Raw genomic sequence first — 288358 nt, forward strand, 5'->3', positions numbered from 1 at the left:
GTCAAATACATTTTAGACCATCCTGACAATAAAGCTGCATAAAAAGAAGAAGTTGTTCGCGTGTGCTTCAGCAGTAGCGGGCTCTTCCCACAATATATACATAATATTACAAATGTTAAACTATGAGCTCTATTTGTGTAAAATAATGTTCATTTATTTGTTGCTAGGATGTGTCAGGGATGGTACCATGGCGAGTTACAACGATGGGGAGGGGCACAGAAAATGTGGCCTGAGGGGAAATTGTGAAATAACCTGTTGGTTAGGTGCAATAATGTACACTGAGAATATTTTTAAATCCAGCCCCAGCTAACCTCCACAGGTGTGTAACCAATGTCCACATAGTACAGAACAGAAAAATATGTGGGCACTTACTTAGGCCGAGATTCAGTGCTAAATGTGAGGACATATACTGGGTCTCTGTGGGTGCAGTCCTTCCCTCCTAGATCATGTCATACCTATGAAAGACACTTGCTGGTAGGTTACAAGTCAGTTGACCCCCAGTGGTGCTATAGGTGTCAGCATCCTGTTTGACCCCACCCCATAGGCACTGTCTCCACCACCCTGCTTCTAATCTTGTGTGGGCTGGGGGGCAACATCTTATATTCTTGGTAGTGTGGGGCTGAGCTGTGACATCACAGCAGAGCGTCACACTCCCAGACCAGAACCAACATGGAGGGGCAGCACACGGAAGCGTCACAGGAAAGATGCTGATGGCAGCTGCTCTTCCATGTCAGCTGCTAGAGCTCTCAGTGTGGGGGTGTCGCTGTGAAAATAAAGACACTGAATGAGTGACATTATGACATTAGTTCTGTGTTTAGGCATCCCCTAAACCCTAGGTGTGCCTAATAGTCTAGTAGGCCATGGGTGTTGTGTATATATATACGAATGGCAACTGGAAGATGCTACTACACTGCCCTTGTGTGGTTTAATACATATAACCACCAGATGGCATGCCCCATCTTTCTGTTTTATATCTACTAATCATAAGATTTTGTGTGTGTGTGTGTGTGTGTGTGTATTTTTCAGTTTCTTATAATAATACTTATATACATATATATTATGATCATGACAGTGTTTCCAAAACTGCAGGTCACTGAAAATATCTTATTGATAGCAAATATGATTTTATGAAAAGAATGATCTAGTCGTAAAAGTCGATTTATGTCCCAGAAATTATTTACATTTACCTGTCAGTACTGTCTACTGTGAAATGTGGACCACTCCCATTTTTTTACTTTATTTTTAGTTGTTTTATGTGCATATATTAATGCGTTTTTAATGTAAAACATGTCTATATGGATCAAAAGGTATCCCATTGAAAGTAACGCTTTGGTCCCTTTACCTCCATCTTTGAGATGATGTTATAATACGGGCTCTAGAGAGCCTCAAAATATACACAGTCTTCACCCCTTGATAGAATATCTAATCCTGCAAAATAAAATCACATCATTGGGCCTGAGTGCTTAATGAGAGCAACGCAAAAAAAAGGAGTACGTTTGCTTCTGGACAAACCATGTAACAATGCAAGGGGTGCAAATTAGTTTATTATATTGCACATAAGGAAAATACTGGCTGCCTTTTCATGTGACACACAAATATTTGATAGCTTTATTTTTACACTGAAATTTAAAGTTGATCTAGGACATGCTTTACCCCGAATATAAAACTGTCCTCACATTTTAAATTTACCTCTTCCCCCAATGCAACATGGTTTTGCCAAGGTGCAATTTTACTACTTTTTTATGCTTTGCTCTCCTTAATGACTGCCCATTGTGTCTACCCCATATTCTGTATTGGAGTGCCATGATCTATCCATGTCCATGTTCATAATAACAAGCTAATCCCTGCACATGTCCGCTAAAAATGTGCAACAGCACCAAAATTGAGGCTGCAGCAAGTGTTTGTACAATAGAACATCAAAGCCAAAGCTGAGTATGCAAATTCGAAAGTCAAAATGTCTACACCAAAATGTCAGCATTCGTAATGTTGACACAGCACAGTTAAAAGGTCAACAGTCATCATGTCTACATGTTCGTTAGGTCAACACAGTTTAAACTGTCGACATGTAAAATGTGGACAGGTTGTAAAGTTTACAGTCAAAATGTCGACATAAAGCTCTAAAACAGCAGTACAGGGGAAAATAAATGAAATGTAAAAAAAATAAAACGGAATCCCCCCCCCAAACAGTTTATCAAATTTATAGTGCTGCCAGCCTAGGCTGGTACTAGCAAAATCAGGGGGACAAAAAGTGTGGGGTTCCCCCGATTTTACTATTACCAGCACTAGGTGGGGTCCCCTTGCCATAAGGCCAAACCAGCCACAAGCTGGTCAGCAGGGGGCTGGATTCCCTAAGGAGAATGGGTCTGCAAAAAAAAAAAAAATGCAGACCATCCCTTAGGGTTACTCAGCCCTGTGCTGATATTCTTGGGTGGTGAGTGTGGGGTAATAATAATGTTTTAATCAGAAAAAAAGCATTTTGTCCCTGGTACACTACAAGTCCCAGCATGCCTAGGCTGCCAATAAGTGTCTGGGAATGCTGCTGCTTGTATTACTACAAGCACCACCATACCCATGTTTGCCAATGCACTTGGGGAACCACTTGCGACCTGTAGTGTACCAAGGAAAAATGTTAATAAAACACAAACACCAGTGTAAAAAAAAAATTTATTGAAATAAAAACACCCCATACACAACCCTCATTCACCCTCTTTATTGCTGCATCCAGGGTCTTCATCTGTAAAAAATCCAAAGATCTTTGGTAAAATAAAAAACACTGATAGACTACGCAAGACTAGTTCCTAAGAGCTCCGCCGCAAATTGAGGTCTTATGGCGGTACTCATATCTATAACATCGGGATTGAACTCAGGGCTTGATTTCAGGCCACGGTAAAACCCCATGTTATAAATCAGTACTGCTGTAATTCACCGGACTTTACCAAGTAACCCTTCTAAGAGGTTATGAGCTTAGTTGAGAATCGCTCCCAGGATAACCAGACTAGACAGCAGTTGACAGTGAGCATATGAGAAGACAATAGGACAAGACACAGAATAAGGAAGTGACAGACTAGCTGCACAGGTTCCAAGTCAGGGTAATGATTATACAGGTATGTTCAGAAACAAGTGATCAAAACAGCAGGCACAAGGATATTCAGAAACAAGTTAGTTCAGTAATAGGTAATCGGATAGGCATTTAGACAGCAATACAGAATAGCAAAAGAAGATATTGCTCAAACACAGTAATGTGCACTCATCATACTTTTAAATCCATCGCATATTGACAGCAAGTGCAAAGCCAAAATGCAGCTGCATGTTCAGGTTACAAAACAGTATACAGAGGAATGTGGGCACATGCCTAGGCAGAGAGCTGGTGCCAAGTTTGGGGACACCAGTCCAGGTAATGCCTCTGCAAGTTCCAGGCATCATCTACCAGGCGAGTATAAACGCAGCTTTTTTATTTGAAGGGTAACATGAACAAAAAAAGCCCTGAACTGGGTCTTCCATGGGGAAATATCAAGTCCAAAATCTTTGCTTGAGACTTCAGTTAACAATCAACCTGTGGGATTTTGGGAAGGATTACTGGAGGAAAAGCAATTTGTTACTACTGGTTTGAGAAGAGAGACATGGAAGACATTATGAATGCACAAACAAGATGGTAATTTTAACTTAAAAGGGATAGGATTAAAATGGTCTACAACAGTGATAGGGAATGACACGTGACCTCCATGTACTGTGCAGAGCAGGTCACATGACACAGAGGTCATCACCCCCAGTTCTGATTAGATCAGGAGCAGCCGGCCGGAGGGGCCACAGGCCGCCTGTTGCCCACTGGTGCTCTACAATCATATAAGGTCCAAAGAACTGAGAAATAAGTTTAATAGGAGAAAGTTCTGCTTGGGGAACCAAATCTGTCAGTCGTGTTGATTTGCAGGATCTAATTGACCCTCTCTGTCTGTCCATTAGACTGGGGATGGTATTCAAAAGAGAAGTTCAGTTTACTATCTAAGGTGTTTACTGTTCTTGTGGCCTCACTGGCAAATAGTAGGTGATCATTACTTGGTGAGATGGTTTCTTTTGTGATGCAGAGCCTTAAGTGGGCACAAACAGAATGTACTAACCAACAAACGTATTCGTTTATCAACAGGTTCTCTTTAGGTTTTAGACAAATTATTTGAATATTCTCATTGTACGTATTTCTTTCATCTGCATATTGTCACAGCGGTTACCTGTGTCATCGCCGCTTCTCCGTTCCGTACTGCCGCACTTCCGGGTAGCTCCCGGCGGCAGGTCAGCTGATCTGGGCGGGGAATTCAAACTCCTACTTCAGGCCTGCTCTGACACCTACAGTGTGTCAGAGCAACGTGTTACCTGTATCTGGCTGCACTTCCTGTGCTTTGGTTTCCCTGGTATTCTCCCTTGTGACTTCTGATCTACGTGTACCGAACCAGCTATCCTTCAGACCATTCTACTGCCTAATCCCTGGTACTGCATAACGGACAGATCTTTGTGTACCGAACCGGCTATCCTCCAGACTACTCTTCTGCCTTATCCCTGGTACTGCAAAATGGACAGATCTCTGTGTACCAAACCGGCTATCCTCCAGACTACTCTTCTGCCTTATCCCTGGTACTGCATAACGGACAGATCTCTGTGTACCGAACCGGCAATCCTCCAGACTATTCTTCTGCCTTATCCCTGGTACTGCATAAACGGACGGATCTCTGTGTACCTAACTGGCTATTCTGGACTACGCTTCTGCTCCTGGGGCTGTACCGCGGATTGACTCCTGCATTCCACCAGTCTCAACTCCAGACTACTACCTTCTGAATATACGGTTAGTAATTTCAGTTATCTATCCTTCTGTGGATCTGACCGTGCCTCTACATGTCCATCTCATAGAATTCTTTCCTTACGTCAGTAGGCTAACCTGGGGGCCGCGACCTGCGGTTCTCCGGCAGCAAAACCCACCCTGCCTTGCGGCGGTTCTTGGAGAAGAGTGGGAGGGCCATTAGATTCCGCGCCCTAGGAAGGCCGGCGTAAATACTGACTAAGGTAACCTTGAAACCTAACACATATATTGTATTGCTGAGACAAAAGCTTACAAAATAGTTAAACAATTTCTCAACATGATAATCTCTCAGTAGGGAGCAACTGCAAATAGTCCTCCTGTCATGCGCCAGATGCTCCAGCTTACTTACCGAGGTCTGGTGTGCAGGGCTGGTCTCCTCCGGAAGGCTCCTCCACTCTGAAAGCTTACGGGTTACAGGACTGTGCATGACAAACTTACTCAAATGCCTTTTCTCTGCTATGTTGTCCCTGGCTATAGTCTTCAAATGGACCCAGAAAAAGTTTGTGTTGTCTTGCAATGGCCATAACCCGTGGGCAAACTCCACTATAGCCGCTCTCACCATTTCTCCCACTTGTATAGGGGTGGATTTAAAAATTGGGACACAGCTGCATCAGAAGCTTTCCTTTTCTTCAAAGTGGCTTTCTATTCAGTTCCTGTGCTCAAACAACTGGACATTTCTTTGTCTTTCTTCTTGGAAGTTGATGCCTCTTCAGTTGGTGTAGCAGCTGTTCTTTCCTAAGATCTTAGGGGGAGATGTTACATTCTTGCGTTTTTTCCTCCCAAAAATTCCTCCCAGCCGAGAGAATTTATACAATTGGTGACAAGGAACTTCTGGCCACTAAACTCACCCTTGCTGAATGGAGGTATCTTCATGAGGGTTCTCGCTTTCCTGTAATAATCTTTACTGATATGAAAATCTGCTATATCTACAATCTGCTCAATGTTTTAACCCTTACCATGCCTGTAGATCCATGTTTTTCTCTCTGTTCGATCTTCATATTACCTTTAGAGCAGTGGACAGGAACAATACTGCAGATGCTCTCTCTTGTGCATTTGAAGATGATCAAAACCTAGAGCACCTGGAAAACCGGCCTATACTGGATCCCAAATTTCTCCTCTCTGCCTCAGTGAATCTCCCTGTGAGTCCTCCTCTCGGCAAAACCTTTGTTCCTCCCAAATTTCAAAAGAAACTTCTACAATGAACGCAATGGGAGTTGGACTACTTCTCTCCCCACAGTGCACATTCACAGTTCTACCAGGTGTCCCATCACTCACATTCACATCTTTTGAAGTACATGCTGTTAGGATTTATAACCCATTCTCTATGCGTGTTGCTGTCATCTATCGCCCCCTGGTCCACACCAACAATTTCTTGAACACTTCTCTGCATGGCTCCCTCACTTCTTATCTACTGATATCCCCACCATCATCATGGGTGATTTCAACATCCCTATTTCTAATCCTTGTTCCAATGCTGCTTCCAAACTACTCTCTCTAACCTCCACACTTGACCTCTCCCAGTGGATTGAATCCGCTACTCATCAGGATGGCCACTGTCTTGATCTTGTTTTCTCTAGACTATGCTCAGTTTCTGATTTCCTTAACACTCCTTTCCCCCTCTTGGATCATCACCTTATTAGATACTCGCTCACCCCCAGTTCTTTACCCTCCCTAGTGTCAAACTCTTCCAAGCCTCCTCGTACCCGCAGGAATATCAACGCTATTGATTTTCAACAGTTTTCCACCTCTCTCCAACACCTTCTTTCCCCAATTTCTACATTCTCCTCCCCTGATCGGGCAGTACCCCATTTTCATAAAACCCTAGCAACTGCCCTGGATCAAGTGGCTCCAGCGACACTACATACTTCGCGTAGAATTCGTTGCCAACCGTGGCACACTACAGTAACACGAACTCTACAAAAACTTTCGTAAAGCAGAACGTCACTGGCGTAAATCTTGTGCCTCTAATGATTTCATCACATATACTGATATCTACCACTCCTACAGAAATGCTCTGGACACTGCTAAACAAGCATACTACCAATCTCTCATCTATGCTCAGGCTTCTAACCCCAAACGCCTCTTTAACACATTTAACGCTCTTCTGAATCCTCCTGCCCCAAATCCTCCAACTAACATCAGTGCACAGGATCTTGCTTCCTATTTCAAGGACAAAATTGATAAGATCAGGCTTGAAATGGTATCATCTCCCTCGACTAGCAATCTGCTCAATTACTTTGTAGCACCCTCTGACACTCTCTCTTCATTTGATCCCACAAATGAAGAGGAAGTTTCTACTCTCTTCTCATCTTCCTACTCTACCTCCTGTCCTCTTGATCCCATTCCCTCACAAATTGGTATGTCCCTGTCTCCTGTGCTCATTCCCCCTCTAACTAAAATCTGTAATCTATCTCTTTCTACTGGTATTTTTCCACCACTATTCAAGCATGCAGTGATTACTCCCATTTTAAAAAAACAGAATTCTGACCCTAACTCTCTCATAAATTACCGCCCCATCTCCCAGCTCCCATGCCCCTCCAAGCTTCTCGAGAGAATTGCCTACACCCGCCTCACACACTTTCTTACAGCAAACAACCTATTGAATCCTCTTCAGTCAGGCTTTCGCTCTCAACACTCCACAGAGACTGCGCTGACCAAAGTTGTCAATGATTTGATCACAGCAAAAATAATAACCAATACTCTCTTCTAATTCTCCTGGATCTCTCTGCTGCATTTGACACTGTTGACCACTCTCTCCTCATACAAACGCTACAATCCCTAGGTCTTGAAGGCACTGTCCTATCCTGGTTCTCATCCTACCTATCTAATCGCTCTTTCAGTGTTAATTTCTCTGGATCCACCTCTGCTCCGCTTCCTTTATCAGTTGGAGTTCCACAAGGCTCAGTCCTAGGTCCTCTGCTATTCTCTATCTACACCACTTCTCTTGGAAAACTAATAAGCTCCTTTGGATTTCAGTATCATCTCTATGCGGATGATACACAAATTTATCTATCCTCTACTGATCTTTCACCATCTGTGTTGTCTCGCGTTACTGACTGTCTTTCTGCCATTTCATCTTGGATGTCTTCTCGCCAACTCAAACTCAATCTTTCAAAAACTGAATTAATAATATTCCCACCCAAAAACAGAAGCTTGCTGCCTGACATTTCTATTTCTGTTGATAACATGACCATAAATCCCACCCTGCAAGCTCATTGCCTAGGTGTAATCCTTGATTCACAACTGTCGTTTATTCCCCACATCAACTCTATATCTAAATCATGTTACATACACCTAAAGAACATTTCCAGAATACGCACATATCTGACACAAGACACCGCAAAAACATTAATTCATGCACTCATCATCTCCCGCATCGACTATTGCAATTCCCTCCTTACTGGTCTTCCCAAAGTCAGACTTGAACCCCTACAATCTATTTTGCACGCAGCGGCTAGATTGATTTTCCTTACAAACCGTTATTCCTCTGCTGAGCCACTCTGTCAGTCTCTACATTGGCTGCCTGTATTTCAACGTATCCAATATAAAATTCTTCTACTAACATACAAGGCCATCAACAAAATTGCACCGACATACATTTCCTCACTTGTCTCGAAATATCTCCCTACTCGACACCTCCGTTCTGCACAAGATCTACGTCTCTCCTCCACTCTCATCACATCCTCCCATTCTCGGTTACAGGATTTTTTCCGGGCTGCACCCACTTTGTGGAATTTCCTCCCACGCACAGTAAGACTTTCCTCTAGTCTTCAAACCTTCAAGCGTTCACTGAAAACCCACCTCTTCAGACAAGGTTATGATATTCCTCAACCATCATCTTAATTTCCCTAGATTACCCTATTACCATCCTCTACACTGCTAACGCAAGACAACAACCTTCTGACCAACATTGCAACACACATAGCCCACTCAGTACTTTTACCTTTGCAGTCTGGCTGGTCCATTGTGCAATATGATGTAGCACATGCCCTTGTGTTTCTAACTCCCATTGTCCTATAGATTGTAAGCTTTCGAGCAGGGTTCTTTTACCTCTCTGTCTGTATGTATTACCCAGTTTTGTCTTATTAATGTTTGTTCCCAATTGTAAAGTGCTACGGAATTTGCTGGCGCTATATAAATAAATAGACACCATTATCATTCAAGCAACAAAGAGGTAAGAGCGCCTTTCTTCATGTCCATGCTCTCTAGTCTTCAAACCTTCAAGCGTTTTCTGAAAACCCACCACCTCAGACAAGCTTATAATAGTCCTCTATCACCCTCTTAATCTCCCTAGGTTACCCTATCACTACCCTCTACACAGCTAACACAAGAAAACAACCCTCTGATCAACCTAGTTGTATGACTGAGCATACAGCCCACTAAATACTTTGAAACCTTTGCATTCTGGCTGGACAAATATTCAATAGCACGTGCCCTTGTGTATCAAACCATTGTCCTATAGGTTGTAAGCTTGCAAGCAGGGGTCCTCTTACCTCTCTGTCTGTATGTATTATCCAGTTTTGTCTTATTAATGTTTGTTCCCAATTGTAAAGTGCTACGGAATTTGCTGGCGCTATATAAATAAATGTTGATGATGATGATGATGATTCTTCTCGCTTTTCTGGACATGCTGGTTTTCAAAAGACTCTGGAGCGCATATCAAGAAATTATTGGTGGCCAACCCTTCATCTGGATGTAAGGGAATTTGTTTCTGCCTGTTCAACCTGTGCTCAAACCAAGATCCCACATCAAGCATACTTCGGTCCTCTTCTTCCTGTTCCTATTCCTGTAAGACCATGGACTCACATTGCCATGGACTTCATCACTCATTTGCCACCTAGTAAAAAATGTAACACAATCTGGGTAGTTGTGGATCGTTTCTCTAAAATCGCCCATTTCATCTCACTAAGTGGCTTACCTTCTGCCTCGACCCTTGCTAAAATCTTTGCCAATTTTTTTTTATCTAAATGGATGCCCCCAATAGATCGTTTCGGGCTGGGAAGTTCAATTTATTTCTAAATTATGGAGATCATTTTATAAATGTCTTAATATTCATATTAGATTTTCCTCTGTCTACCATCCCCGATTTAATGGACAAACTGAGAGATTACATCAAGACTGGGAGACTTTCATTAGAATCTACATTTCTTCTAATCAAGATAATTGGACAACCTACTCCCATGGTTAGAATTTGAACATAACAACCATTTTTATGAGTCCTCTTTTTCTACTCCTTTCGTCACTGTGTATGGATTTTTATTCATTAGTTCCAAAATTGTCTTCCTTACCTCTTACGGAAGTACCTGCAGTCAATTCTTAGGCTGGGTACAATCTACAGGGTTTTCAGCTGATTACTGGGCCAATCACCCGATAAACGACTGTTCGGACCAATATTGCATTAGTGTGTACACTGCAATGATGAGCGATTGTAGTTCCAAAGCTCATTGTATCGTTTCATTTGATTTTTAAATGAACTAAAAACCTCGTTCAACAATGGAATTATATTGTTCCAATTCTGCAGTGTGTGTACACTCACGATCAGTATCTCCATAGAGTTCACAAATTCATGATCTTTTCAACCGACGGTTATGACAGATGAAGAGCACAGATCTGAAGGTAAATCTTGTAAACTGTGTATAGTGTGTACACATAAATCGACATGCTGATCGGGACTTTTTTTTTTATCAATCGTTGGTAAAGTCGTTATAGATAACACATCGGGAGAAAAATTCTGTTGTGTGTACCCTGCCTTAGTTTCAGAAGTTGTCTACTGTGTGGTCCAATGTAATTAAAAGCCTCAAGAAATCCTCCAAACGCTATAAAAAAATTGACAAGAAACTATGTGCTATTCCAGCGCTGAAAAAGGGAGACAAATCCTGGCTTTCAACTAGAAGCAAACGTTTAAAAGTTCCATTTATGAAATTTGTGCCCAAGTATTTTGGACCCTTCAAAATTCTTTAAGTGATCAATCCAGTGGCATTCAATTAAATTCAATTACCACCTTCCCTTTGTATTATTTCAATTCGCATTTCCAATACCTTCCAAATCTCTTTATTGAAATCATCATTATAATATATGTCTTCTCCACCATCTGTTATCAACACCCAGCACAGGGAGGAATTTCAAGTCTTGAAGACATCCTCGATTCCAGACGTTCCCAAAGAAAGATTCAGTACTTGATGGATTGGGAGGGTTTTGGCCCTGATGCTTTGACCTTGGGTTGACTCCTCTGATATTCATACTCCTACTCTTCTGAAAAAATACCATGTTAAATTTCCCTACAAAAACCTTTGTAAAGTGTTCTCTGCCCACCCTTAAGCGGAGAGGTACTACCACCTGCCGGACCCTCTGGCTTATGTACAGGGGTCGTCTTGTGCACAGGTCTGGCCTCCTTCACCTGTTGGCTCCTCTCCGATTTTTTGGAATGGTGGCCGCCATCTTGGATTCCGGGAGCTTGCATTATAATTTTTCCTGTTCAATCATTGGCTGATTACTTTTCACTCCACCTCATCCTTTTGACTATTTACGGCACCTGTTCTGGCAATATGCTGCCAGATCTTCATGTCCAGTTAGCCTGCTAGCTACTGAACTGTAATCCTGTGTATTCCTTGTGAATTCGGGTTTCCTGTATATGTTCCTATTCAGCAGATCCTGGTATCCAGCGCAATATGCTTCTCAGCTAATCATATTATATTGTATCCATTCCTATTTAGCAGATTGTGGTATCCAGCGCTATATGCTTCCTAGTAACTTACAGGATCCCAAACAATATGTGTTTACAGGAGGAGATCATGTCAAACAAATCTTATTGGCTTTTTTGACTGGGTGACTAAAGTAATAGATCAAGGAGGGGGGGGGCATAAATGTAGCTTATCTAGAATTTAGTAAGCCTTTTGACACTGTCCCACATCACAGACTGTTAAATAAACTCAAAAACTTTGGATGGGATTCTAAGATGGTTGAATGGATAAGATATTGGTTGAAGGATAGAATACAGAGAGTTATAATAAATCATCATCATCAACATTTATTTATATAGTGCCTGCAAATTCCGTAGTAAATGGAGGGAAAGTTTACCAGTGGAGTACCCCAAGGATCTGTACTTGGACCAGTGCTTTTTAATATCTTAAGTGGTGACATTGCAAATGTTATGGAAGGGAAAGTATGACTTTTTGCAGATGACACAAAAATATGCAACAGGATAGACACAGCAGGAGGGGTAAAACAAATGATTAATGATTTAGGTAGACTAGAGGAATGACCAAGAGAGTGACAACTACAGTTTAATGCCAAAAAATGCAAAATCATGCACTTGGGTCTCAAAAACCCAAAGGCTAAATATAATATTAATGGCACTATAATGGAGACTTCTTAGGAGCAAAGAGATCTAGGAGTCACTATTTCAGGTGACATAAAGGCAAGTAAGTAATTTAACATAGCAATGAGCAAGGCAAGTCGGATGCTTAGTTGCATAGGGAGAGGAATCAGTAGCAGAAAGAGAGAAGTAATAATGCCACTGTATAGGTCATTGGTACGGCCTCATCTAGAATACTGTGTTCAGTTCTGCAGACCATATTTCCAGAAGGATATAAATACATTAGAGATTGTACAAAGAAGGACAACTAAAATGGTGCATGGCCTACAGCACAAAACTTACCCGGAAAGACTAAAAGATCTTAATATGTAAAGTTTGGAGCAAAGAAGGGAACAGGGGTACAGAAAATTTTCAAATACCGCATTTTCTCATGTATAAGGCGCTCCCATGTATAAAACGCACCTTAATTTTGGCCCCGAAATTCGAAAAAATATATATTACGGAAGCTGTCAAAAGTGTGCAGAGATTGCAGGGGCTTACTGCTGGCAGCTGCACACTATGTGCAAGTCCGTTCGGCAGAGACAGGCAGAGAGTGTGTGCTGGCTGGCTGCTCTGTATCAGAGCAGCCGGCCAGCACACTCTCCCTGCCTGTCTCTGCCAAATGGACCTGCACATAGTGTGCAGCCACCGGCAGTAAGCCCCTGCAATCGCCCCCCCCCCCTCCCCCCGCTGCCACTGTACCACTGCCCCCTCCCCCTGGATCCCCCCGCTGCCACTGTACCTCTGCCCCCTCTACCTGGATCCCCCCTCCCCCTGCTGCGATTGTAGGGGCTTGTTGCCGGCGGCTGCACAGTCTGTGCAGGTTGGTTCCATAGAGAGAGGCAGGGAGAGTGTGCTGCCCGGCTGCTCTGATTGTGTTTTAAACAGAAACAGAAACTGGAGGGAAGTAGGTTCAGAGGAAATTTGAGGAAAAATTACTTCACTGAAAGGGTAGTGGATAAGTGGAATAGCCTCCCATCAGAGCTGGTGAAGGCTAATACAGTAGAGCAAATTAAACAGGCTTAGGATAGACATAAGGATATCCTTACAAAGATTAAAGAAGCAAATGGCGTTTGAGGTTACCATATTTAAAAAATTGGACAGACTAGATGGGCCAAACAGTTCTTATCTGCCATCAAATTCTATGCTTCTATATTTCAGCTAATCCTGGTCTCCTGTATCTGTTACACGTTAAGTTATCCTTGTATCCTGGCCTTCCTATTCTGGTCTCCCTTGTTGGTTAACAACATTTTTTCCTGTCAATCTCCCCTGGGAACCCATCTGAAGAACTGCGACATGCATGGTTTAAGCAGCATAGACCAAACCTCCTTGCAGGGGTCCCTGGTGAAAATCTTCGCCATGTTAGACTCTGCACCTCCATGGTGGGTTTAGCAAACCCAGGCAGATTGTAAGAATCCTACGGCTCCAGTGTGTTTTGCGATACCTCCAAGCACTTAAGGCTATGATTAGGCTTAGTTGTTAGTGTTAGATTTGCTTTAGGCCTAGATGTTGGAGTTAGATTGTTGGAGGGGGGTTTAACAAACCTGTGGGAGTTGGAAAGTAGGGTTGGGCTGCAATTAGAAGGATGGAATTACAGGGTTACGGTTAAGGTTGGAATTAAATCATAAGAGACTGTAGTGCTATACGTGCCATCCCCCCCAACCCCACACATTTATTAGCCACTTGTCTTTAAGCAGACAATTCTTTAGCTACATAGGTCCTGTCACACAGAAACATGTAAATACACTATCCTCCACTCATATAACCTTGCAGCTTACTTATACTTTTATCATCTTGGCTTTTATTACCATTGATTTTTTTTTCTTTTCTAATCAAAGAAAAACAAGTCTGATATATGTGTTTAACTGACTTAAACGCTGCCTCTCCTAAGCAGAAGCCTACTGTACTTATTACTATCTAGCACGGGTTAAGCTGCATGCGGAGGATAGGGTTAGGCTGTTGGGATTGTATCAAGGTTATGCTCTAATGAGAGGTTAGAATTAGGTTAAGGGAGGTGTTTAGGCTTCAGTGTGGAGGTTAGGTTTAGACTGCAGGATTAACCAGAGAAAGGAAAGTAAAGAGCAGCCAAACCAGTACTGCATAATGCAGGAAGCATACAACAATTTTCAAACAGTTCAACTCACAATTCAACTCTTTAAGGGCAAAACTTGCCCTTTAAGACATTGCCGTTTTAAATTTGTCCTGCAAAGTCGCCGATATTCGGTGACTTGCAAAAACTACAGCATAGTACATTTACCCCCTGGTGGTGTATTAGGAGGGGGCAAGTCCTAGCTCATCTCCAAACTGCAGTGTCAAAATAAAGCTGCCCAGGATTTGCGTGCTTAATGCAAAAGCAGACAGTAATTTACCTGCATGCAAAAATAATAATAATTGCACTTCACCCCTTTGCAACATGGTTTGTCCAGAAGCAAATTGGCTTTTTTTTTTTTTTTTTGCTTTGCTCCTATCTCTAACTGAGGCCCATAGTTTTTAGTTTGTAAAAATACTTGGTGTCTATGGCAAGCGGTTGGGACGGAAATGGATGTAATCATCTGCAACTCAAGAAGCCGGACTGGGCAGCATTGGTTTGAAATATTTAAGAGGGACATATTTGAAGAGGCTTATGTCAAGGCTCAGGTGTTACCTGCTGGAGTTAATCAGCTTTCTCTCTGAAGGTGTCCTCTCTTAGTCTGTCATCACAAGCTGATTACAAAAGCTGATACCTCACCCCAGAAGGAAGTAGAGACACAAAGAGGACAGTGAGCCATGTAACATTCAATCTAGGGTTGCTTTCTGGTTTCTGGTTAACCCTTTAAACCCTGGAAAGGTCTGCAATAACTTGTGTATCTCTAGTTCTCGCATGCAATTTCAATTTTACTGATGTATAGAAATGTATCTGAATATTTCAGAAACAAACGTTACTGATCTGTTTTTAGCTGTTTTCAACTGCACCACAAATTAGTCACCTTTCATAGGATTGCTCTAGATGTGGACCATTTACTTATAACCATTGTTTTTATTAGTGCTATTTGTTGTTATATTTTTATAATAAAAAGCCAATTGTATCAGTGGTTCCCTATATATATTATTTTATTTATACATTTTTTAAAGCAACTACAGCAGGTTGCTTAGAGGGAGCAGCAGAACTATTGGCCTTTATATCCTATGGATATTTATTTTTAGCGCCTATACAATCTTTCAACCTTTCATAGGGGAAATTTATTACAGATAAATAGAGAAATGGAAATAAATAAAAATTGTTTCAAAATTCCATTATAAAAACATTTCAACTCAAAGCACATGTCAATTCTTAGCTAATATACATGTAGCAGTGAAATGGGTACTGCTGTACTAATAATTAATATAAAAGGTCTTATTACTTAATATTATTAGGACCTAATTAATTAATAAGACCTAATTATTTAATAACATAATAATTAATATATTTATTATAAAAGGTCTGACCAGCATTCACTTGCTGGTCTCTATTCCATTGCTATACAGTATAAGTCTTGTTACTGCAGGTGAGTACTGATGTCATACTTATGAGTGATTGAGTGATCTCTGATATCCTCTCATAGGTCACATTGTTTTCCTAAGCCAGCAATTAAGTCTGTAACTAGCTACACTCAGCTCTGTAATTACTGATTCCAAGATCCACACCCCTCAAATCAGTCATTCTGATAAAGCAATATCTTTGTCTACACGTGTTTAGCACAAATGATGACTCAAGAGCTCAGTGGCTGGAATCACATTCAAAACTTGTTTGCATTTGCGTTGGGTTTTTTTTTATAATTATTCCCAGAAAGCATTATACTTTGAAGCTGATAATTCATTGAGCTTCTACTGAGCTCAGTCAAGAATTATAGGGGATCGTTAGGGAATTCTATATCATGTATTTAATCTATAACTAGGCATTCCGTTTTAAATTTAAAAAAAGTCCATTGAGGGCTTTTCTAGCATTTTCGGTTAAATCCATAATCTTATTCTTATCTTATATATGTATTGGGCTAGACGGTCTGACTTATCAGTTTATGTTCTTTGAAATCCATTTTGACCACTAGGGGAGTAGAATCTATACTCCTGGCAATGAGGGGGTTTTGAATGACAGGTGAGCTTGGTGATGTGACCAGCCTGGGTTGGAGGGTTTTGGATTTCTAGCACAGCAACATGTGGGAGGGAGAAATGAATACTCCAACATGGACTGGGGAGGAAATAAAGGAGAAAATGGCACAGGAGGTGGCAAATTACAATGGTAGATATAACTATCACCCCCCCTCCTACCTGCCTCAGGCCCTCTCCATAGGAATTCTAACCTCTGACACTGTTCACTCTCTCTTAGCACTCTATTCCTTCCCCTGGTATCCAGTGCTCTGTCACCCTCTCCTTTCCCATGGGACCCCTGATCCCGCGAACCTTGTCCTCTGTACTATATACTATATTTTTCTGTCCCATGATACTCCATCATGTCCTCTCACCTGCCCCCTGACACCCTCCCCTCTACTTAGTCTACCTCCTCCCATCAGAACATAAGAATTTGCACCTTTGCAGATGTCTGAATTTTGATGTACAAACACTTTTGCACTAACTGATCCCTACCTTTTTGTTTCCTTCACTGAAGTGAATGCATAATAACAATGTATTAAGCATGCGCGCTGAATCCATAGTGTATACTCAGCAGGCTCGGTGACAGTAAACCTGCAGTTTCCTATTGCTGCTGCCCCCTGACCATTTACCACGACCACCTTTGAACACAGCCCACTACCTACTAAACATACAGATGTGTCACCACTAAACACCTACAGCCTGAGTAACAGGGGGCTACAGAGGGACCCTTGAGGTGTGAAGTCCTAGGCAGTCGTCTATGCAGCCTGTGCCTAGAGCTGTCTCTGCCATTTTCACTGAGTAGTCAATGACATGGGGGGAACAAATGTATCTATTAAATAGCCACTCAGTTTATGCATACATAGATGTAAGTATAGGAAACATAAACGCATACTTGCCAACTCTCCCGGATTGTCCGGGAGACTCCCGCATTTTGCGAGAGTCTCCCGGACGAGTGTGGCAATCTCCCTGATAGGAAGGGGGAAAAATTTAGTTTAAACGCCGCGATTCACCCGGAATCGCGGCGTTTAGCCCCGCCCCCACTGTAAAATGACGCGATTTGCGTCATTCCGTCACGGGGGCGGGGCCAAAATGACGCGATTTCGCAGCCCCGCCCCCTGCACGCCCACGTCCCAGCCGGCATCTCCCGGAAAAAGAAAAAAAAATGTTGGCAAGTATGCATAAACGTGAAAAATGAAAAGATAGTTGCAAGGTACATTTTTCTCTTAAAAATCCCCATAAGAGGCGCTACATTGAGATTTTTACATGACATAAATATAGCATATAATATTCAGCTGAAATATTACAAGAAATGGGTGTAGGAAAAAAAAATATCAGTAAATGTCAAGATAAAATATTAGAGAGATTAGCGAGAAGGAGGTTCTGACTTCTTCATTAAGAAACTACAGGAGTGTGAAGCATCAGCACCTAATAACGTTTACAGCTGAGAAGAGAACATGTCAGGCACAGCATGACCGCAGAGGGAAACCTCTGACTAATCCCTCTGCAGTCAAACACTGAGCTACCTCTGCCTCACCTGGCCATGACCCTGTGCCCATACCTCTACACTGTCCTGATTTCAATGGGACAGTCTTTAATTTAGGGCTCTGTCCCACGGTCACGGCCAACAGGGCCGCCGAGAGGGGGGGGGGAGCGTGTACTAATTACCGGGGCCCGGGCATGCCAACGATTTTTTTTATTTTACTTTTTTTTTCAAAACTAATTTTGTTTTTTGTTTTTTATTTCCTTTGCGACGGGAGGGGGGGGGTTGGTCAGTCGTTGGTGGGGGGAACAGGGTATTTAAAAAAATAATAAACACACTCACGTGATCGCGGCGCCGGCGTCCCTCCTCTCTGCTCCTCTCTGCTCCATTCAGACTGTCTGAATGCCGGGTGTGCATGGCACAGAGGGGTTAAAAAATGGGGGGAGGCATGGCACAGAGGGGTTAAAAAATGAGGGGGGGCATGGCACAGAGGGGTTAATAAACAATGGGGGGCTTGGCACAGAGGGGTTAAAAAAAGAAAGGGGGGTGCAGCATGACAGAGAGGGGTTAAAAAATGAGGGGGGGCATGGCACAGAGGGGTTAAAAAACGGGGGCAGCATGGCACAGAGGGGTTAAAAAACGGGGGGGCATGGCACAGTGGGGTTAAAAAACAGGGGCAGCATGGCACAGTGGGATTGAAAAAGGGGTGGGGAGCAACATAGTATAGTGTGATGAAGGGGAGCCAGGTGAAGGGGGCAAAAGCAGCATGGAGGGCGCAGTGTGATAATAAGGCATGGCGATGATGAAGGGGCACATTATTGTAATGTTGGAGCTGGACGAAGGCCTAATTATTAATCATGGGTGGTATTAATTCAACGCCAGGGTTGTTTGGAATTCTCTAAATGTAGCCATTTTTTTCCAAATAGGGCCCCAAGCATTCCAAGATCCAGACAAGTCACAACTAAAGAAACCTGCAGCCACAGATGGTGAAAGTGAGAAGAACAGGTAGGAGAGAGCAGGACAGTATGTGAAATGTTGTGATTCTAGTAGGGACAATGGCAATTTTTGGTGAGTGTTGTGCCCAATGTAAGGTGCAGGCCAAAACTGAACTCTTTGTGTACACACTTCATTCTTTCTATACTACACTGTGGTGCTAGATGTCCTGAAAATCAGGAGTGCTTGGACATATGTGATGCTCCGGCGAATTGAGAGCCTAGTGAGTTTGATGTGTTAGCCACGCCCCAATGGCGCATTTGCCACGCCCCCAAATGCATGACCACACACCTGAAAAATTTTACGCCTGCGCAATTTTTTTTAGCATACTCAACTATAAGGGGGGCCCCATTAATTTGTTGTACCGGGGCCCTGAATTCCTCTTGGCAGCCCTGACGGCCAGGGTCATGTTTGTCCCACAGGTGGGAACGTTGGGGGAAGGGATATATCTACTGGGCAGCCTAGAGTTTTACAGTGCTAGGCAGCCCTCTGGGGGCGTGGCCTCACCCCTCAAGTAGCGTGGGCACACCCTTATTGTGCCATGACCTCGCTCCCCCCAATCCCACTGCTAGGAACAGACATGTTGGGAAGTATGCTGTGTCTGAGGCTATAATCAGGATCTGGCTTGTTTGTTTAATTAATTTAATTAGTAGGTTGCGTCCCATAACACGGGCCTTAGTGGTTAGCACTTCTGCCTCACAGCACTGGGGTCATGAGTTTGATTCCCGACTATGGCCTTATCTGTGTGAAGTTTGTATGTTCTCCCCGTATTTGCGTCTGTTTCCTCCGGGTGCTCCTACACTCCAAAAACATACTGGTAGGTTAATTGGCTGCTATTAAATTGACCTTAGTCTCTCTTAGTCTGTGTGTGTGTGTGTGTGTGTGTGTGTGTGTGTGTGTGTATGTGTGTATGTTAGGTATTTTAGACTGTAAGCTCCAATGGGTCAGGGACTGATGTGAGTGAGTTCTTTGTACAGCGCTGCGGAATTAGTGGTACTATATAGATAGCTGATGATGATGATGATAACCAAGAGGATTGATCATAAAGTCAAAGGGAGTTAAACAGGAGTAAGTGCCAGGACCAGAGGATTTATAAAGGACCCAGTCCATTCCTACGTGTGGGATTGGGGAAACAGTGCATGTCCTTCCTATAATATATACCCAGCAGTAACGGTATAGAGTAGGCTGGTTACTGCCCCATTACTACCCCATGCTCGGTTACCAGCCCCAGCCCCTGGCACCTTTGCCTGCTATATCCTGTGACCAACAGATAAGAGTTTACACTCTAATCTTTTCCCCTGACTGTCCTGTATTGAACCCAGCGTCTCTGTGACAACGCTCTGCCGGCCAACCAGCGGTCAGGAGGTACCAGTCAACTCACAGAAAAGAGAAGCAGCAGCTATACCAGCTACCCCAGAAGTAAGTGGTTTTAGGCACCGTGCCTAGCCTAGTGGTGGCAGAGAGACTCTCCTACAACTATTGCACAGTTGGTCTGTGTTTGTGTGGTAGAGATTTTAGACTGCAAACTCCAGGGGGACAGGGAGTGATGTGAATGATTAAACATTATCTGTAAAACTCTGCATAAGATCATGTCAGTAAAGGTTACACCATAACCTATAGTGTTGTATACACCATACACCATAACCTATAGTGGTGTATACACTATACACCATAACCTATAGTGGTGTATACACCATACACCATAACCTATAGTGGTGTATACACCATACACCATAACCTATAGTGGTGTATACACTATACACCATAACCTATAGTGGTGTATACACCATACACCATAACCTATAGTGGTGTATACACTATACACCATAACCTATAGTGGTGTATACACCATACACCATAACCTATAGTGGTGTATACACCATAACCTATAGTGGTGTATACAGGCCGTACTGGCTGCATGTGTTGGTCCAACACCCTATTAGATGACTTTATATTGGTATTCCTTTTGTCCACTACCTGTATATTTTACCACAAGGATCATATGTTAGTTATTCATGTTATATCTCACATTGTCTTGCACCCAGGATGGTGACAGATGTCATGACGTCCACTGGACCGTTGTATGCAGTCCAGCTGCTATACAAAAGTTAATTAAATTGTGGGAAGAACTCCTCAGTGGGCACTCATCCAGGAGCATAGTTGTGAGGGACATTGGAGTGCATACTCCGAAAACATAACAGATATTTATTTAGCTTCTGATTAGCAAGTCCACCAAATATGCCATATTCAATTTTATAATTAATTCAAAAGACACTTCAATCCGAACAGCTACAGAACCAGTCTGAGGACCGAGTGTTGAATATTAGATGGTGCCTATATGGGACCAAGTTGACTGTGCTGTTATTATTATTATTATTATTATTATTATTATTATTAATAATAACATATTTATATATCATCAGAATATTCTGCTTTACAATTGGGATCAAACACATTTATAACACGAGACGGGGTATAAACAGACAGACGTGTAATAGGTCTTTGCCCATAGGCAGGGCTGCCTTCAGAAATCATGGGGCCCAGTACGGGCCCCCCATGTCCCCCGGGCCCCCCCTCCATGAACTCGCCCCCCCAATGAGCAACAGCAATACATACTTACCTGGGGTAATCATTCCCCCTGCGATCATGTGATCTGCCTGTGACAGCCAGATCACATGATCGCAGGGGAATGAATCCTCCACCCCTGCGATCGCATCCTGATGCCTGGCTGTCACGGTGACAGCCAGGCTGAAGACAGAGTAGCGGAGATCAGCGGGGCCCCAGGTAAGTCTGTGCTGCGCTGTTGTACCGGGCCCCCTGGTGAGCCCGGGCCCGGTACAACAGTACCCCCCGTACCACCCTGATGGCGGTCTTGCTCATAGGAGTTTGATAGATAAAATTAAGTGCACATAGGTCTTTTTGGGCAAGGAAGGGGAATTCCACTAACTGAGTGCAGCCTGAAATATGATCTATGCAGAAGCTTTAGCATTGTTTTCTATAAATCTTAATGATGAGCTTCCTTTAGACAAACTAATACATATTTTATGCCATTTGCTCAGTGATATGTCATAGCCTATATCACGCTCTCATCTGGTTAGGGAAATTTAGTATCAAGACATTGAAGTATTAATATAATAAAGTTATAACTCTCTTGTCCAAGGGCGATTCCCTACAAAATGTTTAAAAAAACATTTTCTCACTTGCTCATAATTACATTAATAATTTGTATTAAGCAACAAATCCAGGGACATATGTTGGAACTTGAAGATGCTCCTGAACTTATCAAAGTGTAAAAATGTCCCTAATGTTATCAGATTATTAAGGGTCAGTGATATGTCACGGTCCATATCCAGCTCCCACCTGGTAAATGTCAAATGTTAAGGTAGTGTCAAAGAGTGATGGTGGGAGTATAATTAAATTCTAACTCCCTTGCATAAAGGCAATGCCCTACAAAATGTTTTTTTAAAAAGCAGACATTAAATTCATAATTACATTAATAATGGGTATTAACCAGAAATGTTGGCCACAGATCACTCCTTCCCTGGAAATTGCTAATGACCCTGAGATTATCAAAGTCTAAAAATGCCATTAACGTTATAAGATTATTAATGGTCCCCCACGAGAAGTCATAGGTTAGTGGGAAATCCAGATGGTGCAAAAAAGGTAACAGGTGGGAAAGGAAAGACATAATATGTCACCTTATACCCACATACAGTCAGGTCCATAAATATTGGGACATCGACACAATTCTCATATTTTGGGCTCTATACACCACCACAATAGATTTGAAATAAAACAAACAAGATGGGCTTTAACTGCAGACTTTCAGCTTTAATTTGAGGGAATTTACATCCAAATCAGGTGAACGGTGTAGGAATTACAGCGGATTCTATATGTGTCTCCCACTTTTTATGGGACCAAAAGTAATGGGACAATCGACTCCAAAGCTATTTCATGGACATGTGTGGGCTATTCCCTCGTTATTTCATCATCAGTTAAGCAGGTTAAAGGTCTGGGGGTAAATGTATCAATCTGCGGGTTCTTCAACACCCGCGTGTTCAGCCTCTTCCGCGATTACATTTCAAGCGGCGCTGCATTGTAAAGGGTTAACTTCCCTTTACAATGCAGCGCCGCTTGAAATTTAATCGCGGAAGAGGCTGAACACGCGGGTGTTGAAGAACCCGCAGATTGATACATTTACCCCCTGGAGTTGATTCTAGGTGTGACATTTGCATTTGGAATCTGTTGCTGTCGACTCTCAATATGAGATCCAAAGAGCTGTCACTATCAGGCAGCAATGCTATTAACTGTGCCAATGTGCCATGATATTAAGCATACCATTGTCTGCAATTGTGTGGGAGGATGCAGTACCAATCTTCCACAAGAAAGTCATTCAAATAATGCCTGGTTGATGGTGGTACAAAATGCTATCTCAAATGTAATTCCCTATTATCCTATAAATACTTTATTGGGTTCAAATAGATGACCCTGACACATGACCTACACCTTTGTGGAAGTTCTTGCTTTCACTATGCTTGATGTCCCTTCATTACCCAGCTGTTTGCATTTTTGTCCATCTGGCTGCCATGACAGAACCACTTTCGTGATATGGAATCACCTTCATCTGCCTCGACCAGAGGTTCTTAACCTTTTTAGTCTCACACCTCTCCCGAAAGTAAACTTAAAATTCACACCTCCCCTCCTTTCCAAATGCAATTAATAATGGGTGAATTACATAATTGACATGTAAATTTTAATTTATCATCCTCAAATACACAGAAATAGTAAAGAAAATTTTGTTCTTCAGGAACACCTTTTTGTCTTTCAGTAGGATTATGAAGTCACTTAAAGTCCTCAGTGTCATTTAATGAGATAATGCTTCTGATCAATGAGACCACAAATTTGGGGTATAATTTTAGACATGGATAGCCGCACGTCCTGTCTGGATTCCAACCGATTTCTTGCTTTGTTTTCACAGACACCAATGTTGAGAATCCTGATACACAAAGGTACGTTGTTGAAAATTAATCAAGATTGAAAGGGCATTATTAGCCAAAAGTAGGTATGCCTCTATTTGTGAGCACCAAAATTCACCAATATCTTGACTAAAGACACATTGTTTCAGCAAATCCTTGCTCTGTAAACCAATGAGGTCATCCTCCCTTATGTCCGCATCATCCATTGAGTCCAAGTTAAAGGTGAATGGGTTTCAAATCCACTGTTCATTTTTCAATTCTTCTTGAACAAAGTATTTATCAAATGTGTCTATGATATTTTCCAAATGCCTTACCATATCACTTTGTATCCAACCTGGGACGCTCTCTCCCGGAAGAACATTTTCCAGAGTAGATATATTTGCACAATTGTCCTTCTCCAGCGTCTCTTCCAGAGAGCTAGATTTTGTTGCAAAGCAGTGATTTTCTCATTGGCATCCAGGACAGTTACTTCTGATCCCTGAAATGAAATGCTGAGTCATTCAAATGTGAAAATATATCTGCAAGATATTCAAATGAAAAAATTAAATCTTGGGCTTCAAAATCTTCACAAGGCGTGTTTTCATTTTCTCTCAAAAATTCAGCTATTTCCTTTCAAAGTTTCATAACCCGAGTGAAAACTCTTCCACTTGATAACCAGCATAATTCTTTGTGGCAGAGTAACACTTCGTGAACAGCTTCAACTTCTTGACAGAGTATCTTGCAGAGTCTGTGGTTCAGAGCTCGAGACCATATGAAGTGCACTGCTTGAATAGTGGTATCCATGGCTGATTTAAGTTTTGGAGTGAATGTTTTTGATGCTAAGGAATGACAATGTTGAAAACACTGGATTACCTTACCTGTGGAGCCTCCCGCTGCACCAAGGCACCAAAACCAGATTGCTTCACCAACATTGAAGCGGCACCATCAGTAGTTATGAAACCCAATTACCTGTCAGTCCAACTATTTTTTTGAGAAGAACTCATAAATTAGCCAGTAAATATCAAAAGCTTTTGTGGCACCCAAAAGAGGTTCACAGAACAAAAAGTCCTCCTTAATACAGTTGTTGGTGGCATATCTCACAAAGACCAGGGGGTAAATGTATTAATGTCCGGATTCTTCAACTCTGGCGTGTTCAGCGTCTTCGGCGATTAAATTTAAAGCGGCGCTGCCCTGTAAAGGGAAGTTTCCCTTTACAAGGCAGCGCCGCTTTAAATTTAATCGCCGAAGACGCTGAACACGCCGGAGTTAAGGAATCCGGACATTAATACATTTACCCCCAGGAGTTGACTGCATTGAGCCTCATCCGTACTTTCATCCAATTGAAGTGCAACATTTAGAGTTACTATCTTGAGTTCTTCCACACGTTGAGCCAAAATATCAGATGACATATCTAAAATTCTACATGTGAAGATGTCATTTGACAGAGGTATTTGAGCAATCTGGTTCCTCTGTTGCTCTCCTAGAAGAGTTTCAACCATTTGAAGTGCACAAAGCTTTACTATAGTCTCACCAATAGTGTGTGGCTTTTTGTTCTTGGCAATAAGATATGCCACTCTGTAGGAGGCTTCAAGCAGTGGTTTTTGTGTAGATACAAAACCTAACTTGGGTAACGTACCCGATGATTTAAATCAAGCTCTCTTCTGTTTAAGTGACTCCAGCGACTCTCTGGAGCTTCCTGGGTGTACTTTAGTGAAATGTTCCTGGAGTTTGTCAGGCCTCATATTATCATGCAAAGAATTTTTGCGCATAAAAAAACACTGCAGTTTTTCAATTCCATCACAGCCAAGGTAGCATGTGAACCCATTTAACATATTCATCACTGTATTTCCTTTTTTATTTTGACATTTTCTTTTAGGGCACAAAATTGTAATATATAGTCTTAAGCACCGGAGTTAATAATGGAACAACTTGCAGCATTGAAGAGGAAAGACAAACTGTTAACTAAGCTAGCAATAATTAAAATTAAACGGTCTTGGAAAAATCCATTGTTGCAGTCATTCAGACTGTGCATTGTAATCTAACAATAACGGTCGCCGAATGCGGAGTTATCGTGTGACTGTTCTTCTACTGTTCTAAACAAGTGTATGTGAGTCATTTCCAACACGGGGGTTTGGTACAAGATTAAACTAAACGTACAGTTAGTCCTTATTTTACCGAACACAAACAGCAGTCTTCATTTTACCGAACACTTCGTTAATACAGATTTTTTTATTATCCGGATGCCTCCGACATTTTTTTTATTCTGGATAATCGCAACTTGACTTTATCTAAACTAAGTTCTAAAAAAAAGCAATTTCAAAATTTTTATAGAGGACAGTCACACCTCCCCACTGACCCCTAAGTGCCTCCTACAGCCAATTAACCTACTAGTATGTTTTTTGGAGTGTGAGAGGAAACCCACGCATGCACGGAGAGAACATACAATCCCCACACAGATAAAGGCCATGGTCAGGAATGGTCGGAGGTTCTAACCACTAAGCCACCATGCTGCCATGTAATACTTGAACATCATTATAAAAGCCAATCAAAATTGAGAGTTAAAAAAGACCTCTCTTGTAGCAAGTGATTCCAGCCACACAGACGTACATTCCTGACTACTTGACAAGTGGATGAAGTGAAATAGGACATTCCAAGCATGAGGGAAATGTCCTAGATTTCTACTCTCACGTTCCATACAAACGACTCATTGTTTGCTTGGCCAAAGTGTTTCTACTGTATCAGTTATTTTCCTGCAGCACTATCATTAGTAATGTGTTTCCTGGTTGTGATACAAAGATACATTTATTAAGCAGCATAGAAAATATTCCATGCCCGTCTTTGTGGCTTTTACTGACAGCAGAGAGGGAGTTAATGTGTGTTTGCGCCGCACATACTGTATATTTCCATTCTTTCCCAAAATTGAGCCCACCTGATTAATATTGGCTATTTTATTTGGCTAAAAAAAACAAATAGATAAACACAACCACATCAGCATACTTCTAGTTATATATTTATATGCAATATAAAGGAGTTTATCGATATAGAGGTCTTTGTCAGCACAAAAAGAGGGGTGAGGGATAATTGAGTTATGTTTGAGATACGTTCCTTTATTTGGAAACAGGAAGAAACAATAAACGACTCACTTAGAGTGGGAAATACTGGGCCTGCAAGCTCACAATCTATACGTCAGTGGTCACAAGTGCAGGCAATTCATCTTCAAACACAAATGACACTTCAGACTGCCTACGATTTCAAGGGTGGAGGGTAGGGGTGCATGCATGTAGGCAATGATGGACGCGTATGCATGTCAGAACATGTGTGTGCTTAATTGCACACACATGGTCTGACATGCATACGCGTCCATCATCGGTAAAAAAGCATTTTTATGTACAGTAGACAATTAATAACATCATGATAAATTTTATGTAAAAAATGAAAAACAAATAACTCTTTACATTTTTTATAATTCATATTATTATTAACAGGTGTTAATGTATTTATGTTTTTTTAATCTATGCATTCTGATGGGACTTTATATATACATATGCATTGTGCATATCCTGCACTGTCTATCTACATACCGCAAATGATGTACTGTATGGGCAGAGCTTACTTATACCTGTGTTCCACTTGTAATTAAATAAGGGTGTAGATGCATGCAATTTCCATCCAGTGGCGGATCCAGGGGGGGGGGGCGATCGGGGCATTCGCCCCCCATAGCAGCAAAAAGCTAGGTCCCAGCCGCCGATTAAAACGGGATGGGCGGGGCTAATCGCGAGTGGGGGGGGGGGGGCTAAATGTGGGCCAGCCAATCAGAGTGGTCCCAGCCGGCGACCACAACGGAAGGGGGCGGGGCCAATTGCGGGTGGAAGGCGGGGTTAACGCAGGCCAGCCAATCAGAGCAAAGGAGGGGCGTGATTATGCAAAATCGCCCCCCCCTAAACATAAAGTCTAGATCCGCCCCTGTTTCCATCCAATTAAAAAAAGTGCAAATTTTGTTCAGCTTGCGTTCCATAATGAATCAGGCCCACTTTGGGCCCCAACTTACATGTAAGTTGGAGCCCAACTTAATAATATATATATATATATATATATATATATATATATTACGACAGCAAATTCTGCAGCGCTTTACAATTGGACACAAACACAGTATTAAAACAATACTGGGAAATACACACAGACAGAGGTAAGAAGGCCTGCACAATCTCCCGGTTACTTTATTTGCAGCAACTTCATTCAAGTAGATTATCAAAAGATAAGCAGTCCAGCATCAGCTAGCAGCAGAATGGGTGGACACCTAATGCAATCTTCACCGTCAAAACCTTCATCATCACCCTCCTGATTATTAGTCCGTAGTCCAGCATCTAATTTTCAAATGCATACTGACTCCCCTAATGCAATCCATGAAACCTCTACACAGAAGGGGACCAAGAAGAGTAAGCATAGTTTTAAACAACAATTATCCGTGAAGCAAGCGTTTGCAAGTATGACAGCCAGCATCCTGTTGCACAGGATCACTAAAGCTATGACAGCTATGTTAGCTTTGGATGTTAGCTTTTGGATGGGTGTCCAATTAATGTCCAGTTATGATCATGTGTCCACGCTACCAAATTCCATGTTGATTCCATTTCTGCCAATCAGCAATTCCTCAGCTGTATCAGGCGGTCAATTGAAAAGTCATTCAGTCCCTAGAAAATAACATTGTACCAACTATCCACTTAACTACGGATTTGTGGACAATCGGTACTGGTCAAATAAAAGACTTCATAGGCTAGATTTACTAAGAATCGAGTTTGGTGGCGGTTTGAGACCGCCATCCATTGCCAGCGGTTTAGTGGTCCAAACTGCTGCGTTTACTATAGAGTGGTTTCAGGTTTCAATTTAAAATGAATGGCGATGTAAAAGCTAAACCGCCGGCTGTTTTGTTCAAACCGCCGGAGGTTTAGTTAAAACCGCCATCCAAACCGCCATTCAAAAGACAGGGCAGGACAATCTGAATACCTGCTTCTGAAAGGCTTGAACATGTTCTTTGAACTATTTTGCCATTTAGAACATAAGAGAAAGCACAATTGACATTTAACTTATTTGGGCAATCATTATTTATTGATTAAGGGTCAAACTGTGTGGCAAACTGCCCTTATTGCCACATACCCCTCCCTTTAGCTTTGCCAACCTAGGTGAAGCAGATACTGCGGGAAGTGCATGTTTAAGGGAGAGAGCTTTCGCGCTTTCATGCATAGCTCCTGGTCTATACTCCATGCTGAAATGAAAAGGCTGCAATGCCAAGAACCATCGGGTCATTCTGGCATTGACCTCCTTATTTATCTGCATCCATTTAAATGGAGTACGGTCCGTCACTTACGTGAACTCCCTACCCAACTGGTGAACCCTATGATTCACCAGGCCAACCACCTTTAATTTTGGTAAGATGTGACTCCCAATGGCGAGTATAGATGACTATGACATCCAGATACACAGTGGTATATGGGTTTTTAAGAGCTCTGGAATGTGGCAGGTGCCCCATGCAGCCAAAAAGACAATACTTTATACTGGAATAAGCTTTCAGGCGTAGGCCAAGGTTTTAGTAAATTGACATGGTAAATCTGTTCTTCTCTCCTTCTACTTTTTGTGACAATACAGCACCTAGACCTACCCCCAAGGCATTGGTCTGCAGATAAAATTTCCTAGTGAAATCGGGTTCTTGTAGCACCGGTGCTCTACACAAACCCATCCTTAGGTCCTCCCAGGCAGCTTCTGCAGCCTCAGACCAAGAGTGTCTGGACAGGCTTTCTTGTGAAGCTCTGTCAGTGGTGTAGCCAGAGTAACAAAGCTATCTATGAATCTGTGGTTGTATCCTACCAAGCCCAGAAATGTCCTCAACTGGGTTTTCCTCACTGGCTTGTGCCAATTCTTCATGGATTCCACCTTGTCGATCTGATGTTTGACCTTCCCACATCCAACTATATATCCCAGGTATTTCAACTCTGGCATGGTTAATGCACCTTTTTCAGAATTGGCTTCAAGGCCATATTTCCTCAAAGATTCCAACACCTTTGCATATTCTCAGATATGCAGCAAATATACATTTGTAATAAGCAGATTTTTGCACTTCTTCCAACCAACAATTTTTTTTTATACATTTGCTTTAGTGATTAAAGACTGCAACACCTTTGTATGCAGCAAATATATTTGTAGTAAGGTGGTTTTACATAACTCACCATCCTAAATTTGTTGGCTTGGGGGACAGCAAGATCTAGCTGTCCTTTTGCATATCCCATGATGACAACATGTGAAAAGCATGCCCAACAAAATGTAAGTCACACAGGTTTTGCTGAACCACTTTTGCGTTTATTCTCTTATCAGGATGGATATTACAGCTTCTGCAGTGGCTTCAGCAATCACACCAAATATCACACTAAAAATAAATACAAGTGCCACGTCCCTGACGCTAATTTATATAGTTAGTTCCATAACTGGAAACTGGACATTTGTTGGCACCAGTCTTACCACCCACAGCACAAGTCAACTAATTAAGCTTCCTCCCAAGCCCTGCATTATCTGCTCACCTGATCAATTACACCCAGGTGCTCCACTTTTGCTGTGTGTGTGTTTGTATGTATGTGTGTGTGAGTGTGCAGACTTAACTCTGACTGTATCCTCAGCCTTCAGATTCTTAGGGAAACTATTGTATATGGTGCTAGGCTTCTGCTCCTCTGTTCGACTAGGAGTGTGGTTTTGGCTTCTGCTCCCCTGTCCGACTGGGAGTGTGATGCTGGGCTTCTGCTCCTCTGTTCGACAAGGAGTGTGGTTTTGGCTTCTGTTCCTCTGTCTGACTTGGAGTGTGTTGCTGGGCTTTTGCTCCTCTGTCCGACTGGGAGAGTAGTGCTGTGCTTCTGCTCCTCTGTCCGACTGGGAGTGTGGTGCTGGGCTTCTGCTCCTCTGTCCGACTGGGAGTGTGGTTCTTGGCTGTGACCAGAGCTGCATTAAAGGGGGTAGCCTCAGGGGCAATTGACCCACCCTCCTCCCTCTCAGGGGAGACTACCACCTGCTGGTTTTCTGCTCCTCTATCCGACTGGGAGTGTGGTGCTGTGCTTCTGCTCCTCTGTCCGACTGGGAGTGTGGTTCTTGGCTGTGACCAGAGCTGGATTAAAGGGGGTAGCCTCATGGGCAATTGACCCACCCTCCTCCCTCTCAGGGGAGACTACCACCTGCTGTCTGAGAGGCTACCCTGACTACAATATAATAAAAACCACTCCACCAAGTTACCACAAATCCAGCATTTTAATTATTACTATAACTTATAAATAATCTCGGATGGTGCACCCACACATTATGAACATAAACTATAGAGACTTTTTGCTTTTTTTTTCCTTGAAAAAGCGAATTAGCGAAATGCAGGTTGACATTCACCTGACTATGTAATTACTCCTAATTAATCTCATTCTTATTTGTGCTCCCAACTTATTTGTGCTATCATTATATAATAATACAAACAAGCTAGCAGACATGCTGCATATGATTATATATTATGTATGAATGGATCAGTGAATGAATGGGAAAAAGTGAGGATCACTATTTAATAGGGATCCCACTTTGTAACTGCAGTGGGGTTACATTGTAAATCCAGGGTATACAATTCACTGATAGACTGGAAAGACTAGGAATCTAATCACTATAGATAAGACAAGTGGGTGGTGTCCTAACAAAGGGAACATACCACTTCTGAATAATAATTCAAAATCCAGCTAGCTTAAGCTAACAGTCACGAACAATAATAATGGATCAAAGGGGACATAATAATAGTAGTGACAGAATACAGGTTTGAGGAACAACAACAGTTTAATGTATAAGAATGATAGGAGTTAAAAATTGTATAAATATAGATCAATTTATTGATAATATAAAAAAGAAATAATAAAGAATACAAAATCACATTAGAGAGGCTTAGCCAGTTGACACTGCTATTTTATTTCACTTTATTTGCACATTATTTACATCAATGTCTGTTTACATATTTTGCTATCTATGGGGATTCAGTAAGAAAATATATTATACTCTTTTAATGAATATTAATAACATTTTGGCATTTTTTTGGGCATTAAAAACTACGAAATCAGAGTACCCCTGAAGCTACACATTTTCTTTTTCTCTATACTTTATGATGGTAAACTGACTACACAAACCCCTCAGAGACCTGTTTGAGAATCCCAACGTGACATCAAACATCCCCACAATCCAGTCCTCAAAGAGTTGTTCTGTACCCTCCATGAGAGAGACATGGAGGGGGCTGCAATGAGAGAGACATGGAGGGTGGTAATGAGAGAGACATGGAGGGTGGTAATGAGAGAGACCTGAAGGGGAGAACAATGAGAGAGACATGGAGGCTGGTAATGAGAGAGACATAAGAAAACATGGAGGGGGCAGTTTCTGAGATATGGAGGAGGCAATGAGAGCATAGTTGCCTATGGAGACTCCCGAATTTCTGGGAGTCCTCCCAGACTCCCAGGAAAGCAGGTAATTCTCCAGGATCCCAGCCAGCCCTGTAAACTAAATGGAGGGGGCAGTGCTAAGTGGTGCCGTGCATGTGTCATCGCAGCCCCGCCCCTTTTTTGTTGGTCCAAAATAGTGATGACCCTTTTGGAGGTGGGGCTAATGAAGTGATTCTTCAAGCCCCGCCCCCACACACGCACCGGCCCCCGGACCTCCCGGGCAACAACTGAATGAGAGTGATGTGAGGGTGCAATGAGAGAGATACGAAGGGAGCAATAGGAGAGATAAGAGGGGGCAAAGGGAGAGATACAAGGGCTGCATTGGGAGAAATATGAGGGCAACAATGTTAAACCACAGGGGCTTCCCTGTCTTAAGTGCCCCAGACCCCCCAAAGCTTTAATCCAGCTCTGGCTGTGACATCATAGCCCAGCCTCACACTCCCTATGTATCACTGACATGTAAGGACAGGAGACAGTAACTTTACAAGTGAGAAGCTGCTGGCGCTGTCCATCCATTTCAATGGCTGGCTCTCAGTGTGAGGGTGCTGTTGGCTGAATACAAACCATGGCACTCTTTGTCACTGCCTAGGTGGACTTAATGGAAGCAGTAGGCCTTGTCCTCAAGCAAAAAGGGGTTACATGAAAACTAAAAAAAATAAACGATATCCCCGCTCCCTTTCAGCAAAAAAAGATACCAATCAAACATAAATCCTGTCTCTAAAATAGTTATAAAAGTAAGTCTTAGCTGAAAACATTCAGAAATACAAGTCTGAGCCAGCCACACGTACATCTGCCTATAGGGTAGCTCTAACTCTAACCAATAGGAGTACCAACATTGGGTTACATATATTAATTTAATGGTGAGTGAACATTATATTAAAAGGGAAGGAATGTTATACTAAAATTTCAGTAATCATGGAGTAAGCCTTTAGGTTGAGACCTTTTCTATGCATTATATTATTTACCCTGAGAACCTTTAGCCTCACAGATAGGACTATATCATCCAGTGGTTAGAACTGCTGCTTCAGCGCTGTTCAATTCCTGACCAAGGCACCATCTGTGTGGAAGTTGCCTGTTCTCTTCTCCCTCTTGTTTGCATGAGTTTCCTCGCACACTCCAACAACATACTTGTAGGTTAATTCAATTGGCTGCTGACTAAAAAATGGACCATAGGGTTTTTGTGTTTGTGAATTTAGACTGTAAGCTGCAATGGGCCGGGACTGATGTGAATGACAAATATTCTCTGTACAGCGCTGAGCTATATGGTGGTGCCATATCAATAAAACGGTCATGGATGACAGTTTTACCATTTTTATTAGATGAATAAGCTGAGACTATTTATAATTGCCCACTAGAAATATGTTATGGTGGAGATGTAAAAAGGGAATTCGACACTACTCCCCTTCATCATGATAGGGACAATGGTATGTCAGTGTTTACATTTTTGTACTTTTCCAAAATACTTATAACAAAGACCTTTCTGTCTTTACACTGCTCGCCTTAGGTAAGAAACAAGAAGACTGTATGTGGAAAAGTAAGAATTTTTCTTTTTTTTTTGTAGCTAACTGGGGCTGGTGGTGAAAATAGAACTTGGCTGCTTTTTTTATACACTTCTCTGGATATTTCCTATATATCCAATTGTACTCAATGGTCAAACCTGGTCTCTGTGACAAAATATCTGGATATATTGTTGCATTTGTCTAGGTTGCCAAGCAGCATGGAGTGCATTGAAAACCTAACTACACAGAGTCTGTAATAGTGATCATCTATTGTAGTCTCTAGCTGAACAACTGAACTATTCATCCTTTGTGGAAAACCACTGCTGGCTTGCTTAGTGCTACACTCATTTAGCACACATGGTATTAAAAAGCATAGGTATTTTTGCACTGTGAGGAAAAGTATTTATAAATCAGAGAAATAGGGCCTCAGTTCAACACAAATTGGTAGTGATTACAGCCCAAGAATGCGCACACAAAACTAATGTATTTCAGCCTACATGCTGAGTGGCACACATCTCAAAATGCGTCCTGTTCTGTATCTGTAGCATCAGGGCAGGGCTGGCAAATTTTAGGTCGGGGGCAAGATTCGGCTCAGCAGCCTATTTTAATAGGAAAAAAATGCAGATGGCCCAGTGCCCCAGCCGAAGGGAGCACACTAGGGGACCGGCCCGGAGGGCAGATGCCCCCCTGCCTCCCAGCCCAGCCTGCCCCTGTGTAGCATATGTAGAAGGTTTATGGTAGGCGTACTTATACCCACAGCCACAATACCAGCTTTCAAGCAAAAGAAACACTTGTTTTCATGGCAAAAAACACATTCCTGTGTGTATATATATATATATATATATATATATATATATATATATATATGTACATATATATACAAGTTAACCTGTGCATGATACTCATGTATTCTAGTCAAATCAAGCTACTTAAGGTGTTAAAAAGGTTCTTGTCATGCATTTGGGCCTAGCCCAGGCCTCCTCAGGGGAAGAGCGTTACTTCCCGACGCAAGCGCCCTTTTTTAAAGTGGTTTTGTCCACATGTCACCACCTCATCATTTTTCTCCATCACCTCATCCTTCATCTTCATCGCCACATCCTTCATCAAGCTACTTAAGGTGTTAAAAACTCCCAACTGTCACCCCCGGCAACCACCAACCACTCCCAACTGTCACTTCTCCTTCAAGAAATATATAGGTCAGTGTATAACTCTGCCCAGCAGGTGGCGCTGTAGCTTGGGGGTTTTTTTCTTACACACACCACTAGGCATTTATATAGTATATATAGATATATATATATATATATATATATATATATAACCTTTCTTATCGCAAACGCATGAAAGCAGCAAAACAGCAGGTCCTGAGGTGCAGTTAGCTAGTGTTGTTGATCATCATCAAAGTGTATTTGCACCAACCCCTAGGCTGGTGTAAAATAATAAGGCGGTCTGTGTGTGCTTGTCCTCAGGTCTGCATCAGTTTGCAACACGCCCCTTCTCAGCCTACTTTAGAGTTCCCCCTTCCCTGCCCTGTCACACCTCTTCAGTCACAAAGAGGCCAAGTGGGGATGCTTGCAACTCAGCACAGGTGTAGGTACTTGCGTTTTAAGTTTTTTGTGGGCATGCACAAAGCGAAATCATGCAATATACGCTACTCAAACATGTGCACGTTCCACTCTGTAACAGGCACATAGTATAGATAATTACCAACGGTCCCTGCTTTCCAAGACAGGATGCTATTTATTATTGAGAGCCTTTACGGACTTATTTTTTTTCATCAAAATCAATTACCACCAACATTTATGAAAAACAAAATCTCACGGAGGCAGCTGAGTGATAATCTGTGGTAAGGGCTAGTCTTTGCTATGTGCCCATGAGTGAGCTTACCCAGAATTTGGCTTCAGTTCAACTAATGAAGAAAACCCCAAAAAAACGAAATCTAAAAACCGATTCAATTTGTTTGAAAATAATAAAATATTTTGAAACATTTTTGAATTTATGCCTTATTCTCAGAATAAATTTTGATCTGGTATTGCCAAATGCCCAAAAAATTGTAAGTACTCACAGATATTATACTTCAGGAAGTACTCAGTGACAGTATTGATTGCTTTTCCAGGCATAGTGGCCTGGACAAGACTTAAAGTTGACATACTACATTGAACGTTGTTAATGGAGCTGCTTGGCGTTGCTGTGAGTCAGGGCCCTCTTAACAACATTGTGGGCCCCTGGGCAAAGCAGTGCACAGGGGCCCCTATATATATATATACATACCTACACGTACCAAAAAAAAAGTGATTATATATATATAGGCCCTAATGGATAACAGGCTTTTGATTGGTTAGCAATATAGAGAGAGAATAAGAAGGTACATAGACAAAGTGCAGTTTGATCTATAAATGTAGGATCACAAACCATTATTAACCTGGTTCACGCTTTATCCTTATTGTGTGGTGTAGTATTGTTATCTGCGATCTCTCATTCCTAAGGAGGAGCAGCGGGATATTCCATGTTTAAGTCTGGCTTACTATGTACTTATATTCTTGTTTGTGCAAACTATCCATGGGTGAGAAAAACTATTGATATAAAGGATGATGATAATAATAATAATAATAATTTAGAATAGTTTAGAGTTTGCTTTAAGAATACCTGATTGAACATTTTCATCTGAAAGAATAAGATTGATATTGGTTGAATAATGTATATATGGAAGTGTTTAAGATTGGATTAATAATGATTGGATTACAAACATTAAGGCTGTAACTTGTAAGCCTGTGAATGTCAAATTGTGTTTTGCCAGCAGACGTCTTTTATATTCCGTGCATGTAAGCAAGCTCAGACATGCTTTCTCAAAAGGTATCTCCACCAATAGTCAGCCGGCTTTAATAATGTCATGACAGGCTCCAGAGAGATAAGAGAATTGGTAAAGTTGGGCGTCAGAAGTCCTGGCTAAGCAAATGCTGGAACCATGATCCATACAACAAATGAGCGATCCCCACCAAAGTATTCTAGATGAGGGAGGGGATTTAAAAATAGTCAGCTGGCTCCTGCCACGTACCGTCCAGCATTCAGAGACCAAAGATTCTGAGCCCCAGCGGTGGCAGAACCCAAAGAGCTTAACACTAGAGCGGTCCGTCGGAGGCAGCGCACAAAAAAAGTCCTGAAAAAAAAGAGAAGAAAATACTTACCTTGCGGTCAGCTGGCGATCCGGCTCCCTCCCTGGTCTCCTTCTCCGTGCTGCGCTCCGCAATGGATGTCGGGCGGGCGTGATGACGTCACACCCGACATGCACTGCCAGCGCAGCACGGAGGAGGAGACCAGGGAGGGAGCCGGATCGCCAGCTGACCGCAAGGTAAGTATTTTCTTCTCTTTTTTTTCAGGACTTTTTTTGTGCGCTGCCTCTGACGGGCCCCCTGGGCTGCAGGGCCCCCGGGCACCTGCCCATTGTGCCCAGTGGGAGAGACGGCCCTGCTGTGAGTTGTCCATTTGGTTGCATCAACAACAATTTAATATTTGCATGTGTCTGAGTTTTATGTAGTAAAGGTGAATAGTTATATACAGTAATAATGTCATGTCGTGTACTATAGGTGTTGTGTCCTTTCACCAAAGCTTGTACAGCGCATAAACCAGCACAAGAGGGATTACAGGTGCCCGGAATCTCCCCTCTAGGCCAGATTTCAGGCAATGCACACAGACTTTTTTTTCATTTTTTTTCCCTTAATAATGGATTAAAAAAATGGATTAAAAATGCAGATAATGTTATCCTATACTGCAAGCAATAACAATGCACATACAGGGAAAATACTGCCATGTTTGCCTGTAACACACAAATGTCTCGCCACTTTATTTAGATGGGATGCCCCCCTTCCAACTCTCAATCTGTCAGAACATTTTAAATCCAACCTCTCACCCCCACTATGCAACATGGTTTTGCCAAGAAACAAAATTCCTGGCTGGAACTACTCCAACTTCTAGATGATGGCCGTACCACCTGGTGCCGCAAAACATCTTGGTTTTGTTCTGGTGCGTTGCAATAGGACTGCCTAGCACACATCAAGTTCCATGTATCCTCTCACGCAGAGTGTGAAAGGAGGCACATCAAAGTCACATCAAAGTCCACCCTTTTAGTAACACCTCATTCAATTGAATAAAGTTTTCAGTTCTTCTCCTAAAATCTTGTTTGGTTTAGCCCAATTTTTACATAAATGAGAGTGAGGGGAAACTGGAACTTCTTTACCTACTCTTTAGAATGTAGACTCTCATGGGCAGGGTCCTCTCTACCTATTGTCTTATGTCTGTCCACTGCCCATCCCCCTCAAATGTCATTCTGTGTGAGACCCCACAGTTTTACTTACACTGATCAGTGCTACCTATACGTAACTGCCTAGCGTATTTGTGATTTTGCTTACTGTATTATTTATGTCCTATCTGTATTTGCACAATTGTCCAGTGCTACAGAATCTGTTTCACCTTATAAATAAATAATAACAATTATGTGTCACTTTGTGAAGCTTTAAATTACATTGCACCCTGTTACAGTGAAAACCATCTGCAGATTGACCAGAGTAGGGATGGTAACTCTAGGGTGATGATGGGGCAAAAACAGCATGATTGTTGTCCAGAGGCTATGAGCACAACACTAATGGGGATATTCCTGACCACCCTGGGCCTAGAAGGTTTGGCTAATTAATAAGATTGGTGCCGCCGTGAGATGTCAGCTAGCATTGTTTTGGAAAAACCCAGAGCCACCACCTCTTCCATCCATTATTAACCAGGTATGGCAGGTTTATCATATGGAACACATTACGAGCATATTACACCACATTTCCGCTCCTTTCACCCGTGTTTGGAGGCCCTGGACTGAGTATTATGGCTTTTAACCACCTCTGGTGTTCTAATTTCGATGCCCCCTCTATAGGAGACACTACCTCTCTCATTTACATACTCACATCTCTATAAACCTTGGCGAAAAGTGACTTCCCCCTATTCCCTTTTCTTTTCTCTATTTCACTGACCCTCTTTTACGCCTCCCCCCCCCAACCTCACATTGTAATAATGACCATGCCTAATTTAGTATGCATCACTTGGAAACTGAAAACTCAATGTTATTGATCTTCAAGTGTTTTTGTTCTTTATATACACCTGGTTCCTTTATTTGTTCTGTTATCTTGCATCTCCTTATATAAAACCTAATAAAAATAATTTATTCAAAAATAAGATTGGTGCCTTACTAGTGGTCCCTGAGACCCCTACTCATTATACCAAGAACAAAAAAAGACACATAAACAATTTTAAAATAAAGTTTAATTGAATTAAAGACTCAGGAAGAACCTAGAACATTGCTAGTATCCATAGAGGCACCAGCCATGTGCTGACCAGTCTAGTGCTGAGGCCGATTGAGAGTTTGGGGAACATGCAGCCCGATTTTATTTATTAACCTCCCCATCATTTAATGGGCTGGCTCTATTATTGTATCGCCCCAGGGAGTGAATTGGTAGTGAGTGGTGGTGTCAGAGGACATTAAAATGGCCCAGTCAAATCCCATACAAGCATGTGCGGATGTGAGTCTAATTCCACAAGAAGCCCCGGCGGTCCTTGGAGATAGAGATGAATACATGCGTAAGAGACTTCTACACATAGCGTTTGTGTGTGGGATCCCCACAGGTAGAGATGGAACCTCAGAGGTTTGAGTTGTCTAACATCCTACCCTAACCGAGTCCTGGGGAGTATGACCAGGTGTGTCTACTGTCCATGTTGAGTTTATGTTCATGACCATTATGATAGACTTGACCTTGTCTGGTACTAGGCTGGAGGCATGCTGAGCCAAGGAGTGACAGTACTGTAGACAGTGACAGAAAGAGTTGCAGTCAAGAGACATTCCAGTTAGAGATCCAAGTGGGAAACTAGCGAGACCCATGGGGAGATGCAGAGACATGCCAAGCCCGATAATGTAGACTCAAACCTATGAGTAAGCGGTAAAGCCAGAGAACATGAATATAATAATAAAGCCTGGCTTCCTGTAATCTGTGTGATGCCCATGTCTAGAGAGGATGGGACAAGGGACACTCAAGTGATGTCGTAACAACCTGATGAGAGTGATTATCCTCAAGGCATGAAGTGCAAGCTCTATTGTATCATCTGTGAGACACCATCCATTATATGTTTGCTACTACTAAGTAGGTCCTTGAGTTGTTCAATAAAGGAGTGGAACTGTGATGTGAACTGTATAGTTTGATATCTGACAACCAATTTTCACACTTGACTGTCCAAGGACCATTTTCCACATTAGAGCCCAGGGATGAAAGGAGATATAGCTAGCCAGGAGGAACTCTTAGCGTGAGGTAGGTGCACTTGGGATGAGCACACTCGCTACATTGACCTGCAGAAAAGGGGCTATATTTATTTATTTATTTTACAGAGTGCAACATGCATTGTAACTGTTTTGTCCCATTAGATGTATAGGGTGAGACCCATTTATCCCATAAATCTCATTTCTACGTTGCTCCACCAAACTAGAAAACCTGTGAACTCTGGAGGACATCTAGGCGTATATGACCAAATCAAGGACCACGGCAGCTCCGCTGTGGAGTTGCCTTTTTGCTCTTTGCTAATTACCTCCGCAGAGTGCGTCTTCAATCCATTTTAAAATGCAGTTCTTCCTACATCACATGGCAGGAACAAGTTTGTACATTTTGGATGGAACTCTATGAAGAACGAGGAGGTGGCACATTGTTCCCCAGAATGGACATAGGTGCTGGCAGGCTAATACATCTCCTAGAATAAAATATTTAATAGCTGAAATCCACCTGAAGCAGCAAATATTGACAACTTGTGAAGCTCTGTTATGGGGATGATCTTCCACCAAAAATAAAGATCCAACCAAAAATAAAGATCCAAAAATGTAAATATACACTATAAATATACAATATTAGGCTGGTGTAGTTCTCATTAGCTAGTCTATCCTGGATATTTTAGTTGTATAACACAGTGAAAAGCAAAGTTTATTTATCTATTTGAATAGACTTGCCTCAAACTCCCAATTTAATGATTCAAATGTATTACATTTTTCAAGCTTCCCACTGTTCCTAGTGCATTGAAATAGACTTTTTTTCATATTTTACATTACTTTTCCCTATCATTAAATGTAAACAGATACAATTGTTAATGCAATAGTGTTATATATATATATCAACACACTAAGTTCCACAAGTGCAGTTACTATGAGAAATACTGTGAAAGGGCCCGTGTGTGTGTGTGTGTGTGTGTGTGTGTGTGTGTGTGTGTGTGTGTGTGTGTGTGTGTGTGTGTGTGTGTGTGTGTGTGTGTGTTCTTCATCATTGTACTGTACTTGGGGGTCCTTAGCAAATTTTTGCTATATGGGTTATACCCCTAGTGCTATGGATTTTAGTTTACATGCTTTACTGCAAGTTTGTATTTACACAGCACAATAATTAGTGTTAAATCAGGTATAAACAGTAGGATTGGATACCCAAGTAACGAAGAAAACAATCAACGTCAGCTCTTTGTGGAGCACAGAAACTGCAGTTGCCTCTAGATAATGAGGAAGGCTGACTCTCATCATTTCTTCATACGCCTTCATCCTCTTCTGCCTATCGGAGTAGTCCTTGGACTTAGGTTGCCACCAGCAGGGATGGGATCTGTAGGCCATTAATAAAATCCTTCATGTTCTCTACATTCTTATCAGAAGACATGATGACATTTCTAGATATAAATAAAACATGTATTGTAATATTTCCATACACACAAAACTCATAGATAAACGAAGTCAGAGGTAATAAAGTACTTACCTTGGTATAATAGCTAGATAAATTATGAAATCCGTTCGAAAACTACAAAAACTGGAATCAAAAGTCACAATGCTCTGTAAAAACACAGTGGTGGAACACTAATGGTGAATGAACATTCAATCATTATGCTGATAGAACTGCTGTGATTGGTCCATACTAATTGTTAATGCCCACTTATGCACAAGAGTATTCTAGACAAACACAGACTGTTATCAGCGGTACTTGACAAGACGAAGGAAGATAAAAGTAATGGAGGAGGAGTGGAAGAGGAAGGAGAAAAAATGATGCCATTGGATGACGTGAAAAGAACAAAAACCACGAGTCAGAGGGAGATGGAGATGATGGTCAGAACTCTGGACCAACATAACTATGATTGCCTAACAAAAATTACAGAAAAATAAATTACAAAAAGGAAATAATAATGCAGAGATTGATTAATATGTTAAGAGATAAACTGGGGAAATAAAGAAGCAAGTACCAGATACAGAAGAAATGGTCAGATCTGAAGAACAAGAAAGAAGTGAAGTTAAAGAAAATACAAACAAACATTAAAAAGTTATTAAAACTTGGGATTAAAAGTTGGGATTGTTAATGATGTAATTAACGATGACAATAATTATTTTGTACAGTGTCATATCTTAATAGAAAGAAAAATACGTGATCAACTATATACTTCAACAGAGTAAATAAAAAGTAATGAAGTCATAGCCAATGTGGAAATAAAAGAGGAAGTGAAAGAAAGTAAATAAATAACAGTCATAAACAAGTACAATGCTATGTTGTATACCCTGTGCCTGTATGTGAATATATCACATCTATATTTCATTACAGTTTGTATGGACCATAACAACAGCATAGCAGAGAAACCCAAGAGGGACATCAGCACAAAGTGATTTCAAGCCATGTCAAGGGTGAGAAAATACTAGTAGTCCATTGAATGTTAAAAATATATGTTATGTCCAGTTTAATCGTGAAACGTACCAACTATTCAGTTCCATTTTTTATATAGATGCCATCGTCATTTCAGAAAGTTCGGAAGCAGAAAAGGAACGGTGAAATATCAAAAGTTCACAGGATTCCAGTGATACAACCGATGTTGTCAAAAAGATGTCAAAGCAGCAAGAATATCTTGATGCATTGAGGGCATACATCAATGATGTGAAATAAACATTTGTTCAACTTGAAAATAAATATTTTGATTTATACCACTTGTATGAGGAAATACTGCTGGAAGGCTCTATCCTGCTCAATTGTTAATTTCTCAATATAGTTCAATCATAGTAGATTCGTATATAGCATTCAATCATAGTCAAATCATATATAGCATTCAATCATAGTCAAATCATATATAGCATTCAATCATAGTCAAATCATATATAGCATTCAATCGTAGTTAAAGGGTCATGGATAAATTGCTAAGAACCCCATACTGCCTAGGCAGCCGCTTACTTAGATGAAATAGTGATTTATACCCGAGGCTGGAAGACATATCTGCCCAATGTTGAAGTGGTCTTAGCTTCATTGAGGTCCACGGGCTTGACGGCTAATCCAGAAAAGTGTGCCATAGCTGTGAAAGAAGTAAAATTTTTGGGGTACATTGTCAGGAAAGGGCATGTGAAACCCCAACTAGACAAGGTGGAAGAAGTCAAAACCTTCCTAGGCCTTGTAGGTTACTATAGGTGATTCGTAAGTCATTTTGCCACTAGAGCTGCTCAACTTACAAACATGTTGAAGAAAAGTGTTCCTGATCAGTCAGCCTGGTCTGATTCTGAGGAGGTTGCTTGGTCATATCGTCGCTTAGACCTCTGTTCCTCTCCAGTACTACAAGCACCTGAATTTACCCGGAGGTTCTTCCTCCAAACTGATGTCTTCTGTGTGGGCTTAGGTGCAGTGTTGTCACAGGGAAAAGTGAGTCGGAAGTTACTTCCAAGGGAACAAAAATATGGAATTGTAAAGAAGGAATGTCTTACCATAAAATGGGCCACAGAAGCTATGCGCTATTATCTTTTAGTCAGAGAATTCTCATTAAAAACAGATCATGCACCATTGTGAAGGATGCATAATAACCGGGAGGTAAATGCCAAGGTAACCTGCTGGTTTTTGGCACTATAACTCTCAGATTTACAGTAGAACGGGGATTTTGCACAAAATGCAGATACATTGTCATGGAAATTCACGCTCTTTGCGATGTCCGTGCCACCCTACTTGGTGACCCTAGGGGAGGGATATGTGACAAAGGGAGTGGTTTTCCACAGGCCTCTATGAGGACAGTTATGTATTCAGCTGACAGTCTGCAGGGCAAGGCTGCAGACAGAGCTAGACATGTGTATACGTCAATACACTTTAGTCAACTTGATATGTGCTGTGGAACAGATGGCAGGGTGTACACAGGTGTACTGAACCTATGCACTTGATCTTATTGACTTGTCCATATGTTTTATACTAGCCATATAGCCATAACAGATAATATCATTTAGCTTCAGAGTAGAAATCTATAGTACGTAAGATTACACAACACAGCATGTAGGAAACAACATTATAGATTTAAATATGTTGGAGGAGCTATTGGCAGTATTGTTGGACAGACAGTCGTAAGTACGTACAAACTTCCAAATTTGCAATATCTGACTAAACAGTCGTTTATCGTGTGATCTGCACAATAATTGCATAGGTATGTACCCAGCTTTACACTATGTAAACAGGCATAGTACTCACTCTGCCACAGCCCCGTAACCTGTAATATTATATGCAGTAATATATAAACAGAATGTTTAGGTTTTTCTTTTTTAGAAAGGTGTATTATTCATAGTTGTTTACTGTACCGGAATGTTTGGGAGACTCCCAAACCTCTAGGAGTACTCCCAGTGCAACCTCCTGTATCCTGCTTACTTCTCTAGTAAAATGGGTGGGGCTTAAGAACACCATTCACAGCGAATCAAGTCATCCTGGTCCACCCCTAGTGTTTCCTCCTGGAATGTATGATATTATTACAATATTATTTCATTTTACCAACAGGTTCAGAGGTTGAAACCAGATGGAGATTTGTCTGAAATAAAACACTAAGTGAAGCTTCTCCAACCAATAAACAAAGATATGATTATTAATATAAGGACTTACTGTTTCTACAACACGTGGCTTGTTTGAGTAAGGAAGGGCCTGATTCATTAAGGATCTTAAATGAAGAGGTATCTTATTTCAGTCTCCTGGACAAAACCATGTTACAATGCAAGGGGTGCAAACTAGCATTCTGTTTTGCACATAAGTTAAATACTCACTGTATTTTCATGTAGCCCACAAATATCAACTTTAAATTTCAGTGTACAAATAATCTATCAAGTATTTGTGCGCTACATGAAAAAACAGTCAGTATTTAACTTATGTGCAAAACAGAAAACTAGTTTGCACCCCTTGCATTGTAACATGGTTTTGTCCAGGAGACTGAAATAAGATACCTCTTCTTTTAAGATCCTTAATGAATCAGGCCCGAAGTTATTAAATTACATTATACAGTTTAAACATTTTTCTCCAGCACTGTTCTTTATTAATGATTAATTATAATTATAAAACGTTTCTAAAGACCATCAATACATATACATTTATAATTGCTGTCCACAATGGCCCTGATGACAATTGAAAAGAACATCTTGTAGTCAAAAAATGTTTACCCTGGTTTGGAGGCATCAGAACATGCACATGTTGTCCATCAATTTGACCTCATGCCCAAGACTTAACAATCTTGCCAATCGTCATTTTACTAATCAGAAACTAAAGATGAAAAGGCGCTCCCAGCAGTAACACACGTCTCATATTGGTGTTCATTCTAGATAACAGTGACTGGAAATTGTCCAGGAGTCAAAGGTGGGCACTGGACAAAGAGTGAAGTTGTAAACCTTCTCAGGATAATCCATCAGATCAGAGTACAGTAAAACATAACAGTCTTTTCTCTGTTTATAAGGGGATGTAGCCAATGCCAACATTCTCCTCCTCAGAAGTAGAATCTAACAATGATTGGTTCTGGTGGTTTTGCAATGTGGGATAAATTTTACTGGCATGGTTTGGGTGCAGAATTTCTTATCTAATGGGGAGGGGGGAAGGGGGGAATAGGTCTTCCAGGATGACAATGCCCCCATCCAAAGACCATGACACTGATGTTATCCCAGGGCACAGCTGGCACACCATGCCTACCTGTCCACCTACGGGCATTCAAAATTAAAAACGGTGTAATTGCCCGGTCATAGTGTAACAGTGATTTGAAGCTTATATGCTATGCTTTTGTGCTATCAAAAGATAAGAACTCTAAATAATATTAAAACAAGTACAATACTTGAACAGAAGAACAAAGGTTCAAATTAATGAGGGAGGATCTCCAAATGTCATTTTAGGCTGTGATTTTCATTGATTTTTGTACCTCTGTGTCACGAATGACCCCCTCTGGCTATTCCCTGATTTAATATCTTATCCTATATTCACACGGTCAAAAAATATATCACCTCTATTTTGTCTGGAAACCCCTCATTGACTAACTATATCTGTCACAAACCGCACTTGTGACTTGGAAGTGTTTACTGTATGAGGTTACACGCGATTCCAGCACTCAGTCTCTTTTTTACTTATCACACAGGCTATCGCACCCACAACAGTGCTCTCACACCCCCACACACTTCAGGTTTGCCACTACATATTGAATAAGGGCAATAGGACCCCAATATACTGTCTCGCACTGGCATACAATGAGCACTCCTTGTTACCCACAGTTTAGCAAGACACACACCAGCAATCAAAAGATTAACACTTAGCCCCTCAAGGTTCTATGACACAAATGCACATGCAGGCACACACTCGGCTTGGTATACAAATGTATTCACAATTCACACCTCAGCAATGAAAGGTTTATAATGGTTAAGCAATCTCTTCTAGACAGGCAGTGAATTCATTTACAACAATAAGGACATCACTATTAAATTTTTAGATTTAATATACAAAAAGTACAATGCTTACAGATTAATAAAAAAACAATAAACAATTGACATAGCACTCACAAGCAAAACAGTTTCAAATAAAGGGATTAAATTCAAAGTATAACTTACAGATAAGTGTTTTATTTTGAGCCAAGGGAAATTGGCATGAAGATGGACAGTTTATCAATGAAGATTGATTTCCCCAAAGATTGACAATTTCTTGTAACTGGTCTCATCTTTTTAAAGACACTTACACACCTTTCCCCGCCTTTAGAGACTGTGCTCTGTGACACTGTTTATAACCATGATTTGCATATTGCCTGATTTTATATCCAATTCTATTATGTGAGCTAACTTTTCTGTGGAGTGTCACACAGACCCAATTTTATTATTAAATTATCCCCTATGAATTTACCCATCTATTGATACCAAACAGGTCTAGGTACAGGGTAGCAGTTGAGCTTATATTCATTTCCTCAACTTCTCTGTGTGGCAGAATTCTTAATTTGACATATGAGTTGCCCTTCATCATGCTATTGAGGAATATGTGGTTGATCACTTCTTTTATTGATTTTTTGTCTATATAAAATATAGGCAGTCATAACATGGTCTCCTTGTGCCAAACACCATGCTGGCCGATTCCTAAAAGTTTATTCAGGTGTCAAAACTCCATCCTAGGCCAGGATATAGCTCACCCCATGAGGTATTTGAAGCTAACACCAGGATGTGCATAGCCACTGAATAAACACTGACTTCACATTTTACACTTTAGTAGCTCAATTTATCAATGGATTCATTTGATATAACATATTTACACTGCAGTTATGATTAGGCCTTATTCACCCCAGATATGTTATAAATTAATCCTTATAACTGTAATTCCTCTATGATCACAACACTCTATAATCCATGTGCTTCTGATTCACAGCATAAAACTATTTGAACCTATCTATGTAGTGCATGGTTGTCCAACTCACGGCCCGCGGGCCGCATGCGGCCCAGCATGCCTGTAAATGTGGCCCAGAAGGAGTTTTGGTTGTGGCAAGGGGGCAGCACTGTTAATGAAAAAAAAAATCCTGCAAAAAAAAAAAGAAAAGAAAATACTTACCTTGCGGTCACGTCATCTGGTACTCCGGCTCCCTCCCTTGTCTCCTCCTCCGTGTGGTGCTCGCAGTGAATGTCGGGCGTGATGTCATCACGCCCAACATCCATTGCGGAGCGCAGCACAGAGGAGTCACCCGCGCGAGAAGAACAATCGGCAGCACAGAATTGGAGAAAAGAAGAGAAGAGGACAGGAGAACAAGCCAATTAAAAGGTAAGTTAAGGGGGATTTTTTTTATTTTTTCAAGGGACGCTGACCAGTGAATAAAAGTCACCTGGTCCTGGAGCATCATGGACTTTATCTCCCTGCTACATACTTCTACTTGTAATACTAATGGGGCATTATATATTATTCTCTTTGGCCCATTATAAGTTGTTATCCCTTAACTAACATAGTGGTGTAATTAGCAAAACAGGTGACAATTTGGGGTCACAGTGGTGTTTATGTCAGGTACCGCAGGCCTGGTCAGGGCACCCTGATATACAATGCCTGGCTTAAATGCACTTTATTGATATGGCATCGAAGCAATACAAAAAGTGATTATAGTATAACAACTAGAGAGGATTTTTTGAACAGGGCGATTGAAAGGTAAGTATAGGGGGATTTGAAAAAAAAGTGAGATATATATATATATATATATATATATATATATCTCACTTTTTTTCTCATATATATATATATATATATATATATATATATATATATGTTAACTATGTTTTCTATGGTTTTTTGGATGATCAGCTATCGTTATTGTTAGTGTATCTTATGTGCGGCCCAAACCAACTCGTCGTCTTCCAATGTGGCCCAGGGAAGCTAAAAGGTTGGACACCCCTGATGTAGTGCATAAAAGCAAGTGTAGCAGTGCAAGAAAGCCTCAAAATGAATCTGGTAGAAATGAACTATGGATATGGCCCGAGATTGAAGGAAGCAGACAGACGAGGGTTCATTTGATTTGAATCGTGCCTTATACATAGCTAATATTTTCAGTTAATGCAGAGTTGCTTTAAATAGACATAGAATGCAGAACTTAGAATGCTCTAAATATATCAGCTTGTAAATCAAATCATAACTGGTGATGCCAAATGCACTAGTGAGTCTGAATGGGTGCGCTAACTGTAAAATGCTGAAGTATGACAATGCACCAGTGTGTGGATTTGTGCAGGTTTTATGTGCGGACATATTTATATCCGTAATTAATTTCTATGTGACTCTGTGCGTGGGAATGTTGGAGGAGAAGTGTGAGACCTAATTAATGTCAGCTAAAGTAAACTGTGCTTTCAGTTAACCTGGTTTGTTATTACCTAGTTTTTGTAGCGTTTGTTATGCAGCCCCTGTTAAGCAGGGTTCAGCTGTTAAGAAAAATGTTTCCTATATTGACCAAAACTGAGCACAATAATATCTTCTTTGGTAGCTACATTTTGTTTATCTCCTCTAGGGGCCTATTTAATAATTAACAGGGTTTTGCCCTGTTAATTATCATCTGTCATCGTAACGATTTTTCGTTATCATTTATTAAAAAAATGTTTCTTGGGACATCAAAAAGGAGGCTGTTCAGACAATGACTTTAAAACTCACTATTGCAAAGTGGTTTTGCGCACGTGTGACCTAAGGTCAAAATCTAAGCTTTCGGAACTTGATACAATTTTCCAGACTGCAGTCCTCATTGAGTATTATGAGGAGTGGAGTTAATGTGGTAATTTGCCTAATGTGGGAGATATCTCTGATAACTCCTGCGTTAGGCTTTTCTTAATATTTTAATTAAAAATGCCTAAACTAAGAAGCAGTTTCCTCAAGGTTTAAATCTTCATAAACAGGCCCTATATCCTATTACTTCCGGTATATTTATAATACCACAAACACGTTCCAGCAACATATGTACAAGCAAATCCCACATATATCTCTAAAATATGCAGTTTACTGTACATCACATCAAAAGCTCAGGGGAAGTGATAGCAACCTTTATGCAAATGACATAGGGGTCTATTTACAAAGCTGCGCTGAGCCATAAAACCAGAGAAAACTTTTCTCTGTTAAATGGTCATCACCAGTTACACAGTTTATGAAGGGGTTAACGCAGGAGAAATCAGAGATTTCTTCTGTATTAAACTTCTTTTCAATGGTTACCGCAGTTCCCATAGAACTCTATGGGGAATGTTATGTCAGAGATTTACTAAGCAGCGAAAACCTTTGCTCAGGATGGTGTTACATTACCTGTTCCTATGGGGTCCAGTGAAGCCGGAAAGGTTTCGCTTGGTCCTCCGCCAGGTCAAGTCCCTATGCGCATGTGCAGACCATAGTCAAGCATGGTCCTCCGGTGAAGAGTTTAATTCTTCACTCAAAGTGCTAGGCTGCCGGTGAAGAGTAAAACTATTTTGTAGACTAGGGGGTAAATGTATCAAGCTGAGAGTTTTCCGGCGAGTGGAGATGTTGCCTATAGCAACCAATCAGATTCTAGCTGTCATTTTTTAGAATGTACTATACTATATAAATGATAGCTAGAATCTGATTGGTTTTTCAAACCCGTCAGAAAACTCTCAGCTTGATACATTTACCCCTAGGTCTTCGCTGGGGCTCTCAGGGCAGCCCCGGCATTGTAAATACCTGTGACACCACATTATGTATCGCAGTGTTATGCTGCAATACGTAATGTTAGTTATTGCACCGTGGGGAGCCCAAATAGTAAATAGACCCCATAGTTGTTTTGGCTGGTGTATGTTTTGTGCTTCATTATTATACATACGGGGCAGGCTATGCATAGGTCGTGAGTGAGATGACTCTAGCCAAGCTTGTACTTGAATATAGATTATTATTATACACAATAATGGAGGTATTTTGGCTATGGTCATTAATAAAGCTAATTTCCACACTAATAAGGCATCAGAGCCAGGGCCGGATTTACCACTATGCAACCTAGGCAATTGCCTAGGGCCCAGCAGTCCCCAGAGGGCCCTCTCAGGGCCAGCTGTGAGACCACCCTTTAAAAATGGGCCGCTACTTATGGGCCAGTGCTATATGCTTGCCCCCCCCAAGCTAAAGTCTGTCAACTAGCCCCTGAATAGGGGTATATGTTATGCTAAAAAGCTATAGTGCTATGGATTTTTTTAGGGAGGGGGCCCCAAACCAGTATCTTGCCTAGGGCCCCATGAGATCTAAATCCGGCTCTGATCAGAGCGCATCCAATGTATTTTCCAGAACTTAGGAGACAGCTCAGAAATAGTATTATGTTACTTGTCATTACTTTATATGTATTATTTTAATAGGAATAAGAAATTAATATCTAGTTCTGTGGTGGGCAACAGGCGGCACGTTGAGCCCTTTCTTGGGGTCCCCACAGCTGGGTTTTCCCAATCCTATTAGAACTGAGGCAGCTGACTTGCATGGAGGGCACGCAGCATACTCAGAGGAGGTGGGAGTGCGCTGTGCACTTCATCCTTCCTCTGTGCGAAGGGTGGTGGAGCGCTCCTGCTATGTCCCCCAGACTCTGCCTTCCTCTCCTCCCCCACCCACACCCTGAAGTGAAGATGATGGTAGGGGAGACAAGCAGACTCTGACAGGAGAATTAGATCTGGGCTGGCACAGCAAGGGTGAGTATTCTCTGGGTCAAGGGGCAGGGGAGAGCTACAGGAGACCTGTTCACATAGGGGCCTATTTATCGTTGAATGGCTGCATTGGTTTAGGGCTTGATAAATAGGCCCTATTGCAGGGGCAGACCTAGAATTTTTTATTGAGGGGGGGGGGGAGTTAGCACAACCATGCCCCTCCTTCACTCTGATTGGTTGGTCCCAATTGGCCTCACCCCCTTTCCCCCAATGATCGGACCCATCCACCGCAATTTAATGGGAAGAAGATTGCTGCTAGCGGGGGTGATCGCCCTGCTAGCCAATATGTCACATAGCCAATATGTTGCATATTGGCTATGTGGACATTTTGTCTATATACTAGCATGAGAGACTATATAAGGGTGTTTTGGCTATGCGGGTATGGGCATATTGGTATATACATATATATATATAGATAATAATGGTAATGTTGGTATATATGTGCAAATGTGCTTCTGGACAAACCATTGCATTTATTTATTTTTGCATGAAGGTAAATTACTGACTGTGTTTGCAGGTAGCACACAAATACTGGAGAGCATTATTTTAAACTGCAATTTAAAGTTGAGTTGGGCTATGCCCTCTCCCAACTCTAAATCTGTTCCCGCATTGCAAAATGGTTTTGCCAAATGCCCAAGGTAGACCACTGGAGGGACCGCCCTGGGGGCACCCCCCCCCCCCCCCCCCCGCCCCCCGGCCCCTGAGCGCAAAGCATTTGGAACACATGTAGAAATGCAAAGGCACTATGTACTTTTCCGATAAGTGTGCAGAAATGCATTTTTGACACATAACGATTCCTCCCAACATTTTAGTATCCGGCATCAGGACAGGAGGAGTGGTCATGTCACGATGGGACGTGCGCACGACATGAGGGGCGTGGCCACTCCCCCATTGGGCTGCCTAGCGCTGTAAACCACTATGCTGCCCTATAGAAACCTCCCTTCCCCTCAGACAGCAACATGCACCAGTAGAAGGTGCATAGTACACGTTCATACTGCAGTGAACGGAAGATACCTCCAAACGTTCCCACCAGCGGGACAAACATGGGTGGGACAGCTGGACAGAAGACTAAAATCGGGACTGTCCAGCTGAAATCCAGACAGTTGGGAGGCATTATATAAGGAATGATTAAGAAATACAAGAAATAATGTCCATGTGTACAAGTCCTTAGTTGAATGGTTGATGTGTACATACAAAACATGAACATACTACAGAATGTATCATATTCATTTTTTTTCTAAATACAAATATTTTGATTAAAGTTGGTTATTATATTGTATTTTCTTTTCTTTTGTATATAACACTACTTGCGTATAATTGCGCAGCGTTACAAGTTTGTTTATTATTTTACTTTTTTTAAAGGAACAACCAGTCCTGCAGAAGACAACCCAGCGCCTGAATTTCTGTATTTATGTACCATATTCACAACCTGAGTGCTTGAAGAGAACAAGTAACGCAACATAAATATCAAATTCAGAGTCTTTCTTTACTGTTAGACTGCATTAAGTGTGCGGAGGTGCTAGGATTAGGTAGGAGCCGGAACTGCCGGAATGCCTTTCTCTCATCAGCAGTTTCTGAATATTGCAGATCAACATGGTCTACTTGTTTTGCAAGAGAAGAATGCAAACATCCAGAGAAGTCACACATGATATTGTGTAAAGGAAAATGCCAAGACTGGTATCACTTACAATACATTGAGAAAAAGGCAACCAAAACACAGGGGAAGTATGTTTGACTAAATGTCGATCAAAGTAATAAAAATCTTTAGAACAGAAACAGATTGGGATACATTTTAATGAAACTTATGTTAGAGTTCATCATAGAATTCCATACACAGCTTATAAACCGCTTATGGTGGACCACATAGTATACCATCTTTAACCTTTACCAGAGTTAACTTAACAAACTAAAATAACGACACAGAGACTTGAATTGGCGTTTGAAAGGTCATTAATTTATTAGAGGCGAACCTGCTGGGGAAACAATTGGTGGCCAACCTAAACAGACCAATCAGCATCCAGGCCACACCTACCATTTGTAAATTCCGTCCAAACTAAATTGGACCCGGCTAGGCGTAAAATGCCAAACTCCCCCATTTGGCATATTAGCTGAGGCCCGCCCGCCTAAGCAGAGCCCCTTAACCCCGAAGGGCTATTCTAACTAATTGCCCAATCCCTTTAAGAGGAGAGTGCCTACTACGCCTTCAATGTAACAAAATGGCTGCTGATTGGGCTGCTTACCGCCACTTGTGAAAACAAGTACCAGTACCAATACTACAAATAGGGGATGGGTGGGTGGGTGAACAAATCTATTCGGCAAGAGGAAGTCACATCCTTTTCCTATATGTTATAAGCCTCCTCTGGGAAACTAAAACCCCTCCCCTTCCGGCTCTACTGATTGGATAACTCAGGTTTCTACCACAACCCAGATAAGTTAACTCCTGGTATGCCTGTACTTTTTCTTCTGCCTGCCCCCTCAGCGTTTATATCACCTCGGTCTCATTCAATCCCTCTGTTGTATTTCTTAGTCTTAGTCCTACAACAGTTCACTAAAACGTAACCCAAATTACTGCTATTCTTTTGCTCATGAATACAGAAATGGCTGATAGAAATGTAAAATAATCTTCTTAGCAATGCCTTCTTTGAAAAAAAGGAACAGTTTTTGGACAGAATGTAACGTTTGCTGCTACTAATGTTCAGCTTGTACACATTTGGGACCTCATTTAGAGTCAGACGGAAAGTCCATCTAAGAAGTGTAGGAGTGGGAGTGTGTCGCAGCTTGGTAGGGCATTACGAGTGGCAAGCAACCCCAGTTGTGTCCCACTCTTAATACCCTATCGAGCTGCGAGCAGTTCCTGCAGCTAGCTAACTGCTTGCGCCACCTAATTCCTGCCGCACAGCTTTAGCCCTTTTTTGACATGTGTTGCATCTGCGCTTCACTGTGACTAGGATTTATTTACAGGGTCACGCCTTCACAATTCCGCGTTCCGCCCATTCTTTCATAGTGAGTAGCAACCTGTCGCAAGCTGTCCAAGATGCAGGTGGAGATGGTGCTTGCTGGACATGCGTGCTAGTGTTTTTTTGTTGGATGCGCCTAAAACGGACTTTGCGTCCGACTCTAAATGAGGTCCTTGATTGTTACATTATTGTAATTGCACAAAGGACACAATGCAATGAAAGCACAATTGCGCTTTCCAACTAGTTATCATTTAAGAAAACTGTAGCATAAAATAGTAATCACTGGTTGGTACAGTTAATAAACAAAAAAGATTGTAGTGAAAGACAGACATGCAGTTATCTGAAGAAAACTCTCTGGAGCTTGCAGGGGAGAGGTGCAATTTTTAAGTCTGTTTTGAAACAAACTAATAAATTTGATACTCTTTTGACTGCATCAAGCTAAGCATTTGGAGTTTAGTGTTATAGCCAGTGCAAACATTATCCATTATAATAGTAGATTATTCAAATAAATTCACTTATTGATGAGCAAGCTGATACACCTCAGGTCCTTATTTTCACCAACATCAATGGCTACAATTAAATCATATAGAAATATAAAATTGGCAAACTTTGCATGACCAAGATTTGTGCTGTAGCTCTATTTACAGTATTTCAATCTGTCAACTTTTTAAAAGATCAGAACAGTTCCTTCTATTAAACTGTTGTGATTGGCTACTTCATGGAGACTCGCACATTTCACCACAAGAACTTTGCAAGTGCAGAGGGCATACTTGCCTACTTTCTGACTCTGTCCTCCGGGAGGACAGGTCACATGACAGGGGTAGGAGGGGGTATGGTGACGTCTTTGCGTCACCATAGCTTCGCCCACACTAAAAAATCCTGAAATTCACGGCATTGAATAGTCTGGGAGGACTCCCCGAAATTCAGGAGCCTCCCAGAAATTCCGGGAGAGTAGGCAAGTTTGGCAGAGGGTCTTTGTGCATCATACATATAAGAGTCTACTTGTCTAGTGTATATATAATATGCAGGTCTTGTTCACATCAAGTTAATATAAAATATGGAGAAATTGTGGCAGACTTGCAATGAAAGTGCTGAAAAAAGAAAAGCATTATTGCATTTTTGGACACAATTTTCACAAGTTTAGAATTGACAGTAAAACACAACCCTTGACTGACTGAAAATAAGGAGTAGTAATAGCATTGAGTGCTTACGTAAAATGAAGGGAATTGATCCCCTTTTTATAAAAATCATACACATAAATAAACTACTGTATGTTGGAAAACTGTCAGCTTCTACTGATTATTTTCATTATAAAGACAAATAAGTAATTGTCGAAGACCACTATTGTTTACTAATATAGCAAACTGCTGGAAGAAATATTGAAACCAATATTAAAGTACATTTTCACAGAGAACCACAGTGTGAATTTTAAGTTTGGGTTGTTCAAGTTTTAATATATATATTAATGTGTGTGTGTGTAATATGTGTATATATATATATATACACATATTACACACACACACACACACACACACACACACATATATATATATATATATATATATATATATATATATGGGATAGTTTTTACACATATTACAGAGAACATATCTGTGTAGAAGACAAGAATGCTCTACAGAGGGAGAGAAAATACAGCAAGCTTCACCCATACCCACTTCATGCAGCATTTCCATAAGTAGAAGGCTGGAAGTGATTAATGCACAAACGTTGCCCCTTTCTCTGACCCTAGTTACAGACCTCTGTAAGTGGGAGCAGACGCGTACACCCATAGAAGAGAGCAGCCTGCTGTCTAGAGGTTGGGCTGTTCTGCAGGTGCCCCCTCCCTGTATCACTAGACCTGTCCTTCTGGTTTAGCTCCACCTCTATCAGTACACAGTGAAACCTCCACCTGCCTCCACACCACGACCTAAAGCAGCTTAGTGGCATCTAGACAAAGTGACCGCTAAGGGGTAGTTCCCTACAGAGCAAGTGACATCTATTTGTGTGTCCTCTGGAATTACAAGGAGAGTTTTGTTAAAGACACAGGAACAAGCGCACACGCAAGTTTGGAGGGTGAGTACCTGACTGTGTCACATCTTAATTTAATCATGAAATGGCAGCTCCATTAAAGCAGGGGTCAGTAACAGAACAGAGGCACTCACAAAAGTGACGATGACCATAGAACAAAATCTATATTTGTGTGTTTGTTTTGGCAAAAGCACTATACAGGTAACACAGTCCCATAAAAAAGTGAAGGAGGACTAAATGCAGAACTTAAAAATGCATCACAGGTGAGTGACAGCAAATATTGTCAGATGGAAAGGTGACAACGACCTAGTACTTAGGAAGGTGCAGACAATAGACAGCTAAATAAGGGACTGAGGTATTTTATAACAAATGTAAAGACCTACAAAATAATCTGTATTTTACATAACTGTTACAGTGATGGTGGGGATGAGGTTGTCACTTTCTTTATCTGTACCTTAATGGGCCCCTTGGCAGGGCAGTGTGTAATATGAGTGGGGGCTGGCACAGCCTCTACCCATGCTGCTTCTGTTGTCTTCATTATCGGAAGTTTTGGCTGGGTGTTCTGGCATCAGGGCTAGTATAATGTAAAGCACCACACTGGCCCTTTACTGTGAGTAAAGGGGATCATGGCACAGGAGAAAGGATAAGCATATAGGTGAATATTTCTATGCACACAAAATCATCTATTAACTTATATAAGATGGTAATCATATATACAGATAGTATTTGCTCTGTCTGATGTGTATGTGTGCTTTTTCACAATATGAGCTTGGTATTCAGGTGGAATTGAATGTAAAAACATTATGTATGCACTAGCATGCTATATAACCACAGCAAGAAAACATATAGGAATAGTCTTAATCGAAAATATCATAAGTGTCTGGAAGCACTGAATGATGCACAGTCAAGTGAAATAAACCCATTAAAATGAAACCTATCATTTGAAAACGTCATGTTAGAAGCCTTTTAGTCATATGTGTGAAACCTTTTGATGCCTGGGTTGTTGGGGTCATTATGTGTCATAAAGTGGGCAGTACTGTATTGTATATAATGAGAGCTAAACAATTATATAAATGTTCCACTCTGATGGTCTGTTTCATTCATAAATGTGATATGTGAATTGACAGGGAAGTAAAGAACATGTCTGCTGTAGCACACACTGCAGTGAAAGGGGCAATTTAAAAATAAAATAAAATTAGGAAGTGTGATGGAATATAGTAAATATGGCAGTGCTAAGTGAGCATCAGTGGATCCTGGGCAAAAATAAAAATAAGTGGGTGTTTGAAGGGTATCTTGAAACTGTATCTCATAGGTAGATTTTTCAAAGTATAATGTAATTTCAGTACAATACAAAACGCCTTTGAAAGAAGACACCCCCTTTTACAAACAAGGGTTATGTCTTCCTTGGATACTGGGGCGTTTTGGCGCTTTCTACCATTTTGGTCCTTAGGAAGTCAGCTGGTGCACTCTCCCCTGGGGTTCTTGGGGCAAAGGCCATAGTTGGCAACATTTTAAAGTGTATCCCATTGACACTTTGCATTAGAGCCAGCGCATTTACGCAGGTTACAGCCGATACTGTATCAGTAGATTTTGCAGCACTACAATCCCCATCCTGTCCCGAAAGTGATAGCAGTTTACTTTGCTGCATTTTAAATATCCCTTTAAAAAATTTTTTATCTCTTGAAGCCAAGAGAATAAGAAGAGATGGTGAGAGCTGAATCAAGCAGAGATATAGGAATGTTATTGTGCAGTTGGTCATTCCTGAAAAACAGAAACATTGCCAGGGTCAGAAATTCCCCTGGGACAACTCTTTAAAACCAGGGACTGTCCCTGGAAATTAGGGACTCTTGGCAGCTATGCAATATCCATGTACTCAAACAGGCCTGCTGCATTGAAGGAAAGACAAAACAAAGTGCAGCTGTCTCTTTCCTACAACATCAAAATATTTTTTGGGTGGGTTTACGTCGGCCTTTCCAGGTCTCTCAGCAGCAATGCCTTGGGAATAAAAATGCTGAGCACAGCACTTTTATCACAATTATAATTCGTAGAAGTATTGTGTGTGAGGTGCCTCTATATTAGTTCAGGTAGCTCAATAGCAGCAGGTCTCAGGTGAGGGATCTGTGACATTGTTATGGGAAGACGGATTTCTGCCACCTCCCAAAGTGGACATAGCTTTATCAAAGAAAATACAGGGGTTATCATGTTAATTTCTAATATGAGACTGACAACAATCCCATAATACTCCCTGTTATGGATGTATAACAAACCTTGTGTTTGCAGACCAGTGCATTGTTGGAAGCGGCTGGGTTGTGGAAAATGACATTTGTGAAAATGATTGCAATGGAAAAAGTCTCTGTTGCCCATAGCAAGCAATCAAATTCTAAGGCATACTTGCCGACTTTCTGAAGATGGCGTCCAGGAGCTGCCTGGGCGAGGTGGCCGTTTTGGGGGCGGGACTATGCAAATAACGCCATTCTGGCCCAGCCCTGCAACGTAATGACGCAAACGTGTCATTTTACAGCGGAGGCACTGCATTTTGGCTCTAATTCTGCCCACTTCCTAGTGAAGTGGGCAGATGCGGGAGGATGCCATACTCTCCCGGGAGACCGGGAGGCCTACCCGGTATCTGGGAGTCTCCCGAACATTCCGGGAGAGTTGGCAAGTATGTTCTAAGGGGCTCATGAACATTTGGATGCATTTGTGTCCTAATCATACACAGAATGTGACGCACTTATGAAAAGCACCTGTTCAGTTAGGCGCACCTCAAGATGTGTCACGATTGCTGTACATCAATAGCATTTGCTTGTTTTCCATGGGAATGTTCAGTTCAAATTCAAATATCAATTAAGTATTGCAAATAGACAGCAGTTACTTCATAAAATATAGCAGCCACACTAATAATTGAAATACTATCGGCCAATAAGAAGTGTTTTGTAGGATGAGCCTTACAGTACCTGCACGAGATACGCATCCTGACAGGTGTATTTGCGTCTGTGTCCAGCTGGCGCAAATGCCGTTGCTGTACTTGGTCTATTCTGTCTCTTCAATCTCTCCAAGGAGTCACAAGAGTAAAATTTGCGCCCAAAATCTGCATACAGACGTACACCTATGTTGTTTTTGTACGCATGTGTGTAAGAAGATGCGCGTTTTACACAAAATAGTGTCCAACTTTGCATGAGACCTAAGTGTCATTTTTCTAGTGCAGCTTAGAAATGTAATTATACTTTTTTCAACTTTTTGGTAAGTATGGACGGACGGGGGCCGGGTGCACCCATGATGCAATGCCAGGAAGGCGTCTTTTTGCCACAGCAGGTGGGGGGATTGGATTGGGGGGTCTAAAATGACATGATTCACCAGGAGACTCCTATCCTGCCCACTTCACTAGGAAGTGGGCAGGATGCAGAAGAATGGCCTGCTCTCCCTGGAGTTCGGGAGACCTACCCGGAATTCGGGAGTCTACCCAACATTCCGGGAGAGTTGGCAAGTATGAATAAAATTAATATAAACATCACGGTTTGTCTTTGAACCAGCTTTCATAACTTTTCCCCAATGTATTTTTTTAAACATTTTTTTTTATTTTAGCTCATAATCATGGTACAACGATTAAGAAGGCAATGAGGATTAGTAAACAAATACCAGGGTTCATAAATGACAACGTATAATATAATATAGGTACCTATTACTAATTACACAGCAGGGATAATTGTATAGCACGCATACAATAGCGGAAAGCTGTCCAATTCTGTGTTAAGCATTTGTTAGAACAATATAGACATTGCTATAAATACAATCATCTCTGACTATGTAGAGAGATGCAATGTGAATCCCAGCCGTAACATATAAACTTCAGTCATAAACAGTTTAACAATCTGAGACACAAATTACCCAGCCTGGCCAAAATGTTAAATATCCATTAACACAAACATAACTATGACACGTAATTTACAGTTGTATAGTTTTATTGGGATTTCTACCAATATATTGAATGCAATCTTGTATTTGTATTTTGATAGAAGGGGCAATGTCTCTACATAACTTTCCCATATTTTGAAAAACCTTTTAACGAGCATTTGTTTATGATGGGTGGTTTCCAATTTGTGTATTTTAAAAATAAAGGAAGTTTGTCTTTGAATAAAGATAGGGACAGAGAGGAATCATGTATCCACGTTTGCAATATAGGACCTGATTCATTAAGGAACTTAAATTAAGACGTTTCTTATTTAAGTCTCCTGGACAAAACCATGTCACAATGCAAGGGGTGCAAATTAGTTTTCTGTTTTGCACATAAGTTAAATACTGGCTGTTTTTTCATGTAGCACACAAATACTTGATAGCTTATTTGTACACTGAAATTTAAAGTTGATATTTGTGTGCTACATGAAAAAACAGTCAGTATTTAACTTATGTGCAAAACAGAAAACTAATTTTCACCCCCTGCATTGTAACATGGTTTTGTCCAGGAGACTTAAATAAGAAACTTCTTAAGTTAAGATCCTTAATTAATCAGACCCTTAGTCTTTATAGTTACTGCCGATAATATTAGTAAAGAGTTTCTACTGCCTTTAGTTAGTCTAGATATATCCCCCAGTGTATTTAATAATGATCATAAGCGTGTTCATTAGCAGGTGTTGTAAGTAGCCGTATTACTAATTAGCACGTAATGTTATTGGGCTCCGTGCTAGAGAAGGAAGTCTTTAGATCTAGGCAGCATCGATACACAGTGTAACTTATCCACTGCCAGAGAGTCATACTTTCTGAGAGTGATTATATATGCTGTACTGTATACTATGTCAGGAGCTTCTAGCTGTCACAATGTGCATCCAACTCAATAGTCAGGAAAAATGCATTGAACAAACAATGGTAAGAAGTTAAAGCTAATTAGAGGTTTAGTAACACAAGGCCTCACACGTGAATAACAGGTTCAAATTCCTGCTCTATGAATAAGAGCCTCTGAACGTGCAGTGAGAATAGAGACTGAGGAATGTTACTGTGACAATTTTAATGTCACTGCACTAATACTACAGTGCCAGGTAGGAGTTACGTAACCTTCAGACAGAAGCTGGTCAAACTGTTTCACCGTTTTCGGCACTTCCTATGGCAGTGTTGGCTAACCTGTGACACTCCAGGTGTTGTGAAACTACAAGTCCCAGCATACCTTTCCAGGAATAAGCGGCTATATATTGGCAAAGCATGCTGGGACTTGTAGTTTCACAACACCTGGAGTGTCACAGGTTAGCTAAAACTGTCCTATGGCATGGGTCTCATAGCCCATTTCCCATACCCTTTAAAGCAGTGGTGGGCAACATCTACGGCACCCCAGCCCCTCCCTGCTTTACTGTCAAATTTGTTTGTTATAGTGTACAACACTTGTTTAAAATGCCTTCTGATATGTCATTACAGATAGGTGTCTCCTTCTTTGATTAAATGTATTTTTTTAGCGGGTAATGTGTGGTTAGACGGACGCACTTTTGGCCCCTGAAGTGTATCGGGTCGTCTATCGCTGCCTTAAAGTGTACATGTCACCTGCTCACAGTGAAGGTCGCCATTTTGTGGGCGGAACTAAAATTTAGAAGAAAGTATTGACATCAGAGAGGCGATTTGTGCCTGATTCCTCAGTGGAGTGACTAGGTTCCAGTTAATGGTCGCCTTCTCAGGAATACTGGTGAGGGACCTATAGAAGACAGTTACTTTAACGGTCTCATGTTTCTTCCATATTGTCACACAACTGGGTGTATTATATTGAGTTATATGGATTCTCCCTTTCTTTGGCTGCCATGTGTGTCTGCCTGGCTCCTGTAATCAATACAGCTATATCCTTCTAATGGCTCAATGTGAGCTGTGTTACCTGTGTGTGGCTGTATATAATATGCTGTGTTTTATAATAACTTGTTTCTGGAAATATGCCCAGAGGAGTGCACATTTACATACTGCCGCTGGAACACATGCAAACCATTGTCTATTTATAAAAAGTGTGTGTTTATTTATTATGTGTTTCCAGTGCCTAAGTTAAAAATAATAAAGTCCATAATGAACTGGGCGACAAAAATGCAAAATAATACATATTTATGTAATGCAAATTTGTAGCAGGGATGTTGATGAGCATAGTGCATCCTGGAAACATCAGAAGAGCATAGACCCTCCCTGCAGTGTTGCTAAGCGATACCTAATGCTTTTCCAAACACCCCTGGTTGAAGCAGGGGCAGTGGGATGTGCGTCTTATGCAGCAGTGTCAGTCTCCACCTGAGGACACATACTCACCTCTCTCACGGTCAGCATATTGTTCTACTAGAGGTGTGTCACTATGGTTATGTTAGTTTTTCCACCACTACCAAGGATGGACTATAACAGACTGATAGATACAGTACGTATCTGGAGTCAGCTTTGAAGCTCTGCACAACAACTAGCAAGTAGTACTTGTTGTATGCTATGTAAGAAATGTAACACATGTACAAATGATATAGTTTTAGACTTTTATATCTGTTTTAAAGTGGCAGTATTATAATACCGTAAACATGTTTAATGTGTTAGCCTCCTTGACTAATACCCCTGTCATACTGGAACCCACGACCCGGGTTGAGGCTGCAGTATGAATTACTCCAGTGGGTAAATGTTTCAAGCTGAGAGTTTTCCGGCGGGTTTGAAAAGTAGAGATGTTGCCTATAGCAACCAATCAGATTCTAGCTATCATTTTGTAGAATGTACTAAATAAATGATAGCTAGAATCTGATTGGTTTTTCAAGCCCACCGGAAAACTCTCAGCTTGATACATTTACCCCCAGGTCTAATTCCCGGGAGTTAGACCCGGGACTTTAGGTGGGGTAATTCCCGGGTTGCCCGCACTATGATTGGTGAGACCCCGGGTCCCACCCGACATAATGTTAAAGTTTGAAGGAAAAAAAAAATCACAAGAGGAGCCAATCAGCGCTCCTCTTGTGATGTTGCCATGGAGACCCGGGTAGACCCAAGTTCAGTATGAACAGTGTCTACCCGGGAATTTAACAGGTAAGAGCCTCTGCCGCTCCGGCAATATCCCGGGTTCATATACCCGGGATATTGCCAGGACGGCAGTATGAGAGCGGTATAAATCAGTCTTACTTTCCCATGAATACAAGTTTATCAGTGCTGTATTGTTCAGTATAGTGCGGTTTTGTATGGTGCATTTCAGTAGGGTCTGAGCACCTTACATATTCAGTCTTCAGCTCACGCTCCACCAGGATGTCTTCAGTTTTGAAGTGGGCGGGGTTTGAACGTCCTGCAGCCAATCAGATCATCGGAATGTTTACAGCAGTAGGAGATAAATGCACTGATATTATAGGAGAAATTAACAGATATAACACAATATGGTATGATACGGCAGTGATTCAGGGGTCTATGCATCAATAAGATGCTGTACAGCTAAATGTGCATTGCTGCACATCGTAGTGATGTATGTTTAGGTACCGCTAAGATGCACCATGCTGGGGCTACTCTGGATGCCTCGGCGAAGTGACCCCTCTCCTGAAATCTTTTTTTCCTGCCTACTGGCAGCTTAGCGCTGCCGGTGAAAGAAGGAAGTGGTGTGCGCATGCGCACAGCACTTCCACTGTACCGGATTCTGTGAAGCCAGAGAGGCTTTCTATGAAATCTCCTCCGTTAGGCAGTTAATACATAGCAAACCTACTTAAACAGCCGTTTCCGCATCTTTTCTGTAGAAATTACCTTGATGCATAGACCCCTTAGTAAGATAATTTGGTCTGGTACTTGATATTGACTCAGAGGGTGAGCTCTGCAGGATCCTGCTTTGTGTCCTCTGCTGCTCTTTGTAATTTTTTGTTTGCCCCATCTTCTGCCTGAATGCGGCCCACCTCATTCACCATGTACTTCAACAGGTGGTGGCCAGTGGCGGGTCTCTCGCTCTCGCGAGGTAGAGCCTCTGGTTGGCAAGATCCAGGGCCTCCCCACTCGCTCAAGAATGACAGGTGGGCAGAGTTCATGTCAGAGTGGCTCCTCCGTTTCGAGTGGTGCCCTTAATTAGCATATACCTCTTGTTTTGCATTTTGTCTGAGATTTCCTTGAGATAGCAGACCGCACACTCATACGCCTATCACTATGTATGTTTTGTGATGCGGAACTGTAGCTGTTCGGGTACATATTTCCTCTGTGTCTTTATTATTTGTCTTTCATGCTGGCTACGATCAGCCAAGAGTGACAGATGGTGATTCAGTGGGACTAATTATTCTTGTGTGCATCTAAGAAATCAGTGGTGAGCAAACAGGTCCTCAAGGACCAGTGTTGAAGATAACTCTATTTAAGCACAAGTGGATTATTTTTCAGGTGTTCGGTTTGTCTCTATTCTGTGCCCTATCTTGTGAAATAAAGTCTTTCTCACATGTGTTACTTGAATTATTCCAAGGATTTGGTAAATTGATGGAATTAAGGGGCTATGCCAGTGGTTCCCAAACTTTTTCAGTTCGCAGCACCCTTAGAGTCTCCATAATTGTTTCAAGGCACCCCTCCAAAATAATTACTCAGCAGTCCCATTTTATAGGTAGTTGGATCAAAAAAATTGAATAAGTATTTAGGTCAGGACAGAGATACTTATTTAGTTGTATGCAAAATAATACACATAAATCCAAGGGAAAAGAATATTTTTTTATATTTTTATTCAATTATATTTCTGTCAAAGAATAATTTATAGCTAACTCACACTGTGCCCTCCATCTCCACACACTCTGTGCCCCCTCGGCGTCCATCTCTCACTCTGTGCCCCCTCGGCGTCCATCTCTCACTCTGTGCCCCCTCTGCGTCCATCTCTCACTCTGTGCCCCCTCTGCATCCATCTCTCACTCTGTGCCCCCTCTGCGTCCATCTCTCACTCTGTGCCCCCTCGGCGTCCATCTCTCACTCTGTGCCCCCTCTGTGTCCATCTCTCACTCTGTGCTCCCTCTGCGTCCATCTCTCACTCTGTGCCCCCTCTGCGTCCATCTCTCACTCTGTGCCCCCTCTGCGTCCATCTCTCACTCTGTGCCCCCTCTGCATCCATCTCTCACTCTGTGCCCCCTCGGCGTCCATCTCTCACTCTGTGCCCCCTCTGTGTCCATCTCTCACTCTGTGCTCCCTCTGCGTCCATCTCTCACTCTGTGCCCCCTCGGCGTCCATCTCTCACTCTGTGCCCCTCTGCGACCATCTTTCACTCTGTGCCCCCTCTGCGACCATCTCTCACTCTCTGCCCCCTCTGCGTCCATCTCTCACTCTGTGCCCCCTCTGCGACCATCTCTCACTCTGTGCCCCCTCGGCGTCCATCTCTCACTCTGTGCCCCCTTTGCGTCCTTCTCTCACTCTGTGCCCCCTCTGTGTCCATCTCTCACTCTGTGCTCCCTCTGCGTCCATCTCTCACTCTGTGCCCCCTCTGTGTCCATCTCTCACTCTGTGCTCCCTCTGCGTCCATCTCTCACTCTGTGCCCTCTCCTCGTCCTCCTCTCACTCTGTGCCCCCTCTGCGTCCATCTCTCACTCTGTGCCCTCTCCTCGTCCTCCTCTCACTCTGTGCCCCCTCGGCGTCCATCTCTCACTCTGTGCCCCCTTTGCGTCCTTCTCTCACTCTGTGCCCCCTCTGTGTCCATCTCTCACTCTGTGCCCCCTCTGTGTCCATCTCTCACTCTGTGCCCCCTCTGTGTCCATCTCTCACTCTGTGCTCCCTCTGCGTCCATCTCTCACTCTGTGCCCCCTTTGCGTCCTTCTCTCACTCTGTGCCCCCTCTGTGTCCATCTCTCACTCTGTGCTCCCTCTGCGTCCATCTCTCACTCTGTGCCCCCTTTGCGTCCTTCTCTCACTCTGTGCCCCCTTTGCGTCCATCTCTCACTCTGTGCCCCCTCTGCGTCCTTCTCTCACTCTGTGCCCCCTTTGCGTCCATCTCTCACTCTGTGCCCTCTCCTCGTCCTCCTCTCACTCTGTGCCCCCTCTGCATCCCGGGGGCCACAAAGCGGAAAAACTAACCAAAAAAAAAACAAAAGACCTACCAATCCGGCAGTGCCCGGGACCCAGCATCCTCCTCTCTCTGTCCGCTTGTCACTGACTGTTGTGCGTGATGACGGCTAGAAGGGAGGATGCTGGGTCCCGGACGCCACCGGATTGGTAAGTTGTTTTTTCCCCCCTCTACCTGACCGCGGCACCGGTGTGACAGCGCCGCAGCACCCCTGGGAGCCGTGGCGCACACGTTGGGAACCGCTGGGCTATGCAGTACATGTACAGACATTGGTAGTGTCACATAGTTACCGACATTTTAAAATAGTTTCCATGGACACTTTGCTGCTGCGTTGCTGCATCACACACAGTTCTGTCTCCTGACCTTGGAGCACTACAATCCCAATTATGACAAGTTCACACAATTTGAGGCTGATGCATAGTTGTTGGCAAAATGGGTGTAAATTACTCTAAAGAGCACAGAAAAATAGCGGTTCTCCACAAATATGCAGATCCTCAATAGCAGCATATGAGCCTGATGTATGCCAAGTCATCATAAGCATGTATTTATACGGGTTCTATAGCAGCTGCCAAATATATAGTTCCTAACATCATCATCATTTATTTATATAGCGCCGCTAAATCCGCAGCGCTGTACAGAGATTTCACTCACATCAGTCCCTGCCCCATTGGAGCTTACAGTCTAAATTCCCTAACATACACAGACAGACAGACAGATTAGGGTCAATATTTTGATAGCGGACAATTAACCTACCAGTATGTTTTTGGATTGTGGAAGGAAACCAGAGCACCCGGAGGAAACTCACGCAAACACAGGGAGATCATACAAACTCCACACAGATAAGGCCATGGTCGGGAATCGAACTCATTTGCTGCATTTGCTTAAATGCGCCTTTACTGTACTTAACCAACATTAGAACGTCCTTTCCCTCCCTCATCTTGCCTCTCCAGGCACAGACGGGCATAAGTGCCAGGAATGAGCAAGTCTGCATAGGCACATATGCATTCTCCGAATCTCTAGCTATGCGCAGAGGGATTTAATGCAGTATAACGCGTATGTCCCACTCTCAATCAGCCCCTTTGAGACCAACTTGCTTGTTTGCATTTTAAGTTCTACTCTTCAATAAATATCAACGTATAAGACCCATAGAAGAAGAATAGATTTTAAGAATTGTATTCAACATGCAAAAAAAGAGGACTTTTATTGTGCAGTTGGTCAGTATTGAAAAACAGGGACACTTCCAGGGAGAAAAAATTGGGTCTGTCCCTGAAAATTAGGGACAGTTGGCAACTATGGTGTCATGTGTATAATGTAAATCTGAAGACAATTTACATTCAGCTGTCTTATGTTATGAACCATTTGGTAACCGTATACAGTTCAGTAAACCGTGTATTGTTTTTATAAATAGAAGGAATAAAAGCAACACAACAAGCGCTGGTAGGGAATAATGGATACTCAAATATTATAAGCAGGATAATAAAATTTGCTATGAGACACTCCTGCAGCTTAACAAACGTAACAAGTACTGGTGCTTGTTACATACTGAACATGGAAATAGACTTAATAAATGGCAGCACTGGTGTGACTTAAAAATAGCTCATTTATTGTAATAAATAACATAAAGCAATATTCACGATCAACGAGCTGTTTGGATAAAACCACAAATCACATAGAATAACATATGGTCACATATAAGGCACTACTACATTTTCAGCCATAGATTCCCAAATCCTAACAGTGTTACAAGGAATGTTCAGCAATAGGTCCCAGATATAATGTAATATTACAGTTGGAATGAAATGATTTACATATGGAGCTCTAGAGCTATTAGTGCAGAAAAGGTCTCCTTAACAGCCAACCGATTTTTATACCTTACAGGGACTGTTGTTAGTTCCTGGTCTCCTTTTAGTGAATCCCCCAATGGATCTGCTTTAAAGTTACATAGCTGTATAATTGTTGTGCCAATAGAATCAGTTTCATCAGTGGACTTCCGATGAAACCGCTTTCTAAGGGGGCGGAGAAACGCGTCAGGAGTCGCTAACGAGCTTGGACACACCTTCACTATTTTTGTGTATACACGTTTATTGTAGCTACAAAAGAAGTTTGGGGACCCCGATTCTATTGGCACAACCCTCAGTCTGCCCAACTTATCCCATCAATGGGTGCAAAGTTCTGATTCTCTGCAAATACCACCTCCTTTCCTCATAAGCTGAGGCAGAAACCAAGGCACACTTGTGCAAATCGAGATACGTGGTACCTCCAAAGTTGGTTTTGTGTTGGCATTTTTTAAATACATTTTACATGTGGTTTTTAACTCATGCAAACGGGTATGACATCTGTTTGCATGAGTTTGCCCTCCCATTGGTGTTTTTTTACTTGCGTGGTGTTCTGTTGCGGTAGCTTAGTATCTTTTAGAACACTACTTGTTGATACTTGCCTACTTTCTGACTCTGTCCTCCGGGAGGACAGGTCATGTGACAGGAGTAGGAGGGGGCATTGTGATGTCATTGTATCACCGTAGCTCCGCCCCCACTATAAAATGCTGAAATCCACGGCAATGAATAGAGATTAAGCCCCGCCCTCGATATCCAATGCCGTGAATATCGGCTTTTTATGGGTACGGGAGGTATGCCTACTCTTCCGGGAGGACTCCCCAAAATTCCGGGAGAGTAGGCAAGTATGTAACTTGTTCCATGTTTTGCGTTTACCGCAAACAAACACACTAGGCAGCCTACAGGGATTTCTTACTAGCATTTTTAATAACATTAAAAGCTACCAGTTATTTGCCAACTTCCTACTGCTAATAAATGAAGTATATAACGGATCAGAACAGCTCTCATGATTGGTCAAGCAGGAACCTGAAATTAAAGTGGGTACCATGGCAGAAATCACCCTTTTGGGCAAATCAGAAAAAAACCCTGATTTATTGGCTAAACCACCAGTGATACATTAATAACAACTGAATGTGCAGACGATTGGGTCCCATATATGGTAATTAAAAAATTTGGCCCCTGTTCCTTGGGGCCCCATAGCTGCTGTATGGGCTGCTGTGTTTATTGTTAGATCTTGCTGGGTGTACCATACTGTCAGGTTTAAATGGTCTCTCCTGTTTTCAAGCATACTCCTTTGTTTATATTTCATGTGACTAAAGGTCAAGACTAGTTGACGTGTGTTTTTCTCATATTAACTAGCAAGCAAGGTTTTACAGATCTTCTGAGTATTATCAGGCAGCATTATTTGAGCCTAATGTCTATAGTGATTATGATGTGTAAATAGTAAGTAAAAACTCATTGCAGTCTGCTTGGAAACCCGAAGATAAAAATTTTACATAGACTGTACACATACAATAAAATAAGAGGTATGTGTCATTCTATAATGTTATGCTATATTGTAGCCCATAAAATATGTTTGTGTTGGTTTTGTAGGATAATATTATTATTAGTTTTAGTAAGTAGTATATTTTTTATATTATGGAACGCAGTATATCAGAGAATGTTTATTCATTCACATTAGTCCCTATCCCAGTGGAGATTACAATCTAATTTCTCTACCGCAGGCAGACAGACACACGCACGCACATTATGGCCAGTGAATCTACCAGTATGTATTTGGGACATGAGAGGAAACCAGAGCCCCAAGAGTTAACCCACGCGAACATGCAATTATCTAGCTTTGGTGCAGGGTTCCCCTGATCCAGTGGTCTAGAGATGTCATAGTGTCTCATACTACGGCAGTGGTGTTGTCAGTGCTCCTACTTCATGATCTCCACATTCTTTTGAATTGGAAGTTCGTGGTGGAGGGTCATCAACACCCTAATGCCTGTTTGAATCAGGCAACTTTATTAGGAGAAAGGAATGCAGCACTGAGTCTGTAGGGCACCCACTGTATTGAAGCAACACTGGACCAAACATAACTAAATCTTTGTATCTTCTCTTATCTTAGTGAACTCAATTCAAAATTGTATTTTTCTGTAGACTTATAAAACACTAAATGCAGTGGGGATAATTCACTTGCACTTATGTATATATAATTTTTGTGCTAGGAACATTTCAAGCTTCTCAGAAGACTTTGGGCCTGGCCCAAAGAACAAAATTTAACACATTCAGTTTCTCCTACAGCCTCACCTTGTTCAAAGTTCTAAGCATAGCTGCCTACTCTCCCGGAATGTCCGGGAGGCTCCCGAATTTCTGGGCGTTCTCCCAGACTCCCGGGAGAGTAGGGCAACCACACGGTTTTTGGTCGCCTAATTACTCAAGTGGCGGGGGGCTGAGCCGGGCCACAATGCTCGCGAGTTCCATCCCAGGAGCAGAAAGTGATCATGTGATATAAGCAAAGAGTATTACTTTAATTACATAATTATTTTAGTGAATCGAACCCAGGTCTGGATGGATAACTGTCAGCATCCTCCTGTGCCCTAAATGAACAATTATTTTGTGTGGGAGGCTAATGTTTTATTAGACACACTTTGTGCTCATATATATAATTGTGGGTGTTATCACTATGACTGTTACATTAGAGAATAATAGGGGGAGTGCCTACATTTTGACTATCAAAGCTCCATAAATTCTATTACAGGACATATTATTTCAGTTTCTTTACACCCATGACGCTACATGATTGTGTAGCTATTATATAATGTCCTGGTGGATGTCAGGCTACCCAATACTGTGGATTCTATTCTTTGATTGCTTGGATACACAATATCATTTCAATTGTTCGGGCCAAAAAATTGGCTTTTCATCCATTTAAAGTCGATTTCTTGTGGTTAAGTAATACAATATGATTTGACTATAATATGTAATATAATATATGAAATACTAAACATAATCAGAGTCACTTTTTGACGTGTATCAGCACACTTACATTTGTGGCTCACATCAGAAAATTAAGATTTTGAGGTTCAGTGGCCCTTTAATTCATGGGAACAAATATTCTCAAGTGTTTAAGATAAGATGCCTTGCGGCATTCGTAGACTTGCAAAGCCAATGAGTGGCTACTGATTGATCACATGATCATAACACATTAAGCATCACTATCTACATCATACTTACCTACTTTCTTCAGCTCCCTTCCGGGAGCCAGCCAGTGGAGGGGGGCGTGAAGGGGCGGGGTGGCCGAAATCGCGTCATTTCGGCCCCGCCCCCTGTGACGTCATGACGCAAATTGCGTCATTTGACAGCGGGGGCGGGGCCAAACGCCGCGATTCACCGGGAATCGCGGCGTTTGGGATCTAATTCTGCCCACTTCACTAGGAAGTGGGGCACTTCCTAGTGAAGTGGGCAGAATTCGGGAGATTGCCACACTCGCCCGGGAGTCCGGGAGACTCTCACAAAATGCGGGAGTCTCCCGGACATTCCGGGAGAGTTGGCAAGTATGATCTACATACACACCATTACACCTACACAGGAGCCCATCAACACTTTTATTTCCATACCCTGCCTTCTGTAGTTTTGAAAAATATATATAGCATGTATACATAGAAACCAGTGTAGATAGCTGCATAGGTGCCAATGAAACATATAATGTATGTTCAGAATGGTGAAATTGTATCACTACATAGTAGCTAGTAAAAAGCATATTAATGTTGGCTGCATAAAACTGATTCCTAATAATAGCAGCCAGTGGTAAATGATATTGCCAAAGAAAATCTCAATTGACTAAGGGCATAAACTGCCCAAACAAGTTCAGATACATTTCTCAAGTTCAGTAATTTTTGGTGAGTGGGTCAAATTTCTAGATTGTTTCTTGTACGGCAATTTATCTATGGGAAATTTAGTGGCTCCTGACAGCATTGAGTTGCAGCTCATGTGGCCCAATTGGACAGATCTGTTATCAAGCCAAACAACCATAAATTACAGTGTGTGGTCAGCATTACTGAAACCAATGTGGCATGTCTGTAATTAGGATCAGTGGCTTATATACAGCATTTGGTAAATGATTCTGGTTTATTGATAAATGAATCAAATAAAATCACAGAGAAGGAAGTACGCAGAGTTTCCCATTTAAGAAATTAATAATAGCCATATACACACTCTATTAATGCATGTGTACAAAATGTGAGCAGGCTCGGTATAACAAACTATTGCTTTTGTTATTGTGGAATAGTTTCTGTAATGGGTCAAAAAAGGTAAAATGAATGACTGGAGAATAATACTAAGTAAAGGGTTAACGGCAGCTACACTGGACATTGAGTGGTGAGGGAGAGAGGACATTCCAGCTTACTACATGCTCTTTGTTTTACTAATGTCACCATAAAACTGTGAACCTTGATCCATCAAACAGAGCAGTAAATGCTTGTTAAAGGGCCTGTCCTGGCAGGTAGGTTATTAGTAACACTGTGACCTTCTATTAGGTATTATTCTGCTATTTAGTAATGAAAGCTGTAGCTGAAAACACTGTTGAAAAGGAGGCATTGCCCAGCACCACCAAGCATAAGTTTAGAAAATGAAAGTAAATATCTAATTGATTGCTATGTGCTCACCTTTTCTATATAGTTACCTGTAGAGCAGATTTCACAAATGTCCCCTATTATATTATTATAGCGCAGGGTCTATAAACACACAGGAATGGATATTGACTTGGCCATATATGTCAGGCAGATACATCATACTTGTCTACATTTTAAATCTGTACTCCGAGAGATTGGAGTACAGATCATGTGACAGAGGCTAGGAGGGGCGTGACAACGTAATTACGTAACTATAGCCCCGCCCCTACCATAAAATACAGAAATTCAAGGTATTGAATACTGGGGTGTGTGGCTTAATTATGCGATTAAAACCCGCCCTCCGCTATTCAATGCCGTGAATTTTGGCATTTTACAGGGTCCGGGAGTTTTGCCCACTCTTCCGGGAGTCCGGGAGGACTCCACGAAATTTGGGAGCCTCCCGGAAACTCCGGGAGAGTAGGCAAATATGAGATACATCTCAAGCTGTATCTCATACTTACCTATAACATATGCGCCAGATTTACGTCAGCTGTACGCCAGATACTCTTACACCAAACTCAACAGATTTGAATGTTTGGTGGCTGCTCCTTTTGTAAACAACTTTTGTTAACATTTGTTTTGATTTTGAAAGACGCATTTGCTATTAGGTTTGATTTTAATTAAAACAAAACTCTACAACATTGAAGGTATTATCTTCCTTTTCATGTACCAATGAACATAGCAACAATGTAAGATAACACCCAAAATATCTTGTAATATAGGCATGAGCAATGAAGAAAGCTGCAAGGGTCTATCTGCAATTAGCCAATCAGAAGCAGTTAGCTACTGCCGGCGACTGCTTTCTTTATCAGGCACCCGCTAGTGACAAGGTTACTGACAGCCATATCTGCGTCTCCGTGCGACGCTGCCTCATTCGCAGTTACGTGGACACGCCCCTTCTGTACTGGAAGTGCGTGAAAGGAAGATTAGCATTTCCGCATTACCTGGGGCATAAAGGAGCAGGGATAAGTAGGTGAGGGGATCGCCAGTTACTAGGGGGTTGCAGTAGTCACGGTTGGGCGTGATGAAAGGATGTTTTGACTGCATCCTGAGTAAGATAAGGGCGTGTTTGGGAAATATTTCAAAGGTGGAGGTGACAGGACTGGGAGTGAGGCTGGATGTGAGTAGTAAAGCAGAGGGCAGAGTCAGATGTGACACCACGGCTTGGAAGACCGAGGACATTGTGATGTTGTTGACGGTGAGGGTTATTAGAGGGGAGTTGGTGTCTCTGGGAGGAGGGAAGATGGTAACTTCTGTTTTGGACATGTTAAGCGTTAGGCAGCATCCATGTGAAAATACCAGAGAGAAAGTTGGTCACACGAGCTAATAGAGAAGGGGAGAGGTCGGGAGGAGCTGTCGAAATGGATGTCGTCAGGTGATGCTGGAGGCTGAATGAGCAAATTAGTTCTTTGTAATGTAATAACATTCTTTAGATTCAGAGTTTTTTCTCTTTTTAATTTAGCTGCATATGTGTGAAATCCTCAGAACAGTACATGACTGAGGCAGAGGCCTGAGTCAGCAAGGGAAGTAAGGCAAAAAAAAGGAGTAAATGCTCTCTGGGACAAACCATGTTACAATGCAAGGGGTGCAAATTAGTGAATTATTTTGTATATAATTCAATACTGGCTGTTTTTTCATCGAGCGCACAAATACTTGATAGCTTTATTTTTACACTGAAATTTAAAGTAGATCTAGGACATGCCCTATCCCAATTATAAATTTGTGCCCACATTTTAAACTTACCTCCCCCTCCAATGCAACATGGTTTTGCTGAGGTGCAAAGTTGCTCCTTTTTTATGCTTTACTCAACTTAATGACTCGGGCCCTATATGTGCAGTTTTGCTTCCTCTGGTGCGACAAGCCTGCTTTGTGCACAACTGATAGCCGGACTGACAGAAGTCCTGTCAGCTTGAAGTGACGGTTCCGTCAATTTGTATCTGGTCAAATCCAATTATACCATACTTGCCAACTCTCCCGGAATGTCCGGGAGATTCCCACATTTTGCGAGAGTCTCACGGACTTCCGGGAGAGTGTGGCAATCTCCCGCATCTGGCACCAGGAAGTGGGCAGACTTAGGTCCAAAATGCCGCAATTCACCGGGAATCGCTGTGTTTGGCCCCGCCCCCTACTGTCAAATGATGTGTTTGCGTCAGTACATCACGAGGCGGGGCCAAAATGACACAAATTTTGGAGCCCCGCCCCCCATCACGCACACCTCCCCCAGGCTCCCACAAGCCAACTTTAGCAAGTTGGCAAGTATGAATTATACATATTCCAGTAAGAGCATTAAAATAACTGATCTGTTGATTAACCCATTTTCAGCTGCATTAGGTTTACCCAAAATATTAATTCTCGGTGGAATATAACAGAAACACACATGACCAAAACATAGGTCATTTCAGTATTTGACTCTTTGTCAGGATTAGAAAACATTTCAGGATACGTTACATCATAATATTTGTTTGTACATTACAGTGAACCCTTTCATGAATTTATTTGATAGGCTAATTTATTCTGTCTGCTATTGTTTAAACAAGGTTACTGTAAGATAAATAGGACATTTCCATTAGGAGTCTATTGAATGTCCCAGGCACGAGCCAAACGTTACACTTGTAGTGTGATATTTACATTTACTAAGTCTTGAACCTCCCACATTTACCACAAAGGGCGCAGAGCCTGTAATGTGTAAACATCTCTATACCCACCAATATAGGAAGATTATAAATGTATTTCAAGGTGTGTCACTTATAACTTATGTAGCTGGCTTTACCATGAAATATAATATTATATTTTACAGAAACCATTTACTGTTGCAGCTGATATTGTTTTGTTTGGTTTTTTCTCTGTAAATGAGTAAATACATTTGCGACAGTCTAGGCTGTCTCAGTAATGGCAATGAGTGAACTGTATATTGCCAGACAATTAGGGGATGGGGCCACGTTGCAGACATTGTTAAGTCACCCTTGCCTCAGTCATCCTGTCTGACAGTAGTGAAGATAGCAGTGCAAGTGACACCTAACCCCTTTCTAGTTCGCCTTGAGTCTTGGTAGAGATACAAATCTTGGTTAGTAAACTTTACTTTTACCTAGATATAGTAGAAGAATTATGTTGTAGAAGACTAGTTGGTTCTCCTTAGGATAGTTAGGTATTGCTGCCTGTGTATTAGGAAGTGAGGTACATACTTGCCAACTCTCCCATAATGTACGGGAGGCTCCCAAATTTCAGGATATTCTCCTAGATGAGCAGGCGCTCTCCTGGATCCTGGGAGGAGGCGGGGTTTAATGACAATTCCGCAAATACTGTCAGGGGGCAGGACTACCATAAATATCACATTCATATCATGTGTATTAGGAGGTGAGGTACTTAGTGCATATCGCATACTTGCCAACTGTCCTGGAATGTCCGGGAGACTCCCGAAATCGGGGTCGGTCTCCAGGGAGGGCAGGCAAGTCTCCCGCACCCTGCAATTCCCTGGCCGAAGTAACGTTATTCGCGGTGAATCGCGTAATTTTGGTCCCGCCCCCAGCGACAAAACATAATTTAAGTTGCGGGGCCAAAATGATGCGATTTACCGCGCCCTGCCCCTCCCGCCCTCTAGTCACGCCCCTCTCCCAGACTGCATTGCCTGAAAGTAGGCAAGTATGACATATCCTTTGTGTTAGGAAGTGAGTACATATGTCAGCATGTATTAGGAGCAGGGGAGGGCTGTCAAGTTTTAGTCCGGGGGGCAAGACTCGACTCAGCAGCCTATTAGGATCATTTTATATGAAAACAAATGCAAGTGGCCCAGTGACCCAGCTCAAGGTAGCCCCATTTGGTACTGGCCCCCTGCCCTCCAGCCCAGCCTGCCCCTGATTAGGAGGTATGAAGTACATATCCTGTGTATAAGGCAGTGAGGTACATATGTCAGCACAGGGGCGGATCTAGACATTTGTCCTACCCGGGGCGATTTTAAGGGGGGGGATTTAGGCCCCGCCCCCTTTCTGATGTCTAAGGCTGCCGGCGGCTGCACACTATGTGCAGGTCCGCTCGGCAGTGGCAGTGTGCTGTCCCGCTGCTCTGATTGTGTTTAAAACACAATCAGAGCAGCCGGGCAGCACACTGTCACTGCCGAGCGGACCTGCACAGTGTGCAGCTGTCAGCAGCAAGCCCTTGATAGGGGAGGGATCGCCCGATCCCCCCCCCCCGGATCCGCCACTGTGTCAGCATGTATTAGGAGGCATGAAGTACAGCACATATACCTGTATATTAGGAACAGAGGTAAATATGTCAAGACTATGAAGTGTAAAGGCCTGTGTCTAGTATAAGTTTGCCTCTTAAATTCCAGCTTGTGTTTGTAATTCAATATTAATATTATTTTATTCATATGGGGGTGTTTTGGATTATTTGTAGAATATATTTATTTTATGCAGATGGGTTGTAGTAATGTTTCAGACCGTAGAGCTTGGCAGCAGTGGAAGAAAAGACCTAAAGTGACATCAGCCTGATGGAGCAATAAATTAAAATCAGACGCTGATTAGGAAGTGAGGACTACATGGGCCAAGAGGTGACATACACAGATTGTTGTGTATTAGTAGTTGAAAGGTTTCTGGGTGTAGCTGGATAGTGTTCACTGTAGGTGTTGTAACTTACTTTCTTCTTGTTTGTCATCTGCAGAGCGGATAAACCGGATCTATTGCCCAGACAAAAACCTGAATTTCAGCTCTTAATAATATTACGACTTTTCTTACAATAATTTACGTGAAAGCCAACACAGTAACTTCATCATCATACCTAATGGTAAAACCGTAATAGATGATGATGAAGGCTGATGACACCCTACTAAGCCAAGCGCAGCCAGGTAGAGAATATAGGCTTCAAATCAGTACAACCTACTTACTATCAAGTAAATATGTACCCAACATAAACAATTATGGACACAACAAAATACATTAATTACAAGGGAAAGCTCGTCTGGCGGGGTTAACATTGCAGCATTTGCTGCTGAAATTTACTGGTTAGGTAGACTGACGTCTCGGGGGTCAACTGTATGTGGACCATCCCATGGTGACACGTTGAAGTGATTAAAGGTCTATTTTATTAGTGGTACATGTGTATATAACACTTAGCTGTCTTGCAGTTCCCTTCATGGCGATGGTCATCCTTTGCTTTATCATGCATTACCCTGTCACCATCATCTCTGCTGCATTTAACAGTGTTAACCTCTTTTCATACAACCAGGGCCCGATTAAGGCTTCCGGCCGCCCTAGGCTATTTCAGCAGTAGCCCCCCCCCCTCTCCAGCCACCTCACCTGCCCCTTCAACCTGCTCACCTGCCCCCTTCAGCCACCTCACCTGCCCCCTTCAGCCACCTCACCTGCCCCCTTCGGCTACCTCACCTGCCCCCTTTGGCCACCTCACCTGCCCCCTTCAGCCACCTCACCTGCCCCTTCAACCTGCCCCCTTCAGACACCTCACCTGCCCCCTTTGGCCACCTCACCTGCCCCCTTCGGCCACCCCACCTGTCCCCTTTAGTCTGCTCACCTGCCCCCTTTAGCCATCTCACCTGTCCCCTTTAGCCACCTCACCTGCCTATCTGCCGCCCCTTCCCCCGAGACATGGAACTTACCTGCTGTGGAGTCCTCTCTTCAGTGCTGTGTATGACAGGCAGTCTGGCAGCGATCGCTGCTAGCTGCCTGTCAGTGTGTCCGCGAGCGCTTCTTACTCTGGTCACGTGAGATGTGGAAGTCCTGATCTCACGTGACCAGAGTAAGAAGCGCCCGCAGTCACACTGACAGGCAGCTAGCAGCGATTGCTGCCAGACTGCCTGTCATGTGATAGTGACAGTCGGGACCGCTCCTTTAGACCAGGGGCGGTCCCGATGACTCCGGCTTCCACATTTAGAAAAAAAAACAAACAAACATAAAAAAAACCATCTTGGCGACGCTGCACCCCCCTGGCTCCAGCAACCCAGGCTGCAGCTTGGTCAGCCTATTGGCTGATCAGGCCCTGCATACAACCTCTGCATCCCCTAGGTCTTCAAGACACTATCCTATCCTGGTTCTCAACCTACTTGTGAAATCGCACTTTTAGTGTTCATTACTCTGGATCTACCTCCTCTCTGCTTCAGTTGGAGTACCACATGGCTCAGTCATCAACCCTATTCTTTCTCTACTTCTACCACTTCTCTTGGAAAACGTATAAACTCTTTCGCATTTCAGTATCATCTCTACGCAAATGATACCCAAATTTATCCTCTCTGGATCTCACCGTTTGTGTCAGCTCGCGTTACTGACTGTCTTTCTACCATCTTTTATTGGATATTCTCTCGACAACTCAAACTCAATCTTTCAAATATCGAGCTAATAATATTCCCACCAGCCAGTAGAAGTTCCCTACCTGACATTTCTGTTTCTGTTGATAACACAATAAATCCTACCCCTCAAGCTTGTTGCATAGGTGTCCTCATATCCAATCTGTAACCAAATCCTGTTATACACATTCAGAATATGTAAGACAAACTTTAATTCATATACTTCTTATCGTCCACGTTGGACTATTGCAATCCACTCCTTACTAGTGTAGCTACACTAATTTTCTTCATAATGGGCCTGAGTCATTAAGGAAAGTAAGGCAAAAAAATGAGTAAATTTGATCCTGGACAAACCATGTTACAATGCAAGGGGTGCAAATTAGTTTATTATTTTGCACATAAAGAAAACAATTGTTTTTTTTGTCATGTAGCACACAAATATTTGATAACTTTATTTTTGCACTGAAATTTAAAGTTGATCTAGGACCTTTCCTACTCCAACTATAAATCTGTCCCCACATTTTAAATTTACCTCTCCCTCCAATGCAACATGGTTTTGCCCAGGAGCAAAGTTACTCCTTTTTTTTGCTTTGCTTTCCTTAATGATTCAGGCCCAATGTGTTCTTCTACTGCTGCTTCTTTTTTGTCCGCCCCTAAATTGTTTTTAACAAATCCAATATAAAATACTTCTACTGACATACAAGGCCATTGTCACGGGCACTAGGAGTTTTACCCAGAATTCACCAGGTGTAGCTACACTTACCAGAGGTGCGGACCTCTGGGTAGTGTGGTGAATCAGTGGAACCATACAATAGAATAGAGGAAAGGAATGTCAATAGTATAAATGCTGAGTCTTGGCACCGTGGAACTGTGATGGTACAGCAGATTAATAAGCAGGATACAATGACGAAAGAGTCCAAGTGCCTTAGCACGCAGGTAGCATATAGCAGGCCAGTACTTTATAACTGGATAACGTTAGGCAAAGACCAATCAACAATGCAGTAGAAGAGTCAGCAAATGTGTAGAGAAGCCTTGTCCTAGCGCAGGCATGTAACCGGATAACGTGAGTGGTCTGCAATTGGCAAGTTGTACCACTGATGTGAAGAGAGGACTTGTCCAGGTGCAGGCATGTAACGGAGTAATGTGAGTGGTCTGCAATTGGCAAGTTTTACCACTGATTTATAGAGGAGACTTGTCCAGGTGAAGGCATGTAACGGAGTAGCGTGAGTGGTCTGCAATAGGCAAGTTTTACCACTGAAGTATAGAGGAGATTTGTGCTGGTGCAGGCATAGAACGGAGTAGTGAGAGTAGTCTGCAGCGGGTAAGTTCTACTACTGATGTGAAGAGGAGACTTGTCCAGGTGCAGGCATGTAACGGAGGTAGCGAGAGTAGTCTGTAGCGGGTGAGTTCTACTACTGATGTGAAGAGGAGACTTGTGCTGGTGCAGGCATGTAACGGAGGTAGCGAGAGTAGTCTGTAGCGGGTGAGTTCTACTACTGATGTGAAGAGGAGACTTGTCCAGGAGCAGGCATGTAACGGAGGTAGCGAGAGTAGTCTGTAGCGGGTGAGTTCTACTACTGATGTGAAGAGGAGACTTGTCCATAGCAAACGGATAACACGAGCAGAAACAGGAAACACCTCAGAGTCTCAAGGGAATGAGAACCAAGAACAGGCAAAGGTAATAGGGCAACAGGTGCCTTAAGTACTGAGAGGTGATTAATTAACCAATGAGACTAGAGGCGAGGTTTTAACAGTTCAGGGTTTCTGCACATGCGCAATCTTAGTCAAGATGGCGGACGGCCGCGGCTCAGGAGAGGAGCCGGCAGGAGCGAGAGAGTCTCAGTGCTTGTGCTGTGGACCAGTCCTAGTGCTTGTGCTGTGGACCAGTCCTAGTGCTTGTGCTGTGGACCAGTCCTTGTGTTTGTGCTGTGAACCAGTCCTAGTGCTTGTGCTGTGGACCAGTCCTAGTGCTTGTGCTGTGGACCAGTCCTAGTGCTTGTGCTGTGGACCAGTCCTAGTGCTTGTGCTGTGGACCAGTCCTAGTGCTTGTGCTGTGGACCAGTCCTTGTGTTTGTGCTGTGAACCAGTCCTAGTGCTTGTGCTGTGGACCAGTCCTAGTGCTTGTGCTGTGGACCAGTCCTTGTGTTTGTGCTGTGAACCAGTCCTGGTGCTGTGGATCACTTCCAGTGCTTGTGCTGTGGACCAATCCCAGTGTCTGTGCTGTGAACCAGTCCTAGTGCTTGTGCTGTGGACCAGTTCCAGTGCTTGTGCTGTGGAACAGTCCTTGTGCTGTGGACCAGTCCTGGTGCTTGTGTTGTGGACCAATCCTTGTACTTGTGCTGTGGACCAGTCCAAGTGCTTGTGCTGTGAACCAGTCTTAGTGCTGTGGATCAGTCCCAGTGCTTGTGCTGTGATCCAGTCCCATTGCTTGTGCAGGGTATCAGTCCCAGTGCTTGTACAGGGTATCAGTCCCAGTGCTTGTGCAGGGTATCAGTCCCATTGCTTGTGCAGGGTATCAGTCCCGTTGCTTGTGCAGGGTATCAGTCCCATTGCTTGTGCAGGGTATCAGTCCCATTGCTTGTGCAGAGTATTATTCCCAGTGCTTGTGCAGGGTATCAGTCCCAGTGCTTGTACAGGGTATCAGTCCCAGTGCTTGTGCAGGGTATCAGTCCCATTGCTTGTGCAGGGTATCAGTCCCAGTGCTTGTGCAGGGTATCAGTCCCATTGCTTGTGCAGGGTATCAGTCCCATTGCTTGTGCAGAGTATTATTCCCAGTGCTTGTGCAGGGTATCAGTCCCAAAAATAGAAAATGTATTAGTGAAATAAAAGAAAGGGAAGAAAATAAATGTTCCGTACAGTTTTTTACTTACACACAGACATTCATACACCTCCTCCCTCTCCCCTCTGCATATCTCGCAAGCCCACAAAAATAGAAATATATTTTTCTAAAATGCAAAATTACCTCTGCACCCCACATGCCGACAGACACAAAATGCCCCTGCATGCCACTCAGAGCTGCAAATGCCTTCAGACCTCTGCATGGCGCTGAAGCCCCCATATCTCACATGTATTCCAAAACTCTCATATGTCACTCATGACCCCCTTCCACATGCTCTCCCCTACTAATTAGTATCTATTAACTACTAATTAACTAATGAGCACTAATTAACCATTAATTACTACTATACCATAAAATGCACTTGCCTTATCTGTCAGGATTCAGGCGTTTCCTGTGGAGATATGGTGTCACTAAGCACATTATGGTGCCACTAAGCAATCTTCTGCTCTGCCCTGATCTGAACAGTCTGCACTCTCAATGCTTCCTGCGGTCACATGATAGACTGGGCTAAGGCCCGCTGACCGCCTGTTGCCCACCACTGCAGTACTGTCTGTTGCTTTGCTATCAAAATCCCTAAAGCTCATTCACATCAAAATGCCCACTTCAACCACTGCTAAAGAGTGTATTTTAGGTAACGGGCAGCAGGCAGTTCCTGAGCCTTCACCTGCAGCCTCCAGCTCTATGGGGGGGGGGTTAATTTGGGCACGATACTTGTGAAAGTAACGCGACCCGCGCACTATTACCGTTGCTATGATAATAGTGCGCATTATTACTATTAGTGTAGTAAAGTTCACAGTGCAGTCTACACTATGTGGTCTCACTCCTGCTGGAAATGATGGTGAGTAAGGGTATGTGGGGGCATTTGGGACAAGCGAAGAAGGGACATGGAGGTTGGCAGCACGGTGGCTAAGTGGTTAGCACTTCTGCCTCACAGCACTGGCAATTCCCAACCATGGCCTTATCTGTGTGGAGTTTGTATGTTCTCCCCCTGTTTGCGTGGGTTTCCTCCCACACTCCATAAAAAAACAGACTGGTAGGTTAATTGGCTGCTATCAAATTGACTCTAGTCTATCTCAGTCTGTCTGTGTATGTTAGGGAGTTTAGACTGTAAGCTCCAATGGGGCAGGGACTGATGCGAATGAGTTCTCTGTACAGCGCTGCGGAATTAGTGGCACACATGCAGCCCTTCAAGTACGTCAGGTTACCCATCACTGGTGTATACAGCAAATACTTACAGATAGATTACATTTTGCTTATTCAATCTTTAAACAAACACACCTATCCTTTGAATATGATTCAATGTTTTCTGCGTTTCATCAGTCCTGTGTGATAGGTATAGTGATCCTCCTTCTCTTCAACATGTCACCACATGTAAAAGTGGTAATGTGGTAATGTTTAAAGCTCCATGTGCACCACCCTTAAGGTCTCCACTTCCAATAGTAAGTAAGGGTTAACATTTACGCTCGGCCATCTAGGCAGACAGATCTCTGAATAAAGGCTGTATCTTGGCTGGTTAGGTATTCATAGAGTCTGTTAAAAAGTTAATTTGTGGTCTGAATCAATATTCATTCCATAGGACCCAGTAATTAGTCTATCTACTCATCTACTGCAAGTAGTTGAAAATGTGAAGGTTTGCAGTTTACTATAAAATTAGTATTATTTAATATTTTTATATGTAAACACTATGTAAATGATATTTTAAAATTATTTAAAGAAATGTTTACATTGTTAATACAGTTAATACAGTCAAAGTTTGTATTTCAGGTTCGAGGTTAAAAACAGTTAAATGTATCTATTTAAGCTCTAACGTGTTCAAGCCGGCTCGAACATAGTTGAACCTGTTTGATTTTCTCAACTTTATCTAACTTTTTTAAAATTAATCTACAATACAAGAAATGATGTTGAAGTTTCAAATGTTTGGGGCAGCATGGTGGTTTAGTGGTTAGCACTTCTGCCTTACAGCACTGGGGTCATGAGTTCAATTCCTGACCATGGCCTTATCTGTGTGGAGTTTGTATGTTCTCTCCTTGTTTGTGTGGGTTTTCTCTGGGTGCTCTGGTTTCCTCCCACACGCCAAAAACATACCAGTAGGTTAATTGGCTGCTATCAAATTGACCCTAGTGTCTCTCTCTGTGTGTATGTTAGGGGATTTAGACTGTAAGCTCCAAATGGGGCAGGGACTGATGTGAGTGAGTTCTCTGTACAGCACTGCGGAATTTGTGGCGCTATATAAATAGATGATGATGGTTTTACCAATTTCACTAATAGGTTCGAGAAATTATTTTTGCTTGTTCACGCACCTCCAAGAACCATGTGTGCTACCAAATGACCAGGCACATTGTTAAAAATCACATTGGGACAAATCTAATTTCTTTTTTAGGCTGGTCGAAAATTCGGATCAACTGCAATTTTCCTCTATGTATAGTGATGGCCCAATCACACTAGTTTCCTCTTGATCTAGTTGTTCACCATGTTTGCCAAATTAACCGAGTTTATTGACGTAGAAGAGAACAACTTAGAGGTCAAAATGGCCAATTACAGGGGAGTCATTGACATCTTTCCATTATGTTATGATACCAGAACTTTACATACCGTATATATTTAAACAATGTTACAAGTTAACATTTTATAGGTGATAAAGTGGTTTGTTAGTTTAATGTCCCTTTAATAAACACATCCCCTAAAGAGTCACAACAGGTACACACACTGGTTCATGGATACACATGCGGGCTCAACTAACAGTGCACAAAGGTCACCACTGCAATATGAGACAATGACAGGAGCGAGCTCAGGAATTGTCACTTTCTGTCATACAGCGACAATGGCCAGAAGCTTTTAAAGTCCGGAATGCATTTTTCACTGTTACAGATAAACTGACGTCAGTTCGTAGCAGTGCAACACAGACAGGAGTAGCCTGTAAACATCTCACACACCCACACAGTTTAACAGATGTTAGACACAAACAAAGCAAAATGTCACATTCCAGGCTATGAAAAATTCTCATGTATGGAAGAGTAACGAAGCCCAAACATCAAGGACAGTGTCTAATGAACCATGAGCTATAATAAGACTTAGAGCTTTTCTCTGAACCAATGCTTGTAATCCTTGACCTCACTGTTGTCATAGAACATTCATGATTGTTAAAGTATTGTCGCAGCATTAGCAGGTTACACATTGACGTTTTCGGGGATTAACCTCACAATTCCTATTTATTATCACTGCATCGCAGCAGATATCTTAGATATCTGCTGCTTTGCATATCTCTTTGTTTTACTGAGCAGTCCCCATAACAGTGTATGGGCACTGCTCAGTATCGCTATTTACTAAAGTTTGATTAAAAAAAAATATATCAGCTGAAGCTGGCGACATTATCACAATTGAAAAGTTTCAGTGCTGTCAGCTCTGCTCCGAAGAGCAGAGCTGGACAGCGCATGTGTGGAAGGATCATATGATCCCTCCCTGTCACTCACCGCTCTCTCTCTGCCACTGTATAGTGCAGGGATGTTTGTGTACATGCCCGAGGTTTTCAGTCGGCGCATGCGCACTGGAGTGAGGAGAGGACCCCCGTGGATCGCATACTTCTTCGGAAGTGAAGAGGCCGTGGTAAGTAAGTTTTCCACTTCACAGGTGCAGCAGTTTTTCGGAACTGCTGTTCCTGTGTTGCTTTTTTCATAAATATGAGAAATAGTTCAATCCTTATCAATGCGCTAAGGATTGAAAACTATTTTTCATTTTTTTTTGTTTGTTAAACAATATTTTTTATTAGAAGCATTTCATACATACAAAAATCATGACATCAATCATAAGTTTTAAAATGTTGTGAAATAAATAAATGTATCAACTTAAACATTGGAGGTTATCAAAAAAATAAATAAATAAATAGGATTTCTCGGCTTATTCATTAGTATTTCCATATCTCCCGCGGCTGGAGGCAAACAACAGGCTTTGATGCTTATGATTCCCTGTATAGAAGAACTGTTAGAAGATAATAGGCGGATCCATTTCTAGTTCCCTTAAATTATACCAGGAAGTGAATTTAAGACATTCATGAATCTGTTTCTTCGTAGTTAATGGTAGTGTATCAATATAAATTTTTCATTTTATGCGATGGTTGATAAATGTGCCCCATAGACTCAATATTGTCTAAAGTTTAGTTGTTAATTATGCCTAGCTTAAAGGTGTTACTAACATAGTACCTTAGTGTTCTATCTCTGTAGTGTCCTATGTCATGTTGGCTATGTGTAGTGTTCAACATTTATCTATATCTGTAGTGTTCTCGCCTATATTATCTGTGTCTGTAGTGTTCAATTTTGGCTAGGTGAAGTGTCCTATGTTTATCTATTTCTGTAGTGTCCTATGTTTGTAATCTCTTTTGTCATGTTGACTAGGTGAAGTGTCTTACATCTGTCTATGTAGTTTCCTATGTTTGGACAGCACAGTGGCTTAGTGGTTAACACTTCTGCCTCACAGCACTGGGTCATAAGTTTGATTCTCGACCATGGCCATGACCACCTTATCTGTGTAGAGTTTGTATGTTCTCCCCGTGTTTGCGTGGGTTTCCTCCGGGTGCTCCGGTTTCCCTCCCACACTCCAAAAACATACTAGTAGGTTAATTGACTGCTATTAAATTGCCCTTAGTCTTTCTCGATCTGTCTGTGTGTGTATATTAGGAAATTTAGACTGTAAACTCCAATTAGGAATTAGTGGCGCTATATAAATAAATAGATGATGATAATGATGTCTGTTCTGTGTTGTCTATGTCTGTAGTGTTCTATGTCATGTTGGCTAGGTGAAGTGTCCTACATCTTTCTATGTCTGTAGTGTCCTATGTCTGACCTATGTTGTCTATGTATTATATATAAAGAAGAATTCAACCCAAAACTGAAAATGTCCTTTTGGCTGCTGGGAGTTCAGACAAAAAAATAAGACAATTGTTCACCAAGTACCCCAGAAGGCCTCTGATACTCTCTACTATTACTGCTTACCTGATCCAACAGTATCGTCGGACCCCCTCCTCCGTGAGCATCCTGTTCATGAATAAGACGAAATCGACCAGCCTTAGTTCAGGGTAACTCTGCACGGCAAGTAGAGCTCTGCTGTTTGTCCTCAAGTTATGATTTATGATTATAATGTGCAATACTAGTATAGCAATTACACTATATAGTACAGCGTATTATAATGTGCTATTTTAGTATATGGCATTATAATATGTCAAAGGACAGAAACTCTGTCAATGACTGTAATTATAACATCTTGTAGCCATGAAAAGCGCAGAGTGATTAGCACTAGTGGTCAATACTAGAACGCAGTTGCAAGGTAAGTATGACTAGTGTGTTATAGTAAAATAAGTTAGTCTAATAAAGAGCGAGATGTGTCCCTAGTGATCCCATGTATAGTATTACGAAGCACATGATAAATAGTTGTTAGTTAGATAAACTGCAGTTAGTTAAATGCATGCTGTGTGTTAGTGCCCTCTCGCATGCATTCATCTGAAGTACCTGCGATGTACCACAAGCCCACTCCATATTGAGGAGATGTATTGTGCAGAAGATATTGCCTAGTAAAGTCAGTCAAGCTGCCATTTCTCATAATAACGGATGCATATATTATATACCTGTAAATTGTACTGTGCAGAGAAAATGCATATCCATGCAATTAATGGAGTATAGTTAAAAATATAGTAATATATACAAACTGGGTATATTTTACCTTATTTGCAGCACATGTTTTGTCTGAGAGTGGATTTTATGCACCGCTATCGAGCTACTTCAGGGAAAGCTGCTGTTATAAATAAATGGTGATGATGATGATGAATTGTCACTGCAACGGAAAGCACCAGACAGGTCTACTTAAGGTCTGCTCCGTCTTTAATAGAGCATACATTTAAGTATGTAACAGTACTTTTTTAATGCATATGTTTTTACTGTTAAGAGACATTGCACGCTCTATTATATATCAGGAGACAGAGGTAGAGTGTTATAATACATATGCAGTGTATCCTGGTCACATGTCAGCTGTAACTGCTTCTACAGATACACATATGCAATATATTGGTGTATACATAATTAAACAGCCACACTACTTTTATACAATGTCGGTATATCCATGACCTGTAGAAATCCCCCACCCTACACCAGGTATACGCTGAAGAAACTTTATACCCCTCCGCCTTATGTCTGCAGCAGAGGATCTTTGGCAGAGGAACAGAAGGACACCTGCATGCTATGAAATATTAACAGAGCAGGGGCGTGGGGCACACGGCAGAGAGCAAACGCCGAGGTGTAGTGTTACTGTGCTTTAGTCATCCACACTGGGCTGGCTGGGAGTTTTTGTATGCCCTTAACCCTTTCACTTTGGGTTACTGCCATGTGAGTGTGTTAATTAGTAGAGCAGCGCACACTGACTAAGTTTAGTTTTTGTTCCTCTGTCATGATATATTATTTTATATCATGACATAAAAGCCTGCCACTCGGCCGCCAGGCAGATGTACTTAGTGTGCGGCCACATACAGCTCCTGGGGGGGGGCAGATAGCCACGATCACTACCCCTCTGGATCCACTAGTGGGCAACCATGGCGTTGAAGGGGTCAAAGGATGAAGGAGTGCCATGGGCCTCTGTCCTGCTCATGAGTTATATAAACATGATTCCATGTGTACTAATATGTAAGTTTAAACATTTCAACATTTTTATATAGGGTACAAAGCTCAGTGGGTGTCTTTAATGATTCCTAATAAATTTAGGGGCAACACATCTTATTTTTGGGCAAATACTCCTATCTTTTTATACTTTGTGCGTACATTGGAGTATGCCCCAACTCTGCCTTTTCACTTAGTGAGTGTTTCTATAATAGTAACAATATCACATCAATAGGCCTACTAGCACATTTGGATCATCATCATCACCGTTTATTTATATAGCTCCACTAATTCTGCAGCGCTGTACAGAGAACTCACTCACTCCCCTTCATGATTTAAAGTGTCCAACTTTTTTTCTCATAAAATACTTCCCATGTGACATGCATCCGTGTGTTAGTACTCATGACAGGATGAGAAGCAGGGCTGTGTTTAGGTCAAGTGTTACAACGTTTCATTTGTGGTTTAAATTTACATTGCTTCATGTCTGCAAAGAGAAGAAAAGGAGTTCTTATAAGTAGCAAAAATAGGTGCCCATCCTAAGTAGCAAACATGTGATCTTCCATAATCAATTACATAAAGCTTCATAAATGTGTGTGTCTGTAGAAGTGCATGATTGTACAAAGCAGAAGGAAACAGCTTTTGGGCTGTATATTCAAATTATTATCAGTTTGTAAGTGACCCCCCCATTGCCTTTTAATATGTTTTTTAATCTACAATGAAGATTACTTAAACTGCATATTGTTGATGCCCCCTCTCCACTGCACAATCACCTTTACAGGTGTTAAACTTTAATACTGTAAATTGCAAATAAAGCCTCAGACACATTTGTAAGTTTGGCAAAATTAGGTCACAGTTTATTTTATCATTAATTGGTGGTGGAGAAAGCACAATGCGGGACAGCTAAAACAACTGAATACTGAACCAAATGAGTGGATGGCCAAATGGCCCTGTATCTACTAGGCCAAGGAGAAACTCCCTTACTAAATGTCTGACACTAAATCTGGCGTCACAGTGACTACACCCCCTCTAGACTCACAATGACGTGTCCACACGAAGCAGATGAAGGGGTCCTCTACACAAAAGGACCAAGAGCCACCTTCTCCTCGAGGGGGTAGCAATAGCGCCGTATGTATCAGTCGCTGATCAAAGTGCTTTCCTACCCAACTGCGCCTGCTCTGTATGAGGGAGAAAAACATTAATAACACGCAAAGTACATAAAGACATCAGACTACAATGCAGGATCAGAAGGGGTTGGAGTGCAGGATTTTGTGCAGAGAATGAGGCAGAACAGCAGCCAGAGAGAGGTTTTATCTGTGAAACCCAGAACCCACCCACAATAAATGCCATTGGGCATACTTGCCAACTTTTCCTCCTTGGCTTCAGGGAGATCCCGAGGGAGGGGGGTGTGCGGGGGCGGGGCTTGACAAATCACATCATGTTGGCCCCGCCCCCTAAACGATTGTCACAATTTTGGCCAATTACAGCAGGGGCTAAGATGATGCGATATTTGCGTCATTAAGCCCCACCCCCTGCCACTTATCTATTGTGGGGACGAGAACCAGGAGGTTGCCCTGCTCGCCCGGGAGGTCTCCCAGAAATGCGGGAGTCTCCCGGACATTCCGGGAGAGTAGGCAACTATGCGTTAAAGAAAAGCTGCTAATGAATCTCTAGAGGCTGAAGTGTCTTTTACATTTCTGTCTACATTACTGAAGTCATGTTGTCTTACCTGTAGGTCTTTGATTAAATCTTGGTCTCCATGAAAATGGCCACCTCCATAGGCATCAATACATGGACATAGGACACAATTTCTGAACAGTGTCCTCATGCCACAGATGGAGAAGCCAACTACATCTTGTACAAGCTCAGCATCAGGGAGAATGCCAGACTCTTCAGGGAGTGAGGGAAATCACCCCTATTTCAGGGAGTCTCCCTGACATTCAGGGAGAGTTGGCAAGTATGCCATTGGGTAGAAGGGGCCTACAGTAAATTATTATCTCTTGCATTAGGGCCTCTTTTGTCATACTAACAAATTGCATATGTGCAGTTACTGTCACCTACAGCCCCCAGCTCTATGGTCCCAATCTGACTTATTTTCTGTTTTATTATATAGCATAGAACGAGTTTCAACAGGAGCACCCGGCTTCCGCGTCACATGACCTCCTGCACAATGCAGGGTGGTCATGCAGCACAACCAATCAGAGGAGGAGTAGGAGAGAATGCAGTGCATTCTCCTTCCTTCCTCTGCGGGCTTCAGCTGTGCAGGTAAGTATTTCTAGACATGGGGAGGTATGAATGGCATGTGGGGGAGCTGTGAGCTCAAGGGGTATGTCAGTGGCATGTATGAAGATGTGGAGAGCATGTGGTAGGGTCTGAGTGACATGTGAGGGTCAGGGCCGGATTTACCACTAGGCAACCTAGGCAATTGCCTAGGGCCCAGCAGTCCCCAGAGGGCCCTCCCAGGGTCGGCTGTGAGACCAACCTTTAAAAATGGGCCGTTACTTATGGGCCAGTGCTATTTGCTTGCCCCCCTGGGCTAAAGTATGCCAGCCAGCCCCTGATTAGGGGTATATGTTATGCTAAAAACTATAGTGCTATGGATTTTTTCAGGCAGGGGGCCCCAAACCAGTATCTAGCCTAGGGCCCCATGAGGTCTAAATCCGTCTCTGGTGAGGGTCGGGGGGGTGAGTGGAATGTGGTGGCATTTTGTGATGAGAGGGGGTCAAGTCATTTTGGAGCTATTTTTTCCATTCTTTAAATTAAGGGTAATGTCTCTCCCTTTTGAAGGCTGAAAGTGTATAGAGTTGCTAGTCCTGCAAATGTCTACTTCCTCTGGGTTGCTGTACATTTGCATGTTGTTGTCTGTGAAATGCTCCTTTTACAATGCATACATTTTCCTAATGATCTCTAGAGATCACATCACATAACACTGGGTGTCATTTATAGTAGAGGTTTTACACAGTATGTATGTAAAGAGATTTGCAGTGCACACCAAGGGCCTGATTCATCAAGGTACGTGAACGGCGATTTTGTGAGTACAATCCGCAAAATTACTTTGCGCAGGCCCAGAACCAAACACTACAGAACGCAGCCACGTTCAGTTCAGCTTCGAGCGCAAAGGACACTTACTACAGGCTACGTTATCAGGGAGGGAACAGGGCGGTGAAGAGTCACTTGCCTGCAGTCTATGTACACTAAGGCTGTGCCAATCTATATTGCGTGCTGCTGCGTCAATTCCAAACTCTGGGCATCTCTCAGGTTCTTGTTTTTCAGTTGTATCTCTTACTCCAGCTACAGGTCTAGTCTGAGTGCCGATTACTGGAGATGACGGCTGTGTATGCTAGCACATGTGTTTGCAATTAGGAGCAACTGTAACAATTTATTTAATGTACAGTTCATTCATAACATACTAACAAATTTATTTCATGGGGGAAAAAAAATATGCGTTCTTATGCGATTTTATATTCCACCTACGCATTGAACGTACCCTGCAGTGTCTTGTCTAGTAGAGCAGAGCAGACCTACACCTGTAATCATCACCAGTCGTATCGTCACATCCACTTCTTGTTGAATTTGGGCGTACATATACTAGGTTCACGTTGCGTTCAGTGCCTTTAATGAATCAGACCCCAAGGGGTATATTTACTAAACTGCGGGTTTGAAAAAGTGGAGATGTTGCCTATAGCAACCAATCAGATTCTAGCTGTCATTTTGTAGAATGCACTAAATAAATGACAGCTAGAATCTGATTGGTTGCTATAGGCAACATCTCCACTTTTCCAAACCCGCCGTTTAGTAAATCTAGCCCCAAGTGTGTTTCGTCAGTGACTTCCAGTATATTTTTCCCTTGTGCATTTCATACATCGGAAGATAAGTATTCTGGTTTTGCAATATTCTAAGTGGAAATGTTCATGATATCAGAATATAATTAAAGTAATAAAACTAATTGCAAATGGCAGCAATACTAACTTTCATTTTGATTTATTTGATCAGCAATTTACAAGCAAATTATTTAATTAACACAATGCATTAATAATAGTAATTACTCTACAAGTAAAAAAAAAAAAAAGATGATCTTATTGGATTCATTCTGAAGTGCTTGGATGAAATTATCTTGTCATAATAAACCTTTCTGATTAGTATGTACAGAATGAAACATTGAAAAGAGATGAATCGGAAAATATTGGTTTCAATAAAATATTTAGAAAATAATCCCAAAATTGTCCATCACAACTTGATGGTGATAAAGTAATTCATAAATCATTTCCTACCGTCAGACTGACTGAGACTGTTGGCTGATGGCTTCCTGTAGATGCATTTACTATTATACTGGAAAATTGGGAAGATGTACCCAAACAATGCAGTGATATGCCCAAGCCATCCCCAACCACTGCCGTTTTGGTGAGTTCTTCAGGGGTAAACGCAGGCTTTGTAGAGAGGGATTTCTATGCTACGCCACCAGTGGGCGTGACCAGCATGCATGGGGGCGTGACTATAATTTTAGACAGTGCTTTGCTGCTCTCCAACAATTTCCTATCCACATCATATACACAGCCAATTTCTATCCCAATCATATACACGGGGCAAGCCACCTCAAGCATACATTTCCCCATGCTGGGAGGGAGTTTCCAGACACTAGAAACCCCCCCTTGGTTTGCCTTTGTTCTTGCCCACTTCTCAGTATTCTGGCCTAGGGAACTCCTGCATATCCCTGTACTTTGCAGGCAGAATTTGTAGAGCATATCAGTGCATAAGCTCTTCTGCTATGTGCAGGAAAACAGACCACGTATGCGTTGAGTTCCCTAGGCTAAGATACAGGCGCAGATGCAGAAGCCATTTGTTTACCATTAGCCTTAAAGGACCACTATATATTAATGTCAGATGGTGGCTTTACTTGCTCTCTAACTTTTACATATGATTTCTTGCCTCCTAACTCCCAATTTAAGCGGGACAGTCCCAATTCTGGGACAGTGCCCAGCTATCCCGGCATCCGGTACATTTGTCCTGATTGCTGGGAAACTTGTAAGATATGCTCTACTTACCGCTGCTCACTACCACTACCATGGGGGCAGCACGGTGGCATAGTGGTTAGCACTTCTGCCTTACAGCACCGGGGTCATGAGTTCGTTTTTTAGCAAGGCCTCATCTCAGATAAAGTTGTTTCATTTTAGTGTGACACAGCATCCAAAGGCAACACAAATAAACTATTCTGTTTTGATGCTATATGAACAACAAAGAACAATAAAGCAATGAATTCAGTAAATATTACTGGAGGGTGTGTACACTGTTTTAACCTTGTGTAATGCAGAAGCCCACTATAAGGGAAGAGCTGGTGACCTTGGTGATCATTTCTGCCTCTTTTATCCTGGTTATTTACCTACAGCCTGATATCTCTGTAGAGCTGTGTATATTTATTTTTCTTTGCTAGCAACATTATATGAAGAAGGAAAAGATAAGTATCAGAACTATTGACTCAATATAAGGATGCATTTCATGTGTGTTATTTCCATTCACTACATAATGTGACTGTTTTCTGTTGGGTGACGCTGTTTAAGATTTATGACCTTATGTCAATTTTTCCATGTCATGGATAGAAAGCAATAGACTGTTTCCAGTCGTACATTTAATACTAAAATATTTCTATAGAAATGTGATAATAGACAATAGCAATGTTATTAGTTCTAATCAGATAGTTGTGACATCATTATTGGTTTTTATCAGAGGCACTCTTACCACTAATATAATATATGGAGTACCCACAAATGCTAGTACTATATTACACACCTCATGACCAACTTATTTGGGTTCCTGCTGCCGCCTGCTCACTAACATTACTCTTACACAATCCGACCACCATTAACACTGATTTATCCTTGCACAGAGCCTATGGGGTACATTTACTAAACTGCGGGTTTGATAAAGTAGAGATGTTACCTATAGCAACCAATCAGATTCTAGCAGTCATTTTGTAGAATGTAGTAAATAAATGATAACTAGAATCTGATTGGTTGCAATAGGCAACATCTCCACTTTTTCAAAGTTTAGAAAATATACCCCGTGTCTGTTATGCAGTTGATCCCAACTTTATATGAATAGACTGTCATCTTGGCCTTTGTTCTTGTTGTAACAAAGCATATTAGTGAGAAGTAATATACTTGTAGGATTGACATAAAAGCATTAATCAGATATATTCAAGGTTCTAAAGGATACATAATTATTTTTACCTGCAATTTATGAATGAAGATTCCATTGGCTAATCAAAATAAGCCACATTATTATTTTTGCTTTAGAATATTGAATTGTATGCTTTATACAATCATCCATTCATTTCTAAACCAATGTTTTTAGCTGGAATCAATCATTTTTAAGAACTGTCATGGAATACCCTTGTAAACTATGGTTTGCTGCAATTCTGTATTACATTAAGTTACACCATTTTTTTTACTCTTAATTATGTTAACCGAAGCAGATCTGGAGCTTGCTTTTTATAAAAAATATTTTTTAGGGATTTTATATGACTCGCACTGAAAGAAGTAATATATACAGTATGTGAACTATACACTCACTGCTCATCCCTAGGGCCAGGAGTACATAGTGTTCTGTTTATGGCCAGCCCCCATTGCAGCATCACTAACCAAGCCAATTTGCAAAATGCTATTCACTAACAAAGGAGCACAGAAAAGCTCTGTCTTGTTACACATACATAGTGTACAGGGTACTATGAAAAAATGATTTTATTCAAAATTGCCATGTTCTCTTTAATTACATATGGAAGGCAATGGGTGTGATCTCTGCACAAAGCATGATGCAATTACAGCAATCATACTTGCCTACTCTCACGGAATATCCGGGAGGCTCCCGGACTCCCGGAAAAGTAGGCATCCTCCTGGAGGTGACGGAGACAAGGCTTAATTGTGCGATTTTGCTTCACTAACCTCCTAACCACCTCCTGCTATGAAATGCCGTAAATTTCCTAGCAGGGGGCGGGACTACAGTGATGCAATGGTCACATGACTTCTCCAGCATCTCCCAGAGAAGAAGTGGAAAAAGTAGGCAAGTATCATCATCATCATCATCAATCATCAGCTATTTATATATAAGTATGAGTAATATACATTCAGCAGGATCCCAAGTGCTGATTTAAACCAAGTCTAAGAGGGCCTTATAGGCAGAATATGTATCCACAATTCATAAAAAGAACACATTAATAATGAATGTTTGCTACTGCCTCTAAAACTTAATTATTAAAGGGAAATTATACCCTATTTATAACTCAGGTCTATTTTTTATTTTCTTTCCTTCTAAATGTTTAGTATAACAAAAGGACATGTGTTATCTTACACAAAGAAGTTCATTTCTCTGCCTGTTTGCATCAATTAACACAAGTGGAAATAAAAGAGACAAATGCCAGGCCTTAGGCCTGACTGTCATGGGAAAGAGTGCAATGTTTGCTTAGCTCTATAGTGTAATATATTTTTTTAAATGGCTTATTTGAGAGATAGGAGTACCCATGTTTGTGAACTCTACAAAGTACATTTTGAGGCTTATTATATCACTAATATAAATTTGTTCGTAGGGCTGTTCTGTTTTAAGTAGATTTGGAACTTTGAAGTTTAGTTTTTAAAATTCCTAGAACGATGGCTCCTAATGCACATGAAGTAACAAGATTGGTGGGAATATTTTACTTTAATTAGGTTACTGAATTTGGGACTAAACAAAATGCAGAGAAAGAGGGGCGTTAATGGACTCATTAAGTGATCTGTTTACTAAACATAAGATACCTACTCATCCAGCAGCACCAGCAGGAAATACCTGTGACTGACAACACAACTCTGTTTAAATACAGTGCTACTATACATGACAAAGAGAGGTTTCCCAATGAATGATACCATCACTTCCTGAAAAGCCAGTATACAAGCTGCTTGGGAAATGAAAGCTTCTCTCCTTATCTTTAATAAAACACCCTGCCTTTGAGCCAATGTATTAGCCTGAGAATAAATTATCAGATAATTGGAAAATAAAACCATCTGTTATTTGGGTTTATTTTAAAATTGCTGGAATAAATGCATACTTGCCAACTCTCCCGGATTGTCCGGGAGACTCCCGCATTTTGCGAGAGTCTCCCGGACGAGTGTGGCAATCTCCCTGATAGGACGTGGGAAAAATTCAGTTTAAACGCCGCGATTCACCCGGAATCGCGGCGTTTAGCTCCGCCCCGCTGTAAAATGACGCGATTTGCGTCATTCCGTCACGGGGGCGGGGGCAAAATGACGTGATTTCGCCGCCCCGCCCCCTGCACGCCCACGTCCCACCCGGGATCTCCCGGAAAAAGAAAAATAAATGTTGGCAAGTATGAATAAATGTAAATAAGACAAGTCTTACACTGCTGAAAGCAACAATGCAAGTAAACAATATTATCACAAAACAAAAATATGGCTAGGAATTTACTGTTTATTATTGTTTATTTATATAGCACTAACATGTGAGGCAGCGCTGTACAGCATGTAGTCCGTCACATCTGTGGCTGCCCTGTTGGAGCTTACAGTCTAACTTCCCTACCACATACAAGCTAGGGTTCATTTTGTCATAATTTAAATAACCTACCTTTTTATAGTGTGGGAGGAAACCAGAGCACCTGGAGGAAACCCACACAACCACGGGGAGGTAATATAACCTCCGAACAGATACTGCCTTTATTTAATAATAAAGCATTTTTAGGTTTCCTCATGCTTTGCATGGGGAAGAATCACCATTTACCATTTATTTATATAGCGCCACTAATTCCGCAGCGCTGTACAGAGAACTCACTCACATCAGTCCCTGCCCCATTGGGGCTTACAGTCTAAATTCCCCAACACACACAGACAGACTGGGGTCAATTTGTTAGCGGCCAATTAACCTACAGTATGTTTTTGGAGTGTGGAAGGAAATCCACGCAAACACAGGAAGAACATACAAACTCCACACAGATAAGGCCATAGTCAGGAATTGAACTCATGGCCTCAGTGCTGTAAGGCAGAAGTGCTAACCACTAAGCCACCGTGCTGCCTTATATACCGGCTGGGGGCTTTGGTAAATAGACCCCTAATGCTTTTCATTGTTTTGCTATTTTTAAAGCAAAAGGTATATATTTTTGGAGATCCACCTTTCTAAGTCAGTACTCAGATCATCAGTTGTTATTGCTTTGTGTCACCTGTCTATAATCCTTGTCCTGTATTACCAGGTAACCATTACTTAGAATTATTCATTAGTGATTTCACTGATAAGATATGTTTACAGATACACCTGATACTTATTGAAGAGAAACATTCTGTACATTCCACAAAGTCTGTTTTTCCTTTTCGTCATCATCATCATCATTATCATTGCCGCTTCTACAATTCATCTTCTTCTACCACATTTTATTTTGTAATAATACAATCTGGTGCGCTTAGGTACACAAAAGTAATATTTTAAGAATTTACAATGAGTAAACTTAGCCAATCAGAATTCCCATTTGTTATATCTTTCCTCATGATTTTAGATCCAAACAATGTTTTCTGTCTTCTATATAGATATTAATAGAGGCATTCTCTCATTTATTCCCAGTTATGGGTGATTGATTCATCTATACAACATGATCCTATTTATACATTTTAGTAAGAGTCACTTACCGTTAAGAGTCATTACTTACCGTAATGTTTAGGGCTTTATATTGTAATTTACATTTTATGGTGATTTATAGCCAGAGCTCTGCCATTTTGTGTATTACGTCTTCCATTTTGGTTGTTTGCAATTTATAAGTAGGAAATACGTACATTATTTTGAAGTTATCACAATACGAGCCCGCCGATCACTCGGTCGGGTCCCGCTTCACTTACCCAAGGGGTTCCCCGTCGGTGGTCTGCGCCGCAGAGACGACGATGCTCCGACGGTCCGCCGCTATCTTTGATTTCAGGCTGCACATGAGCAGTCCGTCTTTTTGTCAGTTCCCAATCACTCCTATAGGCTAGTGCCCTCTATTGCTGCATTATTTAAGACACCTCTTTCTATCACTCAGTGTCAGTTCTTTGAGTCACTCCTTGTTTGTGGACGTGTTCTGGCTTCCGTGCACTATCTTACCTTTACCTGCTATACTGTTCTGAACATTGTCTGGACCTCTGCTGTCTACAGTGGTATTCCGCCTGATCCAGTTTCTGTGCTTCCTACCCAGAGGCAGGCTGGGCTGGGGGGCAGAGGGGCATCTGCCCCCCGGGACGGTCCCATAGTGGTCTACCTTGGGCTGGGTCGCCTGGCCACCTGCATTTTTTTTTTTCATTTAAAATAGGCTGCTGAGTCGAGTCTTGCCCCCCCGGCTAAAGCTTGCCAGCCCTTCCTGGTTCCGACCATATCTGGACCTAAGTATACACCTGACTGCAGATCCTGATTCCCTTCTACATCCGCTGCTGTGTCCTGATACTATTGAACCTCTGCCGCATACTGTTGTATTCCGTCTCATCCAGTTCCTGTGCTGCTTAGCATATCTGGACCTGAGTCATAGGCAAACCGAGGGGGGGTTTCCTAGTGTCTGGAAACCCACTCCCAGCATGGGGCACTGTATGCTTGAGGTGGCTTGCCCAGTGTATATGATTGGGATAGGAATTGCCTGTGTATATGATGTAGATAGGAAGAGTTGGAGAGCAGCCAAGGACTGTCTAAAATAATAGTCACGCCCCATGTATGCTGGTCACACCCACTGGCGGCGTAGCATGGAAACCCCTCTCTACAAATCCTGCGTTTGCCCCTGTGAGTATACACCTGGCTGCAGATCCATATACACCCCAACACCCACTACAGACTTCTGGACTTTGTCTGGTCTTCTGCTGCATACTGTATGTAATACTGTATTACTTTTATATAAAAATACTTCTTGTCATGATCTAATTTAGTTGCATAGTCACCAAATCACAAGAATGTCATAATAACAAATAATAATATGTTATCTGGTAAAATGGTTTACTCTCTACAGTGTGTAGTTTTCAGAGAAACCATCACTTTTAACTAAATGTGGTTTTATGTAGTAATTTATGCATTCCGCCCAATGTTGAGACATGCAGAATCGGGAGAAAAAAAGCCCCGTCCTCGTTCTGCCCAAACCTCACCCAATGCTCCCCCAGAACATCCACTTTTTGTGAAACTCTGCCCATTTTACTGTAAGCTTTTCTAGGTCCATAATTTGGGACTGTCCCACTAAGATTGGGACAGTTGGGAGGTATGCTTTATGTAGAGCTGTCTTAATGTATGGGCACGCTGGGCAGTGGCCCTACGAACATAGAGGCCCCATAGCCTTGCCAACTTTTTAGTATATTATTCCGGGAGATTTATTCAGAACCTTCAAACCCTCTTTATTAAAATGTTTAGGTGGACTAATCACTCCAGTTGGCAGCAAAAGACTATTGACTTCAATCCAATTATAAAGCAGCTGTCACGGGCACTAGGAGTTGCTTACCCGAGTTTCACCAGATGGAACTCTGCGAGAGAGGCGGGGTTATGGCACGCACCTCAAAGCAGGCAGGTGAATGATTGGAGCGACACAACAGCAGGAGAGTAGAGATAGTCTGAGGAAGTCAGCGACTTGCAGCTATGGTTAGAGGAAAGTCAGCGACTTGGAGCAGTAAACTGGAGGCTGAAGATAATGTAGACACGAGGAGTGGACGTGGATAGGTGATGGTAGGTAGAGGAGGAGTCAGTGGTCTGCGTACAGCAAGTTGTACCACTGCTCTGATGGGAAAAATAGGATTGGTGCAGGTAGGTAGCAGGGTAGTCGGTGGTCTGCGTTCAGCAAGTTGTACCACCGCTATGGTGAGGAGTCTGGTCCAGGTGTAGGTAGGTAATAGGAGAGTCAGTGGTCTGCGTATAGCAAGTTGTACCACCGCTGTGATAGGAGGACTTGTCCAGGTGCGGGTAGGTAGCAGGGAAGTCAGTGGTCTGCGTGCAGCAAGTTGTACCACTGCTGTGAGAAGGAATGAGGACTTGTCCAGGTGCAGGAGAGTGAAGTTGAAAGGCAAACTGTGACTGTATGGAAACAGCGCAAGTAGAGCAATGTCTTGTGAGGCAGAGATGGAAGGCACAATGAATAGTCTGTATGGAGTAGATGCCTTGCAGGGAGGAGAAGCTGGTCACAGCAGATATGCACAATAACGCTAAGTAGTAGCGTGAGGAGATATCTTAGCTTGAGTGAAAGCTTGTCCTAAATGAAGCAATGCAGTGACACAGTCTATATGGGTACTTGTACCCTGTGCAGCAAACAACAATGGATACAACTGGTATGCGAGCAATAGGCAATAGTCAATAGTCAGTAGAGCATACCCAGTTGTGTAGATCCGGAATCAGCTGAGAAGTGAAGCGTTGTAGCGGTATGGGAACCGCCGCTGAGTTGAGCAGGGAACAGCGTGGAAGCTGAAGCACGAGTAGAGCTGGAAGCAGTTTGGAAACTGCACACAGGAGTAGAGCTGGAAGCAGTTTGGAAACTGCACACAGGAGTAGAGCTGGAAGCAGTTTGGAAACTGCACACAGGAGTAGAGCTGGAAGCAGTTTGGAAACTGCACACAGGAGTAGAGCTGGAAGCAGTTTGGAAACTGCACACAGGAGTAGAGCTGGAAGCAGTTTGGAAACTGCACACAGGAGTAGAGCTGGAAGCAGTTTGGAAACTGCACACACCTATAGAAGTTCACTGGGAGTGAGACTTCAAGATCAGGCCACTACCTAAGGCTGCAGGTGCCTTAAGTAGGGAGGGGTGATTGATCCATCAATCACATTAGTGGTCAGGTGTAGTTGTTAAAGGGACCTGCGCATGCCCAGTGCGACAGGATGGCTGACGGCCGCGGTTCCACACAGGTGTGAGCGGGAAAGATGGAGAACCACGTACCAGAGTGGAGGCACTCACACTCCGGTGAGTGACAGCAATTCTCAGCAAAGAAATTTTGCAAATGTTTGTGTTGAACACTGGAATAATAATAAATAATTCATAGTAATTTCATACTGTGCCATATCCATCTGTATGATTTACTGAGTACCATTTTTATGTTGACTTTCTTGTTTTTCAACTTCAAGGCTCATGCTATATTGTGCAAACGTTTATGTGGATTAATCTTTGCTGTACAGCATGTGTTTTATTGTTTAAAAACTGATTTTGTCGAACGTACTGTAATGTGCGTATTGTCGCTAACCAATAACGATTGTCGAACCTCGATTTGTGTTTCCAACGCACAAATATTTATTCGCAATAAGTTGAAAAAATATGCTCAAGCGATGTAATAGTAAATACAGCCGTTACTTAACGCAGGCGCTCTGGATCCAGTGCAGTCATTCAATCCTGAAGTCTGGGGACAAGAAGTCTGCACTCTGGATCACAAGCTGCTGCTTATATACACAATCAAGTACAGTAATACAATGAAGATGGTATGGCTTGCATCTATTGGTCCGGGTCTCAGGAATGTCCAAGGGGTCGTCAATCATTGGCTGGTTCATCCTAAGGAATCCAAAGGAGGGGGTCATCTCTGCAGGGGGTATGCTCTGCTCTTCCCGCCAGAATTCCTTACTCTTAAGTAGTTCATAATTCCCTATCATTCATAACTTGGGTATGCACTCTGCGATTCCCTCGCAGAGCGCACCAAACAGTAGGATATGTAACAAGGTTCATTATGATACCACTCATGATGTTATTCCTTTAACCCGTTCTGTGTATTTCACTAATATGCATGTAACTCTGATATAACATATAAATACTACTATATTTCGACATAACTGACTATGTGTTGCAACTACCAATAATGTGTACTATTTTATAAGCATGCGTGTTTGTGCAAATGTATGGTAAAAGACCAATTACTGTTGCTGCCACGTGTAGTGGATGCGTACGCCCTTTCACGCCGTAGCGTGCCCTTGTACGACATAGCGTACCGTACGCATCTTTTCAGACAAAGACAACCAAGTTTGCTAGACTTTAATTGAAATGACTTTATCCAATTTGCTGACTTCGACAGTTCCACCCTTTGATAGTGTAATAAACTATCACCCAATCACCGTTTCAAGTTCAGGATTATACAATACTTCTTCACAGACCATGATCTCGGTATCTGGTACCACCCTTTCAGTCTCTTTCTCAGTGTTACTCTTATGAGACCGTTTTCCACACTTCAACACAGTAGGAACACATTTGACAACTAAACCAATTGCTAAGATGACACCCAGTATAAGGAGAAGGAGCTTACCTACACTCGCAATCATTTCCTGTACCCACTCCCCCAGACCAGAGAACCATTTTGCTGGGTTCAACCATGAGAACCAACCCGCCACCTTTTCCCCGACCTCATATAACGAAGAATTATGGCTCTTTCGAAATTCCCATTTCAGCTGCAAAATTTCATCCATCTTCCGGTCTATAACCTCTTTAGGGTCTTCCGTATTATTAGTAATGTACGTGCAACATTTGACACCGAACTGGGTGGCCAGTGTCACACAGTACCCACCAGTAATAGAGGTGAGATAATTTAGTACCAGTCTATGTTGCACCAACTCCTTCTTGTACGCTTGTAGCTCCCTTCCAGTATACCTGAAAGTGTCATCATACATCTCGGTGATATTATCTATTAATTTAGCTAGGTCTTGGATATACTTAAAGTTTAATGTTCCCCGAGCGGTCCTGGTGAGATCTAGAGCAACCATAACTTGGAAACCAGCAGTTTCACTAATCAATTTTGTAGCTATGGGTTCCTCACCAGGAATCATATTTCTCTTGCCACGGTGTTCATACTGTGTGTGTATGTATGGTGGTGATGTAGTCTTGTGAATATCTACCATTTCTTCATGAGTAATAGTCATGATTTCAGGAACCAGTTTAGCTAAGAAACACAAGCCCTTGGAACTCGGAGTCACCCAGGAATAAGCTTTCCTCCCACAAACAAAATACACATCATCAGGGAGAACATAAGGAACAGTATGCCCATGAATTATATCACACAGAGTTTTGATAAAACTACCCATGCCTAGTGTCTCCATCTGCTCTAGACACGTGTCGGCATTAATGATATTTTCACATTTATCTGTAGAGACTTTTCCAATAGATACCTTCTTATGTTTGGTTATACGCCCTAACTTGTGACTTCCATCAGCATTCCTGCCTAGTAGTGACCTTGTGGGTCTCTCTCTAAAATGAGTGTGGCGAGCCATTGTCTGATCTGATAGGTCAGCCTCCCAATTCTCCAGGCGCTTTGCATGAGATATGTTTAGGCACAGCAACGATCTGCCTATGGAGTATTGTCGAAGCGTCAGACTAGGGGACCTAGTGTTATTGTACCTCCCTTCTATGGGCCTCCCACCCCTTAATTCGAGTACTTCGGATATGTTTAGCGGGAATGGCACTAGTCCTATGTTATGCTGCCCTTGAGGCACGTGAGAGCACACCCAACACTCAGTTTGGTTTAGCACCTTACCCACCAGGGAGTGATAATCCTCCAATGGATGCCCGCCTATATTCAGAGTACTGGGGGACTGGCATCGTTGGATGCATCTCTCGTCAACTAGGGAGTTGCAGAACTTGCAGATACAATACTCATCAGACAATAGCCCCTCACACTGCCTCCGAGTTCCTGAGCTAGCAGACCTTTTCATAACCCCTGGACCAAGTTTGATAATGGGCTGCTCAGGATATCCTATTAACTTTTCTTCGGCCTCCATTTCATCCGTATCACTCCCAGAACTCTCCTCCATCCTCCATTCTCCTTCACAAAAATAGAATGTCCTAGAAAAAGTAAAAACAAGGAAAATCCTGGAACAAAAGAAAAACAAAAACCGCCACTCCATCGCTGGAAAGATAGTTCTTGAGGCAACGTCTCTGGTTCAGGTGTCTTAACTGCAGGCTTTAGGTCTCCCGGAACAGGCTCACAAGTGACAGCTCTATGTCGTCGGTCTGAGTCTTGTCTTGCACTTTCTCCGGATTATGGACTCTCCTGCAGTGGGTGGAATGGACCCAAGTGTCTCTCTCTGCAACCTTCAGTGATGTAGTACTGGTCAGCAGCACTTGGTACGGGCCTTCCCAACGGTCTGTTAAACAACCTGAACGTAAGAAATTGCGGATCATAACATAGTCTCCAGGTTCAACATCATGACAGTTCGTTTCTGGCATACCAGGTGACAGCATTTTTAGTTTTTGTTGTTGTTGTTTCAGCTGTCTACTCATTCTTATAAGATATTGTACAGTCACTTCATTATTACACTTTAAGTCGTCTTGTGGACTCACGATCAAATGAGGTTGTCGTCCGAACAGTATCTCAAAGGGGGACAGATTAAGAGGAGGTCTAGGAGTGGTTCGAATGCTGTGGAGGACCAACGGCAAAGCCTCAGGCCATGCCAGCCCAGTTTCAGCCATTATCTTACCTAGTTTGTTCTTGATAGTACCGTTTACTCTCTCCACCTTACCACTGGCTTGTGGTCGGTAAGGGGTGTGAAGTCTGCTACTGATTCCCATGAGTTTACACATATTTTGGAAGACATCACCAGTAAAATGGGTACCCCTATCACTTTCAATGATTCTAGGGATACCGAACCTACACACAAAGTCTTGTACAATTTTCTTTGCAGTGAACACAGCAGTATTAGTGGCTGCCGGATATGCTTCTACCCAACCGGAAAACACATCAATACACACTAACACATACTTCAGATTCCTGCACGGTGGTAGTTGGATATAGTCAATTTGTATTACCTGAAAAGGTCCGTCTGTAGGAGGGATGTGGGATGGCTCAGTTGGAATAGTTTTCCCAACATTTTTCCTCAAACAAGTAAGACATGACATTGCTTTCTTACCAGCTTGAGAGGAAAATCCGGGAGTACACCAGTATGCTCTCACCAGTTTGCACATACCTTCTTTACCCAGGTGAGTCAGGCCGTGTGCTGCTTCAGCCAGGCTTGGATAGTATGTTCGGGGAGCTACAGGCTTACCTTGTCCATCCCTCCAGAGTCCTGAGGACTCTTGACCACATCCCTTCGCCTTCCAGACCGCCTTCTCCTGCAGGGAACACAAATCTTGCATTTCAATTAATTTCTGCGTGTCTAATGTCTGAAAAACCATCATAGTCTCGGTCGATACAGTCATAGGTTGCCCTGCTGCCCATTTAGCAGCTTCGTCTGCCCTGTTGTTGCCCAATGACACTGGGTCTTCTTCAAAGGTATGGGCTTTGCACTTTATGACGGCTACTGTTCTGGGTAACTGTATCGCTGTCAGAAGTCCTTTTATGTGTTGTGAGTGTGCCACTGGTGTACCTGCTGCTGTCGTAAAGTTTCTAAGACGCCAAAGGGCCCCAAAATCATGCACTACCCCGAAGGCGTACCTAGAGTCAGTATATATGTTGGCTGATTTACCCTCTGCCACTTCACACGCTCTCCTTAGTGCTACTAGTTCCGCCACCTGGGCTGAGTGAGGTGGACCAAGGGGTTCAGCTTCTACCACATCCTGATCGTCTACAACAGCGTAACCAGTACATAGCTCTCCTGTCTCTGTCTGTCTATGGCAACTTCCGTCTGTATAAAACGTAAAATCTACATTTTCTAAGGGGGTGTCACGTATGTCGGGCCTTGCAGTAAAGGTCTGATTCAGGTGTTCCATACAGTCATGCGTGTCAGTATTCTTGCCTAACTCATCATCAACCAGGGTCTCCTCACCTCCCACCCTTTGTGTCTCTTGAGACACATACGGAAGGTATGTAGCTGGATTTAGGGTGCTACATCGTTTGATGGTGATGTTTGAGGGTGCCATCAGGGCTAGTTCCCACTTTGTGAATCTAGCTGAAGAAACATGTCTGGTTTGGGCTGAATTTAACAGAGCTGATACAGCATGGGGTGTATAGATGGTTGAATTATGTCCTAATACTACATCCTCGCTCTTACTTACTAGAAGGGCCGTTGCTGCTACACTTCTGAGACATGTTGGGAGTGACCTTGCCACATTGTCTAATTGTGCACTGTAGTATGCTACCGGTCTGCTAGCGTCACCATGTTTCTGTGTGAGGACACCTGCTGCACAGCCATCAGCTTCTGTACAAAATAGCTCAAAAGGCTTTTCATAATCAGGTATTCCCAATGCAGGTGCTCTTGTCAGACTATCTTTAAGATTAAAGAACGCTTGCTCCGACTCTTCTGTGTGTATGACACGTTCTGGTTTTGAGGAAGAGACTAGCTCCTGCAATGGTAATGCCAGAATAGAAAAACCTGGGATCCAGGACCTACAGTATCCACACATCCCCAAGAAAGTACGAATCTGCTTCTGGCTCTGCGGCAGGGTCATGTGTTGTATGGCCTCAATTCTGTCGGTTGTCAGGTGTCTTAGCCCCTTAGTGAGGCAGTGTCCTAAGTATTTGACCTTAGTCTGACATGGCTGTAATTTATCCTTTGCCACCTTGTGCCCTGTTTGTGAAAGATGAAGCAACAACAATTTAGTATCATGTAAACATGACATAAAAGAATCAGAGCACAACAACAAATCGTCCACATATTGAATTAGAACAGACCCATTGTGGGGTTGAAAGGATTGCAAACAGTCATGTAAGGCTTGGGAGAAAATACTGGGGCTGTCAATGAACCCCTGGGGTAGTCTGGTCCATGTGTATTGCACTCCCCTGTAGGAGAATGCAAAAAGGTATTGGCAGTCAGGGTGAAGAGGGACTGAAAAGAAAGCAGAACATAGATCAATGACAGTAAAATGACTGGCAGACGGTGGAATCTGCATGAGGATGACAGCTGGATTCGGCACTACGGGGAATTGGCTCTCAACAACTTTGTTAATTCCCCTTAAGTCCTGGACTAATCTATAGCCCCTCCCCCCACTCTTCTTCACAGGGAAAATGGGACTATTTGCTGTACTGGCTGTACGAATTAAAATCCCTTGTTGTAACAGCCTCTCAATAACAGGATATACCCCTAGTTCCACCTCCGGTTTTAATGGATACTGTGGGATTTTTGGGGCTATCCTACCACTTTTTAGATTGACCATGACAGGGGCTACGTTTGCCATCAGTCCAGTGTCCTGTCCATCTCTGGTCCATAGGGAACCTGGTATTTCCAGCAACATCCCCTTTACTTGAGATGGACTTTGTTCTATAACAGGAGAGTGTAACATTAACCTTGGAGGGGTGTCCAATATGTCCTGTACCTCATGTGCAACCTTCTCGGGTATATCTAGGAACACACCATCTGAAGTACAGTATATGACACATCCCATTTTACATAACAAGTCTCTCCCTAGCAAGTTAGTAGGAGCCGCTGCAGCCAAGAGAAACGAATGCTTAGTATGCAGAGGCCCGATAGTAACTTCGGCGGGTTTAGTTAGAGGATAATGTAACACTTTTCCCGTCACCCCCATAGCTGGAATAGTTTTGCTGGTCACCTGTAGATTGAAAGGAGAGGTTATCACAGATCGGGCCGCCCCTGTATCTACAAGAAAAGTTTGTTTCCTGCCAGCTATGTCAACTATCATTGTTGGTTCTTCACTCTGACTCTCAGTTAACCTCACTGGCTGTAGACTACAGGTATGACCTGACCCCTAGCGCTGACTATTGATTTCCCGCGCAGCATTTGCTGCCGTAATATGCGCGGGTAGATGTGAGTCTTCTAGTCTATGTGAATCCTTTCTTGGAGGATATCTATGTGACCCACCCCTATGTGTATTGGGTCTTTCTTTATTACAATCTCTCTTGTAATGTCCTTCCTCGTTACAGTTGAAACACCTGATCACTTTAGGTTTCCTGTTATATGGGTTGTATGCTGGTGGTCGTGTATGCACCCCTTCTAGAGCCTGTATACTTACCGTCATTAACCTATCACTTTTCTCTTCCCTTTTTCTAAAAAGGTTCTTGTCATGCTCCACAGCAGACTCCCTAAGGAAGTCTACCGTGACGCCTCTCCAATTAGGTAATGTGGTTTGTACTCTCGTCTTTAAATTTTCCCTAAGGCCATCCATCAGTACCCCTACAGCTACCTCTCTGTGATGTGGGTCCTCACTTATGTTGGATATCCCAGTAAATCGTGCAATCGCTGTTATAGCTCTAGCAAAGTAATCTGAGGCAGTTTCACTATCCTTTTGTTTAATGGTGAAAATCTTACTCCAATTTACTACTACTGGAAAACAGATGGCTAAGTGTTTGACAATTTGTTCTATATTCCGTTGGTTAATCTCATCAGTCAGGGTGTCATCTTCCTCCAACAAACAATCTCCAATAAATTTTTGTATGTTAGTATTGGGAGGAAGACACGCCCTCAACACTACCCGCCAATCCTTACTGGTTGGTTCATGAGCATTCCCTAAGTCTTTAACAAATTTCTGACATTTAGCTAACTCTTTTCTAGGATCTGGGAATTCAGTCATAATGGAACGTAATTCTGATCTAGTCCAGGGACAATGCATTGTAACATTTCTTAAAGGAACTATACCATCCTTATCTGGTTTCCCATTGGGAACTGATATTGTGCGGACCGGGAACACACCCTCTGGTACACTAACTTCAGGGGACGCTACAGGATTTACAGGCCCTAGATTTAGAACACTTTCACTCCTAGTGATCACGCTACTCTCACCTATCTCAGCCATTTTCTCATACTTGCGCTGAGCCTCTAGTACATTAACAGCATGGGCAATGGCCGAAATCACAGTGGGTTCATCTTCGTTTTCAGATACACTTGATTGAAACTGATTTAAAACAGGGTACAACTTAGTAATTTTTCTATTTTCAGTTTTAACAACGGCTGTACTTACCCCTCCCGCCACATAAGGTGGCGGGGGCGCGCTTGCGCTGAGTTCGCCACGCTTCTCAATGGTTACATCCGCCTTGCGCGCGCTTTTCGCCACGCCTATTTCCGGTTTGCATTCGCTGCTCTGCCACGTGTTACCTTCCATTTGCCACAATTTTAAACAATCATTATGTCTATTTCTCTTTTTCGTTGACTTGATCAACCATATTCTATCTTTTACAGTATTCAGTACCTCTGCATTAAAACTCCCTATTGTTGGGAAAGGCCTATCACAAGCTTTGGTCATCCCGACCCACGTGTCACAATACACAGTTGCATATGCACCATACTTCTTACACATGAGAAACCTCGCTGAACCAATAGGGCCTTCCTTAGGCAGTACACTGACCATCTCTAGCGTATGCTTAGCACCCATGTTGAACAATATACCTTCTACCCGGAACACAGACACACCGCAATGCTCTGTTCCTTCCGGCCAAATGTGAAATACAGACACACCGCAATGCTCTGTTCTTTCCACCTAATAATTTCAACTCTGTTGCTATACTCACCGCTAGAGATCTATAATCCTTGGTGAACGTATTTCCTTTAGCCGCGCTCACTCGCTTTTCCCTAATACAGAAATATCACTGTGGGCCCCAAGGGCTATCAGCTCCTCGATACCCTGGCTAAACCACAAAATCTGCTGAGTTTATTATCGCTGGGAGCGCAAAGTCGATACAATCAACCTGCCTTTCCAGTATAATTCCTCCTAGCTGCTTCACCAATTCGCACTAACGGTGCGACCGGATCGCACTGCCTACCAATACTAATTATTAGCAAACCTTGCGATCTATTGGTAGCGCTTTGCGAAAACCCAGTTTTCGCATTCGGTATACCTGCCCTGTATACCGTCCTTCAGTTGGGCAATCCGCCTCGTCAGACAGCAACTGAGCACCTCAACAATAAAACAGTGTATCTACGTTACAACATCACACACTATACACCTTTTCTGCGCAGAAAATCAAAAGTTCCCAACAATAGTAATAATGTCTCAGAGGCTTTCACAAGTAATTATACTATGCATGTATAATAACTATCAACACGATTGTTTAACCACGTGGCAAGTTTACCGGAAGTTCGCGTACGCACAGCAGGAAGTACACATACGCTAAACAATGCAATACAGTTAAAACGCACAATGACAGAAAAAAGAAACAGTTTTCTCTTTTGTCCCTAGGTTCTAGTTAGCGTGCCCTAGATAATGCAAAACGGACATTCGGTTTCGCAACACAGAGTAAAATTCAGGTTTTGAACACCATGCGTTCTTACCCGTTTATGACGCGTCTCCACCCTTTGTTGAGGAACCGAAATCCGTTGGTCTTGCGTATCATCGGCAACGAAACCTCCAAAGCTCACGAGCCCCCAAATTGTAATGTGCGTATTGTCGCTAACCAATAACGATTGTCGAACCTCGATTTGTGTTTCCAACGCACAAATATTTATTCGCAATAAGTTGAAAAAATATGCTCAAGCGATGTAATAGTAAATACAGCCGTTACTTAACGCAGGCGCTCTGGATCCAGTGCAGTCATTCAATCCTGAAGTCTGGGGACAAGAAGTCTGCACTCTGGATCACAAGCTGCTGCTTATATACACAATCAAGTACAGTAATACAATGAAGATGGTATGGCTTGCATCTATTGGTCCGGGTCTCAGGAATGTCCAAGGGGTCGTCAATCATTGGCTGGTTCATCCTAAGGAATCCAAAGGAGGGGGTCATCTCTGCAGGGGGTATGCTCTGCTCTTCCCGCCAGAATTCCTTACTCTTAAGTAGTTCATAATTCCCTATCATTCATAACTTGGGTATGCACTCTGCGATTCCCTCGCAGAGCGCACCAAACAGTAGGATATGTAACAAGGTTCATTATGATACCACTCATGATGTTATTCCTTTAACCCGTTCTGTGTATTTCACTAATATGCATGTAACTCTGATATAACATATAAATACTACTATATTTCGACATAACTGACTATGTGTTGCAACTACCAATAATGTGTACTATTTTATAAGCATGCGTGTTTGTGCAAATGTATGGTAAAAGACCAATTACTGTTGCTGCCACGTGTAGTGGATGCGTACGCCCTTTCACGCCGTAGCGTGCCCTTGTACGACATAGCGTACCGTACGCATCTTTTCAGACAAAGACAACCAAGTTTGCTAGACTTTAATTGAAATGACTTTATCCAATTTGCTGACTTCGACAGTACCAATAAATATAAGCTTAATTTTATTCATAATTTACATTTTTGTTCCTGTGAGTGGTTATGTAGGTAGGGCCCCAGTGCACTGCTTTGCCCAGGTGCCTATGGTGCTGTTAGAGGCCCTGGCTTTATGCACTATGTGACTATTTATATGGTCCCTCGGCTCATAGGTAATAGCGCTCATTTTATGCAAATGCAACAGCTTAGCTAGAGAGTCATGCTGGACTCCGATCTATCCTCATTCCTTGGTGAATTTCTTCATTCAGTACCTCTGCCTCACAAATGCGCGCAAAAGCAGGGGAGCTGTGATGTGGGAAGGAAGCTTCAACAGTAAGGATAGATTAGTTCTCCCCATCACTTGGGTCCTGATTCATTAAGGAACTTCAGCAAGAAATTGAGTAAGCTTTCTTACTTAAGTTTTCTGGACAAAACCATGTTGCAATGCAAGGGGTGTAAATTAGTTTATTAATTTGCACATTAGTTAAATACTGGCTGTTTTTTCATGTAGCTCCCAAATACTTGATAATTTATTTGTACAGTGAAATGTTAACTTGATATTTGTGCACTACATGAAAAAACAGCCAGTATTTGACTTATGTGCAAAATAATAAACTAATTTACACCCCTTGCAATACAAATGGTTTTGTCCAGAAAACTTAAGTAAGAAAACTTACTCAAATTCTTGCCTAAGTTCCTTAATGAATCAGGCCCTTTGTTTAGACTCTGCACTGCAGTGATGCATCTCCCAACATTGATGATTGGTATTCGGGACATGAACCCACACCCTCTGAAAAGGGGGGTAATTGGTTCACTTTGAGAAAGTACCTAGCACTTGGAAGCAATAGATGGGCCCTCCCTTAAATATACTCTTGCATTAGAGCGTGCATGTAGCATCTGTTCACCGCTGCTCAGCAGTGCAGAGCGTTAGTGATCAGGACATACCTCACAACATTCCGCCAGTCGGGACAGTTGAGAGGTATAATAAAAATTCCCCTAGCTGATCAGATAATGCAGGTGCTATGTCTTTATTTAAATGGCTTATTTAGCATTTCTATTGTTGGCTTAAGTTGCACAGTTGAAGTATTGCTAAAAGATTGTGAATAACTCTGCTGCAAGGTTTAGGAAAAACTGAGTTGAAGGCATATTACCGTTTATGAGAACTAAGCAAAATGAAAATACTAACTGCAGCCATTTTGAAAAGTTCCAGATGCAGTTTACAATACGAAATATAGAGGCACCTTCGTACTGTACTTGACTACAAGATGACAGTAAACACATTCTCAGAATTCTGCAAATCCATAAACTATACCAGATGAAGGTCAAAGTTCTGTAAAAAAAACCAGTTATAAAAGCCTTTAATGGCTTCAAATCAACAGGCCTTTATTACTCTCGATAGACTGTTGTCTTTACTAAGGGTAATTTACGTCACACACAGAATGCACAAGGCAAACAGGTTTATTTATTTTTAAAAACGCACCTTTCTGTCCACCTCTCCGGGTGTGCGGAGAGCTGGACAAATCAGATGTGCCCTGTGCAGAAAGTGTGAGGGGTCACATGAAAGTCAAACCTCTTACATTTACAAGCACCTTTTTTTTATTAACTAAAACATTTCTGGTTTTGCTCAGTTTAGCCTCATTTATGGCTTAAATTAGTCATGAGAGAGAGAGACCTGCCTTTATTACATCTGGCGCTTTTGTGTGTCTGAAGCTTTCTTTTTAGAGTGCGCCTAAAAACATGCTTCTTGGACGAAGTCCAACTGGAAGATGCAGAATGTGCTCCATATAGGACAGTGTTGGCTAACCTGTGACACTCCAGGTGTTGTGAAACTACAAGTCCCAGCATGCTTTGCCAATATATAGCAACTTATTGCTGGAAGGGTATGCTGGGACTTGTAGTTTCACAACACCTGGAGTGTCACAGGTTAGCCAACACTGATATAGGACAAGACCCCATGGTGGAAATGGCTGTGCGCCCTTTTCGCAAAGTAAGGAACGCCCCTGAAAATGGACATTCTCCATCCCTCATTTTAATATTCTAGAACCAGTCTGCCCACACATAGCAAGGCAGACTTATCACGTAACTTGTCCCATAATACCGTGTAAAACTTTGCACACCTGCGAAAAAATAGTGTCATGTACTGCGCCTCAGCAGGTGTGTGTGCTGTGAGTGACCTTTGCTTTCTTTTAGACTATCATTTGGCAACAAAATATTTAATGGATCTGCCTACACCATATTCATTTTTATCTAATAACAATTTTTAATTAACCTTTTTGAGCTTGTACTATCATATTCTTAATAAATATCGATAGATGTCTCTGAATAAATAATAAGGCGAATTTACATCTCAGTGGTTCTAAAGAAAAACTTGTTCCGCTGGGAGGGACAGTTCTTCTTTTACACCAAAATTCCACTGTTCACATTTCCTCTGTGTGTTATGTACATCCTTATTGAAGTCAGAGCTTTATGTTCATTTTAACCCTGCATATTATCAGAGAGGGTTGGCAACTTTTTCCCCATGTCAGTCTAATAAGAGGCGGTACTGCAGCACCACCTTGTGTGTTTATAACAGACTTACCTACTTTTGAAGCCAGCTGTCCGGTAGGGGGGTCCGTCGAGGGGGCGTGGCCACGCGTGATGCACCGTTAGGCTCCGCCCCTGTCAATCTTAGGAAATTCCGGTCAATCGTAGCAGGGGGCGGGGCCACGTTGCCGCGGCTAGCCCCGTCCCCACCATCTACAACAAAGGGGAGATGCTGGTTCCGGGATTTCTTCCTGCTCTCTCGGGAGTCCAGGAGAACTCCCAAAAATTCGGGAGTCTCCCGGACATTCCGGGAGAGTAAGCAACTATGGTTTATAAAGCCCGCTGTCAGATAATCATTTGTTATGTGGCAGCTAGTATACATCCAGAAAACAGTCACATGCATACCGCTCAACATTTGGGTAGGCAGCACTGGGATGGGGTGTGGCCACGGTATGATGGAGGTGTGCCTAGCGCATTTGAAGCGCTATGCTGCCCGGTCTCTCCTCCTCTCCCCTCCAAACCCCTTCATTGCTGTGTGTAAGAATATCCACCGACCAGGAGAAAGCTGGGTAGCGGAGGCCTCAGAGGGGGGAGGGGTGACCCAACAGGTATGGCCTCCTCTCCTCCTGTTCTCCACCACTTATAACTTTGCTCTCCAGCTACTCAGCCTCCTCCTTAAGGACCTTCTGCCCTTCGGCCCCTCTCGCTGCTCTCTTCACCCCTCTGTGGCTCTCACCTGTCATCTGCGCCCTCCCTCTTGGGCTCAGTCTACCAACGTATGTGGTCTATCCCTTTCCCCCACCCCCTCTAGCTGTGTTTTGAGCTTCCTGAATTACTGTGCTACTTGTTAACTGTACTGTGCTCTCTCACCCTGTACTGTGATATTGTCTGTTCCTGTACGGCGCTACGGATACCTTTGATATTTGTGTGTAATGGCAAAAATAATGTTTTATTTCATCTGAAGGAATCTATATTTTATGGTGAATCAGATCCCAATTTTTATAGTTGGAAAATGCAATACAAACATAATACTTCAGGGCAATAGCTTCCTTTTTTCCCCAACACATTTTACGATGACAATGTGACAAATGCCATTTACTTCAATGCTGACCTATCTACTGATGTATGAAGAGTGGACTTACTTATCTGGCCTGCAGCAGTGTCCCATGGTGACATTCATGGCAAAAGGAAGTCAGCCCACGTGTCAATATTCACATATTCATATTGTATAAACAAAAGAATAATAATAATAATAATAATAATTAGTCTTCCAAATCATTCTCTGAGTAGATTTCTATTTCAGAGAAAACAACTCAGTTTATCAGCTCTAAGAATGCACATGATTTATACATACTTTAGACAACCTAATAAAATACAAGATTTAACAATGAAAATAAAACCTATATATAGAAAACACCTGTCCTAGTACATGCCTTACGTATAATACTAGGGTTCTAGCCGAATTAATTTTGCATGAACGCCCTGTAGCATGTCAGATTTACAAGGTATGAAAATATGTTTAGCTTGAATTCACTTCCAGGTACTCTGGACAGACAATATAGTGCTTATTTTAGAACTTTTACAGTGACAAACTATCACAGCAAAACAGTGTTGGCGAGGTTTAAATATTAAACTGTGATGGATTGCAAGGACTATTCTAACTCTGGCTTGAATAAAAACATAGGGGTAGATTTAATAACATGGTGCAAAAACTTTTGTGCTGTAACCCACGGCAACAAACCAGATGCCAGCTTTTGGCCGTCTAGTATAGTCAGATTGAGAAAAGCTGATATCTCATTGGCACGATGAGTATCATTACCTCACTGGGTGCACTGAAACCTTCCCATTTGCAATACACACTGCTAAACTGGCTAACATACACACAGAAGCCATGTTTTCGGGTTCAGAAAATTGCTTACAAAATATCACTTGCTCAGGAGTTGATCCGTATCCAAATATAGTGCTAATATGTTGTATCACAATGCAAAATCCTAATACACAAAGATTTGCATGACATATACTGTATAAGCCACTTGGTTAGAGGCTCAATGGAGGGATTATTTCAACTGAGTCTGTATTATCTACTGCTGAAAACAATGACAAAGGAGATCTGATGTTTTAAAATGTAATGTCTCAAGTTTTGTATGGCCTAATGAATGGTCTTTTAAACTGTAAAGGAAAAGGAGTGCAGTTCCTGCTTCATTAAAGCAACATTCCCACATTCTTGATACTTTTTTACTTACCTGTTGCTCCCCCTTAGTAGAGCCCCAGAAACTACACTCTGAACCTGTTTTTCTCTGGGCTTCTCCATTTCTGTACTATATATAGCACCCGCAGATCTTTTTTGATCACCACATTACATACTTGCCAACTCTCCCAGAATGTCCGGGAGACTCCCGCATTTTGCAAGAGTCTCAGGGACTCCCGGGAGAGTGTGGCAATCTCGCAGATCTGCCCACTTCACTAGGAAGTGGCCACTTAATAGTGAAGTGGGCAGAATTAGGTCCCAAACGCCGCGATTCCCGGTGAACCGCAGCGTTTGGCCCCGCCCCCGTTGTCACATATTCCACAGTTTCTGTGGTGATGGACAAGGATTTCAGAAAAAGATATCTCACAGGATTTCTTTAAGTTTCACCCCCATCTTAAAGCATTAAATGCATACTTGCCAACTTTGAAGATCACCCCTCCGGGAGATCTCCAAAGTTGGCCGTGTCTTAGACGTGTGGCCACGCTAATTGCATCATTAGGCCCTGCCCCCCACTATACAATACCAATTTCTGCCTATTATAGCAGGGGGTGGGCCAGGATGACATGATTTTGCCCCGCCCCCACCTACTTCACCAACCCTGGGTAGGATTTGGGAAGTTGCCCTGCTCTCCCGGGAGTCCGGGAGAGCTCCCAAAAAATTGTGAGTCTCCTGGACAGAGTAGGCAACTATGATTAAATGACATTTTGCCTATTGTCTGTGTGTGAAAAAATAAATTAATTTTCATAATAACCTTGTCCTTGCTTTCCCCATGTGGCACAGTGCTTGTGTCTGTTATTGTGCAACACTGACATAGAAGAGTATGGGGAGGAAGAGAACAATCAGCACATTCCTGAGTGTGTACTAGAACTATACAAGCACCAGATTGCGACACTTGCCTTAAAACCATGCCCCATCTGTACAATGGCAGATACCGTCTTTCTTTTTAAACTACTAAAATCAGGATTAAATTTGTGAAAGGATATAAAAGAGACAAAAAAATAGACAAATAAAATAAATGAAATAAAATATGGGTTGATACATAGATAGATTATGATGTTTAATTCAGTCTTGCCTACTCTCCCAGAATATCCAGGAGACTCCAGAATTTTGGAGAATCCTTCCAGTCTCTTGACAGAGTAGGAAACCTTCTTGGGGGGGAGAGTGCTGACGAATTTCACAGGGCTCACGGCACTCACCCTTGCACTTGTCCCTTGGAGGTCCAAAATGTAGACATGTATGGTTTAATTATGTTTTCTTTCAATGTGGCAGACACACTTTAATCATGCATGGATAATTGTGTCTAATTAACTTTGGCAGTAATTATTTCACATGTTCTTAGGAAAGTAGTGTTTTCACATTATTCAGAGTGGGGAGCTCCATATATGATATTGCAAACCATATTATGTTAAATGCTTAACAAATGCATGAGATACATATTATGCATAATTCCATGTGTACAGATTCACATGTATTCCACACACCTGCTTTTAATAGAGAATAACATATAGATGCTGAGACGTACATAAAGCATACAGAACAGTTGTACAGTGCTGCTTTATAGTTCTATACAATAATAAGACGCATGATCCCTTGTTTCAGGCATATAAGAAAAGCTTCTTGTTTTTAGTGAAATACATTTCATCTTTTTGAGCTGCGTAACTTCTTTTTACGTATTAAAGAATATAAAATGAACAATAAATTTACATAGATAACCTCAGACTCTTGTGTAATGTGTACAGAGGCTACCCAAAAGTTTTTGGATTATGCTGTACAAGTTTTGTTTCATACAACATGTATAGTCAGTGATTCTGTCAGCAGTACATTGATAAACTAAATGCAGGGGTGACCTGTTATTTTTGCGGGTTTCATTTCCATAATCAGTGCTGATTAGATTATATCACTGTCTCAATGTTTAGCAGAACACATTTTCGTGCATGCATATCTGTCTGAGACAGACCTTATTGTTTTCCGGGTTATAATAACATATCATTTATAATCTAGACTAGTGTGTTTGCATTATGGAGATTGGTAATATTATGTTTGTGGATATAGCATAAGTGTAAAAGGAAAAAAAAATCTGCTTGCTAATCTAATTGAGACCCATTTCCCTGATTAGCAAGTCCAGGACCCGCCCATGGTTTGCTCTCCCGAGAGTTCGGGAGACACCCGAAATTCGGGAGTCTCCCAGACAATCTGTGAGAGTAGGTAAGTATGTGCTTTACTCAGCCCTGCTTTGCCGGTTAATGGTCAGTCCTGCATGGAACTATTTTGAATGAATACAGAAAGCAATGCAAGTATATCAAGAACACTAATTAGACAGGATCACACAAAGCGATTCATTCAGCAGTGGATACATATGCACCTTTGGCATATGTAGGAAAAGATGACTTATATTGCCAGACACTCTATGAGTCATCTTAGTAGTAGTTATGCCAGGCGTATGCCAATCATACCAGTGTGTTTATGTGTGCCTGATGGAAAAGTAGGATACACAAGCGATATGTGTACGGGTTTGTACTTGTGCAGAGGTAGCATTTCTTTGTATGTATACTACCCAATAATGCAGTAAAACAAATATTAAAACATTATTAGATTGGGTACTACAAATAGGGTAATACGGTCAGATACACACGAGAGAATAATTTATTAATTAATAAAAGCGAAAAGTTGCATTTACCATATTAAAAATATAAATATCCCTAAATATCCATTGTTTATAAATAAAAAAAACTAAATAGACATCCTCTAATTAATTGATCTATTACAGCAAGATACTCCTGAATGATGAACTGTCAGCTGGAGTTTAATCCTCAAGCAGCTAATCAGAAGTAGCCAAATAGCGCCGCTGATAATCATCATCATGTAACACGTCTAATTGACTAGCAGTTACGTGAACACGCGGTTACTGTACTTGGCCTTTGCTTTCCTGCCCCTTCCTATATTCCTTTTACCACCTCTACAGTCGTATGGAGTCATAAGTCGAAGATATGCAAAAATCTTGATATTGATGTATGCGTACTCTTTTATGTGCAAACGTGCAGTAAGTCTAAGTAAGTCTAATGCTAAATGAGCCCCAAAGTGTATAGTTTGCATTATGTGTAGGACCATGTTGGACACAATGCACAGTGCTATAATGCTACCTTACCTAATGGTCAACTTGATGTGTGGTTGATGGGTGTAACCTGCTAGTAGAGACCCAATATAAAAACCAACGCTCTGCAAGTTATGTTTAAGGAGTATATTTACATCTTACAGATAATTGTGATCTGTCAGCATGAACGCAAAGTGAATGCAATTTGAGTCTTTTTGCATTGGATGGAAACTGCAAGCGGGAACACCTGTATTCAAGTTTAAGCGGATCTGAAGAAACGTTTCTAGTTGAATACAGGTATGTTCTGCCTATACGGCACTTGCTTTATGTACCACACACTGCAGGACACAGCACAGTGTAGGCTATGCACAATACATATGTAGGCAGCACAGTGGCCTAGTGGTTAGCACTTCTGCCTCACAGCACTGGGGTTATGAGTTTGATTCCCGACCATGGCCTTATCTGTGTGGAGTTTGTAAGTTATCCCCGTGTTTGTGTGGGTTTCCTCCGGGTGCTCTGGTTTCCTCCCACACTCCAAAAACATACTAGTAGTTTAATTAGCTGCTATCAAAATTGACCCTAGTCTGTCTGTCTGTCTGTGAGTGTGTGTCTATATTAGGGAATTTAGACTGTAAGCTCCAATTGGGGCAGGGACTGATGTGAATGAGTTCTCTGTACAGCGCTGTGGAATTAGTGGCGCTATATAAATATAAATGATGATGATCAGGGCCGTAACTAGGGCTGTGCAACAGGGGTGACCGCCCAGGGCGCAACGCTGAAGGGGGGCGCAATTTAGGAATATTTTAGGTTCATTTGAATAAAAATGAGAGCTGAGGGGCATCATTTGTCTTTCTCGTCCCAGGCGCTAGAATTCTAAGTTACGGCTTTCATGATGATATACAGTATAAAGTCCCATCAGAATGTATATGCGACTGTCATCATTATTAGTCGGCACTTACACCTGCCCTGTAGCTGGTGCATGTGATATGGATAAAATCACGTACCACAGAGCACAGAGATGCCCACAGCTTGAATCAGAAAGATGTGTGTGTGTTCACCTGTGGCACACCCTTATGGTACATTCCATAGGTGCCTACACCCATTCCCTACCCCGTTCTGCCCTTGAAATCGTAGGCTCTCGGAAGTGCTGTTTGCATTCGAAGATGAATTGGATGCATCTGCGTATAGTCCGTTTCTGAGCATCCGCAGGTCAATTTTACGCAAAATAACTCAAGTTAATGAGTCCATCATAGATAATGTATATCTATGATGTTAGTATACTGTAGTACTGCTTTGCTGTTCATTCCATTGTTACACATTAACATATCATTTTTATGTTTGGGTCGAACACCAATATGTTTTGTATTGTAAAGGTAACTGGTTATGTTTTATTTATCTCACTTATCCAAAATGTTAAATATCATCCTAAACTAACCACGCACAAAGCTATCAGATTGGGCACTATCCATGTGTTTCACCTAGAATAACCTGTAAACCCAAACAATATCAGATTGGGATAAATTGATTGTCTTGGACATGCTGTCAATTGTAGTCATCTGTATGTGTGTGCATCAACTCTCCGCACTGCATATGTGCTATGTAATCCTGTCAGTGGATGTGATAGTCAAATCACTGGATCTGTGTAATGTACAATGTAGGTGGCAGGGGCGAACGCAGGGTTTAGAGCGGTTTAGAGCGAGAGAGAGCTGCTGCGCACAGCTCCATTTCAGCGAGGCTGAATTCTACAGCAGCCGCGGCGCCGTCAAGAAGCATCCGCGGCAGTGCTGTATTATACTACAATACAGCACTGCCGCGGGCGCTTCTTTGACAGCGCCGCGGCTGCTGTACAGTATCGTTGGTTCACGGAGGGGAGGGGTTTCTGGAGAACCAGAAACCCCCCCTGCGTGCGCCACTGGGTGGACAATCTGGTTACTGAACCAGCCACCATGCTAAACCAATTGTGTCTTCCGGTCTTAGTCTGTTATTATAAATGTGGTAGTTTGTAAAATACAGAATGTCCTGTTCTATATATTTATACATATCTGCAAACAAATAACCTTTATCAGCTTTATCTTCTGATCTTTAGTATTACACTGCATACGTCAATGATATATATATATATATATATATATATATATATATAGTTTATCTACTTTCCAGGTACAAAGGCTTGAGCAGGGTAAGACACAGATTGCAAAGGCATGTAGTTTTAATCACAGTTAACACAATACATGCCAAAAGATGCAATAAAACATAACTGTAGTGACTGAAAAACAGCTACATAGTTCATGGACTAAATATTCCTGATATTAAGACTTAGTTATGTGTGACAGAACAGGGCGGCTGTCTGAGCACAGACATGTTTATTACATTTTTAGGGTGATTTAGACTTAGGTGCAATCTTTTCCTGGGTTTAGAATTTGCAGCCGAACAAACCATGTTGCATTGCAAGGGGTGCAAATGCAATTTTTTGGGGTTGCAGGGCAGTACTGTATGTCCCAGCATGCTATACACTCATACTGGGAGATGGGCTAGGCCACATCTCTCTCACAATCTTATCTAGGAATTTTACATTTCTCCCTGTGCAGCACAGAATGGTTTTTCCAGGTGCAGATTTTGCTCCCAGTAGCTGGATTTACTCCCAGGTCTAAATCATCCTCGTTATCTTTTATTATGTAGCTCAGGGTTTACCTGATCCAGTCTACAGGGAGCCCTAACACTGCATGTTTCCAGGTCACAAGTGATATAATTAGTATCACCTTTGGATCTTTTATAATGTGTCAGTAATCAATACACCTGCGCTCCAGCAAGGAGATATGGAAAACTTGAAATGTTGGAGCTCCCTAAGGACGGGATTTGAGAAACCCTGGTGTAGCTCAATGTTTCCCAAACCTGGTCCTCCAACCAGATAAACCCTGGTGTAGCTCAATGTTTCCCAAACTTGGTCCTCCAACCAGATAAACCCTGGTGTAGCTCAATGTTTCCCAAACCTTGTCCTCCAACCAGATAAACCCTGGTGTAGCTCAATGTTCCTCAAACCTTGTCCTCCAACCAGATAAACCCTGGTGTAGCTCAGTGTTTCCCAAACCTGGTCCTCCAACCAGATAAACCCTGGTGTAGCTCAATGTTTCCCAAACCTGGTCCTCCAACCAAATAAACTCTGGTGTAGCTCAATGTTCCTCAAACCTTGTCCTCCAACATGTCATGTTTTGAGGATGTCTGCAATTATACACAGATTAGTCAATCTATGTGGTTGAATAAGTAATTTGCCCACCTGCTCTCTCATACAGAAATGCACAAAACATGAGGTGTTGGCGTTTATTAAAGACTAGAGTTGGGAAACACTTGTGTAGGACCTAAAAAGTAAGCACTTACTTATACCTAACAAAAACAATAATTGCTAGAGCAAATAAGCATGAGACATGGCAACAAATAATTGAAAAGACCAAGGAGTATATTTACTATACTGCAGGTTTGAAAAAGTGGAGATATTGCCTATAGCAATAATAATAATATAGCAACCAAGTAAAAATACCCCCAAATCTTTAGAGAATCTATTAGTCTCTAGTATATGGGACTGACCATTTCATATCATTGTAATTTAGAAATACTGTTACAGTGTTACGGTGGCGCTAATGACCCTGCCCTAGTGTAATTAATCAGCCAGTCAGCAAAGGGTATTTTATTACTAACTATTTGTTTAAAAGTTTTCGTGTTTTTTTTAAAATGCCAGAAGAAGCGCTTGTATAGGGTATGTGGAAGAATTAAGGGTTTAGTTTGTCATAGAAACGAATTTGACAAATAACAGAGTTATACGTGAAAGGGAAATGATGATTACAATCATAACAAAAGAACATTTATCTCTGGACCAGTTCTCCTACATTGCTGTGCCACAATATTGAAACAGCTGGCTCTTTTGAAGATTACAATGTTCATTCTGTCTACACAAGTATTTGCATCATGCAAGTAGCAACAGCTCGGTAGCTTAACAGAAATAGTGAATACTTATTGCACAATGCAGTGTTATTGATTGTTAATGTAAAATGTAGGTTACTCTGAGGTGCAGTAACAACCGCTGAATTGTGATCTGGCTATTCCTTTGTCGTTAGCTCCATATTGTGGTGCTGAAAGAGGTATGGATATCTGGGATTGTGTGCGGCTTGTACTCAGTCGTCCAAGTATAAAAATGAGAGATCTGCATCTGCACTTGTCCTAGTAAAGGCCTGGCCAACCTGTGACTCTCCAGCTGTTGTGAAACTACAAGCCCCAGTATGCTCTGCGAGCAGATAGCTGGCCCATTGCTGGCAAAGTATGCTGGGACTTGTAGTTTCACAACACCTGTAGAGCCACAGGTTGGCATGGCTTGTACAAGTGCTTAACATATTTACCAGCAAGTGCAGCCCACCCACGGCATAGAAATATTTGGCAGTCATTTGGTGCAGGTGTCCCCATCAGAGAACAAAAAAGTCTTTGTATTTGTGGCCACGAAAATATATCCAGGAGGACTGGCTATGTTACACTAAACTATTCATTATGCATAACCCCATAGCGGTGATAAGTCTGAATTTTTATTGGTGCTTTTTAAAAACAGTTGTCACGGGCATTTATTTAAAAAATCTTGCCAGGCAGTTCAGCGTTACTCAGCTGGCCAGAGTGGTAAAGATTAACTTACTGCTTTGCCAGGCCAGTCTTTGCAGATCTGCACAAAGAATGCTTTCACCAGCAGTAACCCTTTTCATATATTAGGCAGTGCGATAATATGCCCTATCATCGGCAATAGTGCTCTTTGACGGTTTATAAATATGCCTCTAAATCTCATTGTGTGACTTTGATATTTAAACCAATTATGCGCTGTAGTGATATGTTGGTGAATGGCCCTTTAAATGTATATTTGTTTGGTAGCAGATAATAATCTAAGTTTATTTTTACAAGTGCCCTGCCTTGTGGAAGCTGGCGGGTAGAGAAGAGTGAGATTGTGGCTTAATTTCTTACAAATCATATGGGTTGCACGGTTCCGGCAGTACAAGCCATTCTGCAGATTACCATTCCGTATTGTCTTTGTAAATTCTGTATTCCACATTTCGCTGAATTTATAGTCTATTAATAGAGATGGGACAGTGGAAATGCTAACGCACTCTTCTCTGTGATTATATAGACAAGGGAACAGTCCAGGCAGAACAAAAATTATAGGGAAATTTTGGGCGGAGCATGTAAGGCCATATTCCACGTTTTTAACCATTAATTTAATTTGCAATTAATGCATTTGCTATTGGGGATCAGTAAAACTGCTAAAACTTCTCTAATACAACAGAAACAACTCCCTGCCCCATGTATGGATAAAGAAAAGTTGTGCTTAAATGCACACACAAAACCGTAACATACGCCCGAGCAACAAAGAAATTATTAATCAGCGTTAGCGGCGCATTCCCAAGCTGGCGATCACAAGTGGTTTTCTAGTGCTGGGGATCATCATCATCATCATTGTCATCATCATTTGGCTTTCTCAGGAACACATCCATCTTTGTAATGGTCTACTATACTCAACCTACGTTAGAAAGCCCCCGTCCTGCCCTATCCCGCTTATCTGGTTGTCAGTGGCGGAATTCCGCAAATCTGCATTTTCGGAGCCTCCACAGAGTGATTTCACAAAAGACCGGCTACACAAACTAGTGTAGTGCTCCCGCTGAACGTGCCACTAAGTGTTAAGCTGTGTGCAGTGACGGGCATGATAAGGTTGCATGGCATACGATGAGCTCAGCTGCACCTGCCCAGCAACCTGGAAATTAATTTCAAATGTTGGTAACTATGGTTTGTTTGATACTACAATAGAGGCAATAGGTGCACCTGCTAGTGGGCCCAGTAATGTGTTCTCTGTAAAAATCATTGATGTAATTACTTCCCATACCACAGTGTCTCACTAGAAATATTATAACGATACTTTATTTATAAAGTGTGCTGTTACTGTGATGTGAAGGATGCTACACACGGTAATAGTGGATACAGCTGCCATTGAGTATTATTTCCAGATGAGTGTGTCTCTCTTCTTAATTGAAGAATCAAAATGAAGGGATAGGTGCTAGAAGAAAACATCAAAGAAAGCCCCAATTGAACAAATGTAACATGGTTTCGGATGTATAGTATTATAAAATATATGCACCTACAATTGCCCCTTTAGGTAAATTGACCCCTTTCCTTGATTCACTATAGAATTGTGTAAAATCGGCAGAATTTGAGCACTTTGGCAGCACCTTCGTCTGTTTGAGTAACCTGTCCTCCTGCACCTCAGTATGTGATGCTTGAGGCAGAAGCTTTGTACTTCTAAACCATAAGGCCCAAAGTGCAAAATCTCTGTACTGCATCCTGGACTATGGGACAAGTTACTCAAAAAGGCAAAAGGACTGTGAAATTGACCAGATTCTGCTTGATTTTGCATAATATTACCAGAGTACATGCACCTCGGACATAGAAAGTCAGGGATTATTTGTTCCATGGTCACTTCTTCCATGAGGCTAGTTAAAGAGAGTAATTTGTTTGGTGTGGCCTCCCAGTTATGTCAGGCAGGTATACGTTTTGATCTCCCAAACAGTTCTTTGGTCTCCAAAATGTAAATTGTATATGTTCCATTGAATGCAAATTAATTTTCCAATACCCCCCCCTCTGTAATTCATTCCTCCTCCACCAGTCTCCCACTTCCTTATTATTCATAACCAACCACCCTTCCATGTTATTAAATTCCCCTCCTCTGTTATTACTTTTCCAAAGCTCTCTGCTGTAATTCATCTTCTCCTCTAATTCCTTCTCTCACCCTGTAATTCATTCTCCTTATTCATCCCCGTAATTCAATCTCCTTTCCTTCCTCTGTATATCAGTATCCTTCTCCATCTGTATTAAATTTTTCTCTCCCCCTGTAATTCATTCTCTCCCCCACTATAATAATTCAATAGCCCACCACCTGTAATTCATTCTCCGGCTCGTCCATAATCACTCTCCCCTCTCACCTGTAATTCATTCTCCTGCCTGCCCATTATCACTCTCCCCCACACCTGTAATTCATTCTCCTGCCCACCCATTATCACTCTCCCGCACACCTGTAATTCATTCTCCTGCCCGCCCATAATCACTCTCCCCTCTCACCTGTAATTCATTCTCCTGCCCGCCCATAATCACTCTCCCCCACACCTGTAATTCATTCTCCTGCCCACCCATAATCACTCTCCCCTCTCACCTGTAATTCATTCTCCTGCCCGCCCATAATCACTCTCCCCTCTCACCTGTAATTCATTCTCCTGCCCGCCCATAATCACTCTCCCCCACACCTGTAATTCATTCTCCTGCCCGCCCATAATCACTCTCCCCTCTCACCTGTAATTCATTCTCCTGCCCGCCCATAATCACTCTCCCCCACACCTGTAATTCATTCTCCTGCCCGCCCATAATCACTCTCCCCCACACCTGTAATTCATTCTCCTGTCCGCCCATAATCACTCTCCCCCACACCTGTATTTCATTCTCCTGCCCGCCCATAATCACTCTCCTCTCTAACCTGTAATTCATTCTCCTGTCCGCCCATAATCACTCTCCCCTCTCACCTGTAATTCATTCTCCTGTCCGCCCATAATCACTCTCCCCCACACCTGTATTTCATTCTCCTGCCCACCCATAATCACTCTCCTCTCTAACCTGTAATTCATTCTCCTGTCCGCCCATAATCACTCTCCCCTCTCACCTGTAATTCATTCTCCTGCCCGCCCATAATCACTCTCCCCCACACCTGTAATTCATTCTCCTGTCCGCCCATAATCACTCTCCCCCACACCTGTATTTCATTCTCCTGCCCACCCATAATCACTCTCCTCTCTAACCTGTAATTCATTCTCCTGCCCACCCATAATCACTCTCTTTTCTAACCTGTAATTCATTCTCCTGTCCACCCATAATCACTCTCCCCCACACCTGTAATTCATTCTCCTGTCCGCCCATAATCACTCTCCTCTCTATCCTGTAATTCATTCTCCTGTCCGCCCATAATCACTCTCCCCCACACCTGTAATTTATTCTCAGCCCTCCCCATCGCTTTATTCCTCAGGTAAAAGTGGCGGGCAGAGGAGGAGATGTACCTGAACATGAATAGCACTTGATGAAATCACCAGAGCACCCTAAGTTAACAGCAGATCATTGATGCCGAGCAGCAGCATGTTATTTTATATCAGGGACATCTTATCATCTACCCCCTGTTTGTATATGACAAAAATAGAGGATGAGGGGTTAGAACTATGACAGAAGGAGACAAGGCAGGATGGGCTTCATGCAGCAGGGATGGATTTTTTTTTGCGGGGGGGGGAAGGGAGAGTAAAGGGATTTGCCACATGCATATTAAAGCAATTGCCCTGCCAATTGGAGGTGGCAGAATGTTATTTTGTGCCCTGCAGGTGAAAACCTTGTCTCAGGCAGCACAATTTTTTAAGTGCCACCTTGGACGTCAGAAGAGAGCAGAAGACTCCTGATCGGTTCTTATGAAATTGATTGAAAAATGGTGGTAAACAAAGAAAGGGAAAAAAAGGGAACTCTTAAAATATAAAACACCCTGGACCTGATCTGCCTATAATGATACTAATTTCTATAGTTTCCTGAGTGTCTTGTGTTGTGAGGAATTAGACATTGAATTTCCACCACACCAACCATTTCCACCACAACCACCTCTCTTGGAACAGTTTTTTCCCCATAAATATTAGTCTCATATAGATATTATAATGTAACAAAGGCCAAAGACTTTTCTGTATGGCAGGAAACACTGCTGCCCTCCATACGTTACCTTGTCATGTCATTATATAAAGTTGCAGAACTTTTTCCAGTTTTGCTGCTTGGTATGCAAGGAATGTGAATAGAGCCCTTCAACTTCACACTAGAAACTCATAGCTCAAAGGTGAGAAATAAGAATACTTAGTGCTATACTTGGCTGGTGTCTCTCCCCGAGAGGACACGACTGATGGCAGATAACACAGTTAAACAGCAGGATTGTAATCATGAGGTGCGACAAGGACCTAGACCCACATTCTGTAAGATATGTCAAGTCAGCATGATAAAAATACAACACTGAGGCAGTATTAGTTTTCTTGTAGCGTGTGACATTCATTCATACCCGTATGGTATAATATAGCGTCCAGAGGTGTATATAATAGGGTTACAGCAGCCACCAGACCCCACCACTCGAGGGGCACAAGGAGCGGAGCTCATGAAAGACCCAAGCTCATTTCACTGTTTAGAAGCAGTCATGTCACTGGCAGCCTGATTGTGGGTTTCTGTTGTAATGTTTAAGTAAACCGCTCCAAAAGGGGAATAGATTTGTGGGAGATGCCATTTACAAGGCAGCCCTTTGAGTCAATGCTGGATTTTTAGTGCGTGACATTGGCTTGTGTTAATACAGAATATGCCCTTGACCAGTCATGGGCAACAGGTGTCCCTAGATGGCCTCCAAGCCTTGCAGCCCCAGTTTGTTCCTGCTTTATTGTCAGATATTGTTTTCTGTAGCTTGTACCACTTATTTAAAATACTCGCTGATATGTTATTACTGATAGGTGTCTATTTATTTGATTAAATGGATTGTTTAATTTATTACTGAGAATAACACTCATGCATATTCTGAAGTGTATGAGGTGGCCTATCACTGCCCTACACCTAGCTTATAGTCTGTTCTCCTTATTTACATATTGTCCCTAAGGGGTGTAACTAAAGGGAGTTGTCCATATTTGAACTCTTTATGACCCGCGGAAATGATCAAACAGGGAGTTCCTTCCCCAGATCCCCAGCCATTACCTGATACCAGGCAACTGCTGCAGCTCAGAACAAGTCAGAGCAGAACTGAGTATGTTTTTATTTTTCTCTGTAGGGCAGATTCAGTGCTCTTATGCTGTACGGTCCAGCAGATGCCTCGGTATCAGGTATTGGTGGGGTTGCCATGTGTGGGACCCCCCTGTTTTCTATATAGCGAGGGAGCTGAAGGATCTTCTGAACAAACCCTTTCTAAAACTCCCTGTCTCTTGTCATTGTTTCAGCAAGGTTGTTGTAATGCTCATAAGAAGAGGGAACCTTTACCATAGGATTTATTCTGCTGCTGGGAGAAAGGATGGGAAAGCAGAGAGACAGGCAGAATTTTTTTATATCAAGGCCTCCAAGTTCTTATGGAAAATTACACTAAAGTTATATTTAAAAACTGACAACTTTTTGTATACTAAAGCAGATCTAATACAATGCAACTATATGGTAGTTGATTATCACACAAGAATAGATTAGGACTTAGTTATTCCATTTTGGTATAGACTGAGATATGACTGATTTCTATCTAACCAGTAAAAATAGATTATCAGGACATGCTTACAAATGACAGCAACAAGTTACTAAATGCTCACAATTGATTATATACAATGAGTAACAACGTATTAACAGGCCTGCAGCATCCTCCATCAGCTGGATTGTGCCTGAGACCATGATTTATTACATAGGGCACCAAGCCGTAACTTTACACTTGTCTGTTTCCCAATAATACCCCTTTCATACCAAAATCCCGGGTCAGACACGGGATAATGAGCACGGTTTCAACCCATGTTGCAACCATTCACATTGCACTTTGGTCCCGGTTATACGTCGTCGCATTTCACACTGGACCTGTATGTACCCGTGTCTGCCCTGCATTGTCAAGTTGAGCCCCTCTAATGAGCTGCTTTTAACTGAACCCGGGTCGAATAACCCAGGAACACCCTTCAGACAGCAGCTATCTGTCTCCAGCTCAGGTTATAACCCTGGGAACAACCAGGGACGTGGACCCGGGTCACATGACCCAGGTCGCTGCATTCATACAGACACACGACCCGGGTTATATCCCGGTCCAGGCCTCTGTGTGAAAGAGGTATTACAGAGCCATTGGAAAGAAATACTAAAAAATACCACCTACCTAAAAAGTGAAGGTAGGTCTTGGTGATAGCCTGATGTGCAGGGACACTCCCAGGTTTTAAAGATTGGAAATAATTGTCACTAACAATGCAGCTGTTTTTTCCGATAGATAGATAGATAGATAGACAGACATATATATGTAATTCACTGCCTTTAAAGTTGAAACTCCCTTTGTTTCTGAATGCAAACCTGTCCATACACACAGAAATTCGGATGGGTAATTTGGTACTGTGTATGTGGGCCCCAAATCACCAGTTTGGTCAGTCAACTGGTCAAATTGAACGCTGACCTGATCGCTTGGTGCTCAGCCAGACAAATCAGTTTTGTACAGCTTATCAGTTATCATCTCGTATACGTTAGAATGTTTTACTGCCAGGTATTTAAAATGCAATAAAACAGTGCAGAGATAATTTCAAATGATCCTATCGCGTCATGTGGGTGTATATGTCTGACTCTGCACAGACATATACACCCAATTGTTTTATAAATGGCAATAATGATTATTATATACTAGCTATACCAGAGGCAGTGCTTGTTTAAGTTGGAGGTTGTTTATAAAAAATCCCCGTCTAAACATCCATATCTTTCATCAGTGGTGAAATAACACTATTTTGGGCAGTACTGCAGACATAGCTTCCTGTCCACTCTTTTCTTCTATCTAATTCTTACATGTGCCTTTGCCCCATACCTATTGCTCTAGTATCCATTCCCAAACATCTTCATTTAATTGTTTGCACAATTATAGTCAACACATTCTTAATTCATTGGAAACCCTACAACATAAGGAATAGCTTAATGGCATACTTGCTAACCTTTTTAAACTTCTTTCCGGGAGATCCCAGGCAGGGGGGCATGGTTGGAGGGCGGGAGGGGCGGGGCGCGGTAAATAACGTACTTTTGGCCTCGCCCCCCGCAACAAAATGCGGGGGCAGGACCAAAATGACGCGAATCGCATCATTTTGACAGCAAGATGCCGTTTGCGGGATATTTGCCTGCTCTACCGGGAGTCCGGGAGTCCTACCCGAATTTCGGGAGTCTCCCGGACATTCTGGGAGAGTTGGCAAGTATGCAATGGTACCCCCTCAACATTTAAATATTTAGCAAAGGTTAACACTACTAAGTAGCAATTTGTTAAATAATGTTCCCACTAACCTATCTATAGTGCAGCACTAATACTTACAGCTACTTTCTTTCATTATCAAGTTGCAGGAAGCTACCATTCCCTACTTGACACCTCTGACGTCAAGTGATTCACACTGCCAGCACAAATATTATTTACAATAACAGTTTGAGTCCAATTCTCTGCGTCATTCATCTGATGTCAGGGAACTCAAACTGACATTAGGCTTCCCTGACGTCAGATATGATGATGCGAAGGGAACAGCAATCGTATGACCTTTTCTGTACACCAGCGTTGCTGGTTGTCTATGGGCACCAACCACAAATTACCCAGGAGTATCTGAAACATTAAAGGTATCAATTATATTAATGGTTTTCTTTTTAAATAAATATGTTAGAATGAATGTTTTATCAAAACTAATGAAAAATGGACATTGCCTTTAAATTTGATTTTTATTTATTTTGAAATTGAAACAAATATTCAGAGGGGATGTTAGGTTGTTGCGGAAATAATAAATGTGATGTTTTTCATTAGGGTAAATATGAGTCAACTTACACCATTGATCATAACACAAGGGCAAAATAGTGAATGACATATACAGGAACATGGGATTACAGGATGACACAGGAACGTGTATGATATGCCAGAGAAGTATAAAAGCAGAACATTATATAATGTCACACATATTTATTTTATCATCATGTGGACTCTGATGGTGGTGACAGGTACAATAGGCCTTACCATGGTATAGTATGTGATGACAGGATTGTACATGTGGAGTAATGGGTGGCACAGTGGTTAGCGTTGCTGCCTCACAGCACTGGGAACATAGGTTTGATTTCAACCCAGGCCCTATCAATGTGGAGTATGTATGTTCTCCCCATGTTGCGTGGGTTTCCTCTGGCTTCTCTGTTTTTCCCCATAGTCCAAAACATGTTTATAGGGTGGGCAGCACAATGGCCTAGTGGTTAGCACTTCTGCCTCACAGCACTGGGGTCATGAGTTCAATTCCCGACCATGGCCTTATCTGTGTGGATTTTGTATGTTCTCCCTGTGTTTGCGTGGGTTTCCTCCGGGTGCTCCGGTTTCCTCCCAAAACATACTGGTAGGTTAATTGGCTGCTATCAAAATGACCCTAGTCTCTCCCTCTCTGTCTGTCTCCCTCTGTGTGTGTGTGTGTGTGTGTGTGTGTGTGTATGTTAGGGAATTTAGACTGTAAGCTCCAATGGGGCAGGGACTGATGTGAGTGAGTTCTCTGTACAGCGCTGCGGAATTAGTGGCGCTATATAAATAAATGATGATGATGATGATAGGGTAATTGGCATTTGACAGACTGACCCTAGTTTGTGTTTGTGTTGTAGGCAATTTAGACTGTAAGCTAAAATGGGCCAATGACTAATATGAATAACTAAATATTCTCTGTACAGCGCTGCATAAATATGGGGGTGCTATATAAGTAAACAATATTAGTAATATTTAACTGTTGTAGAAACAAAACAGTTGGAAAAAATGGAAGAAATAATGGTACAACTGGAGTTATTTACAATAGAGAGATTTATTGACATGAAATATGCGGCACATGGCAGGAAGATTTACAATGTCTAAAATCTGGAGCGTGTAGCTTCCCATCTATTCACATGAAACATTGGACCTGAGTTTACCTGCACTGCAAGTTTCCATCCCCCAGCAAAGGTAGAGGTGAGACCTTAGATAACAACTACTGAATACACGTTCATAAGCGGTCAGGGAATTATTCCTGAACGTATTCCTGTGTTGCACAACCGGCAGTGACCAGGAATGAGGGAAAGTGTAAAGTTACCGGAACTGTCAATTGAATTCATTAGGAAGGCGATGGAGAAGCAGAAAAATCTCGGCTTTTAGAGTATATATAAGTCCCTTTATAGGGGCTAATGTACTAGTGTTTTAATAGCACCATTCTGCACCAGAAGTAGCTTTGCTTATCAATATTAGCAATGTTAGAAAAACTGGAGTTTGGAACAAATGTTTTAGATTTTTAAAATTGCAAAACATTAAGGAAGTCATTTCCCTAGAGTAAATCCTCTAGGGAATTTAGACCGGCTATGCATTTCAATTTGCATAAGTGTACCTCGGTTTTATAGAGCAATCTGGCATTTGCGGTTAGCGTTAGTTTGCACAGGCAGAGAGGATGAATTGGGAAGAGTAGACACACTGATGCAATGCAGAAATGAAATTTCCTTTTGTGAGATTATTGAAATGAGGTAAAAGAGTGGAGTGGTTGCATTGTTAGGGGAATTCCTTGCCATGTGGAAAGGCACATGGCCACTTCCACTCCAAAAAAGGACTTCAGTTTTACATTAGCTCTAAAGTGGTGGTCTTCAGGTCTACTCTCATACTTTTAAAGGACCCGTTTTGCGCTCCATGAAGCAATTCAGCAGAAGAACATATTTCTAGGCCAGTGGCGGATCCAGGGGGGCGGCGATCGGGGGCTTACTGCCGGCGGCTGCACACTATGTGCAGATCCAATCAGCAGAGAGAGTTAGGGAGAGAGTCCTGCCCAACTGCTCTGATTGACACAATAAGAGCAGCCGGGCAGGACTCTCTCCCTAACTCTCTCTGCTGAACGGATCTGCACATAGTGTGCAGCCGTCAGCAGCCTTAGGTGTCAAAAAGGGGGCGGGGCTAAATCGCCCCCCCCTAAATCGCCCCCGGTACAATTAACTTCTGGATTCGCCCCTGTTCTAGGCACATTCCAAGCAATGCGATAAAAAGTACAAGACACACAATTACTATATGTAATAAGGTCATTTCCCAGGTCTCCTCACTCTGATTATGTAAGTCATAAATAAGGCTAACCTGAGCAGTTTCATTTTAGATGGAAAAAAGAGTAATTTATTGTAATGAAAGGGGTGGTATAAAAGGAGTAGGAGTTTGGATTACGATGTGACTTTTGCACTCTTGCACAGTGCACTTCTGTTGTTTGCACACCTAGGTGCACATTGATGTGCGCTGGGCAGGCCATCCAGGAACAGCGGTGCAAAACCAAGACGTTTTGCAGTGCACATCAACCACACTTTGTAAAGGACCTCAAGCAAGTCCACTAGGGTGTTGTGTTCAGGCCGTTTATCCCTGAACCTCAAGGCCAGAAGGCTCCATCGGTAACAAGGGTCTTCATTTTCCCCCTTTGCCGCAAGTCCATTTTCCTTGGGTTTCACCAGAGCTTCATTCTAGACAACCATTCTAATCAACCTAGTATGGTCCACCACTATCTTCTATACAAACTGCATTGTCAGGTTGCTTGTTGTTCTCAGGCTGCTGTCTACCTTACCTTGGCACACAGCCCCCTGCTTTTTAGTCTAAATCAAACAAGGTTTATTGGTTTTCTTGCTACTTTTTCTGAGAAACAAGCAAATTAAACCCACGCAAGGGCAAGAGCAATTAACAAGTGTCATAAATAGCATTTGATATACACAAAGGAAAAGGCATGAAGACTGACTGGGTGTCTGCCCTGCACAGATCATAGCGAGCGATCTCAATCTCGCAGCTTTCATGATCTCAAATCATTCTTTATCCAACTAACTAGGCTGATCCAGTCTCAGATATTCGGCATCTCAGGTCCCATCCACTTCCTAGCAATAATGACTTTGGGCAACATGAACAAAGTTGACAGTAACTGTCTAATAACTTATGCCTCTTACCTGCTAGACCAAGGACAAAGAGGCTCATTTTAGGACTAATTGGGGGTACACCCATTTAGAGTACAGCCCATTGCTTGAGAGTGCGGCTTATCCAATGACTGGTGCTGTGAAGTATAGATGACAAGATCAGAGGCGGAACTAGCGAGCTGTGTGCCCTAGAGCAGGGAGGTGGGAACCAGGGCCCCAGACTTTCTGCATCTGCCATGCAGCAGGTCCCATTATCTCCATGGACCCCGGTGCACTGCACATGCTGCACCAATTGTAGTTCCACCACTGGACAAGATACAACCAGTGGTGGACCACAGATGGCAGATCAGATAATGGTACATTGACTTTGTAGCTTTCATCTCCTGAGAGGATGAATTGATGTTCCATTAAGCCCACTGGCTGCTTTCCATAATGAGTCAGCAGTCTAAGAGTAATAGTATTAGAGATTAGGTGTGCCCCCATACAACTGACATGCTTATGCAGGTGTATTTTGATGATATTGCAGTGACATTCCTGATTATATAGGTTTTCTTAGATAACAGCAGCAAGAAAGATGGTGTGATGAGAAAATCACTGAAATTTAGCAATTAACAAATGTTAGGATTGAGCACTCACCTGAACCTGCATGATGTGTGTGGGACAAAGGGTTCATCAAAAACAGCCACCTTGTCTGTCAAAAAAAATATTAAATGTCGCCTGTCTACCTTACACGCTACTTCCTGCCTTTCCAATCATGCCACCGCCAAGGTTTGTTTCAAGAGCTGACACTCAGGAAGCCTTCGGTATCTCCCTGCTTTATAATCTCTGACAACTTGCTTTAATCAGAGTTATAATAAACCAATTGACATCCCCTGTTTCAACTATGTAGCATTTCTAATGCCAAGAAAATACTGGCATGTGGGTGGGATAGAACACAGAGACATACATTTATTAAATGTTGTTTAATATGGAGAAGAAATTCACAACGCTTTACTTACAAAACAATGAGTAAAAATGATCTACAAAGATATTGTGCAATAGTTTCTATAAAAATAAAAAGGATTAAACACAGAAAATGGACACTCACGTATGATCACGTTTCTGAGTAATGGAAAATGACATGTATTGGGGAATAGGTGTGTCTCCATACTACTGACATGCTTAGGCAGGTGTGTTGTCATGATAATGCAGTGACACTCCTGATTATATTGGTTTTCATTAGATAAGAGCAGTAAAACGAAATGGCATGATGAGAAAGTCACTGTCAAGTTATTGGGTAACCAGTTTAGTTTGATTACAAATCTATTTAGATAACAATGATGGTTAATTAGATAAGAGCAAATATAGCAATATGGTTTATCAAAAGTGAAGGGGTCTGTACTGTTATGAGACACGGTGGTACCTCCAGCCGCCCCCCGACTCGCTCTCCATGACGACCAGGAAGCCACTTCCGGGTTTTGGCAACGGCCGGGATGCTCTGCTGTCAAACCGCTGCGTCCTGGCAGTAGGGGCAGTCAGGCATGTGCGCAAATGTATTAAAAATAATTAATAGCCTCCTAAGGCTGATTCCTCCTGCTGTGCCTTCTGGTTTTTGATTGGCCCGTCTATATATTTAAGGCAGGGAGGGCATAACCTCACTGCCAGTTATAGTGTTCAGTTGCTGACCTGCTCCAGTGTGTTGTGCTGATACCTGGATAGATTTATTGTGTATGACCTTTGGCTCCTTTCCTGGACTTTGATTCATTGCTGGTGGCCCTGACCTTTTGCTTGTGACTCGGATATCCTTGTCTTCTGCCGGCCCTGACCCTTGCCTGTACCTTACCTCGCTGCCTGCTGCTGATCTTTGACCCCAGCTTGTTCCAGACCACTGTTGTCTCCTGTCTTCACTTCCTATTCAACGTGATATTCATAATCTTATACGACACTGCGTTTAAGACCTGGGGGCATCTGAGTACCTGTGAGCGCAAAGAGCTCTACGGGATAGGCGGCTGCTGTAGTCGAAGACCTCTACACCTAGTTCTGCAAGCTTATGATCATCAGCTGTTAGCGGTAACATGTACATGGCCAGTTCCAGCTGCTGGTCCTGAATAATACTTCACGACAATGTATCTGTCTGAGTTGGCCCAACCACCAGCACTGGACTCTTGAGTTTGCTAAGGTTGGCAAGTGTGAGTTAGTGCTGCCAATAATTACACTCATGGTCAGATGTGGCCTAATTGTCCAGCAGAATTGCATGTATGGGGACCATTAGATGCAAATACCACTAATCCTAAATACAAGTTGCTTTATATAAATAAGATACTAATAACATTCATATATATAAAAGATCACAACTAAAGATATTTGAAATGCAGTTTTCATCTAAAGGAGGCACTTACTTATGATTCCTGTCAATAAGCCTATTGAAAAATATTGTAATCAGTCTGTCTGAGTCCTAAAATGGAGAAGAGAAGCTTATAGCGAGAGATAACAAGTCTAATTATTCAGTGTATGCAAGTGCTCACATATATATTTGTGAATATTATAAAATTATTTTAGTTTAGTGACCTTTTATAGAAGTAATTATTACTATTTCTCATCTAAAACACACAATCCTGAGTTAGAGTGAGCAGTTATCAACTATAATAATTATTAGAGTGGTCCTTTAGCTCTCCCGCTAATTAATTAATAATTAATTACACCTAGTGGTAAGATTGCACCGCCCACTTCCAAACACATTATGGGCTAGATTTACTAAGCTGCGGGTTTGAAAAAGTGGGGATGTTGCCTATAGCAACCAATCAGATTCTAGCTGTCATTTTGTAGAAGGTACTAAATAAATGAAAGCTAGAATCTGATTGGTTGCTATAGGCAACATCCCCACTTTTTCAAACCCGCAGCTTAGTAAATCTAGCCCTATGGGTCATTTGCAAAACTGTTAAAATGTACCAACTTCAGTGCGACTGCCATTTAGAGCTGCTTTGTAAGATTGAGAATGATTTTATACACTGTGCAGAAATGTGAAAGCAGAAAATTGCGGTGTTTGTAGGAGCGCAACATTGCTCGGCACATGAACATCCTTGCCATATACACTTGTATGCATGACTAATTATATAAACTTAATTGTTTCACCATTTATGTTTTGGTCTCATACAAATTGCTGGAAGTATAACTTTTGTTTTTTGAACATGTAATGCTTTGCAATAATGCAGGAGGCCAGGTGGACAGATATGGTATCATGTTTACAAACGTTGTGATCATATCATACACAAACCTGGTAATGAGTTGCTAATGAATTCACCAGGGTGTTGTCTACCAGCCTCACATAAATAACATGACTTGTGTTTTTTTTTGCAGCTGATGCAGCGATGAGTCAGTCAGGATCTACTGGGAGCAAGCATGGATCCTCCAAGTAAGGGCTGTCACAAATGTTGTTTGTTGTTCATTGCACTGTTAGGTATTTTTTTAGGTCTAAGTAAGTTTACAACCATTATTTTAGGAATTATTTTTACCACTCATAGGTTTTTTTTTCATATGCACTGTTATGATACGAACCTTTTGAGTACTTATAATTCAATACAGAATTCAGAAATATCATTCACCTACTATATATGTGCTAATAATCAAACAGTCAAACAATATATCACCTCTATTTTGTCAAGAAACCTCTCCTAACTACCTTGGCCTGTCACAAACTGCACTCTGCACACTCATGACTTGGAAGTTTACTGTAAGGGGACACCCAGGATTCTAGCCTAAATCTTACGCTCACCTATCCCTCAGGTTACAAATTTAAGTGGTCCCTTCCCCAACAAAGGCACACACTTCCACATCTCTCCGCAACTGCCACCATCTACGTATAAGGCCTGTAGAACGCTTATGACTTATTCATCGAAATTGCGCTCTGGTAGCTAAAGGAGTTAACACTTCCCACAGTGGTATTTAAAGGGTTAACACAATCAAACAATCAACCTCTTTGAAACAGGCAGTGAATTTGTTTAGAGCAATAAGGACAGTGCTTATTAAATTTCAGATTTAATATACAAAAACATTGTATAATCTGCGCCAATGGAAATTGACTTGGAAGATGGACAGCTTATCAATGTTGATTGATTTCCCAACAATTGACAATATCTTGTAAATTGTTTCCTTTTTTAAAGACACTTTTCCACTTTCCCCTCTTACAGGGGTTGGTCTCCAAGGCAGGCCTGTGACATAGTTTTACAACCACAATTTACATCTTCCTTGATTAATACCCAATCCTAAAATGTAAAATATGTTTTCTGGGGAGTGTCACACAGACCCAATTTTATCATTAATGCATCTAGTACAAATTTACAAATCTATAGATACCAAACAGAGATAGATCACGTGTATTAGTTGAACTGATACTCATTTCCTCTCATTCCCTGTGTGACAGACAGCTTTATTTTATTTAATGGCTTCCCTTCATCATACTATTTATGAATATGTTGTGGTCACTAATAATATTGATTGTAAGTGGTATTTTGGAAATAGAATTATGTTTGCCTATATAAAATATAGCAAGCCGTCTAGTAGGTTCATTGGCTGCTATAAAATTGACTAGTCTGTGTGTGTGTGTGTGTGTGTGTGTGTGTGTGTATGTTAGGGAATTTAGACTGTAAGCTCCAATGGGGCAGGGACTGATGTGAGCGACTTCTCTGCACAGCGCTGCAGAATTAGTGGCGTTATATAAATACATGATGATGAGGGTCACAGCCCATGTCTCCTGGTGTAAGACCCCCATGCTCAGATGGTTCCCAATAGTCTCTTTAGATGTCAAAAACCACTACTATAAAAGGACATAGCTCACTCCATGAGTTCCTTGAATCTGGTTAGTTCCCCTTAAATGTGACAATGCAGAGCCACAGAATAGGATAGTATTTCTGGCCTCACAGTTTACACATTGAGTTAGGTCATTAACCCTGTGAGAGCAGGAATTGCTTTGAATTTATTTGCATTACCCTCTAGCTTACTAAATTAATTAATGTCATATACAGTATTTACAATGCAGTCCCTCATGATTATGCTTATTTCACCCTAGTTATATTATGGGTTAATTCTTATAACTTTAATTCCTCCCTTTTCAATACAGGTTATAAGGAAGTTTCAGATGACGTAGCCCCTTTATCAAGCTATATTTTTACAAAGGGTCATTGTAAAACAAAAACGGGCTAAACTGCACATCATAATGATGTCAGCGAGGTATCATAGGTCATGTAATGATGCATATTCATGGCTATGAATGTAAACAATAATCGCTATTTAGTTCTGTATCTTTACAAAGATGGTTGTCTGCATATTCAGTTAATCAGCAAGGAAGTAAGGCCATGTAGTGAAACAGAGTAAAAAAGATAAAAGCAGTACTTTTAGACACATGCGTTATTACGTGACCTGTGACACCTTGCAAATGCAATTATGACGTTCAGTTTGGCCACCAGATATCCCTGCAGTTTAGGCTTTTGTAGTAGACAAGGCATGTGACCCAAAGTTAATGTGCGTGAAGTAAATTTCTTGTTTGTTTGCTTTTCAGTGGAGGACCAATCAAAATGAGTGCAAAAGATCTATTTGGTAAGTTCCATGCACATATAAGTTTTACTGGTTCATATATAGAGTATGTCTTCTGTGCAAAAATTACTATTAATAACTAATAATAATAAATAATTTGTGCAATGTAATTGTTTTATTTTTTCGTGCATTGTATATCCATTTATATAAAATCACACCACATACACTATGATCACCATCGTTGACTTGAGTATGTTTTGTGCACCAGAAAACTTTCCCACTGTGAACCCGATTTAGAGTTGGACTGAAGTCCATTTCTGTAATGTAAAAATGTGACTCACAACTTACATTTTAAGTTGAGTGCTCCTAATATTTGCGTCCAGTTGAGCTTCAGGAGCCAGGTCACATGTAAGTTCAGTATAATAAAGGTGTTGAAGCAAGTCAACTAGGACTCTCAGAGTTGCATCCCATAGGCCTAGTACAAGTTTCCGGGTTGATGATGATGACAACGGAGGCATCTTTGTTGAGTGCATTTTAAGATTGAAGGGTTTACAGAAGCACTTTTGCATGTACACAAAGTCTCATTTTAAGTCTAAATCAGGCACTGGGCCTCCTAAGGGCCTTTTACATAGATCTTATTATATACACCTCTTCCTTTGTGTATATTGTGTATTGATGTGTTTGTGACTTTGTTGGTGGTGTGTGGGTCACTAGACTGTGCTTGTATTTATAAATGTATTGTTATGTTAATGTATTGCCATATGGTCATCTAAAATGTTGGATTATGTATATCATTCTTCAGATCATGGTGATAAGGCTAAAAATTAGTTATTGCTGTAATTTACCAAAAAATATCAACGGAGCAACTGATGGATAGCCATCGATTCTTATCGCCGTTAGGGTTATAGCCTGCAATAACAGTGTTACCACTAGTGGTAACCCTTTATTATGTATGGGGTGAAACAAAGGAAAGCCCTATCACTGGAAAAATGCATATAAGCCTCTGCCTCTTCGCAAAGTGTTCCTGAAAATTATATTGAAGTGTAACATATAGACCTGGGAGGCTGTAAGTCAGAGACTTTATTGGGGTCTAGATTTGCGCTACAGCAAAAACAATGGGCACGGACAAGATATTCTGGTGATATTTGTGCGATATCTACTGTACGTGGAAATGCACGTGACTAATTGTTATTTCCAAAAGCTATAATCAAATATTACGCAGGTCCAACTGACCAGTATACAATGCATATTCCATTCTAGTGATAAATATACAATACAGAGAGCATTTTAGTGATTAATTTGAAATACAGAGAGCATTGCACTGACCTTTATCAAATACAATTCTCATTTTGAATATTGCAGAACTTAATCTATTCTCTAAACTGTATACAATACAGTGCCAATTGCTGAACACTGTAAAATGCAGACGCCCAACCTGGTTGCAACAATACAGACCACAAACTGAGACCTCTGGTGGCTACTATACAATACAGACCCTACTGTCCACTGGCTACTACAGAAATACAGACGCCTGCCACTGGTAGCTACTATAGAAGACAGATTCCAATGTCTGGTGGCTACTCTACATGCAGACCCCAATCATGAGACCACCCATCATTTATATATAGGCTATACATTGCTTTAATAGTTTTCCATCAAACCATAATAGCATGACAGGATAATAAAAAAAATAAAGTCACTTAGCACCTAATAACCTATTAAATCTGTGTATGGATGTTATTATGGGTATAGTTATATAAAGGTTCAGGGGCCTGATTCATTAAGGATCATAACTTAAGAAACTTCTTATTTCAGTCTCCTGGACAAAACCACGTTACAATGTAAGGGGTGCAAATTAGTATTCTGTTTTATACTGACTGTTTTTTCATGTAGCACACAAATACTTGATAGCTTATTTGTACACTGAAATTTAAAGTTGATATTTGTGTGCTACATGAAAAAACAGTCATTATTGAACTTACCGTATTTGCCGGCAAATAAGACAACTTTTTTGCCCTAAAAAACATGCCTCCTAGTTGGGGGGTCGTCTTATACGCCGGGTGCACTTGGGACAGCAGTTGGGATAGACATCCGATACTTGCCCGGTGCGGCCGCGGCGGGTCATCAGCGTGGTACTATCCATACTTCCATATCAACGGAGACTGAAGCGCTGACCAGCCTATATGCGCATGCGCGAAACCGCATCAACACGCCAGCGGGTTCCGCTTACCATCTCCGGCCGTGAAGTGATCTCTGCACGGACGTGCAGCTCGCAGTACTTTTACATCCCAACGTCCTTCCCGGCTACTAGCCTTGTCTCCAGGCAGGACTGCAGGAGGTTTTCAAGGCAAAAGTGCAGATTTCTTGAGACCGGTACAACAGGTCACAGAGGAACAGGACCTGGGTATTCGAGAGTCAGACTGAGGCATCCAGACCATCCAACCTGGGGAGGAAGGTAAGTGCACTACCCACTACCCACCCTTCCCAGATTTGTGAACGGACTCTGTTTGGATTATCTGTTCCCCGGGGTCTGTTCCAGGGGGTAGTCTTATACGGCGAGTATATATCAAACTCTGTATTTTGAGTGGAAATGTTGGGGGTCGTCTTATACGCCCAGTCGTCTTATACGCCGGCAAATACGGTATGTGCAAAACAGAATACTAATTTGCACCCCTTGCATTGTAACATGGTTTTGTCCAGGACACTGAAATAAGAAGTTTCTTAAGTTATGATCCTTAATGAATCAGGCCCCAGATTCTTAAACCTGCATTACCCATTTTGAAAATCAAGCATTAGTAAGGGCATTTGAAAAAGGTAAAGCCATTGCTATTGCAAACATAAGTGCATAACTCTTTATCAGTATCTATCTCACTATTCAGTAGTTTCACTACTGCAATCTCCTTCTATGTGGTTCTACTGCTATATACAATATGTAATGATCACACCCTTCTTTGCATCTTGAGTACAATCCAAGTGTAAACTCCTTCTACTCTCACTTTCTCTTATGGTCTTCTTTGGTTGGAATTCCCTATTTTGTACATGTAGCTAAGGCTTTAATTGGAAAATTATTTTCAGTTTAAATTCATCAAATAAATTGTAATGCACAATTTTCATTACTTACATCAGCAATACCTCAGTATAATAAACTGCCTAATAGATTGAGCCAGTGGTGGAACTACCATTGGTGTGGCAGGTGCTGTGCACCGGGGCCCATAATTATATTGGGGCCCGCTGCATGGCAGATTGAGGTCCCAGTTCCCTCCTCCCTGCACCGGAGCCCAGCGATCGCTAGTTCCGCCTCTGGATTGAGCTATAGTGTATGAAACTAAAGGCATGATTCTGCATTTCTAAAAGATGAGGGGGACATTGTCAGTCTACCCGACCAACAATTTAGTGTTACTATAGAAATGGAATCATCATCATTCTGCAGCGTTGTACAGAGAACTCACTCACATCAGTCCCTGCCCCATTGGAGCTTACAGTCTAAATTCCCTAACACACACAGACAGAGAGAGACTAGGGTCAATTTTGATACAAGCCAATTAACCTACCATTATATTTTTGGCTTGTGGGAGGAAACCGGAGCACCCGGAGCTAACCCACGCAAACACGGGGAGAACATACAAACTCCACACAGATAAGGCCATGGTCGGGAATCAAACTCATGATCCCAGTGTTGTGAGGCAGAAGTACTAACCACTGAGCCACCATGCTGCCCCCTAACTATGGAAATGGAATGTGGTTAGATGCTAGTAACTAGATGAGCTCTCCTATTGGCAGATGCTTGATCACACCATTAGTCTGCATTACTTATAATCTCCCTTAAATTACACTATAAAGTATAAACAAATAGAAAATAGTCTAGAAACCAGTCAGTGAATTCAATGCACACACTGAAGGTCATCATCATCATTGTTTATTTGTAAAGCGCCACAAATTTCCGTAGCACTTTGATATTCAGTAACCATACACACCACAAAACACTTTAGTTTTGAATGGGTGTGTGTCTCGATAGTCCGCCTAGCGCACATCAAGGTGTGCACCTCCTCTCTGCACTTGGAAGCAGCCTCTGCAAAGTGATGCACCGAGACGTGGGAAAAAATATAGAAATTTCACTGTAGAAAAGTGTAAATGTCACTTCAAAAGTCCATCCACATACACCTTTAGTACCACATCCTCCAACTGAATGAAGTTGTCAGGTTTTCTCTTAAAATATTGCTTGGTTAAATAACATCTTTGATGTATGCTAACAGGATTGTCAGTATTGTATCAAGGCTTGTTTGCTGTGCACTACTTTTCAAGTAGACTTGTCACCAGGACACAGTGAAGGTAGCCATTTTGTGAGTTGAGTCGTCACCTAGACACAGTGAAGGTAGCCATTTTGTGAGTTGAGTCGTCACCTAGAGACAGTGACGGTAGCCATTTTGTGAGTTGAGTCGTCACCTAGACACAGTGAAGGTAGCCATTTTGTGAGTTGAGTGGTCACCTAGACACAGTGAAGGTAGCTATTTTGTGAGTTGAGTCGTCACCTAGACACAGTGAAGGTAGCCATTTTGTGAGTTGTGTTGTCACCTAGACACAGTGAAGGTAGCCATTTTGTGAGTTGAGTCGTCACCTAGACACAGTGAAGGTAACTATTTTGTGAGTTGAGTCGTCACATAGAGACAGTGACGGTAGCCATTTTGTGAGTTGAGTCGTCACCTAGACACAGTGAAGGTAGCCATTTTGTGAGTTGAGTGGTCACCTAGAGACAGTGAAGGTAGCCCTTTTGTGAGTTGTGTTGTCACCTAGACACAGTGAAGGTAGCTATTTTGTGAGTTGAGTCGTCACCTAGACACAGTGAAGGTAGCCATTTTGTGAGTTGAGTCGTCACCTAGACACAGTGAAGGTAGCCTTTTGTGAGTTGAGTCATCACCTAGACACAGTGAAGGTAGCTATTTTGTGAGTTGAGTCGTCACCTAGACACGGTGAAGGTAGCTATTTTGTGAGTTGAGTCGTCACCTAGACACGGTGAAGGTAGCTATTTTGTGAGTTGAGTCGTCACCTAGAGACAGTGACGGTAGCCATTTTGTGAGTTGAGTCGTCACCTAGACACAGTGAAGGTAGCCATTTTGTGAGTTGAGTCGTCACCTAGAGACAGTGAAGGTAGCCATTTTGTGAGTTAAGTCATCACCTAGAGACAGTGAAGGTAGCCATTTTGTGAGTTGAGTCGTCACCTAGACACAGTGAAGGTAGCCATTTTGTGAGTTGAATCAACATCTTACATCACTGAAGCATGAGGCACAAAACTCACTAGGAACTAATGACATGAATAAGGCAATGTATTATCAAAGTTACAAGTCCCAAGTGCATTGACAGGCTGATTGTTGCTGCAGACTACAACATTACTGTCTCCACTGTCTTCAATGAAGGATAGACACTTTCTCAGACTCTGGATATATTTTTATGTGGGTTCTATATAGAAAGAAACTGGTTTGAACAATTAAAACCATATTGTTGACTTAAAAACTTTAAAATAAACTAATTCCTGCCTAAATCTACCACGATAGGGCCATTTTTCTTGGATTCCTCACCCTTTAGGGGGCTTAGAGTAATATATCACAAAGCTTGTGAATGGCAGATTTGCTGCCTCCTGGGTGCTCAGGTTTGGCATATTGCAGATTGAGCAGATATATTTTATGTGGGGCTGGGTAAGATCCAGCAGTCTTGGTGCATATAAGTACCAAAGTAAGGGAGAGGTGGAAGATCCAACGATTCCAGGTAGTTAAGCTGGTAGCATAAGATAAAGTAATATCTTCTGAACTGGTACCTGTGCCATGTACTACACCATAAAAACAATGGGAAGCTTAGGAAGGCTGAAAAGTTGGTGTACTTGGGTTTTGGGTTCATGGTGGTTTGGGCCAATGTCACTAATGGCTTCAGACTCTACAGTAGGAATAGGCTACATCTCAAATGTGATGGAAGATTGAGCTGTGCTAGGGAAACGCTGGTTAGAAAGCTGGGGAAGACTGGAGCTTGGGGAATTCAAGATACAAACAGTGAATAAGATAGTGGATGCAGAGAACAGGTCCTAGAGAAGAGAAATGGGTGAGGAATTGGGAGTTGGATCAGTAGTGGTACAAGGAGGTACTTAAAAAAATTAGTTGAAAACAATAATAAATGTATTGTAACAAATGGCAGGAGTCTTCCAAACAAAATAGGGAAACTAGAATTGAATACTGTTGGAGGATATACATGGGTATATTTAAGACATGGCCATCTGGGGCTCATTGGGTAGTGGATTGTGGAAGCCTATCACATGTTTAGAAAGGACAAAAAAATAGGATATGGGGAGGGGCTTGCCTATATATAGAATGATAATTAAATCTTGTGGGAAGATAGCAGTGAGGAAGGTGTCAATTTAGAGATATACATGACAACAAGTACAGTGATAGGAGTTATGAGTCACCAAGCAGAATGTACTGAAACTGATTTACTATTGCAACTACAAAGGACAACAAAGTTCAGACCTCATTATGGGAGATTTTAATAACTCAGGTATAGATTGTGATACTGATTTTTGGTTCAGCCAGAGAAACCAGACTGATCAACTGACCTTTCTCTAGTTGTAAAATAATCAACTAGATGGGGAGTTATATCGAAATTAACTCCTATATAAAAAAAAGGAGTGAGAGATATTGGCGCTCATTTGGAATTGAACATGTGAATATATCTTTTGTCTAGAATACGCTGTACTGAAATACGCAAAATTGTGTGCGCATATGTACATAGCTAGATTACTGCATATTGTTGGTTTGCCCTATCACCTGGATGGGCACAATGGAGGCGGGCACACGTAGGCTGAGTAGAGTAAGGTTGTGGTCATGCAACCACAACATACTGGAGGGCAGATGCAAAAATATACAATGATAAACAATGCCAAAGTCAAGGTATAATTTGTGGTGGCAACGCTAGTGAGTTCAGCTGGAGGGGTAATAAGCAAATAGCTGCTCACTCCTCCTCTGAAAGGGTAACACTCACATGTTTGGCCTCCCTGCTCTCAGTCTCTGGGTTCACTCACTCAGATACTATGCCTCTCTAATATACAACCACATTCTGAGGTCATTTCTCAAATCTTTAACTAAAAATCTCTCGGCCATGATGCACTTACAATAGGCCATGGAACTGCCCCCAAGTTTTCCTGGCGATTCCCAGGAGCTTCTCCCCTTCATCCCGGGCCCCTGGCTCCCACTCTCTCAGCTCACACCATCCTTTGTCTCCTCTGGGTCCCAGTGCCGGAACACACATTCAGTCACCGGCAGGTGTGAATAACAACGCCAGAGGGGGCAGTACATATGAAAATAATAATGCATTTCTTGCTAGCTATCATTTTCTTGAATGAAATGCATAAAGTGTGTAGGAATAATATGGGTATAAGTGTGTAGGAATAATGTAGGTAGTCTGAAAAAACATCCCATTTTGAAAACTAGACGACCTATCACATCAAAACAGGGTAACTAAGTTTATTGAAGCCATGAGGTGGAAGATCTGGGCCTTGTACCCTCCCACTTCCCCAACTTCTTAACGTTCTCTGTAGTGTAGGTTTCATTGTCTGGTGGTCACCAGGCAATAACTAATAACTATTAAGGGCGAACATCATTTGAAAGACGGAAATATACTTTTTCAAATGAGTGGTCCCAATAGTTACTTGGAGCCAGGATGGATGGGATCTGGGCATTACAACACCCCGATCCCTGGTCTGATTAATATTTTCTGTAATGTATGGTGTTATTGTCTGATGATCACAAGTGATCACCAAACTATAACTACTCCCTTCTTTCAAATGAGGGTGACCCTGAGTTTATTAAAGTCAGGATGGGGGAGATCTGGGATTCTTAACAGTGTCCTCCTCCCCTATTCCTGGACTTCTTAATTATCTGTAGTGTACAATCTTATTACTACTGTAGATGCCAGGATGGGGGAGATCCTACCCCCCCCCCCTGTGAGGTTACAATGGCAGATGCTTGTGGGGGAGGGGGGCTGCCTTCCTTTGGATCAACACATCTAAAATATACAAAAGATTGAACTTGATGGTCTTGCGCATTTCTTAATCTCATCTCTTAACTCTCACTTACATGGAATTATAATGATAATGGGCAGGATCTGCCATCAAAGATATATTAAGACTATTAGGGGGGTATTCAATTGTTAGCGTTAACGGAAAAAAAAACGAGCGCTCAAAAAATATTACCGTTTATACGGTAATATTGCGCGCGAAAAGCGTTAATACGGTAGTTTACTCGCGGAATTTCAGCGGCGAGCTGAAATTCCGCGAGTAATTACCGTATTAACGCTAAGATTTTTTGAGCGCTTGTTTGAGAGCGTTAACGCTAACAATTGAATACCCCCCTTAAGCTTCAGTGGGAGAAGTGTGCAACACAGTAGATGTGTTTTGAGATCTACTTAAATCTTAGCCTTTCTGTAAATATATATATATTCTTAAGAAGAGCATTGCTCATTTCAATGTACCTATTAATATGCTGAATATATAATAGTGAATACTTTATTTGATAAATGGGGATACAGTACATGCCTAACTATGTATGTAGAGATGTAAGAATCTACTTGATGATGTGCAAGACATTAAACACAATGGGGGGTATTCAATTACAATTTGCGGTCGCAATTACGCCCAAGCTGCGCCTATAAAGCGTCATTACAGTAGCGCAACATCACGGATTTCTGTGCACACCCCTATGAGGTGTGCACAGAAATCCATGATGTTGCGGTCCCGGGACCCTTGCGGCCGCGAATCATAATTAAATATGCCCAAATAAATGATTAGCATTTGTGCCTGAATCAGCCTCGGGTGTGACCTAAACAATTTGACAAATTCAAAATTCAGAGGAATCATTATGCTGTTAGAATAAATACACATTGTCAGGGGAAGTAGTCTAGCTAATGACTCAATTTCTGACCTAATATCTACTAGGATATTAAATTGGATAAATCCTGTAATTCTGGTATCAAACCAAATTACATGTTTTTGAAAAGTGCCTGTCCTGTGTCCCGATTGGTTGATGATTCACATTTATGCTGATGAGGGTCGAAACAATATTTTTCCTAAATCGATGCTTGTTTGGTTGGCCGTACCCATCCCAATATTGTCCAAGGCAACATTTCTCACGGTGCACATTCTTATTACTGAAACAATTTAAGCATTACCATTTAACCCTGTATGCCCTAAAATTAAGAATATGTCCAGTATATCTTAAGAGAGGGCATTAGCAAGTGCACAAATTTAATATCTGCATCCCTGGCTACAAGCAGGTAACTGCACCCAAATAATACATCCTCTGGGAGCACACACCTGTCCTCAGCACAGCATATGTGCAGCTGGAGTAATGTTATTTGGAAAGTAATATTTTATTGGTATTTTGTCAGGTGACAAAAGCGAAACACTGAGTTTAAGCCAAATAGGTGCAACCTTTTCCTCCATGCCCGAGGGGCTGTCCCTGTGTTAGGAACATATAACAGAATTGGTTCAAAAATGTTTCCATCTGTTTTCTTTACACATATTTTCAATCACTCTCCTCCGAGCTATAAACATATTATAATGAAAGCTATAGAAGACCTATTTTTGATAATTCATTATTCATTGAAGCATATTTTTTTAATATTTAATGATATGAAAAGTCATCTTGTAAAGGTCACAAACCTACAAGTAAAAAAAAGTATACAGCTTGTGTATTACAATTGTCTTCTGCAAACCTGGCTCTGGGTGACGTCTGTCTGTGTCATTCAATAGTCTTACAGTTATAGAAGTTATTTGTAAATTATATATATTATTATTATATACTAGTTCTGATTCTAGACCTACATGTGAGTGGTACCTTAAATAAGATTAGAAAAGGGTTAATATGTCAAATAGTTAATAAGTCTCTTCATGTCCTCCTCATTACTTTATGTTTAGAGTGCCTTTAAAACAGCCTTACCTTCCCCTTCACAGGGCAAAGGCTGGTTTTTATTTCTACTGAACAGGCTCAGTAATCACTACCATAGAAGAAACCAAGACTGCAAATAACAGCAGCGTTTTTACCTTGACACATGTGCTGTATACAGACACTATGGAGAACATTTATAAAAGCTGGTGAACAAGTAACTAAGCAAAAATTATACTCTAACCTTGGGCCCAAGTGTGCCATATCTATCTATCTATCTATCTATCTATCTATCTATCTATCTATCTATCTATCTATCTATCTGTCTGTCTGTCTGTCTGTCTGTCTGTCTGTCTGTCTGTCTATCTATCCATCTATCCATCTATTCGTTCCAATTATGCCACATAGTAGTACCCTCAATTCATATTATGCCACAGTAGTGCGCCCAGTTCATATTATGCCACACATAAGTGGCAAAATTCCTATTATACCACAGTAATACCCCTAATTCATTTTATGCCACAGTAATGCCCTCAGTTCATATTATGCCACACATAAGTGTCACAATTTCTGTTTTGTCACACATATGTGCCCCCAATTTACATTATGCCACAGTAATATCCCCAATTAATTTTATGCCACACATAAGTGCCCCCAATTCATTGTATGCTACACATAATTGACCCAATTCATATTATGCCACAGTAATGCCCTCAGTTCATTTTATGCCACAGTAATGCCATCAGTTCATATTATGCCACACATAAGTGCCCCCAATTCATATGACACAGTAATGCCCCCAATTCATTTTATGCCACACATAAGTGCCCCCAATTCATATTATCCCACAGTAATGCCCTCAGTTCATATTATGCCACACATAAGTGACACAATTCACATTATACTACAGTAATGCCCCAATTCATTTTATGCCACACATACGTGCCCCCAATTCGTATAGTGCCACACACAAGTAACTGCAATTCACATTATGCCACACATTAGTGCCTCCAACTAATATTATGCCATACATAAGTGTCCACAATTAATTTAATGCCTCATTAGGCAGCTGTGTGTGCCTCTCACCTCACGAGTCATCCGTTTTGCTATAGTGCCTTGGAGGAACTGCAGTTCAGTTTCAGCGATGTCCTGCACTGCTTGCTGACCCCTGCCCTAGCCCATAGCAACTAATCAGATGCATGTTTAATTAGTTGCTGTGGGTTGCTGCATCGCTGGGCCGCATGGCAAAATTATTGGGGGGAGACAGCTATGCAGTCCGTCCTCCCGCTCTTCTGTTTGGGCTTTGTTACAATACTTACCTTTCCACGCTCCCCCGCCGCTCCGTCGGACCCGGAAGCCGCACTTCCGGGTTCAGCGATCACGTGACCGCTACCTAGGGCGGTCACATGATCATCCAGGGCGGGGAATTCAAATGGGACTCTGCATAAAAACCTAGCTCTGACACTTGGAGAGTGTCAGAGCAACTTACCAGTTCCTGGCTCCTGATTCCTGTGTCCTTCCTTGTTCCTGCTTCGTGTGTATTGACTCCCAGTGTACCGACCCGGCTTGTTCACTCTTCTGGATTCCGTTGTCCTCTGTGTACCGACCTGGCTAGCTGATCTCGCTTCTGTTCTTGTGACCCGTGTACCGACCCGGTTTAATTGACTCCGAGACCGCTTCCTGATTCTGTCTGCATTGCCTGCCTGTGTACCGACCCGGCCTGTCCGACTACTCTCATCTTGTTCCTGCTCCGCTGTACTACACCTTGGGGCAAACCTGAGGACCGCAACCTGCGACTCCTGGCAGCAAAGCCCATCCCGCCTTGCGGCGGTTCTTGGTGAATACCGGGGAGATCGTTAGACTCCGCACCTCAGGTAAGCCAGCGTTAATCAAGGTTAGTAGAGAATCCAGTAAATCCGTTACAGTTTGCTCTGACCATGGATCCAGCAGTTAAAGATCTACTGGAGAATTTTGTGGGTAGAATGGATAAACAGGAGGCGAACCAAGAGCAACTTTTAAAATTCCTTCAGAGCTTATCTACCCGGCTGGATGTTGTTCAGAACACCTTAGTGGCTACCGGACCTCCAGCACCAGTGCGTGCGACTCCGGACCCCCCTCCTGCAGCAGCTTCTTCCTCCTAAATTCGGATGCCTAATCCGCCTAAATTCGATGGAGACCCTAAACTTTGCAGAGGATTCCTGAACCAATGCTCCATCCACTTTGAACTGTTGCCAGGGAATTTTCCTTCTGAAAAGGCTAAAGTGGCCTATGTGATATCACTGCTCTCTGGTCAAGCCTTAGCGTGGGCATCTCCATTATGGGAGCGGAATGATCCTATCCTGCATAGTTTATCCACCTTTTTGTCCACCTTTAGGAAGATTTTTGACGAGCCCGGAAGAGTTTCCAATGCCGCTGCTGGGTTATTGCGTCTCCGCCAAGGAAACCAGTCTGTGGGTCAGTATGCGGTCCACTTCAGAACTATGGCCTCGGAACTCCGCTGGAACGATGAGGCTCTTGTAGCTACATTCTGGCAGGGTCTTTCAGATCGAATTAAAGACGAGCTGGTGTCTCAGGAACTCCCTGCATCTTTAGACGATCTCATCTCCCTCTGCGTTAAGATTGACTTACGTTTCAAGGAGCGAAGTTCTGAGAAGGAACAGTCCCGACGCAGTATGATCCGTCTAGCTCCCAATTTCCAAACACCTGTTCTTCCACCCGAGGAACCGATGCAATTGGGAAGGACCCGCCTATCGGCCAAAGAGAGAGAGAGAAGATTCCGAAACAAGTTATGTTTATATTGTGGAGAGAGCGGGCATCTTCTGAACTCTTGTCCCAAACGTCCGGGAAACGACAGGGCCTAACGTGTTCAGGAACTGTGTCATTAGGCCTCCTTATTTCTTCTCCCTCAGTTCCTTATAATAATGATTGTGTCACTATTCCCATTTCTTTACAGTCTGGACAACATACCTTTTCTCAATCCGCACTCCTTGACTCCGGAGCAGCTGGGAATTTCATTTTGGCTGCCTTGGTAAAGCAATTCTCTATCTCCACGCTAGCCCTAGAACAACCTATCTCCCTTTTAGCCATTGATGGGGGAAGAATCCCTGAAGGATCTATCTTTTTACGCACCTCTCCTCTTCGTCTTTAGATTGGAGCCCTACATCAGGAGAGTATCTCCTTCTTCGTCATCCATAAAACTACCAATCCTGTTATCCTTGGACTTCCGTGGCTCTGTCTCCATTCTCCTAACGTGGATTGGCAGTCCGGTCATATCTTATCCTGGGGACAACATTGCTTAAATCATTGTCTATCAAAAGTAGTTCCCAAGGAGGGTCCCAAACGCCACAGGAGGGTACCCTTGGCACTGCTTCCTGAACCCTACCAAACCTTTTCCGATGTCTTTTGTGAACAAGAGGCCACGAAACTCCCTCCACATAGAATTTTGGATTGTAATATAGATCTTATTCCTGGCAAACCAGTACCCCGAGGCAGAGTTTATCCACTTTCAGTTCCCGAATCTAAGGCCATGGAGGATTATGTCCAAGACAATCTCAGAAAAGGCTTTATCCGGAAATCCTCTTCTCCTGCTGGGGCAGGCTTTTTCTTCGTAAAAAAGAAGGACGGGGGCCTCCGCCCCTTGTATTGACTATCGAGGCCTTAATGCCATCACCGTAAAAAATCGGTACCCTTTACCATTAATCTAAGAATTATTTGATCGGATAAAGGGGGCTACCATCTTTGCTAAATTGGACCTCAGAGGGGCCTATAACCTGGTGCGCATTAAGGATGGAGATGAGTGGAAGACAGCCTTCAACACCCGGGACGGTCACTTTGAATACTTGGTCATGCTGTTTGGGTTATGCAATGCCCCGGCTGTTTTTCAAGGCTTCATGAATGAACTCTTTCAAGACCTATTATATCAATGTGTGGTCATCTACTTGGATGATATCCTCATCTTCTCCCAAGACTTAGTATCACATCGCAAACATGTCTTGGAGGTTCTGTCCCGCATTAGGAAGAATTATTTATATTGTAAATTAGAGAAGTGCATCTTTGAACAAAGGCAAGTTCCCTTCTTAGGATATATCATCTCTGGCACTGGATTGCAAATGGATCCTACCAAGTTAAAAGCCATACTGGATTGGCCTCAACCCTCGGGCCTTAAGGCTACACAGCGGTTCCTGGGATTCTCCAATTACTACCGCCAGTTCATTAAAGGATACTTTACCTTGGTGGCTCCCATCACTGCCTTAACCCGTAAGTCTGCAAATGCCAAAATATGGTCCGGAGAGGCCATCCAAGCTTTTGCTACCTTAAAATCTTTCTTTTCCTCAGCACCCATCCTCCAGCAACCTGACTGTTCCCGCCCGTTCATTCTAGAGGTGGACGCATCCTCCGTAGGTACAGGAGCAGTTCTTTCTCAACGAGACACTACCGGTAAACTCCGTCCATGCGGATTCTTTTCCCGTCGTCTTCTTCCTGCTGAGAAGAACTACGGTATCGGGGATAAGGAGCTCCTGGCCATGAAATTGGCTCTTTTTGAATGGAGGCATCTTCTAGAAGGAGCCCAGTTTCCCATCACTATCTACACTGATCACAAGAACTTGCTATATCTACGTACGGCACGCTGCCTAAATCCTCGACAAGCAAGATGGTCCTTATTCTTCTCCCGATTTGACTTCCAACATTTCCTTCCGTTCTGGATCTAAAAATATCAAGGCAGATGCTCTATCTCGCTCATTTGATCCTGCTGACTCGGAACCCTTGGAGGAGAATAAATTTATTCTGGACCCTAGTCGAATATTGGCAGCAACCCATATCAAGAAAAGCTGTCCTCCAGGCAAAACCTTAATTTCTGCACCTCTGCGCATCAAACTTCTACGATGGGCTCATCGTTCCCTCTTCTCGGGTCATGCTGGCATCTGCAAGACTTGGGCCCTGTTATTTCGCAATTACTGGTGGCCTTCCATACGGGAAGATGTAAGGAAGTTTGTGTCTTCATGTTCCATATGTGCCCAACACAAAACCCCCAGGAGGAGGCCTTATGGTCATCTACTTCCATTACCAGTTCCTGAATACCCATGGTCACAAATCTCCATGGATTTTATCACTGACCTACCTCCCTCCAAGTCTTGTACTGTGGTCCTAGTGGTCACAGACCGCTTTTCGAAAACTGCTCACTTCATTCCATTGAAAGGTCTTCCATCCTCCTCCTCGTTGGCTGATATTTTCATCAAAGAGATATTCCGCCTTCATGGTTGTCCTCATCACATTGTCTCCGATCGAGGATCTCAGTTTATATCCAAATTCTGGAGATCCTTTTGTCATAAATCTGGGATCAAGCTTGATTTTTCCTCTGCATATCACCCCCAGTCTAACGGTCTCACAGAGAGAACCAACCAGGAGTTGGAGAAATTTTTAAGAATATTCATATCTGCCAATCAAGACAACTGGGTGGACCTCCTTCCATGGGCTGAGTTTGCCCATAATAACCATTTCCATGAGGCTCTCTCTAGTTCTCCTTTTTTTGTTCTCTATGGCTGTCATCCTAGATTACCCACCTTTTCCCAAATTACTGCTTCTGAAGTCCCAGCAGTGGACGTATTATTTCGTAACTTCGCACATATCTGGGAACAAACCAAATCAAGTCTCAGAAAAGCCATCTCTCGTTCTAAAGAGTCTTATGATAAAAAGAGAGGAGCCGGCCCTAATTTCTCTATCGGGGATAAAGTTTGGCTATCTACACAGAACATTTGGTTAAAGGTTCCCAGCAAGAAATTTGCTCCCAGGTTCATTGGTCCATTTTCCATCTCAGAGATCATCAATCCAGTAGCGTTCAGATTAAGCTTACCACGTTCTCTACGTATCCCAGATGTTTTTCATGTATCATTGCTGAAACCAGTGGTTACCAACAAGTTTTCCACCCCTCCTAGGGCTCCTCCCCCTGTTATTATTCAGAATCAGGGTGAATATGAAGTAAAACAAATCTTGGACTCCCGTAAAAACAGAGGTGGTGTACAATTCCTAGTAGACTGGAAAGGTTACGGTCCCGAGGAACGCTCCTGGGTAAGAGCAGTCGACCTTCATGCACCCCGTCTACTCAAACTCTTTCATAAAATATTTCCCTGTAAACATGTATAGGTGTTCGGAGTCTACCTTTAAGGTAGGGGGTACTGTTACGATACTTACATTTCCACGCTCCCCCGCCGCTCTGTCGGACCCGGAAGCCGCACTTCCGGGTTCAGCGATCACGTGACCGCTACCTAGGGCGGTCAAATGATCACCCAGGACGGGGTATTCAAATGGGACTCTGCATAAAAACCTAGCTCTGACACTTGGAGAGTGTCAGAGCAACTTTCCAGTTCCTGGCTCCTGATTCCTGTGTCCTTCCTTGTTCCTGCTTCGTGTGTATTGACTCCCAGTGTACCGACCCGGCTTGTTCACTCTTCTTTATTCCGTTGTCCTCTGTGTACCGACCCGGCTAGCTGACCTCGCTTCTGTTCTTGTGACCCGTGTACTGACCCGGTTTGATTGACTCCGAGACCGCTTCCTGATTCTGTCTGCATTGCCTGCCTGTGTACCGACCCGGCCTGTCCGACTACTCTTATCTCGTTCCTGCTCCGCTGTACTACACCTTGGGGCAAACCTGAGGACCGCGACCTGCGACTCCTGGCAGCAAAGCCCATCCCGCCTTGCGGCGGTTCTTGGTGAATACCGGGGAGATCGTTAGACTCCGCACCTCAGGTAAGCCAGCGTTAATCAAGGTTAGTAGAGAATCCAGTAAATCCGTTACAGGCTTCACTGCGCATGCTCTGAAATAATAGTGGTTGCAGCCAATGGTGCACCGTCCTACACCCACTATTAATCCCTGCACCAACTATTAATCCCTGCACCAACTATTAATCCCTGCACCAACTAATACAAACTAGCGCAGTTGCAGGGTGCGCAGTGTAACAGGCCCTCTCTCACGTATCTCTATGCCCTGTAGCCACTTCACTGTCTGCAACAACGGTAGGATCAGCAAGCAGAAATACAAACAAAAATTGCTTCACTTGAGCACCAACAACATGAATATATCTTCTCTTCCTCATAAACAGCTGAAAACAATTACAACGTCAAGTCAGCAACATAGACGTAACTGTCGGGGTAGCAGCTGCCGGTCTCATATAGCTGCCACTGGTGCTGCCAAGCCTTGCTACCCTCTATCATTTTAAAGGAGAATAATGCATTGCCCATGATCTGCAGGGAGCTTCAGGACCTTCTTGCTACTGACCCTAAACACCACAAAGCATTTGAAAGCCCAGAATGCTGTGAGCGCAGCATTTCTGGCTTGGGTTCTGATGCTGGGTCTTCTTCATCATCATGGCATCTGTACCAGTAGGGTTAGAGGTATGAGGAACCAGGTTAATCAATGGATTCACCTCACCTGATTGTATCGTCTTCCTTGGTCCAGTACCACTCAAGCTAGTGAAGCGGCTCACTTCCTGGATTAAGTGCTTTGGATTCTCTGCCTCTAATTAGCCCTTCTCTTGTAGTCAGTAATAGTTCCTAGCAGGTTTCAAATGTGGCTTTGTCTGCTGTCAATTTTTTCTAAGTGTAATCAAGTCTGGAAGGCTGTGGGACCCTCAAGAATTAAATGTAGTCTCTGACACTACAGAGAGTTTGGCAGTGCCAAAGCTTTGGGTCATACCTTATTTATACTCTGCATTAAGCACATTCTGTAGTTTGCAGGGAGCTTACCATGTCGGAGTAGGCAAATGACTTTACTGTGCTTGGATCAACAAGTCCTTCCCCTTGCATATCAGCTAGCTCTTCTGACTCCACGTGGGACACTGAGCTTGTAGAATGCCATTTTCAAACAAGCACTGTCCACTCGGGTACACTGGATGTTTTGTTCCTAAATCATCTTGTGGTACAGGATATTGGTACAGGGAATTGCTTGATCACACTATGATCAAGCAAGTGTAGTTGGCTGCAGAGTTCTGCCTCAGATCATATCACATCACCTATGTTAACCTCCGGGGAGCCAAGAAGGCTCCTTTCTTTTCTTCCCAACCTCCTTACACAACCTCCTTAAATATCTACAGATTAAAAAAGACAGTTTGATGCTTGACCGTCTATTGTCATAGTCGCTGGCTCTGTTGACTGTTGTGTTAGTCTTCTATTGCACTGATCACCTATATGCTGGTTCCTCCATCACCACCAAAGTTTCTTGCACAAGAACACCATTGGGGAAAAAAATATATAGTTACTCACATCCAAGTGACCGTGCCAAAAAAAGTTAAAATAGCTAACAAACTGAATCTGTATCCTGGAGAATGCCCTTGTTTTATCAACTTGAAATACTGATCGATGACAGACTCGTTAAAGAGAGTTTAATATATGCAGTCCTAATGGAGCAGTAATTGGTTGAAATTGGGATGTAAGAGTTTAGTCTAAGTGGCTATTTTTTTTTTATAAACTAGCAAGACCAATGAAGAGTCTGAGCGACACACTGTCACTACATATGTCCCCCCACTCTCAAAATTAAGTTATGCTAAGGAGTATTCTAGGAAGAAATAATGGAAATAATCAAGAGTAGGATCCAGGGGTGGACCGAATTATGCAATGGGTCCTGGCATGCCATTGCTGTCTCGAGGCTCCCACCCTTCTCTTGAGCATGCACTAGCACTCACACATTCTCAAAGAGTGGGGAACGCAGAGGAGAAGACCATCTGTCCTCCAGGGCCTTGTAATGGTGGTAGTTCCACTGATGTTTCAGGGCCAGATCCATGGACTGTAAAATGGGTGTGCACCTGGAAGTATACACCCTTATTGCCATCTATTCAACATGGAATAGATCTTAAAGGCAATTTTTTTTTAGCAATATCCCCAATTAGTGGGTTAGCTACCGGTCTCTAGTGGATTGTGTCTAGCATTTACCTTATTTTCACATTTTTCTCCAGTATGCTTCAAAGTTTGCATCCGCTGTCTGTGCCCCCCACCTCTGAATTATGTGCTAAATAGTTTTATGATTTTGGACAGATGCTAAAGAAATAAAGTCCACGAAAAGTGCTTTCACATGTGAGTTAAAACAGAAGCCTTAGTACATTTTCATATTCAGACTAACATAAAACCACAAGGCACTGAAAGTCACACGAAAACACAGGGCGTGGGCCATTATGTTGCATTTAGAAGCCAAGAAGACAATAAATGAGTTTATACTTAATGTTTTATGTGTTGGATGCAAAAAGGTATATGTTACAAGGACAGGACATGTGGTTTGAGTGGAAAAAAGGGTTACTTGGTAGATACGGCAATGCTTAGCGTAGAAGTGACACTTCCACAAGTCTGTTAGAAGATATGATCGTATGTGTCAAGTTTGTCAAAGAAAAAATAAAAACCAAGATAGGTTAGAACGGAATTTCTTGCTTGTAAACACAAGAAACCCTGACTTGAGAATACTTATTATTATCCTCAAGTATCACTTAATGGCTTGAGCACTGGCAAGGACATATTGTGGTTTTAACCGAGTTAATGTAACGTATATTTTCACAAAAAATAACCTGTTTTGAATTGTTTGGAGAGGTTTGAGATACTAAATCCAATCCGCATGCATAAAAACAATGACATTATTACTTGACAGCAGAGGAGACATCCTACCTTTAACCGCCATAAAACGACCGTACCCATCTCAGCAAACTGAGAGCCTGCTATCATAACCTCTTTTATAATGCCATAAACCATCGCTGTAAAGTGAAAGACATAGCTACAAGGTGGTTTGTCAATACCTGTCAGCTCCCCGAGGAGGTGTAGCCAGTAATCTTGGGTTAATCTTCAATGAGAAGGCTTGATTGGTAAAAGTGGGTGTGTTCTGAGATGATAATGATTTTGCTTCCTGTTGGGGAGCTAGTTGAGAGAAAACCTGTGACTGTTTGGATGTGTGCTCTCCAATTCCAAGTACAACAAAGAGATTAAGATATATAACTGAAGTTACTTGAGCAATGAATTCGTCCCAAGGTCCCCCATGGGATGTCCCAGCGGTGTACGGTATGTCTGTGTTCTACTATTGTCTTCATGTCTTCTCTGAGGAATGTTCTCACTAACCATTAAAGTGTGCCGTGTAGATTATATGTTAATAATAACATCATCAATAGTCATTTGCATTGTATATTAAGTATATGTTTTATCTTACAGAGCAGAGGAAAAAATATTCCAACTCCAATGTCATCATGCATGAAACATCGCAGTACAACGTGGAAGTAAGTGTCTATAACACATTATGTTGTCGTATAGCAGGTGCACTGCTGACATGTTGCAGGGAAGCAACTGTGCTCTAGATGTTAGCGTGAGGATTCTGGATTGTAAAGTCATGGTTCAGTATGGACATGTATAGATTCTGTGTCAGTGAGATTAGGTGTGGACGTGGGAGGATTCTGCTACTTCTCTATACCAAGTTTTGTTACATATCTATACCGAGAGAGACCTCTGGTATATATATATATGTGTGTTTATACATGAGGTATACTAGAGGGACCTCTGTTTTATACGTTTCTATACATGGGTGGTTCTGTGACATATCTCTACTCAGACATGTATGTTATATATCTATATGTCAATACATAAGTTGGTCCTGTTACATGTCTATGTCTATGTTACACTTATGTTAGGTTGTCAGTTAAAGATTTATAGGGAGAAAGGACTGTCCTGTAAAAACTGGGATACATAGGAACCATATACCATGAGCTGATGCCGACCACCTAACATCTCAAATGGAATAATAGAGACACTGAAGATTAAAGGATACATAATCGCTTGGGGACTTTATATATTGGCATTAGTTTGTTGGATATCGCCTCTCATGGCCCAACTTCGGTGCATAGTATAAAACAGGGTGGAAGCTGGGTACACACTACAGGAAGTTACTGTAGATGCGATTTGTGTAACGATTTTACCAACGACTGAAAGTACTTATTTATGTGTACACACCTACATGCTTTACCTTCATCTGTCATAACCAAGTGCTGAAAAGATTGTGACTCTGCACACTCTATAGCGATCTGTTCTGCCTACACTGCTGGCCGTGAGCGCAAAGACACTTCACAATTTGCCCGACATCGTTCTGTTGTTTATAGTGATTTTTAGTCAGTTCACAAAATCAAATCAAATGATACGATGTGCGTTGGAGCGATAAAACGTGATGGCGGGAGTGTACATACTAATGCAATATCGTTTATCATGTGATTGGCACGATGACTGTTTGAAAAACCTGTAGTCTTAATCCACATCTGCAAAGGACAGTTCTTTTAATAGATTGGAGAGGGTCAATACAAAGAGCTCGGTGTCACAGTGGTTGGCAGCAGATAACAGATAACCAGATCTGCACAACAGGGTGTGATTAACAAGTGTCAGAGAAAAGCAGGTTAGACTCAAAGGTCGCTTCCTCCCCTACATAGCCACTCCTTAAATGCTCGTACACATGGACTTTAAACCATGTGTTCAGCGCTCTTTCTTTTGGTAAATGCGTTTTTACACTGAGTGCCTAAGATATAACATTAGCTAATGGGCCTGTAGACACACGATTTCTGATAAGTGTTTGCTTTGATTTGCTGTCATCAATTTCAATGAGTCAACTTTTGAAGTACTATAGGGGGTAAATGTATTAACCTGTGATTGTAGCAAATCGACGCTAGAATGGCAGGTTATTGCATTTACCCCCAGGAGTGCTCACTTAGCATATAGTGCCCTCTGCCACTGGGTGGCTTTGAGAACACACTATCAAAGCTCTGTTAAAAGCAAATACATTGTGCAAGACTCTTCCTACGCTTTTAATAGGTGTTTATTTTTGTGGGTGTACGAGCCCTCAAATGGTACCTGGATGTCCAGGTGAGGAGTGGAGGTGACATTTGTAAATTGAGCATGTAGGATTAGTTCATCATCATCATCATCACCATTTATTTATATAGCGCCACTAATTCCGCAGCGCTGTACAGAGAACTCACTCACATCAGTCCCTGCCCCATTGGAGCTTACAGTCTAAATTCCCTAACACACACACACAGGCTATGGTCAATTTGTTAGCAGCCAATTAACCTACCAGTATGTTTTTGGAGTGTGGGAGGAAACCGGAGCACCCGGAGGAAACCCACGCACACACGGGGAGAACATTCAAACTCCACACAGATATGACCCCAGTGCTGTAAGGCAGAAGTGCTAACCCACTAAGCAACCATAAAAACACAGGACATTTGCAGACACGTCTTTATTTTTACCACTGCCTGCACGACTCCACTTTTTCAGAGGAAACAGAAAAGCATTTCCTAATATCCTGACCATCTACATCAGTTGCAGTTTATGGCTTGTGACTTATCGCTTCATTATTTAATGACCCGTAACCAATATACCACCAACCTGGCAGCACCCTGCCTCTTTCTGTGGGGGAGCACCATACTGTATAAATGGATTACGTGACTGTACAATTTCCTGCGCAATAACCTCATTCAGTCCTGTGACTCCTGATGTAGCTGATTACATGGCTGTTTAAAGGGAAAGTAAAGCTACAATTTGAAATTAATGTAAAGCAAAGGCTGTGCATTACTGAGCTGATTAATATACTCAAAGGGCCTGATTCATTATGAAATGTAACAACAAAGGAGTAAATGTGCTCCCGAACAAACCATGTTACAATGCGAGGAGAGCAAATTAGTTTATTATTTTGCACATAAGTTAAATAGTCTGTTTTTTTTATGTAGGACACAAATATTTAATAGCTTTATCTTTATACTGAAATTTAAAGTTGATCTAGGACATGTCCTACCCCAACTATAAATCTGTCTCCACATTTTAAATTTACCTCTCCCTCCAATGCAACATGGTTTTGCCAAGGTGCAAAGTTACTCCTATGTTTTGCTTTAGTTTCCTTAATGGACCAGGCCCGAAATGTTTATATTTAACTGTCCACCATGCTCTCTCTCAATCCTCCACAGCAGATTGCCATGTTAGGAGTGAGGTGCTTCTCTAACTAAGCAGACAGAGTTTGAGTGACAGACTTGGAGACTTGCTGGGTAAATCTGCACAGTCTGGATTGGTTCATTCACACATATATGTAAAGTGCGTTGTGAATATAAAGTTGCTGTGTTTGCAGTAGCCCTGTAGTAGTTTTGACTGTGAGTAGCACAAAGGACAGCAGTGCAAGCATATTAGTACATGAATGTTTTTGTTTTATAATGATATACTTCCATGAATATGGGGGGAGAGGAGAGAGCAGCGCACAGGTCTCAGTATCACATAGTTACTTGATGTGATGGTGCCTCCGCTGCCTTTCAATCACCCGCTGCCTTGTCACTGATGACCAATCAGATGCAGGCAGCACAGACTAAGCATGTTGCAGTGACTGCTGCCAGGGAAGACTGATAATCTATTTACCACTCCAGGGCCACAAGGTGCAGAGACAATGGCAAGGGGACGAGGTTTACTAACCATTATCTTTACCAATAGACCTCCTGGTGGGATTAACTGCAACAGTAGGTCATCAGATAGGACAACTTATGGCCTTTTAACTATTGCTATTAATATGCATTACTACCACCACCATTATTTCCTTTGTAACCTGCTTATTGCGTTCATCCCGTTTTTCGTACTAATGCTTTGACTTAACACCAGAGAGGTGTCACAGGAATTTAGGTGAAAATTGAGGAGAGAACTGCAAGGGGTAATTCGATGGAGATGACACATAGCAGAAGTTCAAATTGCTGCACCTCTGAATCTTGTCAATTATGGAGGACTAAATCCAGATAGTAGGGGTAATTTTGTACCAAACCATATTGTGCTGCTTTATAGTGAGGATAAGAATCCAATGGCTTTAAATTTGGCAGGTAAAAGATTTTTGGGTAACTAGACACCAAGAGCTAGATTTACTAAACTGCGGGTTTGGAAAAGCAGAGATGTTGCCTATAGCAACCAATCAGATTCTAGCTATCATTTATTTAGTGCAGTCTACAAAATGACAGCTAGAATCTGATTGGTTGCTATAGGCAACATCTCCACTTTTTCAAACCCGCAGTTTAGTAAATATACGCCCTAGTCACAATGTGCCTAAGAAAGCACATGTATCATCCTGGGGAAGGTAGGTAGAACAGGCGGAGTGGCCAGGGATGATGTAGGTGTTTTACAGGGGCCCACAGTGCAACAGGGCCAATGGGCCTTTAACTTCCATTGGAAAAAAGCCTTGATATATGTAAGCATTACATCACTGTAATACAAAGAAAAATATTCATTATGTATTCAGTTTAGAAGGAACTAAACCTAAAATACAAACATAAAATGTGTGTTGTATTGTTGTATTTTAGGATTAATATTTAGCACATGGACTGCACCTATTGTATTTTCTTGACGTCTTTGTTTACTGATGAAGTCATTGATTAGTCTTTGATTAGTATTACCTTCCCTTGCACCGGATCCTGTTATACGGCATGTCTGGAAATTTCGTCACACTCAGACCACGGCCTTTCCTTGTGGTAATAAAATACCCCCTGCTGTTTGTGCTTCAGTGTATGTTGATGGCTTTGTTGCCTGTTTACAAGTCAGAGTCATCTACTTTGTTGCCAAGAGCGAGTTTTCTACACCCTCTTATTATAAGACTAAATATACAAATAAGATAGCGCAATTCTCAAATCGACCTTTTTGCCTCTGATGAAACGGCAATAGACTGCCGAGAAACGCGTCAGGCAGACTACTAACCATACATGCTGGATGCTATATACTGAAGTTCCGGAGATCTGGACAGCTCTCACTTGACATACCCCGGGGTAGGACTTGAATTTTTTAACCAGCTATGTTGTTATTGCTGATACGTTTATAACACATACGGATATATCTCCTGCTGCAAGTGGAGGTCAGTGTCTCTGTTATACGGGCTGACAACATATGCCCCATCTTCATACTAGAATCACAGGCGGGTTGATATATTTCACTGCTGAACATCGGAATTTCTTAATACAGCGCATGATTCGAAATACCAACTTATTCATATTTTCCAGCTACATGCTTTCATCCAATCACCGCTGTAGGTGGGCTGATAAATTTTGATATTGAACTAATGAGCCTCTAACGGGAAGCGCAAGTTGCCGAACACAGCACACGTGCTGGTAATATAGGCTCACTCACAAATCTACAGCGCTGCACACCGCCTAGGCTCTGTACATCAACAGAGGAGACACTATAAAAGGAGGCTGTGATTTTCCATACGCATGGATGTGAGGCTTTATTTAACGTGTCCTTTTTGAATACAGTGGCATTTTTCTATTAATACACTTGGTATCATTGAACTTTCACTATATGGTGATATTTTTTGCATTAGGTGTTGCAATGACACCTTTTTAGTCGAATTACCGACTGTATATATGTATTACACACCATTGCTTATTAGTAATCCAGTATGTATTGGCATATTTATATTTATGCCTATAGTGATACAGATTTTTATTGGTTTCTCTTTTTTTGTATATATATGAACATTAAATAATTGTGCCGATTTGAGAATTGCGCTATCTTATTTGTATATTTAGTTTGCTCATTTTAGCAGGTCCAGACCCTGCCTAGATAAGCAGCATTTTCATCGGACACTCTAGTTGGACTAGCGCCCCTTATCTGTGTGTTTATTATAAGACTACCCTTGCAGTTAGGATGGTGTCAGATATGCGCTTTCAATTCTAATGCTTTTCTTGCTTTTCCAACAACAGCTTTCATAATGCTTAAATTAAGATCAGAAGACGCTGCATGCAATGCTTTATGAAAGTAATTGCTCCGCTGTGTCTTTCCCCTTTCTCTTCAATTTGTCAGCATGGAGTAATTCTAGCACATTGAATGTTAGCGCTTTTCTAGCTGAAGGTCTACCTGTCCATAATGAAGATTTTGTAGAAAATCTTTTATGGCCAAATGTATTTAGATAAGGACGCCAGGGAAGCCGAGCGGTGCTTAGCTCCCCGCGATACTGGTTTGTCAGTATAGTGTCCTTTTGCACATGCGTGAGCCAGCTTGAGTGCTGAAACTGGAGGCCTAGTAAGCATAGTTGCCTTCTCTCCTGGAATGTCCGAGATACTCCCGGATCTCTGGGAGGACTCCCGGGAGAGCAGGGCAACCTCCCAGTTTCTGGCCACTTGATTAGTTAAGTGACGGGGGCGGGATTAAGGCATGATTCACATCATTGTGGCCCCGCCCCTTGCTGTAATAGGCTGTAAATGGTGATGACCATTTGGGGGGGGGGGGGGCAAATGATACAATGTGCCGAGCCCCGCCCCCACCTGCCCCCCGGATCTCCCAGAGGCCAACTTGCCAAAGTTGTCAAGTATAAAATAAACTTTGGAAACAAAAAATATTTAAAGAAAACATTGTTAAATAAAAAATAAATAAGTGCTTTATTTTATTAATGAAGCATTTTTTCTGGTGGTAAACCCCGGCTATCACCATTCTGTATTGGAATAGGAGGACAGCCGCGGGACTTGTGCCACCACTCTTCATGTTAGATAGGCTTCCATATGCTTTGCATTAAAATTGCCTGTATGACTCCAGCCTTAAAAGTCTGAGCCACTGTAGTCATGTCAATACCTTTTTTAATTTTTACATATTATGCTGCAGTTTTATTTAGATCCATTGTTTTATTAGTAGACCAGTATATTGTATGTATTTAAATAAGAAATCTAAACACAAGAGACTAGTCTGGTAGTTTATATGTTATAATTGCAGATTTATGATAAAAATTACAATCAGTTGTTTGTTTTCATATCCTAAATGTTACAACAAAAATGGCGGAATCTGATTGGTTGCTATGGTTAGCACATTCTCTGTATAGTTTCCCATGGAACAGTTTTCATATATAAACCCTGTTTTATGTTTTTTGAATAGTTGTAGAAAGATAAAGGTGAAAATGAATACTATTTAAAACAAAAGTCTGTCTTTAATAACATTCACAGACCTTTAATCTATATATCTATTTCTGTAGTTGTTGTTTTTGTATTGTTATTTGAGGGAACATAACATGTAAATTACAGCATGTTGCAGTTTATAAACAAGTGACACGTTTTTGTGTCACTGATTTTCTGAAGGTCAAATGTTGTTTTTGCCTTTATTTGAATATTATCTGTAGTTGTATATTTATAGTGTATATTTAAAGTGAGAAGACTATTGAGTTATGTGGTATTTAAAACGAATATCTAGCAAAATCAAATACAAATGCAACTATTCAATAATTCATAGTTAAATATTATATAAATAATGGTCAATATATTAAATATGATAATACTAGTAAAATGTTAGTAAACAATAAATAAGTATACTAAATAGATCAAATATTAATGTATGGCTCAGTGGATATTAATAACATTTATTTGTGTTTATTTGATACTTTACTATCATTCTAAACAGACCATTTGTTTTACATGCCCCAATTGTACTGAATGTACATTTTACACATTTCCTAACCAGGATATCTGGAGACCTGTGTGTGTGTGCTATGATACCAGACTTATATTTTTTTATATTATATTTAGATTGGTTTTACTTTTTTGCAATATTTTAACATTAACGTGTCACAAAAACCATCATGGTATTTCTGATTATTATGTGATATGCAGCGTATCATATTAAAGCAGTTATTCATCTTGTGTGCTAAACTTGATAAGAGACAAGATACGGCCATCAGTATTTATGCTTAATAATGCTGTAGTTTGCATGTTTGTATTTTGAGATGTAGCCAATCAGGTTAGACAAAGAAAGCACATGATTAGTTGCTGTGGTATCACTGCAGGGTTGCACTGGAGCAATGTTAGTAAATAGCACTCATTAGGTGGTCATTTTGTCTGTGTAAAAGCTGCGTAGATCTTGTTCAGCGCTGCCAGGTCCGGTATGTAATACATACATATATATTTTAATTTGTATGTTTTTGTTCATATTTGAACAGATGACACTTTTAGACGGGTTAAGGAAAATCTTACCATATTTTGTGCCATAGAGATCTACACTTTGTCAGATAGCAGTGAGTCAGAAATGTGTGTGTTTGATTTTATGCAGATCTAGTGCCGGTCTGGGTATGGGAATTAAAAGTTGAAAACACACAATCTAGAGTTACAGCTAAATATGTAAGCCCCCATGCCTGATATGAATATTTTAAGTGTTTTTGAGTTTCTTTCAAAGTGAGTTCCAGATCAGGTTTAAGATACAAACATGTAAAAATGCGGTCTGATTATTCAGACTTGTGCAGGACTCCGATGTGCCTGTATTGAAATAGTAGTAAACTAAGGTGGCAATTTCATTGGCCAGTATATCAAATTTAGTCCAAGCTGACATGAGCTTGCAGTGCGTGTGTGTATATATATATATATATATATATATATATATATATAATATATATGGACCTCCACTGACCACCAACTATCTGGTCTAGTTGGTGGGCTACCACAATTATTATGTGCGTGTAGACGTTAGCCACCTGCGTTAATAGATCTCTGTGGGGGTCCACCTGTTCGACTTGACTGCCAGACCTGACCAATTGGCCCACCCACATGTGTTGTCAAACTGAACACACATCCTGACATTCAGTGATCCAGTCAAACATCCATATCTTAACATGTGTGATTTAGTATAGTTTCCTATTTAAAATGAGGGGTTTATTATCTGCTTATAGGCAATTAGTACAATTTAGGATCTTATTGGTTGCACATTATGTGGTATTGCAGCTTAAATCTGGTAATTGGCCTGTGTTTTTAGCCCAAAAATGGCTCCAGTGCTGATATTGATGCTTAAAACCTATGGGATCATTATCAGGCATTTTGGTAAATGTGGTTGTAAACTGACCTCTATCATCCTGTGCGGACAATCATCGTAACACCACATTAACAGGCCCAGTGATCCCAGAACTCATCTGGGCTCTTGATGCAAAGGGCTAAGAGGTGATATAAGGGGCAGCACGGTGGCTTAGTGGTTAGCTCTTCTGCCTCGCAGCACTGGGGTGATTAGTTCAATTCCCAAACATGGCCTTATCTGTGTGGAGTTTGTATGTTCTCCCCGTGTTGCATGGGTTTCCTCCAGGTGCTCCGGTTTCCTCCCACACTCCAAAAAAACATACTAGTAGGTTAATTGGCTGCCAACAAATTGACCCTAGTCTCTATCTGTCTGTCTGTGTGTGTGTTAGGGAATTTAGACTGTGAGCCCCAATGGGGCAGGGACTAATGTGAGTGAGTTCTCTGTACAGCGCTGCGGAATTAGTGGCGCTATATAAATAAATGGTAATGATAATGATGAAATTTCATCCAGTTTGTCAATAACATGTGTGGCCAAACGCGACAGTGATTCTATATTCTGCATTCGGGCCAAGCGACAGGATCTGGCCGGCTTGAGAGGAGATATTTAACAGATTATTCGTGAAAAAACTTGCTTGTGTTTTCTGCATAATATTGACTAGGATTTGTGTTTCCATCTCGAATACATGGCTAATGTCACTAGGACTTATGTAATAACTAGGAAGCATGCAAATAGACTTAAACAGGATGTCTTGTCACATTTATTTAGAAAGTATATTGTTTAAGTACCTTTACTTTTAACGTGGCATCCCAGAAAAATAAAATTTCTCCAACTCACAGCAAGAGAAGCCGGAATATATTGCAGATGGGTCAGTCTTATTGCTGTCCTGTCTTTAGCTAGTCTCTGTGTTTACGCACAGAATAAGGAACAGTACTGTGCTAAATACAAATTAAAAAAAATTAAAAGTAATATATTTTGTCATTGTAATTCCTTTTGACCAGGTTTAATCTACCACACAGATGATTTAACTAGAATTGCTAACATAATATGTTATCTAGTGGGAAAAAAAACAAAAAAAAAAACAAAATAAAGAAGTAAAACCTTTAAAAAAGTGAGAACTCATTTTACATAGCTTCCTCAAAACACAACTGATAGGCTATTTTCGTAGAAGACAATAATAAAAAAGTATAGTAAAATCTAATGAAAGTCATGTAGATTAACACTGTACTGGCCCATAATGCTAGTTTTCTGAGCAACACAACAATACAAATATCATATTATATACAGAACACAGAAATGCACGTACACAGAGTTCCACTTTTGATTGTACGTGTCATGCCAGAGTCACATGCCAGGCTCTCCCATTTGTGTTGTAAAAGATATTACCTCCCAGGTTGTGCGTACTTAGAAAGACAGAGAAATGGAGACAAAAAGAGAGATATAAGGGGAGAAGAAAATATTTTTATAGTAACTTACATCACTATTAGTCTAATGCTAGTATCTTTTCTCCATTTTTCTTGTTTTAATTGAACTTCTTCTTATACTGACTTGTGAGTTCTTCAGCAATGTAGCATGTGTAGGAATCTACACTTACTGTCATTGTTTTGATATACAATGGATGTCCTCTCTTTTTTCCCTAGCATCTGGCCACAATTTTGATGGACAGGAACGATGCTCTTGGAACTGTGGATGATACTATCAAACAGTTGTTTCAACTGGAATCTAAGGATAAAATCTGGGCCCAGGAGATGGTTCTCCAGGTTATGAGCACCTCAATCAGCCTTCTGGACTGTGCCACACAGGTATAATGTTTTCTGTATGCTTTGGAGACACCTACAACACAAATGTTTGCATTGTTTGCAGGTCATGAATGTAAAAAGTCAACAAAAGTCATGTAATAGAAACACTAACTAGTCTGTAGTATAACAACAAACCCACTAATTGACACCTGTCTCTTTCTGCGATAGGATGAATTGGAAGTTTTCCCTTTATCCATTGTCCTCCAGTGCCAGAGCATACAAGGTCCCCATCGCTACCCCAACATCCTTCTCCTTGTATGTCAGGAGGCAGACCAGAGCAAGCCTGACATACACTTCTTCAACTGCGAGATGGAGGTGAGTGATACCCAATGACAGACAATAATAGGTATCAGTAGATTCCAAGTTATTTGTGTTTAATAATATTATTATTGTCATTAAGTTGTAAGAGGCCACAGTGCTCCACAGGGCTGGACAGTAAAGAAAACAGAGCTTACATAAAACAAAGACATGCTACGTAAACATCCGTGGAGGATAAATGTCCCTGCTCATCAGAGCTTACAATCTTGTAGGAAAAGGGCACAGCTGAGACGAGGAGCAAGTATAGCCTAGAGTTGAGAGACATGGAGCGAGTATGGCCTAGAGTGGAGAGACATGGAGCGAGTATGGCCTAGAGTTGAGAGACATGGAGCGAGTATGGCCTAGAGTTGAGAGACATGGAGCGAGTATGGCCTAGAGTGGAGAAACATGGAGCGAGTATTGTCTAGAGTGGAGAGACATGGAGCGAGTATGGCCTAGAGTGGAGAGACATGGAGCGAGTATGGCCTAGAGTGGAGAGACATGGAGCGAGTATTGCCTAGAGTGGAGAGACATGGAGCGAGTATGGCCTAGAGTGGAGAGACATGGAGCGAGTATAGCCTAGAGTGGAGAGACATGGAGCGAGTATAGCCTAGAGTGGAGAGACATGGAGCGAGTATGGCCTAGAGTGGAGAGACATGGAGCGAGTATGGCCTAGAGTGGAGAAACATGGAGCGAGTATTGTCTAGAGTGGAGAGACATGGAGCGAGTATGGCCTAGAGTGGAGAAACATGGAGCGAGTATTGTCTAGAGTGGAGAGACATGGAGCGAGTATGGCCTAGAGTGGAGAGACATGGAGCGAGTATGGCCTAGAGTGGAGAGACATGGAGCGAGTATTGCCTAGAGTGGAGAGACATGGAGCAAGTATGGCCTAGAGTGGAGAGACATGGAGCGAGTATGGCCTAGAGTGGAGAAACATGGAGCGAGTATTGTCTAGAGTGTCGAGACATGGAGCGAGTATGGCCTAGAGTGGAGAGACATGGAGCGAGTATGGCCTAGAGTGGAGAAACATGGAGCGAGTATTGTCTAGAGTGGAGAGACATGGAGCGAGTATGGCCTAGAGTGGAGAGACATGGAGCGAGTATGGCCTAGAGTGGAGAGACATGGAGCGAGTATTGCCTAGAGTGGAGAGACATGGAGCGAGTATGGCCTAGAGTGGAGAGACATGGAGCGAGTATGGCCTAGAGTGGAGATTGGGACCGTAGCGATGGTGTAGCAGTGTGCGTAGGATATGTGGGAGGAGGGTAGGCTCTAGTAAAGAGTTAAATAAAATAACAACAGCGCATCAGAATCACAGTAAAAAAAAAATTAAATTGGCGTGCCGCTAATAATAGAGATTCCCAACCTCTCAAAAAAGTCAATTTACAACAAAATTACAGCGCACAGCCAATTATAAAAGATGTCAGAAAAACAGGAAAAACAAACCAAAAAAATATAAATAAAATAAAATAAATAAAATAAAAAAATATACAAAATGCAATATACACAAAAAAAATTATAAACAAAATAAAATAAAAAAATATATAAAATACAATGCAAATGAGTTTATTATTTGCACACAAGTTAAATACTGGCTGTTTTTTCATGTAGCACAGAAATACTTGATAACTTTATTTTTACGTTGAAATTTAAAGTTGATCTAGGACATGCCCTACACCAACTATAAATCTGTCCCCACATTTTAAATTTACCTCCCCCTCCAATGCAACATGGTTTTGCCCAGGTGCAAAGTTACCCCTTTTTATGCTTTACTCTACTTAATGACTCAGGCCCTTAAAGTCCAGGGGGACATTTACTGATTCACATGACAAGTAAAGTAGTCTTTGCTAATCACCAAATGACAAATGGTTTTGTAAGCTTGGCGGAAAGAAAATAGCTCACTCTAAAATCAACTTTCCTTGCAGGTGTTTTTCCTATGCCAAATATATGTATATATAGAAAGTAAATAAATTTGCAAACAAAACCCACATATCCCATCTTGGAGAGGAAAATCCACCAAATAGAGCATAAATTACCCCACTGGTATATATCATAAGTATTCTTATAGCTTCATAGAAAAAAACACCTGTCACAATGAAAGAGAGTACATTGAAATCAGCTCAGAGGCAGGCGGGGGCTGGCAAGTTTAAGCCCAGAGGGTGCACAGGCGGCCGCATCACGTGACACGCGATGCTGCCGCCTAATTGATGACACGCCCGCATCGCGTGTCATGTGATGCGGCCGAAGGTAATAAATAGGAAATATTGCAAGGGGGGGGGGGTCCGGTCCTAACAGCGGTTGGACTGAGCTGCCCACCGGCCCAGCCCGCTCCTGCTCAGAGGCAATCTAACAAAGCCTGCCAAAATGTAGAGGCTGTGGCCAGGCAGCTAGCGCTTTGATCAATCAATTTATAACACAAGATTTTAGTATTAACTACTTCTCTTCCAATCCGACAATGTGGTCAATGGTTTCTTAGCATAGAAAATGATTTAGGGGTATATTTATTAAACGGCGGGTTTGAAAAAGTGGAGATGTTGCCTATAGCAACCAATCAGATTCTAGCTGTCATTTTGTAGAATGCACTAAATAAATGATAACTAGAATCCAATTGGTTGCTATAGGCAACATCTCCACATTTTCAAACCCGCAGTTTAGTAAATCTAGCCCTTAATCTATATAGGTTTTGACATAATTAATCATTAATAACACCTAAGAGACAAATTTGATCAGCAAAGATCAGGAAGATGCTAAACTGTAATGCACAATTGCACAATTTCCCCCCCAGCATTCTTGAATATGATGATAGAACAAAATCATGTGTATGAGGATTCCTGATTCAACTTCAATTTTGAAGTATGAATCCACAGACAGTGCTCCCATTTTATAGAGTCTAATGGGCAAGTAATAAACTTGATATATGTACTTCAAGTGGATCACTTTAAGATAATGAGCTCCGTCCAATCAGGAGATGAGAAGGTATATAATACTTACCTACTCTCCCGGGATGTCCGGGAGGCTCCCGAATTTCAGATTGGTGTCCCGGACCCCCAGGACAGCAGGCCTTGCATGTCATTTTGACCAACATGGCGTGACTTACAGCACCACATCCCCCTACACCCATTTGTTTTTAAAGTTGCGGTATAGTCATCTTTCATTTAAGAATTTATCTTAAATGTTGAAAAGGTATATTCACAAAATACATTTGCAAAATATTTTTCTACGCAGGTTTTGCTAGAACACTTTTTGTAGCAGGAATGCAACTAAGGTAACTGACAGAGAGTTGAATTGTTGTAACTGCAAATGTTTGGATTGCAGAGTATCGGGTAAGTTATACCGGTACACAAAGTCTGAGAAACAGGTAAACTGAGAACCAGGAAAGAGATGACATAAATATTTAAAACCTTGTCTCACCCAGGTCACACAGTCAAGGATGGATCATAGTCCAGGAAGAAATATGTTATCTCATATCAATGCATTTATGGAAATACTATATGCTAAGGCAGAGAAACTGCTAATACCCCTATTAGTTGTATGACTGATTTAGTTATTTACACCAGTGATTCCCTGGAAGAATAGTCCTCTACTAAGGATTAGCAAGGCCCTCAAACAAGCCTGCTGATACAGCCAGCAGTATGAGGAAAGTGTGCTCCAGGTCTGGAAATAACCACCTGTTTATATAAAGAAACTGAGCACTTAAATAATATAAATAGTCTGGTTTAAACCACACTTCACTCAGGGGGACTGCAAGTCACTCCCACTAAATCTGGATAGACTGGATCTCCAGATAAACAAGGTGAGAAAGGAGTTGATGATTGCAATGTACCTCTTAGAAAAGGAGAGATGTGAAGTTTATACAGAAACTTTGGCAAATATACAGTACATGCTAAAAGTATGTGGACACCCCTTCTAATTAGTGTGTTTGCCCGTTTCAATCATACCCATTGCTGCATAAAATTAAGCATACAGACATATAATCTACGTAGTCAAAGACTAGCAGTAGAATGGGTCATACAGAAGAGCTCCATGACTTTCAACGTGGCATTGTCACCATCTTTCCAACATGTCAGTGTGTCAAAACTTCTGCCCTACTAGAGCTGCCCCAGTCAACAGTAAGTGCTGTTATTGTGACGAGGAAATGTCTAATAGCATCAACAAGTCTGCCGAGAAGCTATAGGCCACACAAGATCACATAACTGGACCGCCAAGTGTTGAAGCGCAGTGAGTAAAAATTGTCTGCCTCAGTTGCAACACTCGCTGCTGAGATCCAAACTGCCTCTGCAAGTAACGTCAGCACAAGAACCGTTCATCGGGAGTTTTATGTATTGGATTTTCATGGCCAAGCAGCCACACACAAGCTTTAGATTACCATGTACAATGCCAAATGTTGACTGGATGGTGTAAAGCACAATGCCACTGGAGTACTGGCAACGTGTTCTCTGGAGTAACGAATCACGCTTCACCATCTGGCAGCCTGGCGGATGAATCTGGGTGTTGTGGAGATCAGGGACTGCTTCCTAGCTGAATACTTACTGCCAACTGTAACGTTTGGTGGAGCAGGAATAATGGTTCCAGTGAAGGGAAATCTAGAGACATTCTAGAGATTTGTGTGCTTCCAGCATTGTAGCTACAGTTTGTGGAAGGCCGGTTCCTGTTTCTGCATGCTAATCCACCTGTGCACAAAGCAAGATCAATCATAAAATGGTTTACTGTGCGTGGTGTGGAAGAACTTAGCTGGCCTCTACAGAGCCCTAAACCTGGGCACTCATAGAACATCCTTGAATCGTCTTACCTGGGTGCCTAACCTCACCAATGCTCTTGTGGTTGAATGGATGTGAATCCCTGCAGACATGTTCCAAAATCTAGTGGAAAGCCTTGACAGAAGAGTTTAGGCTGTTCTACAGCAAAGGGAGAACCAACTCTATAGTAATGGCCATGGTTTTGGAAAGCTATGTTCAACAAGCACATATGGATGTGATGTTCAGGTTTCCACATTCTTTGGCCATGTACTGTACCATCTGAAAGATGTTAATATTTCCTCAGCTTTTAAGAAGTAGATGTCCTCAGATGCAGGATTTTGTTGCAAAACTCTTAGGGCCTGATTCATTAAGGAAAGTAAGGCAAAGAATTGAGTAAGTTTTTTTCCTGGATAAAACCATGTTACAATGCAAGGGGTGTAAATGAGTTTATTATTTTGCACATAAGGAAATTAAATCAGGCCCTTAATCATTAGTTTCCCAGAATCTGGCAATAAGAGAGTACATAATGACAGATGAGTCCAAAGGTTATACAAATAAATTGCATATAATAAGATTTCTTTGTCCTGGTTCCAAAAGCTGAGTCCAGATATCTTCCAGGAGGATGTAATCAGTATGGCTGGTAGCTCAATGGCAAGAGCGAAAAGCAGAGGGGACAGAGTATAGGCTAAGAAGGGGTGAGCTCCACCTGATTTTGGCTTGGAGGTGACTGGTATAAAAGTTTGATCTAACCTATAAATACAGATGGACAGGCAAGTGTTCTAGCACTGCCCAAATATAGCCCTACTGTATCAAGTTGAATGGTCTATATGATTTCAGAGTGGCAACCACCCTGGATTCTACAATATCATCCTGTAGGTTCAAAACAATCTGAGGATGTAACATCGGTTGATCTCCTTGGCATAAACCTGGTTTGCTCTGAATCTATAGTTGACGACGTTACCTTTTTGAGCCAGAACAACAGAAGTTTGACAAGTGTTTTAATGTCACTGTTAGGTAATGAAATTGGGCAATAAGATGCACACAATGTGGGTTCTTTACCCAGCATTAGTATGAGGACTACCAGGTGTATCTAAAAGATGAAAGGAGGACCTTCTCCTGGAACGCTGAGACATCTCTTACAGGATAGAAGAAATATATTCTGAAAGGGATTTGTACCAGTCCATTGGAAGGCAATCTGGACCCAGGGTCTTGTTGGTGGCAAACTAGAAGCAACAACCTTAATTTCTTCTAGACTAAATGGGATGTCTAGAGATTGCCTCTAGGAAGCAGAAAGAGTAGGAAAGAAGATATAGTAATGTACCAGATATTTCCTAGCGTAAGAGACCTTGATTAAGTATAAAGAAATATCAAAGACTTTTAGTAGTTTGTCTACTTCTTGGGGAGATGATAGTAATGAAGTGGAGCGGGCTAGGAGACAAGGAATAGCCATGTTTGGGGGTTTATTACGGCCAAACCTGCAGACAGCTTATGTTTTTATCACCAGACTGAAAGATCTCAGCCAAGTGCTTGCAGCTCCATACTCTAAAGTATGGAGAGTGTGAATTGAGCATCTTTCTCTTTAAATATAATAACTTGTCTAATTATAACAGTTATATAGCCTTATTCCATAGTTAATGTGCAATAAAAGCATATTTTACACTAATACAAAAATATGCTATTGGCTTTGAGCTTGGAATCATTATACCATATAGATAACAACATTACGTAGGTTTATGGTTTTATACCCAGTACGATTAAGCTGCTTAAAGGGCCACTGATTTTAAAATGTGCATGGTTTATCATGAAAACACCACTTAGATAGTCAGAACAGATAGTGACAGATATGTGACCTAGAACCCAATTATTTAGAATTTTGTGGCAAGAAAATGATCACTTTTTGGAAATGAATTATCTACGTGCAGCATGAGGCAGCTCTGTGCCCGAATTAGTTAATAACAAAGGTACATGGAATTGTAAACATCATAAAAGGTAACTACACACTTCTTCTTTTTAAAACATTCATAGGAATGCAGCATTCCGAGGCCTATGGATTTAATGTGCTATATTGATCAATGATCCCTTTGACTGCTCTGTTTTTTTCTCTAGCCAAAATCAGGTTTGCCCGCAGCACATTTACTAGAAGTAAATGCAGAGAATGAATGAACATTTACATACAGATTTGTCTATGTTTACACAATAGGGCTGATGCAGAGCTTGTCGCAAAATTGGAGTCCACATTGGAGACACATCTCTACTGTACTTAGCCAACGTTTTGGCCCTTTAATATGGGTTCAAGCAGAATTATTTTTTTTTACCTAGGGCGTTCACAATAGACACTAGACTAATAATTGTATGTTTTATCATTATAAAGTCTTTTATCAGAACGAATATAAAAATATTACAGTATGACATATACGGTTTTATTAGCTGCTGTATTTTGTGTCCCCCATTCCCACAGATATATAAAATATCCGCCAATAGGAAAACCCCTATTTTTGGGAAGTACCAGAATCCCTTGAGACTCACATACTGGGCTTGAGTCATTAAGGAGAGCAAAGCATAAAAAAGGAGTAACTTTGCACCTGGGCAAAACCATGTTGCATTGGAGGGGGTGGTAAATTTAAAATGTGCGGACAGATTTATAATTGGGATAGGGCATGTCCTACATCAACTTTAAATTTCAGTGTAAAAAAAAAGTTATCAAGTATTTGTGTGCTAGATGAAAAACAGTCTTGATTTAATTTATGGACAAAATAGTAAACTCATTTGCACCCCTTGCATTGTAACATGGTTTGTCCTGAAGAACCTTTACTCCTTTATTTGCCTTACTTTCCTTAATGACTCAGGCACACAGTGTTCTATACATAAATTCAGTATTGTGCTGGCTGTCACCCATACTTGCCAACTCTCCCGGAATATCCGGCAGACTCCCGAAATCTGGGCCAGTCTCCCGGGCTCCCGGGAGAGAGGGCAATTCTCCCGATTCCCGGGCGGCTGTGGAAAGTAAATGGAGGAGGCGGGGCTCATCGGCGACATGGACGCGTCATTGTGGCCCGCCCCTAGTTTTATTGGAGGAAAAAGGTGGTGACAGCTTTGGGGGTGGGGCTAAAGGCGCAATTCTTCGAGCCCTGCCCCCACACACCCACCTGACCCCCGGATCTCTTGGGACTTAACCTGCCAATGTTGGCAACTATGCTGTCAACTTAAGTCCATACATTTAGAAAATAGCAAGTATATTTTCATAAACAAACATCTAGGAGCTAAGCTTGTTGCTTGCTCCTCAAACTGCGCACGTAATTTAACCCTGGCTTTACCATTCAAACAGGTGTAAAAGTCCAGCCTGCCTCAGTCCTGGATAAGCTCTGCACTATCCCCAAGTTTAAATATACAACATTAGGTTTGTTTAGTGAACAACAAGTTTTATGATTATTAATGTCTATCAGAGTTTGGAGACCACAATCTGTAATAAGCAGTGAATTAAAAACCTCTAGCTTTGATGCCTTAGGTGTATACTGCCACCATCTGGTCAGTATCGGCAGTGTGGCTTCATTATTCAAGACAGTGTTGCTTGTTTCATGCTAAAGAACTCGGATAATAAATAGAAATACATAGGGCCTCATTCTCCAAGGAACGCAAAACGAATGTAATGTGCAATTTTTTAAAAACAAAAGTACATCGGGGATACGTCTGTTGTTGAATACAGGTCTAGGTCCATAGACAATACACTGCAGGATACTTCCAATACATATGTGGAAAATAAAGTCACAAGAGAAAGCACAGAAAAAAATATATTCAATTAATGTCACCTATTAATAATATAGTCATCAATGACAAAACATTAATAAATAAAAAAAAAATAATTGTCCTACTTTTTTCTCCATAAAATACATTAATTGAGATGTTATGAATGTCTACTATACATAAAATGCATTTTTACAGTTTCTCCTGATTGCAAACACATGTCCTAGCATGCATACAGCCGTCATCACTAGTAACTGGCAGTTACAACAGACCTGTAGTTAGTGCAAGTGACACAACAGAAAAACACGTACTTTAGAGATGCCGAAACCTTGAATTTGACACTGCTGCGCGTGCTTAAGCTTGGCACACCCTGACTGTACTATGTGCATACGCCCATTCTCCTTCCCGTTCAGCCCATGAAATCATAAGCTGTAGTAAGAGTACTTTACCCTTGAAGATGAAATTGGACGTTGCTGCAAACTCTGGTGTATGTTCCTATTCTGGGCATACACAATGCGATTTTACGCAAAATACATCATGTTCAGTTAAACATGGAGCCTTTTTCTCTTTGTTTTTCTATTAAGCCTTTATTTCATTATATTGTATTGTAATTATCAAAGTTCTAAAACTATATGCAAGAGCAGAGGACAGCCTTGGTATTAAAACATAAACTTTGCCATTATTGCTTGTTTAATGTACATGGAATATCTGTTACATCAACTTCTTATCCTAACAAAAATTTGTACTACAAATAATTTACACTATATAGACAGATAGAGCCTGATTCATTAAGGAGAGCAAAGCAAAGAAAAGGAGTAACTTTGCACCTTGGCGAAAGCATGTTGTATTGAAGGGGAGGTCAATTTAAAATGCGGGGACAGATGTATAGTTGGGTTAGAACATGTCACAGATTTTAGTGTAAAAATAAGTATTTGTGTGTTACATGACAAAACAGACAGTATTTCCTTATGTCCAAAATAATAAACTAATTTGCACCCCTTGCATTGTAACATGGACTGTCCAGGAGGAAACTTGCTCCATTTTTTGCCTTACTCTTCTCTATGACTCAGGGCCAAAGTGTTATTTTAGTCATTATTATATTTGCTATTGTTATTATTATTATTATTATTATTATCTTGTTTCCTCGGAAACTACATCTTCCCTGACGCTGGCCTGGAGTTCCTGGGCATGCTTATCTCTCCTATCCCTTCCTCATGTTACAGTCATATATAAATGATTGTGAGATATATATACTTTACTTCCACAGGCTGAGCTGCTCCATGCAGATATAGAGAGTGCGCTCGCTGACATAAAACACGGAAAGAAAATGCGACCACAGACTCTCAAGTGAGTATAATGTATGATCTGTGAAGCTGCCAACGGTGATCACCTAGACCCACCTATTAGAAGAGTCTTAGGACAGTATTTGGGTACATTTGTTTAGGTATAGAAAAATAGGGATATCTATATAGCGCAGACTATATGTACATTAAAGGTTATTTACTAACAACAGAATATGGAGACACGTTACACATATATATGTCTATGCCCACATTTTGTTTTTGGGAACTGCCCCTGTAAATTACTTTGCGCCTACTGTTGCAGAAGTGGAAATGTGCTTAGAGGAAACTGTGAAAGTCCTGGCTATTTTCTCCCCTTTATTCCATTACAACATTTCACACTTATATTAAACATGATAGAGGACTGTCATTATTACATGGGTCAGTATTCTACGTTTGGTTTATTGTCTGGGTATTTGTGGCGCAATAGTCATCCCACTGAAAGCACAGGACAACTTCTGATCTTTAGCATCTGTAGAAATCCATTTTCTTTGCCTGGGAAGGAGTCTCCACGACAATCTGCTAAACCCAAATGATTTGCGCAATGCACATTCCCCTCAATTTTTATTTAAATATCTCACCCTTCAAAGTGCGTCTATGGGCATTGAGAAATGAATAAATGCCCACCTTATCCCACCAGATGATGGAAACATATCCACCCTCCGCAGTCTCCACCACTGAGCTACGTGTCTTGTGTATAACCAGGTGCATGGCTGCATAATGCTGGCTACAATTATGTACTTTCATATATTACCGTGATGATGACAATAATAGCATTTCCCTCCAGGCAGGTCAAAGGGGGCGATGGAGAATGTTTCTGGTTTATCCTTTTATTTAGTATCTAATTCCCTGCTCCAGGAATCCAGTCCAATCAGCTGCTGCATACAGTACACACCCTTCCCTAATCTGCTTGAATAGCTCGGTGGTCATCGTTTTAACGATGACCACAAATCAATGACAATGACAACGACAAGCCCTACAGTTAAAATCCGAATGTATGAAAAATCGATTGCAAAATAAACAGACTCACCTGAAACCCGACTCTGCAGATCTCCGATGGCGCCATCATGCTGACAGCAAGTTATTCCGAATGGTCTGGTCTTCAGCACTACAGCTTGACGTCATCGTGACCACTTTTAATGTTAATTTAAAGCGACAATTTCGGGACCCTCAGGATTAGTATTTAAACACTTAACCTGACATTGCCGATTTCAATTAACATTGACAGAGGTCGCGATGACATCTGTAGTGCCGAAGACCAGACCATTCGGAATAACTTGCTGTCACCATGATGGTGCCATCGGAGATCTGCAGCATTGTGTTTCAGGTAAGTCTGTTTATTTTGCAATCGGTTTTTGATACATTTGAATTTTATTTGTAGGGCTTGTTGTTGTCGGATTTGTGGTCATCGTTCACGCGTACCCAACCCGAATAGCTAGTACTGGTTCAGTCTACTGTGTCTGTGACAGCCTTCTCCTCTCCTTATTGCTAGACAAAGTGCAATAGTGCCCCGGGCCCCAGTGTAAAATCAGAGTTAGGTAAATAACCGGGATTGTCCAATTCGAAGGCATTAACTGAAGCCAGAGCAGTACAGTATGTTATAGTAAAATGTAGGTGACGAAAAATGATGGTGCCCCACCATCAATTGCTCAGCTAAAGTCACACCACCATTGAGATCCATCCCAAAACAATACCCAGGACTGTAACACAGTAATTACATCATTACTAACATGACACTGGCGCCTGAACTTAAGGTTCATTTTATCCTTGGTGGATTCCAGTTTCCGTTTCTGCTGCTTGAATAAATTACCTACTAGGCTAAGATTACCCTTAGAGGGACACATTCTCTTCTGGATCCTGCGCCCCTCTGCTGCTTATCTCCATAGAGGTCACACTGGCTGCTACTCTCTTGGTGGGTGTATGATCGGCACAAAGGACTTTAGCAGATAAGAGTGCTGTAAACTGCTGGCACAGTCAGTGTGTGACACATAGTGCAAGGTTGATATTTATTACACCCGTTGTAAAGTCTTATTAAAATCCAGGCAATACAATTTAATTAGACTTCTATTCCTACGTAAAATGAGAAATACCGGCTGTTCCTGGTTTCTACAGACAGTCTGGTTTCTCAAATTTGGTTCTGATTATAAATGTAATGTGTTTATTCTTTTAACCACTGATTACTATGTACTTCTCCCATTGCTTTGGTTTAATATAATTGTATTATGAGGCCAGTGATCATGTCATGTTTATTTGGTGTAGAGTCCTATGTCTGTATACGGGGCTATAGAATTGTTGTATGCGTGTGTCATGGTTGCTAGGTGTGGTGTCCTATGCTGTAGAGTGTTATAGAATTATATATGAAATAATACACTGCCTGCTGTGGAATTCTGGGTCCATATAATCAGGGCTGCCAAGAGGAATTCAGGGCCCGGGTAAAACAAATTCATGGGGCCCCCGCTCATAGTCGAGTAAGCCCCAGTAGGCGGCGCAATTTTTTTTTATTATTTAGTCATACATTCAGGTTGCAATGCACCGTTGGGGTGTGGCTAGCCTAACGGCGGTGCAAATTTTTTGGGAGGTGTGGTAATGCATTTGGGGGCGTGGCAAATGTGCCATTGGGGCGAGGCTAGCATTAAAATCACTAGACTCTCAATTCGCCGGACACATATGTTCAAGCACTCCTGACTTTCAGGACATCTACCACCACAGTGTAGTATACAAAGAATACAGTGTGTACACAAACAGTTCAGTCTTGGCCTACACCTTACATTGGGCACAACATTCACCAAAAATTGCCATTGTCCCTACTAGAATCACAACATTTCACACACTGTGCTGCTCTCTCCTACCTGTTCTTCTCACTTTCTCCACCTGTGGCTGCTGGTTTCTTTAGTTGTGGTTTGTCCGGATCCTGGAATGTTGAAGGACCTATTTTGAAAAAAAAATGGCTACATTTAGAAAATTACAGCCAGCCCTGGCGTTAAATCAATAGCACTCACGATTAATAATTAGGCCTTCCTCCAGCCCCAACATTAAAATAATACTATTCACATTTAATAAATAAACCTATTTCCCTTCCTGCAAACAGCCCCAGCAGTACCTATTTCTTGCAACCATCACTGCCATTAAATAATTAAATAATTCATAGTCACATTTAATAAATAGACCTCATTCTCCCTAAACTCACCCCAACATTCAATAGCCCCCAAACCACCCCATCTTAAATTAATAGTCACCATTACCCTACAAACAAAATAGCACCCATTAATTAGCCACCACCTACCTCACACTCACTACATTGCAACAAGCCCCCTGTGACATCACACACACAATACTGTGCCCCTTCTTCACAACTACACTGCGCCCTCCATGCTGCCTTCACTCCTTTTGTGCCTCTCTCCCACCTTTTTTTACTCCTCTGTTCCTCTTTCCCACTTTTTTTTCCTCCACTGTTCCTCTTTCCCACCTTTTTTTTCTCCTCTGTTCCTCTTTCCCACTTTTTTTTCTCCTCTGTTCCTCTTTCCCACTTTTTTTTCCTCCCCTGTTCCTCTTTTCCACCTTTTTTTCTTCTCTGTTCCTCACTCTTTTTTTCCTCCACTGTTCCTCTTTCCCACCTTTTTTTCTCCTCTGTTCCTCACTCTTTTTTTCCTCCACTGTTCCTCTTTCCCACCTTTTTTTCTCCTCTGTTCCTCTCTCCTTTTTTTCCTCCACTGTTCCTCTTTCCCACCTTTTTTTCTCCTCTGTTCCTCTCTCCTTTTTTTCCTCCACTGTTCCTCTTTCCCACCTTTTTTTCTCCTCTGTTCCTCTTTCCCACTTTTTTTTTTTATTCCTCTGTGGCTCTCTGCTTTTTTTCCTCCTCTGTTTCTCTCTCCCCTTTCTTTATAGTACTGTCCCTCTCTGTTTTCCTCCCCTTGGCTCTCCATTTCTTTACTTTTGTCAACTTCTTTCCTTTCTTTTCTTCTCTTCTGTCTCCTCTTCTGTCTTCTTTCTTCATGCTGGCTGCGGCGCTCCTTATTGACTGACGGGTGTGACTTGATGACGTCACGCCCGGCAGCCAGTGTGAATAGAGAAGAGGAGAGGAAAAAAGAAAATTAAAAAAAAAAGGAAAAAATTAAATTAGCGGAGAGGGCCCGGCCCGGGCCCCCTGGCATGACCGGGCCCGGGTAAAATGTACCCGCTCCTCCCCCCTCTCGGCGGCCCTGCATATAATTTCACACAGCTCAATTGTCAGTAGGGAGTGCATTATCCCATATATAGTACACATTGAATGTTATACATGTAAATAATATTCATGTAAACATTATGATGTATTGTGCTCATTAGACAATCTTGTTTATTATAAGGAATAATTCACCCCCTGCTGAAAAGTATTATGGATATTAGAAGTCATCAAGGAGTTCTTTGACCTTGTAAGAGCACAAGGATGTCATACCTAGTGGTCCGGACATGTTTGGAGTACCAGCATGATGAAGAGTTTGCTTATAGGTAGAGATGCTCCAACCGGCCGCGTATAATTTCTCGAACCGGTCCATTGAATCAGTGCAAATACTCTGAAAAACCACCTGAATGTCTAAAATTAAGAAAGTCGAAGAGGTTCAACCATGGTTGTACTTGTTTGCACATGTGCAAGCTGACTTGAACACGTTGGAGCTTAAATTGATACATTTTAGCTGTTTTTCATATTAGAACGGCCAATCTCGGATGCAAAAAGCGAACTTCGGACACGCATGTGTTCACAGCTCAAATTTTTTTAAAAAAAAAGTGTTAATATACTGTTTTATGAATTAAAAATCATATTCAAATATTATTTTAGAATAAAAAATGTTTTAAAATACAAATTGTAAAGTGAATGGTGAACACAAGCTGCAAATTTCAAATCACAAATTTGAGTTGTGGTCAGTTGGCGATTGTACTGTGAACATGTTTGTAATTTTCATGCCTCTCTACTTACAGGCATAGCGAATAAGCGGAAGTAAGCACACGTAGAAATTTACTAAAAACTGTTCCCTGAAATATTTGCCTATTTCTGCTGTATTTGGCCTTAACTGTTCAGCACGGAATTCCCCTATAATTTTCTTTCCAGTTGGGACAAAACACTTCACATACACAGTGCTCTGTGTAATAAAAAAAACATAATAATAATTATAAAAACAAATGGTCAGCATGCACCCCCACCCCTCGAATCCTCAGCCAGACCCGGCGCTAGACCGCCTGAACTGCTTCCCACTGCAACTGGGAGACCAGAAATCTCACAATTATAGTGCATGAATGCCAGATGCAAGTTGGGCAATGAAGGGCTTGGTCCTCTGGAGAAAGGTGCATTAATTAGACAGCGTGCACACCCCTCCCAGAGCTACCAGCACACAGCTAAAATGCTTTGGGGCTTGTAATGTTTCCCATTGGCTATGGGATAATACACAAAATTTGAACCACTGTAGTGGCATCTTTGCCACCCTTTTGTCCCAGTATAATGGACGTGAGATCCCTAAAGCCCCTGCCCATTATACCTAAATAGTAAAAAAAAAATAAACGCACATTCACAGTTTCAAATAAGCAACACCCCTCCTCTGCCCCCGACAGACACTGCCGTCCTGGTCTGCAGATCCATGCAAGCAGAAGCATTTGTACGGATATAGGCATTTGGCATCACAATATGGCAAATGTGCTTGGGGGAACATTTTTGCAAATTGATAAATAAACCTCAATATGTTCGCCCATGGCACTGTTTAACTGTTACGTCATCTGCCCTTCATAATCTCTCATTATAAGGGACCATAATTGTGAATTCAAAATCAGACAACGGCTATCTGTACAAGAGCATACTAAACACCAGATAGCATACAGAATGTGAGCATTTGGGGATGGTATGGATGGATAAGGGGGAATTAAAATACATTTTCTTATGTTTTCTTGTATCAAAGCTGATAATATGGTCTGTAGGTGGATCCATTGGCAAATGTAATGACCAAGAGGAGCCTTATGTTTAGTCAGCTTTAAAGGAGAGATGTATTTAACATGTTACTTTTACTTGCATAAAATAAAATATTTAAGCTTTTCATTTATTTTATTAGATGAGATAAATCTGGGAACTTCATTGTGGTCATTGTAGCTTAAACTACACACAGTGGGCCTGACTCATTAAGGAAAGTAAGGAAAAAAAGTTTTCTCCTGGACAAAACCATGTTACAATGCAGGGGGTGCTAATTAGTTTATTATTTTGCACAGAAGTTAAATACTGGCTGTTTTTTCATGTAGCACACAAATACTTGATAGCTTTATTTGTACACTGAAATTTAAAGTTAATTTAGAGCATGACCTATCCCAACTAGAAATCTGCCCTCACATGTTAAATTTACCTCTCCCTCCAGTGCAACATGGTTTTGTCCAGGTGAAAAGTTACTCATTTTTTTACATGGAGGTGACTCTGGCTCAAACTAACAAAGAATAATCTTATGATATGTTTTACAGAGTCCATTGTTACAGCCTCAGTTCCTAAAGAACATTGCTTAAAAAACATGTTTTTGTTAACTTGTATAACAGGGTTAATCAGGAGAGAATCAAGCAAAGAGAGTCAATTCTTCCACCCAGCACTGCTCCCAAACCAGCCTACAGAGATAACAAAAACCGTGTAATGTCCCCACCTGCACCAAGTGAGATCGGTAAGGCCTCATTCAAATGCTGTAAAGCCATACTTGCCAACTCTCCCGCAATGTCCCGGAGACTCACGGATTCCGTGTGGGTCTCTCGGACTCCCGGGAGAGTATGGCAGTCTCCCGCATATGCCCACTTCCTAGCGAAGTGGGCGGAATTAGATCCAAAACACCGCGATTCACTCAGAATTGCGTCACAGGGCCAAAATGGCACGATTTTCTGAGCCCCCACCCTGCAGCTCCCGGACATCGACTGCCGTAAGTTGGCAAGTATGTGTAAAGCCTCTCAATTTCCAATTGCCATCACTGTGCCCAATTTCTTATCATTTCTTCTAATTGTTACCACTTTCCTGTTTCTTGCCCCAATCTATTCTCATGTGCTATTCTGCACTAGACAAACCTGCTGTGTCTGCAAGAATTGGAACGTTGTGTGTTGTCTGTTTCATTTGGGAATTTTTGCTTCTTTCCTTATATTTAAACTTTATTATGTATCTTCCTTGGCAGACTTTGATCGACGAAGTAACATATCACAGGAGCCCGAGGAGTCCCGAGAGGCACTGGCAAAGAAAATCGAAAAAGAAACAGTAAGTGAAAACACGTTTACACACCCAGAAATTGATTGCTCTAAGTGGTGCTCATAGCTGATTACCCCTAGTGGAACAAGATTTGATATATGTTATAGATAAACATTATCCGCAAAAACACATTGCTGTGTTTTGTCTTTGGTTATTGTGTATAACCAAATACAGACGATCTTGCAAGGCAGAAAATATGATAATGATGACTTGGAAGACATTATATGCTCAATATACAATGTCATAATCGAGAAGGGATCGTGCACAATCAACTGCCGGTCATGAGCAGTAATGGGGCCAGATACTGGTGCGTTCGGCTCCCTGCCCTACACTCTGAATATTGTTTGTACAATGTGACAGTATGGGAGGGCATCAGAGTTATAACAGGAAATCCTAGTGCCATCACTGGGGAATTCCTTCGGGTGGATAAGCCTGAGTCCTAGCTGATATACAAGGCATTTCTATTAGTTGTATGCTGACATGGCTCTTATAATAACTGCTATTGTAGTTACCAATAGATCAAGTTTGCATTGGAGCTGTTAGTAATAAAGTAGGAGATATCTGTTTTTATGAAAGAAAAACTTGCACCACTTTAAAGACCACATAAGGGTCTATGTATTACGGCAAGTCTGGAGGAAAGAGCAGCGCACTTCCACTGTTTCCTTCATGCCAGGGGGGAGTCTGGGCAGAGCGAGGGTGCACATACATGGTAATGGGATAAAGCATTACCATGTACCGTATTGCATTCCCCTCTGCGCCAAAATCCCTCTAATGTGGTGGAGGAAGTCAGCTCTGTTCTGTTTCCCAGGAGAGGGGCTTAATTATTAATAACTAAATAGTACATATGTCACAGCTCTACTCCAGACACGGAGCACTGTGGCTTTAAGTAGATAGCATGTAGGGCCCATAATGACTGCATAACGAGTTAAGATTTATTTTTCTCTTCTCATTAATGATGTTTCACTAATGTACATACTTTTCTAAATGTCAAATCCCAGTTTAGTGAGTCCTGTCCTTTGTGTTTATGTAAAATTGACTACTTTAGCTATTTATTCATGCATCTTACACCAGTGCACTTACTTACTTAAGCAGCGACATCCAGAGAGATTGTTAGGTGTATAGCTCTCTTTAAAATTAGGTTGTATATGTATTTGACATGATATTTTGTTACTTGCATGTTTATGTGATAGTACGTGTTTAAAAATTCTTTGTTATATATGTTTTTGCATTTTTATTTCATTTTAGCAATGCTTAAACTGCACACTGGACGATATAGAATTCTTTGTAGCTAAGCTACAAAAAGCAGCGGAGGCTTTCAGGCAGCTGGCCCAGCGGAAGAAAAGCAAGAAAAGCAAAAAGAAACAACCAGCAGGTACAAAAAATATTTTATGGAGGTAGTAGGAGACATGGGGGTAAATGTATTAATATGCGGGTTCTTCAACACCCGCGAGTTCAGCGTCTTCGGCGATTAAATTTAAAGCGGCGCTGCATTGTAAAGGGAAGTTTCCCTTTACAATTCAGCGCCACTTTAAATTTAATCGCCGAAGACGCTGAGCTCGCGGGTGTTGAAGAACCCGCATGTTAATACATTTACCCCGTGGGATTTACACCATTGTAAATCCTACATGTAGCTAGTAGGATCACAGTTAGAGAAGCACTTGGGGTCTTGGATAATAAGATACGTCTAATAGTGACTCTTGGTTTTCTCACAGAGGGAGTTCTGACATTACGGTCCAGGCCACCTACAGAAATGGAGTTCATAGATTGTTTTCAGAAGATCAAGCTGGCTATCAACCTCTTGGTAAGAGTCACATTTAATCATGCAATAGTTTAAATAGTTAATGCTGTTCTTTTTTGATAGTTAACTTTTCTCATACAAGTGTTTTGCTTATCTATATAAAGATCTACTGATAAGAGTTAAAAAAAACATTTAGCAACTTGTATTTTTGCAAATCTTAATACCTCATAAATGACAGGTCCACTGAAACCTTGCACTTCTATTAGTTGGACTGGGAGGAGTCACAGTATAATTTTAGTTTCTGGGTGCTCCTTCTGAAACACTTTCTTTACTTGTCAAGCCTTAGGTCTCAAGTCTAGTGTGTGTGTGTGTATATATATATATATATATATATATACCGATCAGCCACAGCAGTAAAACCAGTGACAAGTGAATAACATTGATTACCTCATTACAATGGCAAGGGATGCTATATATTAGGCAGCAGTTATTATTATTATTATCGTTTATTTGTTAGGCGCCACAAGGTATCCGCAGCGCCGTACATGGTACAAACAATACACTATACAGGGTAAAAAAATACAGAACAATAAACACAAAGTACCAGAACTTCAGAAACTCCAGGCAGGCAGATACAGTAGAGACGGAGCGGAAGAACAGGTCTGGAGACAGGAGGGAAGAGGGCCCTGCTCATACGAGCTTACATCCTAAGGGAGGGTAGACAAAATCAGGCACAAGAGGAGCCAGTGAAGCAAAGGGGAGAGAAAAAGGTGCCAGTGAGAAACAGAAGAGGTGAGAGGTTAAGTGGATGGTAGGTAGGCCTTAAGGAACAGGTGAGTTTTAAGTGCCCGCTTGAAGGAGCACAGATTGGGTGAGAGACGGATGGAGCGAGGGAGGTCGTTCCAGTGAAGGGGGGCAGCTCGGAAGAAGTCTTGTATTCTAGAGTGGGAGGAAGTAATCAGAGTGGAGGAGAGGCGGCGATCATTGGCTGAGCGCAGGGAGCGGGCAGGAGTGTGAAAGGAGAAGAGGTTAGAGATATAAGGGGCAGTAGACTGGGAGAGAGCCTTGTAGGTGGTGGTGAGGAGTTTGAAAAGGATTCTATAGGGGAAGGGGAGCCAGTGTAAGGCAAGACAGAGAGGGGAGGCAGAGGAGGAGCGGCGTGTGAGGAAGATGAGTCTCGCAGCCGCATTAAGTATAGAGCGGAGGGGGGCGAGGTGGGAGCAGGGGAGACCAGTAAGGAGGAGATTGCAGTAGTCGAGGCGGGAGATGATGAGAGCATGGATGACAGTTTTGGTGGCATTTTGAGAGAGGAAAGGACGGATGCGGGCAATGTTACAGAGTTGGAAGCGACAGGCTTGGGCAAGGGATTGAATGTGGGGGGCAAAAGAGAGAGAGGAGTCGAGAGTGACTCCTAGGCAGCGGAGTTGGGTGACAGAGGAGATAGTGGAGTTGTTAACAGTTATAGAGAGGTCATAGTGGGAAGGGCGTCTGGGTGGGGAAAAGACAATGAGCTCAGTTTTGGAGATGTTAATTTTAAGAAAGCGTGAAGACATCCAGGAGGAGATGGCTGAGAGGCAGTCAGTTACACGAGAGAGGAGGGAGGAGGAAAGATCAGGAGAAGAGAAGTAGAGTTGAATATCGTCAGCATATAGGTGATACTGAAGACCGAACGAAGAGATGAGAGCTCCAAGGGAGGAAGTATAGAGCGAAAAGAGTAAAGGGCCAAGAACAGAGCCCTGAGGGACACCAACAGGGAGAGGGGGGGAGGTGGAGGAAGAACCAGATGTGGATACAGAGAAGGAGTGGTTAGCAAGGTATGAGGTGAACCAGGCATGAACAGAGCCAGAGAGGCAGAGAGAGAGAAGAGTATGCAGCAGGAGAGGGTGGTCCACGGTGTCGAAGGCCGCAGAGAGGTCGAGGAGGATGAGTATGGAGTAGTGACCCTTGGATTTGGCTGATAGTTCTTGAAGTTGATGTTTTTGGAAGCAGGAAAAATGGGCAAGTGCAAGAATCTAAGGGACTTTGACAGGAGCCATATTGTGCTGGCTAGATGACTGGGTCACAGCAGTTCCAAAACAGTAGGCCTTGCAGGGTGTTCCCGGTATGCAGGGGTTAGTACCTACCAAAAGTGGTCCAAGGCCACTAGGTCATCTTGACCAGGGGTCTGCGCATGTGCAGACCAACAGACTGTTAAAACCTTGTTCCTCTCCTCATTGGTTGTTTAATTACTCCTCACTATTTAAGACACCTGTTGCCCTTCTACCTTTGCCTGTTCTTGGTCCTCATTCTGCTGAGGTAACCAAGGAGTTCTCTGTTCCTGTTTGTGGTTCCTGTTTGCTGTGGACGCTACCTTGTATATTACCCGCACCTGGACAAGTCTCTACTCCACGCCAGTGGTAATACCTGTCAGCTGCAGACCGCTCCACGCTACCTTTTATCTTGCCTGCACCTGGACAAGTCTCTACTCCACGCCAGTGGTAATACCTGTCAGCCGCAGACCGCTCCACGCTACCTTGTATCTTGCCTGCACCTGGACAAGTCTCTTCTCCACGCCAGTGGTAATACCTGTCAGCCGCAGATCGCCCCACGTATCTTGTATCTTACCTGCACCTGGACAAGTCTCTACTCCACGCCAGTGGTAATACCTGTCAGCCGCAGACCGCTCCATGCTACCTCGTATCTTACCGGCACCTGGACAAGTCTCTTCTCCACACCAGTGGTAATACCTGTCAGCCGCAGACCGCAGACCGCTCCACGCTACCTTGTATCTTGCCTGCACCTGGACAAGTCTCTTCTCCACACCAGTGGTAATACCTGTCAGCCGCAGACTGCTCCACGCTACCTTGTATCTTGCCTGCACCTGGACAAGTCTCTTCTCCACACCAGTGGTAATACCTGTTAGCCGCAGACCGCTCCACGCTACCTTGTATCTTGCCTGCACCTGGACAAGTCTCTACTCCACGCCAGTGGTAATACCTGTCAGCCGCAGACCGCTCCACGCTACCTTGTATCTTGCCTGCACCTGGACAAGTCTCTTCTCCACGCCAGTGGTAATACCTGTCAGCCGCAGATCGCCCCACGTATCTTGTATCTTACCTGCACCTGGACAAGTCTCTACTCCACACCAGTGGTAATACCTGTCAGCCGCAGATCGCTCCATGCTACCTCGTATCTTACCGGCACCTGGACAAGTCTCTTCTCCACACCAGTGGTAATACCTGTCAGCCGCAGACCGCTCCATGCTACCTCGTATCTTACCGGCACCTGGACAAGTCTCTTCTCCACACCAGTGGTAATACCTGTCAGCCGCAGATCGCTCCATGCTACCTCGTATCTTACCTGCTCCTAGACAAGTCTCTTCTCCACGCCAGTGGTAATACCGGTCAGTCGCAGACCGCGCCACGTTACTTTGTATCTTAAAACCTTGGGTCCTGGCATTCATGTGGATTTTACTTTGACACATTCCACCTACCTAAACATTGTTACAGTCCAAGCTCATTCCTTCATAGCAATAGTATTCCCTGATGGCAGTGACCTCCTCAGCAGGATAATGCGTTCTGCCACACTGAAAAAATTGTTCAGGAATGGTTTGAGGAACATGACAAAGAGGTCAAGGTTTAGACACTGTCTCCAAATTCCCCAGATCTCAATCCAATCGAGCATCTGTGGGTTGTGCTGGAAGAACAAGTCCGAGCCATGAAGGCCCCACCTTGCAGCTTACAGGACATAAAGGATCTGCAGCTAAAGTCTTGGTGTCAGATACCACAGATACCACAGGACACCTTCAGAGGTCTTGTGGAGTCCATGCCTCAACCGGTCAGAGGTGTTTTGGTGGCACGAGGGGGGCATACAGAATATTAGGCAGGTGGTTTTAATGTTGTAGTTGATCCATGTATGTGCCTGGTTTACGCTTGGCAAACATCACAGGCACACGTCATAGGTACTTACGTACCACTACTGCCCATATTTTTATCAATTTGTTTTATGTGCAACAAATGCATTCACTATTAGGCATCAGTACAACTTAATCTTACACATGCAGGTTATATATATGAGACAATGGGTTACAGTCTACGTGTACATAGCATTGTATGTATATATTCATTTATATTTTCTGGTTTGTTAGGACCACAAGATGTTCTCGATAATGCATTAGTGATCATCAGCTTACATTTTATTCATAATTATACATGTTTGGGTTTTTTTTTGTTTCCATTGTTTCACATCTTATTACTTTTCCTAATGACAATAATTCCAGATTTTCCTTTCTTTTGTTTTAGGCCAAGTTAAAAAAACATATTCAGAATCCGAGTTCTTCTGAGCTGATCCATTTTCTCTTTGGGCCCTTGGAGCTGGTAACTAAATCTACCTTTTCTATGATTAATTATCTGATAAAGAAGCTGTGACAACATATACAGTACAGATTAATCTACTCCATGTTTTATGCTGCCCTTACACACAGCGATTATGTAAGACAGATTGGTTGTTTCAGAGCAAATTAGTCACAAATTGCTGTGTGTAGTCCCAAGGCAATCACATATACTACACAACATATATAAGGTACCATTCAGAAGTTGATCGTAAATTGCTTAAAATGTAGTTAAATGAAGACCGCAGTCTGCCTGTGTGGGCAGACATATCCGACCACACTATTTGGGCCCCGAAAGATTCAGCCCAATTGAAAAATTCTATGGGGTAGATTATCCTGAAAGTGGGACAAAATAAGCCCCATCTCCATTCTGCTCACATATGGGCAGAATTGCCCACTTTTACCCACTTTCTGTTAAGCTACAGCCCGCTAATCGGAATGTTCCGCCAAAATCAGGACAGTTGCGATGTATGGATTGTCAAACCTTCAGAAAGGAAAAGTAGAGGTGTTGCCCACAGCAGATTTTAGCAATAATTTTCTAGACTGCACTAGATAAATGATAGCTACAATCTGATCGGTTGCTATGGACACTTTTCCTTTTTGGAAGGTTTGATAAATATACACCCATGTCTCTCCAATGTAGGCCCCACGTAGGTAGCCACACAAAAAATAGACCTGATCACGCAGGTCAAGCAGACAGATATACCTACACCTCATGATATTATGGTAATATCTGGTTATGATGTTTTTTGTAGATCGTTCAGAGCTCGGGAGGCCCAGATTTGGGAAGAGCTATTATCTGTCCTCTGTTGTCCAAAGATGCAACTGACTTCCTGAGGGGGCATCTGACCCCAAAAGAAATGCAGCTCTGGGAGTCTCTGGGTGAAAGATGGACCAAATCAAGGTAAGTGAGGGAGAATTACAAAAGTAAAGAGACTGAAGAAGGGCACAATCCTTATTATTTAATGTATACTTTGGAACTAAATAGCTATAAAGGATATCAGTGACAATTCATAGGGACGTCTCGCTGTGACTGTCATTCAGCTACGTGTGATACGTGGCAGTCGGCCTTAAGAGAGCTTTAGTTTTGCTGGCAATTTTATCATGAGTTTCTTTCTTTTTTATTAAGCTAATAAAGTTGCCATTTAAAATCAATACCCAACTTGAATAAATACTTGTGTAAACAGCTCTGAAAATTATAATTACCTTTGGTAGTGATTTCACAGAGTGACAAAGATAACAAAATATTTTCACCACAGTATCTGGTTTAGAATATGCGGCAAACATAGAAAAAATACATGTTACACTATTTACTACTTTTTATTCCTCTCTTCCTCCACAGTACATACCTCTGCCTGAGATTACACTGCCCAGAATACAACCAGGGTGGTTCTAACAAATATAATCCCCTCCCCTGCCACGTCCTCCACAGTATACATGCAGCCTATCAGAGACAGAACCTTCTCAGAAAATTTGCGAACTTCTGATATTGGCACTACCAAAACAGAGACACACTTATAAAAAAAGAATACAACTCAAGAAATTAATATCTAGATCAGTGGATTCCAAACTTTCTCAGTTCAAAGCACCCTTAGGGTCTCCATAATTTTTTCAAGGCACGCCTAAGCCAAAATAATTACCAAGTAGACCTCTGCCTTGCTTACCACCGGTCCTGTGAGATGGCCATGACACCCCATTTAGCCGCGTCATCCAGTTTGGGAACCACTGAGCTAGATAAAAACCTTCCATTTTCTTAAAGACACAAAAAACACTGTTAGTGAATCTGTTTTTTAAATGATACATTTTGAAAAGAAATGTATATTCGCACATTTATTTGACCCGGTATGTAGGTACGGTACTTGCCAAAATGGTGTAGTTCTTAATGAACACAAACAGGGATAGTTTCTGCACCCGTCATGCACCTTTAGCAAGAGAGCACAGATGCCACCAATTTGTAGTCAATTGGGTTGATTTACTCCTGGGGGTATATTAATTACACTGGGGGTTTGGAAAAGTGGAAATGTTGCCTTTAGCAACCAATCAGATTCTAGTTATCATCTATTTAGTACATTCTACAAAATGACAGCTATAGTCTGATTGGTTGCTATAGGCAACATCTCCACTTTTTCAAACCGGGAGTTTAGAAAATATATTCCCCTGGTGTACATTCTAATTGAAATCTTGAAAAACATATTAAACCAAAAGATACCTAACAAATAAAATATTAAAATTGTGACTGTTATTGTTTTGTGTCTTCCAGGGCAGAATGGCCAAAAGAGCCTCTTATTCCTCAGTATATACCAAAATTTTACAGTGGCTGGATACCACCGATAGACATCTTCCTGGGAGCACCTTGGGAGCAGGATATGGGACATCCACCAGAGGTGCATAAGCCCAAAACCCAGCAGATCCACCAGCCACAGCAGGAAGAGGTGAGTACCATTTGCATTTAATTATTTGGTGTCATATCCTGGGACTAGTACTTCCTTATCTTTGAATTACACCTGGTTTCCACTCCCTGTATCAGTTAGGGTGGAGGCGTCCCAGAGAGTAGTATAAGGACACTTTGTTTTTCTTTATACTGTTCCCCTGAAATAATCACTTTTGGTTTTTAGTGATAGATCCTAAGATAAGCTCTGTTCTGGTTGCTCTCCTTCCTTAATGGGTGGCTCAGGTGATAAACTGTATAATGCCTCCACATGGAATAACCTCGACTGAAATGTCCAACTATTGTCTTTCAGCTTCCTCCTCCTAATGGAAATCCTTACCGAACACCCTCATTCAAACAACAAGGTCCTCTTCCTGAATTAAAGCCAGAATATAGCACAAGCCCTATACTCACCAGGTGGGTGCTTCGGTATAAGTGTAGTAACATGCTTTGAAGCAAGCACTTAGCCCTGCTACAACAATAAACGTTTTCTGCATAAATAAAATTAGCCCAATATTATGGTAATGCCTTCAATAGTATAATTAAATATTTACACAGCTGTTTGTATTTACACTTTGGGCCAGACGTTGAGTTGAATGCATTTTGGGCCTAATTTAAGCTCAAAAAAGTTGCCCATAAAAATAGCACATTTACCCTCATCATCATCATCATCATTTATTTATATAGCGCCAACATATTCCGTAGCGCTTTACAATTGGGGAAAAACATAGTAAACTAATTAACAAACTGGGTAAAACAGACAAAGAGGTGAGAAGGCCCCGCTCGCAAGCTTACAATCTATTGGACAATGGGAGTTTGACACATGAGGTTAAGTCTACATTTGCAGTCGGCCCAGCCAGACTGCAAAGGTAAAAGTGACTCATAAGCTAAATGATCCTGTCACACAACAATGGTGATCAAGGGGTAGTTGTATAACAGATGTTATTAGGGTAATGTACTGAGGTTAAGAGGGTGGTTGAGGAATATTATAAGCTTGTCTGAAGAGGTGGGTTTTCAGAGAACGCTTGAAAGCTTGTAGACTAGAGGAGAGTCTTATTGTGCGAGGGAGAGAATTCCATAGAGTAGGTGCAGCCCGGAAAAAGTCCTGCAATCATGAATGGAAGGATGTAATGAGTGTGGATGAGAGACGCAGATCTTGTGTAGAACGGAGTTGCCGAGTTGGGAGATATTTTGAGACAAGAGAGGAGATGTATGTTGGTGCAGCTTTGTTGATGGCCTTGTAGGTTAGTAAGAGTATTTTATATTGGATTCGGTAGAAAACAGGGAACCAGTGTAGAGACATACAGAGTGATTCAACAGAGGAATAACGATTTGCAAGGAAAATCAATCTTGCTGCAGCATGCAAAATAGATTGTAGGGGTTTGAGTCTGTTTTTGGGAAGACCAGTAAGGAGGGAATTGCAATAGTCAATGCGGGAGATGATTAGTGCATGAATTAAGGTTTTTGCAGTGTCTTGTGTGAGATATGTGCAAATTCTGGAAATGTTTTTTAGATGTATGTAACATGATTTAGATATAGAGTCAATGTGGGGAACAAAGGATAGGTGTGAGTCAAGGATTATACCTAGGCAGCGAGCTTGTGGGGTAGGATTTATGGTCATGTTATCAACAGAGATAGAAATGTCAGGTATGCTCTTGTTGGTGGGTGGAATTATTATTAACTCTGTTTTAGAAAGATTAAGTTTGAGTTGGCGAGAGGACATCCAAGATGAAATAGAAGAAAGACAGTCAGTTACACGGGACAACACAGATGTCGAGAGATTAGGAGAGGATAGATAAATTTGGGTATCATCCGCATAGAGATGATACTGAAGTCCAAAGGAACTTATTAGATTTCCAAGAGAAGTGGTGTAGATAGAGAACAGCAGAGGACCTAGCACTGAGCCTTGCGGTACTCCAACTGATAAAGGAAGGGGAGCAGAGGTGGCCCCAGAGAAGTTAAACGTGAAAGAGCGATTAGAAAGGTAGGATGAGAACCAGGATAGAACCCTCATATGCTGAGTTGTAGGCATATCAGGATGCGTTCACTCTACACCTGTAACATACACACAGCTGTACATCAGGCATACATACATCGACATACACACAGCCAGGACATATGCATGGGAAAAGTTTGTGAACATTTCTTTTGATATCGAGAAACACATTCACTATTATTCTTTATATAATATTGTAGATATAATATTTCTTCATGTGTACAAGTAAAAGTATTTTTAAAAAAATAATACACCCACAAAATCCTATAATATAAATCCATTAAGAAAGCACCTATCAGCTTTATATGTGAATGAGCAATAAGCCATTCATCATCAGCGAGTAGTTGCACCAGCCTGCAGGCACCCTCAATTGATATGACCTTGACAGGCATCTGTCCATCTCTGTTTGGACCTGTTACATGGACACGCCCTTACTGTGCTGGGCCTACGTTAGACTGCCCTTCCCTTACCCCGTATCGCCTCTCCAGTTGCAAGCTGGTGCAAGTGTAGATACATGCAACCCTCCATACACGCATATGCATGTGAGCATGCGCAGTCCAAATTTGCGGATTTTACGTTACACAAACGAGTATACGTCCAACTTTGCATTAGGCCATCTGTGTTTTACTGTTGTAACTGTACTACTAAAACACTTGTACTAGAATAGTTGTTGTGCCTATCTCTTGGTGTATGTAATAGTGCTAGGAAAGCCTAGACCAGAAGAGAGAGTTTACCTGTAACCAAACCGTTGGTTCACCATCATCATCATTATTTATATATAGGGCTCCACAGATTCTGTAGCATATGACATTCATGGATATAATAAAACATATACATCAATACAAGTAAGCATAATAACACTTACATGGATAGTCATGAGCTAACAATTACAGTTAGCACGGATACTGATATGAGTTCCAGGCGTGTGGATTAACAAAAAACAGAATATTCAGCTTAAGACATGGATCAGTGTTGTACAAAGTGGACAGACATGAGACATAGATTAGACGGGACCCTGCCTGTGAGAGCTTACACTCTAGGGAGAGACAGTAGGTGCAAATAGGACACAAGTGGATGTGGTGGACAGAGGAAGCAAAAGGAGTGAAGATGACGGTCTGGGAGAGGTGGGGTAGGTAAGTACGAACAGGTGAGTTTTGAGGAGTGTTTGAAGGCTTGTAGGCTGGGGAGAGTCTGGTAGGGAGAGGCAATGAATTCAATAAGGGGTGCAGCGCGATAAAAGTCTTGGACACTGGAGTGAGAGGAGGTAATAACAAAATAATAGAGGCATAGTACATAGGCGGAGCGGAGTGGTCAAGTTGGGGTGGCGATATATGGACTGTAAGCATTAGTGAGAGCTTTGTAGCTCAGAGTGAGCAGTTTAATTTGAATTCTGGAAGCAATGTGGAGCCTGTCAAGGAATTTACAGAGTGGGGCAGCAGATGCCTAGTGGCAGGAGAGGAATATTAGTCTACCTGCAGCATTCATGTTGGATTGTAGAGGGGAAAAGCAGGTGAGGGGAAGGCCAATGAGAAGGAGGTTACAGTAGTCAAGGAGGAAAATAATGAGGGAGTGGTCCAGAATTTTAGTTTTCTTCCATAATGTTGGGAAGAAACGTATTTAATGGATGTTGCGGAGGAGGAGAAGGTGACATGACTGCGAGAGGGACTCGATGTTAGGGGTGAAGCTGAGGGTGGAGTCGAGGATGACACAGAGGTAGCTTGCATGAGGAACAGGGGAGAGCGTGAAGTTGTCAACTGTGAGGGAGATGTGGAGAAGTATAGTAGCATTAGCAAGGCAAAATATGATGAGCTCAGATTTAAACATGTTAAGTTTGAGGAAGTATTGGGTCATCCAGGAAGAGATGGCTTGGACACACAGGATAAGAAAGAGGATGAGAGAGCGGGGGAGTGTCATCTGCGTAGTGATGGTATGAAGGCCGAAGAAGCATATGAGTTTGCCGAGAGAAGATATGCAGATTGAGAAGAGTAGAGGGCCAATAACAGAGCTTTGGAAAACACCAATAAAGAGAGGAAGAGAACGGAAGGATGAGTCAGAAGTAGAGACACTGAAGGACTGACCAGAGAGGTAGGGGGCAAACCAGGAGAGAAAAGTGTCACAAGGCCAAAGGGTAAAGGGTATCAAGAAGAGTGTGATTGACAGTATCAAAAGGAGAGGAAAGATTATAGAGTAAGAGAAGGGAGAAGTGGCCCTTTGACTTGACTGAAAGAAGGTCATTGTCAGTTTGGTGAGGGCAGTTTTGGTGGAGTGAATAGGGTAGAAGCCCAACTGAAGAGGGTTAATGAGAGAGTGAGAAGAGAGAAAATGGTTCAAGACAAATCATTCAAGAATTTTGGGGCAGTATTGTAGAGGGAGGAAGGGTCAAAAGACAATAAGAAAGAAATAAGAGCATGTTTGAAGGTAGAGAGGAAGACACAGGAGGGGAGTGAAAGGTTATGAATTGGTTCCCTGAAATTCTTTCCCTGTGTTTTACTTCTCATTAGTGTAAATAATGTAGATAATTGTCCTTACAGTCCATTCATAGACTGCTTTCTATGAGCCTCCCAAAAATTACATTGCATACTAGTCAAACGAAAAGCTGCACACGGCAAAATGGACATTATAGACAAATGATATACAGAATAGACTGTAAGCTCGTGAGCAGAGTCTTCTCATCTCTCTGCCTGTCTGTATTACCCAGTATTTTTTTATTACTGTTTGTTCCCAACTGTAAAGTGCTATGGAATTTGCTGGCTCTTTATAAATAAACGATGATGTTCATGATAATGTTATTACTGCCTATATTGGCACTTGACTACATATCACACTCAGAATGTGAATTTTTATCATATCCCTTCAGTTTTTGTCTAACCTTCGATTCCTGTTAATATCAAAAAAAACATACATAAATCTAATTTCCCTTTGTAAACAGTTATGAAGCACCCGTGCCGGCACAGCCACAGAAATGCGCCAAAATTCGTTATGACTTCACTGCCCGAAATGCCAATGAGCTGTCAGTGTTGAAAGATGAAGTCCTGGAGGTAAGCTGGTTCTATAATAACAATAAGTTATTTTGACCTCTTTCTTAACATCTTTAATATGTGATTTGTTGGGCCTTGATTGACTTTCTTATTTTGTAGGTATTGGAGGACAATAAGCAGTGGTGGAAATTAAGAAACAGGATTGGGCAGGAAGGTTATGTCCCGTATAATATCCTTGATGTAGTGTCCACAGACGACCAGATAGATGGACCGTATGCCATGGTAAATTCACCCTCTGAAAGTCCTTCCCCCTGTTTAGACTGCAAAACACACACATATACATAGCGAAGTGTTGACTGTTTAACACACTGCAGCCTAGTGTCGGATAAACAGGCAAGGGTCATGATCATTATTCTCTTATTAATTAAATGGGATACATAAATGTGTCATGTTGTAAAGGTAAACAAACAATATATGGGTATGGGGTTTTTAATGTAAATCATTATCCAGAGAGTTCCAAAAATCAGGAAAGAACGCACACAGATCTGATTGTTTCCTCTTTCAGTTACTCTGAGCACTGATCCATGACATGGGAATATAAGCACAAGTTTGGGGAAAGACAATAATCATTTTTAAATTGTGTGTTATTAGATGTTAGGTATAATTCTTCAAATTACTGAGAAAGACCTTATCCGTATAAACCAGATAGTACCAAGCAGTCTGAATATCTGACCATATACATGATATATAATCAGCATGATCATTGTTCCAAGCACACACTAGTCCACTGCACATCCTCAAGAAAATAATAAAATAAAAATAATAAATTATAGATAAAATAACAGCAAGTGCAATACAAGTATTGACATTGGTATCCTGTTGTTACAGTCTGGGTCCAAATACAAAGATGCCAATTCTAGAGGTCCTACTAGCCCTGTATACAAGCTTCCTGGTAGTTACGCTGGAGATAAGTGGGGAAGCGAGATGGCAGGCTGGTCAACCAACCAGAACAAAAAGGAACGTAAGTTACTCCCAGGACCTTGTTTTTATTTTCTTTGTTTTACAAATCCAGTTAATGTAGTTCAATCTAATGCATTTTAATGGTAGTCTTTAAAGCAAATTTGAGATTATTTGAGATATTGTGATGTTTCCATGGTGCCTAATGCTCAAGAGAAAGCATTGAAGAACAGCACAGCACGCCTGGTATGTAAATGTGATGACACGACGAGAGACGTAAGAAAGAGTCGGCAACTCTCCAAATACCCAACGTCCACTTTTCTTGTGCACGTTGCTCCAAATCCCACAGTAAGACATCCAGAGGAAAAAGCAAAAGCACCACTGGAATATCCGCATACTGTGATCCTCTCATTCACCCAACTGAATAGAGAAAGTGCAATTCAGCAAATAAATTGTCCACAAAGCACTTGTATCCCAGAGATGCTTTCACTCTTTCCTTTGGATTTGGTATGAGAGTTTCCTTGGACATTGCTCTATACTCAGTCACAGCTCCCCTGTCTTGTGAGTGCTCTCCAGCTGTGATGTAGAAAGACAGATGCCCAGGAGTGAAGACAGAGCAGAACACAGGCTGTCTCTTACACCGAGTCTCCAATGTGTCTAAATCATAGACTTTGCAGTCCCAGGAGAGGCAGAGAGATGAAGGCAGATCTTTTTTCAGTACTGAGCCCTGGTGTAAAGATTTGTGCTGATAATGATGACACCAGTAGCACTTTCTCTCTTTCTAGCCGCTGTTTGCGTATTGACCCCTCCAGCTGAGGGGTACGTAAAGTCATTAGCGTTCCACCTATATTATATCAACTTGTGTCTATTCGGATTTCTACTTTGCTTTTCCATTTGGACTACTGCAAGAAACAGGATTCCTATTGGATTTATAAAGCAGTAAACAAAGAATGAATATAACTAACACAATCAAGGCCCGTCTCTATGTTATAATTGGGTTTAATACGCATTCAAAATACATACGTAAGACCGCAGAGTGACAGAATTTTTAGATATACATTCGGGTTATAAAAATGTAAATAACTGATCTGAAGCTTGACCAGTCTTCTTTACCGTCTTCTACTGTAATCATACATTCACCTAGGGGTATATTTACTAAACTGCTGGTTTGAAAAAGTGGAGATGTTGCCTATAGCAACCAATCAGATTCTAGCTGTCATTTATTTAGTGCATTCTACAAAATGACAGCTAGAATCTGATTGGTTGCTATAGGCAATATCACCATTTTTTCAAACCTGCAGTTTAGTAAATCTAGCCCCTAATCTTGAAACACATGGCAGTAGATATAATCATGTAATATTTCCCTTTGTGTTCATGCTGTTTTATAGGTTATATCTAGACATCTTATTTTGTCATACAGCTCTTATATAAGTGCCAATATATATAACAGCGGAGATTTCAAGGGCGCTGCTCTTTAGGATTTTGTTTCCTATGATCTACAGTACCTCAGTTTTAATCTGCCTGAATGTGCGTACCACAAATCCAATGATAAGCTGCCATCTGCTGGTTTATAATGGAGGTGTTCAGTCTAGTGTATGACAGTTATTTCTTCCCGGCAGAGCTAATTCACCACATGGATGAAGTGAATGATGAGCTCCTGAAGAAAATCACCCACCAACAGCCAGCTAAGAGGAATTTTGCAGCGCCAAAAACTCAGCAAGTGCATGTTCCGTTAACCTTCCAGTCTGACACAGAAGAGGTCAAAGCCTGGCTAGAGGCCAAGGGCTTTACTAAAGGGTATGTACAAGTTAGGACACGCTTAATGTTCTATATGTTTAATAACTAAACTGTTATTGCTGTGCTGGAGGTACCTGTTGGTAGATCTTACCCTCCCACTCACCCCCACTGAATGTGTCTTGGACTGAATTGTCTGTGGGGGCAAGATATCAATTATTAGTTCAAACTGCACCAAGCTTCACCACCATGGTGCTTTACATTTTATGTTATTGTTGCTACAGAAATGAATTGCCCAGATATAGATTATCCGTTTATTGCAATGATGGCATGGAAACAATAGTGACGGCACAACTGACCACATAGAGCCAGTAAAAAGAATATATACAGCTCTCTGCTAATCTACAAACTTGTGACTATATAGGGAGCAAAAACTGTATGTCTGATAACTGGGGGGTGGAGTACCACCGGGATACATCTCCAAGTCTTACACAGAGGAGCATGTTTTACACACACAGAAAGAGACCCCACCTCTGTAATACACAATATTGTGACCATTCCTTATTCCTATTATTAGCAATGCTGTGAGCAGAGGTGGAACTAGTGAGCTGTGGGCCCCGGTGCAGGGAAGCAGGGAGGAGAGAACCGGACCCCGCAGCTCGCTAGTTCCCTGTGCAGTGGGCCCCATTATCTCCATGGGCGAGTTTGCACCCCACCTGCTGCACCAATTGTAGTTTCGCCACTGGTTGTTAGCAAACCAATAACCCTTTAAATGCCTTCTCACTGTGTATACGTCACATTTTCTCTTAGCTGGAGAATATTAAGAAGTTTACATATAGCTTTTGTTGTTAAGTGAATGCAAACAGGTGTGTTCTGAATTCATCCAGAAGTGTCTCTTAGTGGCTTCATGCAAGTAGCTTTGACAGGATGTCCAGTTAGTTTATATTTATATACTAAATACAATTTCACCCAATATTCTTATACTTTTTAAATGTATAGTTATTGGTTACTTAGTTCAGGAGAAATTGAAGTTGAATAAAATGTTTCAAATATCGTGTGCTATAATAACTGATCATTATAGCTTATCATTATGCTTGATGACTGGATCATGGTAATTTGATAACAAGAAATGTAGCGTATTACAGAATACACAATAATTATGTTAAAGCAGGTCTAGTGCCACAGCTGACAATGTTATCTTGCACTAATCTGCACTTTAACAATAAAGATTGTATCTCTATGTGTTGGTGTTTGTACAGTCATACTGTGCTGCACATCTAATCTTAGCTATATTTCTTCTTTACTAGGACATCAGCACAACTGGGTATTTTAAATGGGGCACAACTTTTCTCTCTAAACAAGGAGGAGCTGAAGAAAGTGTGTGGAGAAGAGGGTGCGAGGGTATACAGCCAGCTGGCTGTGCAGAAGTCTCAGCTAGAGGTGAGTGTGGTTATACTGACAATACTGTGTTTATTGGCAGATCAGATGTTGCTATGAAATATTTAGTTTTGTCCCTCATTCCTAGATTTAAGTCACCTTTACTAAAAGACTAGGGGGTAAATGTATCAATATGCGGGTTCTTCAACACCCGCGTGTTCAGCCTCTTCCGCGATTAAATTTCAAGCGGCGCTGCATTGTAAAGGGAAGTTAACCCTTAACAATGCAGCGCCGCTTAAAATTTAATCGCGGAAGAGGCTGAACACGCGGGTGTTGAAGAACCCGCATATTGATACATTTACCCCTAGATCTACTATACAGCTGTATGGAAACTAGAATTAGTTTACATTGCATATTATCGACCCAAGCTTAAACTCTGCACTTTGCAGTTATAATAATTATTAACCAGTGAGGTTATCACATGGGCCCTACCAGATCCAAGAGACATATAACAAAGGCTAGGCTCAATTTGTTCCCTTGTCCAGGCCTGAATCGTTACTGGGGGCGGTTCTGGAAAAGCTGGAATAATAACCCATTCCATGGAGTCTAAGGATTTATGGGGAAATTAGTATAGTTTCAAAATCACTTATGTATTTTTTTTACCACGTTTGGCTTTCTCCCTGCCTTTACTTGTAGGGAATGTTCCACTTTCATAATTCAAATGCCTAGTTCTAGTGTTTAATTTATACATGAAAAAGAAGTGGGACACCTATGCATGTTACACCAGGTGATGTGACAGGGCCGTAGCCAACTTGCAGTGGGTGTAACTAGCACTTAACAGGCATAGGCAAACTGAGGGGGAGGGGGTTCCTAGCGCCCGGAAACCCCCCTCCAAGCCTGGGGCACTGTATAATTGAGGTGGCTGGACCCTGCCCCCGCTTCACACGGCTCTGCTTGAAAGGAGAGAGAGCTGTGTGCACCTAACAGTAATGCACACAGCATTACCCATGTATATTATAGGGATAGGAATAGTTGGAGAGTAGCCGAAAACTGTCTAAAATTATAGCCATGCCCCCATGCATGCTGGTGACGCCCACTGGTGGGGTGGCGTGGTGTGGAAACCCCCCTCTACAAATCCTGCATTTGCCCCTGACAAGTGCTACTCCACTTCCAGCCCCCTCCACTCTCCATTGTAATGTCATCACTGTTCACTGAGTGCTCTTCATATATCTTCCATCTGTCCCCGCAATAGGGACAAAGCCCTGGCTCTGCGGGACAGTAAAATACCCTCCACCCTTTAATCTCCTACCCGCCCCCTCCATCGATGCACTTAATTTCCCTCTATTCCCTTTACCTCCCATGTAAGTCATCCTTATCTCTCCTTCTAACCCCATTGCAATTCATTTTACCACTTTCCTTATATCCTCTGAGCCCTGTCCTTTTGGCCTGTTCTCACACCGCATGATATCAGCGGGAGATAGAGATTTCATATTTTCTCTTGTCTGAGGAGCGCTGAATATGAAATCCTCTATCTCCTAGGCAGAGGTGTGACATGAGCGTAATATTTGGAGCTGCCAGCAAAAAGTGTAGGAATAATATTTCAGTGAATTTCAACACATATTAAGCTCTCTTATACCACTTTCATACTGCCGCCCTGGCAATATCCCGGGTTGTTAAGCCGGGATATCGCCGGGGCACAGGGCAGTATAGATAAGAAGATTCCCGGCTCGGGCGGGTTCATACTGCACCTGCCCGACCCGGGTTTTAGAAAAAAAAAAGTGTAAAAAAATGTTTTAATAAAAAAAAATACATAACAAATGTTTACTTAACTTATTTTCAGCCAGCGGTGTCTCCGGTGCGTTGCCGGCTGTCAGGGGGACCTCTGGGTACTAAAATGACGTCAATTCTAGTCCATTAGAAATTACGTCAATTTAGTACCCAGAGGTCCCCCTGACAGCCGGCAACGCACCGGAGACACCGCTGGCTGAAAATAAGTTAAGTAAACATTTGTTATGTATTTTTTATTAATTAAAATAATTTTTTTACACTTTGTCATTTTTTTTTTTTTACAGTATGAATGGTGAGACCCGGGAATTACACGGGTTACACCATTCATACTGCAGGCGAGCGGGGTCCAACCCGGGAATTACCCCTCGCAAAATCCCGGGTCTAAGTTTTGTGGTTGGACTATATTTATACTGCACCAAGACCCGGGTTTTTCAGCGTGCCTCTGCAAAAACCCGGGTTTTTGGTGCAGTATGAATGGGGTATTATTTCCTTCCAAAATGACCCTCTTATCCATATTCAGTTTGTCAGCTTGACTTAATTACTACATGTTATGTACATTAGCAGATGGAAATGCATCTTGTCAGTCTAACTTCCTTTCTGTAAAATGTTCTCTTCCAGAAAAGTCAGGGTGAGAGCGAACTCCAGGAAATCATGAAACGACGTCAAGAGAAGATTGAAACCACCGAGTAGCACGACATCTCCCCTTAACCACATAGCCTTGCAAAATCACTCGCTGCTGATATATAAGCCTCTGGCCGCAAAAAGATCATTGGTTTTACACCCGTAAAATGTTAAAGCAAGGGACAAGTAATATGGACCTCAGCAATATATATATATATATATATATATATATATATATATATATATAAATGTATACATGCAGCAAATTCTATTATGTCCTATAGTGGGATTTGTGGCATATTGCAGAGTATCCTTAACAACCATTGTCAGACTGCGGAACATTGCTGGGTTCAATAGAAAAGTCAGCTACAGTACATCTGCATGTATGTATAGATATATATAGTATTCACATATTTATGTTTGTATATCTTATGGACTCTTAGACCATTTTGTTCTCTAGACACTTTGCTTCCTTTTCTTTGCTGCCTATGAGGCCGGCTGTCCTACTAGCAGTTAAAGGGTGAAAGAGGGGGGAGAGCTATAAGTATTGCATGATAGTATTATTTTTATATGTATATTCCTTTATTTTATAAACTGATTTTTTTTTTTGCAGAGGCATCTGGAGCCAGGGCTAGCCTAGCAATGCGTAAAAACGATGTAGTAAAATCTTCATTACATTGGCAATGAATGGTTTGGCAATGAAGGAGTTATCTTGCATATAGACCATAATTTAATATAGCAAATTATGTTGGGAGGAAACAATGAATGTCCCTTTCTTCTGCTCTCTCTCTCTATTACACTGTGCACACAATACTGTACAATTCTGATTGATACATTGCAATGTTCCTGTAAAAGTAATGGCAGTTCTATACACCAGTAATATATTCTCTCGTTCTAAGATATCTAGTGCACCAATAACCATTAGAAACTCATGTAAAATAAATAAACAATGAAATAAAAGAAAATAAAGATCTGTTTTGTCCAAACTAACGCCAACAGTCCAGTAATGTTGATTCGTTTTGGGTTTTTTTGACGGCTGAAAATGAAACACAAACGACTTCATATACACAGCACTCATGGGGCATTAAATCTGAGCCACGTTCTGAAAGTGCTGAATGCAGCTTAGATTGGGAAGGCCAATAGAAACTAAATCAAATAGGACTAATTGTCCCACATGAAAAAATACTCAGTTCAGCATAACCAGTCAAGTAGGTTACCATTCAAGCATTCATTTGGGTTTTTATGTTTGAATTAACACTTTACAAATATAAATCCTGGAGGTTTCAGAAACATTCTAAAAGAGAATCTTGTGGTAACTGACTTTATAAAAATTCAATACAAACAAGAAAAAAAAAGGAAGGAGTCACCTAACACTCATCCAACAGAATACGTACAATAATTCTGTAAAGTAATGATTGCTGGAGATAAAATGAATGTATGGCGTAGGAGTCCTTGATGAAATTTTGCGTTAAATGTGTCCGTCTATCTATGAGTGTGAGATACTTCATGTAAGTGTGAATACAATGAAAAAGATCTGTGCAGGGATTTATGGGAGGTCTCCAATAAAAATGTGTTTGTTGTATTTAAATGAGCAAAGGGAGAGTGCCTTATCCACGTTACAAAATAGCATGGTGTTGACATACAGCAATACATTTCTGACCAGTGACTATTGTCTGCGTATGGGCCAGTTGCAATGTGACAGGTTAACTTTGTCCTTCGGCTAGGTACACACTGGAGAATTTTCTGACCGACGTGTTATCTACAACGGCTTTACCTTCGACCAAAGGTCCGATCGCTCGGACGATCATTGCACACACACTAGTCACGTTTTAGACGATTAACGAAATACTGACCGTCCAGGCAGCGCCTTTTCATAGCCATATTGTCGTGAGCAAAGATTTGAATTTTGTACACAATGAAACGACATATTAGGTCCATGTCACTATATCCCCAAGAAACGTAAATAAAGGGCAGAGCATGTTCAATAGTAACTACCCAAAACCTCATAAAAAAAGAGAAGGAAAAACGTTTTCTTCATTAATTCGTTAGCACATAATGGCTCGTGGATCGATCGGAAAATTATACACACTACATGATCGTTAGGTGATTGGGTGGAAAATATTAAACAGTATGATCAACCAAATGAACAGACAATCGACATTTTGGGACGACTTTCGACCATTGTGTTACTATACACACTAAGCCAACTTCTGACCGAACAGTCTTATGTCAGGTGATTTGCCCGATTATTGGACGTTAACGCTCCATTGTGTACCTAGCCTTACTCAATGTTTAGTGAGCTAAGATCCTGGACTCCCAGAGCATCATGCATGTACTGGAAATTAGAGAGACAATTGTGTTACCGTGGAAACAATATTTTGTCCCATTACAATGTCACAACAGCTGTAGGTGGCCTTGCTGTGTAATGATTCAAAATATAATAAAGACAATAGAGGTAAAGGTGTTGTTGTGTATTGAGGACATCACTTTACTATGTCACTTTCATAATTACACAATAAAATATAAATGTTTATATATGTGTATAAAACGGACACAAATCCACACACACAAGACTTGTGCAACATATTATCAAGATGCTTATTTTAGATATTTTTGTAATGTTTAGTGGCCTGGACAAATAGGAAGTGGAAAGAGAACATATAATAATAAAACTGCACTGTATTAAATATTATTAGACTGGTGGAATTAATTGCAGCAAAAATGCAATAAAACAGTATAACTAAAGAAAATATAACTACTGTAAGTGTTGATATGCCTCTGGAGACAATCACTCATTTTCTAGTGACAGGAAACATACCTGCTGATTAGGAAGTAAAACTGTACAAAGTGTGAGTGGAACAATCTATACAAACATAGGATACTTAAGCTATCCGTCATGACCTAACCAACGGCCATGGTCATAACACAATTCCATTGAACTCAATAATACACACAGATACAGAGATTAGGGTCAATTTAATAGCAGTCAATTAACCTATGTTTTCAGGGTGTGGGAGGAAACCGGAGTAGCCGGAGGAAACTCACGCAAACATGGGGAGAACATACAAACTCCACACAGATAAGGCCATGGTCAGGAATCGAACTCATGACCCCAGTGCTGTGAGGCAGAAGTGCTAACCACCAAGCCACCATGCTGCCCCATAAAACAATACACTCACCCAGTAAGGCATTACCACTGTATATGATCATAATACAGTCGTATTACTTTCTATAGAGACAGGGTTCATTTGTATACCTAACACAACCTGTTCACTCAACATAATCATAATCAAATTCTATCGCACTATAGAGACAGATGAATCTACATAAACATGACATTCTATAACACTATGTACAGACATGAACACTAGACCTACCTAACATGACCTGACTGATGGGCATGAATGTAATACACTTTTATTCTATTCTATATAATCCCATTAAATACATCTGAACATATACATTTAACATTAAAATATCAAACTGTCAATTTATAATAAATATTTGTTTAATATTTTAATAGCACCACAATGCAACTTGCCAACATATGAAAACCATTTCCATAGACATTTTACTGAAGTAGAGGTGCAAGTAAACACAAAACACTCCAAAAATACTCTGTACACGACCCTACCCAATATGACTTGACCACTGTACATGTTCATATTATAATTCTATCACATTATATAAAACACAAGTTAACCCGTGCATGATACTCATGCATTCTAGTCAAATCAAGGTACTTAAGGTGTTAAAAAGGTTCTTGTCATGCATTTGGGCCATAGCCCAGGCCTCATCAGGGGAAGAGCGTTACTTCCCGACGTAAGCGCCCTTTTTTAACATGGTTTTGTACACATGTCACCACCTCATCATTCTTCTCCATCACCTCATCCTTCATTTTCATCGCCACATCTATCCAGATGTCTATCCAGACACAGGGATCTCTCACAGCGGTCCTGAGTATCACACTCCTCTCACTCTGTCACCCCCCGCAACCACCAACCACTCCCAACTGTCACTTCTCCTTCAAGAAATATATATTTTTTTTAAATCTTTATAAACACTTTTAACAATTAACAAATTAAATTAACAAATTAAAAACATCTTAGTATACCAAATTTCAGCCCTTTCTGAATTTTTTTTTTCACACGCACTAAGAATTTAGTAGGTCAGTATATAACTCCACCCAGCAGGTGGCGCTGCAGCTTGGTTTTATTTTTTCCACACACACAGACAGACAGACTAACACACGCCACTAGACATTTATATTATAGATAGTACACTACACCTATCCAACAAAATCTAACCACTGGTCACGATGATTATACAATCATATTACACTATCTACATACTAAAAACGGTACAAATACCTAACATGACCCGGCGATTGTACATGATCATAATGCAATTCTATTGTATTCTAAATAATCCCTTTAAATACATATAGATGTATCCATCATGCAAAAAAAATAGCTGCAACGGCAATAAGAGATATCATCTTAGGAAACTGGTTAATTTTAAGAGAATATCACTTAAGCAACATTATCAAGACAAAGACATTTCATGGGACAAATGTCAAATCCTTGGACTGTCCCCAAGCATCAGGGACATTTACCAACTATAGGCCTGATTTATAAAGGCACTAAAAATGTATGTATTGTGAGTATTATAAAACCGCACATAAAGTGAGCATACGCTTGTCCATATTCAAGTGGGAGTGGATGTAAGGATATGTCTCTTGTTGAACAAGGGTCTAGGTCCGCTCTGCTCTAACAATGTACTGCAGGATACGTCCAATACATATGTGGAATATAAAGTCCCAAAAGAATGCACAGAAACAAAAACTATTCAATAAATGTCACCTGTTAATACTATAGTCATTAATGACAAAACATTAAAAAAAATGCCCATAGCTTGAATCGGTGGCTGCTGCTAAAGCAAGGAGATATGGAAAACATCATCATCAACATTTATTTGTATAGCGCCAGCAAATTCTGTAGCGCTTTACAATTGGGAATAAACATTAATAAAACAATACTGGGTAATACATACAGACAGAGAGGTAAGAGAACCCTGCTCGCAAGCTTACAATCTATGGGAACATGCACTGTTAGGGGTCCTGAGGACCAGGTTTAAGAAACTGCTGGAGAACAACAGCTGGTTTAATAAAAAATTATTTGGAATAAGTAAATTGAGGCTAAAGAGCAACATAACTCTGACCATAAATATTCCATTATAACCAGGAGCTATATGACTAATTAAAATGTTATCACCAATAATAAAGACACTCTATTATCTGAACATTTTATGTCTGTATTGTTGGTCCATATATGATGCCTAGATAAATGTTATGCATGTTATCTAATGGAATGGGTTTAAACTATTCCTGTTTTGGTAAATTTATTTAATTTAGTTGTGTTTGATATTTCCTTTATATTTAAATATCTACTACCATTCTGTCATGACGGTTTCAAAGTTTCAAGAAAAATATTATTTGGAGAATATTAATTGTAATAACAACTAAAAATCGGTAGCAGAACATGCATAATATTTAGTGAAAAGAGTATAAATATTCTTCGGAGATGGAGGTATAAGATGAATTATAAAAAAGGCATCGTGGGTGATAGTACACACAGAAAAGTTTAGCAGACTGATTATCAAGTGAGTAAACTAAGATGCAAAGAGGGAATAACATATTTGTATAATTGGCTGACATAAGGAAGAAATGGGCCACCATAGATAAAAGGAAAACTATCCTAAAACCAACTAAAATATAAAAATGTAATTACATTTGCTATGTGTTTTATTAGAAATAAGCAATAAGTTGTAATGACACTGGTTTTAGAATACCCGACTAAGTCTGTATTCACATATTAATAGTTACCTGTGCTGAATTCTCAAGGGCAAACGCAGGTTTGTGAACATAGCCTTAAGTATACTGCTTCTTATGGAGAACTTTTAATATTTCACTATCCCTTCTCTACATACAAGAATTCTATCTGTGACACAGGTAGGCTATAAAAGAGAAGCTTTAATTTAAATCTGCAGCGAAACTGAACTGATGCGTGATGCTCTTTCTTAGCAGAGTCTTGTGGCTGGGACATCTGTTTATAGCATCAGCAATCTTCACCGATTATTTAAGTGGCTCATGATTTGACCTTTATATCTAGGTTCTGACTGCATTACATTGTAAATACTTTTAAAATCGTCATGTGACACAATTGGGTGGGGCCTGTTTAGTGAGCACATGTTGTCAGACAGATAAATCGAGTGCAGTAAATGACGTTTATTTTTGAAAACACACACACACAAAAAGCCACCAATTGCAAACCTTGAAATGTAGTTTAGCACCAGATTTTAAATAGACACACTTGGGTAAATAAGTGTTTATATAGCTAGACATATTGCAGCCAGCTGTAAAACACAGTGGACCTGATTATTTACAGCATGCAAAATGAATGTAAATTGCATTTTTGTTACAATGCACGTAATTCAGGCATACTCGCGTCCGTATTCAACTACAAACGGATCTGAAGAAACGTCTCTTGTTAAATACGGGTATAGCTACGCTCTGCTTCAACAGACACAATACACTGTAGGATACGTTCCAAAACATATGTGGAATATAAAGTCCCAGCAGAACGCAATGAAAAAATATTGTGATTGTCACCTGTTCAAAATATAGGACCTGATTCATTAAGTACAGTTAAGCAAAAGTAAGCAAGTAAGACAAAACCATGTTCCATTGTAGGGGGAGGTAAATTTAAAATGTGATGGCAGATTTATATTTGGGATAGGGCATGTCCTAGATCAACTTTAAATTTCAGTGTACAAATAAGCTATCAAGTATTTGTGTGTTACATGAAAAAACAGACAGTATTTTCCTTATGTGCAAAATAATAAACTCATTTGCACCCCTTGCATTGCAACATGGTTTTGTCCAGAAAACTTAAGTAAGACAACCTACTCTATTTTTTGCTTAACTTTCCTTAACACGCAAAACAAGCCACATATCTGCATTTACGTTAATGAATCAGGCAAAACAAGGCACATATCTGCATTTACGTTAATGAATCAGGCCCAGTATGACAGCGAAATAAAATCGATTGTATACATGATAACTAAATAAATGACACAAACTTATTACTCATCACATTACAGGAACTATTCTGCAACTATCCCACTCCTGTTTTCCTGAAGATGTGTTTATGGACACACCCTGTGTTTGTACTGAATGCATAGGAACAGGTTATTGCAGCATTCAGGGGTGTTATTGGCAAGCCCCGAGTTCAGCTGCCTATTTGGCAACACTCATTTTGAATGGTGATCCTAAAGCCGTCTAAAAACTCTTAAAATGAATGTTGTGCAGTGTTCCAGAGGCCTTTTCACCTGTTTATCTTCATCTGTATATTCTTCATTTGTAATACAAATATATTGTAATTATTTCATTAATGTATGCAATGTAAAATGAGACAATTAAGACAATTCATGTGTAAGATCTAATAAACAAGGTAAATTACAGGATGTTCTAAGTGTAGTTGTATGTTTAAACTATGACTATTTGGGTGATGTAATAAACAATTGCTAGTACCATAATGCTTGCGCTCTCTTAAGATCGGTACTCTCCTGTGCAATAATACTTAAGGTATTTAATGATTTCACCAATGACTGGAAGTCCTGATGAGCATCCCACTACATGTGTACACACCTACACAATCTACCTTTCCGATCTGTGATCTTCATCTCTCATAACCATCTGTTGAAAAGACGTCATTCCATTGTTGATCGTGATTTTTAGTAAGTTTATAAAACCAAATCAACAGATGTGATGTGTTTTGGCACATAACACATGATCGTGGGGGCGTACACACTCTTACAATAGCTAACGGAAACAGTCGTGAATTGTGTGATTTACATAATTGCAAAGTGTGAATATACCCAGCTTTACACCCTCTGGGCCTAATTATTAATATCTAAGTTGTAGCTGGGTTGCGCACTTTTGTGGGCAGTATTGTCAATGTTTACTTAATCACTTACACTGTTATAGATGTATAATAAGTTTTACCAGCAGGAAGAGAGATACAATTAGATACAACCTTTTATTTAATCATAAACACACCTGGGGGTAAATGTATTAATGTCCGGATTCTTCAACTCTGGCGACTTCGGCGGAGTTGAAGAATCCGGACATTAATAGATTTACCCCCTGGTCTCAAGATAAATTACTCCCAATCTCTGGGACTTTTCATAATGTTTATATGGTCACTAAATTGTCTAAAATATTCACTTGAGTTGTGCACCAAAGTAGCGGCCACTAGTGTAGCCTATTATTACTTCATAAAGCAGCTACTACGATTTTATAGTTCTCTAGTTACACCATATTGTGCATTCATAACCTCACATTCCATCACAATGTGACTATCATCATCATCACCATTTATTTATATAGCGCCACTGATTCCGTAGCGCTGTACAGAGAACTCATTCATATCAGTCCCTGCCCCATTGGAGCTTACAGTCTAAATTCCCTAATATACACACACACCGACAGACAGAGAGAGACTATTGTCAATTTTGATAGCAGCCAATTAACCTACCAGTGTGTTTTTGGAGTGTGGGAGGAAACCGGAGCACCCGGAGGAAACCCACACAAACACGGGGAGAACATACAAACTCCACACAGATAAGGCCATTTGTAATTGAAGAGGATGAGACCGTAGCAGGTATGGATGTGTGGGGGCAGGGCTCGAAGAATTGTGCCGTTAGCCCCGCCCCCAAAGCTGTCACCACCTTTTTCGACCAATAAAAGTAAGGGGCGGGGCCACAATGACGCGTCCATGACGCCATGCTAAAATGCATCTAATGTCCTTAAATATTCTCAGTTTACACATTATTAAAATGTGTGTTTTTCTTCACACTGTTCCTGATGCCACACTCCCTTTGCTGCACTCTAATGCTCTATCCCTAGAGATAAACTAATAGGTGCAGTAATACAACCCTTGTATTATATTCCTCCTCAAACACCCCTAATATAATCTAATCTATTATCAGGGTCTCTTTGTGCAAGAATGATCAATAACAATAAGAACAGCAACACTTTTTTACAGGACAAGAACTAGGAAAAGTGAACAGTAATAAAAAAATTAATAAGAGAATAAGAAATAAATAAGAAGACAATAAATGGTGAAAAGAAGAGAATACAAAGGAAATAACAAAATAATAGGAATTGAATAAAAAATGAGCAAGTGGGGAATAGGACATAAATGAGAAGAGGATAAAAAATGAGTAATAAAAGAAGAGCAAATGAACAAAATTATAATAAGAAATGAATAAGAAGACAATGGAAGAAGACTAAGAAGTAAATGAGAAATGATTAATAAGTCAACAATAATAAATAGAAAATAATTACCGGTAAGAGGAGAACAACAAATGAATAAGAAGTAAATGAAAAGAGAGTAAGAAATAATTAAGAAGAGAATTAGAGAAGATTAAGGAATGAATAAAAAGAAAGTAGAGATGCTCACTTACCCCCGGGAACTGGTTTTGGTTTTGGATCTGGATTAGCTTCGTGTTTTGGTTTTGGCAAACCCGCACTCATGTGTTTTGGTTTTGGATCTATATTTTTTAGAAAAATCCTAAAATATGCTAAAATCACATAATTTTGCTCTTTTTTTGTTCCTACATTATTATTAACATCAATAACACTAATTTAAAGTCATTTGCAGTCAATTTTGACCACCTCACAGGTCACAATATTATTTTCATACACTTTCTGACAAATACTGCAGCGACCTGGCTGGATGGTAAGCGACAGAGCAATGACACAAACACACGGCAGTTCCTAGCACATCTAGGACACATTGGCACACAGCAGTGGCAGAAAAGAAAAATGGTGCAAGATGGAATTGTCTTTGGTGGGCCCGCCCTCCCTCCCACCCACCGTTATGTTGGATCTTAAAAAGGAATCCAAAACTCCCGAGATCCGACGACGTAACGATGACGTTTTGCCTCGTTTTCAATTCCGCGAAAGGGCTCGGTACTCGGATCTGCTAAGTTTGGGTATGTTCGTTTCTCGGGGAACCGAGCCTAAGCATCTCTAGAAGAAAGTAAGAAGTAAATAAGAGCAGAACAAAAAATTAATAAGGAGAGAATAATAAGCAAATGAGAGGAAAATAAAACATTAATAAGATTTAAGGGCCTGATTCATTAAGGAACTTAGGCAAGAAATTGAGTAAGTTTTCTTACTTACGTTTTCTAGACAAAACCATGTTGCAATGCAAGGGGTGTAAACTAGTTTATTATTTTGCACATAAGTTAAACTTATGTGCAAAATAATAAACTGATTTACACCCCTTGCATTGCAATATGGTTTTGTCCAAAAAACATAAGTAAGAAAACTTGCTCAAATTATTGCTTAAGTTCCTTAATGATTCAGGCCCTTAATGAGAATAGAAAAAGAAGTGAGGAAGGAGATGTAAGAAAAGAATAAAAATTTAAATGGGAGGAGAATACGGCATTAATGAGAAGAAAATAAAAAATAATAAGTACAAAAAAAGAAAATAGAAAATGGATAAGAGGGGATTAAATAATTAGTCAGTAAGAGGTAAGTGGATCATTTATTAATTAATAGGGTTTTGCCCCATTATTTGTCAATGCAACAATACATATGATTTTTCATAACCATTTATTAAAAAATCATCCCGGGACAGTGCATCCGATAGGAAACTGTCCCGGAAATTACTCCACTTACCTTAAAACTCCCGTTGTCTTTCTCTCCTCTCCGGTCACAATCGTAAAGTGGCTTTGCGTATGCGGGACCTAAGGTCACATTTAGCAATATTATCCGGAGGGCAGAGCAGGTAAGTTGTGGTGAGGGATCCGAAGATCCGTCTACTGCAATACTCTCCGCATACAATTCAATGGCTAAGCTTTTCGGAACTTGATAAAATTGCCCAGAACGCAGTCCCCATTAACTATCATTGGGGGACTGCGATTAATGCAGTAATTTGCCTAATGCAGGCGATATCTCCGTTATCGCCTGCGTTAGGAAAAAGCAGATTCCCAATGGTTTAGTGCTTCATATACAGAGCCCTAAATGATAAGAGAACAAGAAATGAATAAGAAGTTAATAAGCTGAAGATAAAAAAATAAGAAGTCAATAAGGAGAAAAAATGGAAATGGATAACAGGGGAATAAGAAGTGAACAATTAGTCAATAAGAAGTAAATGAGAATAGAACAAGTAATGATTAATAATAGAATGAGAAGAGACAAAGTACTATATTATTGAGCTCTCTTGTCATTGGTCCACACGCCTGTCATTCTTATGCCTGTACGTCAACAAGCCCGGCCCAGTCCCGGCAGGTGAGTAGGCAGAATCGAAGCACGTGCTCCTCAGCTGCGCTTTCTGATTGGTCGGTGGGCGCCCTGAAGCTCGCGCCCGTCTTCCCATCCTCGCGTGGTGTGTCGTGCGCTCGCTCTTCCTGGCCCTCCGTTGCTATTGGCTGACTTCTACGCGCCCCTCAGCCGGCCGCGAGTATATATATAGGACCCACCGACTCATTCAGATTCCTGTTATGTCCAACTGCACCGTCAAGAAGCAGAGGATGGAGGAGTCCGCGCTAGAGCAGCTGAAGAAGCACACCGTGGTGGTGGCCGACACCGGGGACTTCAATGGTGAGGCGGCCTCTGTGCATCTTCATGCGTCACGTGATGGTGTTCTTCACTGCGACCCCCAGGGCATGCTGAGACTTGTAGTTCTACAGCAGCTGGGAAACCACAGGTTGCATTTGCTGTAGATGTTCACATGTCTTCTGTACATAACTAGTCATGTATATGCATCATGTCGTGACACACGGATCAGGACATGCTGCTCAACATGGAAATATAGGGATTATACTGGCTGCAGCTATGAATACTGTACATTAATGTAACGGGGGCATGCACAGCACTTGTGTGTTAATGAAAATCCGTACTATAGGTTCCCTGGCTCTGGGTATGGGCATCATGCTAATGTAACCCAGCATTTCTTTCAATCAAAAAGTGTGGTGGTTATAGAAGATGTTACTCGAAATAGATCGTTAGAAACCCACCAGCAGCCCATTCAATCAGTAAGATGTGTTCTCTACAACATGTCTCATGTTGCTGCCAATAGGTGGCTCTCTGGGAGAACCAAATCTATGTACCTTGTGTCAGTCCCCAGTTACATGAGTTTATTTGCAATTCATACTACTTTTGTCCATGTTTATGACTTTTTTTTTTTTTTTTTTTTTTAATATATATATATATATATATATATATATATATATATATATATATATATATATATATATATATATATATATATATATATATTATTCACACTTTTTTTTTTTTTTACTACACTACCTGACTTGTATTTATAGCCAACATCTGGGAATCTCTGTAATGGCATTTTTTTTATTTTAGCTAAGTAAAAGGCTATAGGGCAGTGGTTCCCAAACTTTCTCAGTTCAAGGCACTCTTGGGCTCTCCATAATGTTTTCAAGGCACCCCTAACCAAAAATAATTACCAAGTAGTCCCCTGCCTTGCCTATCACCTGCCCTGGCCGCGTCACCCCTTTGAGATCGCTGCGGCTCCCTGCACACAGTTTGGGAACCACTGCAGTAGGGCATTAATGTGCTTCCATTCTGCCATAAGTGAGAATGCTTAGGATGACAAAGTGTAATACCTTTAATGTTTAGAAAGTGCCAATATATCGTGTTGTAGAACTAGATAACACTATTCAAGCCCTGCCGTTGTGGAGTTTAACATCTGATTTCTGTACACATGCACTCAATCATATCAGGGGTAAATTAATATACTAGGATGTTTTTGGACTGTGGTGAGAAACCCAAGTGATCATAGGAAGAACACCCACAATTTCATGCAGAGGCCACCCTGATTGTGATCAAACTAGATGAGTGTTGTGAGGCTGGAATTAATCCCTGTGCTGGACACACCTTGTGTCTGATTCCTGGTTTCAGGCCAGTAACTTAAACTGGGCACTATCTCCTTGTTAAATCAGGAGACTGTTTTGCCAATGTAAACATCTGTGGTGTGGTTAGTATGGGAAGCAAGAAAACTTAGGAGATGACAAGTCCAAAATCGTTCTATTCTGTTTGTCAGTTTGGCTAGAAACTCTTATCCTCCTTTTAAAACCGCTATAGGCATTATTTCATACTGTCTATGTGATTATTATTCAGTTTTTATTTTCTATGACTATACCAGGAGTTTTCCAAAAAGAAACACACATAGGAGTAAAAGTTTTTAGAATTCAATTTCAGTGAATGGAGGTGTTTTAGGAATATATCTGAAGCTTCAGATTAATGCCAAAAAAGTTTTGGCTGAACATAGCCTTTAAATGAACAGTATCCTGTTTTTTCTTTTAATAAAACATTTGGTCCCATAAATGAGCAATGCAAATAAGGTTAATTCTGTGTATAACTTGGTCAGCAGAATATCTGGCAGTAACGGCTGATGTAGGAAAAGCAGATGCATCAATACAGTTTAAAGAGTAAAAAAGTCAATTGAAATTGGAACTTTGTGCATTATGTTGGTGTCATTGCAATAGCAGATGAAAAACTGCATTCTGACCAGAAATGCTGCCTACAGGGCTTATTAACCATTGTCTGATATGCAAAATTACTCTAACTTGTTATCCATAATTACCTAATGCAGTTTCTAAAATTAAAGCAAACACTTTTGTTCCTAAAATCCATATCGGGCAATAACAAAGCATATAATATAAGGGTCATTCCACATCAAATCAACACAACTTTAGAAATAATTCTCCCTTACATTCTCTAGTTTCAATTAAATTTGGTATAATGCTGCCATGGGTGTAAAGAAACCCCCCAAATATTAGGCTATGTGCACCGGCTTTGACGTTATACGTCTTTAAAGTTGGCCTAGATAGCTATCCTTTTCATTATTTTAAGTAAAAAATGAAAGCTCTTGTAGCAGATTCCATCATGATACCAAAATAAAACTTTGGGGATTTATTAACAGTAACAGTTTTTGAGATGTTTTTTTAAAAAATAAAAATATGTTTTTTTGATAATCAAATTTTGATTTTGAAAATTTTACAATTTTTATTGAAACATGATACTGTTATGATATGTAAGTCCATAAAGAGGTTTCAAATGAAACCTTGTCCAACTCTAGCTAAATCAGGTGAGCTACAAATGCATTTATTTTTTTTTAAAGTTAGTGCAAATTTAAAGGAATATAACTTCAAAACCAGTGCACATATTGGCCTAGGATTTTGGAGTTTTCCTTATACCAATGACAGCATCTATTATACCAAATTTCATTACAATCTGAAATGGTCAATTTGAAACCCTGTGTTGACTTGATGTGGAATGACCCATAACGTCTCTATAAGCTGTTGATTCTCTTCGGGATCACTTGGAGCTTCCGAACTTTTGATTATCTTAAGATAAGTCGCCTCTCTATGGATTCTGCCCCTAAGCCACTATCTATGAGGCTGCTTCCAGCACAGGCAGCAAATGTAGTTGCATGTAGACTGTCGCCGTACAGCCAAACGGTTAGTCTTAATGACTTTGTTCACTTGCAAGACTAAAAGTTCTGCAGTCTGGCATAATTCAACATGCTGCTACTCCATTCCTATTTTGCTTCCAGGCTGCCTCTGATGAACTGGTAATCATGACCAGTCCCAGGCAGTGAGTTCCAGCATGGCTCCAAGTACCCAAGAGACCAACCCAAAGCACTGCTGTACAGTGCTTGGAGGCCTACGAATACCTTTCCTTAAAAGTGGCAACTGCCTGTGGCTGCCAGGGCCAATTGGGAGACACTAAGGCTTTGCTTACATTTTAGTACAATCCAAATATGCGTTTTACAAGTGAACAATTTTTATGATGGAAGGGCAAATATACTAGAATATCAATTTAAACAAATTTAAATGTTAAAGGACTTGGTTTTAGTGTTATACTGGCTAATGTCAGCAAATGATAAGCTGTTATGCCTGGATTTTCGTTTGAATTTGCCCAATCCACTTCCTCTTAATGTGACACTTGCTGCTTGTTTTTATTTTGTTGCTTTTTTGTCTTGGTGAGCATGTAAAGTCTTGTTCTAGTTGTGGAAACTAATGTATAGCTATGTGGTAATGCCAGTGTTCTGCTATCGCCTTAAATTGCCTGATTAAAACTGGGAGTGGTAAAATAAAGCTTGGTAAATAAAGGTGCATACTTTGAGGTAGCCTGGGCTTTAAATGCTGTATCTTATGTAAAATGTGTCCTTTTCTTGCATGACATGCAGCACAGAAGCATTGCTGCCAGTTGACTTTGCCCAGTGACGGACTACTGCTAAAGCTTTACTGTTTAATACTTTTAAAAACACTTGGTCTTTATAAGACTTGTAAGAAGTGTTTAATTTGATAAGATTTGCTTTGATTATTTTCGAGTAGGTGCCTTTGCTGGTATTTACTGCGTGTATAACAAAGCTGCTTGCGATTTTTAGACCATGTAGACTGTTTAAAGCACTAATAGCACTTACCGTGCTCCATTGGTTCTACCATAGTTAAAGAACAGTGCAAAGTCTTGTAGTCTTCATCAACATTCAAGTTCCCTGTTTTATGGGAAGTTTGAAATATCTGGTTGCCAAACCAGTTTACAACACCCAACTATGTAGCAATGGCTTGCTGTAGCAGTTTGGAAATAGTGGTAGGATATGGTTTGTTTGCACTGCTATTACAAATGTAATACCAAATTATAGGGAAAACTTTGAACCACAATATTCAGTCTGTAATAGGCATACAATTTGCAGCAAACTGGTTTTCCGTGTCATAAGAGTTTTACCATATCCCTTTCATCAATAGTAATTTTAATGTAGTAATGTGAGCAGCTGGGGGGTAGAAGATCATGTAGGGTAAGCTCTGTAATAGTCTGTCACATACTGGCATTACTGGCTCTGTAACCCCTCTGCTGCCAAGGCATTATTCACACCTGTGCAGAGCTTATTTTGGGCTCATCACATTGACGTCTGTATCCATACCAGTTTATTTCATAACTGGGGAAACGCTAGATCTAAGGCTAGGTACACACTGAATTTTCCGACCGATGTGTTATCTCCAACAGTCTGGTGGTTCATGCATACACACTGACATGAATTACCTTCAGATCTCTGCTCTTCATCTGGTCCTCTGGTCTTTGAAGAATGATGGCACATTCATTCTTGTCACATTGTCACACTGATTAAAACCACCTTGTTATAGCTAATCTACATGTCCTAATGAAATTCATTAGCTTCTGTGACTCTCAAACAAAACATTCTGTCTCTGAAGGAACAAATGGAATTATTCATTCTACAGCACTCTCTATAGTTCAGACATTCATTGCTAGTATTGGCTGAAAAGAGCCAATACAGTGATTGGTCGGAAAATATTAAACAGTACAACCAACCAAATGATACAATGATCGGCACTTTGGGATGACTTTAGATCGTGTCACTAGACACCAAACAGTCAGATATTGACAGATTGCAGGTTTTTTGTGCAATCATCCAACCAGTGTGTGCCTAGGCTAAGATTCAATTTGATCTACTTCAATGTTATTTACTGCCTCAAACTATCAGCAGTCAATTATTTTATTAATTTTTAAATACTGCAAGTATCTGTCATGTAAACTAGCTATAGAATACATATTTTGTCTGCTCCATTTTTAGTGGAAAAGGAGGTAGAAAATGTTACTACACAAATGAATTGCCCTGAGACTGTCCTGTTTCAAGCCTTTAGTGTAATGTGGATGCACATGTCAGTCCAGTACTTGTACAACTGACTGCACAATGTCTGCTACAGGACAGATAATTCTCTACTAATCCACATAACAATGTGCTAACCATAATATGGAAATCCACTAGTGACGGGCAGACTAGTCACATTGTGAAAAGCCCCCAGAGTAAAATGTTTGAGGAACTTGCTATTTCTTTAATTGTATTACCCACAGCTTCTGATTGTACTGCCTATAGCTTTATGCTGCCTGCTTCCCATCTGGCAGCTCTTCAGCTGCCTCTAGTATTCTGGTCAAGTCAGATGATAATACATCTCATTGAATGTAGTGTAACAGTATTTTCTATTAAACAAAGAATGTCGCTCATAGAATGAATGCTTCTCTTCAGTCCAGTGGCCTGGATGTCTCTAGTAACTGGGGGCATAAGCACCCCCCTCCCCCCAAGACTCAACTAGCACTGGCTCCCTGATGTCTTGGGAGCCTGGGTAGTGGGTAATGCCAAGAACAGCTTTGTTGCCCATGTGATCCATGTGACGGATGAATGACCAGAACCTCCCTGTTCTTTGACCTTTGTAAAACGGTGGAAACCAATGTACACCTTAAAGTTCCAAGTTAAACATAAGTGAGAGCTGCTTCTTTAATTGGTATGTGAAGAAATTAAACTGGAAAAGCAGGAGTCATGTTGCACTTGGGGTTTGAGCAATAGCTGACTCATTTTCTGTGTTGGGGAAAAACCAGTTGGACTTTACTTTTTTTTTTTTATGTAATATTTGCTCTTGATGGAAAAACTATTTTGGGGGTTTGATTTTTAATCACTGGCTACTACTGTAGCATGGTGTCTTCAGTTTCGGAGGATAATCTGTTGCCACTTGAACCTACTCGTGCTGCATGTGCCCCCTGTGTTGGTGGTTCTGGCCGACTCCTGAGTGATGCTGTCAGCCAGGACTGCTGAGCAGCTGCCAGAGCACCAGCCTGGGATCACTGGGACAGGTTGATTACTGCTTAAACCCAGAAAATAACTGCATTCTTGATGTGCCACTAGCATTTACAATTTAAACACTTAATTGTTGCTAAAATAGAGTCTTGAGTCGCATGACTAAACATCCTAGTTGGTTAATTGCCTATTTTAGATGCTTTAAAAGACAGAATAATGGCCAAATGGAAGCTACATAGATACAATCTGAGGTTAAACCTAGACCTTATGATATTAAATTGCTGTTGATGTGCTGCTTGGACACCCTCCAGCTGTGCACATTGCCAGCCATTACAGTAGGAATTGTCACTAATTTTTTTGCACACCCTTGTGGGGTGCAAGGAATAGATGAGGAGATTCCTGCCATAGCATCAGTGTGAGGTCTCTGGTATGTCTACTGGAGGAGGCACATCAGTCTGTTAAATCCCCACAAGGATTCGAGTTTGTTTTGCTTGGTTGCAGAAAGTATTTGATTACTTCATGAATGTTCATTTGCACAAACGAAGGAAGTATTTAATTTATAATGGTGTAAGCAATGTTGGGAAACTATAATGGCTTCCTGCTTGTAAATAAAAAATATTCTTCCTCATTTGGCTGCAGTGCTCAGACTTTCTGCACAGTCACTGTGAATGAGACTTGTGTATATTGTCATTTGACTTTTCATTGTCTATTGGGCTTAATTCTATAGGAACACACCTAGTTCTACAAGGTTATCTTGGGTGAAGTGGATTTCTCAAAGATGCAGTAAACATGAAGGATTAGAATGACTTGGACTGAAATGAGAACCTCTAATCTGCCTGCAGTATTGTTCCTGACACTAGAAAGCTTATGATAGAAGTTTTTTTTTAAAAAAATAAAAATATCTTATGTATTTGAATCATTCAGTAGCAGCATTTTGGCAAAATGTATATTACAGCAGACTGGTTCTGTACCAGTTTCCCCATTTGTTTTACAGCAAAACTTCAGTTACACAATTCTCTATATACAGAACAGCATCATCCACACAGATCATTAAAGTTTCATCGCATAAAAATACAAACTGAGATAGTCAAAAGGCAGCAGAAATAAATTATACCTTACACTATAGGCAAGAAGAGAAAACCAAACTCTATTTGGATATTTGCATATGAACATATATACTGGGTATGGTAGCATGAAATTGGAGAGACTTTGAGGAATAGTATAGAAGGGACAATGTGAGCAGTAGGTAGGAAAAAGGGGGGTACATGGGGGAGGGGGGATGGAGACCAAATCCAGGCCTGCAACATGGGTTCAGATGTTGACATGTACTAACGGATGCCCCTTTCATTTATTTCCACTTTAAACAATGCTTTTGTTCACAATGAACGCCACACTAATCTTCAACGCTAAGGAAACAGAAAATGAACAAATGTTTGTACGTTGGACAGTGACTTTACACATTTTAGGCTAGATGGCTTGTCACTGCCGTTACTAGGGATAACATCATGGTATAACTGGTCCATTTTACGGAAACAGCGGTCACACTGCAGTTCCCTGAGGGTTTTTTGCCTTTACATGGTTGCAGGATTATTCTAGGTTTCTGGATCCCTCATTTCTATCATATTAAAGGTTTAGATTGTGAGAATGAAGTATTATGTATGATACAACACTGACTGTCATTCTCCCACAGCTATTGAAGAATACAAACCACAAGATGCCACCACTAACCCATCCCTGATATTGGCAGCAGCACAAATGCCAGACTACAAACACTTGGTAGAAGATGCAGTTCAGTATGGGAAAAAGCTTGGTGGGTAAGTATCCAATATATAGGATATAATCTGTATGCATACCCTCTGCTATACAGGTCTCAAAGATGAATGTTTATCAGACATTTAATCAGTTATGCTGATAAAACTCTAGAGGAGTAATGGGAGAAAGGAAATGACTTCAGTAGGCAAACTGAACACAACCAAAGAAACATAAGGGGAATAGCACATCTACTGTATACCGTGCTGCTTATACTGTCTACACACAGCAATGACACGTGGTATGTTTTACAACAAATTAACATGTTTAATCTTCATTAGTCTCAATAAAATAGAGTACATAAGTTGAATGGTTCCCTGATCTATAAACAGCAAAATATTAAACAGTGCATTAGTGATTATAATGTGATACAAGTAGCATAAAATTGCAGTTTTTACTGCACTGTTTCCTAACTTAAATTTGATTATACAGTATAGTACGATTGTTTCACTATTCATTCATATGGTCATGCAGAGCATTCATATGGTCATGCAGAGCATTCATATGGTCATGCAGAGCATTCATATGGTCATGCAGAGCATTCATATTTTTCAGTGATGGTCAATAGTTTGTATGACACCAGGGATCGTATTCAATTGGGCGCGTTACTGTTAGGAGAAATGCGGCCTGCGCATTAGTTATTGCGGTAATGCACGTAATTACCATTGTTGCAGTAGTTCTAACGCCGGCTTTTTGCTCACAGCTCCCTGAGCTGAAAGCCGGATTAAACGTACCATAATAACGATAATAGCTTTAACGCTAATTTAATTGCTGTTCTGACACTTCTGCTTTATAAGGCTCTGCTTCCCCTCTCTGCCTTGCCCTACACTGGCTCCCCATCCCCTACAGAATCATCTTCAAACTCCTGACCACCACATACAAGGCTCTCTCCCAGTCTACTGCCCCTACATCTCCATTCACACTCCTGCCTGCTCCCTGCGCTCGGCCAATGACCGTCGCCTCTCCTCCTCTCTGATTACCTCTTCCCACTCCAGAATCCAAGACTTCTCCCGGGCAGCCCCCCTTCACTGGAATGACCTCCCTCGCGCCATCCGTCTCCCTCCCACTCTAAGCTCCTTCAAACGGGCACTAAAAACCCACCTGTTCCTTAAAGCCTACCATGCTTCCACCTAACCCGCTCTCCCCTCCCTCCTCCCATCCCCTCTTCTCTCCTTTACATCAACTGGCCCCTTTTGTACCTGAGTTTTGTTCACCCTCCCTTAGGATGTAAGCTCATTTGAGCAGGGCCCTCTTCCCTCCTGTCTCCATACCTGTTCTTCTGCTCTGTCTTTTCTGCACTAGCCTGCTTGGAGCTTCTGAAGTGTTGGTATATTTGTTTACTGCTCAGTAATGTTTTACCCTGTACTGTCTATTGTTTGTGCATTGTACAGCGCTGCAGAACTCTTGTGGCACTTAACAAATAAAGGATAATAATAATAAGGCAGATTCTAAGCCCTGTATACCAACATTTAATCATTAAAGCTTGTTACAGTGAAATGCACACTGTTGTCTTGCTGGTGTGGATGCCTATGTATCCCTGAAATAAAACTATTTGTGTGGCAATATGAATGTTTGAATTGTGCAGAAATTCTGTTATACAGGGCTTTGAATCTTATAAGCAGGAGGGTCAGAATAGCACTTGCATGTGAATGCTTCACTTTGAATCATCAGATCACTACTTGAGCCATAATGGCCACATTTATTTAGTAATTAGAATCTGTAAATTTATGGAAACTTGAGACTATTCATTCAAACTATTGACAATCACTGAAAAAATATGAATGCTCTGCATGATATAAATGTCTAAATTGTGACACACAGGTACTATGTAAGGTGTAGAATCTGCCGTAAGTGCAAGACGGGCAGAATAGCGCCAATACATTTTATTTTTCTTAACAATGGATTACTAGTAGAACAATGGCTAGGTCTACTCAGCAATAGGGATCTCTGTACATTTTAAGTTGCTAACACTTATGGATAAGAACTTCTGAAATGCAAATATGCATTATAAGATTATAAGTTTATCAATATATAGTATGGCTGCAATTGAAATGACTTTCTAAGCCATTGATAAACTTTTGAGAAATAGACAATATTACATATTCCAGACACAGAGTAACTTGATGGGTGTTAATAGTTGATGACAATTTAAAAAAAGAATTGTAAAATATCCATAGTTCCCAAATTAACAAACTTTCTTAGTTGACCATGTGTGGTAGGGTGTACATCTCAGGACACTTATTTAAACTGGGTGGAAAAAATGAAAGTTAAGCCAACAGGGATGTAATGTTTATTATCTATGTATCAATACACATGTGGATAGAAACTTATCTTGTCATGTAGCCATCATACATGACAGCATAGTTGTTTCGCTACAACTTGTTTGTAAATGGAAATTGAGTTTTTTGATTGGAAGAAATGGCAATTATCAAAGTGCACATTGGTAAGGTTGTGAAGCAAACCTTTGTTAGCATGCTTATACGTTTACAGGGAGTGTAGTTGTTCATTTTCTGAGTGAAGAGTTGACTAACTGACATGCAAGGTTGTACAACTTACACAACACTTTAAGGCCTAGCTGTTTGTACCTAGATCTTGCAGTTGTGTTTTGTGTAGTCTACAAATCTTATTTAAACTCTGCCAATTAAATTGCCAAAATGCATATTAAAACAATGTTGCTCAGTGTTTAGTTACAAAGCATTCCGTAGAATGCAGTAATTACTATTACAGTATTTGAAAAGAAATGTAGGTCTTGCCTTTGGGAGATGCTATATTTGCAATGGCAGATGCAGTAACGGATGAAGGATCATGAGTAGAAAATAGTGGCTGGAATCATCTAATGTGTTTGCCTTTATAACAGAACTCATTGTTTCTTACAGTAAAACAGTGTACATATTGTACTGGTAATGTCTTATTACTGTGAAAGTGAAGTTTAATGGTCTTTCTGCCCCCCTGCAGCCACTTCTGCAATTCATAATCTTGTAGAACAAATTGTAACCTTAATGCAATAAAGTTAATTTGCCTCTAGTATTGCTTAACTGAGATTTAATTTTTTTTTTTATTTAAGATCTGTAGAGGAACAGATAAACAACATCATGGACAAGCTGTTTGTTTCTTTTGGAATGGAAATCCTAAAGAAAATCCCAGGTCGTGTTTCCACAGAAGTGGATGCCAGGTGCGTGTTGCATTTACTGTACATTTTACCTGTCGAGTCTAGTTCAAATTTTGTAGCCAGAGTTTTTGGCTGAGTGGAGTGCCGGAGAGCAACAACCTGTTATATACATAAGTGTGGGCTTTAGTTGTGTTTAAGGCCCACATTGCTGGGAAAATCTAGGTTGGTGTAATTTACCATGCTGTTTTACAATTTTTAGACGTAACTATTACATTTTCAACTGCAATCTAGTTGGTGATATACAGTAAACTTGAGAAATGCTGTGAAACTGCCATAAGTTCAGCATAGTGTCCTGTGCCACAGGTTCAACCATGCAGAGTCAGTCAAATGACCTCACCAGAACACTGAGCATGCTCCTATCTGTATGGGCTGTTCACCCATACTATTACTCATGCATGGGTAAAGTGAAATAGATGCTACTGTACAGTGGTAGCACATTAAATATAAACCTATGGTTAAACTGATATCTGAACAGATAATGACTAATGTTCAGTTATGTAGGCGATGACTACACTTAAATGAAACTTAATAGATGACTATGAAATAAATTTTGAACAGAGCATTTCTCCATTTGTAGCTACCCTTCAGGAGGCCTAGAAGATATAGAATGATCTCTGTATATTATGCCTTTGTGTCAAGAAAGCGTTCACATGCTAGCAGCAGTGTAAGCAACATTCACTCATTCCATCAGCATCATTCTGTACCCCATAAACAGATTACTATAACAATCCTTTTTCTAGCAGTCGCATGTAAAGTACACAATTGAATTAAAGGTAATGGAGTTCCACATGAGGATTAGCTAAACCAACATCAGATATTTAAAATAACTGCATGTCCTACAGATTATCTTTATGGTTTTTAGGTATAACCATTGCATGCACTATATGCCCATATCAGTCCTGTGGGAAACCCTTAGTTTCTCTTATTAGAGGCAACTGCAGATTCAAACCAGTTTGCACGAATCCTTAAAGGACCAGATGTATTTGTACATCAGAGGGCAGGGTACTCCATCACCCATTTATGCTTTCTTTTGAGCTCCTGAAAACGCTTCATACTGTGAATGTAGAAGAAAATGCATGTCATACTGACTCCTAGAAAAATGGTAAAGGTCAAATCAATAGAAAGTCTCAATCATCCCTATAATTAGGACTTCATAATGTTTATGCAAGATCTGACCCTTGTACTTTCTGACACAAGTAAGCTGCCAGTGTAGTATTACTTTCCAAATATACTTTGGAAGCTGATTTAAACAGTACATGTACATTAGTCTCATCATACCCATTTTTATGCCATTCAGAAGTTTCACTTTTTTTGTGACAAAATGACAGTGTATGATACCCTGTGTGTAATTTTCCCCTTAGACTGTCTTTTGATAAAGATGGGATGATTAAACGTGCCAAGCGCATCATCGCACTCTACAAGGAGGCTGGTATTGACAAGGACAGAATCTTGATCAAGCTGTCTTCAACCTGGGAAGGAATACAAGCTGGAAAGTAAGACTCCACTCGTTGTGGTTGCATTTAGCACAGCTGAAGACTTTCCTTTCTCTGATGTGCTAGTAACTTGTCAGACTGCTGACGTGGACTGAGATTGACTCAACAGGTTTTGGGGTTTTTTTGTGCCGAGTAGTAAATTGCAGTACAATGTGCACACGTCTAGAAACCACATAAACTAAACTTAAACAGGAGTACTTGGCTTATTGCAATACCTTGTGTATTCTCATAATACCTTGTGTATTCTCATAATACCTTGTGTATTCTCATAAACACAGTATATCTGCAATCATACCAAATAGGAATCACTGTTGCAGTTAAACCTGTGATTTGACAATGTGGTCAAATAGGTAATTTATCCTGGCGCTCAGTGGTAGGTTCTGCCCACATGGCCTCATTACATAACAAGCAGGCACAATGGGCTAATGCTGATGTCCCACCTTCCAGGTATGAACAGATTAAGGGCTAGATTTACTAAGCTGCGGGTTTGAAAAAGTGGGGATGTTGCCTATAGCAACCAATCAGATTCTAGATTTTATTTAGTACCTTCTACAAAATGATTTACACCATAGAACATTGGGACAGTAACAGTCACCAAACACTGGGCTAGTGATGGTCACATGCGTACACTTTATGTATGTATTTCTCTGTAGCTCAAGGGCTACAAGTGAGAAATCACAATGGTTACTTTTGTATAGTGCTCAAATTACTATGTGAAGACAGGTAGTGATTGTGGAACACTTATCCCTTGTCACATGAGAGTAATTCTGCTGTGAAAACATTGCATGCTGGTTATTCGCAGCATAACTTTTACTAGGTGACAAGGTTACGCTTTTCCTGTTCACAAATGTTAGTACAGAGGCGGTTGAATGTTGGCGCTCTTCTAGACGGAAACCCAGGTTTGCCGCATCCTAGTGGTGGGCGTGTAACAACGTTGGGGTTTGTAAGCTATACTGGTATGAATGTACAATAGCATTTAATGTGTCTTTTGGTTTAAAGTTCATTAAGCTGCTTAATATCCCCAGAAACAATAGTGGAAGATTACAAGGTAATAGGTCGCAGGTGATTTATTGGGAGATTGGTCACCAAAAGGAGCTCCATAACTATTTGGAAAAGAGATAATTGTTGAATAGAATTCCAATCAATACAAGAGAATATAAATCTATTCCCAATGAGGCAGTGGACACGAAGGATAAATCAGAGTATTGTATCCATATGTGGTTAGATCTTCTGTGAGGCAAATTTTGGACTGTTGTGGTCATGGGACTGGATATGAACTGACCCTTTCTAATTCCTTCCCCCTTTCTTACTGTACCTGATCTGTTCCATTTGTATAACCTGCAGAGTGCTGGAAGAGGAATATGGAATACACTGCAACATGACCCTGCTCTTCTCCTTTGCCCAGGCTGTAGCCTGTGCTGAGGCTGGCGTTACACTCATATCGCCATTTGTGGGAAGGATAATGGACTGGCATGTGGCAAACACTGACAAGAAGAGCTATGAGCCATCTGAGGACCCAGGTACAATATAAACCTTATTTAGGTGATGGAAGAACAAATGTGAAGAGTTGCTCATAGCAGTTGGCAGAATCTGGTAATGGCAGTGTTGGGAGCTTTATGTGCAAAATAATAATGCAGCATATAAACTTTAATCTGCCTTTTGGATTTAGTTATTGTCTCCATATAGAATTGCTCAGATTGAATACCCTGATTTTTGACCTGTAAGTGTGCTGAACTTCTCATACTACTAAATGCAACTGGGACCAGTTTATTTAGAATGCAGTCAGAATTTCAAAGGTTCCCTGCACCTGAATTGCAATTTTCAGAGCTTTATAGGACAAATGGAGGCAGGCTATAAAAAGGAAATTGTGCCCCAGAGACCTTAATGGACAGGCATGCCATGGTCAGTCCACCCTAAACATGCAGCATCCACCCAACCTATCGAGTGTTAGAGAAACCGTTACTTATCTTGGATGAATTCCAGCTGCAGTGTGTAAAGCTTCTGTGTAATATATTTCTTCCTCACACAGGTGTGATAAGTGTTACCAAAATATACAACTACTACAAGAAGTTTGGCTACAAAACCATTGTGATGGGTGCATCATTCCGTAACACAGGAGAGATAAAGGCTCTGACTGGCTGCGACTATCTCACCATATCACCCAAACTTCTAGGAGATCTCAGCAAGGATTATTCTAAGCTCACCCCAGGACTCACTGTAAAAGAAGGTAATACTGCTGCTGTCTGTATAATGTGCTTGTGGAATCACACTGCAGACTTGTGTTGTCTGCAGCGATCCCGTCTCCTGAGCAGCCATAACACCACTGTAAATATAGCAGAGATTAGGTTGTGGGAATTTATTTCATTTTGTAAAACATGTAACCAAATGTTAGTGGGGGAGAGTTTGATACAATTGTACACTTATTTTGATTGTGGAAGAAATTACTCAGCTTGTCCTTAGCTTTGTCTGACTAGAAAGTTTTGTAATTAACCATTTAATAGAAATATTTTGGTCACATCAAATGGGGGAACAAAGAAAAATCATGAATATGGTGTCATTCTATATCATTACAACGGGATCAAAATGTGTAACATTGTAAGTAATTGAATCCCAAACTTATAATGGTTTGCTACAAATGTATAAAAGTGACCTTAGTACATGACTATTCTGTCCTGTGGAAAGTGTTGCTATATTGCTCACCAGCATGATCAAAAATAGCCCTGTTGGCTAACAACTTCCTTAATCTTTAGCAGGTCAGCAGAGCTGTACACAAGACATTGCTATTCTAGGCACCAGTTGTGTTTATGGAAATTTGATAAAAATGTTGTCTACATGGTTTGGGTACCTTCCTTGCCCAAATAGATTTTTACTGTCAATTCACAACTTCAAATTTACTGCCTCACGGTAGCCAACTCATCCTTGCCAAAACTACCAACACATGTTCGCCACTAACCAAACGTGTACCGAAAACTTCCACTCATCTTTGGAGATCCTACCAAAAAACTCTTTTGGGACTGAACTTTGTATCATAAATATAGCTTAATGTATAGTCTGGAATGGTTTTTGGCAAAACACCCATGACCTGCAACTTTTTGGCGTCTTCCTAGTCAGTCCAATGACTGGAGAACCAAGATTTGACATACTTTCCATTAATTTTAACCACTTAATGACATGATTACATTTGTAGTCCAAAGTCAACTCTTAAATGTTTCATATGTAAAGCTGTGAATACTCTGTAATAAACAGACAGCCTATCTTGTTATAAGGGTCTACATGCAAGGGGTTACTGAAGGGCCTCAATTCACAAGCCTGGTGTACACTGTTTAGCTGCTTGACCACTGTTCATACATACTGTAATTTCTTTTTGGTTTGGCAATGTTCTACAACAGTGCCATCTTGTGGTAAGTGCTACACACCAAGAGAGAATTCCTTAATACAAGTTGTATGAAGGCAGCTGATTCTGAACTATATTCACTCTAGGAATGTTGCTTTTTCCCTTAGGGTTTGGAAACATTCACAAAGTTGATGCAGATATATTGAAATCTTAGCTTGTAATTGAATATGCTAATTTGTGTATCTGTCCACACAGCCCAGGCCTGCAACCTAGAGAAGATCAGTTTGAATGAGCAAGATTTTCGCTGGTTACACAACGAAGACCCAATGGCAGTGGATAAGCTTTCTGATGGGATCAGGAAGTTTGCTGCTGATGCCATCAAGCTGGAAAAGATGCTGAAGGTGTGTGATGACTTTAGGGTCATTGGTCAGTTGAGTCTATAAAGATAAAACATTCAGTACTTGTACAGTCTTCCAGTCTTGATGTGAACTTGGATGGTACTTAACAAATATATATAGTAATGGAATTCTTCAATAGAATATACACAATACTTGGGTAAGTGACATCTTAGAAAATCAACCACACTGGAGGATATCCATTACATTCATATCCCACATATAAACCACTTTACCCTGTGCTTTATCTGGGTGCAACCGCAGTAGCAATTTGAACAATTCAACAAATAAGGAGACAATGAAAAAAGGACTAGTGTCAAGGAGAGGCACTCCTGGGGTTAATATAATAATCAGGCAAGTCAACTGTAGGTCACACTTCCCAAAAAAGTGCTATTAAACTGACAGATTTCAGTATCCATTTTGGATAGTCAACTTATTACCTAGTATAATTTGCTTTATTTTTCATTTTTAGTAAACACTTTTCAGCATCTAATATAGATGTAGGCTTATATTTTAGCCAGAACTAAAACTCCTACCAGCTTGACTCTCTATAGTAGCAGAAACCCTTCTGAGTGTTTTGATTATGAATCCTATACCAGCCAGTAGTATATCAAATATTTTGATTAATACCTGCTCTAATTTTGATCTGGTTACATAGATGAGACCTTACATGTATGATGGGCATGTCCATGTATTGTAATTTCACCATGCTATTAATCTTCCAAAGGGTGTGTATCTTCAGCTCGCTCTAAACCTAGAAGCATGTCCAAAATTGCCTGGCTTCCTGAGTTACCAGATTGGGCTAGCAACTTTATCCTACAATGCTAAACACTGGAAGTGTTTTCTATACTTATGCAGACACTTATCACTGGTAAAATTATGTAAGCATACTTCACCATCTAGGCACTCGTGTGCAGATCTAGCACCTGAAAACGGGTGCATCAAAAGATGGCTGCCACCTGACCATTTAAAAGGGAGTAAATTAGTTTGTATGCCACTGATGGGTGCTATAAAATCTTAATGTAAACTTGGTTTTTTAAGATGGTGCTCAGCCTCTTGTTTTTGTTTTTTTATGTAGATCAATGGTTCGCCTCTTGCAGCTATATATTAAATTGTGTTTCTAAAGGCAAGAAAAAACTTTAGTGCATGTAGTGGTAATGAAACAATAAACTTTGTTGCAATAATGTATGTTGGATTTGACTTTAATGTGCATTTTATTTTTCTAGAAATGGAGTATGCAAAACTGTGATTGTCAAACCCATTAGTTATAAAATGTTAATGTATCTTGTGTCTACAGGAGCTGCTTGGGAAGTAAACTGGAACGGTTCCCTAAATACAAATCCTGACATCATTCCTCACCTGCACGGAGTGCTCCTGCAGTCCTGTTCTGGGTCCGCTATTCTCATTGTAACATTGCCATTTTACAAACTGTTTTTTACATTTTTTTTGTATTCTCCTGATGCACTGATTAAACCCAGCACTTACCCTAAGACAATTGTGTAGCTTATTTATTGGTGGTATTTAGCAAAATGGATTGAAATGCTGCTTTTTATTACAACATATTCTAAAACATTTTGTCAAAATAAAAAATCAATATTAAGGTATAAGGAGACATTCAGTTGACAACATACTTGCCAATGGAACACTGAAATCTTACACCGTTAACTTTATATAGCCACACTCTTATTTCAGCCACCTGTAGCCTGACACATGGCACTTCTGAAACCCCTCTGACAAATCAAGATACATGCTCAGTTTAACAAGTGGTTGACTGACAATTAGCTGTGGTGGAGAGACTGTTCTGTGCAGGTAGTCTCTGAAAGAGAACCTTATCTATACCTTTATATAACTATCTGTTTTAAGTATGGGGTTGTATGTCACCAATGATGACTTGTAACAAATGATCCAATGTCATGTCCACCAAAAGTAAGCAGTGAGTGGACAGGATTACATATTAACATCACTATAGTTAATGGGCATAAAGGCATCTGGACAGAATAAGTATCAAGGAGAAGTCATTCACAACCACCTAAGCATAGTGACTATCAACAAAGTCAGACTTCAAAACACAATGGACTAATCATTATTGAAAGAGCTGGAGCCCAAGATTTGTAGTCATAAATGTGCAGGGTGGGTGATCAAAACATTGAGGAAAGGAGGGCAAGGACCCATGGCAGTGCCCAGGTTGTCCAATTTCATTACTGAATGTAGACATCAAGCTATATGCAAAACTCATAGCCAATCGACTGAAATGTTTGCTCCCAGGCCTGATACACTATGACCAGGTTGGATTTGTTCGTAGCTGCAAGGCAAGAGCATACAAAGGTCATCAACTTAGTTCACTTGTTACTATCCACAGATGCAGAAAAAGCCATTGACTGGTCATTCCTGTGGTGCATGCTCTCCCACATGGGGCTAGACTCACTAGCTCTTCACAGGATTTTGGTTCGCTACAGATCTCCCACAGCCTATATAAAAATCAATCGGATGCTCTGAACCAGTCTTGATGGGCAACAGCACCAGACAGGGCTGCCCACTTTCCCCCGCTTATTTTTGTGCTCTGTATTTAAGCCTTGGCTAGATCCATCAGAGCCAACCTGGACATATCGGGGATACAGGTGGGAGGTGGGGAATATAAATTGGCACTGTTTACAGATGATCTCCTGGCTGTGGTCACTAACCTGATTTTAAGTCATTCTTGGGCACCCTGAAGCCTTCATAACTATTGAACCTCTCCTTGGAGTTCTTGGTGATCCAATAAATGGTTGATTTAGGTGCAATCTTACTAGCGGCAATATCCTTGCTTGTGAAGCCCTTTTTGTGCAAAGCAATGACTGCACGTGTTTCCTTGCAGGTAACCATGGTTAACAGAGGAACAATGAGTTCAAGCACCACCCTCTTTAAAACTTCGAGACTGTTATTCTCACTCAATATGGCAGTGATCTCCAGCTTTGTCCTTAACACTTACCTGATGTCAACTGGTCCTTTTGTAGCAGGGCTGAAATGCAGTGGAAATGGTTTTTTTGAGGTTCATTGTCATGGCAAAGAGGGAAAATTAAATTAACTGCAATTCATCTGATCATACATGACATTCTGGAGTATATGCAAATTGCCATCATAAAAACTGAGGCAGCAGACTTTGAAAAATAGTCATGGCCAAAAGTTTTGTGAATTACACTATCTGCCAAAAAGAGGATTCAAAGGAAATATTTATGGAGATCTACTGTTCCCTTTCATAACCTGGGCTCAGGCTGGGATCATACATGTCAGCCAGCTGGTTTTTTTTTGTTTTTTGTTTTTTTTTTAATAAAAAAAATTTTTTCCCCTCGGGTGTGTCTCCCTTTGATTTAGTCAAAGCTAAATGGAAACTCATCAATTTGGAAACCTGGAGATTTCTCCAAATTAAACATTTCCTGACTTTGGGGCTTCCTCCAAAAGCTCAGTTTTTAGATTGTCAGGCTACCAGATGCCCTCCCCATCTCTCCACAATCTATTAACTTATTGACAGTTTATATAACCCAGATTTACCAGAGCTTCGAAACAAGACCTGGTTGGCCAGGCCCAGGAAGCAGATTGGCCAAGTATCTTCATAAATATGCATGCACTACTGGTAGCAGTTGTGGAAACACATTACAAGGTCCTGTCATGTTGGTATAGATGCCGAGCCCAATTGGCATGAATATACCTTGTGGGTCCCAGATGTTTGCTGAAGATGAAGAGACTCTCCCAGTACCCCTCTTCATATTTGGTGAGACTGTTTAGTGCTCTGACACGTCTGGATCCTGGTTATAGCAGTCTGCACTGCTATATTGTGAGACTAGGTCCCCGGTGATCCTGCTTTCTGGCTACTAAATAAGACTAATACCCCAATCTCCAGTTTTAAAAAATCAATTTTGAAATACCTTATCAGCTGCCAAAGCAGTGATACCAACTCATTGGAGGTCTCCCATTCTCTGGAGCCATTCCTTAGTGGACAGAGGGGTGGAATTCTACAGATCAATGGATGAGTTGAGTCTCCACTGATAAGTTTGCAGATTACGATGACATGGTGTCACTGGTTCGCATTGTAGGATGCAAGAAAACTAAGGCCATTGATGAGCTCAGCTCCAGAGGATAGTACTCCTGTCTAATCACTCATGGAATTTCCTAAATTGTTATGGGTCAAGTTTAGCCTTTATACAGATCTCCTATTTCTAGGTTATACAGATTGGACAGCTTGGTTTACCTTGCTCGACACAATTCTATTTTCATATTTTGAACACTTGGTTAAAATTGTGTTGGGATCATGTAGCTATCACTTTTTGAGGTACATTTGACTGGGAAGTGAGAAATTTATTGTATTCAGTCGTCAAATCCTACTTGTCTGGGATGTCCTCAGAGTTGGCGTGGGTGAGGATGGAAGGACCTGTAGCCAGATCATTGGCATATTGAGTGGAGGGAAGTAGAGACAAGCTGGAGTAGTAATGTGAGGTTTCGATCAAGCTGGTGCTAGAAAATTGGTGTAAAATTCAGTTGTATAAAACAAAGCTCACATCCTGTCGATACAGCCGTTAATATTTACAACATAGAGCAAAGTCTTCATTTCTTATGTGTGGGTCTATGGAATGTCCCACAACAGGATACTACAAAACAATGAAGATCTGTCACCAGCCTTGTAATACTAGACTTGGAATGAAGGATAGAAGGTAGTTTTCATACTCTAGCACGTGATGGTCTTTCCCTAGTTGTCATTATTTGTCTCCTGTAACCTTCCAAACACATTATACATAATACAAGTCGGTGTCCGCTACAGTTTTCCATTTCTGAGAAATTGGAGTGTGGCAGAAAATCCACTATAGGATTATAAAAACAATCTGATTATTTTAAGCAGCCCTAATATCAAAAGGTAATGTTCTTCCTGTACATGTTTAGTAAAAATAAAATGTTACCCCATTAATAACTATTCCGCTAGATAGCATATAACAAAGTCATTGGCAAAAAAATGTTGTTTGGTCATTAATGTACAGTACATTAGTACACAAATCCACAAGATGACTAATCCATTACTGCTCCTTTATATTAAATGCATCTGGGTTTCTATTGTCACACACAGCACACTTTTGGTGCAAAACCTCAAGTTATTTTATAGACTGTGACATTGTGTTGCCTTCGGAGCAAGCTGGCAACAACAATCTCATCACAATAGCATTAATAGGTAGCCATGTGTCTTCTGCAGCTGCTCTCTAACAATAGACTTGCGGTGGGCAAGTTATTGTATCCTAGTGCCTATGGTATGTTTAGGTGTGTTCTATTATATTTGTATGGAAAGGATGGCAGTGGCAAATATATTATTTTCCTGTAAGTCCAAAGCAGCAATAGCCTACCTCCCGTCACTAGCTGGGTCTGCTATTCACCTTGGGAAAGTTTGTATTCTTAGAGAAGTCAGAGTGGAGAAAAGTGATGGGGCTTGTTAGCTTGCTGCACCTGACTGGATGGTCATGGGGTCAATCTGATTAGAACTACAACCTGACCCTGCTCTCTTTTCATTCATGTATCTACAGCAGGCATGTTGAAGGCTGTGATATTAATGTCTGTTGACTGACATGCTGCTGGTGTGTAAAATTAGGATAGAACTCCTGCCTCCAGGTAAGAAGTAATCTGATTATGCAGAACCCAAAACTCCACTTTCAGTTTTGAATGGAATTGGTCATTAAATCTACTTTATGGCCAGTACTAATGTATTCCCTTAGTGTAATACAAGCGTTCATACACTTTACAAACGCTATGTGTGAACGAGATACTTGTGTAATTGCAGTCGGATAGATTAGTTGGATAGACTAGCATTGGCCTTTGTCTGAACAGATGTGTACAAGCATACAACGTAACTGATACAAACCTTTGTCACATCTCTCCCTTTCAACCATAACATGTATGTACGTTACAGCTTGTTGAGTATTTAAAGGCTTGTTTTGAACTTCCCTGCTCATCCCTCAGATAGCATCGGCCTATACAGTGCAGTGACGGATTACATATGATGCAACAAGAGTAAAATGTTGATTGTACTTGTAGAGGCTGATTTGTAGAAGTCGGTCTTCAGAGGGAGTTTGATAGACTTGTAGAGCTCCATGATATGTGGTTATTAGCATCTAGCGGTCACATTCCTGTATCTTCCGGATGGAGAAAGTAGAAGTACTATTTAACTTGCACTGGGCTTGTATATATCCACACACCATAACCAGTTGCTCTCAATCCTCTACATGTGCTAGTGGTATAACACATTTGTTAACAATACTGTCCTTGAACATGTTCGTCAGCACTTACATTACTGATTGGAATGTCCTGTTCAACATTTAACTTTCACCAGTAAACGAGGCTAGTTATACTGGATGTAAACCTCCGATCCTCTCCCAGGTATTGTGTAGTGAAATGTACAGATACAATAACAAAGTATGGGAACATGGCAGATTTATAAACACAGCCCCAGACAGAGTCATAAAAGGTGATCTAAATTCATGTGGATGAAGGCCTGCTCCTAAAATAGCCTGTATCTTAACCCTTTCCAGGTACAGCTAATGTATCACAAGCCATGATTATATATACAATGGGTTTATTTTAAATACATAGGGCCTCTTTCATTAAGGAACACAATTTCAGTTTTTTTTAAAGAAGGACGGAAAATGCAGGCAGGTACGTCTATACTCAACAAGAGGAGGATCTCAAGAAACGTTTTTAGTTGAAAACGGGTGTAAGTACGCTCTGCCTATACGGTACTTGCCGTATGCAGACAGATACAATGCATATGTATATATAAAGTCCCATCAGAATACACAGAATAGAAAAAAGTATTAGATACAATAACACCTGTTGATAATATAGTCATGAATGAAACAGCATTATAACAAAAAGTGCTGTTTTTTTCATTTGTTTTACATGAAATACATTTACCAGGATTTTATTAAAGTCTACTGTACATAAAATGCATTTTTACAGATGCTCTTGATTGCAAACACATGTTCTAGCATACATACACAACCGTCATCACTAGTAATCAGCAGGTACACCAGAGCTGCAACTTGTGCAAGGGGTACGGCTGAAAATCACGTACCTGAACTATGCCCAGAGCTTGAATCGGACGAATGTGTGTGCGCTCCACCGTGTCACACCCTCACTGTACATTGACTATGTGCATACTCCCCTCCCCCGTTCCGCCCATGAAATCCTAGGCTGTTGGAAGCGACCTGTGTGTTTGAACATGAATTGGATGCACTCGCATTCACCGGCGTATAGTGCTTTTATGAGCAGGCGCAATTTTATGCAAAATACAGCACGTATCAGGATTTACGTTCCTAAATGAATCAGGCCCATGATGTAGATTTAAGATGACCATAACATTCTAGTTATGAACATAAGTACTCACTATAAAGGATTATTTTACATTTACTATATTATCCTTAAATTTATAACATCAGACTATGCAACATAAAGATGATGACAGTCTGTTAGATTGTATAGATGGGCTTTTATGATTCTTTCCAATTAATAAGCATTAATTTATAGTCTACGAAGCCCTTGTTTAAAATACAGCTGTTCAAAGAATTACCTGACCATGCCGCTTTCTTTGATTTGATGCCATATGAAGTCACATTACAACACCTGCGTTTTGTCTGAGGACAAGAGGTTGTTTATGATGCTTTCCGTGCATCTGTTTTATGTCCCCTTCCTTCTAATGAGGTTTCTAATAACTGGGATTAACTTGCTGTACTGAAAAGAGGAATTATTTTTCTGTCAATATTGGAAAGGGAGTTCTATAAAATCAAGAGCGGGTATCTGGCCATCATACACAACGCAGACCGGCGTTGGTGCCAGAGGCGGAACATGCGAGCTGTGGGCCCCAGTGCAAGGAAGGGAGGAGAGAACTCTGTCTGGGTAACGTGACAAGCCGCTCAACCAGAATCACACTAGGAGGTTCAGGATTGGATGTTGTCACTAAGGGAACCTCAGGCTCCATAATAGACTCAGGAACAGTTCCAAATCACTTGCTTGTCTATGTCCAGGTATCGAATTACAGTCCGTTTGGGCCCTGGCCTGTATTATTTGGTCAATGACGTACATTAGAGACCAGTTTTGGAAATGATCATTCTCGGTTACCATATGTCTCCTCTATAATCACGTACAAGCGCTTCTTGAACAACATCTACATTCCAAGGTTTTTGATAAACAGTTTGAAATTGTTTGTTATGTACCTTCCGTCTCACATCTGCTTCTATCATGTCCAATTTAGGCCGCAAATTCCTTTGCATAAAGAGCACAGCAGGTGGCTGACCGGTAGTGGAGTGGTCAGTTCTACAGTAAATAAACAGGAAGTTGTCAATTTTGTGTTGTAATGGCACATGCACAAGGTGCATGGATTTAATAACTATTTTGAAAGTTTGTAGGAATCTCTCAACTAAACTGTTGGTGACTGGATGGTATGGAGCGGACGTGAAATGTTTAATGCCGTTTTCCTATATGAACTTTTGAAATTCTGCTCATTGTCACTGCACACTTGTTCAGACGGACCATTTCTTGCAGAGATGGTTCTCAGTACAGCAATTGTTTTCTCAGATGTAGTGATTTCATCTTTATTACCTCCGGCCATTTTGAATGAGCATCCACTGCAGCAAGAAACATACAATCCTTTAATGGACCAGCAAAGTCAATATGCACCCGTACTATGGGCCATTCCCAGGGGTGAATTTTGAACTCTCTATCATCCTTTACATTCTTTTGTCAATGTTTCAATCTGGCCATCGATTCCTGGCACCACACAAAGCTTCTAGCAAGACTCTTCATTTTCACCATGCCTAAGTGACCCTCATGCAGATTTTCCAGAACTTTGTTCCTTAGTTTTGATGGTATTACCACTCTGGACCCACACATTAAAGTTCCTTGATAGGAGGAAAGTTTATCTCTTCTAGCCGAGAATCCATAATTTTGAGCATTGCCATGTTTAGACAAACCTTTGAGAGTGAAATCCATTAATTTAGACAGCACAGGGTCCTTCCTCGTTTCATGATTGATCATGTCATTGGTAAGAGGTAGCTGTTCTACCAACATGTTGTGACACACTTCCAGTGGGTCTTTACTATTGTTCTCACACTGGGGCAAACACAATCATAGCGGACAGACCATCAACATAGTCGTGAAGTTTCGTTCCTTGTGTACGCCCAGGAAGAACGGCCAGTGTTGAAGACAAGCAGTAGTCATGGCTGGAACTCCCTTTGCAGGGTTAAAAATTGACACCAATGGTTGATGATGTTAGAGGTTGATGAGTTACCAACGTGAACTTTTGTCCTTACAAATATTAATGAAATTTCTTTACTCCCCATACTAGACTTAAGGCCTCTCGATCAATTTGAGTGTAATTTGGTTCGTCAGTATATGTGCAGAGCGTGTTTTCTTTAATGGAACCTTTGCAAACAGGCGTTTGTAATCACTTGAATTTATCACTGACAGAACAGTTGCAATTTAATTCCCGCTACTTCCATACGGACCCAGATCACTTGGCGCTCTTTTGCCGTTATGGTGTGCACATCTAGGTCGCTTAGACCATTTATTTCCCGTTACTATGAGTACAGTCTGACTCATTATCAGCTACCTTATGCACCTGTTGTGTATTTTCTCCTACGGTCTCTTGCCAGTTGCGGGTGGTCGGGTGTTTTCCCCAACTGGCACACCCTTTCAATATGGCCTCTTTCGCAACATTTTACACACACTTTGTCTTTAAAACAGCACTGACTGGCATCATGTGTGGACTTTCTACAGTGGAATTTGATGTGTAGCACATTCTAGCCCCTTTCTTTACAATTCTGAAGTATCCCTGGTTGCAGTCTCCATTTATCTGGGGCGGATTTAGATTTTTTTAGGGGGGCGATTTAGCTATTATTGCTAGTGGGCTGTCTGTGGCCGCACACTATATACAAGTCTGGGTTACTGTTACGAGCCGCGGCGGTGCCCAGCCGCCGCGACTCACTCACCTGCGTCCCGGCCGTCGCTATGGCGACCGGGACGTCACTTCCGGCCCTGACCCGGCCGTTGCAACGAGAAGACGCTTCAGCGCTGCGTCCCGGCAATGAGAGGAAGCCGGGCGCAGCGCTCACCATATTCTCTAGCCTGTGGGCTAATTAATGCAACCTATTAATTATGCTGGGGGCTGTGTCTAATTCAGAGCTAGGCTCTGATTGGTGGCCACTGGTATTTAGGGCAATGAGGTCTGCTGCCTCATTGCCGGTTATAGCTTCTGTGCTCCAGTCTGCTGACCTGCTTGTTCCAGTTCCTGTTTCCTGTATCTACGTTTTGACTTCCCGTGTATGACCCTTGGCTTCGTATTTGACTTTGCTTGTGTTTCCTGTGACCCTGATCCTTGGCTCGTTTACCCGCGTCTGCTACTTTGCCTGTGACCTCTGACCTCAGCTTGTTCGTTGTTACTGTTACCTGCTGCCGACCTTTGACCTCTGCGTGGACCTGACTCTTCTTGCCTGGGTTCTCCCCAGCCGGTACACACTTCACGACCCTCTGTCAGTCTGCAGCCCGGTCTGTCCCCACCATCAGGGGCTCCAGTGAACACCTGACTGGCAGAGTAGACTCCGGGTTGTGTTGTGCCGGCTGGAGGGGTTCCTAACAGTTACCAGACACGTTCACTCTGATTGTGTTTAAAACACCATTCCCTGTTCAACCCCCCGCCCCCCTCTACAACCCCCTGGATTCGCCACTGCCATTGAAATAGCTATAGACAATACCTGCTCTAAGGTAAGTTCAGGCTCAGCCAGTAATTTCTATTGTGTATTTTCACTTGTCCTGCCACATACTGAATGGTCCCTTAGAGCATCTGAAACCCTGCTCCAAATTGACAGTATACAGATAATTTTCTCAGTACAGCAATGCATTCTCTCACACTTTCATTTTTAATTTGGTTTCTTCTGTGAGACCGAAATATCTTAGCAATCACTAATAGTTTAGGATTGAAATGCTTTTGTAATATGTCCACTTTGTCTTTAAATAATATGTTGGTGGGCTTTTCAGGTGCTAATAAACTTATCATTAAATTATATGATTTAACACCCAGAAAACTAGGTAAAACCGCTACTCTCTTGTCTCCCTGTACATCGTTAGCATCACAGTATTGTTCCATCCTTTCAATATATGAGACCCAGTCCCCTGTAGCACTATGATAAGCAGCTATTGTGTCAATGTATCCTGACATTTAGACTTTATATGCTTGTGCTTCCCTCACTTAGAGAAATAATGATATAACTCATATGCCCCTTTAATCAGCCTGGGTGATTCTGGCAGTCTACATGTGCTGCTCCTATGCACCCCCCAATCGCGCTGTGTCAGTCCTGCTGGCGCTCCACTGATCACTGGAGCGATGCAGATGAAGAGTTTTATTCTCGTCGCCAAGGTTAAGTGTGTGACTTATAATTCAATAAAAGCCTTCATATTGACCAAGACACAGTGGTCATTGCATGCTTCTTTACTGTAGAACTGCAGGGAACACATTGCATCGAAAATAGATCCATACAACAAATATACACAGCACAAAATAAGATCTGGGGGTAAATGTATCATACTCCGGTTTCTTCAACTCGTGGGAGTTCGGCGAGATGACAGCTAAAATTTAAAGCGGCGCTGCCTTGTAAAGGCAAGTTTCCCTTTACAAGGCAGCGCCGCTTTAAATTTTAGCTGTCATCTCGCCGAACTCCCGCGAGTTGAAGAAACCGGAGTATGATACATTTACCCCCTGGTGTCACCTTCCACCAAATACACACACACACACACACACACACACACACACACACACACAGCAACAGGAACTACATACACCACATTTTGTTGGAGATCATTTCACGCCAAGAAAATGGGGACAGTTTTACAGTGTTAGTTTCTCTCTAACTACACACAACCTCATGGATCACTTAGAGTGTGAGATTGGGTGGCTATGGGTAGTGAGAGTGAAACTGAGAGATGGCGACAGTACATGGAGTCTACTGAGCACACTTTTACAGCAATTCTTTTAGGTTTTAAATTCCTATATTTATAATCTACATATCATATTATAAATATATATTTATGTAACGATTAATTTTAAACTTTAGATAATAAGATAACCACTTGGACAATCTTCTACTGTCCAATCCCCCCTCAAGAAAAGCTTGTTACTTACAATTTCTTAAAAACCTCATAGGACCATTCCACAACTTAGAAAGGCCTTAACCTATAGTTAGCATACTTTCCTGAATTGGAATTGGAGATCTTACCTAAATACTTCCATCATTTCTTGGAAATATTCTTCAATATCTTTCATAGGGGATCATCATCATCATCATCATCATCAATTTATATAGCGCTACTAATTTCGCAGCGGTGAACAGAGGGGATAACTCTCACCCCATCGTAGATATAGCATAGACCTCTCGGATAGCTTGAGCTGCCCCAAATGCGGTAAGGCTTCAACGGGCTTGTTTCCCTGTTTTTGAGCATGCCCTGTTATAAGGGGCTTCTGGGTCCGGTTGTGGAGACTTGAAATAGATGAGTTGGTCACTTATCTACATCGTACTCCCAAATGGGCCTTAGGCATCCTACCGCACAATGCAATAATCTGTAGGGGTGGTAAAAAATGTATTTAGCGATATCTGCAACAGCCATAAAAATCATCCTCATTATGTGACTCCAGAGCTCCCACTCTACACTAGAACTGTTTAGGAAGAAACTATTATTTGTCATGTGGATTGGCCAGAGGCATCTCCCCAAAAGGAGAAACAGACCCAAAAATTATTTCAAACTTGACGGGGGAATGGAGGCCCCCTTAGCCCAGGCACTGACCACACTATGCTTATCGGATCCAGATAGGGAGAATTTTGTTAAAAGTCTCCTCTGCAGGGGCACTGCATGTTCTGAGCAGCAAATTTCCTACACTCATGATCCCCAAACAGGTTGAAACAGTCTGTCAGTAGTTGAGATTCTGACACAGCACATGCTTGAATCATGTCCATTCTTTAGAATTGACAACACTCTTTTGGTGACAGCCAATTATTGTAAGCATGGACCAATTAAATCTGTTTAAATGATGGGCTAATTAGACCTGCTTAAGCGATGGTCCAAAAAATGACAGCTTTCCCTGGTACAGTACCCCTGCATTGACAAGTGTGGGATAAACAGAAACTACACAGATATACCTGGGCAGCATGGTGGCTAAGTGGTTAGCACTTCTGCCTCACAACACTGGGGTCATGAGTTCAATTCCTGACCATGGCCTTATCTGTGTGGAGTTTGTATGTTCTCCCCGTGTTTGCGTGGGTTTCCTCCGAGTGCTCCAGTTTCCTCCCGCATTACAAAAACATACTGGTAGGTTAATTGGCTGCTAACAAATTGACCCTAGCCTGTGTGTATGTTAGAAAACTTAGACTGTAAGCTCCAATGGGGCAGGGACTGATGTAAATGAGTTCTCTGTACAGTGCTGCAGAATTAGTGGCGCTATATAAATAAATGGTGATGATGATACCTAAACATCAACACCTCAAATTTCTAATCTGGCTGTGAAAAAAAATACACTGGTAGCTGGGCTCCAACTTTCCCTGCGTATTCTTTATTCTCGTCTTTCACTGTTTTACTTAGAACACTCTGTACTCAGATCCTGCATATCCCAACACACACACAAGAAGAACAAATCTCCCTGGTGCACAGGATGAGCAGGGAGTCTGGATGATATCTCCTGTTATAATTATCTGACATCTGCTTACACTTTGTCCTGTTCTTATTCATGTACACTATTAATTCCTTTCTGGATAAAATACTTAATATTTGTGGATGTGGCGCTTTTTCCATCATGTGTCAGTGTCCTAACCTTACCTGGGGGAGAAGTGCGAGATAGATGCATCAGACATGTAATGAGTAAACATCAGGATCCTAATTTGGCAACTAAAAGTTTGAGTCTCCTCCCTCTGTTTTGCAGACAGACCATTATTAGACACGCTTCATCTTGAGCAGCACTAATAGGTATATCCATAACCTTCATAAAAGCACTACGAACCTCCTGCAGGGCACCGGATCCCCTTTCAAAAGGCTCTTATGGACCTTTGGCTTTGAAATGGGGCTACAAAACTTTTTCACACCATGGATTTTCTATTTTCTATTATTGTTTTGTGGGTTAACCTGTGCTGAGAATGTGGAGCTTTCAAACCACCGAAATCATATGCAGGTAAGGACCAAAATATCTTAACTTTTAATATGCAAATGTTGGGCCTGATTCATTAAGGATCTTAACTTAAGAAACTTCTTATTTCAGTCTCCTGGACAAAACCATGTCACAAAGCAAGGGGTGCAAATTAGTACTCTGTTTTGCACATAAATTAAATACCGATTTTTTTTTTTTCATGTAGCACACAAATATCAACTTTAAATTTCAGTGTACAAATAAGATATCAAGTATTTGTGTACTACATGAAAAAACAGTCAGTATTTAAGTTATGTGCAAAACAGAATACTAATTTGCACCCCTTGCATTGTAACATGGTTTTGTCCAGGAGACTGAAATAAGAAGTTTATTAAGTTAAGATCCTTAATGAATCAGGCCCGTTGTAACTATGCAAAAAGTGCTTAACATCTTCCAGTGACTTAAATGCTGTGGTTCTTGGTTCAATTTTGATACCTACCATAGAACCCAGTCTTTGGTTCAATGTTTAAAATGTGTAACGAGTTATACGGGAAAGTAAATTAAAACAATGAGACCGGTCAATATGAGGAATGTATACGTCACATGTAGACCGCAGTACTACTAATACAATTGGGATGATTAATATAATATACAAAAGTGCAACAGAATTTGCTGGTGCTATATAGATAAATGTTGATAATGATATATATATTATATCATGTCATTAGTGATTAAACAATGTATTTGGAGATAGAAACGGAGTTAAAATTCATGTAACACAGTACTATATCCCTTCACTGTACTTTCTATTGACTGTGGAATTACGACTTTTTAACATTGTAACATTTATTTATCATCATCATCTATTTATTTATATAGCGCCACTAATTCCGTAGCGCTGTACAGAGAACTCATTCACATCAGTCCATGCCCCATTGGAGCTCACAATCTAATTCCCCTAACACACACACAGACAGAGAGGCTAAGGTCAATTTGATAGCAGCCAATTAAACTACTAGTATGTTTTTGGTGTGTGGGAGGAAACCGGAGCACCCGGAGGAAACCCATGCAAACACGGGGAGAACATACAAACTCCACACAGATAAGGCCATGGTCGGGAATTGAACTCATGACCCCAGTGCTGTCAGGCAGAAGTGCTAACCACTAAGCCACTGTGCTGCCCATTTATATATATATATATATATATATATATATATATATATATATAGTCATTATACTATTCAACACGTTACAATTGGGGAAGGGGGCACAGTAATAAAACAAGACTAACAAAGAAATAGGTAAGAGCGTTCCGCTTGCATGCTTACAATTTATAGGAGTTGTACATGAGGATAATTTGCATATTGTCAATTTATGATGGTAAAATAAGTCTCAGTGGGGCTATATGATCCAGTCACAATGTTGGTTGTAATGATGGTTTGGGGCTAAGCAGGTTGTTTGAGTATAGAAGGAGAACAAATGTAAGAGTTGCGAGATGTTTATAGAGATGGTAATCAGCTAGATTGGGCTGGGAGTGTGTCTGTACTCAGTGACATCACAACGCAGAGGCACAGCAGCCCAAATCATCAGTACATAAGGTAAGAAATTAAAATTATTCAACACACCCTCTTCTCCATTGTTAGGTAATGAGGAAAGGTGGATTTAAATCACCAGGCCAGCTAGCGCAGAATGATTAAAAGCCTAAATGAACGATACATTGTCACTAATTCAGTATTTTAGGCGGTCCGAAAATGTTGGTGCTGTAGTCGACTACCTAAGTTCCCCTAATGGAGCTCTGGACCTGCTCACTCTGTGATCAGTCTGATGTACTATTTGTGCATGTTTTACCAGGACTCTTCTGGTGTTTGGCACTGGAAATACTTATCTGAGAATGTTTATTTTCATAGAATTCAGTCTGCGGATATACATGGATTATAAAGCTTATGTGTAGGCTGCTTTATATATAAACAAAGACTGGTTCTGCTGTGCTTGTGTTCTATCATACACGTGTTGGGGATTGCTGCATTAGACAAATGACAGTTTTCATTGTGGGACTGATGATTAACACTGTGCTGCGGAATTAGTGGCGCTATATAAATAAATGGTAATAATAATAATAATAATAATAATAATAATAATAATAATAATGTGTTCTTTTAAATGGACTCACAAAAGGGGAGGGATGGCAGATTTTACCCAGGGGTTGGGGGGGAGGGGACAAGACTAGACTCAGCAGCCTATTGGGAACATATTAAAGGAAAAAAATGCAGGTGGTCCAGTGACCCAGCCCACGGTAGCCCACTATGGGACTTGCCCGAAAATTCCCCCCTGCCCCTGACTCACAATTAGATATTTTGAAACAAAGTTGCGAAACATTTACCTTCTGGGACTTGAATCAACGCTTTTACTGCAGCCTTCCTATGGCCGTAATCAGTAGAACACTTTTTTCTGTTCTATAACGGCGACATTTCTGCATAGTTTAAATGTCACAATTATGTTATTGCACTATTATGATGAAAGATTTTCAACACTTACAGATGGCGTATTAAAGAATGAAAAATGTCATAGGATAATCCGACTAAACAGCGCTGACAGTCACACACATAACACTGCTGTGAATAGGATTTCTCTCTTGCTGGCAGGGCAGGCTGGTAGACAAGTATCTGTACATTGGTAGCATTAATACCAGGCTACTATCGTAAGGTATGCAAACATAAAGGTCTGCAATGTATTCATTACTATGATACTTTTCTTTCTTGAAAAGTGGTGGTGAAATCGGCTGCATGAAACTCTCAGCTGCTATTACTGTTACTATTAATGTTTTAAAGATGGAAATTAAATAAAGAAGATATGTTGTAACTTTCAGCTAAGCGTTCGTGGAGTTCTGGCTTTCTTATTGTAAACCTGCAATATGTCCGTCTGTACGGGTGAGAAAAACTCAGTATATAGCTATACAACTACTTACTGTAGGTGCTCTATACAGCCACTTACTGTAGGTGCTCTATACAGCCACTTACTGTAGGTGCTCTACGCAGTCACTTACTGTAGGTTCTCTACGCAGCCACTTACTGTAGGTGCTCTATGCAGCCACTTACTGTAGGTGCTCTATGCAGCCACTTACTGTAGGTGCTCTATACAGCCACTTACTGTAGGTGCTCTATACAGCCACTTACTGTAGGTGCTCTATACAGCCACTTACTGTAGGTGCTCTATACAGCCACTTACTTTAGGTGCTCTATACAGCCACTTACTGTAGGTGCTCTATACAGCACTTACTGTAGGTGCTCTATGCAGCCACTTACTGTTCTATACAGCTCTGCTGAGTGCAGAGGTTACGGCACTGAAGTCGCATATTATTTCAGTGTAGACATTGATGCCCCCTTGCTCTGCACTGCTAGCCCATGGTTGTTGGGGCTGAAAGGTAGTGACCTTGCCTAGAAGGGTTGTGGATTGGGCGGAGCAAGGTGCGACGTAAATATACCTAAATTTGCAATAATGTTAGACAGCAATGTGAATAAAGACACATATGAAAGGCACACACTGAGTGGCTAAACTGCAATTAATGTGTATAATGCATGTCGGCATAATACAATCTGAAGGCATATTTGTAAACTAATTGACGTACAGCCATAAATAATGTCATACCAGCGAACTCTCCCGGAATGTCCGGGAGACTCCCGAAATCAGGGTTGGTCTCCCGGACTCCTGGGAGAGCAGGCAATTCTCCCAATTCCCGGCCGGCTTTGCAAATTAAATGGAGGGGCGGGGCTTAGTGGTGCCGATTTTGCATCCTTGTGGCCACACCCCCTATTTTTATTGGCTGAAAAAAAGTGATGACTGCTTTGGGGGCAAGGCTAACAACATGATTCTTTGAGCCCCGCCCCCACACACCCACCTGCCTCCCGGACCTCTCAGGACACAAGTTGCCAATGTTGGCAGAAGGGGTAGCATAGAGTGTAGAGCAGTTGGGCAGGCAAAGTTATAGAATTGAAAGAGGAGGGGGTAGCAGTGTTCAACAACATAAAGAGTGACGTTCAGGAGAGCTCCATTGCTCCATTGCTAATTCTCATTGCAGAAAAATACAAATACTAGTGCTGGCAGGCTTGGTGTAATTCTGAAATCACATTCTACTGTGTTATATAGGTAACACACAAAGAGGAGAGCTCCGTTGCTAATTCTCATTGCAGAAAAATACAAATACTAGTGCTATCAGGGTTGGTGTAATTCTGCAGTCAAATTCTACTGTGTTATATAGGTAACACACAAAAAGGAGAGCTGCGTTGGTAATTCTCATTGCTGAATTACAAATACTAGTCCTTGCAGGCTTCTTCTGAATTTGCACCAAAAAGTGTACAGTGTTATGTACACCCAAAGAGAAGAGTTCCATTGCTGAAATACAAATACTAACACTAACACTAATTTCAAGTCATTTGCAGTCAATTTTGACCACCTCACAGATCACATTATTAATTTCATACACTTTCGGACAAATACTGCAGCGACCTGGCTGGATGTTAAGCGACAGAGCAATGACACAAACACACGGCAGTTCCTAGCACATCTAGGACACATTGTCACACAGCAGTGGCAGAAAAGAAAAGTGGTGCAAGATGGAATTGTCCTTGGGCCCTCCCACCCACCCTTATGTTGGATCTTAAAAAGGACATGCACTTTAACAAATCAAGCACTTCAGCAACAAAAGTGCTACTCCTTGTGGCTGACGTGCTTGGCTTGTTTGGGCCCCCAAAAAACAAGGTAACAATGGCCTTAAGCCACCTAAGGTAACAGTGCTGTTAATTAACTCTACTGTGGCAAGATGTTGTTGTCATCTGCCTCATTCTCACCCTCATCAGTGTGTACATCACCCTCACACATTAATTCATCACCGCTGGAATCCATTGTTACAGAAGTCTCAGTAATTTGAAGTAATTGGCGGTAAAGGCCTTCCTCATGGAACTTGAAGTTCATTTTTATGAACATCATCTTTTCCACATTTTGAGGAAGTAACCTCTTACGCCGATCGCTGACAAGGTTCCCGGCTGTGCTGAAAACTCTTTCCGAGTACACACTGGAGGGTGGGCAGCTCAGGCAGTGCAAAGCAAGTTGGTACATGGGTCTCCAAAATCCCTTTCAGTATCTCAGTATGTAAAGGCACTGTCTGATGTGTCTATTTCTATGCTGTCGTGGAAATAATCCTCCACCATCCTTTAAATGCTGATAATAGGATCAGGTGGAGTTATAGCACAAGTGTCACAATTTTTGGTCAATTCTTTTAGACCAGACCAGGGGGTAAATGTATAAAGCTCCGGGTTCTTCAACACCCGCGAGTTCGGCGTCTTCAGCGCTTAAATTTAAAGCGGCGCTGCCTTGTAAAAGGGAAACTTCCCTTTACAAGGCAGCGCTGCTTTAAATTTAAGCGCTGAAGACGCCGAACTCGCGGGTGTTAAAGAACCCGGAGCTTCATACATTTACCCCCAGATATCAAAATTTGGAGCAGAGTCATCTGCATCATCCCTGGGTCGCTTGGGAAAGCTACGTTTTTTCCTAGCAGCAGTTGATTGAGAAACTGAAGGAGGAGACGCCATCCTGTCACGTAACACTTAAGCTGTTATCTCGCTCACCATGAGCTCCTTGCATATCTTCAGATGTGGGTCAGTTGGAAACAAAGAGAAGACATAGCTCTTAAACCGAGGATCAGGCACAGTAACTAAAATGTAGTGATCCGATTTCAAGATTTTGATAACTCTTGGATCCTGGCGAAGCAAATAAAGTACTTGACAAGTCCGACATACTTAGCGTAATTGCTTTGTTTAATCTCCTCCTTCAGTTTTTCAAGCTGCTGTTTCAAAAGTCTAATTAAGGGAATCACTTGACTCAAGCTAGCAGTGTCTGACCTCACTTCACAGGTGACTACTTTGAATAGTTTCAGCACCTTGCACAACACTGAAAGTATTCTCCAATGTGCTTGAGTAAAATACATCTCCCCTCCTTTCCCAATGTCACGGTTTGTGGAGTAAGCGTGGATGGCTTTTCTCTGTTCCTCCATCCGCAGAATCATATACAGGGTGGAATTCCACTTTGTCACCACCTCTTGCTTCAGTTGGAGGCAGAACAAATTAAATTGCTCTTGCAGCTGCTGCAATCTCCTACACGCTGTTGTCGAATGCCGGAAATGTCCAGATATTTTACGGGCCACAGACAGCATCTCCAGCATGTCCCTGTCATTTTTTTGAAAAGCTCTGCACCACCAAGTTTATTGTGTGAGCAAAACAGGGAATGTGATGGAATTCACCCAGCTGTAGTGCTCTGACAATATTGGTGGCGACTCAGCTCGGAACTCGGATCCTCTAAGTTCGGGTGTGTTCGGTTCCCAGGGAACCGAGCCTGAGCATTTCTGCAAGCAACCTAAGTGAGGTAGACTGCCAGGTTGCATACAATGTGTATGTAAGAATAAACTTTACTGCATATTTTTTCTTGCTGTTCCCTTCTGTTGACTGTTGCTCTGCATAACTAATGTGTTTTTTTTGGGGGGGTTTAAATGTATTTTATTTTTGTGTATGTAGCTTGAAGACCAGTAATACTTTTCATTTCTCTATATAAAGGGGCATAATATGGATCCTACCATGGGCACTGCATTGGAAGATTCCAAAAATCACAGTATTGTATTGGTTGCATCTCCCATGTGTCAGAACCTCCAACAGACCAGCTTTGTATGGACAGACTCATTAACAGACAGACAGTTTGGCAAATTCCGCTTTGGTATTGGACTCAGAACAGACACCACCGCAGGCAACAAGCATGTGAAAGACACCTTAACATCTCTCCTGCAGGTCAGGGGCACAGAGCAGGTTTATGTTACAGTGACTGCGGAGACCAACCGGAGTGACATCATGCTGGTTATCATCTCATGCAAGCTAGTGAGCAAAAAGAACAAAACCAGGTCCTACTTTATCCAGGATGGGTAAGAGACAGAAAACTGTCCTTAATTAATGTTATAACTGTCCAAGCCAGACTAATTAACTACAAGATGCTTTGTAATTGATAAGGTACAGGTCCATCAAATTATGAAAGTACCTACAAGAATGCAGAATTTTGCAGATACCATCTCATATTTAGCTATTTCTTGTTTCCTCACAGAGCTCTACTTTTCAACCTGAAGTGTTATAATCTGTTCACAATACTTTGTGGGTGTGGCCTAGTGGCAAACAACATGTGCTATATAATTGGGGTGGGGTGACACCACCACTCCTTAAGTTTGTTTATAGCCTGCACATGGGGATACCATAAAACTATGTCTAGCATATACATACAGTATATATCCAGTGCTAGGTACAATTAAGCACAGGTAGTATTTGAGGCTAGAGATCCTTTAAATAATCTCTATATGACTTTCCAGATGGGCTTTTACACAACAAGAGTATGAAGTCAGGTGAAGCAGACACATTAATCTTGTGATGTTAGATGGACAGGCGTTATGTAGAGGTTGGCCACCCCATATATGCTTGATACAACTTTGCAGCTACATTTATTTATGATTTTTAAGAATTATATAAGTAAAGCAAATAATAGTGCCCACCCTCTGATTAGGTAATGGAAAGGATACCAAATACTGTATGTCCAGCACCATAGACATCCAATTCTAGAGGAAAGAGGGTACAGAGCTACTTCACTTATCCTCATATCACTACCCCCATCACTAACTTTACACACCCAGCAAAATACAACAAGAACGAACCAACAGCTGCACAATAAGCATCCGGTCTCCCAAATAATGTCAGTACCCACCAGGAGGCATTAGGGTATAACAACACACTTCCTATCTGAGCACTGTATTGTAGGACTGCCTTCAGAGTCTCTGGAGTCACGTTAGCCTCATGCATTTAAATATGTCTTCAGTGGTAGGTTATAGGAGATCCCCTAAGAGATGGGGCCCGGGTTATGTGCTCCCCTTAATCTGGCTCTGCAGGGATACATGTGCACACTTGCATTTCTAACTCTGCATTTTGACTTGCACACATCTTAAAGCTGTACTACCATCTTGGAAAATATTTTCTTAAGGTGCTCTCCCATGTAACTGGAGGCCCGGGGTCTGCACTATGCAGACATTTTCCCAGGTGCTCCCCCATTTCTCTCACACCTGGGGGCGGAGGATATGTGAGCCAAGTACTAATCACAAGTAGCAATCAAGAGATTGTGGCTTGTGGTTGGTCCTCCGGCTCACCTCTCTCCTCCACCATGATTTAAAGTTGTCTAGCAAAATATATTACAGAACTGACAGGTAAACCAGCTAGCAGCCCCTAAGGCTCTATATATGTAGAGGAGACACCTTAAGAAAATATATTTCTAGGTGTTAGCGCAGCTTTTACACAAATGCAACATCAAACTTAGTGTACAAATGCATCTAGAACAAAGGTTTAACAATCATCATCAACACCAAAACGTAAAATCTCTAACTAAAAAATAAGATGCATCTCAGCTGGGTTTGCTTAACTTGCACCTGCTTACCTGTGTTGCACTTGCACTTTAATGCCCTGATTCGCCTCTCCAAACACAAAAGTCTATAAGTGTAAGATACATGCAACTCTAAATACAGATGCAAGTTGTGCACATGCACAATGTGGCGAATTTTGCACAAAGACATGTTTACATTGTGCAAATGCACATTAATGCAATTCTAATTCTGACTCGTGCAAAATTAATCCCATTAAGAGTATAACAAATGTCTGACCTCCACCACTTCTGAGGATGTATAAAAAATGAGGTTGCTTTGCAGGAGGGAAGCTTGAGGGGTGGGGAGGCTCTGCAGCCACTGCCAACACCATGAACACCTAAATGTTCAAACTCCACCAAAATTTATTTTAGAAATGCAGTCAATTTGTTTCCCAGCAAAGTAGAAGTGAAGATATTACCACCTAGGAATTCCTTGTTTCACATGTGATTTACATGGACTATATAAACAGCAGTTTTTATTACCCTTTTCAGGGCTCTTACAACTGGCTGTGACAGCTTCACCGATTCTTAATTCATGGAAACAGGACACTGAGGCCCAATGACATTTAACAGATGCACCAGCCGCCCATATATAAATATACATATACTGTATGTCAGGAATAGGTAGCAGATGCTGTCTCCTTGTGTAGAGGGTAGCACTTAGTAACACAGCAGCCAGTGACATACACGAAAACCAGGAGTCTGATGCAACTATGCCACAGCAAGGCTTATACAGCATGTTTGTCCCACATACAAGAAATGTTGCTTCTCAGCATAAGTTTCTCAGATCAGCTAGTGAGACACAGATAGGAAGTTTTTCCACCCTTTTATTTAGGGTTTGCAGCTGCTGTTTTTTACCTGACCCACCCCATTTTCTCTATTCATTCCAGGGCCCTTACGCCAGCTTTTACTTGAGCCAAATGTTTTGGAAAGTTAATACATTTGGCTCAAAGATTGCACTACTGCTAACCAGGGAAAAATTTCCGTGGGGTGCCCCCGATTTTTAAGCAACCAGCACTAGACACACCAGCTGGGTGGTTGTCACTATAACAGAGGGACACGCGGCAGGGGTCTTCCTGCCATAATGACAAACCAACCCCAGGCTGTTCAGCGCTGGGCTGGATTCCCTTGGGAGTGGGATCCACACAAAAAAATGAGCAGGCCCCCCCTATAACCGGCCGGTTATAATGTTATGGCTACCAGTGCGGCATACACTTGTAGAACTAGCAGAAGAGGTCTTCACGTATAGCAGCTGCCTTTCCCGTAGAGACTGGTTATGCTCACAAATACTCGGATGCCCCCATGACTTATACTCAGTGTAGTACAAGTTTATGTTCACATGGCAGCGCACAGGTACAGGAGGTAATACACGGAGTAGGGACAGGCCAGAGGTCTGCGTACCGGACAGAGCACGGGTGGAGACGTCAGGTGCAGGCTGGGTCTGGGTCACAGGCAATGATTCAGAGTTCGGGTACAGGCAAAAGGTCAGGGCCACAGGCAATTGTACAGAGTCCGGGTACAGGAAAAAGGTCAGGGCCTCGGGCAATGGTTCAGAGTTCGGGTATAGGCAAAAGGTCAGGGTCACAGGCAATGGTTCAGGATCCAGGGACAGGCAGAGGTCATACACAGGTAAATCAATCCAAGGTTCAAAAACCAAAATAGCACAGGAGCAGGCATCAGTACTGAGGCAGAACGCTATAACCGGCAGTGAGGCTCAGTCCTCACTGCCTTAAGTAATACTCATAGCCAATCAGGAAAGAACCCTGAAAGTATGCCCAGGACTAGCCTAATTAATGAATGGCCCTACTGGCCACTAAGGAAGCAGAGTGCCCAACTGCCCAATAGTCTAAACAGCCATGAATGGCTGGCCATGCACAGACCTGCGCGCGCGCCCGGCTGTTTGACAGCTGGCCGGACGCGGAGGCAGGGAATCTCAAGTGTCCCGGTTGTTGCGCAAGCAACCGGGATGAAGGCGCCGGAAGTGATGTCCCAGTCATCATATCGCGCGGCCGCTGCGGCTAACACCTCGTGCCTCATCATCGGTCCCGTCCTCAAGCTATTCCCTTTTCAGGGATCTCAGTGCATCAGTTCTCTGCAGTTTACCACCTCTCAGTTGGTATCCTGTGTTACCTGTTCCACGATCAAGACCTGCGGTATTTCTGCAGGAACCTCGTGCCTCATAAGCAGTCCTGTTCTCGGCTACTCGCTTTCTAAAGATCTCAACACTTGAACCTCTGCATTTATCGTCCAGCAGTCCTGCTCCACTCCACGGTTCCATCTCACCCTAGTCTAATCCCCCTTAGAGGACTGCGACCTACAGCTAGAGAGCAACTAAGTCCATATTCTCTTGCGGGGATCCCTGGTGAATACCGCTCTACCATTAGACTCCACACCTCTCTGGGGGTAAGTCTATCTAGAGCGAGGCTTCAAGGTCCACTCCATTGCTCCGTGGTTGAGTTCTGGCACTTTCGGAAGTCAACGCAGCCCCATAGACAGCAAGCTGTGATGCACTGTTTTCTAAAACCTTTTTATCAGTGTCATAGCCAGTAGCTCTTCTATGGGATAGGACCAGACGGGTTAGCCTTCACTCCTCACACGTATCAATGAGCCTTGGGTGCCCATGACCCTGTCGCCTGTTCACTGGTTGTCCTTCCTTGGACCACTTTTGGTAGATGCTAACCACTGCATAGCAGGAACACCCCAGACAACCTGCCATTTTGGAGATGCTCTGACCCAGTCTAGCTATCACAATTTGGCCCTTGTGAAAGTTGCTCAGATCCTTACACTTTCCCATTTTCCTTCTTCCAACTCATCAACTTCAAGAACTGACTGTTCACTTGCTGCCTCACATACAGGTGCCAATGTAACAAGATAATCAATGTTATTCACTTCACTTGTCAGTGGTCTATGATGTGCTGTGTGCATTCACAGATGCTTTAACAAAAGCCAGTTCTCCAGTGAGATATTGGTTTAGTTCTGTTTTTAACATTTATATATTTTAACTGTAATAACCAGAGATAAATTAGGTCACTGATATTTGTAAACCAGCTCGAACATAACTGTGATTGTAGATTTCTCCTCTTGCATATAATTGTGGCACTGTGTACAATGTGTGTGACTGAAGAAATGCATCTATAATACTGTGGAAACCACTTATTTCTGTCTGCATCTGCCCGTGTATCTGTGTTACCCAGTACATTTAATTTTCTGCCTACAAACACTGTACAACAGGCCTCTCCAGGTGTTGTCGTTTCACAAATCCCAGCATGCCCTGCAAGCTATCGGCTGGCTATTTATTGGCAAAGCATGCTGGGGCTTGTAGTTTCACAGGTTGGCCAGGCCTGCTCTACAATAGTGCATGTATATTTACCATAATCTCAATGTTACACATAGAATTACTTCTATTGCTGCAATTGTGCTTCATACAGAGTCCATTTTAGAAGCAAATAATATGAAAGAAAAAAATAAATGTAGTGTACAACCTCAGGCCGTACTTCCACAGAAATCAGGGCCAGTCCTATATTGCACAGAGACCCTTCTCACTGTGTCACAATGTGGGAATAGAGCCTTGTTTCTGGAATTATTAGTGATCTAATGGAATTAATGTTACCGCTTCCAATGTTGAAAATTCATTTTTTTGTTAAACATTTCAATTTGCAAAACTTTATTTTAAATCACCCTGCGCATTATGTCCATTTTGGTCCCGTCCTCCAATTACAGGTGCTTAGATAACACAACAGCAGAGAAAATCACAAGGGAGGACAACATGATGGTCTTCACACTACGTCTGTCAGGAGGAGCCCAAGTTCCCAGCTCCTCTCTGGTAGGCATTACTACTTTCTCTGAAAATCTGCAAGTATTGGTATGAATGAGAGGTGCCATGTCGCTTGACCTTGTCATATGCTTACATCAAATGTATTGCTTGATAAATGGAATGCTTTTACCCAGCAAAAAGGAATATATGTATAGTTTTCAAAATTACTTTTTTCAGCATGAGAAATGGTCATGTTCAATTCAAATTCATATATAGGTATGGAATCTATTATAATGAATGTTCACATTTTATTTGCAACATATGCTCTTTGAAATAATTCCATTTAAAGAACAGAATCATGTCTGATAAATGGATATATCAAACTGTGAAGAGTAGTGATATATTTGTTTGTTTTGCACATGTCCTAATTATTATTGATTACAGCTTTAATTCTTATTTTATTTTAATATACTCTTCTATGCAGAGGTTCGTGTTCACACATATTGCATTCCTCACTTAAATAGGTATTTATAAGCTGTGAAGTAAAGCTGTGTCTGAACTCCAACCAATCACAGTCCTGTGGTTCCATCTGTCCTTTGACCTTGGTTTCCAAACAGTCATTAGAGTCACTGCTAGAAACAGAGACATATCATGTGACCACGAAACTCATCCACGTGATCCGGGAACCAAAGAAAAGTAAGTATCAGCTTGAATAGATCTGTCCCATCAAAGCTTGCGGCTGAACGCATATCCAAAACATTACTTGGATAATAACATATATGGACTAAAGCATTGTCATCGCATGCTATTTCAAAATATGGACTTGGAGACAAGGTACTATTTCTGGTCACTGGTAATAGTGGACTACGAACCTACTATGCAAAATAATACTTTAAAAAAAAAAAAGTGTGTGTGTGTGTTTTACTTTTTTGCTGAAACCAATTTAAAATATACTAAAATACCCTTACATTTCGATAAAGTTTCTGGAAGGAAAATATGTTTTGCTACAGAAAAAAAAAAAAGTGTATAGTCCCAGAAGGCCATCTGCTATAGGTTACATAATCAGCAGTCTCATAACAGAGATTAATTGATTTGCAATTGATTGGCCAGTTAGGCCAACTTGTGTCTTGCTGAAAACAGAACACAAACACAGCAAGAAGTTGGTAAAGCAGTGCACTTTACTCAGAAGAGATGGGAAAGCTGGGAATTGTCATCACCTTTACAGAATGTGATATTGAATTATAAACCGCAAGGGAAAATGTACTTATTACAATAAATTCATTCTATAATTTGAGGGGCCTTTATTACACAATATACGACGATAAGGTTGTATACCACACACAAATAATAAGGAGTGGAGGAATACAATACAGAAAGATATATACTATGTAGTTTGGCATTTCATTGGTGTCTTTTAATAATCTGTGTTTATTTTTAGGGTTTTGGTTTTTACGTCTTTTGCAAAATACATTCCTTGGCATTTCCTTCTGAGTCTCTCACCAGTGCCCTTATAGCATTCAAGCACGATTAATTTTGTTTTGTTCTATGAAAATTTTATAACTCTGCATCGTTGATAATAAAGCCCTTGAGGAAAAATAATGACAGCAGAAAGACTAAAGCAATGATTGTAGTAAACGTTGCAGGGGGATATGCAGAAGGACAGCAGCCGTTTTGCTTTTTTTTTTTTTTTAAATCAAACTCATTTGCATGAAGTGGATTACATGAATGTTTGATAGACTAGAACAGGAAAGAAGGCATTATTGCATTTAGCATTATATTATAAGACTTTTCTCTCATTGTGAGCTCCGTTTCTTTGCAGTAGCTGCCACAAATTACACAGCTCTGGTGATCGGCATGGTCTTGGGTGGAACGGTTGTTGCGGTGGTGGTGTTGATTGTGAGGAAATCGTTTTCTGGTGTGCGCAGACAGAACATTGTAATGGACATGTGATTTGGACACCTTCTTCTCAACTCTGTATTAGGACCAGCCTGGAGGTATGGGCCAAACCATGTCAACATGTCTACCATTGAACCTGTGAAGGCTGAGGGACAAGATACTGCCCCTGAGAGGTTTCAAGCTCTTGAAATAAAACCGCTCACGAGTTACAGCAGAGACAATTAACTTATGGATTACTTGTCCTCTCAATGTCTGATCAGAATATCAACACTTGAATGGTTTCCCACTAAACAGGTAGTTAGGATTACGGTATCACGGGTTATTGATTGTCTTGCTAGACAGCTATAGTTAACTTGTCTGATAGTGGTAACACAAATGACATGTTAAAGTCATCACAGTAGTTCTCCAAGACCATTAGACTCCACTTTGGATACAGTGTCTGCCCTCGCCACACAGTGGGTTAATCAGTACATTGCTGCATGGCTGGAATGATATTGATTCTCAATGTTCCTGCTGTCCACATCAAACCATACTCCATGTCTTCCCCAACAAGGGTCCCCTTAGTCCATTTGTATTACGTCATTATTGTCTGAGGCATGTGGTCTTATTTCCTACACATAAAGAAATGTATAATGCATTAAATCATTGCTGACAAACCTGTTTCTCTCTTTTTTTTACTCTGAGATGCAAAATATGGTTGTTACTACAAACTGGTAACAGGTAATTGTGTACAAAAATCAGAACAACGCCCTAGCTGTAAGTTTCTAGTACAGCTTAGAAGATGATGCCAAATGTAGGATATGTTTTATCTTTTAGTAAGCAACTTTTATAAATGCCGCTCTTTGTTATTATGATCATGTCATGTTCAGTTTGTCATTGAAAGAACATGACATCACATGTAGCTCTGCTACATACATCTCTGCAACAGTCCCCAATAAACTCCTTGTCGTCTTTAGTTATAACATTCCGTATCAACCACAGCAACTTACATTCCACCCAGGGGCAGTCTGGGAAATCAATATAAAATTGGAACCAATCTCATGCATTGGTAAATACAGTATTTCATATATTTATAATCCACATGATGTTATAAATAGTTTTATTGAACATCTCTTTGATTGATTTATATACAGTTCTGTGTTTTAGCCTAATGTCTTATCCTTATTTATTATTAAACCTTCTCTACAAAGCTACAATTTACACAAAAATACTAGTAGTAGTCTTAAAATCCTATTGTAAGATCAGAGAGTAAATGTATCAATCTGCGGGTTCTTCAACACCCGCGTGTTCAACCTCTTCCGCGATTAAATTTCAAGCAGCTCTGCATTGTAAAGGGAAGTTAACCCTTTACAATGCAGCGCCGCTTGAAATTTAATCACGGAAGAGGCTGAACACGCGGGTGTTGAAGAACCCGCAGATTGATACATTTACCCCCTAATATTTTAAAATTGTGCATTTATCAAGTTACCAGTTATGGATTCATGAGCGCCTCCCAACTACAGAACCCCCTTTTTCATTTAAAAGCTGTAGGACCTCATGGAAAGCCTTTGAGTCCGACATATAGTCCCTTGGCCGCCAGCTGGTTACTATCCTACATATAGGAAAGAACACACCCATCTGGCATAGTATTAGTGAATAGAGTTCTCACCAACCTTCCATTGCAGAGAAGAATCAGATTTTGGACAGCAGCCATTGTGGAATGTTCATTCTGTCCTGTGATCAGATGTCTGTCCAGAACAATATGGACGGCATCTGGCTCACTAGCTAAATAGAGAAATTAAAGTGAAGATATTGAGTGCCACTAAACAGCCATTTCAGTTTATTTTTTTAACTATTCATAAAATAATTCCTTTTGTATCTATGAGCTAAACACAATGCATTTCACATTTTTGAAGAAAAGTGGTCATATTCAGCCAGCACTGAAAATGTCAAGGAAAAAAAAAATGGTTTTCAGCAGTGCGTACATACGCCCTCTACTTATCAATACTGGAACTTCTTCTGACTCACTAAATTAAAAAGATGTCCCTGTATGTGTCCAAAAGATTTAGAAGTGTTCCCTCAGTGCCTGTAGAAGGATGCTCTGAGTTACTGTGCGAGTATATATGACATTATTACTGAATAGAAGCAATTAATTTTGTTCCAGATACTGGATCTAAAATGCACTCTCATACTTACCACTAAACATTGCTCCAGAGTCTTTAGCAAAATCCTCCAGGATAAGCGGCAAACTAGCAAAGTCTGGCTGACGGACCAGTTCATATACGGAAGGCTGAAGTCACAACATTAAACAGAGAGAGAATCGTCACATATATATGGCTGCATAACCACATAAGAACTAATATATTTCATCTTTAAAAATGATTTGTCTTTCATGAAAGCAAAGTTTAATAAAAGTAACAGTACAGCAACATATATTTTACTGACAAAGCCATTTGGAACAAACATGTAATCTCAATTGACAAAAAGTCCCATAAAACCCAACTAAGGGTTTACTAAACTGTAGGTTTGAAAAAGTGGAGATGTTGCCTACAGCAACCAGATTCTAGTTATCATTTATTTAGTACATGCTACAAAATTACAGTGTGACTGAATCACTCATAAATAACTTCTGGTATAAATAAGGGGTGTGCACCGGGCACTTTTAGTGTTTTGGGTTCTGATTAGCTTGAGGTTTTGGGTTCTGATTTGTTTTGCCAAAACACCTGACGAAAGGTTTTGGTTCTGATTTAGGGTTTTGGGTTCGGATTTATTTTTTAAAAAAAAGCATAAAAAGGGTTAAAATCAAGTTTTTTGTTTATTTTTCACTCCTACGCTATTATTAACCTCAATAACATTCAATAACAATCATTTCCACTAATTTCCAGTCTATTCGGAACACCTCACAATATTGATTTTAGGTACAATATTTGATTTTTTGGTACAGCAGAAACAGTGAACGTAGTTTGAAATAGCAGTACCTATTTTTGGGTACAGTAGCAACAGTGAATGTAGTTTAATATCTGATACGCATCTTTGTGGACTGCGTAGTGGAGTGGCCCCGGTACCCAATTTGGTACCGGGGCCACAATATATCACCCTCAACTGGTCTGAATTCCACTGCACATATGGCTGCTCCTACATCCTCTGCAGCATATAGAGCAGGGGTAGGCAACCTGCGGCTCTCCAGATGTTGTGAAACTACAAGTCCCAGCATGCTTTGCCAGTAGATAACCAGCAGATAGGTGGAAAGGCATGCTGGGATTTGTAGTTTCACAACACCTGGAGAGCCGCAGGTTGCCTACCCCTGATATAGAGGGTGTAGTTCGAGCGCGTTACTACCTCTTGTTTTTGACGACCATGGTACAGAGCATTCATCATTGAGATCCCATCAAGTATGTCAAAGACAGACAGCGTTGAAGTGTTATTTGTTGACTTTGTGAACAAAAAAAACTGTCCCTGTTGCAAATCTTTGTGCAATGAAGAGTGACTTTTTCATTTAAAGGCTCAAGCTTTCAAGTGTAGTGTTTATAACATCATTACACCAACAGGTAAAAATCCTTTTAATTGGGACAATGGAGCCACAAAGGAAATTGCACATATGTAATGCCCGCACAATGTTACTGGCGTTGTCTGACACCACAAATCCCCAGGAGAGTCTTAGTGGGTTAAGCCACAGAGATTATTTCCCTCAGTTTCTGGACTGATGCACCACTGGACTCAGCAATGACTTTTTTGATTATTTTTTTTAAAAGGATTTTTGTAGAATTTTTCTTTTTATGGAAGATTTTTTAATACTTTTGAAATAAATATAAACTTAGCAGAACAAAGCACTGGACTGATGCACCACTGGACTCAGCAAGGACACAGCACTGGACTGATGCACCACTGGACTCAGCAAGGACACAGCACTGGACTGATGCACCACTGGACTCAGCAAGGACACAGCACTGGACTGATGCACCACTGGACTCAGCAAGGACACAGCACTGGACTGATGCACCACTGGACTCAGCAAGGACACAGCACTGGACTGATGCACCACTGGACTCAGCAAGGACACAGCACTGGACTGATGCACCACTGGACTCAGCAAGGACACAGCACTGGACTGATGCACCACTGGACTCAGCAAGGACACAGCACTGGACTGATGCACCACTGGACTCAGCAAGGACAGAGCACAGCACGAGAAATAGCAGGACAGAGGACCACCTAACACACCCTCCCTCTTCCCTGATCAATGCCCGAGTGAAGATGGCGGCGGCAAGCAGGGAATTTAAAGGTTCCGAGTATCGCGAGATCCGACAGCGGGATTACGACTCAGAGCCTCGTTTTACGTTTCGGAATCGGCGGGAATACCCGGACAGTGCTCGGATCCGCAATGTTCGGGGGGGGGGGGGCTCGGATTCCAGGAATCCGAGTGCGCTCATCCTTAGTATAAATTTATTTAAAGGAAATAGCACAGGGCGCTTATCTATATAATTGCACATGCACTTATTTTTGATATTGTATATATTTTGGTAAGGGCAATCTTTAATTTCTGAGACCAGGGGGAGAAAATTAGTTTTTTTCTGTTTTAACCTTTCTAGAGGAAATGCCTTATTTCTGATGTATATATCTGATACAATAAGCTTTTTGTATATCTTGGTGTAAGGTAATGTGTTTTTGGGAATTCTTTTCTTTGGAAGAAATGTGTATTCTGCAACTTTTGGAAGAAAGGACTCATGTTAATCTCATGCTAATTAGACCTTTTGATGTGTGAGGGTCATAGGAAGATGTAATTAGCCTTGCTGTACACTGTAAGATGCAGGATATCACAGCAAAGTTTTAAGATATCACAGATAAGCGTAAATATTGTTAGCTTGGCAATGCATGTAAATCTATGTTTTGGTAAACAGGTTACATCCCAATTCTAAAAATCAGCCTTACAGGCTGTATCAGAAAATAGTATAAAAGGGGAGCCCTTGTAAACTTAAATGTATCATTCTAATGTTCCATCTGACCTGACCACTGATACCTTTAAATCAGTGGAACTGTACTTGTCAGGGCATCCGAGCGAAATAACAGATCACTTTTTGCTTCAAGACCCTGCTTGACAACTTCTTCAATATTGCTGTAATCCTGTGACCTGCAGATTAGCCCTTAATCTTATCCGTTCTCCGGCTGTTTCTGAGGTTTGGACCCAGCTCTCCAGTACCACCGCTCTGTCGCTACTCAGCAGCTTTGGTCAGTGTGAACGTGGTTCTGGGCGCCATAAAGGAGCCAAGTGGTGGCAGCAGGCTCCTCCTACTGCGGCAGGAGGGGCGTATTCGGAATAACGAAAGGGGATTCAATAGTGGTGGGTAACAGTGCTTATATATTGGTGACATTCCAGGCAGAGTTGTTGGCTTTCTTTCCAGATAGCACTGGTGAATACTTATAATAACACAACTTCAATTCTTACACGTAAAACAACTTGGCTCTTATGTGCTTAAATGAGATAAATAATCAAAATATAATGAATTAGAATTTAGAATCAATTCCTAAAAGAGTAAATAAAGAATGTAGAAAGGTACGCCACATAATATATAATACAGCAGTAATGGCAGAATATTTGTATTCTGAAATAAGTTATTATCACTTAAAAATTATACAGATAAAATGGCAAAACGGATTAAATATAAGTAATAGAATGAATGTCAAAAAGACATGTATAAATATACACTATATGTTGCAATGGACTGCTAAGGAATAATGTAGTCAAAGACCAATAAGCAACACAGCTATTTTCACAATACAAATTATGGTAATAAATGAAACAAAGTGGGTGGCCATATGGGACCGATCCGGGGGGGGCAGATGACCCCCTGACCCCCAGCCCAGCCTGCCCCTGCTTGTAGTGAAACATCTCATGTTTTGTTGACTGAAAAAAAAAAAAAATAGAATGTGTTTTAACTCACCCCAGTTAAGCTGTAGTCCTGAAACACCCAGGATTTATCCTCATTGGTAACACAGCACAGGGCTGTCACCCCATGACCAATGGCACAAATGGGTTCTATGGAGAATGAAAGCAAATTAGTACCCAATAAAGAGCAATTCACTTTTACCACTTAAAAAAAAAAAAAAAAAAAAGGCATATTGGAAAAAGACAAAACCATATAAACTAATAGTATGGGACTTCTTAGCAACAAGTACAGGCTTTGAAAGTTTGGGGTAAATGGTTATTTGATAATCCTGTATAAACACATACCAAGACAATATCAGAACATTTCCACAATACAACAGAAAAAAGAAAATCGCCCAAGAACAAAATCCTATCTTTTCAGAGAATAAAATGAATAATAACTAAATATCATGTCATTTCGCTATAGAACTGTGTTACTTAAAAGAAATCCACAGAACAATTTACAAATTTCTATGTAAATAGTTAAACAGAACAAGCCATTTTATCTTCAGAGCATGTTACATATAACATAACCGTCTCCATGAAACGTGACCAGACAATCTATAGAAAAGCTTTCAATGGGACTAAGGAATATTTACTAAAGTGCAGGTTTGAAAAAGGTGGAGATATTGCCTATAGCAACCAATCAGATTCTATCACTTTGCAGACTGTACTAAATGGATAGCTAGAATCCGATTGGTTGCTATAGACATCTTCACTTTTTCAAACCCGCAGTTTAGTAAATATCCCCCTAAGTGTCTATCAGTATGCAGGGATAGGAAAAGTACATACAGAAACAGGATGTGGGTGCATTGTGATCATCGGTGTGACATAAGTAGCCGTGTAAAGGGCATGAACAAGCTGCTGTGCACTTTCACTTTCCTGCATCCAGACGGACTGTCCATTCACAAGGAGTTACAGGGCATGGAAGCCTGACTGTGCATGTATCTGACTGTGTGCGGTGTTCAGAATTCCCAATGAACGTTTTGTGCGAATAGTTTGGAAATACTGGCATAGAGAAAGTCACAGGAGAGGATGGTGACATATTTGTCTATGATCCAGTAAATATCTCCTTCAGAGCATGTTTAAAATATGGGTCCAAGTGGGAAATTAGATACAAAATGTTTTCTTATCATATCTATTTTTTCTACCATTCAACTGATCCTTGTGCTTTAGCCTTTTAATACTTAACATATCTACTTATTTCAATGCATCATGTTGATGATTATATACATGTGAAGCAGTCCCTATAAAAAAAAGACTCTCTTTGTCAGTTTATTCTTCTTGAAAAAGGTCGTCATGCCCAAACCGGTTACACACAAGTCTTGGGGCTAGATTTACTAAGCTGCAGGTTTAAAAAAGTGGAGATGTTGCCTATAGCAACCAATCAGATTCTAGCTGTCATTTTGTAGAATGTATTAAATAAATGAAAGCTAGAATCTGATTGGTTGCTATGGGCAACATCCCCACTTTTTCAAACCCGCAGCTTAGTAAATCTAGCCCTTAGAGCCACTGCTACAAAGAGCTGTATATTGCTGAATATAAGCACCGGGCCATGCTAAATACAGCAAATGACTGCAGTCCAGGGGAGGAACCACCGCTGAAGTATGGTTATAGGGAAAGGAGGGGATTACATTAAATTCCTATTTGAAGTGAAAAAACACCTTTAAATTTGCCTATAATAAAGATGTTAGTTTTATGCAACATGAATATAGTGACCTGTGCAACTGGCTGGCCAGACCACACCAGCATCTGGTGGAAAGGATGCCGGTAACACAGTGATATTGTTTCAAAGACAAGAATGTAAAACGGTGCAGCCTTACCTGCCGGTGATCAATGAAGCAAGCTGCTACATATTTACATCATCCTGCTATTTGATATACTAACAAGTCTTATTGCGAAGTTATCCTTTCATTTTTTATTTTTTTTTAACTTCACATTGGAAGAAACAGTTGTGTCCATTACTCTGAGCGCAAATCAACACCATAAAAGGCCAAATAAACAGCACAATGTTCAAACATAACTCCCCGTGAGAAAGGCAATATCTCTTTTACTATTGCTTCCATCTTACTCTTTTCTGCTTTGAAGTTCTGCAAGATCCTGGCCAAATAACCACTGTTTGCCAAGTCAGTCATAGCACCTGGGCAATGTGGGATTAGAAGTGCATGATACCGAGAGCCTAGAGTGAGGAAAGGGGGAGAAAACATGAGTTTTAGTATAAACATTTGCAGCAATTTAAATAACAAAAATATAATAAGATTACAGCATTGCATGGAGATGATTTTAGCACTTTGTGTGTGCACTAAAAGTAGAACGGATGTCTAGAACCCATATGACATACTGCCGAAACTTAGTAAGGCTGTTTTAGCTGTATAAAAGTTGCAATGATGTTCTGCCTCATTTCTGTGCATTACAGACAGTAGAGTTTTTACGGTCTGCATGAGACATGAAGAGCTCATTCACACCACAGCGTGGAAGTGCACTGTTCATATGATGCCATTTACACCTGCGCTGACTGCATGCACTGAAATTACAGCATACCTCTAGAGCCTGAACACCTAGCTCCTGCACATAAAAGTGCGCAGGAATATCTACTGCACCAGAAAACTGAATGTACTGCTCCTTAACTGGTGAATAACACCATGTGCTAGTATGTGAACAGTCTGGTGCAGTGGTACGGGGGTGAATGATCCCAATGCTTATTTTCAGTGCGCCGTTAGCGTTGTATGACTGTGGTCACACTACATGCACAGTGCACTTCAGTGCTGTGGTGGAAACAGATGAACCTTAGGTGTCATATGTTATCCCGGTTATCAAGGCATCTCCCCTTGATAGTCCTCTGTTTAGCAATTATAATGTCAAAGAGACCACACAGTATAATCCCACATTTTAAGTAGCAGTTTAATTCATGATTACATGGCGATGTCTTCTCACTAGCCATCCTCGGTAAAACCTACTGTGTGAGCTGCAGGGACAGTTTGGTGCTCTAATCTGATTATGTGATGGTTCTTACGGGGACAAATAGCCACTTGTAAGACTCCTTGAAAAACACAATGTCATTCGCCACCTAAATAAGAGGCTACAGGTATACGATGCAAAACACTGATTACAATTCTAAAAACTTAAAATTTGTTCCTCTTCCACACCCACTTCTGGTTTTCGTGGGTATGGCATCCTTTTAAACCTGCTGGAAACTAACAAATACATTTCTTTCAACCACATGTCCTTCCATATGTGTCAGGTAAACATAAATGAAAAATTGCTTATATATTAACCTTACTTAACCATCCTGTCCAATGCCTTACACATTGTCAGAATTTTAATGACAGCTGGGGAGCCAATCAAGTGTGTATAACAATTCCCATAACCACAATCATCTACGATATCACAACTGTACAAGTCACATAGCAGAATCTCCCCATCACTGACAGTTCCGCTTGCCAGATATGTAGACCACAGCTGGTTTGCAGCTCACCATCTATGGACTCCAGCCTTGCTGGGTTGGCATATGGCTTCAACTGGAAATCCTGGAACCATCTTGTGTCTGTTTCGCTGATACCCACAAAATCTAGAGCCTTTCCCTAAAAGAGGATTTACTGTAGTTAAACACAAATTTACAATTTTATCAATTTAAAAGCATTGACCATACAGTGCAGTTTTATCCATATTACTGCAAAAGGAAATTATGCAATTCAGCTGTTACCAAACATACAGAAAACTAGTTGTCTTTATAAACCTAAATATTACTATTTGTTTAACCATATGCAATCAATAACAAGGAGATTGTAGGAGCCATTTATAACAGTAAAAGGAAAGAAAAATCGTGCATTTGAGTGCATTTCTCGCAAACAAAACACAGAAATAAGATTGAAACTGAACATATTTAAAAACAGAGGAATATGACAGAATAAAGATGACACATGATACATAGCTAATTAAACTTGTTTTATTTATTACTCACTAAACAACACCATAAGTCGAGGGAAGTAGCAGCACTATTCTACTTATATAGAGGTGAACCTGGAAGAAATGGGTCAGGATGACATATCTTCATTCATGTGAAAAGATTAAGTATTTAAAGCTAGCTATTTCTATAGGAACATTATTCTACAGAACTTACCCCAGGAGAAGCCACTTGGAGATTGAATGCTGAACTTGCAAGAGTGAAGGTCTGCAGAAAAGACTGTGCCGAGACACCTGATCATAAATGTGTGCAAGATAAATGTTACTGCTCAAAATACGTAACCATATTAGTAAGCTTAATAACTTTTAATAGTAAATTGCTATTCAAGATGTGTTGTGAGGGTAACGTAACCTTCTAAATTTCAGACAGACATGTGCCAATGTTAATTATGCCAAGGTCTTGTTCAAGAATTAAAAAAAAAGAAAAAAGCCTGTGGTTTTTCAGCTGTTGTGGAACTACAAGTTCTAGCAAACCCTGCCAGAGCTTGAGGTCAAACAACTGCAGAGACAATATTTGCCTGCCTATTTTTTTAATTTTATTTTTTTAAAGCCCAGGAATGGTGCTTTTGTGCCCCAAGTACAAAACAAAAATGGGACCAAGGGTGCAGCAAACTTCAGGCCCTCCTCGAAAGAGATAGGGCCCCTCTATCTCTGACCCCCCCAGACCGAAAGGTTCCATAGGAGACAAGGGTCTCCAGACCCCTTTTGTCGCAAGGGTAGTGGGGTCCCTTACCATGGGATCCACCTCAAGGCCACACCACCACCACCTAGATCATCGGGGATGAAGGGCCCACAGTGGCCTACCACAGCCCTAACAAGACATGAAATAAACAAAAAAATAGTTTGTTATGGAATACCGTCCCAGTCTAATTGCTGAGCAACTATAAAAACGATAAATATTAACCAGAGGGCCAATGGAAAACTATGAGATGCAGAAAAAGTGGGAAAATGTGCTAAAGTGCTATATAAATCATGTGATGGTGCATCAGCAGCAGTGATACTCAGGCACCCCAGGGACACATTATCACAGCTTTAGTGCAGCACTGCACTACCACACTTCATCTGAGCCAAAAGTAAAAAAAAGTCTACCTGTAGTCTAGTTCCTGACTAAATTCTCCTCACACCACTAATACATGATCTAAATATTATTACCCTAGTACACCATTATAACAGTGACATTAATTATATTGTTGCAACTTACAGGGACATCATCACATTTAATGCTCTGAATCCTTAGACAAAATTTAGTTATTGTTATGTGTATGCTATTTTAATTAAGATTTTCTTTTTAAGATTATACACAGAGCACACCATTTTTTTACATGTCCATACAAAGTGTCATTGGATTCATATCCAATTTGCAATTAAGTAAGACTGTCATCTCCTATCGACTTAAATTCGCATCTATTTGTTGCTATACCCCGGCAACTCCAAGAGCTAACAGTTTGCGTGCTAAAAGTGTGGTGCTGATACTGTACATTCCCCATAAGCAAAACAGGCTGCAGGGGACATAGAGACAGAGGTAACTGCACAGACTGCAGGTCACATGACACCCTCCCAGTCACCTGACCAGGCCCATCCTCTCACCTCCAGTCACCGCGCTGGCCACGATCAGGCAGCTGGGCTTGGTGAGACGGTCCGTGGCCCCACCGGGTCCAGGAGTCCCCTGCTTCTTCATCTGGGGAAATATCAGGGGGACACGCCGGGTATCGCTGCACGCATGCGCGTTAAAAATGTCATCTTGCTACAGTGTTAATAAAGATTGTTGAAATGAAGAGTTCGGCGTGAGATGTCACGTAAATGACGCTCCAATACGCAGCTGTCACTGACGTCATTTACCTGGTGAACTATAGCACAGCATTACTTGTCCGCCATAATGGCCATATTGTCGTATATCCGTGATAAACTGTCTGCACTACTTCACATATTAATATTAGGATCTAGGATTACATCATATTCCTGGCGTGTGTTGGTACATTTTTCCATTCATCTCTCCTTCAATTAAATGCAGTATTGTGCAGAAAAACAGCCCACACCATGATGTTTCCACTTCCAAACTTCACTGTTGGTATGGTGTTTTTGGGGTGATGTGCAGTGTCATTGCTCCTCCAAAAATGGTGTGTATTAGGTCATCCAAAGAGTTACATTTTGCTCTCATCTGACCACACCAGTATTTCACAGGCTTGTCCTAATGTTGTGCAGCAAACTTTAAATGAACTTCAACATGTTTTTTCTTCAGCAAAGGAGTCTTGTGTGGTGAGTTTGCATACAGGCCATGGCGGTTAAATGCATTACTTATAGTTTTCTTTGAAACAATTGTACCTGCTAATTCCAGAGCTTTCCAAAGCTCTCCACAAGTGGTCCATGGTTCTTGGACAACTCTTCTGATAATTTTTTCACTCCTCTGTCAGAAATCCTGCGAGGTGCACTCGGTCATGGCCAGTTTATAATGGAATGATATTCTTTCCACTTCCTGATTATGGCCCCAACAGTGCTCACTGGAACATTCAGCAGTTTAGAGATCCTTCTGTAACCAATGCCATCAGTATGTTTTGCAACAATAAGGTAGCAAATGTCTTGAGGGCGCTCTTTGCTTTACCCATCATGAGATGTTTCTTGTGTGACACCTTCATAATGAGACACCTTTTTATAGGCCATCAGTTTCGGCTGAACCAGCTTGTAGGATTGCTTTCTAATTACTGATAGATTTCAGCTGGTGTCTTGGCTTTCCATGCCTTTTTGCACCTCCCTTTCTTCATGTGTTCAATACTTTTCCCCTGTGTCATTTCACATTTTTACACAAAACTTAAATTATGGACATCTATGGTTTTATTTCTTTGTATGTGATGATTGCAAAGGTTGTTGCTGACATTTGGTGTAAATTTCATTACAATAGCCACATTAAATATATATTTACTGAGAAAAATGTTGATGTGTTCAATACTTATTTCACCTCCTGTATGATGTGGCTCGCCTACATCTAAGTGTAAATCTGCAGTGCAAATGTATTTCTGTACTTTTCTCCTCTCAAATGGGAGCTTATCAGTGTGCAGCAAACTGTCTGCATTTAGTGTGTGCAAGGTGTAGTTGAGACTGTTTAAGCGCATACTTGTCTACTCTTCATGAATTTATGGGAGGTTTTCAAATTGTGGGGAATCCTTGAAGAGTAGGCATTCTCATGGGTTTTGGTGGAGGCAGGGCTTAACGACGAGATTGCGTGAATTTCGGCATTTTATAGCAGGGTTTTACCCCCCTCTTGCACTTGTCACATGACCTCACAGAGGGGAGATTTCAAAGTAGGCAAGTATGTTTAAACATAGGGTATATCAGTTGTCCTTGAAGTTGAGTTTGGGTCTGTTATGCTTAAGGTTTTTTTTGTAGATGATGGGTATATCAATTGTCCTTGTAGGAATGTATTCTCCTTGTAGTGTGTACCTGTGTTCTTCCAGTCTATATATCTGAAAAGGAAGGATAGGAATGTATGGCTCTGGAGGTATAAGGATTAGAAAGCAGGTAGCAGTATGGGAGTGGTGAAGTCATTAAAGGAGAGTAGAGAAGTATATAGCTCTGATAGTATACCACCCTTGTGGTCTAGGGTAGTTATTGCAATAAATAAATTTGCAAATGCGTTGAATACCGACAACATAGAAATCCCAAGGCTCCCCTGCCAAGGCTACCGTTATAACAACAAGCAGAATCTGAGCATGCACTGCAGACCCAATCTGCGTTCTGTGGCCATCTTGTATTCTATAAGAGTAATAAACAGTGCAACAAACAAACTACTCTTAGAGCAATCTGAGCTACATACAGTGTGCCCTTACAGGGCTTTGAGCATAACATTCCGGAGCTTTAACATTTTGGAAATTAATATATTTAGTATAACCAATGTCCCCCAAAGCTGCATCAGCTCACTTGCAAACGCTGGCCTTCCCCACCACTCTATGTACACCTGAACTGTGCACCCTGACAGATGAGGGGCTGGGACTCACTGGTCACCTGGAGCGCCACCCATGAATCATTCATTCCTTCACAGAATGCGGCAAGCTGTGATGTCACATGGAGGGGGAGCCACACTCTGCACCATAGCGCCGGGGGGTTGGTGGAACCCAGGATGGATCAGTTATCCCAGGCCTAGTTGAGATCATTCATACAAGTTTTAAAATAAATAAAAAAATGCACTGCTGCTCATGGATATATTTGCAAGAGGCGGCCCATTAGTAATCTGGCCATGTCAGGGGTGGACACAACATAGATGTAAAGAAAAAAAATGAATAACACCTGGCGCGAATGCTTAGATCAAACAAATAAATGATTAAAAAGTTCATAAAGATAATCACTAAACAAATAGGGTTTTTATTGAAAAAAAGGGTTCCAAAGCACACGGATGATCTTCAATCCCTCCTCATATAGTTTACTTACTTAAGATGGAATCAAAACGCCTTCAGGGGGGAGACTTTATACGGATTCACGATGTTCTCTTTTACATAGATGATAGGTTCCCCGGACTTTTACCTTGTATCTCTGATTTTTTAATTAAAGACTTTTTAATCCGTCCCTACCAGCTCAAATATTTACTATTCAGATTCAAAATAATCTTCCTACTATACAAAATGTGATAATATATAAATTAAATAGTTTTAAAAATATTTTTGTCTAGTAGTTCTGGTTTTATTACCACTTATAAGCGATTGCAACACAGATTGGTTTCTAATTAGACACTAAGGACCTGATTCATTAAGGATCTTAAATGAAGAGGTATCTTATTTCAGTCTCCTGGACAAAACCATGTTACAATGCAAGGGGTGCAAATTAGTTTTCTGTTTTGCACATAAGTTAAATACTGACTGTTTTTTCATGTAACACACAAATACCAACTTTAAATTTCAGTGTACAAATAAGCTATCAAGTATCTGTGTGCTACATGAAAAAACAGTCAATATTTAACTTTAACAAAACAGAATACTAATTTGCACCCCTTGCATTGTAACATGGTTTTGCCCAGGAGACTGAAATAAGATACCTCTTCATTTAAGATCCTTAATGAATCAGGCCCTAAGGAATTTCATTTAGAAACACCTGATACCTTATAAAAGGTTTGATACATGTTGGTAATTTTGAAGGGTCTCTCCCTATATCAAATTGAAATTGCAAACTATAGCAAGTCACGAATCCAGTGTTAAATTGTTAGTGAACTGCTTATGTTTCTTTGTTCAAGCTGATGACCTTCCATTTTGCAAAAAAAATACTTGCTACATCGTTTTAAGATTTGCCTTGTTATTTTAATGAATGTGTTTTGTATGGCATACTCCACAATGATTGTCCTGATACAAGCTGTTTTACTTCGGGCTATTGGCAATGAGAACTGCCTGACATTTTATGGATCTGTTGGTTAGTTTCTTTTCAGTAGAACTTGGGTATTGTTTTCCATATATTTTTAAATAAAGGATAATACACTAGGACAGTGGTCCTTTGTCCTTTTCTCTCCTTATTTACCTTCTATGTGAGCTATCAAGCTAAAAAATCATTGTAGACTGACTATAAAGATCATCATCATCATCTATTTATATAGCGCCAGTAATTCTGTAACGCTGCACAGAGAACTCATTCACATTAGTCCCTGCCCCATTGGAGCTTACAATATATATCCCCTAAAATACACATTAGAGATGCTCATGCTCGGTTCCTCGAGAACCGAAGACACCCGAACTTAGAGAATCTGAGCACCAAGATGAGTCGGCATGGTACTTTCGCGCTTTTTCGGAATCGAAAACGAGGAAAAACGTCATCGTTATGTCATCGGATCTCGGAAGTTTTGATATCTATAAATACCGCCCTCCATGGCGATCTAGCGCCATTTGAGAGAGGGACACAGAAGGACACAGTATGTAGAGCAGTTGGGCAGGCAAATAGATAGAATTGAAATAGGAGGGGGTAGCAGTGTTCAACAAAGTATACAGTGACATTCAAGAGAGCTTCATTGCTAAATCTCATTGCAGAAAAATACAAATAATATTGCTGTCAGGGTTGGAGTAATTCTGCACTCAAATTCTACTGTGTTATATACGTAACACACAAAGAGGAGAGCTCCATTGTTAAATCTCATTGCAGAAAAATACAAATAATAGTGCTGTCAGGGTTGGTGTAATTCTGCATTCAAATTGTACAGTGTTATATAGGTTACACCCAAAGACAAGAGCTCCATTGCTAATTGTCATTGCTGAAATACAAATACTAGGCCTGGCAGGCTTTTCTTCTGAATTTGCAGTCAAAGTGTACGGTGTTATCAAAATGGATTCACAGCAGCACACAGAAGAGCAGGAGCACCAAACATCTGCTGCCACCAGTCATGATAATAGTAATCCCTGTATGTCATCTGGTAAAGCCTATGTAAAAGTACATAGTGTTTTTAGGTCAGGGAAGAAAAAAAGAGCCGTAATTCAGGTAAAGTTATCTGCCGAAAAAAATAAAATTGCCAACATGCCATTCTACACACGCAGTGGCAAAGAAAGAATGAGGCCTTTGCCTTTCTCTATGAGTGAGAGATCTTCAACTGTTACTGAAGCATCTTCTTGTAAGGTCAGTCGTGACCAAGCAAGACCAAGTAATTCGGACTCCAAAAGTGGTGCCCAAATACATTTACGTGTAAAAGCCGAGCTGGAAGAAAACAGTAAGGCATTAGAGGAAAAGATATGTTCAGATTCAGAAATGACACAAATCACTGAGGAGAGTCTACCCACGAGTGCTATGTGTAATCGTGAGCATTCTGCTAGTGTACCCATAAAGAGGGGCCCTTTCAGCAGTTCTGCTGATGTGTGCCTGAATAGCCTGAGTGTAGCCGGTGATACACCAACTGAGGATGCCACTTTGGAATTGAAACAGGATGAGGGGGATACTTGTGTAGCCGACAAGGGCGCTAATGAGGATGTTGATGAGGATGATGTTGTTTCTTAAGTCCTACATCAGTGGAAGCATTTCTGGCACGTGATAAGAAGAAGGCCATTGTCATGCTTGGACATAAGACCAAAAAATCCACTTATGTGTGGAATTCTTGAGCGTTAGTCCCACTGCTGCTGTTGTTTCTGCTGCTAGGGGTGAAGCAGACCAAGAAGAAGACTACTAGTAGTTTACAAAAATTGACTGTTAAGAAAATCCTCTGCCAGACGCCATGGTGACTATTCTAGTATTAGATCTGCGTCCAATATCCACTATTAATGCAGCTGGTTTTAGACAGTTACTTGAGGTCTTTTGTCCCCTTTATCAAATTCCATCACGACACCGTTTCAGTAGAAAAGCTATTCCTCACTACTACCAGAAGGTTCGTAAAAATGTTATTATTGGGCTGCAAAATGCCATTCTACCCACTGTACACTTAACCACAGATATGTGGACAAGCGGAAGTGGGCAAACAAAAGATTATATGACTCTGACAACCCACTGGGTTGGTGATTCGCCTTCACCAGTAGGAACAGCAGCAGCATGTACCCAAGTACGTCACATTTGTTAGAGGTAGGCTACTCTGTGTATCACTGGCTTCACTAAGAGGCCCTGATCTGAAGAGATGCAAGGAGCTCCTGGTGAGCAAGATGACAGTTCAAGTGTTACGTGCCAGGACGACGTCTCCTCCTTCAGTTTCTCACTCAACTGCTGCTAGGAAAATACTTAGCTTTCCCAAGACACTCAGGGATGATGCAGATGACTCAGCACCAAATTTTGACATCTGGTCTGGTCTAAAAGAATTGACCAAAAAACGTGACACCTCTGCCGTCACTCCACCTGATCCTATTATCAGCATCCAAGGATGGTGGAGGATTATTTTCACGACAGTGTAGAAATACACACATCAGACAGTCCCTTTACATATTGGGAGGAAAAAAAAGGGAATTTGGAGACCCATTAATCAACTCGCTTTGCACTGCCTAAGCTGCCCACCCTCCAGTGTGTACTCGGAAAGAGTTTTCAGCACAGCCAGGAACCTTGTCAGCGATCGGCGTAGGAGGCTACTTCCTCAAAATGTGGAAATGATGATGTTCATAAAAATGAACTTCAAGTTTTACGAGGAAGGACTTTCCTGCCAATTACTTCAAAATACTGAGACTTCTGTAACGATGGATTCCAGCGGTGATGAATTAATGTGTGAGGGTGATGTACACACTGATGAGGTTGAGAATGAGGCTGAGGATGATGACAACATCTTGCCACAGTAGAGTTCATTAACAGCACTGTTACCTTAGGTGGCTTAAGGCATTGTTACCTTGTTTTTTTGTGGGCCCAAACTAAGGATGAGCTCAAAAGTTATAAAAAAATTATAAAAAACTTATACAAAAATAATTTAAACAAATTATAAAAAAATAATTGAAAAAAAAGATAAAAAAATTAGTTAAAAAATACTAGGTACTGCTATTTCAAAGTCAAACTACGTTCACTGTTGCTGCTGTACCAAAAAATAATAGGTACTGCTATTTAAAAGTCAAACTACGTTCACTGTTGCTGCTGTACCAAAAAATAATAGGTACTGCTATTTAAAAGTCAAACTACGTTCACTGTTGATGCTGTACCAAAAAATAATAGGTACTGCTATTTACTATTTATTTATTTGTATACTGTTCATTATTTCTGTAGTTCCAAAAAAGAGGAACTGCCATTTCTATTACTACGTTCATTGTTTGTGTAGTTCTAAAAAATAGGAACTGCCAGTTCTATTACTACGGTCATTGTTTGTTTAGTTCCAAAAAATAGGAACTGCCAGTTCTATTACTACGGTCATTGTTTGTGTAGTTCCAAAAAATAGGAACTGCCAGTTCTATTACTACGGTCATTGTTTCTGTAGTTCCAAAAAAGAGGAACTGCCATTTCTATTACTATGTTCTTTATTTTTATAGTTCCAAAAAAGAGGAACTGCCATTTCTATTACTACGTTCTTTGTTTCTGTAGTTCCAAAAAAGAGGAACTGCCATTTTTATTACTACGTTCTTTGTTTCTGTAGTTCCAAAAAAGAGGAACTGCCATTTCTATTACTACGTTCTTTGTTTCTGTAGTTCCAAAAAAGAGGAACTGCCATTTCTATTACTATGTTCTTTGTTTTTATAGTTCCAAAAAAGAGGAACTGCCATTTCTAATACTATTTTCTTTGTTTTTATCTGTGCAGTGGAATTCAGACCAGTTGAGGGTGATATATTGTGGCCACGGTACCAAATTGGGTACCGGGGCCACTCCACTACGCAGTCCAGATAGATGCGTATCAGATATTAAAAAACGTTGACTGTTGCTGCCAAATTCAAAATTAATGAAAATGACCTGTCATCGTCAAAGACAAGAGGTATTGACGCGCTGGAACTACACCCTGTATATGCTGCAGAGGATGTAGGAGCAGGCAGCTGTGCAGTGGAATTGAGACCATTTGAAGGCGGAGGTATTGTGGCCCCGGTACCAAATTGGCCCACTCCACTACGCAGTCCAGAAAGCTACCTCGGTGCAACGTTTTGGACTAAAAACAATATTGTGAGGTGTTCAGAATAGACTGGAAATTAGTGGAAATGATTGTTATTGAATGTTATTGAAGTTAATAATAGTGTAGGAGTGGAAAACAACCACAAAACAGGATTTTAGCGCTTTTTATGCTTTTTAAAAAATAAATCAGAACCCAAAACCTGAAATCAGAACCAAAACCTTTCGTCAGGTGTTTTGGCAAAACAAATCAGAACCCAAAACCTCAAGCTAATCAGAACCCAAAACACTAAAAGTCCCCGGTGCACACAGGGCCGGTGCTAGGGTCCATGGCGCCCTAGGCATTTTGAAAAAATCTGCGCCCCCCCCACACACAAAAATCACCCCGTCTTTCCTTACCTTGTCACACCACCGCCGCCTCTCTGCTCCGTCTCCTCCCCTCCACTCACTGACACTAGTGAGTGGAGGGGAGGAGGCGGAGCAGAGAGGCGGCGGTGGTGAGCAATAGCCTCTCCCCCCTCCCCCGTGCGGCGGCCGTGACAGGTATGGTCAGCGGTCGCCGCACAGTTTTAAAGTAATTTACATTCTTGTGGCGCCCTCCAGAGCCCGGCGCCCTAGGCAAGTGCCTAACCTTGCCTAATGGGAGCACCGGGCCTGGGTGCACACCCCTAGCCCAAACAAACCAAGCACTTCAGCCACAAAGAGTAGCAGTTTTGTGGCTGAAGTGCTTGGTTTGTTAAAGTGTGCATGTCCTTTTAAAAATCCAACACCCAGCAAAGGCGGGTCGGAGGGATCAAGGACAATTCCATCTTACACCACTTTTCTTTTCTGCCACTGCTGTGTGACAATGTGTCCTAGATGTGCTAGGAACTGCTGTGTGCTTGAGTCATTGCTCTGTCGCTTAGCATCCAGCCAGGTCGCTGCAGTATTTGTCCAAAAGTGTATGAAAATAATAATGTGACCTGTGAAGTGGTCAACATTTACTGCAAATGACTTGAAATTAGTCTTAGTGAGGTTAATAATAATGTAGGATAAAAAAAGAGCAAAATTATGTGGTTGCAGTTAGTCCTTTCTTGAGTGGCCGGTAAACGGTGGGGAATTTGGTAATAGGTTCAGAAGACCTCAAGTAACTGTCTAAAACCAGCTGCATTAATAGTGGATATTGTATGCAGATCTAATACCAGCATAGTCCACATGGCGTCTGTGATCCGCTTTGTGACTGGGTGACAGCTTACTTACTTTCTTCCTCTTGCAAAGGATTGTTTAACAGTCAATTGTTGTAAACTACTAGTAGTCTTCTTCTGGGATGAAGATCCACCCCCAGCAGCAGGAGCAGCAGCAGTGGGCCTAACACACAAGGATTCTTCTGAGGAGTCCTGGATACGGGAGTAGTCATCTAGCCTTAGTAACTTGGATGCAGGACTAACTCCCATCACTTGTGAGGATATTGATGATGAAGTTGTTGTGGGTGTAGATTGCAGGTGCTGGGATGTAGATGAGAGAAGGGAGGTAGCTGATGCTGGACTGCTTGTTGTTATTTTTTAGCATAAGTTTCTGATTTTCCCAAGAGCTTTCCATCAACTTGCTTTATATGGCGTAACATGGATGAGCATCCTAGATAGTTAAGGTCCCTACCTCTACTGACTGTGGCTTTACAAACGCTACAAATGGATAGACAACTGTTGTTAGGATTTGTGTAAAAATAATTCCACACATAAGAGGTGGATTTTTGGTCTTATGCCCAGGCATGACAATGGCCTTTTTCTTATCACTGGCAAAAACTGCTGCAGTCTTTGTTTGAAAGTGTATGAAAATAATATTGTGACCTGTGAGGTGGTCAGAATTGACTGCAAATGACTTGAAATTAGTGTTATTTAAGTTAATAATAATGTAGGAACAAAAAAGAGCAAAATTATGTGATTTTAGCAATTTTTCTAAAAAATACAGATCCAAAACCAAAACACACGAGGGTGGTTTTGCCAAAACAAAAACACGAAGCTAGTCCAGATCCCTAATCAAAACCACTTCACGGGGGTCAGTGAGCATCTCTAATACACATACACACACACACACACACACACAGACCGAGAGAGACTAAGGGCATTTAATAGCAGCCAATTAACCTGCCGGTATGTTTTGGACCCTAATCTCAGATGATACAAAGCAAATGTCCGGTGCAGGGTCTGATCAACCACTAGGCTGATCAGGCTGCAGCCTGGGATGCTGGGTCCCGAGGGGGCGCAGCGCTGCAGGTATTTATTTATTTTAAAAAATCATTCATTTGGGGGGGGGGTCGCCCCGGGGGTGGGGGGTGGAGGTGGCGAGATCAAAGGCATTGGTGGTCAGCAACAGGCAGCTAATCGCTAGGCTGCCTGTTGCCGTGCAGCAGACAGGAAGCAGGAAATCTTCACTTCCTGTCTGCTGATCTGAGGAGTGAAGAGCGACGCTGGCCAGCACAGCTACAGGTAACTGAAGGGGGAGCTGCCATGCATATCTATAGGGAGGGAGAGGGGGGACTGCCACCCAAATCTATAGGGAGGGGGGGGGACTGCCATCCAAATCTATAGGGAGGGGGGGGGGAACTGCCATCCAAATCTATAGGGAGGGAGAGGGCGGACTGCCACCCAAATCTATAGGGAGGGGGGGGGAGGACTGCCATCCAAATCTATAGGGAGGGAGGGGGGGGAACTGCCATCCAAATCTATAGGGAGGGGGGGGGGGGAACTGCCATCCAAATCTATAGGGAGGGAGGGGGGGGGAACTGCCATCCAAATCTATAGGGAGGGAGAGGGGGGACTGCCACCCAAATCTATAGGGAGGGGGGGGGGGGACTGCCATCCAAATCTATAGGGAGGGAGAGGGGGGACTGCCACCCAAATCTATAGGGAGGGGGGGGGGGACTGCCATCCAAATCTATAGGGAGGGAGGGGGGGGGGGGACTGCCATCCAAATCTATAGGGAGGGAGGGGGGGGGGAACTGCCATCCAAATCTATAGGGAGGGAGAGGGGGGACTGCCACCCAAATCTATAGGGAGGGGGGGGGGGACTGCCATCCAAATCTATAGGGAGGGAGAGAGGTTAATATGTGTGTAGGAGGGCAGAGAAGGGGGCTGATATATGTGACTGGGGGAGTTTGATGTGACAGGGGGAAATAGCTACAGAGTGGAGGTAAGGAAAATAGCTGCAGGGGAGATGGATGCAGGGTGAGAGGTAAGGAAAATGGCTGCAGGGGGGGTTAAAGAAAATGGCTGCAGCGGGGTTAAGGAAAATGGCTGCAGCGGGGTTAAGGAAAATGGCTGCAGGGGATATTTAAAAAATAGAGCAGCTTTGGGGGGCTTAATCTCATGATTGTGTGGCGGTTACATGGATGCTCTCTGTGGTCTCAGCAATCACTAGAATACTAAATATTAGTGAGATGGGGCTGGTAGAGGTTTATATTTGATTGACCACAAATATTCAGATATTGCTTATATATGCCTGTACAATGGGGTACTTTTAGCTGGCCATAATGGAGTGTTTTGTATTAACTAAAAGGCCTAATCATTCAGGGTTTGTTAACATTTTGCATTATAATAAATTAGCAGGGTCTTATCATCAATACTTTTTATAATAAAGTGAGAAATGTGTTCATGTGACATAGCAGTTTTTGTTTACTACTATATTAACTGGTCAAAGGCCCCTCCGACTCCTTAATTGCAAAGCCTATTTTTAAAAAACCTATGTTCCAAAGGAGAATCACTTTTCAAAGCAGTGTACCCCACCAACAACACATAAAGTCGCCCCATCCCATCCAAATTAAAGGGGTTTTACCCCTTACACTAATTAGTGCTCCGCATATTGGGGGTCATTTAGACGTGGCCATGTTTGTGCTCTAAACATATTTTGGAATAGACACGTTAAAAAAAAAAAAAAATAGTGATGTATATTTGCTCAGACACATGTCTAAGTCCTATACTGTTCTTTATCTATACCATTTCTCTTGGAAAACTTGATACGCTCCTTTGGAATCCAGTATCACTGCAATGGGGATGATAACCAAATCTATCCTCTCCGATCTGCACCTGAAACTCAATCTTTCAAAAAATTAGCTAATATTCTCACTAGTGAGCAGAAGCTGCCTCCCTGATATCTCTATATCTGTGGACAACAGGAAAACAAACCATACCCCTCACTCGAACTCAAATTTATTTTCTTGCCATATTCAAACATCCTCTGACTGGCTCACATAGCCCCGTTAACCAGTTTGTCCATTGAAATCTGGCTGGACCAATATGCAATAAGTGGCACATAGCCGCATGTATCAAACTCCTGTTTTCCTATACATTATAGGATAGGGAACAGTGCCCTCTGTTGGGGTATGTTAGTACAATATAAATGCATGTTAATATAATAATAAAAGAGAGATGTTTGTCTCTACAGTTATTAATAAATGTGAAAGTCTCATTTTCAGTATAGGATGTAAATAAATACAAACACAAGTACAGCATACAGATTTACAAATTAAATACAAACATCTATTGTTATCTACTTTACAAATCAAATGGGAAATCCATTT

General features: G+C 41.4%; 4 protein-coding genes across 5 annotated transcripts; 3 read left to right on the forward strand and 1 right to left on the reverse strand.

Annotated features, from left to right (window-relative positions):
• The first annotated feature begins 56014 nt into the window (after nt 1-56014).
• On the forward strand, nt 56015-209275 carry EPS8L2 (EPS8 signaling adaptor L2). 2 transcript variants are annotated; one of them, XM_075187826.1, is made up of 21 exons: nt 56015-56217; nt 138299-138353; nt 140496-140533; nt 160567-160631; nt 170805-170966; nt 171132-171278; nt 181002-181081; nt 187615-187733; nt 188229-188308; nt 189545-189671; nt 190012-190100; nt 194318-194392; nt 195162-195310; nt 196667-196838; nt 197148-197251; nt 201760-201868; nt 201968-202090; nt 202697-202829; nt 204385-204562; nt 205807-205939; nt 208283-209275. In XM_075187826.1, the coding sequence occupies exons 2-21, from the start codon at nt 138310-138312 to the stop codon at nt 208352-208354; spliced, it is 2199 nt and encodes a 732-aa protein (XP_075043927.1). In that variant the 5' UTR covers nt 56015-56217; nt 138299-138309; the 3' UTR covers nt 208355-209275. The 2 variants fall into 2 exon arrangements, with proteins under 2 accessions (XP_075043927.1, XP_075043928.1); XM_075187827.1 differs by lacking the exons at nt 56015-56217; nt 138299-138353; nt 140496-140533 and adding an exon at nt 160328-160419.
• A 10455-nt stretch (nt 209276-219730) lies between these two features.
• Nucleotides 219731-237679, forward strand: TALDO1 (transaldolase 1). Its single transcript, XM_075187841.1, has 8 exons — nt 219731-219959; nt 227675-227798; nt 230858-230965; nt 232324-232455; nt 233800-233975; nt 234485-234682; nt 236045-236190; nt 237482-237679. The coding sequence occupies exons 1-8, from the start codon at nt 219860-219862 to the stop codon at nt 237497-237499; spliced, it is 1002 nt and encodes a 333-aa protein (XP_075043942.1). The 5' UTR covers nt 219731-219859; the 3' UTR covers nt 237500-237679.
• Nucleotides 237680-250112: 12433 nt separating this feature from the next.
• Nucleotides 250113-264548, forward strand: LOC142103702 (uncharacterized). The gene is made up of 5 exons (XM_075187829.1): nt 250113-250399; nt 256957-257315; nt 262565-262667; nt 263123-263294; nt 264418-264548. The coding sequence occupies exons 1-5, from the start codon at nt 250289-250291 to the stop codon at nt 264546-264548; spliced, it is 876 nt and encodes a 291-aa protein (XP_075043930.1). The 5' UTR covers nt 250113-250288.
• On the reverse strand, nt 263759-276089 carry GATD1 (glutamine amidotransferase class 1 domain containing 1). Its single transcript, XM_075187830.1, has 8 exons — nt 275947-276089; nt 274517-274593; nt 273872-273977; nt 272468-272575; nt 270413-270507; nt 266670-266763; nt 266147-266258; nt 263759-265105 (listed from the first exon to the last, which is right to left on the reverse strand). The coding sequence occupies exons 1-8, from the start codon at nt 276035-276037 to the stop codon at nt 265099-265101; spliced, it is 690 nt and encodes a 229-aa protein (XP_075043931.1). The 5' UTR covers nt 276038-276089; the 3' UTR covers nt 263759-265098.
• Nucleotides 276090-288358: the final 12269 nt, after the last annotated feature.

Source organism: Mixophyes fleayi, chromosome 10, assembly GCF_038048845.1.
Source record: "Mixophyes fleayi isolate aMixFle1 chromosome 10, aMixFle1.hap1, whole genome shotgun sequence".
Classification (NCBI taxonomy): domain Eukaryota; kingdom Metazoa; phylum Chordata; class Amphibia; order Anura; family Limnodynastidae; genus Mixophyes; species Mixophyes fleayi.

Excerpts from the sequence above, each read along its gene's own strand:
- EPS8L2 (XM_075187826.1), top strand. The coding sequence starts at position 138,310 with ATGAGTCAGTCAGGATCTACTGGGAGCAAGCATGGATCCTCCAA. Across the intron at positions 195,311-196,666 it reads GAAAGATGGACCAAATCAAG|GGCAGAATGGCCAAAAGAGC; the intron begins GTAAGTGAGGGA and ends TGTGTCTTCCAG. Across the intron at positions 202,830-204,384 it reads CAACCAGAACAAAAAGGAAC|AGCTAATTCACCACATGGAT; the intron begins GTAAGTTACTCC and ends TCTTCCCGGCAG.
- TALDO1 (XM_075187841.1), top strand. The coding sequence starts at position 219,860 with ATGTCCAACTGCACCGTCAAGAAGCAGAGGATGGAGGAGTCCGCGCTA. Across the intron at positions 227,799-230,857 it reads TATGGGAAAAAGCTTGGTGG|ATCTGTAGAGGAACAGATAA; the intron begins GTAAGTATCCAA and ends TTTTTATTTAAG. Across the intron at positions 234,683-236,044 it reads AGGACTCACTGTAAAAGAAG|CCCAGGCCTGCAACCTAGAG; the intron begins GTAATACTGCTG and ends CTGTCCACACAG.
- GATD1 (XM_075187830.1), bottom strand. The coding sequence starts at position 276,037 with ATGAAGAAGCAGGGGACTCCTGGACCCGGTGGGGCCACGGACCGTCTC. Across the intron at positions 274,594-275,946 it reads GGCCAGCGCGGTGACTGGAG|GTGTCTCGGCACAGTCTTTT; the intron begins GTGAGAGGATGG and ends ATTTATGATCAG. Across the intron at positions 272,576-273,871 it reads AAGGCTGGAGTCCATAGATG|GCTCTCGGTATCATGCACTT; the intron begins GTGAGCTGCAAA and ends TCCTCACTCTAG.
- LOC142103702 (XM_075187829.1), top strand. The coding sequence starts at position 250,289 with ATGGGGCTACAAAACTTTTTCACACCATGGATTTTCTATTTTCTATTA. Across the intron at positions 250,400-256,956 it reads ACCACCGAAATCATATGCAG|GGGCATAATATGGATCCTAC; the intron begins GTAAGGACCAAA and ends CTCTATATAAAG. Across the intron at positions 262,668-263,122 it reads AAGTTCCCAGCTCCTCTCTG|GTATTTATAAGCTGTGAAGT; the intron begins GTAGGCATTACT and ends TCACTTAAATAG.